Below are 232,500 nucleotides of genomic sequence, written 5' to 3'. Positions count from 1 at the left end.
CTAGTGGAGGGGGAGAAAATATCGGCGGCTGAGCCGTGATTCGAACCAGCGCGCTCAGATTCTCTCTCGCTTCCTAGGCGGACGCGTTACCTCTAGGCCATCACTCCACAATATCATCACTGACGCCACTGATAAGAACACACGAGTGTGGTGACTGCCTTTCAAACTCGTGCCACACTGATCCCATTTTGCCAAGGTTCAACACTGAAGGGGTTAACGGCCAGGAATCGAGGAAGAGATCAGCAAAGCGAAACAAGATTAGCTGCTGATTAGCGAAGCAAAATCTGATTACCTAAGCAAAGCAAAATCTGAACAGCAAAGCGAAACAACTTCAGCTGTGTAGTTTCCAAGTAAGGAAAGTGTGTGTGTGTGTTTGTGTGTGTGTGTGTGTGTGTGTGTGTGTGTGTGTGTGTGTGTGTGTGTGTGTGTGTGTGTGTCTGTGTCTGTGTGTCTGTGCCTGTGTGTCTCTGTGTGTCTGTAAATGACCCCAGCAACAAAGTACCACTACAGTAAATGACGACAACAGTAACTGACCTCAGCAACAGTAAAGGACCACAACAGTAAAGATCCACAACAGTAAAGGACCTCAGCAAAAGTAAAGGACCTCAGCAACAGTAAAGGACCACAACAGTAACTGACCTCAGCAACAGTAAAGGACCACAACAGTAACTGACCTCAGCAACAGTAAAGGACCACAACAGTAACTGACCTCAGCAACAGTAAAGGACCACAACAGTAAAGATCCACAACAGTAAAGGACCTCAGCAACAGTAAATGACCTCAGCAACAGTAAAGGACCACAACAGTAAAGGACCTCAGCAACAGTAAAGGACCACAACAGTAAAGGACCTCAGCAACAGTAAAGGACCACAACAGTAAATGACCACAACAGTAAAGGACCACAACAGTAAAGGACCACAACAGTAAAGGACCTCAGCAACAGTAAAGGACCACTACAGTAAATGACCACAACAGTAAAGGACCACAACAGTAAAGGACCTCAGCAACAGTAAAGGACCACAACAGTAAAGGACCACAACAGTAAAGGACCACAACAGTAAAGGACCTCAGCAACAGTAAAGGACCACAACAGTAAAGGACCTCAGCAACAGTAAAGGACCACAACAATAAAGGACCACAACAGTAAAGGACCACAACAGTAAAGGACCTCAGCAACAGTAAAGGACCTCAGCAACAGTAAAGGACCACAACAGTAAAGGACCTCAGCAACAGTAAAGGACCTCAGCAACAGTAAAGGACCACAACCGGAACAAGAAAGAACCAAGTCAGACCAAACGCCAGAGCCTACACCGCCACCTAAATAAAACCTGCCGGGGATCGGCCAGCCAGCCAGTCGACGCGGGATCCGAGACAAGTTCCTGATCCCTGCCGTGTTCCCCCCCCCCCCCCCCCCCCCCCCCCCCCCTGTTTGAACAGGGGGCACGGCCACAAAGATAAACGAGGCTAGCAATATCCATTACTGTCGGCCCACCACCAGCCTCCACTCCTACCTCTCACTGGACAGCCACTGCCTCCCCCCCCCCCCATCCCCCCGCCTCTCCCCCCACTCTCCCCCGCAAGGAGGGAGGTGGTTGTAGGGGGATGGGATGGGAGGGGTGGAGGGGGAGGCATGTGCGGTTAATGGAGAGGGGGGATGAACGGAGCATTGATTCTGGCTGAAGCCTTGTTGATCGATTTGTCGAGGGTGACTCATCCACAGATTTGATCAACGTGAGAGTGCAGTGCATCTCTGAGGTTTCTCTTGGAGGACCCTCTGGTTGGCTTTCTCACCCCCCCCCCCCCCTCCACCCCCACCCCCACCCCCACCCCACACACACACACACACACACACACCTCTTCCAACTCCACCCCAACCCCCCACTCTACCCCCACCTTGCATGGATTGGGGTTTTGTTAGTGGGACGGAGGGGAAGGGTGTGTGTGTGTGTGTGTGTGTGTGTGTGTGTGTGTGCTCACGCGTACACACACACACACACACACACACACACACACACACACACACACACACACACACACACACACACACACACACACACACACACACACACAAACCCAGGAACATTCATGACAAACCAATTGACAGAATTATAAAGATTCGTAACGATGGAAATTTCTTCAAATCGGGTGGGGGGGAAATGTAAGTTCTTCGGAACTATGTACGTACAATGTACGTACAAACAACAACTTTGGAGGGCCATTATGATTTAGCTTAGGGAACTTTCAGCCCGTGCAGCGACATTATTCTATCCATCTTCCTGACTGCGTGTTACGTCAAGCTGACAGATTCCCCATTCCTTTACACCACCGTCCTCCACTGTGATTAGAAAGGCACGGCTTTTACAGACCAACCCGGATGGCTGGGAGGGTTGGCTTTTTATCCCTCATCCTTGAAGCTCCGTTAAGATATAGATACGGGACAGAGAGAGACAGAGACAGAGAGACACAGACAGAGAGAGAGAGACAGAGAGAAAGACAGAGACAGACACAAGAGAGAGGGTCAGTGGAAGGTAGACGGAGAGAGACAGAGACACAGAGAGAGAGAGAGACAGAGACAGGCACACACAGAGACGGACAGAGACAGCCACACACAGAGACAGAGACACACAGAGACAGGCACACACAGAGACAGAGACAGGCACACACAGAGACAGAGACACACAGAGACAGAGACAGGCACACACAGAGACAGAGACACACAGAGACAGAGACATGCACACACAGAGACAGGCACACACAGAGACAGAGACACACAGAGACAGGAACACACAGAGACAGAGACACAGAGACAGAGACAGGAACACAGAGACAGAGATAGGCACACACAGAGACAGAGACACAGAGAGACAGAAACAGGAACACAGAGAGACAGACACACAGAGACAGAGACAGGAACACACAGAGACAGAGACAGGCACACACAGAGACAGAGACACACAGAGACAGAGACAGGCACACACAGAGACAGAGAGACAGAGACAGGCACACACAGAGACAGAGAGACAGAGACAGGCACACACAGAGACAGAGAGACACAGAGACAGAGACAGGCACACAAAGAGACAGAGACACAGAGAGACAGAGACAGGAACACACAGAGACAGAGACACACAAAGACTGAGACAGGCACACACAGAGACAGAGACACACAGAGACAGAGACACACAGAGTCAGAGACAGAGACAGGCACACACAGAGACAGGCACACAGAGACAGAGACGGGAACACACAGAGACAGAGACATGCAGAGTCAGAGACAGAGACAGGCACACACAGAGACAGGCACACACAGAGACAGAGACACACAGAGACAGAGACAGGCACACACAGAGACAGGCACACAGAGACAGAGACACACAGAGACAGAGACAGAGACGGGAACACACAGAGACAGAGACATACAGAGTCAGAGACAGAGACAGGCACACACAGAGACAGGCACACACACAGAGACGGAGACAAACGGAGACAGAGACTGGCACACACAGAGACAGAGACATACAGAGTCAGAGACAGAGACAGGCACACACAGAGACAGGCACACAGAGTCAGAGACAGAGACAGGCACACACAGAGACAGAGACACACAGAGACAGAGACAGAGACGGGAACACACAGAGACAGAGACACACAGAGACAGAGACAGAGACAGGCACACACACAGAGACGGAGACAAACGGAGACAGAGACTGGCACACACAGAGACAGAGAGACAGACAGAGAGAAGAAAGAGAGAGAGAGAGACAGAGAGAGAGAGACAGAGATAGAGAGACAGAGACAGAGAGATTCAAAAACTGGGAGCTAGAGTGAACACACTTCATTTCGGCCGATTTTTTTCTCTTTCCTTCGCCTCTCGCTTTCTGTGTCTGTTCATTCCTTTGGTAGTAAAACTGAAGCCTGGGTTGTTTACTGTTCCACCCAAAGTGATGACGCGGAAGAGGCTGCGCAGTGAACGTCTGCGGATGATGAGATCAGACCGTCACACTTTGTAGTTTTATAGCTCAGCGTTTGGAATATACGCTATGCATAATTGTTTGTTTGGGGTTGGTTTGTTTTTTTGTGGGGGGTGGGGGTGGGGGGGGAGTGGGGGTTGGTTGGTTTTTTGTTGTTGTTGTTGTTTTAACATTTCTGGGGTGGGGTTTCAAACTTTTTTTTTTTTCCCCCATTTTTATAACACATTGACAATTGACAAAACGACATCAATGAATAAATACATATACTGGGAAAGGAGAAAAGACAAATTGGACAAAAACATAGTAACAGCAGGGGGGAAAAAAACAAACAACAACATTTTTTTTTTTTTTTTAAACAACACATAAATGACATACATATATAATATTCTAAGCATAACAAGTGAGAATGGATGACTAAGTCATTTTAAATAAGTCTTCAAATATAGTAATAGATATCCATATCCCTCAAAGTATATCATCCATATCCATATATATATATATATATATATATATATACACATATATAATTGTTTGGTTTTATTTAATGTATAATTATTCTAGCACACACACACACACACACACACACACACACACACACACACAAGAAGAAGAAGGAGGAGGAGGATATATCAGTGTGTGTGTGTGTGTGTGTGTGTGTGTGTGTGTGTGTGTGTGTGTGTGTGTGTGTGTGTGTGTTTAAGGATTTTAAAAAGAGAAAGAGACATAATGTATGAGTGTTTTCCTGTCTGCATATTACGATCATTTCTTCCAGCGGCGAGCAGATGGCGACAGAGAGAAAGTTCTGCCAGATAAACAAGACCTGTTCGAGTCAGTTTACAACCGTCAGTTTGGCTGACAGCTCTCTGAGTAACTATGAGAGGGAAGAGGAGAGGAAGGAGAAGAAGTTCCAGCCTTTTTATTCCTTTCTTTTCTTCTTTTTGTTGTTGTTGTTGTTGTTGTTTTGTTTTGTTTGTTATTATCATTATCCCACCAGCAAAGAGCTGATTAAGACACCATCTCGTTTCTATTCTATTTTCCAACTACACCACCTCACTTCTATTTTCCTACCCCATGTTTTGACCGCTCTCAGTGTCGCTATGAAAAAGAGAGGTGGTGAAAGCTGTGGTAGGTTGCTTTGTCCCTGTGTAGATGAAAGATCTGACGACATCGATGACGGATTACAACTCTTTGACCACTTGCTAACAACGCAACAGAAGAAGAAAGCGTTTACTCATCGATCTGAACATGTGCAGACTAAATTACCTCAAGACGTTACTGGATACCTCAGAATTTGTTTTTCTTTTTTTCTTTTTTTCTTTTCTTTTTTTTCTTTTTTTTTTTTTTTCTTGCGCTTGGGCTAGTATCCCAAAGCGAGACACCAAGTAAGCGGCCATGGTTACTGTTGCCCAAACTGCACTTGACCTTTCAAAAGTGCACGCTTGCAAACACACACACACACACACACACACACACACACACACACACACACACACACACATAGACAAACCACATATGCACAGACACACACACACACACATCATCATCATCATAATCATTACAATCATTACAATCAAATCATCATTGTTTGTTAGACACTAATCACCTCTCTCTCTCTCTCTCTCTCTCTCTGTGTGTGTGTGTGTGTGTGTGTGTGTGTGTGTGTGTGTGTGTGTCACCCCAAACAGGAGGCCTGTGCAGAGACCGCCTCAACGGCTACCACTGCGAGTGCACGTCGGGGTACGCCGGCCGGAACTGTGACCTGACCCTGGACCCCTGCCTGGGCTTCAAGTGCTTCAACCACGGCACGTGCATCACGGTGGGGGCGGGCTTCACCCCCAGCTGCCTGTGCCGCCCCGAGTTCACGGGCCAGCGCTGCGAGACCCCCCTGGACCCCTGCGTGGGCATCGCCTGTCTCCACGGCGGCACGTGCCTCCGCACCGGAAGTGCGTCATTCCACTGCGCCTGCGCCGACGGCTACTCCGGAAGCGTGTGTCAGATCCCTCCGCCCAGCCTGCTGTGCAAAGAGCAGCCGTGTCTCAACGGAGGAACGTGTCGGAGGACGCGGAACGGAGTGATGATGTGCGCCTGCGCGGCTGGCTTCGGTGGGGCTTTGTGCGAGGAGAGGAGAGAGGGTGGTAGCACAGTGGTTGTGGAGCCTGTCACCACTGAGGGTCTGTTGGGCCGGCGAGAGTTCGACCTCACCAGCAGCGCTGGAGGAATGCTGGAGGAGGTGAAGGTGGAGGAGGAGGCGGAGGAGGAGAAAGTGGAGGAGGAGGAAGACCCAGGGGGGGAGTCTCCCGGAAACTTTCAAGCTTCCAGTTCTTGTGTGCGTTTTGTGGCGTGTAGAACTCTTCTCTTCCTGGCTTTTAGTTTGACCATGCTGGTGAGGCCGGTGACACGGTGCTGTTCTTCGTCGAACGACCTGTTCAGCTTGTCTTCTTAGCGTTCTGTGTGTCGGTTTCCGTGATTGGGCAAAAGGGTTATAATGTAGCCAACCACACACGGATGTACACTTTTTAAAATCATCAGATCATATGTGACTTTTTTTTTTTTTTCTTTTTTTTTGGGGGGGGGGGGGGGGGGTTGTTGTTGTTTTTTTTTGTTGTTTTTTTGCTCCCTACAACGTCATTTGATTTGACAGACTCATTTAATCATTTTTCTTTTTGATCACGTGACATTGTGTTCTTTGTCGTTTCAAAAGTATGATTCGTGAAGTCACACACTATCTGACTTTTTCGTTATTAGAAAAAAAAAAAAAGGCGGAATCCTGCCCTCAACATTTCCATAGTAACTGTATTAGTGATTAAACACAATTTCATGTGGTATTGGATTTTTCTCTGTATTGTGTCATTTTGAATTGTATGCAGTCTGTTGTGTTGGGATGTATTTTGTCGTGTCGTGTCGTGTCGTGTCGTGTCGTGTCGGATTGTGTAGTGCTGTGTAGACTTCAGTGACATGTTACTGTGTCGTGTTCTTTTTGCCAAGCATGTTCATGCTCAGTGATGTTTGTTGTTGTTTTGTAAAATAGCTATTTGGAAAATGCTCTTGTCCGAATACTGCGTTCGATTAAGCTCAGCGATCTTCCGCTTTATCGACAGAGAAAACGAGTATGTCTGTTGAACTCGGGAGTCAAGTTCAGTTTCATTCCCAATCACACGCTTATTTTGCAAGAGGGCTCTCTGCTAGGTAGGTGTATTGATTATGAAACTGAGGATTTGTCATGCACGTGCTATCAAATTTCATATGGAGCAGGTATATTTGAATATTTCATTCTTTTCGAAGTTCATACACAAACAGAGACAGGTGAGAATAGGTCTACTCAACTCATCAGGAATGAAAAAAAAAGGGGAGGAAACAGTCAAAGAGGAAGAACAGGGACAGAGACATAGAGAGAGGGTGAGAAAGACACCGAGACAGACATACAGAGAGAGACAGAGAGAGACAGAGACATGGACTGAGACAGACATAGAGAAATACACAGAGAGACAAACTCACAGCCATGTACAATGTGTAGTTTCATCAGCAACAGAACGGAGCCGGCAAGGGAGCACTAGCTGCAACACCATACGTTAATTATCAAGTTTTAGGGAGAAAAAAAAGTTATGACAGCTTATCTCCAGCCACGGGCCAAGGACACTTCTTCTTCTTCTTCTTCTTCTTCTTCTTCTTCTTCTGCTTCTTCTTCGTCCTCCTTCTCCTCCTCCATCTCCTCCTCCTCTTCCTTCTCCTTCGTATTCTTCTCCTGCTCCATTTATTTTCTTCCTTCTCCTCCTCCTCCTCCTCCTTCTTCTTCTCCGTCGTCTTCTTCTTCATCCCCCCACCCCCTTCTTCTCCCCCTCCTCCTCCCCCTTCTTCTTCTTCCTCCATCTCCTCCTCCTCCTTCTCTTCTTTCTCCTTCTTCTTCTTCTTTCCCCCCCCCCCACCCCCCCCCCCCGCCCCCCCCCGCCTTCTTCTCCCCTCCTCCTCTTCCTCCTCCTCCTCCTCTTCTTCTATTTCTTTCTTTTCCTCCTCTTCCTCTTCTTCCATCATCTCCTCTTCCTTTTTCTTCTTGTTCTTGTTGTTCGTGTCTTTCTACTTCTTCTTCTTCTCCCTCTCCTCCTCTTCCTCCTTCTTCTTCTGTGTCTTCTTCTTCTTCTTCTTTCCCTGTCCTCCTCCTCCTTCTTCTTCCTCCTCCTCCTCTTCGTCCTCATCTTTCTCCGTCGTTGTCAGCATCAGCGTAAGGACCTACATGAAAGACGCCGTGGCGGACGTGGGTGATGATAAGAAGGGGGGGGGGGGGGAGGAGGGCTTTACCTGTCAACCTGTGAGGCATCTGATTTTGCAACCTGCTGCTGGGCAGAAAGAAGTCTGAGAGAGAGAGAGAGAGAGAGAGAGGGAGGGAGGGAGGGAAAAGGCAGAGGCTCCACGCGACGTTCTCCCACTCCCTCTCTCCTGTTCCCCCATCCCTTCAGCTTCAGCTGATTAGATACCACCCTGCCCCCCCCACCCCACCCCCACCCCCCTCTCACCAATCAGTCGCTCCACACACGCACGCACGCACGCAAACATTCATACATTCATACATACATACATACATACATACATACACACACACACTCGAATGCAAGCGCGCACACAACCTCCCACAGACGTACACTCGCACACACACATGTGCGCGCGCTTCTCAGTCTTCCACATCTCTCGTCACTGCGCTAGGTTGGTTGGTTTCCTTACAGTTAAAAAATATATATGTGTGTATTCATGTGTGTGTGTGTGTGTGTGTGTGTGTGTGAAGCAAGTAAACAAAATAACTACATAAAACGCGAGGAGAGGTGTGTGTGGTATGTTGAAGGGAGGGGGGTCTGCGGGTGGGGGGTGGGGGGTGGGGGGAAGGAGTGGGGAGTAGGTGTTGTGGGGCGGGGAGGGGGTGGGGTGTAGGTATTGTGGGGCGGGGAGGGGGTGGGGAGTAGGTATTGTGGGGCGGGGAGGGGGTGGGGAGTAGGTATTGTGGGGCGGGGAGGGGGTGGGGAGTAGGTATTGTGAGGCGGGGAGGGGGTGGGGTGTAGGTATTGTGGGGCGGGGAGGGGGTGGGGAGTAGGTATTGTGGGGCGGGGAGGGGGTGGGGAGTAGGTATTGTGGGGCGGGGAGGGGGTGGGGTGTAGGTATTGTGGGGCGGGGAGGGGGTGGGGAGTAGGTATTGTGGGGCGGGGAAGGAGTGGGGAGTAGGTATTGTGGGGCGGGGAGGGGGTGGGGTGTAGGTATTGTGGGGTGGGGAGGGGGTGGGGAGTAGGTGTTGTGGGGCGGGGAGGGGGTGGGGTGTTGGGTCAGAGCAAGGGAGTGGAGTGTTTCAGAAATGTTACAGGGTAGTAGAGGCTTACACGTACCTGGAAAGACAGACAGACAGACAGACAGACAGCCGACAGAAAGATAGACAGACAGATAGACAGACAAAATAAACTACTTATCACCACTCTTTGCTGACAAATGAACCCCGGAAACAAGGCTCCACGAGTGTCCGACAGTTGCAGGCAGATTACACACAACTTATCTAGCACTACACTGAGCCCCTGGCTGTGGAACCTGCTCGTGAATAAGGAAGAACCGACACTTTGAACACGTTTAACCACTGGCCGTGTCGCCGTACTCCTGATAGACCTTCTGGGGGCGAACATGGCCCACGTGATAAAGATGACGTAGCGACGGGTGTGTGTGTGTGTGTTTCTCATGTCTGGTTTTATCTTGATACCGAAAATTAATCGACGAATTTTGAGAAGTGTGTGGTAGGGTTTGTTGTTGTTGTTGTTGGGTTTGTTTTTTTTTTGTTCTGTTTTTTGTTGTTGTTGTTTTTACCTCGTGTGTGTGTGTGTGTGTGAAACGCAACTGTAAACATGTTGTTCTGGATAGGCCTACATCTACGCAGACAGTTACCAAAGGCCCTGTATACATAAAAATGTAGGGTATATACTGTATGGTCTTTGCTGTTGCTAATTGAGAGTTATGATGTTTGTTTCTTTGCTTTCTTTTGGTTTGGTTTGGTTTGGTTTGGTTACGCCTTGGGAAGGTGCAAGAAGTATATCAGCTGCACCGTGTTCAGAAACATGCTACACTGATCCCGTGTCACGAGATACCAAAATTAAGTGGAGTGATGGCCTAGAGGTAACGCGTCCGCATTGGAAGCGAGAGAATCTGAGCGCGCTGGTTCGAATCACGGCTCAGCCGCCGATATTTTCTCCCCCTCCACTAAACCTTGAGTCAGTGGTGATCTGGACGCTAGTCATTCGGATGAGACGATAAACCGAGGTCCCGTGTGCAGCATGCACTTAGCGCACGTAAAAGAACCCACGGCAACAAAAGGGTTGTTCCTGGCAAAATTCTGTAGAAAAATCCACTGCGATAGGAAAAACAAATAAAACTGCACGCAGGAAAAAATACCAAAAAAAATGGGTGGCGCGACGCGCTCTCCCTGGGGAGAACAGCCCGAATTTCACGCAGATAAATCTGTTGTGACAAAAGAACTACAAATACAAATATAAATACAAATTAATGGATGCGGGTGTTTTTTGTTGGTTTCTGTTGTTGTTGTTGTTGTTGTTGTTGTTGTTGTTTTTTCCCTCGACAAATTGCAGTAACTGTGTTTAAACATCAGTGAACTTAAAAACTAACATGGACCCATCTTCCCAATAGGCTACGTGAACGCCATGGAGCGCTTCATGTTAACTCACAGCAATGGCTTTCTATCTTTATCATTTCTTTCTTCCTTTTTCCTTCTTTTTTTTTAATCATTCTGATACTTTTATCTGTTTGACGTGGCCTTCCAAATGTGCATTGTAGTGTGTTCAGCATTGCTCTCCGACATGTGCTTGATTTTATCACTTTTTTTTTTTTTATCTGAAGACATTTATCATTATCATTACGTGTAATTGTGACTGAAAACATATGATGTTGATTGGTTATTCCAGATGCATTCCATTCCAGCACTGTGCCGGATATACATAATTATATTATCAACTCAAGCCCATAGCCGACAGATTGATCTGTTCTGCAATATATCGATACGTATCCAAGTGATAGGTAGACTGTTTAGTTTTTGTAAATCAGTGAAATCGCATGTAGCCTCGGTTATCTTTTTTTTTTTTAAATACTTCTGTTGATATCATGCTTATGTGTTTCTTGAGGACATACCTTTGTTTCAGGATTCCTAAACTGATAACTGGTTTAGTTTCCGTAGCTGTTACGTAGCTGTTCAACGTTTTCCACAAACTCAAATAGTGACGGCATCAAAAACACTGGCATGTGCTGTTTTTCCTTATAAAATAAAGCTGTGTGGTCATTGATCGAATTCTTCGTGAATAAGCTAAAAAAGACATCTTTGTTTCAGCATCAACAATCAGTCATGCGCTATGCACAACATTGATAGCTGCCTTCGATGTCTCTGCTTTTAACTGTACAATGCCAACTGCTGACGATATCTACTGAATGAGGAAACGATGACAGAACAGAAATGTGTTAGCGATTCATACGACTGTCATATTTTAATTAAATCTTTTATGGGTGGTAATTGGTAGGAAGGTGTGATAAAAATGTCCCCAGATCCGTGTTCCGATCCGATTTTTTTAATGGATCTCTACAATTGGTAGATTTGTTCCCATTGTCATCAGGGGAATGTCTATAGACATCCGCAATGGATTCGTTCCCATTGTCATCAGGGGAATGTCTATAGACATCCGCAATATATCCATTTCCATTGTCATAAGGGGAATGTTTATGGACCTCCACAATAGATATATCCGTTCCCATTGTCATCAGGGCAGTATCTATAGATCTTCAAAATAGACGGATTCTTTGCCATTGACATCAGGGAAGTTTCTGTGGACATCCGCAATAGATCCGTTCCCTTTTGTCATCAAGAGCTATTTACCTCTACCACAGATTCGTTCACATTGCCAGCAGAGCAGATTTCTATGGATTTTCACCATAGATAGATTCGTTCCCATATTGTCATAGTGAGAGGAAATCAGTATCAATATCAGTAGCTCAAGGAGGCGTCACTGCGTTCGGACAAATCCATATACGCTACACCACATCTGCCAAGCAGATGCCTGACCAGCAGCGTAACCCAACGCGCTTAGTCAGACCTTGAGAAAAAAAAAATAAATTAATTAATTAATTAATTAATTAAATAAAATAAATGAAAAAATAAAAATAAATAAATAATAAAATAAATGAAAAAAAAAATTCTTGTCCCTGATTATCGATCAGCGCACACGAGAATGATTACGTTGCTCAAACATATACGTTCTACATGTAATGAAGTATCGGTTTTGGTTGATTTTTTTTTTTTTTTTTTTTTTTTCTTCTTTTTTTCTTTTTTGATTACTTGCTTGATGGTCTTGTGCTTCGTTCATTTGTGAATATATAATCTTTCGGAACATGAATTAAACTGCGTTCGTGTTGTTCATTTTCTGTATGGTATATGTTAGAATGCTGTTTGGTTCACTGTGACTCTGTATCTGTCTGTCTGTGTCTGTGTCTCACACACACACACACACACACACACACACACACACTTTCACTTACTCGCATGCGTACACAGTAATCCCCCCCCCCCCTCCTCCCACTCGATTTTTTTCCTACCCTCGTCTAATATCACTCACAGTGAAAAAACTTTAAACTAAAGAACGAACGCACACACACACACACACTATATCTAAAAAAATCTCTGTTCCTGTTTGACTCCCTCTGCCTCTATGTCTTTCTGCATCTGTCTCTCTATCTGTTTCTTCCTCTCTCCCTCTCCCTATGTGTGTGTGTGTGTGTGCGCGCGCGCGCATGCGTGCGTGTGTGTCTGCAAAAACAATACGCAGGCCATGAGCTCTCGGCTTTCCATGGTTATTTTCTTTGACTAAATCATTTATGTTGAACGCCGTTAGCCCAACACACTACCATTTTCTTTATGTCTGCCCTAACACCAAAAACATTGTTTTCGGTATTTCCGTAGACATTTGTCTTTCAATAATTCATTAGCATTGTCAACATAGATCTGTGTGTGTGTGTGTGTGTGTGTGCGTGCGTGTGTGTGTATGCGCGCGCGTACGCGCGTATGTGTGTATGTGCGTGTGTTTACGTGTGTATGTGTATGTGTGTGTGTTTCTCTCTCTCGGTATATGTGTGTGTGAGGAAGGAAGAACGGACACTTTGAACACGTTTAACCACTGGCCGTGTCGCCGTGCTCCTGATAGACCTTCTGGGGGCGAACATGGCCCACGTGATAAAAATGACGTAGCGACGGGTGTGTGTGTGTGTTTCTCATGTCTGGTTTTATCTTGATACCGAAAATTAATCGACGAACTTTGAGAAGTGTGGGGGGTTGTTGTTGTTGTTGTTGTTGTTGACCTCGTGTGTGTGTGCATGTGTGTGTGTGTGTGTGTGTGTGCAGCAGTGCACGTATGTGTGTGTGTGTGTATTTGCATTGGCGCAAGTGTGTGCGCGCACACTCGTGTGTTTGTGTGTGTGTGTGTGTGTGACTGTGTGTATGTGCATGTATGCACGTGTGTGAACCGGTCCAGATTTTCAACTGTCTGTCCACAAACTTTCCTTTTACTTCCAGGGAAAAAACACCACCACCACCAACAACAAAAAAAAAAAAAAAACATCAAGACTCCGTCAGTCCCAGCCAAACTCTTGATGCCTTCTGCAGCTGGCAGACCAGACTGAATCACCCACCGTCTGGTGGATATCAGCCTGCGGTTCGTGAAGACGTGCTGACTGAACTGGTGCGTACACTGTTATTGAAGTGGCAACGTTGGGAACGAGTGTGAATGTTGTTGTTTTTTTTCTGTCGTTGAGGTGTGTAGTGCTTTCAATCGGTGGTAATGGTGCTGGTTGCAGCAGCAGCAGCATTGGCAGTAGCAGTATCAGCAGCAGCAACAGCAACAACTGCAGCAGCACTGGCAGTAGTAGTAGTCGTAGTAGCAGTAGCAGCAGCAAGAACAACAACAACAACAACAGCATCAACAGCAGTGGTAGTAGCAGACACAGTAGCAGCAGCAGTGGTAGTAGCAGCAATAGCGGTAGTAGCAACACTAGCACCAAAACAGTAGTAGTAGTAGTAGCAGCAGCAATGACAGTGAGAAGCAACAGAACATCAAATACAGCAGCACTAGTAGTAGCAGCAGTAGCACTGGAAGTAGCAGCAGCTGCGGTGGTAGCAGCAATAGTGGTAGTAGCAATACCTTCGCTAAAACAGCAGTAGTAGTAGCAGCAGCAATAGCAGCATCAGCAGAACAACAAATAAAGCAGTGCAATTGAGGAAGGAAGAGAGAGAGAGAGAGAGAGAGAGAGAGAGAGAGAACAGAATGTGGGAAAAAAAAGTACAAAATGTAAAATGGAAAGGGTGGATGTCAGTGATTGGAGAAAGAAAAACATAATAATTATTGAAAAGTGTGTGTGTGAGATGGGGGATGTGGGAAGCAGGATAAGGACAAAAAATCAATCAATAATCAAATATTGTATGCAATACTTCAATAGATTTTTTTTTTTTTTAAAGAAAGAAGAAAAAGAGGATGATGTGGCGACCTACAATAAACAACCAACTGGACTATTTAACACATAACTAATTAACTTTAATAATAAAGAACATTTTGAAATACACACCTTTTCCACACACAAAAAAATTACATTTGAAACTGTCAGCAGCAGCGGTAGTAGCAGCAATAGCGTTAGTGGCAAAACTAGCACCAAAACTTCAGCAGTAGTAGTTGCAGCAGCAGCAACAGCAGCAGCAACAGAACAACAATAAAGCAGCACGAACAGTAGCAGCAGCGCTAGTTGTAGTAGTAGTAGTAGTAGTTGCAGCAGCAGCAACAGAACAACAATAAAGCAGCACGAACAGTAGCAGCAGCGCTAGTTGTAGTAGTAGTAGTAGTAGCAGCAGCAGCAACAGCAGCAGCAACAGAACAACAATAAAGCAGCACGAACAGTAGCAGCAGCGCTAGTTGTAGTAGTAGTAGTAGTAGCAGCAGCAGCAGCAACAGCAGCAGCAACAGAACAACAATAAAGCAGCACGAATAGTAGCAGCAGCGCTAGTTGTAGTAGTAGTAGTAGTTGCAGCAGCAGTGTCCGTTTTAATGTCAAGGGGTCGGGTGGGGGGGGGGGTCAAAGAGTGTGGACAGGTCCATATGTGACTTACGCTGTACCACATCTGCTTCTCTCTCTCTCTCTCTGTATATATATATATATGTGTGTGTGTGTGTGTGTGTGTGTATACTAAGGTAGGATGGAGCAGATGCCTGAAATACACATACATAGATTCAGTGCGTCAGGCCTTGAGAGAGAGTCTATGAAATACTGCAGAAATAAATAAAAAAATTTAAAAACAGTTTGTTTGCTTTTAGAATAAAGAGCGAGGTTCCAGCAATAGTTGTAACAGTGTAAAGCAATAATTATAGAATCGGCCTAATATGGTATCTCAGCTCGTCATTATATCGCAGTGTTTCAGCGGAATGAGTGGAAAATGTGTAATAATCTTGCTCTCACCTTCACCCGAACCTCACAAAACCTATTTCGGTTTCGTTTTCATAATATCTGTATCATTACGGATGTTTGCGGCCATGTCTGCAGATGGTTGAGATGTCTCAGTTTTAAAGAGGACTGTCAGTGTGTATACGCGCACGCGCGCGCGCGGGTGAGTGTTGTGTGTGTGTGTCTGTGCATGCGTGCGTGCGTGTTTTGTGTGTGTGTGCGCGCGCGTGTGTGTGTGTGTGTGTGTGTGTTCATTCGTTCTTCCTTTTGTTTGTCCATCCACCCCTTTCCCCAACCCATATTTCGTGTCATCATTACTTTTCCTGTATCTCTCACCTGAATTTGCATCACAAACTGGTAAGTTAAAGCAGAGAGCCAATGTTGCTCCGGACTAAACTCTGAACTATTTCAAACATAAGATGATTGTCATCTAAAACGTTTCCAATGGAAACGCGCGCACGTGTGTATGTGTACGTGTGTTTGTGTGTGTGTGTGTATGTGTGTGTGTAAGCGGGCCGGGAAACTGAGAAGAGGGGAGTGTCCATAATTGCCTCTCCGCGAAAGCGTAACTCATAAACGTGCCTGCGTTTTTTTTAAAGCACACACAAGACGTGTGTGGGTGTATAATCATGCATGTAAACTTGGGTGTCTGTGCGACTGTGCATGTGCGTACACACACTTATTTGTATGTGTGTGTGCGCGCGCGTATGTGTGCATAGTGCGTGTTAGTCAGTGTGTGTGCGCACGCGCGTGTGTTTAATCGCGCGTGCTCAAGTTCACGCCGCTATCAAAGACCACCCCATCCAAACAGCACGTACCTCACGTATGAAAAAGCGATGCACGTCAATCATAATTATCATAATGACGTCGGTTACGATGATACGTATGTCACGTAGCCCTCAAACCTGAATCGTTTTCTATAGCAGCGTCATCGTCACCTTCATCCATCATCAAGAAATAAAAAAGAAAATATTTGTTTAAAAAAAAAGAAAAAGAAACGCCCCTCACCACCTGTCAAAAAGAAAATAAATGCAAGGCGAGAGGGCTAGTGTAAATGGCACATCCGGATTTCACACACTTCCAAGAAAGTCGGGCGAGGGGTTTGTGGGGGAGGGGGGGGGGAGCGGGGGGAAGGTTTCGCTGTATTTTTTAACTCACTCAGTACGGCCAGTCCTCTCTTCTCCTCTACACAGACCCCTCGGATGTCCAGTGGGTGTCTGAATGACCCTAACCTTTAGCTTCCGTGGTCAGAATTGTGGTATTCTTTGTCAACATTCACGTCTTCAGTATAAGAGCCTTCCACTTGCAATATTTTGATGATGGTAAATGGGGTGAAACGCTGTTAACGTCGTCTCTTTCGCCGTTCGAATGGAGAGAGTTAACCACCCTTGGCGTCTGAACGAACAGTCTTGAACCAGTCAGTGTCTTATGTGTATTATATAATAATTTCACTCAATGGTTGCAGGGCGGAGAAGAACAGAGCACTCAATAACACTAGGATATGACTTTAGTCTGTTTCAGTTGAACAACATGGTAACGAAGTGTAGAACTACATCAGGCATAACTGACGTTTTGTCAGCATCATCATCATTATTAACAGAATTGTATTGCTCTTTTTATCACAACAGCATAAACAAGAGAACAAGAGAATTGTTAATGTCCTCGTTGCTGAGAAATCATAACTTTCGCGGCCTGCATCTTACCATAGAACCTTGCCCTGTAGATGGTGGAGTCATCTTATCAGCTGTTCCAGCAGCTGCTTGGATTTGGGTCGGTTCTGGTGAATGTACGTGTGTGTGCGTGGGTGTGTATGAGCCGTGTGCGTGTATGCAGGATGCATTTGTGCGCGCACGTGTGCGTGCGTGTGCGTGCACGCGCGAGTGTGTGTGTGTGTGTGGGATGCGTTTGTGTGTGTATGGGTGTGTGTACAGGTTGTTTGTGTATGTCAGTGTGAGTGGGTGTGTCAGTGTGCGTGCGCGTATGTGTGTGGGAGCGAGGGGGGTGACATATGCCCAGGAGTCTAATTCTTCACGAATCACATTTCAAACCACACAGTGATGCAGGTCAGTAATTACAGACTGTAATAACAACAAACCCAGTAAAACAGCACACACACATGCACACACACACGCACTGATTTACACTGCACACACACGCTCATACTCATTTCATTTTAAAGGTTATCTCAGCAGACATAGGCACATTTTCTATCTTTGTACTAGTTGTGATTCATGAAAAATTGGACTCCTGGGCATATGTAACAACCCCCACCCCCACACCCCCCCACACACACACACGCACGCACACGCACGGCACTCACACACTTCAAATTACCTTCTTCAGAGACAGACAGAAACTGAAGACACAGACGGGTGAGAGAGAGTTGAACACTGAACACTGGAATGTTTAATGTCATTAGATGCAAAATTCTAGCGACATAGGAGGTACAAATCAGAACAAAAATGGTGCAAAACAAACAAAATGGGGGGGGGGGGGGGGAGGTCTCCATCTCCAATTTTTTCTCCACTTTTTTTTTTCGTTTTTTTGTGGGGCCTCCATCCTTTTTTCCAACTTTTTTTTTTTTTTTTTTTGACTTTTTTTTCGTGTCTTTCTTTTTTTTTCTTCTTTTTTTTTTGTCCTGTCTTTTTTCTCCATCCTCCTTAGTTTTTTCTTCACACTGTGCTACCATGAAAAAATATCTCGTACATGTTTGAAACTGCCTCCTCGATATGCTGAGGTTGCTGTAGAGCACAATTTTACTGGGCTCGACATAAGCCGGTTGGTTTATTAGTTTGCGTGCCTTGTCCTCTTCATCTAACTTGAATAATTTGATATTCGTTCTCATTCTGATATTTTCCATAGTTTTACCAAATATCATGGGGGTTCTGGTTCATAAGAGAGGAGGTATCAAGTGGGTCAACCGTTCACATATGAACCACTTGATACCTCCTCTCAGTACCATCCAAAAAGCTAACTAGGTCAAACGTTCATATGTGAACGGTTGACCCACTTGATACCTCCTCTCTTATGAACCAGAACCCCCATGACCATTTGGCTCTCCATACACATATTTAACCATCATTTTTTTATCTAGTGATTTGGCTCTCCATACACCTTTTTAAGCCGAAAAAAACGATCGCGCGGGTTTTTCGTTTTTATGGTTTAAGGCGTTGTTGCGCCTTATGGGCGTTTAAATCCGTTACATATAGAACCCCCATCCCTTATACTACTCTGGGCTGCTGGGAGAAGTGCTGTTACTTTTTTTGGGGGGGGGCCGGTGGGAATCCACTAGCATGTTCACATCTCCAGCTAGGCCAATCCGGCTACCATAGCGGTCCCCGGGAATTCACCCGACCTGCACAGCCCTAGCCTTCTACGACACTACTTACCAGTGGGGGGTAGGGGGTGGGGGAATGGGGGGTCTGGGAAGAGATGGGGTGGGGGCAAGTAACTTAACCAGAAGGACTGGGCGAGGGCAGACGGGTTGGTTGAAAGTTATTTGTTGAGTCACAGGCAGGAGGCCAGTCTTGACATAAAGCAGTCCAATGACTCGGCTGTGACAACCTACTTGGGCAGTGTGTTCCATTCTGGGATGGTGTGAAGGATGAAAGACATCTGTCTGCACTGTGTCCTGCGGGCAGGGATTTCATAGCTGCAGGTGGTATTTCTTCTGGAACTCAACCTGCTGTCTATTGGGTCTTGGTAGACAGACGGAGTTTATGGAGACAGCCCATGGTGTAACTTCTAAAACGTCTCCAGGCTAATTTTTTTTGTGTCTTGCTGCTCAGCACCGCTGGGGTCAAAGTCCTTCATCCTGATGTCATGATGGGGTCATAATCCTTCTCCATGTCCTGCTGGTCTGGTCCCTGAAGACATCCATTTTTGTTTTTTGGTAAATTAATTTGTTAAGATGCTGTATTTTATTATTTAGCACACTGATTTCATTTTTGAACATTTTCAATGCAAAAGTCTATACCCCAACTCATACAGAAAATATGCGGTTACTTAGTACACTAATTTCAATTTGGAACATTTTCAAGGCAAAAGTTATGTACATTGTATGTCTATATGCCAACTCATCCATAAAATATGCTGTTACACTTTTAAATACTTGAATGTCACTGCTGATGAGATGATTTCAAACTGAAGTTTAAAAAAAAAAAAAGTCCTGTTCTTCGAATTGTTGCAGAAACCTGTATTTGAATGTTATTTTACACTAGCTGAAATCCACATCAGATTTTGCCAAAATACATAAATATGCGTAGTTTGAAAAAATTTGAAAACTGGCCTGCTTTGATATTTTGGGTTCAAATTCTTAATTCTTAACATTTTCATCTACATTATTATCTCCAACCATTCTATTCCATTCTTCAGAATCAGCCAAAGATGTCACAAAACCCTCAAAATTTGTTTACGAAAGATTCAGATAATGCTTCATCAAGTTTCATTTTCTAAATTAGTAACAGAAACTTGTAGATGAGTTCTTGCTCACTGCCTACCAGACATTTAAGGTCATCTGCAAAGCCAGTGCTTGTGGTGGTGGTTCTTCCAATGCTGACTGCTGACATGATCTTCAAGTGAGTCAGTCAAAGCTAGGTTAAACTTACTGAAATTCACATGATTTTCTAAATTAGTTACAAACACTAGTATAACAAGTTCTTGCTCACTGCCTACCACACATTTCATCTGCAAACCCTATCTTTGTGGGGGTTATTCCAATGCTGCCTGTTGACATGATCATGTGAGTCAGTCAAAGCTATGCTACACTTTCTGTTATCCACATGATTTGTAGTTAGTACAGTCTGATTTTGGTAGGAGTGCCTCACCTGTTGGCATCAGTGGCCCCACCTGTCTTATCTGTCTTAACATCTAGTCAAGTGTGAGAGGACAATAAATTGGCATATCACATACTGCAGGAATGTCCATTTTCGACTTTACTGAAGAGTGTAAGGGCTAGGTTATCTCCCTTCGACCACTGAGCTTTTTCCTCTGAGCTATCGGGGACCCAAGTTGAATATCTTGGAATGCCTAGAACTAATTAATGAGGGGCTGTAAACGTTCTTTGTTAATTTTCCTGCCATTAGAAGTATAGGAATATCTTTCTTTAGTCTTGTATACCAACCTAACTAGGTTAGGGTTTCAGAAAATTTGATGTTTATTACTTTGTGAACAATAGTATTGTTGGAACTGAATCTGGGGGTACTACAGTGTGTTGAGGAAGGATTAAAATAGTACCTTGGGCATTTCTAAGAGCTCTGGGTCATTTTGGCTTCAACCACTAAAGAGACCATCACAGATCAAGCAGGTGCTTTGTGGAAGGGAAGAGACTTGGGGCATGTGAGATTTTCCCTGATATAAATCAGTTTTGGTTGTCTGCATGAAAACCAACAAGTTACAAACCACTTGTTTGCTTGCTTGAAGATTGAATTTCGTTTTTTTCTTTTTAAGAAAATCATTTTTATGGCATACCATTCAGAAGAAAGCCTGACATTGGAAAATTTGTCTGCCAGGATATTACTCAACTTCATAACAACGCACCATGCATAAATGCATGGAGGCCCAAGCTGTGCTGAGCACGTCTTACACATCTGTGTGGTGGCGCCATTTGTGGTAAAACACGCGGCACGCGTTTCTGCGTGCTGATTTTTGTTTTGAAACAAAGACTGCCTGTAAAGGATCTAAGGGGAAAAAACGCATGATTTTCCGAAGGTGGTTCCTCTGTGTCCATGTCACCATCAGAAATGTCTCTTCAGTGGCATAGGATGATGGGTCAGGCTGTGTGCTGAGCACATGACCAGTGTGGCTGCCCTGGGTGCTCTGAGTGTGCCCTGTTGTAGTGGAGGGGAGCTGCTGGGAGGTGGCAGAGGGTGGTGGAAGGAGATGTGCTGCATTAGAAGGAGGAGCAGTAGCAGGGAAGGTGTGGCACCAGGAAGGACAGTGGAGCATAATTGCTGCAGCAAGTTGACAATGAGCTGCTGATTGTTTGGTAGAGCAGCTTGCTGAGAGACCATTAGTGGCTGGGAAACAGCAGCAGCCGGTGGAATGGCAGATGTGGACATCACTGCATGGCTTGCTGGAACCGTGCACGCGCCTGCACTGAAGGCAAGAGGCAGTGCCGGTGCAAGGGAAGTAACTGCGGCGGTCACCGTTTAGGGATCCGAAGCAGGAGTTGCCTCCCTTGGATTGGAAATCGTGACAAGGGGAGGGGTGCACGCGTATGGGCAAGCGTGTCCCCTAGTGGTCCACCTTCCTCCCTGCACATGGGGAGGGCATCCCTACGCGTCTTGGTCGCCAATGGATCCGAGACGGTCGAGGCATGCCGCGTGGGGGGCTCGTGATCCGATGTCACGGCCGCCGCCACCACGGACGTATCGCACATAGGGCCCAGTCTAGCGTGCGGATCCAGATCAAGTGTATGGTGTTGTTTCCCCAAAGGGTTTGTGCTGTAATCCCTTGTTGAGACTGTGGGCATGGGGAAAGGGATAGAGGAGGTCGACTCGGGTACTGCCGACTGGCAGAGCCGAGAAATCACGAATCGCGTCGAGTCCGATCGCAGTTCGAAATTGGAAATATGAATGGTACCACCTGTGCATGGGGTAACAAACCTGTAGAAGTCGCCGGAGGAGGCATAGGGTGTAGTGGGGGTCTGGAGTTGACCAGAGGTAGCGGAGGAAGTGGAGGTGGCGTGGGGTTGGCGTTGTTGAAAGCCAGAGGTAGAGGGCCCAGACTGATCGCGAATCAATTGCGATTGTGCCTTAATTTTAGCCCGATCTCCCAATCAAGCTGCATAACCCGTTTGAAGACATAATTAGACACAAAACAGAAACGCCAAAGAATCGATGGATAGAAAATGCGAAAAACTTAGCCGTATGAAGTGCACAGGAACAGGTGTCGAGATGGCTGCCGGAAAAAGAGGACGTTACCTACTTCCGGGAGGTTATCGGCCATAGTACTTTCATTTTCTCCGCATAGGCGGATAGTAGTTTGCACAGGAAAGGAAAGTCAGACCCCTGCCGGAGTCTGCACTAGTTGGGTCACGGTTAAGTATATGTAATTAAATACTGTTTTTTTTCTTTATTGTTTTGCCATGATCATGAGGACATGGTAGATGTTCTTGTTTTTCATGTGTTGCCATTATCATGCAGACATGGTAATATTTGTTTAATCACCATTGACTTGCATGATCATGTGGACATGGTAGATGCTGTTATTACCCTTCACACCTTGTCCACCTACATAATAATGGTACAAGATCTGATTTTGACAGCAGTCCCTCACCCTAAAGCAGTGGTGGCCCCATGTTCCTGGATCCTGCTGAGCTCTGGTTATGACCCCAGTCATGGCGCTGTACCTCAATGGTCTGCCTGAAAACAAGGAACTCCAGGCATTCGCGCCGCAGTTATTTGTTCTTCACAATCCACACACACACGCACACACGGCATCCATACTGTGCAGTGTGTTAGGGTCAGAGGGTTAGGGTTAAGCTCAACACCATGCTGAACTCGGTGCACACATCCACTCAGAGCAACCATCCAGGGAGAGACAGACAGACAAATGGACGGACACACACACACACACACACACTGGGACAGACAAGACAAAGATAACAGATAAGGGAGGGTCAACTTAGCTTTTTCAGAGGCCTCTTGAAGTCCTGCGGCATGCTTGTTGACGTCACAGATCCCTGATAACATGACCACATACAAATGGTCAGATACATTTAAGACAGTCTGTCAATCAAAGTATTTAAACATGAATAGTGTCAGGGCTTTCTGTGATCTTGGGAAAGGGAGAGGGGGGTTTTATTCAAGCAAAAACATATCAAATGAAGTCGATGGTTGAGTTTACAAAACAACAGTTAAGCTAAAACATTACTGGTACATAGTGCTGCATATTGGGTCAATTTGACAACTAGTGCATCATTTTTTAAGTACAGTCTCATTTAGACAGTAATGCCTTACCTGTCGGAGGTTCAATCTGTCTCGAACCCACTGGAAGCGGCGGTGCTCGTGTCGACGACCTCTGTCCCTCTGGACATATATTTTTTCATCAGTAACATTTATGACCGATATTTCAATAGTTAAACCTACATCATTTTGTTTCTGACAGTGTCAAGGAAAAACCTGCTAAAACTGATACCTATCAATATTACCGAACAATTTAATGCCTTTTATTTTGCCCAGATCCATTGGTTGAAAAAATCTTGCATAAAAATTCTTAACATTTTCATCAATATTGTAATCTCTCACCATTCTATTCCATTTATACAATTCACAAAAGATAACAAAATCCTCAAAATTTGTTTACAAAAGATTCAGGTCATGCTTTATCCAAGTTTCATTTTCTAAATTAGTTAACACACACCTGTATGACGAGTTCTTGCTCACTGCCTGTCAGACATTTAAGGCTATCTGCAAAGCCTGTGTTTGTGGTGGTGGTTCTTCCAATGGGGACTACCGACATGATCTAGTCAAAGCTATGCTACACTTCCTTAAATCCACACGATTTCTAGTTTAAATACAGTCTGATTTTGACAGGAATATCTCACCTGTCGGCGTCAGTGGCTCCATCTGTCTGGAACCCACTGGCAGCGGCATCCTGGGTGCTGGCATCACCAGCGTCCACCCCGGTGCTGGTGTAGGCGTCCTGTCTCCCTGGACATATTTATTGTCAGTAACATTTATAACTGATAATCTTAAAAGTGAAATACAATCACTTTCAGTTTTTGATGGTTTCAAGGAAAAGAGCCAAAAATGATACCTATAAATACTTATAATTCAACTTTTATTTTGAAAAGATAAATATGTGTAGGTTAAAAAAATCTGAAAACTTATTCATCTGCTTTGATACTTTTGGATTTTAATTCTTAACATTTTCATCTACATTGTAATCTCCCACCATTCTATTCCATTTTTTAGAATCCGCCAAAGTTGTCACAAAATCCTCAAATTTGTTAAAACATTCACATAGAGCTTTATCCAAGTTTCATTTTCTAAATTAGTTACAGCCATTTGTACGATGAGTTCTTTCTCACTGCTTGCCAGACATTTAAGGTCATCTGCCTGTGTTTGCGGCGGTGGTTCTTCAAATGCTGACTGCTGACATGATCTTCAAGGGAATCAGTCGCAGCTATGCTACACTTTCTGAAATCCACAAGATTTTCAGTCCAAGTACTGTCTGATTTTGATAGGAATATCTCACCTGTCGGCGTCGGTGGCTCCATCTATCTGGAACCCACTGGCAGCGGCATCCTGGGTGCTGGCACCATCAGTGTCCACCCCGGTGCTGGTGTAGACGTCCTCTGTCCCCCTGGACATTTTTTTTTTCGTCAGTAACATTTATGACTCATAATTTCAATAGTTAAACACACTTTCAGTTTTTGACAGTTTCAAGGAAAAAAAGAGCCAAAAATGATACCGATGAATACTTATAATTCAACTCCTTTTATTTTGCAAAGATAAATAAAGATGTGTAGGTTCAAAAAATCTGAAAACTGATTCATCTACTTTGATACTTTTGGATTTTAATTCTTAACATTTTCATCTACATTGTAATCTCCCACCATTCTATTCCATTTTTTTTAGAATCCGCCAAAGATAACACAAAATCCCCAAAATTTGTTTACAAAAGATTCAGATAATGCTTTATCCAAGTTTCATTTTCTAAATTAGTTACAGCCATTTGTACGATGAGTTCTTGCTCACTGCTTGCCAGACATTTAAGATCATCTGCAAAGCCTGTGTTTGCGGTGGTTCTTCCAGTGCTGACTGCTGACATGATCTTCAAGTGAATTAGTCTAAGCTATGCTGCACTTCCTGAAATCCACAAGATTTTTTGTCCAAGTACTGTCTGATTTTGATAGGAATATCTCACCTGTCGGCGTCGGTGGCTCCATCTGTCTGGAACCCACTGGAAGCGGCGTCCTGGGTGCTGGCATCACCAGCATCCACCCCGGTGCTAGTGTAGGCGTCCTCTGTCCCTCTGGACATATTTTTTAGTCACTGACATTTATGACAGATACTTCATTTTAATAGTTAAACGCACTAAATTTCTTACAGTTTCAAGAAAAAAAGAACCCATGAATACTTATAATTCAATTCCTTTTATTTTGCAAAGATAAATAAATATGTGTAGGTTAAAAAAAATCTGAAAAAAAACGATTCATCTACTTTGATACTTTTGGATTTTAATTCTTAACATTTTCATCTACATTGTAATCTCCCACCATTCTATTCCATTTTTTAGAATCTGCCAAAAATGTCACAAAATCCTCAAAATTTGTTTACAAAAGATTCAGGTAATCCTTTATCCAAGTTTCATTTTATAAATTAGACACTTGTATGATGAGTTCTTCCTCACTGCCTGCCAGACATTTAAGATCATTTGCAAAGCCTAAGTTTGTGGTTGTTCTTCCAATACTGACTGCTGACATGATCTTGATATGAGTCAAAGCTATGCTACACTTCCTGTTATCCACATGATTCCTAGTAAGTACAGTATGATTTTGGTAGGAGTGCCTCACCTGTTGGCCTCAATGGCCCCACCTGTCTTATCTGCCTTACCATCTGGTCAAGGTGCAAGATCTGATTTTAACAGCAGTCTCTCACCCAAAGGCAGTGGTGGCCCCATGTTCCTGGATCCTACTGGTGGTGTCCTGCTCAGCCCCAGTGTTGTCCCAAGTTGTGGCGCTGTCCTCAGTGGCCTGCCTGAAAACAAGGAAACTAAGGGCATTCGCACCGCAGTTATTTGTTCTTCACAATCCACACACACACACACACGCGGCATCCATACTGTGCAGTGTGCCAGGATTAGGCTTAGGTTGTTAGTAAGGGTTGGAGGGTTAGGGTTAAGCTCAACATCATGCTCAACCCAGTGTGCACATCCACTCTAGGCAACCATCCTCAGGGAGGGACAGACAGATGGACGGACACACACATATACACACGGACAGACAGACAAGACAGACAGAATGGAGAGATAAGGGGGGGGTTGACTTAGCTTTTTCAGAGGCCTCATGAAGTCCCTTGTTCGCGTCCTTGATCCCTAATAACATGACCACATACAAATGGTCAGATACATTTAAGACAGTCAAAGTATTTAAACATGAACAGTGTCAGGGCTTTCTGGGATCTTGGGAAAGAGAGAGGGGGGGTTTATTCAAGCAAAAATATATCAAGTCGATGGATGGGTTTACAAAACAATAGTTATGCTAAAACATTATTGGTACATAGTGCTGCATATTGGATCATTTTGATAACTAGTGCATCATTTTTTTTTATAAATTTCTAGTAACAGTTGTCAAGTATCACTGCATCTGTTAGCTTTCAATTCATTATTGACATTTTCTAATATATTTCTTTGTTTTGTCCAGACATCATTCACTTTTGATATTCATCCCAGAGGTTGCAAGCATCACTAAATTGTAAACGTCTCCATCACATCAGTAGCATTCCATGGGGAATTGGTCACCTTCTGCTTCAGCGTTTTAAGTATGCATGTTGTGTAACTGCGTCTAAAAAGAAAAAATGTGGTAACAAAGAGTATCTAAATGTAAAATGCATTAAAAAAAAAACTTGACAATTGGAATGATTTGGAAGAGTGAGGGGGGCGGGGGGGGGGGGTTGGGCATAAAGAAATTCAAATTGTTTTATAATGCCTGAACATTTTCTTTTTCATCTTTTAATCCCTTTTGGGGCATGGGGAATATTGAATAACACCATTGATTTTTTTCAACAAAATTAAATATAAAAGCAAATGAAAACATTGAATTAAAAGAGGAGGGGGGGGGAACAGAAATATAAATGATCATTAAAATTCTTCTTGTAACCTTTTCATTTTGAAAAAAAAAAATGAACACTTTCAGGCACTCTCTTCACACCTTTCAACAAACTGCAAAAATGAAAAGCTGACTTTAGATTAAAATTTTGCATAATGTCAACCACAATTATATCCACCAACACTTTTGGGCAAGACTTCCACCCTGCCCCTCCTGTTACTGCCTCCCCCCCCTCCACACCATCCCTACTGAGGTGTGTGGGGAGGGAAGCGGTTGGGGAGGGGGGGGTGGAGAGAGTGCAGGTGTGGATTTTTATGTGTGCTTGGGTCGTGCATAATATGTGGGCATGCATGTTGTCTTACTAAAATACTAGAGCTTTTTTTTTCTTGTCTTTTTTTTTAATGTTTCAACAACGTATCAGTAGAGATCTTTGATCAATGATTTACGTTTCATGTATGTCTTCGAGTTCAGTTTGATTTTTCTGTCTTTCTCAATTCTACACAACTATCAATAATCTGTGATAATTTTAACACATCTTAAAACTTTTTAAATATCACAATGAAGAAAAAAAAACCTGATCTAAAATGTATATAAAAACTTGACAGTTGGAATGATGGAGGAGAGGTGAAGAAATCTGCCATTCAATGCTTGAACTCAAGTTACTGACCACATTTTGCAGTAACCAGATTGTTTTCTACGATTTAAGGTGACCAGTCAAAAATGATAAACTGAAAACAAAAGAGATGACTTCAAATATCAATAATGAAATGTTTTGTTTTCAGCCATTTTGGCTAGGAATGGGCACCACCATCACTGCTATCAAAACCTGTCACTATAATGTAAACTATTCTCATCTTTCTTTTTTGGACATTATTTCCACCCTGCCCCCTCTCCTCCGCTGCCTCCACCACCCCCACCAATTCCTGCTGCTGGAAACGTAATGGAAATATACCTCCTTTTTGTCCCCATCCCCTGCCCTCTTTACTCAATTGGGAAAAGGCTGGTGAGGTCTGGGGTGAATATCTTTCCAACATTGTTCCTTCTTCAATGAGCATTATTCCCATTCCGATGTTTTCAACACGCTTGCTATCGTTCTGGGATCATTCCCTGCCTTCTGATTTAAAAAATAAATAAATAAATAAATGGGTGTGTGAAGAAGAAACGGGGTAGGAGGTGTGGTGGTAATGTATTCCCATTTTAGTTTATAGAACTTTAAATGAGAACTTCAAATACTCCTTCCTGTGGACACCCAGTGAAGGTAAACTGGCGATTATATCGATGACTACCTTTGCGTCAGATAAAAACAGGTAAGAGGCTCTCTTGCAGCAGGACTGGGATGGTGAATGAGTTCATTTACAAAGTTATTAACAAAACTAAACATTTCATTTAAACACAGCTACGTACTTACCAGGCCGGACAACCAAGGCTGTATGGTTTCTCTCCTCCAGACCGCTAGCAACTGAGCCTGACAACATGGCGCTTTTGACTGCAGAGACACGAACTCACATCGTTTCACCCCACGGGCGAGATGAGCTTGCGGGTTAAAAAAAAAAAAAAAAAAAAAAAACCGTGAACAGTTGTAAACCGCTCACACCAGCACTTGGCGACCCCCACCCAACCCCCTCCGTTCCGCACTCTCTCTTTTTCACCCCTATCTCTCCTGTCCCCCTGTCATCTCTGTGTGAGCGTGTCTGTGTGTTATATAAATACGTATCATGTGTAAGTGAGCGAGTGTGTGTGTGTGTGTGTGTGTGTGCCTTCTTCGACATGCATATTCATTTGCACGGGTTTGTTTTTCTCCTTTCACCATCCCCCTCCTTCGTGTAGGTATATTTGTGTACTAAATGTAGTGAATGTAGATTGGTTAGGACAGATGGGAAATAAAAGCAAGGCTGAAATCCTTATCATTGGGTCTGACTCTCTCTCTCTCTCTCTCTCTCTCTCTTCAGCGTGAACCACCGCTCTGTTTTGATTATCCCAAGCGCCACAAAACCACATTGCTGCCTCTCTCTCTGATCTCTCTTTCTCTCTCTCTGTCCCAGGTGGCGAGATTTAGGGTGGGAGGGGGGGGGGGTCCCAGGTGGCGAGATTTGGGGGGGGGGGGTCCCAGGTGGCGAGATTGGGGGGGGGGGGGTGGAGGAGCGGTGGGGGAAACTTGATAACCGCTAGTTCAATGTGTGGCCTCACAACGGCAACCATAACACACAGAACAAGATCAGTGACAAACTGACCCCGAAACAATTCTAACTGTGCTAACGTAACTCTGCGTTCGAAGTTGCCAAGGAATGGACAGGGAAAGTGTGCTCAGAGAAAGAGAGGGAGAGAGGGAACCGCCATTCTTAACCACACCATCGTGGGAATTGAGAAAACCCAACTTTGTTATAGACTACACAAATCCCGAAAAATAAATCAAGAGCTCTGCATGCTCTCAGTCATGATTATGGAAAATAAATATAGAAATTATCAAAAATGTATACAGGTGGTTCGGTTCTTGATAATGGCAAAACGGGAGCAGCTTTTGGAAATCCAGAATTGAACCATGAGAAAATGTACCACTTGTAATTGTACAAACAATTTACAGTCTTCACTACTGACCGCGTGGCCATACTCATGACTTTGATTCACATTCTAGATTTTCACAAAAATGATTACGGTCAAATTCCTCTCTGTGTAGATTCAAAATCAGTGCTGCACGCGCTTAGATCTGCAAACAAAAAAGATATACAAAATCACGCCTTGGGATGATTACTGGGTGAAATAGAGCACACTGTACAATTTGTATCGATCAAAGGCATCCTGTCGTTTTACAAGAAAGAACTGCACAAATTCAGAATAATTCCTTTGAATGACTAAACTCTACATTTTTTTTTCGAATGAGAGGATAGATCATGCTGCCCGAAAGGCAGTGCGAAATAGTGATGGCTTGATCAATTCTCCTCACTACCCCATTAAATCTACAAGAGTGTTAACGGTGTAAGGAGAAAGTGTCAATAAGTGATCGATGTTAAACATACGCTAAAAGATTCAGACAATATTGCCATTACTGCTGTATGAAACCGACTTCATACAGTAAGAGTAATGATATTGATTGGCAGTCTGAACGGTGTGTGTGTGTGTGTGTTGAAACAATGGCAGATGATTATGCAAGTGGCAATAAGCAGTGTTCTAATACCTCCATCACTGAAACTCTCTCTCTCTCTCTCACTCTGTCAGTGAAGAAGAAGACGAAGAAGAAGAAATCCTCGCAACTGTCATGAATCCGAAAATTTGTTTTTCCTATAAAAGTAGCGACTCACGTCAGTGATTGCGCGTGACCTTAGAGAGCTGTATCCTAACAAGAATCGTTGATTTCTTGTCTGTGGGGAAAATTTAAGCTATATCTAAAAAATTATGAATACATTTTTCTCACTACTATCTTTATCAACAGCCGAGGGTCCGGCCATGTCGCCGGTAAATTAACTGACAGAGTGAAAAAGTGTTGATTTACCTGTATTCCTTGTCGGGCTGGCTTGACAGATTAATCACTGAGCCCGGACACGTGCTTTTCATTCACATAATTATTGTTTGTTTTGAATGTCCAATTTGACTTGAAAATTTCAGAAAGGGGCAACTAATATTGCACACGGACTTACTTCTTCACAGTGACATTCTCGTGGGGAGTATAAAAATTTAAAACAAGAGAGGCAAGGCCTTCAAGACTCACTTGTGATAAATTAAGTCCCCTAGCATTAATTACAGAGTAATTTCCCTTTTTTACTTACTCCACCAAAACGTTTGCAAAATAAATAAAACTTCCATGCTTAGCAAAAGAAGTTCCTGTTTGAACAAAAAATGATAATAATGACTCCTCTTGTTGTTGTGTCAGAATAAGAGGTCAAAGTGCCAAGTTTAGAGAATACAAAAAATATAAATATAACAGTAAATGCAGTTTGCATATAATTAGGCTTCTTTTTTTTCTTTTTTCTTTTTTGTGCCCATCCCAGAGGTGCAATATTGTTTTAAACAAGATGACTGGAAAGAACTGAATTTTTCCTATTTTTATGCCAAATTTGGTGTCAACTGACAAAGTATTTGCAGAGAAAATGTCAATGTTAAAGTTTACCACGGACACACAGACACACGGACACACACACACACACACACACACACACACACACACACACACACACACAACCGAACACCGGGTTAAAACATAGACTCACTTTGTTTACACAAGTGAGTCAAAAATTCGACCTCCACTGGCAAGAGGGCGGGAGGGGGAGGGATTTGGAGGGAGGGGGACGCTCGATCTGAGTCCTCGATCCCTTTGCCTTCAAAACTGGCATAATCTGTGCCCGTGAAGCCACCCTCTTCACTGAAATCATGACAGTTTTTATGTCGAGGGATGAGGGGGGAAGTAGTTGTAGAACGCATGTATGTAGAGAGTGGGAGCCTTGTAGACTCGTACCACGCCCACGTTCAATTCTCCATACATTTTTTTTTTTTTTAACGCCAAACATAAGAAGAAAAAAACCTCAAGACCTGAGATACTTCAGCAGGCGTTCTTGCCCCATGCCTCACACTATCTGCCGGAGCACCCAAGTCTCGCTCTCCTCTTCAAAAACGCCTGCTTTCGCTGTTATGCTGTCTCTTCAGTGGTTGGATCGAAATGACCCAGGGCTTTCAGAGAATGCCTAAGGTACCGTGTAATCCTTCCTCCACACACTGTAGTGCCCTCAGATTTAATCCCAAAAGTACTATTGTTCACAATTAGAGGTGATAAATGATTTTACAGAAATGTTAGACAGTGGTGAAACATTTGATGTTGTATATATGGACTTCAGGAAGGCTTTTGACTCTGTTCCACATAAGCGTCTCATTTTAAAGATGCAGTCATATGGTTAACCGGAATTGTATTAGCATGAGTGTTAAATTTCCTGAAAGACAGAACACAAAGGAATAGAGTTGGGAATACTTACTCCTCAGAAACCAAAGTTTTAAGCAGTATCCCCCAGGGAAGTGAAATTGGTCCCATTCTATTTACAACATTTATTAATGACCCACCAGACATGGTTATTAGCACATACAAAATCTTTGCGGATGACACTAAAATTTATAACCTGAGCAGCCATAAATATACATTACAGGCAGATATAGATAAGCTAATAGAATGGACAAACACATGGAACCCATATTTTAATGCAGATAAGTGTAAAGTATTACATGCTGGGAAGAACAACCGCCAGAATGATTACATTATAAGACTCACAGATGGACAGAAAAGTAAACGTTCAGAAGAAAAAGATTGGGAGTTATCTTTGATGATGATTTAAAATTTAATAGACACATTAATGATGTAATATTAAAGGCAAACAGAGTACTCGGGATTATAAAAAGAACTTTATCATATATGGACAGTGACACTTTTGTTCGATTATTCAAGACACTAATAAAACCACACCTCGAATATGGAAAAGTTATTTGGTACCCGCTATACAAAAAGCAGTCTTTTGCAGTTTGTTAGTGGACTGCAGGATAAAACATATAAAGAAAGACTGAAATTACTTAATTTCCCATCTTTGAAATTTCGTAGAATTAGAGGGAATCTAATACAAACATATAAAATACTCAATAATATTGATAAACTAGACAAAGAGACCCTTTTCAAAACATCTTTCACGGATATAATAGACTATTTATTAAGTATTCAAGAACTAACATTTTAAAAAAATGTTTTAGGAACAGGATTGCACCTTATTGGAATACATAACCTCTGCATGTTAAGATGGCTAACAATGTTAACACTTTTAAAAATCTCATAGAACAGATAAATAGTATCAGCAAGTTGAAATTCAATTATGATGGATGACTAAAAATATATTTAAAAATAAATAATAAGATTTACTACTATTACTCATGAGCAAGAGTACTGGCAACTCAAATCAATATTTTTTGTTAGACTGGGACACACACACACACACACACACACACACACACACAAGCCGGAAGGCTTATAAACGCCCCCAAAACTGAACTGAACTAAACAAAATAATAAACATCTAATTTTCAAAAAACTCTGACCTGAAGCAAATTTGTTTTAATTCTTACCAGCTGAAAGCAAGTTAGGTTGGTAAGCAAGAATAAAGAAAGATATTGCTACGCTTCAAAAGGCGGGAAAATTAACAAAGACTGGTTACAGTTATAGGGACTCACTAATTACAGGCATTCGCAAGAGTCTGCAACTTGGGTCCCCGATAGCTCAGAGGTGTATAAAAACATGGTCAAAGCGAGAAACATGGTCAAAGGGAGATAATTCAACCCTTCCAGTAAGTTCAGTGCATTTTCCACTGTCGAAAAAACGGACCTTTCTGCTGTAAATGTAGTAGTAGCAGTAGTAGGTTAGGGACAAAAGCAAGCTTATAAATAGTCCCTTCCTTGATCTTATGACACATTCTGTTACAGACTTTGGTCAAGGTTCGACGCTCCATTTACATTTTATTTATTCATCAAACTCTCCAAAAATAGTTCGTAATTTTGTAGAATTGCCCAGTTGATTCTTGAATGCATTAGTTGATGGTGCTTGTTTTAAATGCAGTGGCAGTTGATTCCATAGATTCGTAACTCGGTTACTGAAGCAAAACTTTCTTGTGTTAGTATCTGAACGTTGCAGAAAAAAAAATCCATCAGTATTTCTTGTGGAACTGTACTGAGGTGCAGAGAAGAACTGATCCCAAGATAGAGGCCAATTTGTTGTCATTTCACATTGATAACTGGCATAAACTAAGCCTGAATCCAACAGAAGGGACCCTCTCGACTGAAACCATGACAGCCGTGAAGCAAAGTCCGCGGCACTGAACTGACTTCATACCTGCTGCCAGGAAAACAGTTCAAACATGTCTATGTCCTGTCTTTAGGCAGACAACTTGGAATTTTGATTCAACCAGCACAGACAAATGAGTGGGTGTAACTTCCATGTTTCAGTGCAGCAGTTCTTAGAAGGAAAGGAGAAAAAACATGAAACTGGTGATTGTGTTGAAGATGGTTTCTGCTTCCAGGCGGTGCACTCCGTCTAAAGATATCATCGAACCACTGGAAGAGGCAAACACACACACACACACACACACGAAGAGAAAGCGTGCCAGGGAGAAGGCAGCCATGCGTGTCCGTGCTGTGTCAGTGAGTGTACGCCGGTGGCAGTTGTGCTTGTGTTCATGGTCGCTTTCCTGCTGCAGTGTGGTGACATCGAGTCAAAACCGGGTCCCAACAAGAAGCAAACAACACTGACATCGCAAAACCAAAGCCAGACATCGGGAAATGGAGGAAATGAAACCGCTGACCAACCAACCATCGCTGTTGTGGTGAAAACGTTGAGTGCGTAGAATGAAAAGACGACGACAATGGACAAGAAAATGGACAGTCTGCAGTCGTCGGTACAAGAACAAATGGATAATATGCACAATGACTTTGCTGAAGTTGTGAAGGAAAACAAAGCACTGAAAGAAAAGTCAGACAGAATGGAGAACAAACTGGACGATTTAGAGGGGAGGAGCAGACGCAACAAACTGATTTTTCATGGTATTCCCCACCCACAGGGTAAGCAGAAACATGGACAGACTATAAAAAAAAATGTCAAGACGGTGTTGAAAGAAGAGATGGGGATACAGGACGACATCGAAATCGAGCGTGCTCATCGTCTAAGGTCTGGCAAGGGGCCACATCCAATCATCGTCTGCTTCAGCAATTTCAAAGCCAGGGAGAGGATCCTATCCGAGCGTTGGCAGGTGAAGAACAAGAGATCCAGCGTTTTCATCTCTGAAGACTTCACGCCCAGGGTGATGGACAAACGACGCAAGCTGCTACCCTTCCTGAAGGATGCCGAGAACACCAACAAGACAGCGCTTTATTTGGTTCGACACTCTGGTCATCGAAGGCAAGTCCTTTGTGTACGACGCTGCAACTGACGGTCTTCTGAAGCGACAGAGACAGGGATGAGGGGCAGGCTGGCATCACCAGACAGGGCAAGAGGAGACAGACTGTCAGTGAGACCGTTTCTTCCTGTATCTCAGTGACTGACAATGTACCCACACTCCAACCCATTTCACCAACACCCACACCAACACCCAGTGTCCCATCATCAGTGTTTCAAATCATCACATGGAATGTGCAAGGTTTAATGCAAAAGTTGAAACTTCCATCGTTTAGGAATTTCTGTTAAAAAAAAAAAAATAATAATAATGTATTTGCTTTCACAAAGGTGTGGTTGTGTAAACGAAATGATATCGAAAATGCTTTTCCAGATTTTCATGTGTTCTACTCTCCACGGACCCACAGGCTGAAGGGTGGTGTTGCTGTTTGTGTGCACAGGTCTGTTGTGTGTCATGTTGAACAGCTGCTGAATTCAGTGGAGGACTGTGTAGGCCTATTTCTGAAAACTGTAAGTCCGTTGCAAATTGTTTGTCTGACATTCTTGCTGCTTTTGTTTATATTGCCCCTGAACGTTCAATTGTGTATGGCAAAGACAGTCATGACGGTACTGAACTGTTAGAAAACTGCATGGCAGACGTAATGAGCGATATCCTGATCTTCCATGTTTATTGTGTGGTGATTTTAATGCACGGATTTCGGGTCTGTCTGATGTGGACAGTGGTGATGGACACAGACATGCAAAGCCATTACAGGATTTAGAAGACTTAAAAGAGAACGCTCTACTAACGGAACGTAAATCCAAAGATAGTAGTACAAATAGTTTTGGTCATAAGCTTATTGGATTGTGCAGGGGATATGATTTGTTTATTGTAAACGGATCGAAAGGAGACAGTGAAGGAGAAATTGGATATAATAATAATAATAATAATAATGGTATTTGTATAGCGCTAAATCTTGTGCATAAACAAATCAAAGCGCTTTCGCACCAGTCATTCTCACGCAAGCATAACTCTAAAACTGAAAAAAACTAAAAAGACAAGGAAGAGGCAGGGAAGGGAGGCTACTTTGGGAAGAGGTGGGTTTTAAGGCCAGACTTGAAAGAGCTGAGTGTGGAGACTTGACGAAGCGAAAGAGGAAGTTCATTCCAATTGCAAGGTCCAGAGACAGAGAAAGAACGGTGGCCAACAGTCGAGAGTTTGAATCTGGGTATATGTAAGTGGAGTGGATCCGAAGCTGATCGTAGTGAGCGAGATGGAGTGTAGAGGTGAAGGCAGGCACAGAGATAGGAAGGGGCTGATTTGTGAATACATTTGTAGCATAGAGTGCTGATCTTGTACTTTATTCGGTGTGAGACAGGGAGCCAGTGGAGATGTTGCAAAAGAGGAGTGGTGTGCTCAGATCTTTTCTTTCTGAGGACGAGTCGGGCAGCAGAATTTTGTATGCGCTGAAGGGACTGAATGGATGAAGCAGGCAAACCAGACAATAGAGAGTTACAGTAGTCAAGGCGAGAGAGAATGAGAGAAACGACAAGTCTAGATGTTGCGTCAGTGGACAGATATTTCCGGATGGAACTGATGCGCCGCAGTTGACAGTAGCAGGATTGACATGTCTGATTGATAAATGTTTGCATGGACAGTGTGTTGTCAAGGACAACGCCGAGGTTCCTGACTGAAGTGGACAGAGGGATGGATGTACTGCCAAGTTTGATTGTATTAGTTGTAATGGAAGAGAGTTTTTGTTTAGTTCCTATGATCATTGCTTCAGTTTTGTCCGCGTTCAATTGTAACTTATTTAGAGTCATCCAATTTTGAATATCCAGGAAGCAGTTAGATGTTTCTTGCAAGAGCGACAACAGTTTTTCAGGTGTATCACTCTTCTGGAGTTGAGTGTCATCAGCGTAAGAATGATGACTGACATTATGGCGGTTGATAATTTCAGCGAGAGGAGCAGTGTACAGTGTGAAGAGCACTGGGCCTAAAACAGATCCCTGTGGGACTCCATGTTCAATTTTAACGGGTTCAGACTGGAAATTATCAACAATGACAGACTGGAATCGATCAGTGAGATACGATTTGAACCAGTTTAGAACAGTGCCGTTGATACCAAATGTATAATGAAGACGGGAAAGAAGGATTGAATGGTCTATCGTGTCAAAGGCGGCTGACAAGTCGAGAAGAGTGAGAAGGGAGATCTGTCCTGAGTCGGACGCTAGCAGTAGGTTATTCAGGATGTGGAGGAGAGTGGTTTCGGTGCTGTGGTCAGCACGATAGGCAGACTGAAATGGGTGGATGAGATTGTTGAAACAAAGGTGATTGTTGAGCTGCTTCAGGACGGCTTTTTCAAGGAGTTTGGACAGGAATGGAAGATTAGAAACTGGTCGATAGTTTTTCAAAATGTTTGCGTCAAGGTTGGATTTCTTCAGAAGAGGCCGGACTATTGCAGTTTTGAAAGTGGATGGAAACGTTCCAGAGAGAAGGGATGAGTTGACAATGTTGGTGATTGTGGGGAGAAGCTGTGAGACACACTGAGAAAAAACAGAGGCTGGTATAGGATCGAGCTCACAGGATTTTATTGTCATTTCTTTGAGGATTTCATGGACATCTGTTTCAGTTAATGGATTAAAGGAATGGAGAGGAGTGCCGTTGAATTGAGGATCAGGATGAGTAGGTTGGAAAGGCATTTGGTCTAAGATGGTACGAATATTCTGGACTTTGTCAAAAAAGAAAGAAGAGAAGACATTGGGGAGTTCAGATAAAGTGTAGGCAGAAGGAAGAGGAGTCTTTTTTGCAGTGCCGAGAAGATTTGACATGATAGTGTTAAGAGATTTGGTGGATGTGGCATCGAGAACTTGAGAAGAAAAGAAGTTTGTCTTCGCTGATGAGATCATATGTTTGACTTTATTTATTTGTTTTCGGAAGATTTGATTGTGGACTTTCAGTTTTGTTGATCGCCATCGCCGTTCCAATTGACGACGTTTGCGTTTTGCAAATCGAATGTCTTGTGTGTACCACGGGGCGGAAGGTCTATCAGGGAGCATGCGGGTAGTGGGGGGTGCATGTTCATCCAGCAGTTGAGAGAGGACAGAGTTGTAGTGTGTAGAGACATTGGTGTGGGAAGAAATTCTGGAAAGGCGTTCAGCAGCTTGAGAAGAAAAAGTGTTAATGTTGATGGATTTCAGGTTGCGACGAGTAACGGATTTTCTGGTTCTGGTAGGTTTTGAAATATTAAGCAAGAATAATACAGCAGAATGGTCGGAAGAGAGTTCGTCAGTTACAGTCACTGACGCAATCATAGCATCGGAGTCACGTGTGATGAGCCAGTCCAACGTATGGCCAGATCTGTGTGTTGGTTCTGTAACGAGCTGAGAGAGAGAATGATTGGACAGAGATAGACATAGGCGTTTGACATCAGAGGAAGTTTGGTTGTTGAAATGAAAATTGAAGTCTCCGAGGATGATAAGTTTGCCAGAACGAAGGTTGTAGTAATCAAGTAATGTTCGGAACTCATCGTGAAACAGAGAAGACGTTAGGTTATTTTTACGACTAGGAGGAGGACGATAGAGACAACAGAAGATGATTGAGTGACCGGGAACATTGAGAGTGACTTCGAGCATTTCAAAAGTGTCATGTGGAAAGGCGTGGTTATGGGAGAAGGAAAGGGAAGACTCCAAGATGTCTCTGTAGACGATGGCGATGCCACCTCCACGAGACAGTCGAGGAAGTGACTTGGTTTTGTATCCAGGGGGGGTCAGTTGTTTAATTTTGGGTTCGTGACCTTGTAATTTCAACCAGGTTTCAGTGAGAAATACGATATCAAAATTATTTTCAAAAATATAATCAGAAATATAGTCAGTCTTTTGATCAGGGCAGACAGATTGAGCATTGAACAGGCAGGCATGAAAGAGATCAGAGGCAGGCTGAGAGGAATCTAAAGGTGAAGCAGGTGAGTCAGACAGACAGGCAACGGAAGGAGACGATGGTGACTGAGCAGTGAAGGACAGTGGGAAGGCAGAGAAAGGTCCGGGAGTTGAGACAGGTGTGTAAGGGGTAGAAAGCAGACCAGGGCCAATCACGGGAGATACACCACATTTTGGAACAGTGTCAGAAAGGACAGTGTCACGGGAAGTAAAGGAGTCAGCTTGAACATGAGTGTTGAGGTTGTCGTTGACAGTCACAGCAACAGCAGGGCTGACATTGGAGACAGGACGATCAGTGCTGGGGACAGAGATCCACAAACGGCGAAGTCTGCCCGCTCTGGTTCCTCTTTTTGTCTTTGCTCTGCCGATGCCCAGGCTGATTATGCGCTGCGTCGTGTCATCGTGTCGTTGGAGTTGTTTTTGCCATGATATATTTGACAGCAACGCTTTGATGAAAGTGACGTTTTCCATGGTGACAGTTGTAGTGCGAGAGCAGAGGTCGGACGGTAAGAGAGGGCAGGGCACGTGAAAAACGGAAAGTATAGTTGACAGGACGAAGGCGGTCGCTGATGCGATAACGAGGGTACGGTGAGTTGCATTCATTGAAGTAAATTTGAAAATTGAAACACTGTTATTATAAAATTGTTCTAAAAAGCAAATAAATAAATATGTAGCAAATAAATATGTAGCAAACCGAGGCAAAAGTGTTGTTGATTATTGTGTTTGCTCAAAAATGTTGTTTGACACAGTTACCATATGTTTGTTGCAAACAGGTATGAATCAGACCACTTCCATATTGTTCTTTCACTGGAAACACCAAACTGATAACACTACTGATAATGATTTTGAAGACTTTACACTAGAAGAGGAAAACAGATTCACTTGGAAAGATAAGTATGCTCAAACATTTATTGATTATGTTCGAGAAAATGAAGAGATCGAACTGAATAATTTTCTGACTGCACTTGACACTGACACGGACACTGGGTCAGCGTGCCTTGTCTCGTTCCTTCATAACGCAGCTGATGAAATGAGGTCAAAACAGAAAGTGCAAGATTCTCGTGCACAACCGTGGTGGGACGTGGATTGAGAGCGAGCAAAACGAAATACATACATGCAGCTGAACATGTTCAGGCGGTCTAATGCAAATGAGGAGCTTATTAAATATCTCGACCTGAAAAAAGAGTTTAAAGAATTATGTAAACATAAGCAGGAAAACTACAACGAACATGTTTTAAACTAGCTAAATGCCGTCTGTTACGATAAAAATTCTGCTGTTTTGGCAAAAGGTTAAATCTTTGACCGCAAGAAAATGGCCTCATTCTAATTGGATCTCTCCACGTGCATGGTTCGAACACGTTAAGAGTTTGTTAAACATAGAACAACTGACAGATGACACGGAATTTAATCAAGAAGTTGAAGATAGTCTTAGTGATCATGTGTGTGAAGCATGCGCCGAATGTTTGAGTGCAAAACTAGATGGAGATATTTCACAGCCTGAAATTCGTTTTGACATTCATGCATTGAAAAATGGAAAAGCAGCCAGACCAGATGGTTTGCCATTTGATTTTTTTTTCCTCCACATTGAAGACACACTTGTGCGTCCCTTGTTCAAGAGTTTTGGAGTGTGGGAAGTTCCCACAGAGCTGGTCCAAAGCTATCATTTTCACCTTAGATAAAAAGGCAGTACAAGAAAAGTCGATAATTACGGGGGGCGATTTCACTATTGGGTATAATCAGCAAATTATACAGCACAGTAATTAATAACAGACTAAAGATCTTCTGTGATTAAAATGATATTATCCCTGAAGCACAAGCAGGATTTCGTAAAGATCACAGTACAATAGACAACATATTCTCATTGCTGTCAGTGGTTCAGGAGTACCTTGTAAAACAGGGATGCCGCTTTCACACACTATTTGAAGACTTTTCAAAGGCATTCGATAGTGTAAGCAGACAAAGACTGTTATATCTCTTACTACAAAAACAAGGATACATGGGAAAATGTTCAGAACGCTTGAGAGCATGTACAAAAGGGTCAAGTCAGCAGTCAGAGTTGGGAACAACATAACAGAATATTTTGATTGCATGTCAGGGGTTAGACAATGCTGTGTATTAAGCCCATTGTTTTTTTCCCCTTCTTTCTGTCTGAGTTACAAGCTGACTTGGCAACATGTAGAGCAAGAGGTGTTGACGTTTTTGCTGATCCACTTGGAATCTCTTTATTGATGTATGCAGATGATATCGTCCTGATTCTGTGTCAGACCTTCAAAAGAAACATTGATTACTTGGAAAATTATCGCCAGAAGTGGGGGCTAGTAGTCAATTGGACAAAACTAAAGTAGTTGTATCAAAACATGTGAGAAATGGCACTACTCTGACAAGCAGGTTCAAGTTGAACTTTGTTATAACTATCTCGGCGTTGTACTGTCTGCAACATTAAACTGGTCAAGATGTGTAGAAAACTTACCTGGTAAGGCTCTGAGAGCATTAGCAGGGATCAGAAAAATATAATTTAGATTTCAAGGGATTCCAGTTACTACTCTTTTCAAATTATCTTTGATACAAAAGTAAAAGCAATTCTGTCATACGGTTCAGAGATCTGGGGGGGTCAGAAATATGATGCTATTGAAAAAGTACATATCAAAATTTGTAAGCTCGTTTTGGGAGTTGGGAGGGATGTCAAAAACAATATTGTTCTTGGAGAGTGTGGCAGATTTTCAATCTACATTGATACATATGCTCGTGTTATGAAATACTGGTGCAGACTTCTTTCTATGCCTGATAACAGATACACTAAACTATGTATGTTACAAACTGTTGAAAATGCATGATCAATCTGGTTGACCCAACTGGGCAACACGAGTAAGAACACCGCTGTGAACCAATGGCTTTGGGAATGTTTGGGAAACGCAAGATCCTATCTCTGTTTAGACAGCGACTGAGGGACTTATTCTGTCATGAAAGACCTGACTCACGCTCATCTTACCCTGATTGTTGTGTATATCATACAGAAATCGTGAGAGCTAGCTATGTAGGTCAACTGTATGCACGCGAACATCGTCGTGCGTTGTGTCAACTGAGGTGCAATCGGTTACCTTTGAGCAGTATATCATACGCCACAAAACAATTCTATGATCCTTTCTGCAAACAATGTGATGGACAATGATTGAAGATTTGTGTCATTTCATGTTTATCTGTCCTCGATATACTGTCCTTCATAAACGGTTCTTATCCCTTTACTATTATCGATTTCCATCTGATTTTAAAGTACAGTTACTGTGTACCAACCTGTCAGCTAAACTGACATTTAAAATAGCAGTACAGGCCTACATTAATGAATGTTTGAAACTTAGAAAGTGAAAGTTTAACTGTTTTGTTACTGTTTTTGATCAAGGTCCAATGATAGCAATTATAACTGTAACTCAGTCTACATGGACGGCCGCATATTTTGTTAATTGGAAGTTTCTCGTTTTTCTAAGTGTTCAGTTATGTTGTGTTAATGTCAGAAAAAGGAAAAGAACTCAAATTTTCTTCAAGAACAAAGGGGAGGCAACACTGTAGTTTCAGCTTTTCCAGATACAGAAGTGTATCAAAGTTATGTGTTACAACTGATTTAACATGTAACACTGAATATTGGTTGATCTACATAGACCAAAGAATGAGCCTATTTTGAGTATTCTATGAAGTCACTATTTTGTACAGCTGGCTTCCTAAAGTGTAAAATGTTGACTCTTTTTTTAACTCTTGTAGGACATTACAGGCCATAGCAGGCGTGTTTACATTGCTACTTCTGTTTCATTCATGACTTTTAATATATTTTGAATCATTATCATATGTGAAAGTCAGTGCTCTTACTATGGGTGAAAAAATTGTATCACAAAATCTAAATCATCTTCACACCACCTTCGCATGACTCAAAATGTACTTAAAGCATATGAAAACTTTAATTTCAGAAATAGCTTGGTCATTTTCCCAGGGACAGGATATCATCATAGGTAAGTGGTCAGTGCAGTACTAGGAAATTGAATGCCGGTGTTCAGCGCCAGCTCCAGTTGTGTGTGGACAAGATCCAACTGTGGGCCCAGGAGAACGAGTTCACATTTTCCACCGTTAAACCCAGTGCAGTCATTTTCATATCCTCAAAGATCGTTTTTCGGACCCGGAGATTCCACTCGGAAAAAACACCTTCAATAAGAAACTGAATTTCCTCAGCCACATCCGGAGCCTAAAACTTCATGCCAAAAAGCACTCAACATCTCAACTCAGCATCGCGTAGTGATCCACACGGACTTGGGGCGAACTGAAAGTCTCTTCTCCTGTACAGAGATTTGGTCTGCTCCAGACTGGACAACGGCTGCGTGGTTCGTGGCTATACAAGGCCATCCTACCTGAAAATTTCAGACCCCACAGACCATCAGGGGCACAGGCTCTGTCTGGGAGCGGTCCGCACCTCTCCGTACTCTTTGGCTGGGGAGCTCTCTGTGACCAACTGCAGACTAAAACTGCTACCTGAAGTACGTTCCTGAACCAGTCAACCCTGCTTATGACAGCGTTTTTCATCCTCTGTACCAGGACAAGTATGAAGAAAGTCCATGCAGCATCCCACCACTGGGGATACGATTTCTTTCTCACCTCAACAGTTTAGACGTCAACATCGGAGCCATCGATGATTCTTCCAATATTCCAGACAGTCCTTGGACATTCAATACGCCTGCTGTGCACTTTGACCTGGCTGCGCACAAGAAATATGTCACCAGCTCTCTGGTATATAAGTCATTTTACTCTATTTTGCCATACCTATCATCCTTTCTTTCATTTTTTCACTGTCGGCTCTAAATCGGAAGAAGGCTTGGAGGCTGCTGCGTACTGTCCGTTCACTGCAACTCCCCCTTCACTGAACGTCTCTCTTCCAACAGCTCTGCACATATGACATAAATGACTGCCCTGGTACAGGTTTTGAGGCTGGGCCGTGATTCTCTTATTATTTTTAAGTGCTAATTTGTTTTCTGACTTGTTATCAGCCCTTGAAGCCATCGCCGGTCGAAACATTGACTTATATGCTAAATGCTAACATGGATTCAGGAAAAAGAGATCATGTGTCACACAATTACTAGAAGTAAACGACAACCTGACAGAACTGATAGATAATGGGGAGTCAGTTGACATAGTGTACTTGGACTTTAGAAAGGCATTTGATTCTGTCCCTCATGAAAGGCTGCTAACTAAACTAAAAGCACATGGAGTGACTGGTAATATTCAAAACTGGATTAGAAGTTTTCTTAAAGGAAGGTCACAATTAGTGAGAGTGGGAGAAGACAGATCCAAGAAATCTGGGGTTTTAAGTGGAATTCCACAGGGTAGTATTCTAGGGCCCATATTATTCACTGTATTCATTACGATTTACCGGACATGACTCAAACCACATGCAAAATATTTGCAGACGACAAAAAATATATGATAAGGCGACAAACAGCACAAAGATCCAACAGGACATAAACAAGCTACAAGAATGGTTGGATGAATAGAACCTTTACTTTAATGTAGCGAAATGTAAGGTGATGCACACTGGCAAAAAGAATGAACAGTTTGAATATACAATGATTGTGAATGATGAAATGAAGAAAATAAATACATGTGATGAAGAAAAAGATCTGGGAGTTACCTTTGGTAAAGATTTATCCTTTGATCCTCACATCCAGAGAGTTGTGAACAAAGCAAATCAGATGATGGGATTCATCAGGAGAACTTTTACCTTTCCAGAAAAGGAGACATTTATCAAGTTATATAAAGCATTTGCTGGGCCCCGTCTTGAATACGCTAGTGTGATTTGGAGTCCTCATCTCAAGAGACAGTCAAAATGATAGAAAATGTAAAAAGACGAGTTACTAAAGTCCTGAGTGAGTGCAAACACTTAAACTATACAGAAAGATCTCACTGAAAGGAAGGATGATCAGAGGAGACCTAATTGTTTGGGGTTTTTTTTTCTTCTTTTTTTAAAAAAAATATTCTATAATTATGATGATATTGATGTGCATGCTCTTTTCAAATTCTCAGAAGTTGATTACATTAGAAATAATGAAGGCAAGGTTTTTATCAGGCATTGCTATACTAACAAACGGAAGTTTTGTTTTGCTTTCGGAATTGCTCATTTTTGGAATGTGCTGCCTACTAACACAAAATGTGCACCAGATATCAACAGCTTTTAAAAAAGAAAAAGAAAAAAATCCTAGATGAAGACCCTAAATTGAAAAACCTTTTCTTTAGTGTAGATTGAATATAATGTTATTTTATAAGATAGGCATGCAATCAGACCTAAACAAAGTTGAAAAATAATGAGGGGACACAAACAGGCCGCGAGGCCTAAGGCCAAACAGCCAGTCCATACTACTATTACTACTACTACTACTACTACTGACCATCGTTTGCTGATGGAGATCTATGAACTTCACACAAACTTTAGACAAAACGGTAACAGCATTGTTCTGGCTTCGGTCACTGGTCACGTAGGCACTCGAGGGAAACAAGTGCCTGATCAACTGGCAATGAATGTCAGTTGTCACAGATCAGGAACCGTTTTAGGCCAAGAGTTCATTCCTATTTTGGACGCCTCTGGCAGAAGGAATGGAATCTGCAGACTAACAAGCTGTTTCAATTCTGTCCTCATCTTAAAAATTAAAAAAAAATCCTTTCTTTCGATGTAGGAAAGAGGAAACGCGGTCCTCTGCAGAATGCATACAGGTCATTCTTATCTGACACATCACTGACACATTCGTTTATTCTGAAATGTGAGGAACCCCTGCAACTAGCCTCCGAGTTTCCGACATCTTGTGATCGAATGTTGGGATCTGCATATCAGGCACAAACATTTAACGGCTAGCTCCTTGAAGATCCTGTTCCGTTTTCAAAAAACACTTTGTCTGATCTAATAATATTTGATATAATTTGTAAGGTTTTTGTTACCTTAAGATTATAAAGGGCGTCTTTGGGCGAAACATAGATCTGACTTGACTCCACAACATCAAAACGCACTCAAAATGACGATTAATGAAATTTACATTGTTGCCCTAAATGAGGTCAGATGATTACATAAAATAAATCATGATTTTGGAATCAGTTGATTTGCAGTGTGTATACGATACAGCTCGTATTCGAATAGGTACCTTCTGAAGAACATATGCACCAAAAAAAATGTGTAATGATCATGGTAACTACTGACATTCTTGACGCGGTAATAATTATTATTGATTTTTTTCCCCTATATTTGTAATTACCGTTAAGCCTGGATTATTATGGTACGATATACACAAAGGTATATCTAATCACTGCAGAAAATAAAATTGTCAAATTGGTGTATTTGGATTTTTTGTTTTGTCTGTCTCAGATTTGCTCATACTCTGAAAATGATCGTAATCTCTGACTGATGGTTGTTGCAAAATGACGTAGAAGCATGTGTTACGTTATTTGGCAAATATTAGAATTGTTATACATTAAATTAAGATTTTTTGTGCAAAAGGAGGCAGGAAAGGAGAAACAACTGCGAAAATACACAGTTAAATGATTATTGCAAAATGAATACCCAATGGAAAACGGACAAATGCGGGTGAAATGGTTATTGCAAAGTCCAGAAATGTTACACTTTACAGTTTGTCCATTTCTTCGTCGCATTGAGTGTGTACAGTACATGCTGCGAAAGCCCTTCACAGATCTTAACTTTGAGAATCGAAAGGAGATTTGGATCCACTTTCGCAAGGCCTATTTCATTTTTGTGTTCTCAGCCCTCAAGTACGCTGTAGGGTATAGTTCCTGGGATTTGTAACTTCACCAATCTTAAGGAAGAAACAAGAAGCTATGATGCCAAAGAAACTGATACAGTACACTTTCAAATGAAAAATGTGTAGGGTTGTTGGTTACTTAAAGGCGGAAATTTATTTCTTAGTCTGACGGTTGTTATCGATACGCGGAAAACCGGTCTCTTGACCAGTCATTCGTCAGTCACGCAAGGACTCCTGGGAGAAACGGCTTCTTTCTGAAACGGTCAGCAGTGTGCGTCGTGGCACTGAAAAACTAGTTATCGAAGTGGTACATCACTTCTGTCAAAGAATCCTAAAGTGAAAGAAATAACCTGCAGAGCAATGAGTAGTTCTATCCTTCGTCGTTTATTGCCTATGGCAAGGTCTGCAAGACCACTCTGGAAAACACCCATGAGGACAGTTGGTGAATTACCAATTCGAAGAGCGGGTTGTTGGCCGGAAACACCCTGCTGGCCCTATCCTTACATGAAACCCTGGGTTGATTTTTGGGAAGCTGCTGAACAACAGCGACTGAACAAACTCAAAATCAAACCCGCGAAAAACCCGTGTGGAGGTCCTGAAATAAAGAAATACAGCCCTGCAGGGGACGTCATAAAGGTAAGTAGATTCGATTTTAATAGCGGGTTTCCAGTGTCGCAGTATAAAAAAATAGATCTATTACATGAAACATGGGCGTGTTATAGATACGGGATGTAGAATTTTGGCCTAAATGACTGACATAAACATATAGAATGCAACAAAAAAAACCCAGCTATTATATGTGAGTAGAGGACAACGGCTAACGTGACCAGTTTTCGTCAGTGTTTGTGATTGTTACACGGTCTATGATGCATATTGCTCAATAAAATCTGTTCCAATGAATAATCGAACCGTTAATCTACACTTAGAGCAAAGGGTATACAGCAGAGAACAACCCGTGACGTCATTTTTTGCAGAGCGACTGACAGCAACTTCAACCACCAACCGTCGGAAAACCCTACGGACTGTGACAAGTTTAGCAGAAACAGTTACAGAAAAAGCAGAAACTTTAAACAAATTCTTTGCAAGTGTTTTTACTAAAGAGACTTTAAGTATAACAAATTTCCTAATCTTGGAGAAAGTTCCAGATCGGGAAACATAAATGTATGCTATCGAAGGGTCACCCCTATGGCAGTGAAAAATAAATTAAAAGCCTTAGACCCATATAAAGCACAAGGACCAGACCAGATACCTTCAAGACTTCTAAAAGAATTGAACAAAGTTGGCTATTCCACTGAGTATCATTTATAATAAGTCACTTAAAGTGCTTGCATACCAAACGATTGGAAGATACTTGCTCGTTTTTTAGGCCTTGTTAGAGATCTGTTCATTTTCCAAGTTAACTATTATACTTAGCATGCGTGGCTAGTGGTTCCCTGAGGCTTATTGAATGCATTGAGGGTCATAAATGGTTGGCAGGTCCTTCCAGTGGCTGTCAAGGCGCCTTTTGAAGGCGGCGACTGATGGTGCTGTGACTACCCGATCTGGAAATTCATTCCATGCTAAGATCACTCCCTGTGAAAAGAAATTGCCCCTGACGTTGAGCACTGAAGAAAACTAGATGACATGATCGATGTCTACAAGTACTTACATGTCTACAAGTACTTACAGAAAGACCTCGCCTCGAGCGAAACACCAGTCGGGACACCAGGGGTCACTTCCAGAAACTGGCCAAGGGTAGATGCAGGCTTACAGTACGCAGCTGGTGCTTCTCCCAGAGAGTCGTGAACACCTGGAACAGCCTACCTGAGGAAGTGGTCACAGCCCCATCAGTTGATAGGTTCAAAATCAGGCTCAACGCTTTTTGGAAAGGCAGTTCAACTGTCTACAGTCCAGTTTGTCTTTGTTAGTCTGTAGGCATTATACTACCCACGCTTGCCACAGTAACAGTAGGAGCGTATGGACCGTGTAAACGCCAGAAGGCCTTCACACTGATTTTGTCAAGTTCAAGTTCTTTGACAGTTTCATAGAGTTGCCTCAGAGGTGCAGCAGAGGTTCAGCGTGCCAGATAAGTGAAACCGTGGTCTCTCAGTGGTATAATGTCCATTGACGTATTTATACACCTCAACCAGGTCTCCCCTTTGTCGTCTGTGCTCCAAGCTAGGTAGTCTCAAGATCCTCAGTCTCTCGGTGTAGAGTTTGTCTCTGATGTGGCCCAGAAGTTTTGTGGCAAAGATGGCTGAGGTAACAGCTGTTTACAAAAAAAAGAGTCAAAACAAGAACCAGGCAATTATAAACCAGTGTGCCTAACGTGTATCGTGTGCAAAATTTTAGAATCTGTTGCAGTGGTTTCACGTATGAAACTAAATAACCTTCATGTAGAATGCCAACATGGCTTTAGACAGAGTAGATCATGCATAACGCAACTACAAAAAGTAACTGAAGCTCTGACTAAAATGACAGTTTCAGTTTTCAGTAGCTCAAGGAGGCGTCACTGCGTTCGGACAAATCCATATACGCTACACCATATCTGCCAAGCAGATGCCTGACCAGCAGCGTAACCCAACGCGCACAGTCATGCCTTGAGAAAAAAAAAAAGAAAAAAGGTGAATAAATAATAGATAAATACATTAGAAAAAAAAACAAAAAAACTACTACTACTAATAATAATAATAATACGTATAAGGCGCAAAAACTTCAAGTCAACTATAAGCATCCATAAATAAGTAAATAAATAAATAATATAAAAAGGTAGTAATAATAATAATAATAAACAAATAAATAAGACAACAATGATGATAAATAAGCAAATAAATGTAAAACATGAAGACACACATTCACACATACACCCACACATGCATAACAGATATGGACCCAAAATGCAGTTTCACAGATATGAAAGCACAGTCAAATACATTTAAACGTACATGAGCCCCAACACACACACACACACACACACACACACACATTAACCTGCACCTCCTCTACCCCCCTCCTCTACACACTCATTTCTAGGCTATGTATCGCAGTTTCCACGGCACACACACACACACACACACACACACAGATGAACACTTACTTGTACAAGCACACACACACATACGCCAATATCCCCCACCCCCAACCCCACACACATATACAAAGATATATATATATATATACACACACCCGCACGTTCCAATATCCCGTTGCTCCCACAGTGTAGGCATGCATACACTCACATACCTCATCCTTTACCCCCCCCCCCCCCCCCGCCCCCGCCCCCCCACCCACCCTCCTCACACATACGCACGTGCACAGAACTCTCCTGACACTTGTGTACACTTACACCCTCGCACATTCACAAACGCACTCAAACACACAGACACACACACACACACACGCACACACACACACGCACGCACAGAGGCTGCCACTGATTGGCCGCAAGAGGGATGGGAAAAGATCTCTGATGCCCAGAAAGTGGGGTTTAGTGTGTTGCTCCGTCTGTTGTATTTGGAAAAGCCCACAGAGATTCTGTTCCGTTTTGAATAAATTTGCGCTATGTTGGTTTGGAAATGATGCTGATATTCGTTTGATTTGCAAAGCATCGTGCTCTACCTTTCATGTTGGACTTACGGCCGCTCCCTCTCTCTGCTTTTATTTCTTTGAGGCGATCGATGGTGTGATGGCCTTGTACCTGTTCTTTTTGATATTCTTGGACTTTTCTGAGGATTTCCGATTTTCCTAGATGTAGGCCGCTCGTTGGTGTTGCGTTACCAGCAAGTCTGTCAGCTCGTTCATTTCCCTTAACACCTGCATGTCCCAGGCAGTATGACCATGTGAGTTTTTTTTTAATCTGAAAGTTAAGCATTGCCTTATGCCACTCTGGGCTACCCATTCCGTTTTCAATTTTTTGTATGAGGTTCATTGAGTCGGTTAGAATCATGGCATGTTGGTTTCCGGGCGTATGGATGGACGATAGCCACTGGAGGGCATGTGTTACAGCTTCAGCTTCCATCATTAGGCTGGAGGTTGTGACTTTGTAGACAGCATTCTCTTCCCTAATTGTTTTTCCATTTTGTTTCGCAGTGAATCCCCAACTAGATTGGTCTTTGGTGACTGAGCCATCTGTGTATATGATGATGTCCTCTTCTTTACTGTTTTCTTCTGTGAGTAGCTTCACTTCCGCATCAGTTTTGCCCTCTGGCCATTCCCGACAATGTCTTCCTGGAGTGGGTGAAATGGCTGTGTTGAATAGATGGTTGAGGTTTTCGGGGTTTTTCTCCTATTCTTTTGTTTCTTTTAGGTCTTGTAGTCGGCATACTAGCTGGATTGTGTCTTCTGCTTGCCCCATCCATGATCTTCCTCGTCCAAGACGGCTGCCTTTTGGTTCTTTGACTGTGTCATGCAGTTGGTTTTGAGGGTTTTCTAATGCTTTGAAGTAGGTCTTAACCTGTTCTAACTTGTTTCTAGCCTGCACTGAAGGAAGGTCAAGCAGGTATCGCATGGTTTCTGTGGGCGTGTCTTTTGTTGTTCCAAGGATCAGCCTCATAGCTTCATTTTGAGCTCTTTCTAATTTTAGGAGGTTGCTTTGAGATGGTGCTGTTAGCCCAAGTCAGCAGTCGATCACACTGAGGACGAGTGATTAGTATAGCAGGAAGAGGTGGTGTTGTTCATTACCTTTGGTTGCCATTGCTTTTAAGACTGAAAGGCCCTTTTTGCATTTGAGAACAGTATTTTCCGTATGTTTTCTGAAGGTCAGCATCCTGTTGAAGTGTATTCCTAGGTAGCGTAGGCATTCAGTTTTCTCGATCTGAATCCCGTCAAACGACACAGGTGGTGGTGATTTGCTCGCGGTTCTGTTGTTGAGGGTGCACAGCAACGTTTGGGCTTTCGCTGGATTGATGGAAGATCCTGTGTCTTTGCACCATTGAGCAGTATTGTTTAGTTGTTTCTGGACGGCTTTAGTTCTTTCCTGAGCATCTTTCGAAGTTTTTAAGACCAGGCCATCATCCATAAGAGTAAGCACCCGAGCTATTCCAGTGTTGTTTAAGTCTGCAAGGCCCTTCGTGTAGACATTGTAGAGGACAGGAGAGAGTGGAGACCCTTGTGGCAGTCCCATGGATAGTTTAGAAGGTGCAGACATCCAATCTCCGAGGCGTAGGACGACGGTTCTTTCCTGAAGCGCTGCTGCTATCCATCTTGTCAGTGTCAAACTTACTCCATACTTTAGTAGCAGTTCCATGAGGTGCGCGAACTGGACTTTATTGTAGGCATCTTCAAGTGTTTCTTCTTTTCTTTGAAATCCTTCATACACCTCATATGCAAAAGCAGCTGCATTTTCCCATGTGGACTTGCCTGTTCTGTAACCACCTTGATTTGAAGGGAGAATGTGCCTGTGTTCAAGATCCCTTGCAAGTTTCCTGGCTATCATGCGTTCCATGATCTTTCTAGCAATGTTTTGCATGGTTAGGATCCGGTAGCCGCTTACCTGACGATGGTCCTTTCCTGGTTTTGGTATGGGTTTTAAGGAGCTGTGTGTTCAGTCCTCCGGCACATGCCCATTGTGGAAACTTTTGATATAGATTGGAAAGTTTGCTTCTGTCTTCTTCCGATAGCTCCTTGATGTCCGAGTAGCGAACTTTGTCTGGGCCAGGAGCCGATTCTTTCTTGCATTTAGCTATTGCTTCGTTTAGATATCTATTAAGTCATCATCGGGTCCAGTCTGCATAAGGGTTTGGTTGAACTCCTCAGCATATTTCTTTTTCTCATCTAACTTTCTTTGATTGCTCTGTTGTATGAAACGTTTGAGCAGGGCGGATTCTTTTTCTTCGTTTCTCTTAAGCTTGGTTCCGTCAGTGTCTAACATGTCTGGGGTTGTTGTTGTGCACGTTTTCCCTTCCATGCGACGATAAAATTGCAGAAATCTGTCAATGTTGTGTCATAAATGAGTGCCTCGCAAAACTGTTTCCACTTGTCATTTTTGGCCTCTTGAGCAATGACTTCAAACTGTTTAGTTTTTTCTTTCATTTTTGTTTCAAATATCTTTGTCCAGAGATGGTTTTGTTCTTTCTTTTTGCCAAAGTTTGACTGCCACATGTTTTTCTATCCAGGCTCTCTCTGTGTCGGTATTCCACCATGGGGGCTGAATAGTTTGCATCCTGTTCGGTGCCGTTCTTTGTTTCTTCTGCGTCTTAATTTTTCGATGACAGTTGTCTCTTTGGTTTCATACTGAAATGGATCACGCAGTTTCATACAGGGTTTATCTGACAGTTTCTGTAGACTGAAAACTACCGGGAGGTGGTCACTGCCTTGGTGTGGAAGCGTCTCTGCATTCATTTCTGCTCTGAATTTTGGAGGAGATTGAGCGATGTCGATCACACTGTCACTGTCCCCTTGTCTTGTTCCAAGGCGAGTTGGGGATGTGGTTGTTAATGGGCTAAGAAGAATTTCCCCTATCATTCCTTCAAGTGCGAGTCCTTGTGGGTTGGTGTTCCGCTGGTCCCATAGCTTCGATCTTGCATTAAGGTCTCCACAGATAATGACTGAGTCTCCAAATTCGTTCTCAGTGACAGATAGCGGTAAACCTACTGACATAATTTAGACTTAAAAAAAAAAAAAAGCTTTCGATTCTGTCCCACACGAAAGACTGTTATTAGAATTAGCCTCGTATGGTATTACTGGTAATTACCAGAACTGGACAAGAAGCTTCTTAACAGATAGGACACAGTTAGTTAAAATAGGAGAAAATAAGTCAACCACAGGGCGGTATTCTTGGACCAGTACTTTTCACAATATATATATAAACGACCTTCCTGATTGTATAGAAATTATGTGTACATTTTTTGCAGATGACACTAAAATTTATGGTGATGCACACAAAAATCTCACATTGCAAACCGATTTATATAAACTGCAAGAATGGTCTGACAAATTGAACCTTTATTTTAACGTTTCAAAGTGTAAAGTAATGCACATAGGGAAAAAAATTCAAATAACAATTACCATATGAAAATAGAAAACACGAAACAGACTGTTGAGAAATGTCACAGTGAGAAAGACCTAGGAATAATGTTTGACGATAACTATCCTTTGATACACAAATAGATAAATTATGAATAAAGCCAATCAAATGATTGGTGTAATTAAGAGAAACTTCAATCACCGAGATAAGATATATTTCTCAAACTATATAAAGCATTAGATCACATGTAGAATATGGTAATATTGTGTGGCACATATAGCAATAGAAAGGGTCCAGAGAAGGGCACCTAAATTATTAAGAGAATGCAAGAACATGAGTTATCAACAAAGACTTACATACTTAAATCTACACTCACTAAAAGGATTAATAGATTTGATCGAAACTTATAATAGATAACATGAATTATGTTAATGCAAGACATATCTTAAGAATGTCGGATTATGACAGAACAAGAAACTCAGTAAAGAAAATTTGTTTAGAACACTGCAACACCAACTTTAGGAAAAAAAATCATTGGCTAACCAAATTGCACAAATATGGAATGCACTCCCAACCGGAGTTGCACAAAATACTACCACGTTCAAAAATCTCCTTGACACCAATATCATCTTAAAGAAAAAAATGTTTAGTTGTGATGAATGAAAGCAAAGTTCTTGCAGAAGTATACTGGCGTATCCCGCCCAACAACAACAAACAAAAGAAGAAAATTTTAAAAATGAAATAAAAAGAAAGAAGTGAAGATGATGATTCGACGGGGACATAAAGGCCGAGTGGTCTAGGCAGATGACCTACCAGTCCCCTACACTACTACTACTAAGTACAATGCACATGGCTGAATGAGCATTCTATGTAAGGCTAAGACGCTGAAAATTGACGTCACAGAAATCAGTTTTAACCGTTTTTGCAGTAAAAAAATATATATATATTCAACTAAAAATCGATATAATTTTCGAACTGATACAAATTTCATGAGTTTGAATAAACACACTGTGTCATATATGAAAAGATTTTTGCTTTGTAAAATGATATGAATTTCGAACCAGAAGTTGTCATATTCCGTTACTCAGGGTAAGAACGAACCGCAATGAGTCTGTTCAAAATGGTGACCACCATGACTGGATTTCTGTCGAGCACAGCTCGTCTGCTGTTGATATATTGCACTCGTTTGTAGAATATCGATGTCTGTTTGACTATTGAACCACACGAATCAGTTGGATAGATTCTATTTAATCGGTTAGTAATTTCTGTTTCTTGTTATTCGATTTGAAGTTATAAATGTTTAAAAATCATTGCTGTATTTGTGACACGCTGACATGAATCTAAAAGCTGATGATCACTATAACATTTTCAGTTCTCGCTTCAGTTGAATAGCAAATAACTGAAAAGAATCTGGGTCTACATCAGAAAAAAACGTTCTTTGAAATTATTTAATTTTCTCTTTGCATTTTACCAAGTCGATTTTCCTTCCCATGTGCCCGAGTAACGAACGATAACTCTGTCAGCTTTGTTCATGGTTTTCATTTAAAGCAGTTATTAGTGTAAAATATTATGAATGTTACTGGCGCGTTTTTATGGATTTGTTTTTTCGTTAGGCCATTCAATTTTTTAACAGATGTGTAAACATTTGACTGTGTTACTGTTGGTAGTATGTACCTCTCAGGTGTAGGCTGATTCAAAACTAGCATTCGTGCTTGAGCTAGTACACATGCTTGAGCGAAGGAGGGGATTTCGTGGTATGGCTGGGCAAAAAATGTAGAGAACCAAGTAGAAATGAAGTTACAACAAGAATGGAAAATAAACTGGACATTGTACTGAAAATGTTTGATAGTCTAACAGTTAGAATGGACAATCTCGAGACAAAACATGCAACCAGCAGTGCAGATTCCATCGAAAAGAAAATTGTTGACACAGTGGAACAAGAAGTAGAACACATGAGGGAATTTAGAGAAAAGGAAAATAAAAAATTATTGTGGCTGACTTGCCAAAACGTGACAAGGACTATGCTGAAAGCAGAAAACAGGACAGGGGTGTCAGAAAACTTGTGAAGAAGATTGTTGGCGAGGTGAATAACCCAGTCAGATTTGGCCCTGTTAAAACCAACGCAAATGCAAGACCACGACTGCTGAGACTGACTTTTAGAACTGAAGAGAAAAAAAGAAAATATTGAAAAAAAACGTCACCAGTCTTGCCCGGAGTGACAGGGTTTATACACATGATGACAACACGCCCAAAGAAAGAAAAGATAAGAAAATTAAAAGAAGAGTTGGAAAATCAGAAAGGAGAAGCAAACATGATAAATGACAAGGATTGAGACTCGGACTCAGATGTCAGACCATAGGGCTGAGACTGGCGGTCAAGGACAGTCATGCACCCATTCCTGCATCAGTCCAGGCTGGGGTAAGGCAAGGGAAGGCAGACAGACAGTGACTGAAAAAACAAAATTCGTCTAAATAGTTACAAACAGAATAGTTCAAATGATATTTCCTGTATATCCCAGGGTTATTGTAAAATTCTGTACAGCAATGTTGATTTTTTTTTTTTTTCCAAACAAAAAAGGGTGAACTTTTAGCAAGACTTAGAGATATAAAACCAAATGTTACTGGATTTACAGAGACGCCAATTTCATTCATGTGTGATGTTAACGATGAAATAGTTATCATGCCACGTTCCTGAATAAAGATGCAAAGAGAGTTTTAGCCATATATTTCGACAAAACCCTGAATGCCAGAGTATGTGAAGAACTAAACAATTCACCATTCGAAGAAAGCCTGTTGTGCGCTTACAAAGGAGCGAATGGGGGGTCTACATATTGGTTGTAACTATAGAAGCCCTAACACCCGTAGCCATCCCCAAAACAGTTTCAGTTTCAAAGGGAGGCGTCAATGCGTTCAGACAAATCCACATACGCTACACTACATCTGCTAGGCAGACGCCTGACCAGCAGCATAACCCAACGTGCATAGTCAGGCCTTGAGTGCAAGGTTATGTATTTGTGTACCTATCAGAGTGGATTTCTTCTAAAGAATTTTGCCAGAGGACACTTTTGTTATCATAGGTTCTTTTTCAGTGCGCCAGGTGCATGGGACCTCGCTTTATCTTCTCATCCTATTGACTAGACGTTCAGTTTGATTTTCCACTCAAACTTGGGAGAAGAGGTGAGAGCGGGCCCAAAACAAAAAACAGCTAAATAACATTTATAATCATCTGATACCCAGTCTTTTGACTTTGCAACAGGAAAATACTTCACGAACCCTTTGTAGTTGAAAAATCATCTTATTAACAATTTTCCCCTTTTTTTCTTTTTTCTTTTTGCCTGTTGTGAAAATTGCAAAATAACTCGTTTTTAGTGCAGATATATGAAGAAAATGAAGACTGAGGGAGTTAAAAAAAAATTCGGCTAAAAGCAAGTATCATAAAGAAACTTTATGAATTTTATCTCTGTAGTACAAATAATTGCAATTTTATGCTGTCTGAAATATAGCCAGTCTTGCGATACAGAAACAAATATGCCTTTTGACGGAAAAAAATTTTAAAAAACTATATTTCAGAAACTATTTAAGATCATCCTTGCAATTTTGCATGGTTTTATATTCTATTAATATAATACATTTGTGTTTTTAAAGTTTTATGCCCATATGTTTTTTTTAAGAATTAGTGGTCTTACTTATCTTTAGTGTGATCATGCCACGGTATATGTATACGTTTATGATTACTGATATTTCATTTTTCAGTTCTGAGGTGTGTGTGTGTGTGTTTCCGCGCTATGCACAGACAAAATGAATCTTTGTGAAGCCTTGTCGCAGCAGTCCACTATTTGTGTGCGGGCGTTTGTGTGTCTGCTTGTGAGACAGTCACGGTGTCATTTTCTTAGCCACGAAGACAGTCATAGTGTCATTTTCTTAGCCACGAAGTGGTCTTTGAATCAAAGATGGCAAGGCGGTAGTTGTAAATCTGGCGTAAGAGTCACATTTTCGATTTTTGACCATTCCCGTTATGATGACATAAATGCAGGATATGAACTCAAGGTCACCAAAGCTTTATAGATCACACATTTTACGTCCAACGTTTTATCAAACTTGGATTTGTGACTGGTCAGATGATATAATCTCGAATGAAATTCATTGTCAATGTTGTCAAGGTGAAGTCCTCAACACGGGTTGTTGTTTTTTTTGTTTTTTTGTTTGTTTTTGTTGTTGTTTTTTGTTTTTTTGTTGTTGTTGTTGTTGACATTTTGTAGTGTAGGTGCCGTAAAATGTTCGGTCATGTTGAGGACAGAAGCATTATCGTGAGTCAGGGTCATGAGTCAAGTTCACGGTAACTAAGATATTGGGGTTTTTCATTCAGTATTCATCAAACATGGCTATGGATATGGCCAGAACATAATGGTCATTGAAAGTCAAGATTAGAGGTCGAGTGTTAAGATCCAAGTGTATGATTTCATAAAAATTATGTTCCATGTTCTTGTTGTTCCATTGCTGTTCCCGCGTCAGATGAAATGGGCACCATATGGGGCTTGTTTCTCATGTGTCATGGTCCACTTCTTCTTCACATGACAGCACTGTTAATTTTGGGGAAGGCTGGGGGTGGGGACTGTGTTAGGGTTTATTGTGTGTAATTTATGAATAGTAGTGTCGGAAGTTGCCATGAGGTTTCATATGTATATGATTTATGGTTTCTAAAATTTATTTATGGTTCCATAGCTTGACATGTCTTTGTGCGTGGGAGCAGGCGTATGTACGTGAATGTCAATGTTTGCGTTGTGCTCAGTGCATGATGTGAGTGTATCTTGCACATGTATGCCCCAGTGTGAGTGTGTGTGTGCATCAATGCATGGATACATTTATAAATGTGTGTGTGCATATGTGTGTAATCAGGTGACGTTGGACAAGGAAAACCTGCTGATGGAGATGGAGTTCAACTTGTGCAACTATGAAACCGAGGACCTGTGTGTGAATCTGACCTGTGACTGGATCATCATCAACGCTCAGCACTGCCTCAGGGCCGACAAATTTGGCTATGTGGCACGACAGCTCACTCGCCAGATTCACATCCCAGAGGTCAGCCCCTCTGTCTGTCTGTCTGTCTGTCTCTCTCATACATACATTGTTGAATATTTTTCACCATTCACACACACACACACACACACACACAGAGAGAGATTCACATGCACACATGCTTTCCTGCATGCATTCACACACTTAAAACCGATTGATGGATCAGTTACTCATATCTATCATTCAGTCATACACTGATGCGCACAGCTTCTCTCTCTGTGTCTCTTGATTTTTGTTCATATTTCTTTCTTAAATTACAAAACAAATATGTGTGTGCACACGAACGCAAGTGCATGTAAGCACGCATACACATATAGACATTGTGTGAACGTTGTTGAACTACTTCCGCCGCACTGCTGAACTCCCCATGCTCAATTTCACCTTTTTTTTCCCCCTTCCTTTTCTTTTTTAAACAGGGGCTGGACAAGGACAGCATCTGTGGCAACTACACGGACAAGGGCAACCTTGTGCTCTCTATCAAGGCCAGGGATGAAGAAGGCTTCAATTATGTGGAGGACCTTTACGGCAGCAAACCTCCATGTTGTTAGCTCCTGCATTGAGCGCCGATAAGTCTTTGTTCAGTGCTTTCGCCTGAGACCAGACTTAAAGCTCAGACATTCGGCTTGAAAGAGAAAAATATATTTAAAAAATCTTTTCACTCTCTCTTTCTCTCTCCGTCTCTCCCTCTCTCTCTCTCTCTCTCTCTCTCTCTCTACATCTGTGTCTCAAGGTCTTGTTCGTTGTGTTATTTAGAGATTGATAGTTTCAGTTTGTTTTCAATTTAAAAAAAAAAAAAAGCAACAGACTAGTAATTTTCATCATGTAACTTTATTCAATCTCTCTACACCACAAAAATGTCTTCTTGCCTACCATGATAACTTAACAGTATCAACGAAGCAAACTAGTTACTTTGTAGTGATCAGAAACCTACGTTACACGATGGTGCATGTTTTCCATATTTTAGAATAGATATCCACATTATAGAATGTATATCTGTGTACTGAAGTGGAGTGAAATTGAATAAAGGAATTGTGAATTTATATTGTGTATAACGTGATAAATGTATGTTCTTTGTAAGGTCTTCAGTTCTGATTTTTTTTTAATGCCCCCAAAAGCACATGCACTGCAGACATGTAAGTTTTAAGTTGTAGTCGTCTTATCACAATTCAGTTCATATTAATAAACAGCAAGATTGGGGGTTGGGGGGATGCTTAAATTCTAGCACTCTTAGGAATTTCAATACTCTTCCACTCAAATAAGTTCTTTGGCATTACTTGAACAACTTATAAGTTGAAAAGCAGAAATATTTATAATGATCAGGACTTGCGGTTTCAGTTATATCACACGAACACGCTCATCAGTATTCACCAACGTATATTTGAACACGCAGATGACCGCAGTGAAAGTTCGGATAGTGAAAGTTCCGTTTCCCATCTGTTCTGTGTTGATCCAACGACTTCCTCTGCAAAAAATAATGCGGTAACTGGGAGTCGATTACTGTTTCGTTTTGATCACACGAGAGATTAATTCTTATCACAACGATTTTTATTTTTTATCACTCCTGTGTTCGAGATGTGCCCATGGCTCGGCGTGCCAAAATGTTTTCCGCACATTGTATTGACAGGAAATACACACGGCATGGACGCACGCACACACATTTTACCATTGCATACATAAACATAGTTACTCCTCAACCCCATCCCACAGACGAATGCATGCATATACGCGCGCGCGCGATCTCCATCTCATCTTTACCCCAGGGCCGTACGTCATTTGTCATCAATGCTTTTTGTGTGTTGAAGTTGCGTCTGCCGATGCTGCATCAATGCACTTCGTAGCTGCATGTAGGTTATTGATACTACATATTGGAACTATCGCCTAAGTACCAAAGGTTCAACTGCACTGCTGGCATTGAAATATGTCTTGTTAAAACGCGGCCTCTCATCTGTATGCCGGTTCATTTCACTACCGCCGTTGTCTTCATTCTCGCATGGTCGTATTTCTGTATTGCATGACATCACTCGATCATTGGGCTTTCCACCCATAGTGTGTGTGTGTGTGTGTGTGTGTGCCCGCATGCATGTGTGTTGCCACGAGTTGAAGGAATGGTTGGGAGTTATGGGGTCTCTGATGTTAAATAATTGACGAAATCGGTGTGTTGAGTTTTTAATGGAATGGAAGGGGGTGGAGGGCACAGCATGCAAACGCGCAAGTGCAAGCGCGCGTACATGCATACACATTTGCCGATCTTGCCATCATACCTGTACACAATCGGGTCTTGACCATCTCTCTCTCTCTCTCTCTCTCTCTCTCTCTCTCTCTCTTTCCTCTTCTTCTTCTCCACCCTCATCCCGTTCTCTACCTCTTTGTCTTCTCAGTTCAAAGCTCCTGTATGTTACTCAAAAGGAAATGGACAGGCAACATCAAATAAGTGCCCAGATCCATTCTATACGACCATTTACCACTTGAATCACCACAAAGTACAATTGTGCTTAATTTGCCCCCATTCAAACACCTCCATTCACCCCCTCTAGTTCTTTCTCGCCTCCTTTCCTTTCCCCATAGTCTATATTCCATACTCGTCCCTTCGTGTCTTCCCCCTCCCCTTCTTTTACATGGACAGAATATGAATGCCAGAAGGGGTGGAGGCAGAGGTAAGCTTAACAAGGTGGGAATTAGAGGGATCAAGGTCTAGTTCTGTTGGAGGGGTCAGACGCGTGTGGAAAGCCCTGTTTCCAGACCACTGAGACGGAAGGCCATGACATTTCAGATTTTAGGTCAAAAGGAAACGTCGCTCTTTATTTTTTATGTTGGTGTGTGTAAGTCTGAAGAAAGAAAGAAAAAACACCCACAAAAACGAACGCAAAACGGTGAAACATCGGCGATTCCTGCACAACAGTTTTTGGGGTTCCAAACAACTTTTCTGGATAATTTCTTTGCTAGATTCAAGGGGGCTTCACCTTCCAGACCCCACCCCCACCCCTCCCCTACCGGAGCATTGCCCATGGACCCCAACTACAGCCCCTCTCATACCCATGTGACCACACAATAATGGGATTTGTAGGTTATCTTTGAAAAGCTACTATGCTTTGATCAACATTGAAAATATACATATCGCTAACCAAATGGACTGATTAAAAGAACATTTTCTTATTGTATTACTCTTTTTTATCACAACAGATTTCTCTGAAATTCGGGCTCCTCTACCAGGGAGAGCGCGTCGCTACACTGAGAGCGCCACCCATTTTTTCGGTATTTTGTCCTGCCAGCAGTTGGTTTTTTTTTTATTTGCTTTTCCTATTGAAGTGGGTTTTTCTACAGAATTTTGCCAGGGACAACCCTTTTGTTGCCATGGGTTCTTTTATGTGCGCTAAGTGCATCAGTGCTGCACACGGGACCTCGGTTTATCGTCTCACCCGAATTATAATGTGAACGAACCTGGTATTTTTCTGCGACAATTACACAATGAAGCACAAGTTAAACTGGACGCTTCTTCAGCTTGGTGGCAATATTTGTTATTTTTGTCTAAAAGGATTGAAAATATTATTAATGAAAAAAAAAAGATGGTCAGAGAAATTACTATGTGGATTGAGAGCATGAGTTACTTTGAATGATTAGATTATTTAAACTCATATTTCCTCGAAATATAGCAACAAAAGAAATGTTCACCCATGACAAAAACTTCTTTTAAAAATCTTTCTAAATCACTAATTGTAACTGATTTCATACACACGCGCGCGTGCAAGCACACGTATACACCCATTACACACACACGCATATACACGCACAGGGTCATAGAGATTTGAAACACACTTCGTTCCAAGTTGAAAAATGCACACACAAATGCTAACACTTTAAAACACTTCGATTGTTAACCAAAATGTATGAAATATTAGTGAATTTCGATGAGTAACATTTTACTTTGGCGCATACAACACACTCCCCCAAATCAAGTAATCAAAATTATTGATCGGATGTGAAAAGGTGTGCTAAGGTTTGAACATGTTTCATGATGCTCTAGATTCGATGTGACATAAAATTTGATATACAAATAAATTATATATATATATATTTAAATCATCAAACATTAAGTTTCCTGATGCAAAGCACGATGCAGAACGGAAACATAAGTGGATTGCCAACACCAGAAGAGAAAACATTTCCCCAAATACCGCAACAAGAATATGCTCCCAACATTTCCTGCAGGAGATGTTTGAACTGCTCAGACCACTCGTTTTAGTAAACCTACACGCGGTACCCACCCTTTTATTTACTATTTATTTTTTCTATGTCTTTATTTCAATTTCATTCTTTCTCTCTTTTTTTCAGTTTCGCATACAACTCAAGAAAACTGGAAGGATAATTGCATTGCCAGTGCTGCAATGTCTTCATAGGAATTAGGAATAAATGAATTACTTGTATCATACAACCCATGTTTGTTTATTTTCTTTCCATGTCTTCAAACACACAACACATTCATGAATGTGTGTGTGCGTGTGTGTGTGTGCGCGCGCGCGTGCGACATGTCTGTGTGTGTGTCTGCCTATCTGTGAGTGTGTGTGTGACGAGTGCGTGTGTGTGTGCGCGCGCGTGTGCGTACAATGTGCATGTGTACTTGTATAAACGTATCGTTCCGCACATGCGGTACCGACCCTATTCGACTCATTTCCAGCACATCTTCAAAAAGACGGTGTGTGTGTGTGTGCGCGCGCCTGTATGTCTGTCTATGTATTTGCGTGCAGCTATCAGTGTGTGTATTCAATTTCAGTGGAGTGATGGCCTAGAGGTAACGCGTCCGCATATGAAGCGAGAGAATCTGAGCACGCTGGTTCGAATCACAGCTCAACCGCCGATATTTTCTCCCCCTCCACCAGACCTTGAATGGTGGTCTGGATGCTAGTCATTCGGATGAGACGATAAACCGAGGTCCCGTATGCAGCATGCACTTTGCGCACGTAAAAGAACCCACGGCAACAAAAGGGTTGTTCCTGTCAAAATTCTGTAGAAAATCCACTTCGATAGTAAAAGCAAATAAAACTGCACGCAGGAAAAATTACACAAAAAAGTGGGTGGCGCTGTAGTGTAGCGACGCGCTCTCCTTGGGGAGAGCAGCCCCAATTTCACACAGAGAAATCTGTTGTGATAAAAAGAAATATAAAATACAAATACAAAAAATGTGCGCCGTCTGTTGGGTATGTCTGTACTTACATCCAGCGAGAGTAACCGCGAAAGCATGTGTATCAGTGTGTGTGCGAAAGCACGAGTGCGCGCGTGTGTCGTGGTGTATGCAGTGCGTGCATGTGTTTGGTATGTGTGTGCACGCACAGAAGAGTTGTGATGGCGCACGCACTACGGAACGCGGAATGCCAGCGCATACATGTGTTGTGTGCCTGTGTGTGTGTGTGTGGTATGTGTGCCTCTGTTTGTGTATGCCTGTGTGTTTCTGCGTGTGCCTGTGTGTGTGTGTGTGTGTCGGTGTCGGTGTCGGTGTGCGTGCCAGTGCGTCCGTGTGTGTGTGTGAGTGTGGATAAGCGCTGTGTCTTGATTATACTTCTCTATAATTAGCAATGTTGCAACAATAATTTATTTCTTGCTGTGTTTTGGAACTGGCATGTAAGTGTTACTACAATTTTGCAGCCCATGAAAAAACGGCAAAGGGGCGGCATGCAGTGCATACTGTGACTACTGTGCCCGGCAAGAATTATTCCGATGCTCCGACGCCCGTTTTCAATTTTCACTGGTCTTTGATCCTAATCTGTCGGCCGGGAGCAGTTTACCGGATGCAGGTTGATTTGTTTGTATATTCTCTTCACACACACACACACACACACACACACACACACACACGTCTCTATCCCCTCTTCCCCTATAACCCTCCTCCTACCCTCACTTCTTTCTTTACACATGCATGCATGCATACATTGGGAAGAAAGACAACTGTTATCAGAACAATAAACTAATCACAGGCAATGGAATAAAAACATTATTTGAACGAATTATTTATCACAGCAACAGCATTGGGAGCAAAGGATTTTTTGTACACATTCTTATTTGCAAGAGGGATTTTACAACGCCTACTGGAAGGAAATTTCTGGAAGAGAGAGTTAAGTGGATGAGTGGAATCAGTAACACTGGCGTGCTTTTCTGCTTGGAGTGGATTGGTACATGGTGTTCAGTTGTTTTATATAGGTAGGAATATAGAGATAGACAGATAGATATATCTTCTGGGTTAGGGCCCACGGACTCTATAGATTTATCTATCTACAAGTCCATGGTTAAGGCCAGACTTCTCCGATAGCGGTCGACAGCAACGCGAGGTCAGTGCAAAAGTCGTGGTGTTTTATTTGCACGTTGTACTTTTTGCACTGTTTCGCTTCTGTATGTCTGTTTGACTGACTGTCTATTTGACTGTCTGTTTGCATCTCTGTCTTTCTCTCTGTCTGTCTATATGACTGACTGTTTGCATCACTATCTGTTTGTCTGTCTGTCTCTCCCTCTTTCTTCTTTTATTCTGCGAACATACTCAATCATAACGAACTTCGTCGTCTTTTTCATTTTCTTCAGAAAAGACACAGCAAGTCAGAAAAAGACAGAGAGACAGTGGAGTGAGACTGATGGATACAGACAGACAGAAGCTGACAAGAACTAAACAGCCCACAGAAGTGCAAAAACTTTTTTTAAAATATGTCACTAAAGAAAATTATTTCAGACAGTGCTCATTATTATTACCTGATCAATTTTCACACTCCACATACATATTAAGTAATTAATGACACACATCTGATTTTTTTTTTTTTTAATAATAAAAAACTCTTAGTTTTGATGTAAGAGAGATAGAGATTAGAGGTGGGGGTATAGAGAGAAAAAGAGGGAGAAAGACAGAGAGGGAGAGTGTGTGGAAGGGAGAGGGAGGTCAGAGTGAACAAAAAGAGAGAGACAGAGAAGGCGAGTGAGCGTGTGAGCGTACAAAAGATAAGTGAGTTAGAGATATAGAGGCTGACTTGTGGATGGCAACAGTAGCAACAGGAGCGGACCAAAGATGAGCCAGATAGTGGGGGCTAAAGAGTTAGAAGTTGATTTGTGAATAGTAACAATCACAGCAGTAGTGGACCAAAGATAAGCTAGATAGTGGGAGCTAGAGAGACAGTGGCTGATGATGGCAAAATAGCGAGGCAGTTGCCCATCAAATATCGCACAGCCGTCATTGGTTAGATGAGCTGACAAAGACAGGTGCTGTTTACACACACGGGTCAATTTCCACTGGTTAGCCAATCACAGCAGAGGAAGCGAGACATCACGTGGACAGCAGTTACCAGCTGTTCGGCTTGCCTGCCTATATAATGGTCACACGGCAATTGTCCGGTCTAAACAACTCCAACCGAACAAACTTGACCTTAAGGGTGTAGACGCCAATAGGTAGGTCGTTAAACTCCAACAAGGATTGTCTGGTCACAACTCCAACCGAACAAACTTGACCTTAAGGGTGAAGACGCCAATAGGTCGTTAAACTCCAACAAGGATTGTCTGGTCACAACTCCAACCGAACAAACTTGACCGTAAGGGTGTAGACGCCAATAGGTCGTTAAACTCCAACAAGGATTGTCTGGTCACAACTCCAACCGAACAAACTTGACCTTAAGGGTGAAGACGCCAATAGGTCGTTAAACTCCAGCAAGGTTTGTCTGGTCAAAACAACTCTTCAAATCTTCGAATTAGAAGGTCAGCCGTCATTACTGACTATTAATGACCTGTGTGCGCAGAGGAGTCAAAAAACAAAAAAAGTATATATCATAAACCTAATCAGACCTATCTTCCTACCGGAGGGGGTGACAGTGAGAAAGAACATGTATACATATTCCCTCCCACCGTCACTCGCAGCGTCCCTCCGGAGGATCCTAAAAAAAGGGGGGACTAAACTGTGATCTTGTTCAGCTCCCTCTTGAAAGCTACCAAGGAGGGAGCCTCTGCTGTTGTTGCAGGCAGGGCGTTCCAGGCCGGGATGGCTGATGGGAAAAAAACTGTATTTATAAGGGTCAGAGGAGGAGCTAAGATGGACAAATTTGTGTCAATGATTTGATCTTGTTTTGCTGGATCCTTTCTTGAGAAATTTGTCTGGAGGGATGTCTACAATGCCATTGACAATTTTATACATTAGGGTTAGCCTTTGTCTGTTCCGCCGTGATTCGAGGGATTCCCATCCTAGTTCTTGCAGCATGGATGTTACGCTGCTGGTCCACCCATAGTCGCTGTGTACATAACGTGTACATAACATGCTGCAACTCCAACGATAAAACTTGACCTTAAGGGTGTAGGCGCCAATAGGTCGTTAAAACTCCAACAACGTTGTCTGGTCAGTTCAGCTCCACTTCCGAGAGAATCGCTATTGAATTGGAAGTCTCAGCCACACTGTGCCTTGGAATATAGTTCTCTCCTGTGACAGCCAAACCACACTGTGACAGTATTCTCGTGTGCCTTGGAATACAGTTCTCTCCTGTGACAGCTAGTGGTCACCTTCACGGACTGTTGGCACCAGATGTACCCTGAGGTGAATTGTGTAGTTTGACTGTCTTTCAATGCATTTGATTGTTGTGACCTGTGAATTTTTGAAGAGATAACAGAATGCTTTGATAGTGATTCGAGTGAAAATAGCGATTGATTTCATTCTTCAGATAATGTCTTTATTCCTTTGCTTCGGCTTGTGTGTGTGTGTGTGTGTGTGTGTGTGTTTCGCTTTTTTTTCCATTGGAAATGCAGCCATTGCCTTTTGATAATTATATGTGTGGTGTCTTGGTCTTCAGGTCATAGAATGCGGAAATTTCGGATGCTCTAACCCGTTGTTTTGTTTGTTTGTTTGTTGTTGTTGTTGTTGTTGTTGTTTAGACTAGACTAGACTTTTTACTGTCTAAATAGCTTTAATTTTAGGCTCTGCCAGTATAAAAATGTTAATAAATCATCATCTTAGACTAGATAAGTCGAAGATGTAATCATTGTCGGATAAGTTTAACGATCATTCCATGAGTTAGTTGCAAATGAAAGACTGAACAGAGACACCAGAAACCATAAAATGACTGTTAGTGAGTGAGTGAGTTTGCAAGTTTCTCAGTGAATTTGATGTTTGTATTTTTCATTGTGCACCACTGTTTATGATTGTGTGCTATGACATGTGTGTTGTGGGTGTGTGGGGGCGTGTATCAACTGACATCCTTTCCAACAGAAGCTGGTGTTTTCATTACTATATTTCAATTGATACAGCGGTCAGCTGCGTGTAAAATCGGCTGACATGGAGTGACTGATGCCAGTTGTACGATATTGTATGATCCTCACGTCACACTGGCCCGGGCCAGTTCCATTCTCTTCAGCCTTTGATTTCCGTGTGATTAAATATCTGCTTCCTTCTAAAAGCTGCTGCATGTGTTGTTCTGCGTCTACTGAATATCAAAATATCAAATCTCATGTTTCACTATCAGTCTCAGTCTAACTGCACGTGAATATGAAATTAGTTGGTTGTTGTTTTGTTTTTGTTTTTTTGTTTGTTTGTTTGGTTGGTTGGTTGGTTTTCTTTTGGTTTTTTGTTGTTGTTGTTTTGTTTTGTTTTGTTTTGTTTTTCAATCCACTGTATCTCTGTCTCTCTGTGGAAGACTTGAATACACACACACACACACACACACACACACACACAATTACGGCCGAATGCGTTTTCTGCTTGTACGACAAACTGATAAACAGATTGCAAACAGACAGAGGAGGGAGGAGTGGTATATCAATGCACACATGCCAAACACAGTATACACACAATACGCAAAGCGGTATGGTTGGGTTTTGCCGAGGGGCAGGGCAGCTCAAAATGGCGCCCAGTTTCCGAGTGTTTTGCCTTGAATACGTCTGTGAGCACGGACGTATATTATGTACGTCCGTGATCTATGATTACAAATGATGAACACGCGCAAGCGCGAAAACACAGAAAGACACACACGACAATTACGTGGTCAGCCAACCAATTTTTAAAAAAAATTATTTATTTATTTTTTCGTCGACTTTCGATTTCTCAACTGCCAGTGCGAGACTGTTTGCAGACGACGCAAAGAACGTTGGGAACTGCGAACTGCGCATATGCCTGACCTCGAACCATCTCGAATGTTTACTTGCTGAGTGATAAAATCATTGGAAAACTTGCGTCAGTTGCAGTCGCACGAAACATTCAAGAAGTCTCGTGAAGATTGAGAGAATTTCATTGAAAACAGTGGCATTCGTTTACCCAGAGCTCCGAGAGTGATACTCAGTCGTCGGATCGTCAAGACCACTTTCAGTTTGCACCGAAGATCAGTTAGATTTATTTTCGTACAGTTTCGACGCAAAAGGCAAAATGTTTTTCCGTCAATTGTGTGCAAGAGGTGCACGACCATCATGGAGAGTAGTTGCTCGAGGAAAGAAAGATCTGCCGATATGGCGATATCCAGACTCCTATCGACGGCCAAGCCATTTGAATGATCACTGGTTTCCAGATTTTTTTGGTCCATTTCGACACGGCAACATTGATGATTTCTTTCGAGAAAATATGCGACGAATGGATGCGATGTTCAGGATGTCCCCGTGGCGCATACTGGAAGAGTCTGCACATCGAACTCACGGCACAAGCGCAGAAGTTGTTGAGGTGAGTGCATTTCGCACAGCATTGATTTGTACTTTCGCTTTTTGTATGATAAATGTGTCATTCTCTCTCTCTCTCTCTCTCTCTGTCTCTCTCTCACTTACTCTTTTCGACTGATTATCTCCGCCTCTCGGTCTCTCATGTTTACATGAGGGCAAATGAAAAGAAATATTATGACCAGGTAGCATTCGATCAACAGGACTTTCCCCAAATTAGTGCAGCAGTATGCGAAAGGGTCCAGTTCAGTCACACGTTAATTGTAGATTTAAATCTTGTTTTCAAATTCATGTGCGTTTATCCAAATAACATTGGCAAATATCTAGGCCGAAGCTTCTGCTTTCATCATCTGACATGTTTACAGGCGTTTCCCCTTGAAAGGGAAAGGTGGCTCAGGAAATAGTGCAAAAGATTGCATCAGATGACATTTTCCAAATTGCACAAAGAAAGGTTGTCCAGATTGTATTACATCAGTCATAAGTTTGTTGGTGTTGTTTTAGCAGATTATAGCTCACAGTTGAAAAGGCAGTTTTAAGAATGTATAATAATATGCAATCTCTGAATCAGTCAGTGATAAGTAAGTGAATAACAGCTGTCATTTCTCCTACTTCATTTGTCTTCCCTGAAAGCACACTTCTTTATCAAATATAGAACACCCCCACACCGCTTCATTATTCTCATTTGTGTTCTTTTCAGCATCTGTGTGTGCGTGTGTGTCTGTTTGATTGATTGATTGATATGGACACTTATATAGCGTCTATCCTCGGCCAGAGACCAAGTTCAAAGTGCTTTACAAACACGGGGTCATTTGCGCAACAGACTGCCAACCTGGGTAGAGCCAGCTGACAGCTGCTATTGGGCGCTCATCATTCGTTTACTGTGTCATTCAATTAGATTTCAGGCACACACACATACACACTCAGACAGACATTTAACATTTTATGTGTATGACCCTTTTGTTTATTTACCCCGCCATGTAGGCAGCCATGCATTCTCTGTTTTGTCTCAGTGTGTGTGTGTGTGTGTGTGTGTATGTGTGTGTGTGTTCACTGATTTTGTAAAGTGCCTGAAACCCTGTTTAGTGAATAGAATACAAATTCACATTATGTTTGAAGTGACAACTGAGCAATAACATTTCATGTCATGATTTTACACACCAGCAACATCGACATATGAAATCTTTTGCACAGGAAAAGGAATAATTGAAAATATCTTCAAATATTATTAGGTTTATTGCACTGCATTCTGGGCTGTAAAAAAAATATCTGTTGTGATTGTTTGCTGTACATGTGTTCTGTACTTTATGCTTGTTCCTTCTTGTTACAAACTTTCCATTTATAATACTTTTTCAAGGTAATACACTCAATTGTTAAAGTCTTTTTGACAGTTGAAAAAAGAGTGAAGAATCTGGAATATGGTGTAAACACTTACCAGTTTGTGCTGTAGAGTTTTGTGGTACACCACATGAAACTGTCCACTACCATTGCAGATTAAGGCTCTTATTCTGGCCTCCACTGTTGTTGGGCAGAAAACTTCACTGGACCAAACTGTGTTGTAAACACTCACGTAGGTGGCACTTTGTCCTGTTATCAACTATGGCTGATACAACATTGCCATTGAACAGCTTCTGACAGTTGGAAATTAACAAATAATGAGGCGAGGAGATGAAATGATTAACAAATAGTAAAGAGTGGTAACTCTCTCCATTCACAAGGTACACAACTTCAAGTCTGTGCTGCTTGCGCTACCGATTCAGCTAGCACACAGGTATATGTGTTCTGACAGTTGATTAATGCACTGTTCAGTAACTTGTGTCGCAAGTCCAAATGATCAGTAATAATGACCCTTTGTTTCTGAACACACAGCAACACCTTTTTTTTGGACATTGTCATGTATAGAATGTTTCTTGTGAACTTACGTACATGCAGCCACACATGTGGATGGGCACACACACACACATACACACACAAACACACACACTGCAGGGGACCAACCTAGCAACACTCACTGCACACACTTGTCTTGAAAAGATTATATATGCAGTCCCCCTCCCAAACCCTGCATACACACACACACACACACACACACACACACACACACACACACACTGCAGGGGAACCACCTTGGAACAGTGCACAAACCTGTCTTGAAAAGGTCATGCATGCCGTCCCTCCCCTGGACACACCACATGTACACACACACTCACACTCACACACACACACAGGGAAACTACCTTGGAACACTCACTCACTTCACACTCTTGTCAAGATTATATATGCAATCCCCCCTTTCCCTGGCGCGCACGCACACACACACACATGCACATACACACACACACACACACACACACAACACATGTACACAATACAAATGTACACAACACACACTGTAGGGGAACTGCCTGTGAACACTCGCTGCATACTCATCTTGAAAAGCACGCACATGTACACTCACACACACACACAGCATGCACATGTACACGCACACACACACACAGCATGCACATGTACACTCACACACACACACAGCATGCACATGTACACGCACACACACACACAGCATGCACATGTACACGCACACACACACACAACATGCACATGCACACACTGAAGGGGAGCAGCCTAGAAACACTCACTCGTCTTGAATAAATCAGGCACATGCATGCACACAAACACTCATGTGCACACATAAAAATTCACATGATTCATTGTGTTACTCCCCAAACCACCCCCTGATTTATTATTACTTTATTAATAATTTCTGCTTTTCAAAGAATATGAACTGATATAAAATGTGGCATTGAATTATGAATGTAACTGTATACATTTTTTGTTGTTGTTGGGTGGTGGTTGTTTTTGTTTTCCCCAGTTTAGAATATTTTTATATTTCATACATATCAGTCTGTTAAAAAAAAAAAAATGTTTTCAGGCCAAGTTTGGAAAGGATGGACTGCACCTGGAGATAAATTTGTCTCACTTCCAGCCTGACGACGTTGCTGTCAGAATATCTGGAGATCGGCTGGTCATTTCTGGGAAGCACTCATCCAAACAAGACGAACATGGCTTTGTGGCACGGGAATTCACAAGGGAGTTTCTCATTCCTGAGGTAAGAAAAATGAATAGGCGTACCTGTGTCCGCTTTTTCCTGTCGATATGACTTCAGGTATTCCAAAGAGATACTGATATGCACATTATGAGTGTGATAAGTTTGGTTTGATTGGAAAGGGTTTTGAAATATAAATCTGATAATGGATTATATCAGTTGAGCTCATTTGGAGTTTCTGAACTCCAGGTATTGTGGGTCCAAAAAAAAAAAGAAAAAGAAAAAAAAGCTTCACTCCTTCATTTCATCTGAGAATGAGAATCTTATTTGTACTGTGTTTCAAAAAAAACTGTTTTGATTGTAATCTTCCCACATTAGAATATTGTAGGTGAATGCCAAATTTTCCTCTTCATCTTTTGAAAGGGCACATGAAACCATTCTTAACCATGGAGGAAACCAGATAACAAAATCGTCACAGATAATTTGGGGTTTCTTCTCAAAAGTTGAGATGGTAGAACAGAGTTTGATATTTTGTGGGTTATATTTAGAGCAAGGGAGGTTAGAATACGGTGTAAACCTGACATGTCTGTAAATGAACTGTAATAAAAGATTGTCATACTTTTGTGAACAAACACCAAAAAAAGGCCACTCAGATCTGGATTATTTAACGCAAATAGGAGGAGTTTGTATTATACTCCATGTTTGGTGTTACATATACTTACCATGTCAAACTGATGCAAAAGGAGGAGTTTGTATTATACTCCATGTTTGGTGTTACATATACTTACCATGTCAAACTGATGCAAACTAGGCCTATTGGGTCAAATATTTTGTTTTACAGGACATAGACACAGAGACTCTTTCCTGCCGACTCACAGATGAAGGACATCTTGTGGTCTCAGCAAAAGTCAAGGGTGAACCAGAAACAAGCCGAACCATTCCCATTGAACGGGACTCCAGCAACAAAAAGGAGTCTGATAAGAGCTCCGAGTCTGATTAGAACAAAGAAGGGAAAAAAAAAAGATGTTTTCCCCTCATGTTGATTTTCTTTGATTTGAAGGCATTCTTTCATTGAAAATGTTTGATTTTTGGACGCAGTCAGTTCTTAACTATTTGACTTCCAGAACTATTTGTAATTTTAAAAGATATTTTCAAAATAATTAATGAATATCTAAGTCTCTGTATTAAGAGCATGTTATGGGTGGAAATGGTACTGAAACATTTGCAAATGTATTAGACATTAGTTAAATTATGTGTACCCACCCACACACCCACTACCCCTGTGATAAAATATGCACACTCACAGAGTCTGCACAATATTTCAGCTTGAAGCAATCATTTGGGATTTTCATAGTGAAAGGCTAAAGAGAGTGTACCTTTCAAGAAAACAGTCTGACCAATTTAATGCCAAACCTTTTTTTTCTGAAATTATTCAAAAACCATTTAAAACTCAGATCAAGAACATGAGGAACCTGTTTTGCAGTCTTTACATTTCATTCCACAGTAAGGAAGTCAGTGAGCACTGTGTTGAACCTATGGTACAAGACGCCATCTGTTGGTCTGCAACTGTGTGTCTGTTGCCCTAAAGAGAGTGAAAGAATCAACACTTTCATAGTAGATCTGCAGAACCTATCCCCCCTCCACACACACACCCCCACCACCACTGTAACAGTTGTATCGCACATTGTCCTTGATTTAAAACTTGTTACTGGTAGATTGGATAGCAAATAATGATGTGTAATCCTCTTAGTGTCTATAATCAGTGCCATAACAATTGTGAATCTTGATTAATCTGGTGATTTTTACTGGAATATTTGTTTCATTCATTCATGTTTCTTCCTGCAGAGGTTCATGTGCATTGACAACTTTTTGGAAATGACTCTTGCAGTCAGTAACTGTTTTTTGTTGTTGTTTTGAATAATTCTTTGTTTTTGATCTTTGTAGCTACACTTTCTTTCAAAATAATGAAAGAACATACATACCTATACTGAGGCTTTTTTTCCTTTTTATTATTTGGTCGATTGTGGCATCGCACAGCAAAGAATAAAGTATATACATAATCACTCTGTCTCAGTTGTCTGGTGTGACCATGGTGATTTTCTTGACATTTGCATTTTCCCACCTAGTAAGTGGTAAAGGAACAAAGCATGGTAGAACTGTAGATTGAGCCCTTTTCTGTCATCCTGTTATGATGTAGAAAGTACAATACAAAAAGTTTGTAACCTGTTAAGAGATATAAGGCATTGCATTTGAGTTTTAAACATAGTAATGCGGTTAAAAAAAAAGATGGAAAAAAAGTATGAAATAGAAGTATGAAGAGTATGTATTTTCATTGCCCTTTAATCTATTTCATAATTCTTGTTCGTGATGAAGTGTGTTCCACAAGGCTAAGTGAATGTTAATGCCTTGTCTCTTGTTGGTTAACCCTTTAGGTTCGTCCACTCGGAGTAAATATAAATAAGGCAAACTGTTTTTCATTGGGTTCATGTGAAAGAGATCCACTGAATGTATTTCATGTTTATTCACCAACTTATTCACCTTTTTTTTTTCTCTCAAGGCCTGACTAAGCACATTGGGCTACGCCGCTGGTCAGGCATCTGCTTGGCAGATGTGGTGTAGCGTATATGGATTTGTCCAAACGCAGTGACACCTCCTTGAGCTACTGAAACTATTCACCAACTGACAAATATCTGAGGGAAAACCTTACAGAACTTAGTGAGACATTTCAGGTCCAGCTCACACGCAACCTATACACAGAAGAAAATTAATAGAGATGGTGGTAAATACATGTCCTGGTTGTCCGGAATGCATGAAGTATGTGTTGGTTTCAGATACGTGTTTGCACCTTAATCAACACCAACCTGCTCAGGGGTGGTGGTTAATGCATGCCCCGGTTGTCCATAAATCATGAAGTATGTTTCAAATAAGTATTAGCACCAACCTGCACAAACAGCTTTCTTCTTTCTTTTTTTTTTTTTTTTTTGCTGTCCCATCATCTGCATCATTTTAGTGATATTACTCCTAAGCCACTCATTTAGATTCTCCCATACACAGCCACGCCCGGGTTTGTACGTCACAGTTCCTGCGTAAGCAGTCCGCATGGAGCCATCGATAACGGCTCTCTCTTTGTCATCTTTTTGTGGAGCAGAACCTACTACAGATCATGGTAGCCTGCCTGCTTGTGTACCATCTAAATGATTCTGAATGCATCACTGGACAATAGTTCAGTGCCAGCCTCATGTTAACAAACCACAGTATTTCAGCATCCTCAAATTTTAAGACTGAAAGCACTGATTGTCATAAATGCAAAAAGAACAACTGAAAAATAAGAAAATAAATATAGTGATTAATGTACACATATTCTTGGGAAAATATTTTCTACGACTAGAAGTATTGTTTCTGTTGATTTATTTCAGGGGAAGGAAGATGGCAGTTTGGGTCTAAGAACACTAAATATGGCTTTTGTTGTCAGTCATGCACTCTGACTGGTCATCTTCCCAAAATTAAAATAATCAGCAGGATTTGTTGGCATTCAGCTTTCACCAGCCCTGGTTCAATATTTGTAGTCAGTCACGATGAGATGTTGAAGAAGTTGAAGTAGTATTTGTTGTAAAAGAGGACAGCCAATTTCTTGCACAGCTGTGAAGCCTTCTTTCACACTGCACACCACCTCTGGTTCTGTAGTTTCCCAACATAGACTTTGCAGCTCAATACCAGCTTGACCTGGCAACCTTAAGGATGTTTTATTCAGAATGGCTTTTTAGATCTCTCACATATATGTTGGTGGTGGATCAACAGATAGCCAGATGGTCTAGTGGACACTTCTGCAGCAGGAGTGGTGTGACTGACAAATGCAATGTTTGCTGCTCATTGTGATTAATGCAAAATGTGAAATGGCCCACAGCCATACTTCAGTCTCATGATCACTATGAAATTGTCCACATACCAATCCATTATGGTTTACACTCCCATGCAGTTTTCATTCCAGCATTTGAGATCACCGCTACTGCCAGAAGTCAAAGCTGCCTCCCTCCATTTTCTATCTCTGACAGATTTGAGAAAGCAGTCCTTAATTCTCTATTTGATCTAATACTTCCTGAACATTCCTATTGTTTTTTCTATCGGACAGTCCACAGTGAAGTAAACAAATTCTCAAAATTGAGGTTACATTTTCATCTTCCCTAAATTTGTTCTCGGTGAGGGTGTCGGTCTTGTGAAGCTCAGCTTCAAATGCCCTGTTGACTTCTGGCATGTCTACAGCTTCATTTATGTTGTGTTCTGCAATAAACAAAATAGAAAACAGTTTAATAATCTCTTCAGCACACAGCATCATGCAAACTGATTGGTATTGGAGGAAAAATACAGAACCATATTCAAGACTACACTTAAAACTTCTTTCTCTATCAGTAATTTTTTTTTTTTAATTGGCATTGAGAAAAAAAAGCACAAACTTGTTGTAGATCATACTCATTATCTCCATCAATATTATTATTATTTTTAAAAGTTTTCAGATAAAAGGACACAAGATAAACCTAGCCCTTCTTTGAGAACTCATTTCTATCAGAAAGCATTTCCTGTCTTTGAGAAGATGGTAGTGAGGAAGAAAACTTTCAAGTTTTTTTGTTTTGTTTTTTAAAGGTCTAAGCAATTCCCAAAGACTGTTGATCAGAAAAAGGTTTCCTCACATACACCAGAATGACTGAATTAAACAGCTGGTGCCTAATCAAAGTCTGATCAGTTAGGAAATGTGGATTTGTGCTGCAATGCAGCCCAGACAAAGCAAAGTTTGGTGCACCGTTGCATACAGCATATGAAAAGATCATATAAACCATACACAAAATTACTTTCAGTGGCAGCGCAGAAGCTCCATCAGAAATGTACTATGGTTTGCCTGAAGCTGTAAATGATATGTATAAATGTGTATCGAAGAAGTATACCTGCATATATTATTTTTATTGGTCTCATCTCCAGAATCACAAAAAGTCTTAATCATTTGCAATGGACTTCCATGACGATGATGATGAAGTAGTATATCAATGAAAGTCGGCTAGTACTTCAGTGTAAGTGATTTATTGACCTTTTTATACATTTCATTTCACAGCAAAACATAGAAAAGAAAACCCTACTTCCCACAATCATTCTCCCCATGGACAGAACAAATGGACAAAGACATAGTGGGTCCTACAACATGGCAGGTCAATTGGATGGATTGGAAGCACAGTTAACATACATGTGGAACATGGGGAATGGAAGGAGAATTGAATGTAAAAACAAAATGGGACACAGTGTTACACAGTTCTCAAACCAAGGGACAAAATGGTGAAAATGCAAACTGATGATTTTTTTTCAAATTTATTTCACTTATTCATTCATCACAATAAATTATTAAAAATTTCCAGTTAGCACTCTCAACCTCAACTTTCTCTTTGTTTTTAAGTTTAGAAATGTACATGCACCGCTGATAACAAATTTCACAAAGATTGATGTTCAAAACTAATAACCACAAATAAAATGCATCTTGGACCAACAGTTTCAAAAAAAAAGTGTCCAAATCTTTCCCACACAGTTCAACTCAAACCATAACACTGACTGCTGCATTTCATGCCACATGGACTACTTTCAAACACACTATTTAACACAAACACACATACTCTCATACAGAAAGCATGAACTAATGTAATGAGGTGAATAAATATCCATCCCTGACACAGAACAACACACACACAGACATAAAAACAGTCGTTACAGTGTCTGCTGTTCTTGGTGCTAATAAATTCCAACTTGGTTGGTGCTAATGAATTCCATCTTGGGAGTCATTTGCTAACTCCAAACAAGAAATGAAAATAAATTCAAAAAAATTTCTTTGCTTCACCTTTCATTTTCAACATTCCAACTCCATGATTTGAACTGCCTTCAGAAAATAATTAAATCAATGACAGCCAAGAAATATTTAACTAATTCTGGTATCAAGTCTTTTTTTGTCGGTTTTTTGTTTTGTTTTGTTTTGCTGATACCATTGTTGCTGGTATTCTGGGGTGATACTGATTCCTTTTGTCAATAGTTATAACATTCCACAATAATTCCAACTCCTGCTGTATGTTGTGTGTTACTGTGCTGTATACTTGATCTAAAGATCAATACAAAGGAGTATGCACTGACTGATCTAAACAGATTAACATTTCTACAAATACTTGGTCCACTCAAATGTAGTTTTCACATGTGGAACTTTGTAAAAGAAAAACAAAAATGAGGAACTTTCTAAAGAAGACATGATAATAGTAGATATTATCACATACATCTCTTCTTTTTCTTCAGTTAAAATGAAACAAACTATACTCGTGTGCACACACACACACACACATTTGTTTTTTTAACCTTTCCCGTACGTCGTGGGTGTGAAATCACCCAGACAAGTGTTTTTGCTATGTAACTCAAGTAATATTGAAGCCACTTCCACATAATTTCATGACTTTGTCCATAATATAGTTTACTACATATCCACTGAACATTATTTTCTTTTATACATAAACAAAGAAGTTATTAATCAATTAATGTCCCAGTACGTCGTGGGTGTGATGACACCCATACTCCCAAAGAATAAACCTTGCACGCCGTACGTCGTGGGTGTGGAGCCACCCATGCAAAGCTTGCGCGCCACGCGTTGTCGACGTGACGTCACTTGGGCTCGCTACAGAGAGAGATCAGAGTGACCTTGTCTTTTGTTGATCGTATCCCGGTTCAAGTCTGCGGTAAGTTTTACTCTAAAGTTGTAACTAATTTCAGAAAACAATATTTATTGCACTAGATATCTTCAACAATATTGAATGAACTGTTTTTCTTGTAGAGAATGATCGGGAGCAACTGATTGATAGCTTTTTATCTAGTTGGAATTAAAGTGCCTTTCTAAGAACTGGATATTTTTGTAAGTCTGAAATCAATTGATCTAAAATCTAGTTGATATAGAAATTTTATTCTTATCCTAATCTGTTCAAAGTAGAGAAAACCCGACTATGGCTAAAAAAAGAAAGATAGTTGATATAGAAATTTTATTCTTATCCTAATCTGTTCAAAGTAGAGAAAACAACACTCTCTTCTCACAGGCAAAACTTATTCACAATGCGCCTGGTCAAGCACTGGAGTAAATAGCCTACACGCACAAGTGGAAACTGCGCATGCAAGTCTGCTGAAGAAAAGTCAAATTTGCTTTACGGACAGGTGTGGGTTACTGTGCACCCACGACGTACGGCAAGGTCTTATTTCTTCAGTGAAACCATGGGTGCCTACACACCCACGACGTACAGCGAAGGGTTAGTTCGTACACAGAAACCATGGGTGCCTGCACACCCACGACGTACAGCGAAGGGTTAGTTCGTACACAGAAACCATGGGTGCCTGCACACCCACGACGTACAGCGAGGGGTCATTCCTTCTTAGAAACCATGGGTTTCTGCACACCCACGATGTACGGCGCGCAAAATTTTAGGCGACGTACGGGAAAGGTTAAATGAGTCATAATACCTAAATACTGAAACAGATGAGGTCTACTGCATCATGAAATTCTGTCAATCCATCTGGCCCTGTAGGTCCGGAACAGAAAATAATTCCTACATTAATTGAAAAACAAATGCTTCCAAAAAATTAGGGAACAGATCCAGTGCAAGTGGATCATGAAAAGAAACCATTAAGTAGCTGCAAACAAGAAATCTGACAAAATGGAGAGAAGTAAATCAAGCCTGGGAACAGACAGGGGCACAGGGCAGTCACATGATCCACAGCCTCTCATCTTTCCAACATAATAAAAGCAACAACATTCCCAAACAGAAGAAACATTTTGACAAATACCACTGAAGTTGCTTGCAGTCTATTCCATAACCCTCTCTTTCTGACACTCACTCCAAGACTGGTTTTCTCCACACGGGTCAGGGAGCACCGATAAGAAGCTGTCACATATTTACACACACACACAATGACTAATCATTGGATTCATCCAGATCAATCACTTCCACAGGGTCTGCCTCCGACGTGCCAGCCTTCCCACTGCTCATAGCAGCCACTGCCGCCCCACCATAAAACATGGAGGAAGGAGCAGCTGCACGGGAAAAGGGCATGAAGCCCCGCCCTCGCGCTGCCATCATTCCAGGATAGCGGGCGCCGCGGGCGGCCATCATGGGCCTGGGCATGCCGAAGCGTCCTGTCTGCTGGCCCATCTGCTGCATGTACTGCTGCTGCAGCTGGGCGTAGTGCTGCTGCATCTGCATGAACTGTGTGTTCTGCTGGCGCTCCAACATGTCCAGCTGAAACAGGCAAAGGAGGGTGTGGTCACAGGGGATGCTCTAGAATCGGAGAGGGGTCTTCCACCCATTAGTTAAATTCCACAGACCAGGAAAACTGCTGTGAAATTCATTGAACTTTTGCTTGAACTGCATCATTCTTTTTGTCATTAGGTTAATTCATAGATATGAACTTTGCACAAAATTCTCCTTTCGCTTGAGGGAGCAAAAACTTTTCAATTTTACCAATCCTTGGGCAGATTCCTCCCAAGCAGAGGCAGTTTTTGATGAGGTCCATTACGTGAGCAAAGTGCTCCCGTAATAGCCGCATGTATTTCTTGAAGATATCACCATCAAAACCAAGCTCCTATGTTGTTCATCCAAAATCACTGCTTCCTCTTTACTTCATATCTTTTCTTTTATGGCAATTGGACTTTATTCAAAATGCTCTTGTTTTCAACACACAATGCTTGTTTTGATTGTGCTGGTGACATGGTAAACAGATAGGTAAATTCTGTCTATGAACAATTTTTTTCCTTTTACTTGCAAATTTTGCAATATTTTATCGGGTCTAAGGAATTATCACCTTTGCAATAAATGCCTTTTCAATTCATCTTATCCTCAGACTACTGCTTTGCCAACAACACTCACTTTAGTTTAAGCTTCAGATGACGTTTTAATTTTTTTCACGATGCTGACTGCAGTGTGAGTGGAGCTTTTCTTCTGCTTGCTTGTTACTGTTCAACTTGTATACTACGTATTTAGGAGATGATTTTGAAACATTATCTGTCAGTGGTATTTTTTCCTCACCATGTACCACAGCTCAAAAGGACACTTAGATGTCATCCAGAGTTCACACATTACATACTTGATATTCCAGGATACACTAAAGTTCTTCACAGGCAATATGTGTAATGATTCGTACTATTACAGGATACCCTCAAGTTCTTCACATGCAATATGTGCAATGATTCATACTGTGTGACCTAAAATGATACGAGAATGCTACCTTCAAAAGCAAATAAAGAGTGCACAAAATCATACACTGCCTTGCCTTCGTAGGCTGAAAGACTAATTTTCTAAACAAGCGTATAAATCTATATCAACCCAGGAAATATGGGAAAGCTGAAATTGTTTTGCCAGAGTGTAGACTGATTCGGATTTTTTTTGTAACCAAACACGCACGCTCAGGAATGTAAAATATGATGTATGGACATGGTTAACAAACACACTCTACATACTATATCAAATAATCAAAGTACAGTACTTTGACATAATCTACATATGCATCAACGCATGACATATAACATGATATAAATATAATTGAGCACCAATTTTCTTGAAACTCAAAGGGAATCACACCCTTGCACAAAATCTTCGAAAAGCAAGATATATACATTAAAAAAAAAAACAACCAAAAACACACACACACCAAAAAAACAACCATAACAAAGAAAATAGTCTGAAAGTAATGCCTCTAAACACTCCCAGATAAATCATGATCAGCACAAATCAACTTGTGGGCTTTAAAACCTGTCCCAATGGACACATGTACTAGGAAAACACAATTTCAGTGGAGTTAATTCTTCACAAGACAAACAGAGCAATGCAGCTTACACGTCTCTGCTCCTCCTGTTTCTGTCGGATCTGCATCATGATGATACGCTGAAGGTGTTGCTGCAGCACCTCCGGAGTCATGTCCGGGTGCTGCACAGAAACAAATGCACAGATGAATTAATGATTCTACAACTGCACAGAATTTACACCAACTGTCTTGTAAACGATTCTGATTTCCCCCTTGCAGTAAGACCAGCTAGTATAGAAATAAAACATGCACGATTGATAACTGGACCTGTGGTTTAAAGACATGTCCAAAACTTGTACAACTCAAAACTATGACACAGGCTGCTGCAGTTCATGCAACACTCATAACTCTCACACACAAACATACAGCTTGATGGAGGGGCATTGTAGGTGTTGTTTGGTCTGGGTTTTATAAATGTATACACACAGTTTGAGAAAGAAACATGTAACACACACACTTTCACTCACATGCGTATACAGTATTCCCCTCCCACCCACCCCCGATTTTTTTTCCTACCCTTGTCTAATATCACTTACAGTGAAAAGACGTTAAACTAAAGAACGAACGAATGAATGAACGAAAGAAGAGATACTGAATCACTGCATACCTTTTCTCTCAATGCCTGGGCTGTCTTCAAAAGGAAATCCTGGCTGAGGTAGCTGCCAAGACCTGCTGCACCTGCCAGTACTGCTGGGCCCACTGCACACATTCAAACCAGATTTAGATGCTCTCTGCCAATCTGAATTATCCATTCACTGTGCAAACAAGGATATAAAACACTGAAGAACAATTATGTATAACAGAAAAGAGATTCAAACAAGCAATTTTTCCTCAATTTCTATACTGAAGCTTTCCAGCCACCCATAATCAGGTCAAACAAAAGAAAAGAGACAGATACAAATTATCAAATGACAAGCAGTCCTGACCAAAAAAACAACAAACAAACAAAAAAAAAACCAAAAAAAATCCAAAACTTATATTAGAATCAGTAAATGTAAGGCAACAGAATCTACTATTTTGCAGCTCATGGTATTCCTAACCACCAGTCCACAGTGAATCATGAAAACACAAGCTCTCAAAAAATAAAACAAAACAAACAAGAACCAGAGGCAAAATGAAGGAAAGGGACACCCACTATCCATGCGCAGTCCCTTCTTGTCGTTTTCATAGTCTTCCCACGCCGCCTTCTTCTCCTCCTCTGAGAGCTCTTGCTCCACCAGGTTTTCTAGCAGAGAGTCATGCTCATGGAGACTGACAAACCAGTCCTTCTGCTCCCCAGACATGATTTCTGCCAGCAGAACATCCTGGGGAAACACACCAAAGAAATGCAGATAGAACTCTTTCACACAATTAAAGTAGCATGGAGAAAAAAAAAAAAAGAAGACAAAGATGCTATATTTATCAATAAGAATGCTTTATCTATCCATGTATATATGACAGTCATGTCCATCTATGATAATCAGAACAGCAGAGGAACCAAACAAAAAACGTCTCTTTGGGACACACAAACATAATTTCCAGTGAAACACCAGGAGGAAAATGAAGTCACATGAAACAAGCCACCCACCTTTGGAAGCATCAGCGTTTTCTTGGCACTCTCATCTGACAGGCGATCTGGTCTGAAGGCGTACAGTTCTGACAGGTCAGCAGCAGTGAAATGCCTCTCCACCTGGTGTTCATCAACTACCCGCTGGGAGAGAGACAGCTTGGTCACCTGGCGGTCATAGATCTTCTCCTCCATCGTGCCCTGACACATACAGGTACCAGCTGTGCAGTCATGGCATTCACACAGGAATAAACAACAACCCCTTTTTCAAGATATACGCATCACAGGTGGCACCAAGAAAAAAAAGAATGATAGTATCCTTTTCAAAGTATCACAGATGATGCCATGACAAAAAAAAAAAAAAACAACAAAAAAAAAGAAAAAAAAATGAGAAAGAAGTCCTGAATAAGACTATCTTTTTCAAAGAATAACTTCTATTAAAAAATATGGAAAAAAAAACAATAAATCATTACATTTATGAGACAACAGGAAGAGGACAGGCCACACAGAATATCTGGAGCGACTGACACAGAGCCAAGATGGCTGGAGAACACTTGTTGGCAACCTATGTCCCAGGTGTGGCAACGTGTGTACATGAGGCGACGTGATGTGGCACTTTACAGTTCTTCATTGGTTAATAATAACAATAATTTCAAAGATCTTTTTATGAGGAATCTGATCCACAAACAGTCCATTTGCTACTACACCTACGCCATGTTCAACTGCATCATTTGTTTATTTCTTACATGCATGACCAATTACAAGGAGGTATAACACATTCTTTCTCCCTTTTAGAGAATGTTTGATAAGGAAACCTTGCATTCAGCTGCTCTGGTTTGAAGTTTCTCATTCTGTACAACGCACTCCTCATGTCAGTTTTCTTTTTTTCATAACTTTCTTTCCTCCACAAGAAGTATCAACATCAATACATCAGCCTCACCTGAGCCAGAAAGCGGTAAATGTAGCAAGGCTTGGTCTGGCCAAACCGGTACACTCGGAAAATGGACTGGACGTCATGCGAGGGGTTCCATGAGGCATCAAAAATGATCACCCTGTTAGCACCGACCAAGTTGATGCCCAAACCCCCAGCACGGGTTGAGATGAGGAACAGACGAGACCTATAACACAGAACAAAAACAAACAAACAAAAAAAAAGCATGGTGAATTGAACGCTTTCCTCCCTTCCAATTTCACCTTTCAACAAAATATTTGTGCTGTCATCTGGCAGTCTTGAATATGCTGTTCTCCTTTTTCAGTTCAATGGTAACTGCTTAGTCACAAAGAGGGACTAAGAGCTTCTCCTAAAGCAGAAACTGACACTAATGACGGCTCATCACAAAGAGGTCAGCATGAGGGACAGTTTGTGTGTGTGTGTGTGTGTGCGTGTGTGTGTGTGCACACGCGTGTGTGTGCATGCATGAATATTGTTACTAATCATCTTGTGCGTGCATGTGTGCACACACGTTCCTGTGATGCAAACATATGTAATCATCTGGTCTGTGCGTGTATGTTTGTGGAAAACTTTAACGATGGCATTTTCTCAGCAACCATGATTTAAGAATGAGTGAGCCCAAAGCACAATCCAACACATAATGTTACTGTGTCTGACAGGATTTGAACCAATGGCCTACAAGCTCTCAGTTCATGATGCTCACCACCAGCATTGGTCAAAACAAAAAGTTACGTTATCATCGTTGGTTTAAGAAAAAAAAATTAAAGGTTACCACACACCTACATGAACAAGTACATATGCTCACATAATAATAATCTAATATATATAGCGCTTTTCCATGTAAAACATCCTCAACTGCATTGTACATAGTAAAAAATTGGAAAATAAAACATGTATTTATACACCAAAATGACAAATTACAAACATACCCCAACATCCAACCAAACATTAAGAGTAATTTATGTACGTACACATACAAAACCACATCAAGCAAAACACACAATGTACATATCAAACACAACAATATCACCAAACATCACACAATCGAAGCAGAGTAGTTATCACAGTCAATCAGTATAAATCAAACGTTCTTTTTAAATCAGAGGGGGGGAAAAAACAAAAAACAGCACAGCTGAGGTGCTAACTCCACTCACTGCAGATTGTCGGGATCATTGAAGATGGATGCCCAGTGTTGCCTCATCTGGGCACTGGTGGAGCCGTCCATGCGGAAATAATCCTCTCCCTTCACCCATCGCTTGCCAAACTGCTCCTTCAACTGATAAGTCGTATTGTTGCAATGTTATAATCAAGCTGTGGTACAACTCTGCAAACTCTATGGTATCACCTTTGAACTGTTAAAAAACAGCAGCAAATTCAAGGTTGAAGATCAGAAATGGATCCACCCACTATCTATGTCTAAATACAACAAATTAAAGACTGTAGATCAGAAATGACACTACTTACATCTTCCTCTTCGTTCGTGGGCTGCAACTCCCATGCTCACTCATATGTGCAGGAGTGGGCTTAAGTGTATGACCGTTTTTACCCCGCCATGTAGGCAGCCATTCTCCGTTTTCGGGGGTGAACTTACATCTAAATACAGCAAATCAGACGCTGCAGATCATATATGGATCTGTCCATTACTTACATCTAAAGACAGCCGATTCAGGACTATCACTGTCAACAGTCATCCTGGGATCTGCAAAGTACTGTGAATGTGTTGTAATTCATACGGAGCCACAGACAGAATCTGATGAAGCAATCAGGCTAAAAAAAAACACTGGAAACTTTCCCTACATGCTACTTTGTCTGAACCACAGCCACAAGGAAAACTGGTCAAAGTAAAAGAGGGGGTGATAAAACTTGCCCATATCCACATTCTAACCTACCACCACTGAAACTACAAGCATCAGATTCTTACAATTTCACATCTACATCTCAGTCAGTGAAAACTTCATCAGTTATCCAATGCTGCATCACTCTGTAATATCCTTAGGTGTCATTCTTTTTAATTAAACACCAGACTCATTCAAACATTGCCCAAAGCTGCTGATCAGTGAGTCCCAGTGAAGCCTGATCAGTTACAACAGACACCAACACAAACCAATCCTCTGTGCTCTGCATTCTCAGGGGCTGTGAAATATGGTATGCCACAGCAGACACCACAGTACGTGTTTGTCAATAAAATTTACAAGCAAAAGGCATATTTCTTTGCATAACTACCAGTATAATTCTTTGTGTCCTGTACCTTATAAGCTCGCAGACCTGTCTAAACTCACAGCAGTGAAGAGGCATTCCATCAAATACTACCGTTGCTACTGCTATCCTCAGAGAGGTTCACACTCATGACTAGTACCACAGAAACACACACCTCCTCATCTGGCTGATCCTGGGTGTCCTCTGTGAACTTGGTGTCCACTTGCTCCAGGAAATACTCAATGATGTCCAGAGACAGCAGACTCTGGCTGAAGATCAGCCTGCACAGCAGGTATTGTCACCATGAAAACAAAACATAGCATGGCTTCATACAAAGACAGATTCAAATCATGTTCCTTTGAATCAAACTTGCTATATCAACATCCCTAAGACCGATCACCTTTTTATTTTTTATCATTTATAACAAAAGGCACCTGCTTTAATACAAGGTACAATGTCATTCTGTAGATTAAACTTAAAACAACAAGTAGACATGTATTTTCCAAAAATAAAGCATGACAGCTTGTGACAATCCAGTTTGTATATGCAAGAAAAAAGCATTGGCAACCACCACCATCTAATGTGAGGGAGGGGGGTTGGGGGGGGGGAGCAGTTGGCTCTAACTGATGGTTGGTGAAGTGATGCCATGACATCACTGTTATGACGTTTTAAAAGCCATAACCCCACACACATCCCCAGCCTATTTACAACCATACTGTTTTGACAGTAAATATTACATAGCATTTGTCATGTCAGTTTAATGTCTGACAGCACTCAAAACAATAAGGCAAGTGTACATGCTGAATCAAAAACTGCTCTGCACAATGCTCTGCACAGATTTCAAATGGCAATTCTATTTTAACAGTGTGATTCTTTTTCAGTTCTTTCTCACTAAAAAAAAAAAAAAAAAAAAAAAAGGGGGGGGGGGGCAGTTTTTTTTTATTTCTTCACTCTTCTCATTCCACATTTTGTCCACACCCTTATACTGCACACAACTCCCACTTTGTCCACAACACACATTTTTCCCCACACCCTCACACAGCACACAACTCCCACTTTGTCCACAACACATTTTTCCCCACACCCTCACACAGCACACAACTCCCACTTTGTCCACAACACATTTTTCCCCACACCCTCACACAGCACACAACTCACACTTTGTCCACAACACACATTTTTCCCCACACCCTCACACAGCACACAACTCACACTTTGTCCACAACTCACATTTTCCCCACACCCTCACACAGCACACAACTCCCACTTTGTCCACAACACACATTTTTCCCACACCCTCACACAGCCACAACTCCCACTTTGTCCACAACACACATTTTTCCCCACACCCTCACACAGCACACAACTCACACTTTGTCCACAACACATTTTTCCCCACACCCTCACACAGCACACAACTCACACTTTGTCCACAAACACATTTTTCCCCACACCCACACAAGCACACAACTCACTCTTTGTCCACAACACACATTTCTCCCCACACAGCACACAGCTCACACTTTGTTCTCAACTCACATTTTTCCCCACACCCTCACACAGCACACAACTCACACTTTGTCCACAACTCAAATTTTTCACACCCTCACACAGCACACAACTCACACTTTGTCCCAACTCACATTTTCCCCACACCAGCACACAACTCACCCACTTTGTCTCCAACTCACATTTTCCCCACACCCTCACACAGCACACAACTCACCACTTTGTCCACAACTCCACATTTTCCCCCACACCCTCACACAGCACACAACTCACACTTTGTCCACAACTCACATTTTCCCCACACCCTCACACAGCACACAACTCACACTTTGTCCACAACTCACATTTTCCCCACACCCTCACACAGCACACAACTCACACTTTGTCCACAACTCACATTTTCCCCACACCCTCACACAGCACACAACTCACACTTTGTCCACAACTCACATTTTCCCCACACCCTCACACAGCACACAACTCACACTTTGTCCACAACACATTTTTCCCCACACCCTCACACAGCACACAACTCACACTTTGTCCACAACTCACATTTTTCCCACACCCTCACACAGCACACAACTCACACTTTGTCCACAACTCACATTTTTCCCACACCCTCACACAGCACACAACTCCCACTTTGTCCACAACTCACATTTTCCCCACACCCTCACACAGCACACAACTCACACTTTGTCCACAACACATTTTCCCCACACCCTCACACAGCACACAACTCACACTTTGTCTCCAATCTCCTCACACATACGCAGAATGTCAAAGAGCAGCATGAGCTTCCCGCTGTGTTCCATTTTATGCTGGTCCTCCTCCTTCACGTATTCGGCCCACCACTCACCGCTCACGGCTTGAGGGCTCGATTCTGCTGTGTCGTTTGATTGGTCATCTACAAGAAAAGAAATGATTATATGTCAACATGACTTTCGAGGGTTTGATTTTGTGTCCACTGATCTATTATCCTGATGACAGAAAGGTTTATATGCCAACATACCTTAAAAAATTATTATCATATGTATGAATTACTCTTGATTCAGAGGTATGAAGCAACAACAAAAAAAAGAAAAATTTTTTAAAAAGGACAAAATATAAATACAAGAAAATTGAAAACTAGAGAAACCATAAACTGGAAATTGGGGGGAAGGGGAAGCTATTTTGCAGAAGAGGTAAGTTTAAAAGATAGACTGGAAAGAGCCGAGTGCAGAGATTGGACAAAGTGGAAAAGGGAGCTTGTTCCAAGTGTACGGTCCAGAGACAGGATAACGAGCAGCAATCATCATGGAGTGTTTAATCTGGGAACATGGAATCAGAGTGGATCTGAAGCTGACCGCAGAGAGCAAGACAGAGTGAAAATGTGAAGCCAGTCACAGGGACAGGAAGAAGAAGGCTTGTCTTTGCATTTTCTTCCCTGTGAGACAGACAGCCAAAGGAGAGACTGGATTGCAAGAGGACTTACCTGCTTCACCGCCTCTTGATCTTGTTTTCCAGTCATTCACAACTTCATCCCTGTCACTACCAGACCTGGACCAAGAACAAGTAACTAACATGTCACAAAGTGTAAAGTAGTAATAAAAACATAGAAATCATAAAAGAAATAGAACGCCAGTTTAAAGAAAGAAAAACCACAAAAGCTTCCAAAACTGACCATAAATAAACATTATAAAAATTAAGCTGTATGCACACACAAACAGAACCATTTCATCCAACAGAGATGATAAAATATTCTCGAAGCACTAAAAGTACATACATCATTGTGTGCATGCGTGCATATGTGCATGTGTGTGTGTATGTGTACGTACGTACATGTCCAATGAAACATCTTCAGAATCCTCATAAGTGTGTTACCTATTTTCATTTTAAAAAAATCATATCAGTATCTAGGTACAACAAAACAAAATGATTTTTTTTTAAAGTTAAGGTTAAAGATTCCACAGGGGCAGCAAATTCATATTCACTGTGTCTACAGCATGGCATAGGAAGGCCAGGCCCAATCCTCTCCTCTCACTCGTTAACCTTCCCCAACCGAAGTCAGGTACCCATTCATACCTGGGTGGAACGAGTCAAATCGGAGTAAAGTACATTTCCAAAAGGTGAAACACCATGCCAAAACAGGATCTCAGACCATGATCACTGGTCAACACTGGATCAGAAGTCCAATACCTAAGCAATTCTGCCATGGCAACCCGTAAAAGAATATGTATTTGGGTATTCTCTTCAACAGGCAAATTTAGTAATTAGAAAAGAAGTGATGGGGGAAGAACGCGAAAAAGGAGGAGTCCACTAAAGAAAAAATCTTATTTTTAAAGATATTTCCCCTTCCTCTATGAGATACGTGGTAAAGGAAAAGTCTTGCGTCTACAGACGTCTCATAAAACATAAATCATATTGCATAAAATATCCACATCTTTAATCTTCCCCCTTGAACATGATATAACAACAGAATTTTTGTTTTCACTATAGATGTCTCATAAAACACAAATCATACTGCATAAAATATCCACATCTTTAATCTTCCCCCTTGAACATGATATAACAACAGAATTTTTGTTTTCACTGTTTTGTTTTCACAAAATTAAAAGTGATTCTCTTGAAAATAAAGAAAGGAAGAAAAGATATTCTGATGCACTAACTTCTTTTTCCGAAGGCGTTTGCTGCGATGACCTGAACTTGTGCCTTCTCCAGCACTGTCGTCATCTGACACAGCCTTTTCTGATTCACTGCTACTGCTGCTGCTGTTGAACGACTGCTCATTGGAGTCCTCATCGTCGATGAAAGAATCATTGTCATCGTATCTCACCTGGAAACAAGATCACACATCCATCACAGCTGATGTGAAGAACTGATGAGGAACCATGTTGTTACACATATCTCTGTTCTTGATAAAACAATGCTGTACTCATCTCTGTCTGCAGCACATACTTCATTATCATCCCAATGTACAGCACATATCTTATTCTAATCCCGATATACAGCACATATCTTATTCTAATCCTGATATACAGCACATATCTTATTCTAATCCTTATATACATTACATACCTTATTCTAATCCCTATATACATCACATGCCTTATTCTAATCCCTGTATACATCACATGCCTTATTCTAATCCCTATATACATCACATACCTTTTCTATCCCTGTATACATCACATGCCTTATTCTAATCCTTATATACATCACATGCCTTATTCTATCCCTATATACATCACATACCTTATTCTAATCCCTGTATACATCACATGCCTTATTCTAATCCCTATATACATCACATACCTTATTCTATCCCTGTATACATCACATGCTTTATTCTATCCCTGTATACATCACATGCTTTATTCTATCCCTGTATACACCACATGCCTTATTCTATCCCCTGTATACATCACATAACTTATTCTAATCCCTATATACATCACATACCTTATTCTATCCCTGTATACATCACATGCTTTATTCTATCCCCTATATACACCACATGCCTTATTCTAATCCCTGTATACATCACATGCCTTATTCTAATCCCTATATACATCACATACCTTATTCTATCCCTGTATACATCACATGCTTTATTCTATCCCCTGTGGATACACCACATGACTTATTCTCATCCCCAAACAGGCATGAGATTGGGAAATTGTGATTGAGTCTGAAAGGTGGGGGGCTGAAGGTTTTCCTCAATTTCAAACCATGAAATCTGCACTTGCGGGCCACCGGTGCTGCCGAGGTATTCCAACCCACAGACGACAAAAAATCCGTCCAATTCTTCCTAAACGGAAGTGTTTTTGCTTCCAAACCTGTAAAGTCAGCCTTGGGGACAAAATATTCAAAATCATGTCTCATGTGTGTGTGTGTGTGTGTGTGTGTGTGTGTGTGTGTGTGTGTGTGTGTGTGTGTGGTTTCAATGCAACTCTCTGTGTGTATGTGAGAAAGAGAGACAGACAGACAGACAAAGAGATTGAGAATAGGGGTCGGGCTGGACATGGGAGGAAAGAGTTAAAGTTCATGTATGTGCACTGCTTTAAATACAACTCTCTGTGTGTTAAACTCTTTGTGTGAGTGAGTGAGTGAGTGAGTGAGTGAAAGTGTGTGTGTGTGTGTGTTTTCAAGGAAAATGTTCTTAGCACAGAAGTTTGCACTGTACCAATATAAATGACCATCTGGTATCTTCAGCTGTTGTCTCTGTTCCACTAACATGCATGTGTATTGTTTGAGGAAAGAAAGGGGGAAGTGGAATGACTGGAGGGAGGAGGGGGTGGGTCTGTGACTGGTTGTGTCACTTACAAGCAGTCAAGGATTCTCAGCTAGTGGTCAGTGTCTTGGCTCAGTGCCAAAATTGCCACAGTCATTGACAGTGGTTTCATACCCCCACCCCCTCCTCTCCCCCCCTTTCCTCAGCACTGGTAGAGACTCAAGAGAGAGGGGAGGAGTACATCAACAGATCATGAAAGTTACGTCTGCAGGAGGGGGTGCGGGGGTTTGGGGAGTGACTTTTTTCGCTCTGAAATCAACTGCTCTTCCACTGAAAATAGCGGATCCACCGAGAGTTCCCCAGCAAGTGAGCGTGAGTGCGCACACGCATGTGTATGTGTGGTTTCAATTCAACTGTTTTTAATGCAAATGTGAAAACAGATTTCCGTGCCTAGACTGAAGAGTTGCACCCATACAATCTGACACCAATTGCACTTGGCCTTGCCCGCGGTGTTCATTTCATGAATGGCGTCGCCTACCAGTAAAGTTATTTTTTTTATTCTTCACTTCTGTTTTCATGATCTCATCTTGCCAGACCCAGTTCCACTTATTATTCACTTCTTTATCAATCTCTGCTGCAAAAATCCTCAAATCCTTTGTGAGTTTTCTCATTTTGTCAATGACTTAAGACGATTGACGAAATCAGGTATCTTTGCAAGTCATGAAGCCTGCAAGCGAGTTTTGTAATTCTGACCGAATACGAGATAAGATGAATGATGACAGAGGAGCAACGGAACACTTATTCTCAATTGGTTCGCTTATCCAAACATGGGGTATTTTAGCAAATGTTGTGAGTCGGTCTTGTCGATCGGTCGGACAACGTTCGTGCAACCTTCGTGGGTCGGAAAAAAAACCTCACCCCCCCTCCACCCCTCCGATTTTCTCAACAGATTTACGCGAATCTCAAAAATGGCCTTTGGAGCTAATTTTCGGTCGAAATCCGACTATAGTCAGAAAAATCTTATGCTTGCCAAGTACAGGACAAATCTTATTCTATCCCTGTGTACAGCACATGTCTTATCCCCGTATACATTACATATCTTATTCTCATCCCTATATACAACAAATATCTTATCCCTATGTATCGCTTGTATCTTATTCTTATCCCTATATACAGTACATATATTCTCATCCCTATGTATAGCACATATATTATCCCTATGTACAGTATAAATTTTATTCTTCACAGTGCACATCTTATTCTCATCTCTATGTACAGCACATATCTTATCCCCATACACAGCATATATCTTATTCCCATCGCTGTATACAGCACATATCTTATCCTATGTACAGCACAGATCTTATTCTTACCCTTATACACAGTATATATCTAATTCTCTTTTCTATGTACAGCACATATCGTATCCCTATGTGCAGCACATATCTTATTCTCATCGGTATATACAGCACATATCCTATCCCTATGTACAGCATACATCATATTCTAATCCATATGTATAACACATACCTTATCTTCAACCTTGTGTATAGTACATATCTTATTCTTATCCCTATGTAAAGCACACACCTTATTCTTATCACTGTGTAAAGCATATAACTTATTCTCATCCCTATGTAAAGCACATACCTTATTCATATCCCTGTGTAAAGCACGTACATTATTCCCATACCAATGTAAAGCACACACATTATTCACATCCCTGTATAAAGCATATATCTTATTCTTATCACTACTTACAGCAAAAACATTATTCTTATCCCTATGTAAAGAACATACCTTATTATTCTCATCCCTATGCAAAGCACACACCTTCTTATTCATATCCCTATGTAAAGTACACACCTTATTCCCATCTCAACGTACAACACACCTTATAATTTCATCTCTCTGTGCAGCACCTACCTTGCTCTCATCTCTGATTTCAGCCAGCTTGAGCACCCAGGGATGTGTCCAGATCTTCATCAGGTTCTGGTAGTCTTTGAAGAGGCGAGCTCCTTTGGAGGTGATCTGTCCGTCCACCTGCCCGCTTCGGTTTAGGTACTCCTCATACAGACTCATCTGCATCTCTGACAGGCGTACAGATATCACATACTCCTGCTTCGGGGGCAGGAACTTGGTCAATGCAGAGTAGTCCCGTCTCTAAAAAATAGGTGGGGGAAAAAACGAAAAAAAAAGAAAAAAAGAGAACACTTTAAATGGTTAAAACAATGGTGATAATTACCTTAAGACGATATCATCAGGTAATGTCTTGTTTTATAATGAGAAAAATGTGCACAGTTCGAGCAATGGCATGATTATTTGTACAAGCAATACTGTGAACAGTTAATAAACAATTTTCAACAACCCACACACAGCAGGAAATTGAAATAAATCTACTGAATGAAAGATCATTTCTTCTGTATCCACTGGGTTGCACCTCCCACAATGTCGTAATTATCAACTCATGAACTTTTACATGTATGACCTGTCCTTATCCACACTATTTAGGCATGTGTGCATGCTCAGTATGTTGAGGTTTTCATACCCCATGTAATACAGAATACAGGATCTTAAACTTGCACGTATATGATCTTGTGTAGGAATACATACACATAAAGGGGATTAAGGCACAATCTGGTCAGTACAATATGCTTAACTGGGAGATCAGAAACATCTCCACCCTCAATCCAACTGGCACCAGGATCAAACCCAGGACTCTCAGATTGACAGTTAAATGCTCTAACCACTTGGCTATTGCGCCAATCAATGACATTCACTTATAAAAACAAGATGTGGTCTATACTTTACTCCTATTTCCCTGGACAAAAACATTCACTCATACACACAAGATACGCTATATCCTTTACTCTTTCCCCAGTCAACGACATTCACTCATGCACACAAAATTTTCTCTTTTATCTACTCCTGCAGTCTCCAAGCAAAGTTTAATACTCCTTGTTTCCGGCTGAGCCTTACCTGGACACAGCCTGCCAGCAGTTCGTGCAGAACATGTGCTCTGTGCTTCATGACGCGCACGTCTCTGCCAGTGGAGTCCGAGTGCTGGCCGTTGATGATGGGGTTCACAAAGCGGTTGGCAAACTCCTTCTTCGTACCCAGCAGTTTGGGCTTGACAAAGTCCACCATGCAATGATCTGTCAGTCAGCCAAAGACAACATCAATAGATAAATTTGAAATGAAGGCAATACAAAATTCTGACCCAAGACAGAGTGCAACACTTATTTCAGACACTCCTCATCTTTACCATGAAATGTGAGAGATAAAAGTCAAGATCAAATATTGATACGGCAAAAATTATTGCAAGTGCTTGTCAAATGATGAAAGGTGAAAAGATTGATTAGGAGATGAGGTTGTGATGTACATACCTACAACCCGTCATTTATAAATATTCATAAAAAGTAGCTTCCCTTGATCAGTATGCTAGAACAACTAGTTGCTCACAAATCATTCAGCTTCAGACTGGCCCAGACCTAACCACAGCAGGCAGTTTAAAACAAAAGATAGGTGAGGACAAAAAGGCAATATCTGTTTTTAACACACAAACCAAGCATGTTAAGATCTGACATCTATGACTAGCTTACCCACAGCAAAACTTAGGGTTCAGTTACATAACCACACCGACATAAACCTTTCTGAATGTGTACAACATTACTCACAAGGTGGTGATTTACAATGCTATACATACACTTTTATCCTGAGTATGTCAAAATCTGGATCTGACCATGAACTGAACACAATGTTTACAGTGATTCACTGATGTCATCCCAAGCTGGACAAAACATAAACTACATCAATCTGAACACAAAACAAAAATGGAATTTGTTAAACCACAAACACACACACACACACACATACAGAGAGAGAGAGACAACCAAAACACATGTGAGCCAAACACTAAAACTGTCAATATATCAAAATGGTAAACAAATTGTAATAAAGCATTCATAAACCTTTGACAAATACCACACACACACAAACAACCACCCAGAAACAGTATGACTCATATTTACCTCTGCAAATTACACAAAAAAAAGAATAGAGAACAAAAACAGTACAACTGATATTTAGATCTCCTCAAAGCAAAACATCCTTTTCATATCCCAAGGACACACACAAACACAAACCAAACTGACTCCCATTTCACGCGCTGTCAACCAACAAGATCTGACAGAGACATACATGCCAACAAGACCACAACTCACACTCCACCAAGTTGTTCTGCAGCGGGGTTCCTGTTAGGACGATCCTGCGTCGGGTCTTGATCTGGTTCACAGCCTTGGACAGGGCTGAGGCGGCGTTCTTCATCAGGTGACCCTCATCACACACCACGATTTCTGGACCTGCACAATGACACACACCACTTTGAGCAACAGTCTCTGGACCTGCGCAATGACACACACCACTTTGAGCAAGTCTCTGAACCTGCACAACGACACACACCACTTTGAGCAACAGTCTCTGGACCTGCACAATGACACACACCACTTTGAGCAAGTCTTTGGACCTGCACAATGACACACACCACTATGAGCAACAGTCTCTGAACCTGCACAATGACACATACAACTCTAAGCAACAGTCTCTGGGCCTGCACAATGACACACACCACTATGAGCAACGGTCTCAGGACCTACATAAATGACACACACCACTTTGAGCAAGTCTCTGGACCTACATAAATGACACACCACTTTGAGCAAGTCTCTGGACCTGCACAATGACACACACCACTTTGAGCAACAGTCTCTGAACCTGCACAATGACACACACCACTTTGAGCAACAGTCTCTGGACCTGCACAATAACACACACCACTTTAAGCAACAGTCTCTGGACCTGCACAATGACACACACCACTTTGAGCAAGTCTCTGGACCTGCACAATAACACACACCACTTTAAGCAACAGTCTCTGGACCTGCACAATGACACACACCACTTTGAGCAACAGTCTCAGAACCTACATAAATGACACACACCACTCTGAGCAACAGTCTCAGGACCTACATAAATGACACACACCACTCTGAGCAAGTCTCTGGGCCTGCACAAAGAGACACACCACTTTGAGCAAAGGTCTCAGGACCAACATAAATGACACACACCACTTTGAGCAACAGTCTCAGGACCTACATAAATGACACACACCACTTTGAGCAACAGTCTCTGGACCTGCACAATGACACAAACCACTCTGAGCATGTCTCTGGGCCTGCACAACACACACACACACACACACACACCTCTAAGTAACTGTCTGAACCTACACACACACAACTTTGAGCATCAGAATCAGGACCTACATAAATGACACACACAACATTAAGCAACAGTCTCTGAAACTTTACAATGACACACAAACACACACAACTCTGAGCGAAAGTCTTTGAACCCACACAATGACACACACACACAACACTTTGAGCGACAGTCTCTGGACCTACAGAATAACACAGAACAAATCTGAGCAACACTCTCAACATACAGATTTCACATTAAGGGCAGAATAAAACTGAAATAGCCACCAGTGGACCTCCAGATTTCACACACACACACACACACACACACACACACACAAGATATCAAAACAAGATAAAACTGAACATTTCTCTAAAATTGAACAATGATCTCTTGAACTGTTCTTGCTCTTCTTGCTTATAGTCCAGCCGACCCACAGGGCCATATCAGGACTGTCAAACTATATAAATGCTAAACAGCACCAACATAAATCTGTCACATCTACAAAAAACCAAGACAAACCCACAAAACACAATTCATGACACAGTATATCCCAACCATTTAGCTCCTTATGGCAAATAAGACTAGGCCATGCTGAGGACGCCAACCATTCCGCTTAATTTATCATCCCCAGATTACAAAAAATCGTCAACTACAGGTTGAACGTAAAACATGAAATGAATTTGAAACAATGAACTTTGCGCCTACAGATTTCACATAAAACACCAAATAAACTGAAATATTGATTTCTGGACAGTCTATGTAAAACAACAGCAAAAAAAAAAAAAAAAAAAAAAAAAAAAAAAAAAACACACACCCCCCAAAACAAACAAACAACAGGATCAACAGATTTCATACAAAACACAGAACAAATCTTAAGTATGTCCTCTGATCCAGATTTCATATGAAACACACAGCAAATTTATGCTACAATATCTGGACCTAAACACTGAAAATAAAAACGTAATTAAAAAAAAAAAAAAACGAAAAGATTTAAAACATACAAAAACATTTTATAAACCCATCTAACACATTTACTTCACTGACTGAAAACTTCAGTAATTCTTACGGATCAATAAGAGTTTTGTAGAAGACTGCTTTCTGAAACTTCAATCACTCACAAGGATGAATCAGTGTTTTGAAGAAGATGGTTCACATGTAAAGAACCCACCTGGATCAATACGGGTTCTGTGGAAAACGCCTTTCTGAAACTTCAATAACTACCACAGATCAATCATGGTTTTGAGGAAGATGGTTCAGAGCTGAAGAACCCACCTGGATCAATACGGGTTCTGTGGAAAACGCCTTTCTGAAACTTCAATAACTACCACAGATCAATCATGGTTTTGAGGAAGATGGTTCAGAGCTGAAGAACCCACCTGGATCAATACGGGTTCTGTGGAAGACGCCTTTCTGAAACTTCAATAACTACCACGGATCAATCATGGTTTTGAGGAAGATGGTTCAGAGCTGAAGAACCCACCTGGATCAACAAGGGTTTTGTGGAAGATGGCTTTCTGCTTCTTGTTCTTCACCCTCGTGCCCTGAGAGAGGTTTCTCAGCATCTCATATCCCATGATCAGGATGCCTCCATCCCTGTGCCACTCCTCCAGAAGGTCTGCCCTGTGATTGTTCTGCTTCACACTGGACAGCTCGTACACCTGCAGCAAACATGATGGCATGTACAGGAGCTGTGGCCTAGAGGTAAAGCGCCCAACTGGGAAGCGGGAGTACAGGTGTTCAAGTACCGTATGGACCAGGATTTTTACTCCTCCCTCCACTAGACCTTGAGTGGGTGGTCAAGTGTTAATCATTTGGATGACTGACAGGTCTCATGTGCAACATGCACTTAGCCCATGAAAAAGAACCCACATCTACAAAAAGGTTGCCCATGGCAAAATTCTACAGAAAAATCCACTTGAGTAGTATAACACACTCGTGGACAAGAAAAAAAAACTTTTTTCCCCCCCATATGGTTGGTGCTGCACTGTTACCGGTAATGCACTCTCCTGAGGGAAAGCAACTCATACCAAGAAATGTATTTGTGACAAAAACACAAAAATAAAACAAACAGTACACTGAATACCAACATATACATTATACATATGCATACACATACATCGATCATGTGTTCACTTGCAATCACTTTCTTTTTTTTTTTTTACCTTTTTTTTTTAACAGAGGAATGCACAGAACACGAAGAACTAGGCATCTACTAATCAAGAAATTTTGTACAACTTTTCAGGAAGTCACAACATCAGCATCACTATTAACTTTAATTGAAATTTAACTTTTACTGTCATCTATTCTATATTCTCTTCCACACACACACACACACACACACACACATGTGCATATAGCTGATCAAGCTTCTTAACCCTTTCACCGCCAATCAATTTAGAGTACAGAATTCCCTTGTGGTATAAACACAGAAAAGACAATGGCTAAGAAAAGCTGGGGATTCCCCCTGCTATGTACAGAAAATATGGCCTATCCTACCACCAAACATTAAGTGCAGTAGGTTCATGGATAACATACCAATGAATGGTCGCCTTTCTGTGACATGGGTCCTCTACCACGCCTGTGCATAAATGCGAGCTTGGCAGTGAAAGGGTTAAACGTGAGACAAAAAAAAAAAAAAGTCAAAATGTGAGTATCATTCGTTTTAATTCTAATAAAATTTTACAGTGTTAATTATTTTACATTCATTAATTTAACAATCTGGCACACACACACAAACATACATACACAATACACACAGCTTTATGCATAATTCCACCTATTGCACACTGCTAACAACACAATTTACCAAACACTCCCCTCCCTACCCCCCTCGCCTCCCTCCCACCACAACCAGCACAGAACAGGTGTCATACATCCAGTTTGTCTTTCTCTTCCAGCCACATGTCAAACTCGTTCTGCCAGTTGAGCACGGTGTTGAGAGGCGACACCACCAGACATCGCTTCACCTTCGTCAGCTTCTTGTGACTCATCACCGTGTGCACAAAGGACACGACCTGACGACACATGTTAATTAACCATCACTGCTCCATGAACCAAAAAAATGAAACAAAATAAAATAAATAAATTGATAACAATCACTTCACTACCATTAACTGAAAAAAATCACTGCACCATAAACCAATAAAAAGAAAAAAATGGAACCCCTACTCCCCAAAGAGATAACTAACATTAGAAGTAAGTGTGACTGACTGATTTTTGTAATAATAGTTTATTTCTATTGCACCTTTCAAGTTTCATTAAATACAATAATACTCAAGGCAGATCACACAAGTAAAATATAACAGAAGAGAAACATTTTACACAAAAATCACAGCCTTTTTTTTTTTGTTATATTGAAAAGTTTGCAGCCAGGGTCAAGGAGCTGCTGAACCGAAGTGCATGTCATCATACCAAAACAAAAGTAAAACATTGAGGAAAAGAAAAAAAAATTCATAGACAAAATGGCAATACAAAAATCTATATAATGTGGAAATATTCCCACTTGTACACCACCATTATATACAGAATACACTTCCTTTCTCTCTGGATTTAGATTAGCATGTCTGAAGAACCAAACCTTTGGCCTCCATCATGGTAAAAACTGAGCAAGCACAACACAGAAAAATTGGCTATGTGGCACTTCAGGTTGTTACTGGCAGGCCACCTCTTTTCACTTCTTCCAACACTCACGCCTGGTCAGGCATCTGCTTGGCAGATGTGGTGTAGTGTATATGGATTTGTCCGAACGCAGTGACGCCTCCTTGAGCTACTGAAACTGAAACTGAACTCATGCCTGTCTAATGTACACTGCAGCTCACAACAGCTGAAACAGCGACTACACTTTGCTTGTGAAAACTTTTCACTTCACAGGTCTTCATTTTCACTCCTTGTTTTGAAATGACTGAAAATATTCCAATATGGAAATGACAGCAACTGAGAAACAGTAACATTCCAGGAACACAAACCAGAAAAAAAAAAAAAAAAAAATGCTGATTTCATTTTATTGCTACAAAAATACAGAAGACATTCAGTACAATTACAACATATCAAAATGTCACCAAATACCACTAAACTGTCCATGGATATTATGCAGTTATGAACTATTTTCCCTGCAAGTCCAAGTTTCTAGTTAGTTATGCTTCAGCAACTGCTGACTAATACTCCATCAGAAAGGTTAAACACACTTACAGACAAAGTTTTCCCCAGACCCATGCAATGCGCCAGAATACAGCCGGCAGAGGCCTCGGGTTTCTTACATCGCTCCAAGGATTCAAACAAACAGTCCCACATGAACTGAACAGCTGAAACACGAAAGAAAAAAAAAAAAAATGTTAACTAACAGCAAAATTTAGAAATCAGTCATTCTGTGCTTATTTGCTAACACTTCAAAATAAATCATCTACTGATCAAATTTCCCAAGTGGGTCAAGGTAAAGTATGTGTAGTTAAAATCAAACTATCCTCCGACTATGACGGTTGCAGCATTTGTATCAGACAAGCAACGTAACTGAAAAACTGGAATCAATGTTGACTATACCATGGTGATAAAACAATATAAATTTTGTAGAAAACTGTGTCAATGTCAAAGACTTAATCGACAACAACACACAGTAGTTTGTATGCCCCCCCCCCCCCCCCCCCCCCTCCCCCTTATTTCAAATACTCAACTGATTCAGTGTTACTTTTATCAAGTTACCAAAAGAAAATGTATCTGTGCCTAATTCTCAACCGTGTATGTAAGACTGTCTTGCTGACATCACTGTTATCCACAGTAAGCTGATTGTGCTGAAGATTTACTTTGTTCCCCCAGGGTTCAACCCCCTTTACAAAATCTTCAACAAACCAAAAACCCAAGCCCTGAACATCTTCACCATCAGGGCATCAGCCAACTGGTTGTTAAACTGTACTTCTACATCCTTCCTGCTTTAAAAGAAACAAAAGAAGTTGCTATTACCTTCTACTTGATGTGGTTTCAGCTTGCAGATAAGCTTGGGGTTGACTTGGATGAGAGGCTCTTTGGTTTCCTCGTCCTGTTCTAGGACCAGTTTGGTTGTGATGGGAGCCTGCCCATCTCCAGCATCCTTCGTCTCCTTGCCATTGAACTGACAACACCAATATTCATTTCACACTGTATTTACCTTTCCTCTCTCCACACCACTGAACTTACAACACCAATCTTCAGTTCACAAAATATTTACCTTTCCTCTCTCCACACCATTGAATTGACAACACCAATATTCATTTCACATTACATTTACCTCTCCTCAAGCAGTACATCCTTTTCATTCCACATGGACAGACACAAAACAAAAAGTCAATGATTCAAAGACCTAACAACTTACCCAATAAGTATGCTCAGATGAAACAGTCACCAACATACCAATACAAACATGCTGAAAATTTGAAATACAGAAGGGAAAAAAGAAAGAAACAAAGAAAAGAACAAACAATAGAGACGGAAAGATTTTTTTCTTTTTCCCCGTTGTGAAGTTGTTTTTCAAGATAACCAACCATACAATTAATGGACCCACCCCCACCCACTCTCTCTCTCAAATTAGCAAATTAAAATATTTTTGGAGTGCTTAACATAAATCAGGAAACAGCAGTACAGTCACTTGCAAAGTATATTGCCGAAGCGAATAACCTTTGACTAGTCTGAGGAAAAATTTAAAAAATAGCGCCATTTGTTGTTCATAAAGAAAATCAAATTGTGTACACAACTTCACATAAAAAGGAAGGAATATATTTATATACATTTTTACTGCTGCATTGTATTTCTTCACATCACAGTACCTTGTAGTTACGTTAACAAGTGATTTTCAATAATTGTTTAGTTCTGAATTTTAGTTTTCATTATTATTGTTGCTATTATCACTTTTGTTATAACAGATTGTTATTTGTAATATGTACCCCCATGTCACTAGGGCTGTAATTTTTCTTCTTTTTTTTTTTTTTTTAGTGTAAAGGTATTAACATTAAAGAGTCCAGTGTTCTCTCTCTCTCTCTCTCTCACACACACACACACACACAAAAATTCTTCTTATCACTCACTCAGAAAACATAGTATCTCTTGACAAAAAAATAGCTACTGATCCCACTTTTTATTTCATTTTGATATTAACTAAACAACACTTATACCAATGCAAGTTAAACAAATCAAAACCTGATCTACAATATTCTAGAAATAAATTGAATATGCAATTCAGGGGTATATAGCTTGTACAAACTTTGTTTCCTGTGACTTTTTTGCCTGGTGGTTTCCATATAAAGCCCTGTTTAAGAATACAAATTAAAGTCAGTAATATGTTTTCTATACATTATGTAATTATGATAATGATATAGCTATATTTTGTATCTTGCATCTCAGTGCATGGCTGTGCTTTATTACTGTAGTGAGGCAGGCAACTCACAATCTACCACACTTTCAGAACTGTGTCCAACATTTATACAAATGTATACTAATACATAGTCTTCAACTGATATACTTTTCCCAGCACTCTGTCTTTTTTGTCTGTTGTTTCCTTTCTTTTCTTTTCTTTGTGTGTGTGTGTGTGTGTGTGTGTGTGTGTATGAACTGTTTTTGACTTATTGTGGGATTTTTATGTGTGCTTATTTGTGTGTGTGTGTGTGTGTGTATGTTATAATGAAAAATCAGAATTTTTTTTAAAAAAAGTTGAAAAAAAAAAGAAAAAAAACCTACATATCAGCATCAGTTCAGTTCAGTTCTTGGGACTTTCATAAGCCTGTTGGCCTTTTTTTTTTTTCTTTTTTTTTTCTTTTTTGTCCGAGCCCAACAAAACATCCACTGGAGTTGCCAGTGCACTTGCATCACCAACCTTCTCCTGTTTCTCAGCCACCCTTCTCCTCCGCTCCTCTTCAGCCCTGGCAGCAGCCTTGGTGGAGTCATCCAGCTTCTTGTCAGACTTGATCTTTCTGATCTTCTTCCTGGAAGTGGGGTCCTCCCCTTTGTCCTCGCCTTCCTGAACGGAAACACGTTTCTTTGGCAAACCAGTCAGAGCATGTTTTACAGCAAACAAAACATCCTGATTTCCTTTTGACAACCCAGTCAGAGCATGTTTTACAGGTAACAAAACATACAAATTTCCTTTTGACAACCCAGTCAGAGCATGTTTTACAGCAAACAAAACATATAGATTTCCCTTTGGCAAATCGGTTACAGCATGTTTTACAGCTAACAAAACATCCAGATTTCCTTTTGACAACCCAGTCAGAGCATGTTTTACAGCTAACGTCTAGATTTCCATTTGACAAACCAGTTAGATTATGTTTTACAGCTAACAAAACATCTAGATTTAACTAGTTAGAGCATGTTTTACAGCAAACAAAACATCTAACATAATTTCATGTTTCAAACAATATAGTGAGCATGAGTAAGGTGACCACACATGAAATTCTCTTTGGAAATAATAAAGTTAACATGACAAATGTTTTATTAGTGTGGTAAGACAGTGGACACGTATGTTTTCTTACTCACCAAAGCCTCTGCTTCCGATGATGAATCCATCTTTTTAATCCTCTTTCTTTTCTTCCCCTTCTCTTTTCCCTTGCCCTTCTTGCCTTTTTTCTTGCCCTTCTTTTTGCCAGAGGAGGAATCATCAGAATCGCCAGAACCGCTACTGACTTCATCACTGTCAACCACACTATCTCCTCCATCGTCATCGTCATCATCATCTTTACATTTGTTTCCATCAAAGCTTTCATCATCTGAATCCCTCTTCCGTTTTTTCCTGCAGGAAAAAAAAGCAGACACTCTTTTTGTTGGGCTGGTTTTCTTAGAACAATACTTTTCTATCAGGCACATGACTATTAAAAATAATAATAATAATAACAATAATATATAACTGTATTTTTATAGCATTAAATCTTGTTTGCTATAAAAACATTTTTTTTAAATTTAAAGTGCTATCAAGCCATATACACACGAACACCAGACAAGGATGAAAAAAATAAAGGAAAAAATAAACAAAGTATTAAACATAAACAAATTATAAAACAATACCTACAGTGGACCTCTCCCCACACATAAGCAAAATTTTATGGTGTAAAATTTCAACATCAAACTCAATATATCTGCTCAGTTAACATTTCTTTACTTCTTGTGTTTTCTTTAAATTCAAAGTTCTCTCGCTTAAAAAAAAACAAACTTTTCCAAACCAGTTATTTCAGTCTACAATGATATGAAGTAATGCTCAAAACTAAACTGCTTTCTATGTATGTCTTTTTTTTGTCTGTTTTTATCACGTCACAGTTTACGAGAGAAAAAAAAACAACAAACAAATTCAAACATGATAAAATACATTCTGATTATGACTCAAAAGAAAGGAGGAAAAGCAAGATTAATGGTATACACTCAACACGAAATCTGAACCCAGGCAAAAAACAACAATAACTTTGCTCCCAATATTATCAACAAAGCCTTCTCATGAAAAGTAAACAATAGAAACACAAATAAAAAAGCTAAAACTCTACACTGATTCATTCCAAACAACACAACCTACCCCTTCTTAGGTCTCTTGATGTCACTGTCAGAATCGCTGCCGGAAACCTTGGCATCAAGAAGTTTACTCTTGAAAGCAAAACGTTTGCGGGCTGAGACAGGCTCAAAGTCCGAGTCGTCAGAGTATTTGTCATTTTCTTGCAGGCTTTCTGATTTATTTGAAGCTGGTTCCTTTTCTCCTGGTGGTTTCTTGGCTCTTCGCTTCCTCACAGCTCCAATATCTGTGGGAAGATGTAGCCACAATGAGTATCCACACACACAGACTTCTGGTTCAATTTTTCACAGAATTCCTCAAAAATTATAAAAAGTGTGCTCAGTACTAACAGATACAGACTTTTTCTTTTTAATCCTCAAACAATTTTGCCTTCCTTTCTTTTTTTTTCGTAGCAGAAGAAGCACAAGCATAAAGCACAAAAAAGAAAGACTGACAAGTTGTACTAAAGCAAGGAAACAAAACATTTCATAAGCAATATCACAGTCAAAGACAAGAAACATGTAGAAATGTTAGTGTCCCTGATTCACTGTTGTCACACACAGGCACACAGACACATGCATGCACACAGGCACACACACACACACCAATTAATTCAAACCATTTACTGTCAGGACCTTTGAGCTCTTTCAGCCCTGTTCCCCCCATTATCTGCGTGTATTTGTCTATCCTGACCTGATTCACTGCTGCTTGAATCCTCCTCCTGTTCGTTTTTGTCATCGTCTGCATCATTGTCAGAATCGATTTCGTCAAACATAGCTGCCTTTGCCAGTTCGTTTTCCAGGTCTGCGTTTTCCTCTTCCATCTTCTTCTTCTTTTTGAGGTCCTGCTGACAAAAGTGGTTAAAAGCCAGTGTTTTTTCACCATGGTGACATAGAACTCAATCGAAGTGAACATTCTGTCATCAAAAATGTCTGATGACCAAACTTTCAAAACTATCAATCATACCATGCCATAACATCTTGAACATGTATATATTGCACCACAATAGTAGAGGTAAATAAGTGTTTCATACATATGTGTATGATACATCGCACCAAGGATTTTTTTCTTTACTACCATTCACATAATGTAAAAGAATGAAAATGAAGGAGTGGGGAATGATAGTTACTAAATAAGTTGGTACATATTAATCAGATCAGTGAGTAAGTAATATAAGTGGCCTTGAGGACTGGATATTTCCAATCACAACACTTTTACGTCACCTGCAAATCACCACTCACTATCTCTGCCACCACTTCAGCTGTTTGATCAGCTTGAAGAAATTTTGTGTGACAGTCTGCCGTGTCGGACAATGACCATCGAGAAGCCAGCTGCTGTCCAGACTATATGAGCTAGAATTTGTTTATGGTGGAGAGTGTCTTGCCCTATTACATCCCCACTTTCTCAGCCAAGAAGGCTCCAGAATAGTTAGCACTGGGATAGTGTCCACAGGCCAACCAGTCCCCAAGGCTGAAGCACCAAGAGCCAGTACAGCCTTGCTTCCTGGTTTGAGATTCATAGCCCCTCACAAAAGAAAGGCTGTAAAAATCATTGGTCATACAGCTCTCACTTTGCTGTTGGTCTAATGGTAAGCTTATGTGAATCACTGGCGCAAACCAAACTTTAAGAAATTGATTAAAAACACACTGCTCTGCACAGGTTAACTCATGCAAAGCTTGAAAATACAGTGGGGCTGTATTTTTACAATATACAAGTGTAATTTTTCATCTGAATACTTTGAAACCATTTCTATGAAGAAATTACTGTAAACCTGGTAAGAATTTATTTTGTACTTTACCTCTGAGGCTTTTGTGGGTACATCCTCATCACTATCATCCATGTCTTCTTCTTCATTTGTGTCTTGATTGTCATCATCATCAGAAGAATCTGATGAAACTTCTTCATCTTTCTTTTTCTTGCCTGAAAATCAAAAAAACAGTATCACTCCCCTCTCCACACAAAGTGCAAATATTTGTACTGGCAAAGTGAAACATGCAATGATCCTTTCTTTTCTGAACAGCATCAAAATACAGACTTCGTATCATCAGAATAGTTCATCAACATTTGTCAGTAATTCATAACCATAAATTATAAATGAAACTTGGATGAAAGGGTTAGACTGTAGATTAATCAATCTTCTAATCTGAGAAATTTTGGGGTTATTTGTTGTTGTTTTTCAAATATGAAATTTAGAGAGGTTGGGAAAAAAATCAAAAAACAATGGAAAATGGATTTTGGTGGTGGAAGTTGGTGGGTCGGAACGTAGGAGAGCAGGAAAGAGAAACAGCCAATCAAACCTATTTTCACTGAATGTCACTGCCTTCCTTTTGTTCCACTGTAGCAATTACTACACTACAAACAGCGGTTCATAAATTTAAAAAAAAAAACAAAAAAAAACACAATTACTACACTACAAACAGCGGTTCATAAATTAAAAAAAAACAACAAAAAAAAAAAAACAATTACTACACTACAAATGCGGTTCATAAATTAAAAAAACAACAACAAACACTTATAAAATAAAATAAACAAGGCAAAATCAGCAACCTAATGTAAGTCACATACCTTTTTTCCCTTTGCTTTCTGTCTTCTCCTTTTTCACTTTGCTCTTCTTCCCATTCTTTTCTGCTTGTGTTTCGTCGTCAGCACTGTCATCCTCACTATCTTCATTCACCTTGTCTTGGTCCTTTTTGTCATCCTCACTATCATCAGTGTCTTCATCATCCTTCGCCTTTTTCTTCTTCTTCTTACCTGCCTCTTTCAACAGCTTTGAGGTTTCCTTTTCCAGCTTCTCATCTTCTTCCTCTGAATCTTGTTTTTTCATGGACTTTTTCTTTGTAGCTTTTTCATCTTCATTTTCTTCCCCACTCTCTTCTTCGTCTTTGTCTTTTTTCTTTTTGCTCTTGCCTTTCCCTTTCCAGGCTTCTTTATCTTCTTCATCCTCTTCTTCCTCTGAGGCGTCATCGTCTTCTTTCTTGACTTTTTTCTTTAGCTTTTTTCCCTTGTTCTCCTCATCTTCCTCTCCTTGTTCTTCTTCTTCGGATTCTTCACCATCTTTGGCCTTTTTCTTTTTTGACTTGTTTCCATCTTTCAGTAAGCTGGAGACTTCATTTTCCAAGTGATCACCTTCTTCCTCGGAATCCGAATCTGTCTTTTTCTTTTTTTCCTCTGCTGCCTCGTCGTTGTCTTCTTCACTTTCCTCGTCCTCGTCTTTTTTTTTCTTTTTAGCCTTGCGTGCACCTTTCAGCAAGTTGGAAACTTCCTTTTCCAGCATTTCATCTTCTTCGTCAGAGTCCACCTCTTTCTTGATTTTTTTCTTGGGCTTTTCCCCTTCAGTTGCATCGCTTCCGTCATCTTCTTTGGCGTCTTCATCTTCTTCATTATCCTTGTCTTTCTTTTTGGTCTTGCCTGTCTCTTTCAACGCTTTTGAGATTTCCTTTTCAAGCTTACGAGGTTCTTTCTTTTTTTCCTTCTTGGGCTTGTTCTCCTCTGCATCGTCATCCTCTTCATCACTTTCTGACTGGGTCTGTTTCTTGTGACTGGACTTTTTGGAGGACGATTTCACGTGACGTTTGGTCTTCTTCGTCCCGTCAGCTTCTTCTGAGGAGTCTTCACTTTCAGCAGCTTCATCCTTCTTGCTGGCTGTTTGTTTTGCTGCACACAGGTGTCAAAAGTGTTTTTCATTTAACAAAAATATTCAGGAAATTTTCAGTGAAACTGTAATTTTGACATCTTTAATACAAATATCAAGATGGGACAAAAGGTTTCATGACTCCTTTGTGCACATAAACATATAAAGCACATAAACATATAAATTTGTTAGCAGCATTCCGAGGATGAGGGTAATTGATTCCAACTTCACTCATGGGAATTACTATATTATATATATATAATAAATGGAAAAAAAATTTAAGTCCGTATTTTATCGGTTTGACATTTTTCACCTCAATTTGCTTTCCTTTGCGTTTGAAAACCACCACCCCATTTCACTCTTCCTGTTACTGCCAGTAGTGCACTGTTGATTTCAATCCCATGACTAGGATATTGTAATTTATCATTTTGTGACTTTTCGGTTCTAAACAGCTCCAGTTAACAGCCGAGTATGTACCCCAGGTATCATCAACTCCAAGAGAAAGACAGAACCTGACAGAACTTAATACTACCCACAACCAGTGTCCTATCACAAAACATCAGCTCCAATTATACTGAATAAAGCTTTGTTTAAAAATCTATGGGACCTATTCATACCAAGAACCTGAGCGTTCCCAGTAAAAAAAATATTTAAAAAAATAAAGAAAAATGGGTGGGGTGGGGGGACTTATACATGTATGTCCTAATACATGTACTCAGTACTTATTCCAATAAATGATTTCACATTTAGCTATACTGAAAAGAGGACAACACAGCCTACAGCTGCCCACAGCTATGTATTCTGTGATCACCCCCCAACCCCTTCCTACAGAAAAAGGAATACAGGATTGACTCTGAAGTGCGCAAGTATAAAGTCCAATGGGGCAATGGGGTGTATGTCAGGTGTTTTTTTTCATTTTTATTTGTGCATTCTATGTTTGTTTTCTGTCATAATATATCCTCAATCAATGTGCCTTAAGCATCATTGTCAATAAAAGGTGCAATATAAATATCATCATTATCATTACCACTATAAATGCTGGGCACTCTCCTAGACCTATACAGAATTATATATGTTATATATGTTCATATGGAAAAAAAAGACATCACTGTATCAACTACTTTTCAAAACTCAATGTACTCATGTAAGCTGCAATGGGACAAAAACAAGACAACAGAATCTCACAGGTAGCCTCCTTTAAGTTGCTACAACACCCCCTTAACAGACCATCAGAATCCTGGTAGTACCTACAGTTGTGTGTGCTGTTACCTAAAATAGAAAGACCAGGTCAACAGGACAAGCTCCTTCCCATTTGTGAGCAAGTTATCAGCTGTAAAAGAGAAAAATCAATCATATGCTCCCTGTTTGGCTCGTATACTTATAGTGTCAAAGTGGTGCTCGATGCAGCACATTCCTTTGCTCTGTTGGCAAATTTCTGTGGCAAACAGACTACTAAAACAGACCCCCAGGCCCAGTTCTAGCTAGGCCAATAAGCAAGATTTACGCCCAACAGCACTGAGCACTTCTGTCTTATTCTTTCAAGGGCCGACAGCAACCATGACAGTACTCGGATTATTGCTCTGTCTCACCAACAACCTTTTCTGCTAGCTTTGTGTGCCTGACATTTGTTCTTTGTTTTGTGGCTTACTTTCCTTTCTGCATGATAGCAGTATTTTTTATTCTTGTGACCTATTTGCAACTGATTCCTTTCTTCTCTCCTTGTCTGAAATCAGGCTGCTAGCACTTTCAGTTACAGTACTTTTGATCCATATTACCTATTATTTTCCGCAATTTATTTCTGTCTTCTCTCCTTGTCTTGAATCGAGTTGCTGGTCAAAGCAACACAGGTCATGTGTATCACTGCATGCCATGCCTTACTTTGCCCCCAGCGAGCAACAGAGTTTAGAGGCGCAAGGGCCCGTTTCTCGCTTTTGATGTTAACAACATATCATATCCCTTGGACAGTATAGGGCAACGTTAACCGATTTATTTTCAGATTCACAATGATTATCAACAAACATAAAGACTGCTAAACTATTTAACATCATCACATGAATTTCCAATTGAAATCTGATCAGCTTCCCATCCTCTCCTTTCCTCTGATGACCAGACATGTGATGTATATTATGGCTTTACAAAGGAGAAAAAGGAAGAAAGGGAAGAGGGATGGACAGAGAATGAAACAACAGAAGAGAGAGACAGGAACATTACAAAGGCATAAGTTAGACTAGTTTCTAATGTTCAAAACACAGCAGTATTATGAACAAACTCACTTCTCTTTTTCGTCCTGCTCTTTCTCTTTGACCGTCTCTCCTCTTCGTCATCTGAACTGTGGAACAGATCTGTGCTGGAATCATCACCACCATCACTATCGTCAGTTTTCTGAGCATTCTCATCTTTTCCACTGCCTTTCTTGGTTGGAGTTTTCACTTTGGATTTCTTGACTTTAGACGGACTGCATTTATCATCTTTAGTGTCACTTTTCTTTCTCTTCCTGCTTGAACTAGAGTCTTTTTTACAGACTTTTTTAGATTCTGTAGAATGTCTGTCAGTATCAGAGTCAGCATCAGACACATCAGAAGCAACATCAACTCGTTTTTTACCATCTTTCTTTGAAAGAGGTAACTTGTTAGATGATTTTTTATTTTTAGTATCACTCTCAGCTTCAGAAGCAGCATTTCCTTTTTTTGAAAGAGAAGACTTTTCATTTTCTGCATCACTCCTGGCATCAGAATCATTATCACCTTTTTTTGAATGAGATCTTCCTTTTTCTGCATCACTCCTGGCATCAGAAGCATTATCACCTTTTCTTGAAACGAATGATTTTTCTTTTTCACCGCCATTCTCTGCTTCAGACTCATCTTCTTTTGTATCATCTTCTTTTAAAAGAGATGATTCCACCATGTCTGCATCACTCTCATCTTCAAGATTGTTGGTATCATTTAAAGCCGCACCAAAAGATATCTGCAGAAGCTCATCCTCATCGTCACTGTTGATATCATCTTCTTCTGCATCTTTCACCTCCTTGCCAGCATCTTTTTCACTTTCTTTGTTTGCCTGAGATTCTTTACAGAACTCCTCTGCAAGTTCTTGTATCAGTTCAAGCTTGGCAAACAAATTTTCTTCTTGTTGACTCAAATCTTGGGAATCATTGATGGGCACTGCTGCTCCTTTGTCGTCAGTGCTTTCCAAAGTGGTCCATGCCTGACTAGCATCCTCATCAGTCTTCTCCATCTCTTCTAAGTTTTCTTGTTCATTCAGTTCAATCGAGTATTCTTCAACATTTTCTACTTCCATATCTAATTCCAGGCCTTCCTCATCATCTTTACCTGCACTCTCTTTGGCTTTCTTACTGTGGGACTTTTGATCAGGAGACACATGGTGTTTTTCGTCTTTCTTTTTTGACACTGTACCCTGGTCTTCAGACTCATCCTTCTCTTTCTTGATTTTCCTACTGCCTTTCTTGCTTTCTGTTCTGCTGCTTTCGTCTTCAGAATCTTCAACCTTTTCTTTTCTTTTCTTGCTGCCCTTTGTTCGTTTGGTTTCTTTCTCGCTTTCCTCCTCTTCAGAGTCTTCGGCCTCTCTGGAAGTTTTCCTGTTGCTTTTTCTGTGTTTGGTTTCTGTACTTGATTCCTCGCTATCAGATTGCTCCAATTCTTTTTCAGTTTTCACCTTTACTTTTCGTCTCACTTCCTTCTCTTCTTCATCAGTCTCGGAGTCGTCCGTCTCCTTGTGTTTCACCTTTTCACTCTTTAGCTGTTTCTTTTTTTCACGTCTCTCTTTTTCCTTCCTTTTTTCTTCTCTCTCTTTTGCTTTTTGACGTCTCTCTCTTTCTTTCCTTCTCTCTTCTTTCTCTTTTTCTTTTTCACGTCTCTCTTTTTCTTTCTTTTTCTTCTCTTTCTCTTTTTCTCTTTTTTCTCTTGCTTCTTTCTCAGCCTTTCTCCTTTCCTCTTCTTTGCTCTTCTTTTCCTCATGCGTTCTTTCAAATTTTTCAACTGATAACCTACTGTTTGAACATGAACTGGAATCATCTTGTGCTTCTGAATTTAAATGAGACGAACGGTCATTCACATCACCATTGCAAACAGATTTGTACAATGAAGCGGACTTCAAATCAACACAAACATTGTTTTGTTTAAGAATCTGACCCAAAGAGGTGAAGAATGTCTGCAGTTCTTTTTTAAGAGCCTTGGCACATTGCTGCTTTTTTTGTACAGGACTAGCATCACTAGAGAAAGAGATGAGAGATTCGTCCCCATCATTGTCTGCCTCATCATTTCCAACAGCATGCTTCACTGACTCAAGCATCTGCCGAAACTGAGAAACAGATTCTGTCAGTTTTTCGGTCACAGACACAATATTGTCTTCGTGCAGGTCGAAGTTTGTCGCCATCATGCTAAGGAGAGATTCAGGACAGGGACTTTTGGCTGGTTGACTTCGGTCATGAGAAGCAGGTTTAGTTCTCGAGGGTGCTGTTCGAGAACTACTCCTGGTGGCAACGGCTGGCTGGGAGGAATTTGAAGAGCCGGCTTTGTCAGAACTGACAGCATCAAGGACTGACCGGCAGTGCTTTCTGAGCTCATCCAGTGGCCCCGGATCACAGCAGTAACATTCCCAATTGCTGCTTTCAGCTGAAATCAGATCAAAACCTGGGTTACAGCAGAAGCATTCCCAATTGTTGTTTTCAGATACTAACAGATCAAAACAATGGTAAAAACAGCAACATTTCAAATTGTTGAAAGCAGATCAAAACTTGGGTTACAGCAAAAGCATTCCCAATTGTTTTCAGCTGTAAATAGTTCAAAACTTGCGATATAGCAGTAACATTCCCTTCTTTTCTGCGGTAAAGAGATCAAAACTTGGGTAAAAGCAGTAACATATCCAACTGATTTTAGCTGTAAAGAGATCAAAACTTGGGTGAAAGCAGTAACATTCCCAATTGATGTTTTTAGCTGTAAACATATTGAAATCTGGGTAAAAGCAGTAACATGCCCAATTGTTGCTTTCAGCTGCAATGAGATAAAACTTGGGTTAAAGAGTTAAATGAGATAAAACTGGGGTTAAAGAGTTAACATTCCCAATTGTTTTTTCAGCCATGGGTAATGAACAATCATCAGTCCATGACAAACCACTTCAACATGGCAGCTGGTTATGCATTAAAACTTGGGTGAAAGAGGTAACATTCCCAATTGTTTTTTCAGCCATGGGTAATGAACAATTGTCAGTCCATGACAAACCACTTCAACATGGCAGCTGGTTATGCATTAAAATCTTACCAAATCACAATCACATGAATCTGCTATTTCCACACAGAATGATCAAACAAAATAGTATCAAAAGTCATACTTACTGACAGCTGTGAACGCCTTTCTGCCAAAGTTACGCATGATGCAGCCTTTACAGAAAGCATGTGGGCACTTGTCGCAGATTGTGAGCCGTCCTCCCTCCCCGCACCAACGGCACTGCTCATCCATCCCATCCTCATCTTGACCAATTTCACCACTTCCCAGAAAATTGTAACATTTCTGAACAGACACAGGGAAAAGAGGGGTCATTACAGATCATTATAAGCACAAAGCATTCACACAAACTGATGTGTTAAACACAGGAAAGTTGTGCAAATAATAGCAGTTTCTCAAAGGATGTTTGTATATACTGTTCTCTCTAAGATGTGATGACTTGCATTGTAAGGAAATATAACAAAATCACAGTTATCTTCATGAAAAACAAAAACAAAACGAAGAAGAGTCACCTGGCACTATGAAATTGAAAACCATCAGATTTGACAAATCATGTGAAAAGCATACAAGTGTGCAAATAGTCTTCAATTGACTGTTTCACTGTTTAAGGATTGTGTGTGCTCTACTGCCTGCACACACACACACAAACAGCATTTCTATTACAACCACGTGAAACTGGATAGCAGGGTCATAATCAACCCCTTGACGGAGGCTGAGGAGTATGCTCGCCAGTGGAGGGCTGCTATCTCACAGATACAAGATTGCGTCTACAGACGAGGGCATTAGTAACCACTCTGTATATGGTCTCCTTCCTCTTGGGACTGCATCACTTCTGTTCAATAAAATCTACTGCAAGACTTCTGTTTCATAAAATCTATCACACCACTGACTAACACACACTGATGTAACTGCCCTTCAAGCTCTTGCCCATCACTTCTGTTTAATAAAATCTATCACACCACTGACTAACACACACTGATGTAACTGCCCTTCAAGCTCTTGCCCATCACTTCTGTTTCATAAAATCTATCACACCACTGACTAACACACACTGATGTAACTGCCCTTCAAGCTCTTGCCCATCACTTCTGTTTAATAAAATCTATCACACCACTGACTAACACACACTGAGGTAACTGCCCTTCAAGCTCTTGCCACACTGATCTCTTATGACAAAGACTCAGCAGTCATGGGGTAAAACACTCTCTCACTCTCTTTTTTGTAAGTGGACTACTTGCACGATTTTCTGTTGTCTCGACTCTGTTATGCCTGCAAACTCACCCTGCAGATGAGAACTTTCAGTTCCTTGTGCCTCTTCACCATCCCAGTTTTCCATGGGTTGATCTGTCGTCCACATGCTGTGCAGAACAGGTTCTCCAGCACCGTTGTAGAGCTGGCTGAAAGGCAGAAGGAAATGCATGACTGTATTGTCCTATCTATTCCATCAAAACAAACATACAACACTTTAAATTCATCAAAGATAAGCAAAAAACAAAACAAAAACCAGACACAATTTGATCTCACTAGATCAGTAGATGAGAAGCATTTACAGTTATCAATAAAATACTTTGTGCCCATAAACACACACTTTTGTAATCAACTTGCACAGTAGAAAAGTACATAAATAATTGATTCAGTGTATTATTTACTGTTTGGTTGTTTTTCTTTTTATTTCTTTCATTATTGCATTCGATAGGCCTGACCAACATGTTCAGTCCATGTGGAGTCCAGATACCTGTCCCTCACTCTCCCATGCCCCACTCCCACCACTATGCTCCCTTTTGTTTTAAAGCAGGTAAGATGTAACATGTATCGAGCTGTCTGCACCCTTTGACGCTTTAAAATAAGCTGAAAATAATTTCTGAAAAGAACCACTTTCAACTTTTCACATTTAACAACGGTTTACTCTACGCTATCAAAGGCGACAAAAATAAAAAGATAAAATAAACCTTCAAACTTCAATACTGAAAATCAAACAACTGACAAAGATAAAAAATTTAAAAAAAGGAAGAAAAAGTAAACAAGAATCAAACCCAACACTAACGAAGATATAAGAAATCTGCGATCAAGATTACATTCAGTTTGCTAATTACGTAGAATATGCAATACACATGGTACTGTGGCTGGCGCTCAATCAAAACAGCATGTTCTAACAGCATCAAAATAGATCAATGACATCTCATTTATGACATTAGCATGTAAATCATTCAAATCATCACTTACCTCCACCACCTCCATCTCCCTTCCCCTTCTTCTTTGAGTTACTTGAGCTAGATTTGAACTCTGGACCTCTAAATACTGGTTTCTTCTCAATCACAGGCTCTGGATACACCACAGCTGTTCCTAAAATAGAAGAATTTTATTTTTAGAAGAACAAAAATAAAGCACTGATTAACCAGTAGAGTGCCAATAAGACGTCAGCTGACGTCCTACAAAAAGTATTGCCATAGTGCCTATAAGACATCCACTGACGTCCTATGTTCATATGTTCCAATTTTTTTCCTTCATTGGAGTTTGGTTCAATTCATATAAACAGACTCTGAACATTTAGTTTGATGTGTCTGGATTATAAAAAATACTATTTAAATGAACATTCATCCGGTAGAAGACCTCTTTCTACTCAATAATAATTTGCTAACTGACCACATAATACACGCGTGGAAAAGGGGGTTGCATCATGTGCAAAAAAATGCACTGAAAACTGTGTCCAGTAAAACAAATAGTCACAGTCAGCATATTTACACAATTCTCAAAGCTCTGCTTGTAATTATGGACAGTTTTCACGATGGGGAAAGATCTCTCTTGTTTGGTGATTGGTTTGAAAACGAAGGTGACTGACAAAGACAATGACGAAACTGACAACCCATCTGATGGAAATTCAGTCCATCTATCTAATCAGACAGCGTTTTTAAAAAAGTGGCTATGACTGACAGAGAATATGTGCAGTGAGCGTTAGAAGAAGTGGAGGAGAGGGAGAGGAGAGATGTAAGACAATAGGTTGAATGTCAGCCAGAGTTCATGAAGGGGGTGTGGCTTTTAGGAATGAGCGTGCTCACATTTCAATACAGACTGTAGAATGATAATCGCCAATGCTCCCCGATTTTCACAAAACGTAGGGTGGAACCTGCACTGGACGTAAACACATGCTTTTTGTTTTCACACTTTTTTCGCTGAATCAGATGGTTGACTTGTTTGAAGAGGTGGCAAGCCAGATGCACAGCAGACTAAAGACTTTAATCGGCCCACATGCAACTTGGAAGGAGTGAATACCATCAAAGAACTTCACCCTCTCACTCCCGAATGCTCTAAGCTGTCAAAAAGCTTGCCAGCTCAGTTTCTGAGGCGGTGACTGACTTTTTACATTGACTTTATCCACCTTTTCATTGTTGGGACAGTGATTTACTTACATGTCTGCACAAGCTGTGATTTGCTTTTATAAACTTATAGCCTGTTTTAATTTCTTCTACACTACTACAGGTACAATCTGACAATAGGCATGCTATTTCTAGCTGTAATTTGTTTTTCTTTTCTTTTTGGATGTTATTATGTAGAGGTGGAAATAGCATTTTTTGTTGCACAAAAATTATTATCTTGACTTTACATGACTGAACAGTTATCTACAATCAACCTAATTGGGTAAAAAGAGCCCAGAAGCAGAATCCACAATCATTTCCTTCACAAAAACGTTTACTTTCTTTCTGTATCACCCACAACTTTTGTGCTAGAATTTTTTGTGATTTATTTCCCCCGAATCCTCAAAAAATTCCCTGGTAAGGGGAGAGCACTTTTTTTTTCTTTCTTTTTTTCATACGAAATTCTCTGGCACTGAACTGGTTAATAACAATCAAAACTGTAAAGAGTATAATATTTTATAAACAATCAGAACAGATTTTAACAATTGGTGGACAATACACTTCAGTTAACATCAACATGATTAAGAAGATGACAGAACATGAAATGTTACGACTTATATTCAAAGTTTTACATACAGGTTGGATAAAGGTTTACTTTCTTTCTGTATCACCCACAGCTTTTGTGCTAGAATTTTTTGTGATTTATTACCCCCGAATCCTCAAAATTCCCTGACAAGGGGAGAGCACTTTTTTTTTTTTTTACAAAATTCTCTGGCACTGAACTGGTTAATAACAATAAAAACTGTAAAGAGAAAAATATATTATAAACAATCATAATAGATTTTAACAACTGGTGGACAATACACTTCAGTTAACATCAACATGATTAAGAAGATGACAGAACATGAAATGTTACGACTTATATTCAAAGTTTTACATACAGGTTAGATAAAGGTTTACTTTCTTTCTGTATCACCCACAGCTTTTGTGCTAGAATTTTTTGTGATTTATTACCCCCGAATCCTCAAAATTCCCTGACAAGGGGAGAGCACTTTTTTTTTCTTTTTTTTTTTTTACAAAATTCTCTGGCACTGAACTGGTTAATAACAATCAAAACTGTAAAGAGTATAATATATTATAAACAATCAGAATAGATTTTAACAACTGGTGGGCAATACACTTTAGTTAACATCAACATGATTAAGAAGATGACAGAACATGAAATGTTACGACTTATATTCAAAGTTTTACATACAGGTTAGATAAAGGTTAAAGGTCCCATAGCCCTGTATGGCCATTCAGGCAGTGATTTATCAACTATGTCTAGGGCTTGGCATAGGAAGGCTGGGCCCAGTCCTGTTCTTCCACCATTTTAACTTTCCCAACCAAGTAAGGTACACCTTGGTGGAGTGAGGAAAATCGAAGTTAAGTGCCTTTTCCAAGGACACACCACCAGGCTAAACAGGGGATCAAACCTGATCACTGGATCAGATCCAATGCCTTACTGATTCTGCAACTGTGTCTCCTAAAGAGATCTTATTTAAAAAACATTCATACGGCACTAAAACTAGTAAAAGTAAAACCAACACGTGAAACCAACATGTGCACAAGAATATCAACTTACCCAGTGACTAATCCTTCATTTAAAATATCATGTAAGTCAGATAAATGGAAATAAGCATTGGTAAATGTACACATCAGTAAGATTCTTGAACTTAAAAATGTATATTTATATATACAAAATTATATAAACAATATGTGACTATTAAAGCATTGTAAACTATCTTGCTTTTTTCTTAGATTTAAAAAGAACAAAAGAAAGACTGTAAACTTTCTGAACATTCAACTTATACTATATTCTAAATGAAAGAAAAAATCATAAACAGCCAATTATTGAACTGAATTTGACAAGTACCAACCAGTACTTCCATCACAGACCTTTTTCAAATAATTCCAACTGGAATAATTAATCAATCAGGACATAAAAACTAAAATGGTCTTTATAACTATTTGAATACTCAACCATCTGGCACTGCCACTTTGACATAACCAAGGTAATCAACATTAATAATATGCACAAAATGTGCTTTTGATTTCTATGTATGCATCATTCTATGTCTCAAGTATAACTACATCTTTCATATTCATTTGTGCCTACTCTGTCCCACACCCCACCCCTGTGGAACTAACTGTAAGGTAAAAAAATAAATAAATAAATAAAAGCATAACTATCAGTATCAGGCAAAAGCACTATCAGTATCCGGCAAAAGCAATCAACATCAATATATTTGGTTATGATTTACTAAGACCTATGTCAAATATCAGTCATTACAATTGTCATCATTGTCACAAATAATGCTGCATTCAAGTTTTTGGTAAATATATACTTGTTCACAGTATCTATACTACTAAATAATCAAGATAATAATAACCAAGAAAATATCAACAAACCCTATACTTTTTTTCTGCGCTACAGCAAATTAAAGTAACATTATAAAAAAAATACATACAAACCTTCTGGTAAAGGTGGAATAGAACCGTTGTCAGAGTCTTCATCAGAAATTATTTCTACGGTATTCTCCTCTTCTGTGTTGATTCCATTTGTCTCTTCTTTTAACTTGCTTGAAAAATTCAACTTGACTCTTAATGACATTTTGTTTCTGAAACATACACATCAATACACAAATGCATATTTCAACTAAAAACTCTGACACAAAGGACTCCATTATCACCATTCAAGATCTAAAAATAAATGAAAGCTATTCCAATCCCATTCACTGATTAACTGTTTTACTGTTTAAATAAATTTTTAAAATGTTTTATTCTTACCAATCTGCAAGTTTGTAAAACCAATTAAGTTTACTATTACCATTTGTTTGTCGTTACTATGAAAAACTTTAAATAAGATTTGATCTTTATTCATATTTATTGTGGGACATAAATTTTCACTGAACATCTTGTCATTCAACATGGCTGAACTCCTCCCAGGAAGAACAAATTTAGAAGAAAAAAATCCCAATTAATAAAAGAAAAAGTGAAAATATACTTTACTGTCATTTTTACTTTAAGGGGGTGGGGAGGCAGGATGCACACAAGTGTCCATGTGTGTGTGTGTCACTGTGTGTCTGTACATGATTATATATGTGTATGCACTGCCGCAGTATGTCTTTGTGCAATCAGTGTATGCGTATGCAGTGTGACAGTATGTCTATAGGCATGTATGTTAGTGTGACTGAACAAGTGTGTGTGTGTATGCAGTATGACTATAATCAATTTATACGGCCAAGCAAAGTGAGAGGAGGGGATCTGAACATTAACTAATCTTACATCCATGAAGATATCATTTAAATACATTAGAAAAAAATGTTTAAACCTAGACATCACTTTTTTTTTTTTTTTTTTTTTTTTTTTTTTAAATACCAGATCATGAGCACTAAGTGACTAACAGTAGTTTTACTTCTTGTTCAACTAGTTTTATTACTTGTCATGTACCTTATTCACCCGTTCCGAGCCCTGAATATGATTTACACAGCACAGTAATATGATAATGGCGTAATCATACTTGGGAAGTAAAACCACAATCTGATCTGTCAATAGACAAATAATGTTGCTTGAAAAGACATATTTATTGATGGTCCATTAATTTTGTGTAGTGCCAGACACAAAGTGACGAGCGTCCAGTGACAAGAGACAGACTGTGATTGTGAAAGAAATATACGCACATAAACAGATCAGTATAAAAAGACGATTTTCAATTACAACTCCTGTGGGAGACAATTCTCCGAAATTTCACACGTTTATCAACAGATAAACAATTGGAAACTGGGCGATTTTCCACAACCACATGTGTGTTTTCTTTAGCGCCCTGTTCAGGCGCATGCGCTAACACATGCGACGTTACTTCGCGCATACAAAACATCTGTTCCAGCATAATTTTCAAGCCTATTGTCTTAAACAAGAAACAAGTCAATAAAAATAACTAAGCCAAAGAAATTCAATTTTGTACATTTCACATAGCCTACAGGTATTATCAAGGCGGATGTAATAATGACTGGGGTGACCCCACCAACCGAAGGACTGAAACGGAAGTTGTGGCAGGCCTACCGCCTAAAAATAAACCGCAAAACGGCAAAGAGAGCCCATCGTTGCATATATCCGCGAACCGTCTGTAATATATGTTTCTGTGAGCAAGAACTGGAATATCAAATACACAATCGACTCAAAGTACCTGCTCACCCTCGGCGATTTCAAACTGTCCACTCGATCAAATTTGTATCATAAGATCCACAGACCGTTTACTGAAGATGGCGGCATGTCTCGGAATACATCATGTCACGTGACAGACCTCGATTTGAGGGTCATTGTCATAATGTATGTAAATAAGGTAATTTGCATGTAATTTGCATAATTAAGATTCATAATTAGTCTTCATACTAATAGTTGACCCAGGTTATCTGAATGACCTGTAAGGTGTATGAAGGTCACCCACCTGCCAAGACATGTCTCATAATGTAATTGCAATCTTGCTGGTCACATGCATTTGAACTGAACCCGAAGAAAGACAAACGCTGCATACCAGCCGGCTACTGAAACCCTCATCCCAACAGTTTCAGTTTCAGTAGCTCAAGGAGGCGTCACTGCGTTCGGACAAATCCATATACGCTACACCACATCTGCCAAGCAGATGCCTGACCAGCAGCAGCCCATGTGAATTACTGAAAAACAAAACAAAACAAAAAACTGTCCATTTGGAGTTTGATGCCGACACCTGTCTCACTGAGATGATACGGTCTGACCATTCAAGGAAGAGTGAGTGTGGGGACGGTACTTGTCATTCGTTCAGGCACATCACGACGGACATCCGATTGACTGAAGCGAGACTGCGGCAATCATGATGACCCACAGCCAATGTGACACTTTTGTCACTGGTCCATGCTGTTCCCAGTTCGTCAGTCAACTTTCTGACTGGGAGCCCTGTACTGACATATCCTTCCCACGTGAGACTACTAGTCAAACGATGAGAGGAATATGGCAACGAATCGATCACAGAAATGTCAGGCTGAGTGCATGCCGTGGCAGCCGCAGCACTGAAGCTGAGTGAGCCGGTCCGTCTACGACAGATGCGGCGAGGTGATAGTAAAAAATTGCCATCAGCCCCGGCTTGCCGATTGACTAAACTTCATAATCAGTATTACAGAGGTGGGGAATGGCCACAGTGGGAGTGGTACCATGAGTAGTGTACGGCGGATCAGTTGACTCCGTGGCAGTGCGGGGCCCTGACGGGGGGCCGGTTACAGCTGAAACCCATGCAGTTCACTGGGCCGGGGTTCGACAACTTCGTCCAAACCTGTGAATTCCACCGTCAGTGCAGCGCAGGTCACCCCTCAAGTGCTCACCTCAAGTTCTGTCAGTAAATACGTAATATCATGTCCTGAAAGCTTTCTAATTTCGGTTGTACGGTTTTCCGGGTCCCAGTCGGCTTTCCGCGTCTCAAGTGAAATGAGCCGGTGAACCGCTGACGATCTGTATTACAGTCTTGTGTGTGTCAGTGTGTGCCTTGTGTGTGTCAGTGTGTGTGTGTGTGTGACAAGGAATGGCAGATCCACACACACACACACACACACACACAGTCAGTATAACTTGATTTTTTTTTTTTTAAGTTGATCATTTGGCCGGCCCCACTTCGCTACAATACTGATGAGCTAGAATCCCCAGTGATGATGCGGCCTACCCGTGGTGAACTGACGAGCTGTATTACAGTCTTGTGTGTGTCAGTGTGTTCGTTCGTTCTTTTGTTTAGCGTCTTTTCACTATCAGTGATATTAGACGTTAAAAAAAAAAAAAAAAAAAAAAATTAAAGGGGTGGGGTGGGATGGGGTGGGGGCATGGGGTATAACTAACATGCTATTACATTTAACAGAAACAATTCAATAATAATAATTTAAATAATCAGAAACCATTAACACAATTCTGAAGTGCATTAAAGGAATGTAGAAATAGGGCTATGAACTAATGCCTGTGAAAGTTCGACCATAAGAACCTCGTCGGAAATAACTTTACAAAAATCATCTGCAGAATTATTATTCTCTTTGAAATACTTGGGCAAGAAGGTACGTAACTGCTGGCAGTGAAACAAACAATGATGCAAGCTGAACTGCTTACCACAGATGCATGTAACATTTTTACTATATTTTATCTTCAGCGCATCAAGTTTTATACGGAAGAAAGTAGAGGTTATTAATCTTGTATAGTAAGCTGATGGATTCGGTATCTTTTCTTTAATAATATTCTCGGGGAATAATGTTCCTTTATGGTTTAAAAACTTTAACTTCCATCGGTTATGAAATCGACCCCATGCTGATTTTTCTAACAAAGTGTATGCCTCTTTTACGGAGAGACGGACATGTACTTTTGTCGATTTTTCTGAATCTTGCGCTCCTCTTTTAGCTGCTTTATCAACAATTTCATTGCCAAGAATGCCCACATGAGAAGGCACCCAACAAAAACTGATCTCAGTCCCTTTAATCCTTAAGCAATGTACCAAATGATTTGCCTCAATAACTAAGTCAGGTCTTGTTTCAAGGCTGAATAGTTCTAGAGCATAAAGTACTGATTTGGAATCAACAAAGAATGCTATTTTCGAGAAAACTATTTGATGGCTCACTAAGTAGTTCAGAGCTTGTATAATAGCAATTAGCTCAGCTGTGAATATGGAAAGGTGTTTTCCAATAAAGTAAGATTTTTCAACTTTAAAGGCAGGAATATAGAAAGCCGCATCAGCGTTTTTGTCATCAAGAACAGATCCATCTGTAAATACATGGAGATGATTCTGATATTTTTCTGTTATATGAATTCTGGCATTACTTGTCGTGATATTGATGTTTTCTTCCTTTTTTGTTTCAGAATAAGTGATATCAAAATCCGCTTTCAACATTTCCCAAAAAGGAACAGGAGAATGATGTGGTTTTGCAGCTAACTCTTTCATGTTAACTTCAGATTCTTTTAACAGATTTGAAATGTAAGTTGCAACTGTTTCTTGTGATGGGATGGCTTTAGCTCTTTTAGGAAAATCAATGTCTGATCTTACTGTCAGTTCATCAGCAATGACATTTTTTGTCATTGAAGTGTACCTCACAGCGAATTTTGCTGTTGCTAACTCACGATGTTCATTTAAGGGAAGAATTCCGGCTGTATGTTTCCTGATTGGATGCATGAGAGGGCACTCCGAGGGCAATTTTGATAGCCTTACAGTCTACACTTTGAATCTTTTGTAATATATATTTAGGTGCACTGAAAAATATTTCTTGTGCATAGGTTATCGTAGATCTTACAAGGGCCATGGCAAGATGAATCAATGTTTTTGTATCCATTCCCCAGGGTAAGCGGCTTATAATTTTCATAAAATTGATACTTTTCCTTGCCTTTGTTAAGATGTAATCAAAGTGAATGTTCCATGTCAGCTTTGAAGTAAGATAAACGCCTAAAAACTTCACTACCTGTTTATAATCAATGACGTCACCAAGTAATTTAAAAATGGGTGTGCTAGATGGGTTACCACCTGAATTAAACAACATCATACATGTTTTTTCAGTCGACAAAGCTAGACCATTTTCAAACATATAGTTACCAATGTTATCGAGATCAGACTGATACAAACGACGTATATAATTCTGTGCTCTTTGTGGGGTTGACTTTTTTAGATTGACAGAGTCTTCATCAGTGTGTGTGTGTGTGTGTGTGTGTCAGTGTGTGTGTGTGTGTGTGTGTGTGTGTGTGTGTGTGTGTGTGTGTGTGTGTGTGTGTGTGTGTGTGTGTGTGTGAGACAAGGAATGGCAGATCCACACACACACACACACAGTCAGTATAACTTGATATATTTTTTTTTTAAGTTGATCATTTGGCCGGCCCCACCTCGCTACAATACTGATGAGCTAGAATCCCCAGTGATGATGCGGCCTACCCGTGCTTAAGTATCAGAATGTCCATGTACACATTTAACTGATGTTCGTAATTTTGTTGTGATACTTACAACTGAACAGAAAATCACGCGACTTGTACTTGAAATACAAAACTGAAAATGGCATATATGCGCAGCGTTCTTTTCTCTTCTCAGTTTTTTAGTCTCAGCTTTCAACTGAGTTTGTCACAAGTTATTCAGATTATGTCAGTTCTTTTAGACTGATAATAATATGAATATTCTCATGGCAATACTTCGATTGAGCGTTGCAAAACAAGCCTCAGTTGTTTATAGTCACTGATCAGTCTGTTCTCCTCCAGATGTTGAATCAGTTCTCTCTCTCTCTATTCAGGCTGACTCTGTGTCTCCATCAGGCACACGCCTGGGCCAACCTGAGATTCAGGTCAAACTGACTAACAGGGCGGTAGTTATTGGCGGAGAGTCTACGATGCCGGAGTGACTGAGTTTTTTTGCAGATGAATCTCTGTATCAAAGGCATGCGGAATGGCAGCAGGAGACTCGCCGTGAAGTCTTCCTTCATGCTGGCCATAGAGGACGTCCGTCTTTTGGGATACGGTAACCATCTCCATGCTCCGCGACCGTCGGTGCCAGTGACGGCGGGCGAAGGTGCATGGTTTCCCAGAGGTAAAAAGCTAATGGTCAAGATCACCATAGACGTAAACACTGGCTGAGAATTCGCATCACCGTTTTCAGTGATCTCGTCATCCGTCTGCACCGTCGGTGCACGTCGTGATCAGGAAAGCCAGCCGGTTACTCAGTTGCCATGACTGATGCCCCGATGGATGACAAAATTAAGAGTGTTGTGTCATTTATATGGTTTTGAAGTGAAGTGCAACTGTCTTGATGATTATGATGAGCCTAAAAGATATGTGCTGCATTAATTTTTTTTTATAGAAATAGATACATGGATACTACGGTCGCACTCTAACATCCTAATTTATTGGAGCTGAATTATTTAGGATTCTAAAGGGGGGCGGAATGAACGGCACTTTAGCATCCAGACTTATTGGAGCTGAATTTAGGATGCTAAAGTGCGATTAAACAGACAGATTCATACATACAAACATACCTACATACATATTTATACATAAATAAATAAATGTGCTGGCGCCTGTGCTTCTAACATTTTGGGGAGAAGCGAGGTCACACGGAAGCAGTAATACGCATGCGCCTTCTGTGTAAATATGGCGGCTGGCTATTTTTCGATAGGAGTTCTATGGAAGATGTGAAAGAGTTGGTCTGATCGGTGCATTTTGCAAGAAACACAATATGGAATCATCTGAAAACTTTATTGAGACTGAGGATGAGGTGAAGAAACTACAGGAATTGGTGAAAAAGCTAGAAAAGCAGAATGAAGTGCTTCGTTCCAAGCAGAAATTCGGGTTGGAATCTCTTCCGAACGGAGATGTTTCGGAAAAGGCTGTTCTCACTCAAAACATAAACCATCAGAAGGAGTCAGAATCTGATTCTGGAGGCCTCGATGACGTAGATGTACTGGATATAGATGATCTTTCCTTGAAAGATGAAGAAGACAGTTGGTAAGTATTATTTAGATTTCTATTGAATACATTGTCATGTCATATATCATGTTTTAATCTTTTAGTTTTATGATTGCCAGCTTGAGGGATCTTTTTTGTTTGTTTATTTTTGCAGTAATATTGTATTTTATAATCAGGTGTGGAATATCTAATAATTCATATAGACAGGTCATATCTGTTCAGAAGCTATGAAGAGAGACAAGGACTGACCAGTGAGGCGAAGTGGGGGTGTGGCAGGAAGCAAGATTGACAATGAAAGGAGTCAGAACTTTGTTTCACAAATTTTCACTTTTGTGCTTTTTTATATTGAATATTGACTATGATAAGTTTTGTAACTGGTGTCCTCACAGTCTCACATTGGGTGTGGTTGTTACCATTATCAGTGTTGTTGTTCAGTGAAAACGATTAGCATCATTTGATGAAAAAGGCAAACATTCCGGTGTGTTTCACTGTTTGTGAAATAAAACACGGTTACATTGCCAGCTTTTTTTCTCCATAGTATGGATTCTTAGAAATGGTGGTGGTGGTGGTGGTGGTGGTGTGTCCATCGAGATCGATGATGACCATCGTTGTCATCCAGCTGGGGGATGGGGGGAGGGTGGTGGTGGGGTGGGGGGAAGGATGCTCATGAATCTGCTCACACACACACACACACACACACACACAGTACACATTCTGTCAGTTTCATTGAGAGACAGTCATATAGTCTCACTCTTTCTTTCACTACTCTCTCCAGAGCTGTCTCTCTCTCAAGCTCTTTCTCCCTCCCACTCACTTAGCTCTTGAGCTCTCTCAGTCCCAGCCTCTTACTCTTAGTCTCTTACAGAAGACTTCCTGTCAGTTTCACCTTGGAAGTGGTTGCTGCCAGTGCCATTGTCAGAGTTGTAGTACAGTGTAATAGATCACTACAGATGGGTACTGACAACAGCAACAACAAAACAAACAAAAAGAAACACACACACACACACACACACACACACACACAAAGAAAAAGAAAAGATGGCAAGCTTGTTTTAGAAATAAAAGTAACAGCCTTTTTCACCAAAGTCTAGACTCATACTCTCAAGTCATAGGAAGACAGATTACATGCCAGTAACCCCAATAAAATTTGCACCCACACAAACATACACATGCATGCGTGCAGATAAAATAATGTCTGTCTGTTTGTCTCTCTCATTCTCAAGCTCAGCCCTCTCTCATTCTCAAGCTCTCTAATCTCAAGATTTCAGTGTGCCGGTTCAGAGAAAACACAAATTTATCATTTTATTTATTTATTTATTTTTTAAAGAAAGAAAAGAAAAAAGAAAACTCTTCAAATCAATGTTATGTGTCTTCAGAGCTCTGCATTTCCCTGGGGATATTGAAACACAGGATACAGTAGTGTTCTTTCTTATTTTCCTCATTATTACTATTATTATTATTATATTTTTTCATATATGCTTTTTTATGACAAAAATGTTTTCTTTGAAAGTTTAGCTGTTGTTATTGTCATCCAAATTTAAACAGATTGCGTATCCTGGGTGTAATGAAAAGTGTGTTCTGTTAATGTGTTATTGTATTTGTACTATTAATGTTATTTGATAATAGTAGCAGTAGTTGTGTTTGTACTTGTAGTATAGCAGTTTTATTGAACAACTACAAAATAATGTCATGCATTCATTTCACAGTTGTAAACTTGTGTAAAAACTGAACTTTGTACCTGAGCAAATAACTGAATTGCACCTAAGCAAAAACTGAATTGAATTATTAATTTCACATTCTTCATGATGTTCAGCACAAAAATAAATTTTCTGAAGTTTCATAAGCCTGATTATTATTTGTTAAAAAAAAAGAAAAAAAAAGAAAAAAAGAGAAGAAAAGCCAGTGACCATTCTTCTTCTTTCAAGGACTGCAACTCCCACATTCACTCACATAGTGAACGAGAGGGCTTAAAAATCCGCTTTTATGTGAATGGTCGTTTTTACCCACACCATATACTGATATCTACAGGCAGTCATACTCCATTTTCATGGAAGGGGGTGGGGGTGGTGCATGCCAGGTATGTTCTTGTTTCTATAACCCATTGAATGCTGACATGGGTTACAGGATTTTTCATGTGCATATTTGATCTTGTTTATGCATGATTTTTTTATGTACACACAAAGAGGGTTCAGGCAGGTCTACACATCAGTTGACCAGTGAGATCAGAAAAATCTCCACCCTTTAACCACCAGGTGCTGTGACTAGGCTCGGATTGAAAGTCCAACACTTTTACAGTTTAACCACTCTGCGGTTGCACCAATCCTCAGCCAGTAACTGAACACTTTTTAGTTTTCTTATCATAATTTACATTGTGTGTAACATGATATATTTACAAATGCAGTCTTTGACTTAAATTGCATCTTGTCATGAACTGATGAAGATTATTATGACAGGTTATGCATAAAGTGATAAACTGGTTTAACATTGTTGCACATTAGATGTAAAATGAAAAGATATCTAGATCAATTTTTGGCCCTTTCAGGGATGTGTTACTTAACATTAGCAATTTTGATGACCTTGAACTGCATATTTGTGTTTGTATGCTTATGTGTGGTTGTATTCACTTTCTTTTGTTTGGTTCATTACAGTTTACATGTTTGCATCACTCGATTCACTGCATGTATGAGTCTGTGATGTATTGCATTGTATGTGTGTGTGTGAGAGAGAGAGAGAGAGAGAGAGAGAGAGTGCTTGTGTATTGTAAACAAAATTAAGTGGTGTGTGTGTTACTGTCTATGTGTGTGTGTGTGTGTGTGTGTGTGTGTAAATTAGCTTTTTTGCTATCTTTTAAATTTTAGCTAAGTTTTTGTTTTTAATATTATAATAGGGCTTACTTTTTAAGTCATACCAGGGGCTTTTGGAAAACAGAACGTTGCTATCTAGTATCTATAGTATTATTCTTATCTGTTGTCAGTGGGAGACCATGATGATTTTAATCGCAGACTTTGCTGCTGACTTCTAAAGATAAGTTTGGAAAATTATAATGAATATCCCATTTAGTGCACAGTTTGAGGTTGAAATCAAAATAGGTCTTACTCTTATCATAAAAAAAGAGAGAAAAATTTGTTAAAAGTAGGTCTATAAGTGAATTGCACTGTTGTCTAATGTGTTAAACATCAGTGCGATTATATGTGTGTGTGTCTGTGTGTGTGTGTGTGTGTGTGTGATAAATGAATTTATGTGGATGATGATGTGTGTGTTTGTGTGGTGTGTGTGTTACAAATACAATTTCATCTATGTGGATGACACAGTGGACTATGTATAGTTTTACTTTCAGTTTTCAGTTTCTGTTTAAATTTCTCAAGGCGGTGTCACTGTGTTTCTGCAAATCTGTATGCTGCACCACATTTGCTGCTGATACCAGCAGCATTTATAACCCAGTACGCTTATATTCAGCCTTGATTGCATGCATAAAAAAATTGTTTTGTGTGCCAGTGAGAGTGGATTTCTTCAGCAGAATTTTGCCAGAGGACAACACTTTTGTTACCATGTAACATGGGTTCTTCTTCAGTGTGTGCCAAATGTGTGATCCACACAGGACCGCAGTTTATTGTCTCATCCGAAAACTAGGTGCTCAGTTTGATTTTCCAGTCAAACTTTGGAGAAAGGGTGTGAGCGGGATTCAAACCCAGATCCTTCCTCCTTCTACCCCCCCCCATCCCCCACACCTCACCTTCTACTGAAATCATCATGTAGTGAGTTTGCACCATGTAAGTTATAACTTTATAATTACCATGCACTATTATGATTATTATGACTGAGTGTCTTAACCATTCTGCCACCTTCCTCAACTGTTTATGATGTTGAGCCATAAAGTACCAGGCAGGTAATGTATTTAATGCTAAACTGTTATTCTTTTCTGTAATTAGAATTGGAGTTTTTGTAAAATAAACATAACACACATACACGCATGTGCATGCATGCACATGTGTGTGCACACACAAATACACACACACACACACACACACACACACACACACACACACACACACACACACACACACATACACACACACATTGATCAGTCTTTTCACAGTGATGGTCTGATCTGTAATGATGGGAAGGGAACAAAAGTGAACAAAAGAACAAGTTCACCTCATTATTTAAAAACAACTAAAACTGAAAAAAAGGGTGTTGAAATCCAGAATAGGTGCAAATTCACTGATTGAAGCATGTATTGATTATCCATACAAAGGCAAGGCATATGAGAAAGACAGACAATGGCAGAAAAAGAAAGATAATGATTATTTTTCTGGCCAGAGCTGCTGCTCGTTTCCATCCATTGCATTTTTCTGGTCTGAGAATGAGAGATGCTGCTTTTGAATAACTGGATGTACTCAGCACTGTTTCTCTTCCATCAGGCTTCTTTTTGCATCACACTTTCATTCTGGAATCCCAGTAGCTCCTCTGTAGGGTTCACCTCTGCTGCCTGATATTTTTTTACTTGTTGACTTGTTTCAGTAGGAGAATGTCTGGTCTGGTCTAATTACTTGTGGGAGGGAGAGAGGATAGAGGCTTGTGCTTTGCTCAAACTGCTGGAAGGGTTGTGTTGGCTGGAAGCCTGTGCAAAGAGGGGTGGGTGGGTCGGATGTTTTGAAATGCTGTAAACTGAGTGCCTGCCTGTGCCAGGCCTGCTCTGTTGCTGCTAGCCCAGTAGTCAGACTGCCATTGGCCCCACTCTCCTGGATCAGTGAATAACCTGACACTGTCATGTTTGGCAGGTCAGTCAGGTACCTATAAGCAGAACAAAACAAAAAGAGTGTTGAGAAAGTGTTGGGGGAAGTGGAGGGGGTGAGGGAGGGGGTGGGGGGGAGCAGGTTAAATGCTTCAAGGCAATCAAAGCATCTCAGTTTTATGTGTTGGTAATTATGTATTATGTGAGTTCAGATAGAGTGTGAAAGTGCAAAAGCATGTGTATGTGTGGGGGTTGGGGGAAGGGGTGTGTGTGTGTGTGTGTGGGGGGGGGGGTTCTGTATGTTCGTGTTTCTGTGTGTGAAACTGAAAGATTGCATCATCACTCAGAAAGGGTCAAATCATGTTATGATTTTTTCTGTAAAAATAAATCATGTATGATAAAAGTGTGAATGGGTGTGAATGTAGAAAAAAGTTATAAAAAAAAAAATGAAAAGGGTATTGAATTCATGCTGTGGATTACAGGAATGGATCTTACTGCATAAACCGGATTTATTTTCAGTGAAGTCACAAATTCACAAAGTAAATATTTTGGCTTATAACTTTAGGCAATGACTTGAAAGAGGAAAGCAAGTAAAGAGTGCCTGCCAACTGACTTCGACCTTTTTAAAAATTTTCTTTGTTATTTTTTTTTTTATCACCGTGTCTGGAAGTCCTTTACTTAGTCAGTCTTAGAGGGCCTTGCATTTTTCTTGTTGTAACTAATGGAAGGGAAGTGCTGAGTGATGTTTGCCAGCACACTTCACTTTTGTCAGCATGGCTGAATGACTCATGACTCATGTCTATTAATGAACTATGACACGCTGGCAAGTGGTGGGAGCATGCATATGTACTTTTATTCTCTTGCATAGCATTCAGTAGTGATGCGTATACTCATATATGCGTGCGTATGCATGCACACATACACTGTTAAAAACAATTATAAAAGTTGCATTTCCATTAAATTGATTAATCACTACACGAATGTGTATAGTACAACCTCATGTATGTGTGTGTGTGTGTCACTGTGTGTGTGTGTGTGTGTGTGTCACTCTGTGTGTGTGTGTGTGTCACTCTGTGTGTGTGTGTTAGGGAGAGAGAGAGGTTTTATAACTTTTTTTTAAAGCTCTTAGAACATGAGCTTCATGAATAACTGATTATTATAAACTAATATTTCAGTTAATATTATATCCTAAAACATTTTATTGCTGACATTATCAACATCATTGTCTAATCATCATGCCTAATTATCTTGGTTATTAGATATGTTTTATCATGATTATAAACTGATCATTGAAGTGAATGTGTGTGTTTACAGGCTGTATTCATCTCCAAAGCCTCCCACTCCCCAGCAGACCAACATTAGCCTCTACAAATGGGTGCGACAAGATTTTGATCATCCAAGCCCAGAGTTGGAGTCAGCCCGAAGATCATTATTATTTAAACTCAATGAAGTTGCCCGGAGTAAGTATTTTTTTGTTATATAAAATGCTTTTTTAAAATCACCTTATGTGCAAGTGTGTGTGTGTGCGAGAGAGAAAGGGGATGTGGGGGATAGACTTATTTGAGACAAAAGAGATGATGATGGGGTAAATAATTAAATTTTCTGCTCACACAGCCGCAGACTCATACAGCACACCAGCACACTCACACACACATGCACATGCGCATGTACACACATGCACACACACACACACACTCACACACACACACACACACACATGTTCACACCTGCTTCAGACCACAAGTATAAATCACCACCTGACCTGTTTAGCTATTCTTCATATCTTGTCATACAAGAGATGAAGTAAAATGTGTACTTTCTAAATTTTGTCACTGATAGAATATTGCAAAGTTTGTAAAGAAAAGAAAAAAAAAGGTGGCTTGAGATTTAGATAGGTTCTTGATCTTCTGTACAGAGAATTGAGTGGGACATGTGTGTGTAAGATTAATTCACGCTTGCTGAAGAATTGTTTGTACAGATTTGAGACATAGATAATGAAATTATTTCTAAGGACTCACGCATTGAGACAGAACTCTGCTTGTTGTTCCAGCTGGATAGATGGATTCTCAGAACTAACCGATACATATGCCATTGTTTGATGACAGTGAATCGCAGTTCTAGTACTCCTTCTCTGGGTACCAACACTTCCCCTACCAAGACGGTTGCCTCCCTCAGTCGATCTACTGAAGAGTCTCAGAAACCCTACACCCCGACACGGCCTCATCAGAAACAGTCGCTGCTTTCCATGACAGGTACATGACACACGGCTCAGTTTGGCCAGAGGGAGCACAGGGACCCATTTGCAATGGAGTTTTTGAAAGTGATAGATGTTAAGTGAGACTTCTACAGCGTAAAGTGATTGATGATGTGTGGGACCTCTACAGCATAATGTGATAGATGATATGTTAGACCTCTACAGGATACAGTGGTAGATGATATTTGAGACCACTAAAGCACACATTGTTGCCTGAAGGAATTGTCAGAATCCCTTGTCCAGTATTAAAGAGATTCATGGAGGTTGCAATTTGAAATTTCAGAAATCAGTGTCTTTGAATTCTCTCAGACTTTGACAAACATCCTTTTGTGTTTCTGTAGTAGGTCATGGAGGTTATAATTTGAAATTTCAGAAATCAGTGTCTTTGAATTCTCTCAGACTTTCACAAACATCCTTTTGTTTGCCTGTAGTAGGTACAGAGAGCGAACTGGTATGAGATGCAACAGTGAGGATATATCTTAGAATTGTTATTGAAAATTGTTATTTGTGTGGTTGGTGTGTATATAAAACTGTGACAGTGAGAGAATTGAATCAAATTGACAATGTTTTCATGAACATTGACTATAGGCCATCATTCAAAACATGGGTATGTAGGAGTGAAGATAAAGCAATCAACACAGTGAGACAGAGAGAGAAAGAGAGAGAGAGAGGTAGTGTGTTGTATTGTACAAGTGTACATTTTCTCTGATTGTGATAGTGAATGTTTTCCTGTGGTATTCAGACTACGCTTCCTAGAGGGCGCACAACTTCACTGCATTTGTATCGATGTTCCCCACCTCACCTTTCTTCTGTCTGCATTCATTTAGGGTGGAGTGTGCACTTTGAAAAATATCCAGCAATGTGCTCAGTATGTGGGTGCAACTTATTTTCAGACCAGTGGGGGAATAAGAAAAAAGTGACACTTAACTCACAGTGATGCGCTTTTGTACTTTGATACAGTAAACTATTTCTGTTTCCATCAAATTGCTGGTGGCAATCCTTGTTTTGTTTGTTTTGTTTGTTTTCTTTACATTTTTTACATATTCATTCTGGAATTTACAGGCAACCGAATAGATAATGGGACTTTCACCCGTGCTAAGAAATCCCATGAGCGGCCAGGGCCTGTGGTGGCAGACAGAGATCGAGGGGAGGAGGAGGCGTACCATGCCCTTGACGGCACCACTGACGTAGAAAAATTAGCTAGACAGCAAGAAGAAAGTGAGTTCTTTATAAAACTTGTTTTTTTGAAATTAGCTAGACACCAAGAAGAAAATTAGTTAGACGAATATTTTTTTTTAATTATTAGATTGCTAAAACAAAGTTAGCTTTTATTTGAACTTGACCTCATATAACTTTAAAAAAAAAGCTGGACAGCATGAAGAAAGCGAGTTCTTATATGCATATTTTTTTAAAATTAGCTTGGCATCAAGAAGAAAGTGAGTTCTTATAGTTTTTTAATTTTTACTTTTTTTTTTTTTTTTTTGATTTGCTGCACAGCAAGAATAAAGTAAGCTCTTATAACTTTTTTTTTTGGTATTGTGTCTGTAATCAGTGAATGAGATTAATGAACTGAGGCTGTTCAACTATGTATGAATATGTATCCTCACATTTTATTGACATTTTTTACATAACAGAACTGTCAATGTGTGCCAAAAATTGGACAGATTGTGTTTATTACTTTGTGTGTTTTGAACAGATGTCCTGTTTTCATAATAGTTTACAGGTTTATCACATACTGGATGTCTCTTCGAAAGATAAGTAAAATTATCTTTAACTCACTTGCTGTTTCTTTAACCCTTTCACCGCCAGTCAGTTTAGAGTACAAATTCACTTGTGGTATAAACGCAAAAAAGACAGTGGCTAAGAATAGCTGGGGATTCCCCCTGCGATGTTTTGAAAATATGGCCTATCCTACCACCAAACATTAAGAGCAGTAGGTTCATGGATAACAGACCAATGAATGGCCACCTTTCAGTGACATGGGTCCTCTACCACGCCTGTGCATAAATGCGAGCTTGGCGGTGAAAGGGTTAAAGGATCATCTGTCTCTAACAAAAAAAGTCTGTGTTTTCAATTATAACCATACTTTTTGGCCTACAAGATGCAAACTTTTTACTCAGATCTGACCCTCATCTTCATGGCTGTATGTGCCCCATCTGTTTCTGAAATCTACATTCTGACTGCCGCTTGGTGCCACCTGTCACAACAAACTTGTATATGACAACATCGTTGATCAAAATCAGTGCACACAATCACACAAAACAGCAGCACTTTGGTCTTACCACTGTTCAGTTCAGTATGCTTCATGTTCACTGTCATATCAAATTGAAATCAAATGGCTTATTCTACCAAATTTTAAGTGGATGTGATCACAATTTGCCTATAGGTCACGAAAATAGAGTGGTGTCTGAGTTGGGGTTAAATTTATTGTCGAAAGAGAAGAAAATACAAAAAGTGAACTGATTGCTTTTTGAAAGCAAAATGGAAAGCAAAATAGCGGACATGACTGGAAGCGGGGCTAGAAAGGTGGATTCTGATTTAGCAAGTTCATAAGCTGGGGCTTTACAACAGAGTACATTTGACTGAAGTCTTTGAAATAGTAAAAATTTTATTAATAAAAACAAAAGAAGCTAATAACAGAGCAGAGTAACAGAGCTGAGTCAACAAACAGATGAAAACAAGCTGGATTTTGATCCATTTTTCCGAAGATAGCGTCACATCTCAGAAACATCAAGCAGTGTCAGCAGAGCCATATGGAGGACTTGCTTTAAGGCTGATGCATCTCATGCAGATATGCATCTTACCTGTGCTCTGATAAGGATTTTTTTTAAAGGGTGCACCTAATGCACTGCAGTGCCTTGTAGGCCGAAAAGTAAGGTACATGAAAAACATAGTTTGCTGTATTTTTTTGTGTAAGGAATGCATCAACAGGAAAGATTCTGTTCAGAAAAGTTGTTAAATTTGACCAAAAAAATAGGTCCTTTGTAAACTTTTGACCTGTCTTTTGGAACAGCACTACTTCAGTTTAGTGTAATTGCATGAGGAGCATTGCACTAATTGTGACCTAATTTATATCACTTTCATTTTGTTGCAGGTCTGCGCCAGAGTATGGCGACATACACTTCACCCAAAAGAGGTTGGTCTTGTTCTTTACTCCCTTCAGTTGTGTTTATCTCCACTACGTCTGTTTGTGATCCAGCTTGGAATTGAGTTTGATGACCTATTGGCTGACTCTCTTATTGTTTTAATGTCAGATGGGCGCTATAGCCAAGTGGTTAAAGCATTGGACTTTCAATCTGAGGGTCCCGAGTTTGAATCTTGGTAACGGCACCTGGTGGGTAAAGGTTGAAGATTTTTCCAATCTCCTTGGTCAGCATATGTGCAGACTTGTTTGTGCCTTTACTCCCTTCATGTGTATACGCAAGGAGAAGATCAGAGAGATACGCACATTAAAGATCCTGTAATCCATGTCAGCGTTCGGTGGGTTATTGAAAGAGGAACATACCCAGCATGCGCACCCCCGAAAACGAAGTATGGCTGCGAACATGGCATGGTAAAAACGGTTATACACGTATAAAGCCTGCTCGTATATATATGAGTGAACGTGGGAGTTGCAGCCCACAAACGTAGAAGAAAAGAATAAGTCTTAATGTCAAGTTGTTCAGAGCTGGGGTCTTGGTTGGTGAAGGTTTTGTCATTTGAGGAGGCAGGCCTGGGTGGGTGGGTGTCTATCTGGTGTTCCAAAGGATAGTTCTGGTTGTGATGAAGGCAATCAGCAGTGTTTTCTCACCATGATTTCTGTCTATTTTCTGTATGTCATTGGCCTAGCTTGGCATGTGGAGAGGGAGGGCATTGGGTGTGCATTGGGGTTCACAGTCAAGTTGGATGGTTATGTGTGTGAGATGTGGGAGTGTTTATTGTCATGGTTCTGTTTGTGTCTCTGTGTGTGTGTGTATTGTGTAAAGATAAGTCTTAAATCAAAGTAAACAAATACAGTAAGGTAAAACAGTATGTGTTGTGTGTGCGCCTTACCTTTATAACGCTTTTCTTGCATTGTATTATATAACTGTAATCTTTTGTTGTATTATTGAAAAAAAAATTTAATGATTTTGACAGACATTAATGTTAATAATGATAATAATAATACACATTGAATTGATGTTCACACCTCCCAGGCAGGGAACTCATGGCATTTGCAATAGAAAGTTATACCTATATATACATACATGCATCAAGTACACCATACATGAACAAGCATGTGCACACACACAAAACTTCAAACAAACAAACCTGCCCCCAGCACACGCACAACCAGCAGGAATTCAAGAAGAACAGTAGTCAATACGACAGGCAGAATAGAACAAACGTGTTAACTGAACTGGGGAATCCATGTTACGGAGTGAGGAGGGCAGTTTGTACCATAAAACAGACTTAGGGATTTTTTCTTTTTGAAGAATTGTCAGCACTTTAGAATCAGCGGTCGAGCGTAAAGGTCAAGAAGGTGAATACACAAAGCTATGTTGGTGCAGTATAGTTGATGGCAGCTACTTTGTAATCTCTTCATCTGCTTTGATTGTGACAGAATATTCAGTGTGAAGGCTCTGTCTGCCCTGATTGTGACAGGTGTATTGACTGTCAAGGTATGATGACTGTTCCAGTGATCCACAGTAAAACTATGTCAGTGGCCAGTGATACAGACAACAGTGGTTCTCCCATTGGATCCAACAGGTCCAGTCCTGCCCAGTATGACCGTAAGTTTCTTAGTTTTTCTGTTTCAGCATGAATTCTGTGGGCTCTTTATGTCACTTGTTGCTGCCCAATTTAAGATTTGATAGTATTTCTATGAATGTGCATAAATATATTGACTTACTATTTTTAGTTTTGGTTTTTCAAATGAACCTTGGTTTTGAGGTATGTTTTATTATTGTCATCTGTTCTTTACAGAAAAGGAAAAAAAAAGTTATGTTTTGTTTGTACCCATCATTCAAAGGATTTACCTTTTTTGCATGTAAATTATTGACTGGCTGGATATGATTGCAAGTTCAAAAAAAGAAAATGTTTTATGCAGCTGAAGGCAGCTACATGAACCGTCATCGAAACAGTTTTGGATCAGACAATGGCACTCCCCCTGATAGTCCTCGCACCTTGCAACAGCACAGCACACCTTACTCAGGTAATCTGTATTTTCCGACAGGGATCTCCACCTTGTCTTATGTTTTGTGTAGCTTCTAATCTAAGGCTGGGTTGTATGAGCGATCTTAGCTGCACTAAGTTTGCTTCACATTAAAAATTTTCCTAAGTCTGTGGAATGAGTGTATACTAAGGAATATTGTTAATGTTAAACAAACTGTCAGGCTGGGTACAAATGAATGTGTGTCTAAGTGAGGTGATCAGTACATATCGATGTAAAAATAATGTGGTGAGAATGATAGATTCTTGTCATTATTCCAGAGAATAGTGCTCCATGAGAATGATATATTATTGTTTTTTTGTTTTGTTTTTTTTCCCCCAAAAGAAATGAGGAAGATAGATTATTTTTGTTATTCCAGTAGAGTGCTCTGTGAGAATGGCAGAGTTGTTTTTTTTTTACATGTTTGTGTTGGTGGTGGTGGTGTTTTTTTTTTTTTATTCCAGAGTAAAGTGCTAACTGAGAAAGATAGATCATTGTTGTTCTTGTTCCAGAAAATAGTGCTCCATGAGAATATTCGATCATTGTCGTTATTCCAGAGTCAGCTCCTCCTCGCAGAAGCGTGCCCAACATGTCCCGTCTCCAGTACCCTCAGCCCGCCTCCCACTCCAGCGACTCCAGCCTGGAGCACCAATCAGCCGGCAGCATGGACGACCTTCACCTTGCCCCGGAGACCCGCCCCAACTCTCGCCTCCCTGCCCCCGGTTTCCGTGCGGCCTCCCCGGCCATGGCGGGGTTGAGGCCAGGGCTGGCTGGGGCTCGTGGCGCCTCGCCACAGCGCAGTGGTCTGCCCACACCACGACGGGGCATCCCTCGCCCTGCTGCTGGGGTTGTGAGATCATCACTGCCCACCCCTAGAAGGTGAGTAGCTGTTTGTTTGGTTTTTCTGTTGTATGTCTTTGTGTGTATCCCTTGTCCCTCTGCTGGGGTTGTAAGGTCTACACTGCCCTCCCCTAGAATGTGAGTGGCTGTTTGTTTTTTTTCTTTTCTCCTGTATGTCTTCATGTGCATCCCTTGCCCTTCTGCTGGGGTTGTGAGGTCATCACTGCCCTCCCCTAGAACGTGTGTGGCTGTTTTTTTCTTTTCTCCTGTATGTCTTCATGTGCACCCCTTGCCCTTCTGCTGGGGTTGTGAGGTCATCACTGCCCTCCCCTAGAAGGTGTGTGGCTGGCTGGTTGTTTGTGTTTTTTCTTTTCTCCTGTATGTCTTCATGTGCATCCCTTGCCCTTCTGCTGGGGTTGTGAGGTCATCACTGCCCTCCCCTAGAAGGTGTGTGGCTGGCTGGCTGTTTGTTTTTTTTCTCTTGCATGTCTTCATGTGCATCCCTCTCCGCTCTGCTGGGGCTGTGAGATAATCACTGCCCACCCGTAGAAGATGTATGGCTTTTTTTTTTTTTTTTGCTTTTTTTTTCTCTCTCTTGTTTGTCTTCATGTGCATCCCTATCCCCTCTGCTGGGGCTGTGAGGTCTACACTGCCCACCCCTAAATGGTGTGTGGCTGTATGTGGGTTTTTCGTGGGTTTTTTTGTTTATTTGTCTTTTTCTCTTGTATGTTTTGATGCACATCCATTGCCCCTCTGCTGGGGTTGTGAGGTCATCGCTGCCCTCCTATCGAAGGCGTGTGGTTGTTTTTTTTCTCTTGTATGTCTTCTTGTCTTTCTTGTACATCCCTTGCCCCTCTGCTGGGGCTGTGAGGTTGTCACTGCGCACCCCTAGAAAGTGTATGGATGTGTGTCTTTTTTTTTTCTTTCTTTTCTCTTCATGTGCTGTTGTATGTCATTTTGCATTATCATGTATGTATTGTTTCATGTGAGGCGCTTGGAGCCCATGGTGTGGGGAGTTTGAGCCATATAAGTACTATATATTATTATTATTATTATTATTATTATTATTTGTGTTAATTGTTTGGTTCAAGGGGAGGAGAGTTATGAGTGGGAAGGGGGAAGGTTAGAGATGGGAAGAGAATGTGTGTGTGTGTGTGTGTGTGTGTGTGTGTGTGTGAGAGAGAGAGAGAGAGAGAGATCATATTTTAATCTACACACTTTCTTAATAAAATATATTCAGCTTCAGATTGTTTCATTTAAAAAACATTTTTGTTCATATTGAACACTGGATTTCTGTACCTGTGTTTAAGTGATAAAGCACTATAGAGTCTTGAGTTTGTTAATCCAGTAAGATAAATTTATTTGTGGTATATATATGTTACATGAACTATGTATGGGAATCACAGCCATTCAGTATGAATATGAAACAGACATAAAATGCTTAAATGCAAAGTAATGACAATGATAAGAGAATTGTATAGAATATATAGAATATAGAATATCATATTACGGTATGATCATAAACACAGAAATATGATCAACAGAAAGCAGTTAATATTGTTTTAGATTAATACAGATTATAGAATACACATATACATGCACTCACTCACATGTAGGCATTGGCACTACTTCAGTTAGTTCTATTGCAAACAGGAATATGATAAAGGGAGTAACAGTTGAGATGAACTTGTGGAACTCTGTAAAGAAAAGAATGAATAAACAGTACAACTGAATGGAACTGTAGGGAATGGGTAGCCTAGGGGTGGAGAGTCATACTCATAGGTCATTCACTTCTGTTACATCTGTGTCTTTCAGATCAGGCATCCCATCTCCCAGACCTTCTGCTCAAGGGAACGATGAAAGCTGGAGAGATGGCTGCTTCTGATGAAACTCTGCTGCTTATCCATCTCTCAGTAAATTATTGTTGATGACAGACACTCTCTGGTGCATGGGGGAATGGGGCTACTACTTGTTAAAGACATTGGAGTGTAACCATGTACAGCACAAGTCTGTGAATCATGTTGGCCTTTTCGTGAATCCAGATTATATCTGGATCCAAATCATAGATTGCTGAAGCTTGGAAGATTTGAAATGTTTGAGCTTATTTTTTCAAAGCAATAGACAGCATTCTCTCTTTCAAAAAAAAAAAAAAAAGAAAAAGAAAGAAAGAAAGAAAGAAAATTGGTGCAGGAGTTGGTTTTTTTTTAATTCAGCAAAGTGACATGGCTGTTTTCACAATGAACAGTATTACTTACTTTGCTTTTCCTTTCACACCAATCTTCTGACATTCTCTGGTGTTGGATCGGTCTCTGGGTTGTTGCTTTCCTTGCTTGTAGACGTCTTGGTCAGACATTTTGTGCCCATCGTCGCAGACGCCAGGACACAAGGGCTCTTTGCAGAATGTATTGTGCAGAGAATGTGATACTGATAGTGGCATAAGGCGTACCTTTTGTTCATCTGCTCTTGATCTCATTCATTTGATGCTCACCTTGATTTAACCCTGCACACTTCTAACTTGAGTTTAATTACACATGCGTTAACCTTGAGTCGTGTGTGCCGGTGAGTAAGTCATGGTAAGCTTGTTGCGTTATATATATATATATATATATATATATATATATATATATATATATATATTTCTATGATTAATTATATATATAATTATAGGAGAATTAACAGTAATGAACCACAGGAGGTTATGGCTGATCATGTTGGTGTGAAGAAAAATTATGAGTGTGTTTTGACAGAGAAGTGTTTATGGGTGCTGGTGTGAAGAAAGGGCATGATTGTGATTGGACAGACATGTGGTGTCAACAGAAAGAGATACACAATTTAAAGAATTATAATTCGTCTTTTGGTAAATGTTTGTGTGTTGACATGAGGAAATGTTACAACTATAATTTTGACAAAACATGTATTGCAGAAAGAGAGGGGAAATGGCATATGAATTACCAGATAGTTCAGTTATGGATAACACTTAAATCCTCAGGTGGGGAAATATGGCTCCTATTCAGAACTCTGCTTGCTCTTGACTGGGTATATATGAAGGTATACCCTGCCGCGGTTTTATGTGAAAACGCACAATAAAGAGAGCCACCAGGTGAACTCTCATGCATGATTGTTGGTCCTTTATAATGCTAACGCAAACACAGACTGTGAACGTCTAGAAATGTTAATCCCTTTATAGGATACTGTCTAATAAACAGTAGTTTCAAACACTTTTGGTCATAACAAGCACAGTCAAGTTTATTGCAACTAATAAAGTTCTGTAGTTGATCAGAAGAAATTCCCCAACTGAAATAAGGCTTTCACCCCATGTTGGTGTTGGAGTGAGTGAAAACATAATATAACCATCTTTTCATGTGCCTCTTTTGTGTTCCGTGAGCACTTGAAGCACAGGGCTCTGTATCTTTTAGTAATTGTTTGCTGCCTGTCCTATATTTCCAGTTTTGTGCATGATGGGTGGGTGAAGGGGTTGTGATGAGAAATGTGTGAGCACAGATGGTTGTTTGACAGGCGTGGTAGCGGAATGATTAGAGTGCTGGAATCTCGCCTGAGTTTCTGTGGTTTGATTCCCAATTTCGGTGCACCTGGTTGGATAACTACCGTAAGGGTGGAGATCTTTCCTATCTCCCTGGCCAACATATGTCCAGATCTGCTGGTGCCTGAACCCCCTTTGTGCGTTTTCACATGCAGATTGAATATGCAGGTTGAATATCCTGTAGTCCAGTAGTCCATGTCAGCATTAGGTGGGTTATGGAAACAAGAACATACCCAGCATGCAAATCCCTGAAAACAGAGTTTGGCTGCATACATAGAGGGTAAAAATGGTCACGCATATAAAACCTGGAGTTGCAGCCCACGAACGCAAAACAAAAGAACACAAACAAAAAAAGATGGTTGTTTCTGAAATCGATACACTGTAAATTGTCCAAAATCATAGCCACTACTAGTGGAAGAGTTTGAATCTCAAAAGCACTCAAGTTTGGGATCCTTCCAGTTTTAGAAAAATTCAGATGTAAGTGAGACCTCATTGTCAGCCTCATTGCTAAGGCCTCTTTCGCTGTTATGTCCTTCAAGGCAGTCTTTCGTATGGTCATAGCTACAGGCAGACATTGCTGCAAGATCCAGTGGGAACAGATGTTGCATGGATAGACTGGTCATTTCTTTGGCATCTTAAAGTTTGATAAAGAACTGGGGTTTCAGGCTTCTCTGCACTTTTGCTGGAGGTCCAGCATCATTTTGATTACATGATTTTTATATTCCATACCGTAACCCACTGGTACAGACTCCGGCAAGGTTCTGCATCTTTGCCCAAGTGGACAAATCCAAAAGTAGCAATCAAACATCATTATCTTTTTGTTTTTGAGAAGATTTCATTTTGCTAGGCTGGAAGTTTAATTTTTTCATTCCTTCTTTCTATGAATATATTTGGGATCATCAGAGACAATATTAATTTTTGTTTTTGTTTTTTAAGTAACCATGTCTATGCTGAGTTGGATATTTTCTGATATGGTGTTTACATCCAACAACCATTCTTTTTTTTTTTGTCTTGTCTTGTCTATAATCCTGTGGTAATACCTGTACAGGGCAACAGTCCACACTAGGGGGGCGTGCTCTAGGAGACTGATGTCTTTTGTATGACCGTTAAGCCCCATAGTTCAAGGAACCTGAGCCCCACACAGCATCAGTCAAAAAAACACAAAAAAAAGTTTTATGGACATTCTTGTGTTGGTCATGAGGCCCAGAAGAATAAGACGTAGAAAAGAAGCAGAACCCAGAATGGACAGCTTCTGGGAAATGGGGGTTCTGTATTCAGTATCAGTTTATTGATTTAAGAGCCTTTTTTTTTTTAAACATTAAAAATAGGAGCATCAGCTTTTTTTGTAACAGAAAATTCCAGTGCATTTGATTTTCAGATGAAATTGGATTGTCTCCTGTTTGAAGTGCATTCATGTAACACCGTGAAAATTCTTCATTTGTTCAGCAAATATACCATCTCTATAGATATAAATTCTGAAATAGTTTCTCTTCCCATTCTTTGCTTTTAAGTTCTGGTCAGTTTTTCACATTATGAAGAAACAATACACTGTGCTTTTGAAATTTTGTTACGGCTTATGCACACAAAAACACCTCGTGATTGGTTGCTATTTTTTTTTGTGTGTGTGTGTCTTGAGACATATCCATTCATTCTGTGCATGCAGTCTGCAATACAAATTTTTAGAAAGAAAAAGAAAGGGTATTAACACTTATCCACCCTCTGCTTGAATCCTGTCTCTTGTGTTATGATCTCATTTGTGTTACCTAAAGCACCATGTGATTACCGTTACTGGTCATCTCTTACAAACTCCTTGAACTTGTTACATTGTTGCAATTTTTCATTTGTTTATTTCACATCTGCCTTGGTTCTGCCTTCGAGCAGTGAATTTCTAACAACATACAACTGAGATTTTAAATGGGTTATTACATCCAGTGGAGGAATCCCTTTTCTTGACTGCCCTGTGTACACACAGAATGAAATTATTGAACATTGGGTTGGTGTTGTTTTTTTTTGTAGAGCTTTTGGTGTGTGCTGTTCTGATCGCTATATTTTCCCCCACCTTATTTCAGACTCTGCTGTTTTCACACAAGATGAAAAGTATGAAACAGTGCTGTAAAATTTTGCTTTTTTGTTGTTGTTCTCTCCCAGAAACATTCCCCTGTGCGATGCCGGGGGTCTTTCAGTATAATAGCATCCCCGCCTTCTGAAAACTCTGCCCTTTGAGCAAGCCTCGACACTTTTTTTCTCTTTTTCAGTCTATGATGTACTTTCTGTGTTGATAAGATCTGGCATCTAGGTAATGAATTTGCAAACACTGGGATAGGCACTAGCTGTCCATTGTGCAGTGTTATTTGCCTGTATGGCATTTTTATGTATTTTTTTTTGTTTGGTATTGAAGTTGTTTTTTTTATCCTTTTTTATGATTTTTTTGTAATCTGGGGATGATGAATTAAGTGGAAGGGCTGACATCTTTATTTGCCCTGAGGAACTGAATGGTTAAGATGTGTCATAAGCCAAGTTGGTTTGTCTTGGTGATTTATTTATTTATTTTTTTATTTTATCGATGTGACAGTTTTGTGTTGATGCAGTTGGGGATTTATGGATTTATATGGTTTGACAGTCCTGATATGGCCCTGTGCAGTCAGCTGAACTGTAAGCAACAATAAACAAAACCCACAAACAGTTCTCTGTAAGGGCTTTTGTTTGAGCCTTTGAACACAGAAATAGCAGCTTCAATAACAGTATCGGTGCATTGTAAAGACTAAAGGTTCAAACATGGCAAATGTGTTTCTCCAAAACTGAAATTTAATGTTGAAAAAGGGGGGGAAAAAGAAAAGAAAAGCCAATAGACCAAACGGAAACATTTCAAATTTCAGAAAACCATGGAGGGAAATCAGTCATTGGATATATCCTTAGTATGTTAACCAGGATCACGAGACTTGCAGGGATAGTATGTGAAAAAGATGAAACCTGATTGAAAATCGTATTCAAACACAAAACGCAGCAGGAGTTTAGTTTGACATGCATGCATATTCATAAATGCATGCGCATTCATGTCAGTTTGATTCCTGCTGTATTTGTGTGTGTGTTTGCAATAGGTGATGGGGTACTTGCAGCCCACCCCCCATGGGGATGCCGGGGGTCTTTCATCATAAATAGCATCCCAGCCTTCTGGAAATACTGTGCTAGAAATTTCCTCTTTTGTGTCACTCTCTTTCTTTCTGCCTTTTCTTCTGTCTTCACTGTTGTCTCCTTTGTCTCCCTTCCTGGTCCGTTCCCCATTCTTTTTTCAAGCAAGCCTTGACACTTTTATCGGTGCTGTTTTGCTCTGGTGATTAGGTTGTGTGATGTAAACACTGGGATGGGCACTGGCTGCCCATTCAGCAGTGTTATTTGCCTATATGGCTTTTTTAAATGTATTTTTTGTTTGGCTTTGAAGTATTGTTTTTTTTCTTCCTTTTTTACTTTTTTTTGTAATCTAGGGATGATAAGTGGAATGGCTGGCATCCTCAGCATGGCCTTGTCTTATTTGCCATAAGGAGCTAGATGGTTGGGATACTTTGTCATGAATAGTGTTTCGTGGCTTTGTCTTTGTGTTTTTTTGCAGATGTGACAGTTTTGTGTTCATGTTGTTGAGCATTTGTATGGTTTGACAGTCCTGATATGGCCCTGTGCGGTTGGCTGGACTATAAGCAACAAGAATAAGAATAAGAACTTGCTGGCCATGATGATCTGAAGATTCCTTAAGACTCTGCAATGGTATAATACTTTGTATCTTGTAAAAGGTCTGAAAGTTCTGCATTGTTACTGACCACATCAGGCTGCAAACATGATCCTGTATATTCAGTTCTAAAAAAAAAGTTGTTAAAACTTTCTAATACTGACTTAATGCTAATGAGTCACTGTGCACTGTTACAACATTTGTGAATAATGCATGAACCTGCACACTTCACTGACACCCTGTGTTACCCCGCTGACAGAGTTCAGCTGTTCACTGTGACTATCTGTGATTGACTGTGGTGTTGAATCTGGGGTTTACAGTTCATGGCAACATGGTATAACATGTCATTGTAGGCTTAACGGCTAGTCTCTCTCTGAAATCTGTTCTGAGGGAAATAAGAGCTGCAATTGTTTCTTCAGTACTAGCATTTTGATCACGAGTGAATTGACAAATCTACATTCAAACACAGAAATATGTCAAAATATAATGCTGTCGAACCAGTTTGATGTCCAGAAAGTCCCGATATTTTTTTTTTTCATTTCTGTCATGAGCAGAGTGTAAAATCGCGCTGACAATAGACCTGTTATGGCCCTTTGTGGTCAGCTGGACTGTCAGCAGTGAAAGAAAAGGTGTCCAGAGATTTTCTGACAGTGTGTAGAGCTTGACAAACTGTGAACAGAGCTGTGATATATTTGCTGAGAATTATCCAAACATGGTTGGGGTAATGGTAAATTTTTCCTAGGGGGTGGGGTAATGGTTAATTTTGCTGCAGAAACAACCATGGGGGCAAAGGAGGTTGGGTTGTGTCCTTTGGTATTGTCTTGCTTGGAACAGAAATCTTTTGAAAATTCATTCTTTCTTTTTCATGAAAAATGACTCAGATTGCGCTTTTTGGTCTATGTTCAGAGACAAGAGACATATTTTTAATGTGATGGGTGAGTTGTAGACTTGCAAGTGTGTTTATGTGTGTGTGTTATGATTAGGATGATAGTGTGTATGTGTGTGTATGCTTGAAGGAGACATGGTGTGCTTAGATTTTATACTCTCAGTTTTCTTGTATTGAGATGCCTTTTGCAGAAAGGCTTGGATATTGTTTCCATACCTGGACGGTGAAAATTCCAGGCAGCTTGGAAATGGAAGGCATTTCCACAGTTGACAAGACAGAACTTCTTAGTTAGAATGTGCTTTCAGTTGTCACATAGTTTCATAATGGATCTCTCTTACTGAATGGGTGTACTTTCAATTTTTGTAAGAGAGGGGATGGGTGTTGTGCAAGCTAGATTTTTAATGATTATTTCTTTATACTTAAGTGAAGCTTGATTTATTTAAGACATTCTCCTGTTCAATCATGAGGGTAATAACATAATTTGATTAACAGTGTAAATGCAGTTATTTTGAAAATTGTGCATGGACACATGCAAACATACAGACTGTGGGTGGCGGTGGTTTTTAGAAAATCTCTGCCTGTACAAAAGTCTCCCTTTATTGTTGCACTGTGTAAATTAAAAGGACATGCCATTTAATGATCAGACAGTTATATAGCACATGTGTTCAGCATAGGCAGTTTAGTTTTCAACCAGTGAAAGTTCATGAACCCAGGAAGTAGGGCATAGGTATATATATGTATATAAACGCGGCTGATGTGCAGGCTGTGCCAGTGGCTATCGCCATATGCTTGTTCAGCAGTAAATTAGCTTTCTATCACGATCATCTTCCCTGGTGGATCGGAAATAACAAGAAGTTGCTCACTAAAAAGAGTGCAAAGAAAGCTTTCCAATGTCTCCAAACACAACATGCTTTCTTACACAGCGTTTGTTGCAGCAACAGTTGAAACATAAATGAATAAAGAGAAGGGTTGACTGAAACATGACCGCAAAAAATCGTTAAATTTAAATCCCTCTTAAGATATCAGGGACTTATTAGTAATACCAAAAAAATTGTAAAATCTTACCGAACAATTAGCATGCCTGCATGAAGATCAGCATCCCTTTTGAGTTTAAGATTTTCCCTGACAGTATATTGAGTCAGCAAATGGATAGTGGGGAGCGGGGCGAGTGTTGGCTTTTGGCACTACCATGTAGAGGCAGTTAGGTACACATTTCATTGTTCACACTTTCTCATCAGCTTTTAGCAGTGTCCTTGCTCTGCTTGTGAGTCCACTGCGAAACCTGATGAACTTGCAAGTGTTGAGCGCAGTTGGAATGTCTGGCATTTGACCCAGGGACCTGCTCAACTGAAGAGTAGAATTATGTGTTCAGCTTAGCAGCAGTGATAGATTTCTAAAATGTAGTCATACGTAACTTTGCACTGTGAAAATATGATAAGAAAGTGAAAGAATAGCCCAGTTTTGATAAGAGATGGGCAGAGGGCTCTTTCAGTATAAACCTTCTGGAAATTGCACATATGTAAAAACATTTACTGTTATTGTACAAATATCTTCACAATTAAAATAAACCATGCTCGTTTAGATTCTGTCTGTGATTATGTATTATGCATACTGGCAAATATTTCTGTAATTCTAACAATTACAATGACGATGATGACTGTTACTTTAATATGTGCAAAACATTTACGAGTTCAGCATTGTCTGCATCGTGTTCAGAATGTTGCATCGCTTTTTAAGCTGCTAAAGTGCTATATTTTGATCTTATATCCTTTCCTCCCTTGTTATTCCCTTTCCTTTTTTTATTTGGTTATCAAATGACAGATATACATATGAACCTATTGATGGGAAAACACAGAAATGTGCACCATATATGTACACATACAGACATGCACATGCACACATATACAGTCTCATATATTACAGTCTGATTCATTTCTTGCTTCTTCAGAATGACATTTTATTCTTGTGTATATATATGTGTGTTTTTTTCTGTAAATAATGTACTCTTTGTACACAAATCTAGGTGTTTGTGCATGCGCACATACTCTGATGAAGGGGTGTTATCAGAGTTAACAAAATAGCTATGAGTTAATTTGCTTTATCATTTCAGTCTATTTCCATTCCATTGAAACAGCAAACTGAAATGCATCATACATTTCAGGTCATTTTGGCAGAATTTAGAATATAGTATTTTGTTCAATATTGCAGTAATGAAAATAAATATTTTGATTTCCTGCGATTCCATTTTTCATTGAGTTAGGCTTTCGATGATGTTTTATGCTGTGGTATTTTGATTTTTTTTTTTTCAATGTAGATTATAAGCTAAAACTGTAGATGGTAAACTAACCAGACTAACTGCTGCTGTGGAGTTTGAAAATGTGAGGTGTCATTTATGATAATTGTTTCAGAATATTTTGGGTCTTTTTCTTTCAAGATGCCTCAGCAGAATTTTCATTGTGTTCAGGATTCCCAGGGTTTTTACACACGAGTTGTATTGATACTGAATCAATACTGACTGATAAGACCCATGTGCTGGAATGGAAGAAGAGACGCTTTCTTTCAGGACAGTTTTAAAAATTTTAAAAAGAGCACAGAATTTGTTGTGTGTCTGTGTGGGTCGTGTGCATGTCTCTGGGTGTGTGCTTGTGTGTCTGAGAGAGAGAGAGAGAGAGAGATGAACAAAAATGGTGAGAACGGAGAAGGGAAGAGTAAGCAAGCAAGTGGTAATACAAGATACTCTTGCATTAAAAGCTACACTGTCATCAAAGCCTTCGTTTGGTTCTGATGGGCTCTGACTTTACTGATGGCTGAGCCAGTCAGAAAAGATTCAACACTGGATGTTTACAATGTGCATACACTGGCACTTGGCATTTAGCCAACACTGCATGTCTGAGGCTCTTCGCTTTTGTTTGTGACAGATTCCTTGTTCCTGATTCACTGGTAACTGAGCAGTGACTGATGTGACTGTTGAATTGCAGTCCTGCATTGTGTCTTTAACTGGTTTATAATGACAAAGAGCATTCGTCTGTACATACTTGTACGATAATTTGGCATGAAAGAAATTAAATGTCCTGCTTTTAAAAGAAATAATGGTGTTGTAATGTGTTGCGAGGAGGAAAGTGAGTGTGTATGTGTGTGTGCTAATATGTGCTGAATTATGTGGTTGTGAACATATGAGAAGTTAAAATTCCTTTGGTTTTTTTTTGTTGCTTTTTTTCAGTGTTGAATATGTAAATAATGGACTTTGTGTACATGCGCCATTGACATAAATCATACCTTCTGTAATGGTATTAGAAGAATGTTCTTTCGGCTCTGGATTGTGTGAGAGTAAATGATGGACTGAAATATGGTTGGAACAGCAGCATGCTGCATTGTTTTGATCAGTATTTCTTAATGCAAACACTTAGATACCAATAGTAACTTTATTTTAGGTGTTTCATGCTTGATAGTGTTTTTGAACTGAGCTTTCAAACGTTTACTCTTGATTTTACATGAATTAACAAAAACAAGTTCGTTTTTTCGTTAAAAAAAGACTTGGAATTTGCCAGCTGTCATGATGGTTTCACTCACATACACATCCATTCATTCAGATGATCTTTACCCTTTCCTGTCCGAATATTGATTTATACAAAGCGTCACACACACACACAAAAAACAAAAACATGGCCAAACAACACAAGATTGCTAGTTTCATTTGAAATAATAAATAAGTAAAATAACTTTGTGCATGAATACTGTGCTTTTTAAGTATGGTTGTAAAGAATTTGTCACCATCAAATGACATCATATCCAAATCTTTAACAGAAAACAGCCGTCATGAAAGAAAAGTATATAAGGGACTAATATTCCTCATGTCAATGTTTTTCACCAATATGTTATGCAGTTGCTGAAGTCTTTGAAGCGAGTTGTGATATTCCTGTGACCGACTACAAACTTTTATGGGATTCCACATTCCCCACAGTTAAAATCATTATTTAAAATTAAAAAAAAAAAAACAAATAAAAAAAACAACATGAAAAAGTCGGGAACATGGGGATGAAAAAACCCCAGGAACTAAGTCCAGTGTTTTTTCACTTCATCTAGTTCCCATTAAAAAAATTTTTTTAAAGCAAAAAAAAAAAGCAGTTGATAGGTCCATATTTTTGTACACTGCGGAAAATTCTGTGATTAAATAAATCACTCTAAGTAATTCTGCGTGTGGTAGGAGGAAAGAGAGTATCCACATTATATCCTATGCCTATATTCTGCAACCTAGCTATCTACCTTCAAAAACCTTTACAGAATGATGAAATGTTTTCCAGATGATCTGAGTGATTTTTGTACACATTCTTCCACCTTTTTTCCTGGACACTTGCTTCACCGCAGACTTATAGTTCCACTCATCAAAATTGGGAGACTGAAATTGTATTGACCAATATTTTATTTGTAGCCATGAATATTAAACCAAAGCAAAACAAAAATTGAAATATAATCAATAATGAATTGCACAATGGTATTTCATTTTACTGCCATAAATACTAAACCAAAGCTAAACAAACATGTAATTTATGTTCAAACATAATATTATGATAATGAAATGCTTTTCCAAGCTGCAAACAACTTAATTCTTCATGCATGATTGAACAATAGAAAAAATTGTTGAAATGTTCATAGAGTGACAGAAAAAAACAATATCAAATCCCATCTCTTTGTCAGCCAGACATTTGAGAAACAAAACTGTACATCTTTCACAACCACAAACAGAAACAACTAACAAAGCTCATTACATGCGGCCACATACTGAACCATAATTGAATGACTTGCATCTACATACATACAGTTATACTTGTACGTTTTTAGAAGCCATAAACTATACTGTATAAATTTTTGCTGCATGCACAAACAAAACTACCGCTGTATATTTTTGCAACCCTTCACAGAACAATCCTCTGCCTGACACTCGCCAAGAGCCGATGCTTTTTTCCCTTTTTTAAAATAAAATTTCAGTGACATTTCTTGCAGAAACATGCATTCACCACACCGCCTGCAACACATTTAGAACTCAGTGTAACAAAAGACTCTACACCCATTTTGGTTACATTTCTATATTGCGTATAATCATAGTGTCTGGCTTAATCACTCGTGATCTAACTAATAGTGACATACGTACGTCCTCCAACCAAAAAATCGTTTCAAGCCACGTTTTATAAGGTTGGCTGAAAGGGAAAGGATACAATCCTACACTAACCTATCCACTTAACACACATTCACACCTGCAGACACAACACCCCAGAGACAGCTGTAGCAACTTCAGGATGACACAGAGGCCTGTCTGAAGAGGAAGCGGTAAGTACTGGGGTAGGAACCCCGGAAATCGATGCGGAGAGGCTGGTGGATGCAGCCTGAGGTGCTGCTCTCACTGGCGCCCGTGGAGTCGGCAAAGACGTTGGCCTTACCCAGCATGCACCGCATGCCCAGGAAGGCGAAGCTGGCCGCCTCCTTGAAGTCAATAGTCTCCGGTTCCGCCATGTCCTTGTCCAGATGGAGACCTCCAGCCAGAAGCTTCTCCTTCACGTTCTTCATCAGGAAGGTGTTGTGGACTCCTCCTTAAAAATGGAAAATCAGTGAGTCATTTCACTCCTGACAAATAAAAAAAAAAAGGGTTGATTTGTCAAGTTATCAGTAATCAAAGTCATGGAATCTTCCTCAACTCTCGTGTGCGTGCGTGTGTGTGTGTGTGTGTGTGTGAGTGTGTGTGTGTGTGTGTGTGTGTGTGTATAAATTTGTGCTCGAGTGGTTGGCTGGCTGACTGTAAAGGGCATGTATCTAAGTTTTTCTTTTCAGTGTTTAAATGCATGTTTTAAACGTCGGTATTCACACTGTACAGCGTAACTGAGTTTTACATGGAAAGACGCTTTACAGATTATATTATTAGCATTAGTATTATTCAGCATCCACTTACCTCCGGTGAGGAGGACCACGTTTTCGCCATACGTTTTCCTGGGTTTGTCAGGGCTGGCCTTGCTCTTCATACATGCGTCACAGATCTGCATCGCGATGTGCTCCACGTAGGTCCTCGCCAAGTCCTCCAGACTGTACTTCTTGGTCTGCAAGGCATGCTTTAATAAAACAGCCTTATACACAACATACAGGGTTCATGTTAAGTGTATGTAAGATCTGCAATTCATGCTTCAGTGAACACATTTATGCAGAGCATATAGTTCATGTATATCATAGGGTCTGCAAGGCATCCTTCAGTAAAACGCCCTTATACAGAGCATAGGGTTCGTGTATATTGGATTTGGAATTCTTGCTTCAGTAAAAACAGACATACAGAGCATATAGTGTACATATTTAAAGGGTCTGCAAGGCATGCTTCAGTAAAACACCCTTAAACAGAGCATAATTATAGAGTTCATGTATATCATAGGGTCTGCATACTTCATTAAACACCCTTACATAAAGCATAATCATAGGGTTCGTGTATGTAGGGTTTACCATTCATCCTTCAGTAAAACACCCTTATACAGAGCATATTTTCGCTTTGTATGTATATTACAGAGTCTGCAAGGCATGCTTCTGTAAAACATTCTCATACAGAGCATTATAGGGTTCATGCATTTATGGTAAGAGGCACCGTCAAAGATTGGTAAGGCATTGACAAACAGACAAATGTCCAGGATGGGCCAGATGTTGACAGCGATCTACTTAATGAAGACACAGACAGACACACAGACAAACGTCCATAACGGGCCAGATGCTGTCCGCGATCCGCTCAATGAAGAAACACACAGAGGGACAGACACACACACAGGCAGACAAACAAACAGACAAACGTCCAAGATGGGCGATGTTGACAGCGATCCACTCAATGAAGAAACAGACAGACAGAAACACAGACTGACGTCCAAGATGGGCCAGACGTTGTCGGCAATCCACTCCATGCAGAAACAGACAGACAGACACAGACACACAGAAAGACAGACACACACAGACACACAGAAAAACAGACAGACACAGACAGACACAAACACACAGAAACACAGACTAACGTCCAAGATGGGCCAGATCTTGTTGGTGATCCACTCCATGGCCAGAGACTTGGGGCTCTTCAGCTTGTAGTAGTCCAGCTCCTCCAAGGACTTCAGCACGTCCTTCAGAACTTTCCCCTTCTCCGCCAGCTCTCCGTTTCTGCACACACGCGCACGCGCACGTATGCGCGCGTGCACACACACACACACGCATACATGCACGCACACATATACATGCACGCACGCACGCACACACACACACACACACACACACGAACGCAAACACACACATAACCTACATGGTAAATCTAAGAAATCCTCCGCTATCCACATCTAAACTTAAAAAAGACAACAACAACAACAACAAAAAAAAAAAACCCAACAAAAAAACGAAGAGCAAAGTTTCAACCCGAGAACAAGCATTACTCATTCTAATAGCCTACTTATTAACATTTTCAACAACGAAAGGACTTCCGTTATATGGGGAGGTTAAAAAAAAAGAAGAAAAAAAGGCAAATGCCTAACTTGCGTGTAAACCAAGGTGCATGGGACTGGTCTTTACAAGTCACTGACACTAATGTAAGTGTGTGTTCGTATTGATAGTGTCTGTCTTACAAGATAACTGCAAAAGCTTACTGATCTTTCGTAATGCACTTCTTCAATAACATTTTTCCCTTCCATTGTCCAGAGGGATGCTCAAATCTGTCGTCATGCGTGCGCGCGCGTGCATGTGTGTGTGTGTGTGTGTGTAGGCGTGTGTGTGTGTGTGTGTGTGTGTGTGTGTGTGTGTGTGTGTGTGTGTGTGTAGGCGTGTGCGCGCGTGCGTGTGTGTGTGTGTGTGTGTGCGTGTGCTACTAAAACCACCTATCAAAGATCAATGGCACAGTGTGTGTGTGTGTGTGTGTGTGTGTGTGTGTGTGTGTGTGGACGTGCTTATCTGCGCGTGTGCGTGCGTGCGATTGATACATTTAATTTTTTTTTTTTTTTATCGATTTCGTTCATTTTTCACAATGTCAGCCCCTCCCCCCCATTCTCCTCAGTCCGCCAACCTCCCTCACCCCATCACTTCCCTTCCTCACTCACTTATCAAACATGGCTGTCGGGTCCTTCAGATTCGCCAGGTGGTTGAGCACAGTGTTGCACGCGCACACGTCCCACGCGCTGCCGGTCTCGCGCACACGGATGCAGGCGATGCCTCCGAGGTTGATGCACAGCCCAACGCCCAGGAAGAGAAAGCGGTCCACACTGCCCGCCAGTGGCGCCCCCTGGCCCCCGAGACAGACGTCTTTCACACTGTGGAAGAAAAAAGGGAGGAGGACAAATCATCTTGGATGTCCATCGCGAAGGATTAAGGTGTCAGTGACTTTGGAGATGGGACTTATTGCAGCCTAAGGAGTCCACCGCGAACTGTCAAGATGTCATTGTTTCCGGAGAAGGCAGACGCACAATTGCCGCGGCCGTCGCCAGTAATATATTTTAGTTTCTTCGATCCGCTGTACACACATGGACTTCACTGGCTGCCTTAGTTTTGAGTCTGTCAATTTTTCTAGCACTCACATACTTTGAAACACACACACACACACACACACACACACACACACACACACACACACACACACACACACACACATTTGGGCTCGCAAGAATACCCGTTTGCCCGCAGAGACTGACGTGTTCAACATTGTGGAGGAAAAGGGAAAATCACCAACACGATTGTTTAAAAAGCAGTTCTACAGCTTTCAGAAAGGTTTAATGTTTGAGGTCCCACAGCCTTTAACTCTCTCCATACGAACGGCGAAAGAGACGACGTTAACAGCGTTTCACCCAATTACCATCATCAAAATATTGGAAGCGAAGGCTCTTATACTGAAGACGTGAATGTTGACAAAGAATACCACAATTCTGACGACGGAAGCTAAATGCTGGGTCATTCAGACACCCACTGGACGTCCGAGGGGTCTGTGTAGAGGAGAAGAGAGGGCTGGCCGTACTGAGTGAGTTAACGGCTATCGGGGCTGCGAACTGATATCCACTGTGTCTAGGCCTCGGCATAGGAAGAAAGGCAGGGCCCAATCCTCTCAGTCCGTGGGGGAGAGAGAATTGACAGGAAAACCATCTAGTGATACCCACGCTTTGACACACAACCGACAGACTTGGAGGATTCTGGTAAACAGTTCTTCAGCGCGGCGCCCAAAATGACTCTTCACAGAGTTAAGGGAGAAGAACGAGGAGGAGGAGGAGGAGGAGAATCCTCACCTTCCGTCGTTTCAACCTTTCTCAACTGATGTCGGGTATCCCTTCACACCCGGGTGGAGCAAGGAAAACCGGAGTGAAGTGCCTATCCACAGGGACACACCACCATACTGGTGTACACTGAAAGTCCAAAGCTTTGCCGACTCCGCCATAGCGCCTCCTGTACAAACCTAGAATTCAGAGCTTTGTTTTTTTTCAGTCCACCACAGTCCTTCGCTCACATCCTTAGAAACGAATCAAAAAGACATTCCTTTTCAAGCAGTCTCAATGAGGCATAATTAACTGTTTCCATGATAACGACAAAAAAGACGACGATGGCAGCGTTTTACCGCTGCTGACATCATAAGAACTTTACAAGCGGGAAGTTCTCACATTAAAGAAATGGACGAAGACAAAGGAATCCGAATTTCTTTAGACTAAAGCTATATGGTGGTCCGGTTTGGTGGTGGGTTCTCGAAACGACTGAGAAGTTGCTTAGCATGTTTCATGCTTTGAAAACTTCGATTATTCTACTATCGAAGTATTGACTACCAATTTTCTCAAGGCCCGACTAAACGCGTTGGGTTACGCTGCTGGTCAGGCATCTGCTTGGCAGATGTGGCGTAGCGTATATGGATTTGTCCGAACGCAGTGACGCCTCCTTGAGCTACTGAAACGGAAACTATATGCTAGGCTACAAACAGACAGACAGACAGACACACACACACACACACACACGCACGCACGCACGCACGCACGCACGCACGCACGCACACACACACACACACACGCACGCACGCACGCACGCACACACACACACACACACACACACACACACACACACACACCTGAAGTTGGTGATGAGGGGGCACTTGAGGTAGGTGGAGAGGACCTCGCCATCCCCCAGTTGGAAGGTTACTCCGTTCTCGGGCTGATGGAACGCCGTGTGCCCGTTGGCCGCCACAAAGTCCACCCGGATGTCAAGCTTCCCACCCGGAAGGTCTTTATCCTTCTCCGCCATCCTGACCATGAAATCCTGCCATAGTTTGTATATGGTAGTGACGGGCGCAACAGCCGAGTGGTTAAAGCGTTGGACTTTCGATCAGAGGGTTCTAGGTTCGAACCCAGGTTATAGCGCCTGGTACTGGTTGGTTCAGGGTGGGGATCGTTCCGATCATCCAGGTTAACAGATGTGCAAAACTGCTTGTGCATGCATGAAACCCTTTCGTGTGTATACACACGCAGAAGATCGTAATCACGCACGTAATCAATGTCAGCGTTCCGTGTGTCATGGTAAGAAAAACATGCTCGGTATGCACCCTCCACCCCGACACATGGCGGGGGTAAAAACAAAAACTGTTATACATGTAAAACCCCACTCATGTGTACGAGTGAACGTGGGAGTCGCAGCCCACAATCGAATAAGTGGTGTATGATGGTAGTAGGAACAGTAGTAGTAGTTGTAGTAGTAGTAGTAGCAACAACAGCAGTAGCAGCAGTAGTAGTATTACTGGTAGTAGCAGCAGCAGTAGAAGGAGATGCTGCAGCAGCAGCAGCAACAGCAGTCGTAGCGGTATTATCATTTTCGTCCCCCAAGCCACCACCTGTACTGTGTTCCCCCGTTCACGTTATTATTGTCGTTGTCCCCTTGTCTTCACCTGTACTGTAATTCACCCTCCTCGCCTGTATTGTCATTATTGTCCCCCTACCCTTCACGTCCCACTCTGCACCTGTATCATCAATATTGGTTTGAACAAATTTTATTCGTTCAAGAACAATACAATACTATTGTCCCTAAACCCTCACCTGCATGACTGCCCCCTTTTGCCATTGCATTATCACTAGTGTCCCCCAACCCACCGCCTCCCGCCCCCCTGGAGACTGTATCATCATTGCTGTCCCCAACCCCCCCCACCTGAATGGCTGTTCCCTTCTGCACCTGTAGCACGACTACGGTCTCTTCAACCCCTTACGTGTGGAGCCGTCCCCCTCTTCACTGGTATATCCACTACTGTCCCCAACCCCTCACCTGTACGGCTGTCCCCCTCTGCACCTGTCCCCAACCCCTCACCTGTATGGCTGTCCCCCTCTGTACCTGTCCCCAACCCCTCACCTGTACGGCTGTGCCCCTCTGCACCTGTCCCCAACCCCTCACCTGTCCGGCTGTCTCCCTCTGCACCTGTCCCCAACCCCTCACCTGTACGGCTGTGCCCCTCTGCACCTGTCCCCAACCCCTCACCTGTATGGCTGTGCCCCTCTGCACCTGTTCCCAACCCCTCACCTGTATGGCTGTCTCCCTCTGCACCTGTCCCCAACCCCTCACCTGTACGGCTGTCCCCCTCTGTACCTGTCCCAAACCCCTCACCTGTATGGCTGTCCCCCTCTGTACCTGTCCCCAACCCCTCACCTGTATGGCTGTCCCCCTCTGTACCTGTCCCCAACCCCTCACCTGTATGGCTGTCCCCCTCTGTACCTGTCCCAAACCCCTCTCCTGTCCGGCTGTCTCCCTCTGTACCTGTCCCCAACCCCTCACCTGTATGGCTGTGCCCCTCTGCACCTGTCCCCAACCCCTCACCTGTATGGCTGTCCCCCTCTGTACCTGTCCCAAACCCCTCACCTGTATGGCTGTCCCCCTCTGTACCTGTCCCAAACCCCTCACCTGTATGGCTGTCCCCCTCTGTACCTGTCCCAAACCCCTCACCTGTATGGCTGTCTCCCTCTGTACCTGTCCCAAACCCCTCACCTGTATGGCTGTCTCCCTCTGTACCTGTCCCCAACCCCTCACCTGTACGGCTGTGCCCCTCTGCACCTGTCCCCAACCCCTCACCTGTATGGCTGTGCCCCTCTGCACCTGTTCCCAACCCCTCACCTGTATGGCTGTCTCCCTCTGCACCTGTCCCCAACCCCTCACCTGTACGGCTGTCCCCCTCTGTACCTGTCCCAAACCCCTCACCTGTATGGCTGTCCCCCTCTGTACCTGTCCCCAACCCCTCACCTGTATGGCTGTCCCCCTCTGTACCTGTCCCCAACCCCTCACCTGTATGGCTGTCTCCCTCTGTACCTGTCCCAAACCCCTCACCTGTCCGGCTGTCTCCCTCTGTACCTGTCCCCAACCCCTCACCTGTATGGCTGTGCCCCTCTGCACCTGTCCCCAACCCCTCACCTGTATGGCTGTCCCCCTCTGTACCTGTCCCAAACCCCTCACCTGTATGGCTGTCCCCCTCTGCACCTGTATCATCACTACTGTCCCCATCCCCTCACCTGTATGGCTGTCCCCCTCTGCACCTGTCCCCATCCCCTCACCTGTATGGATGTGCCCCTCTGCACCTGTCCCCAACCCCTCACCTGTATGGCTGTCTCCCTCTGCACCTGTCCCCAACCCCTCACCTGTATGGCTGTCTCCCTCTGCACCTGTCCCCAACCCCTCACCTGTATGGCTGTGCCCCTCTGCACCTGTCCCCAACCCCTCACCTGTATGGCTGTCCCCCTCTGCACCTGTTCCCAACCCCTCACCTGTATGGCTGTGCCCCTCTGCACCTGTTCCCAACCCCTCACCTGTCCGGCTGTCTCCCTCTGCACCTGTCCCCAACCCCTCACCTGTATGGCTGTGCCCCTCTGCACCTGTCCCCAACCCCTCACCTGTATGGCTGTGCCCCTCTGCACCTGTCCCCAACCCCTCACCTGTATGGCTGTGCCCCTCTGCACCTGTCCCCAACCCCTCACCTGTACGGCTGTGCCCCTCTGCACCTGTCCCCAACCCCTCACCTGTATGGCTGTGCCCCTCTGCACCTGTCCCCAACCCCTCACCTGTATGGCTGTGCCCCTCTGCACCTGTATCATCACTACTGTCTCTTAACCCCTCACCTCAATGGCCTTGCCCATGAAGTGAGCGTAGTCGTAGTGGAGACGGATCAGCTCCAGCCCGGAGAGGGTGTGGACGTTGGCCAGTCTTTCCCTCCAGGCGTCGTCATAGGGGACCGTGGTGGCCTCCAGGATACGGAAGCTCCAGATGTCCGTGTTGAGGTCTCCCGTGAATTCGGCACAGCAGATGTCCAGCCCGTCCAGTGAGCTGCCGGAGGTCAGCCCCAGACCAGTGTAGGTGGTCATGGTGAGGGGTGGGGTGGGTGGATTGTGGTGGTTTGGTTGTGGCGGGTGGTTGGTTGGACGGGGGTGGTTTTGATGGGGAGGTTTTGGTGGGGTGGATAGTTTGTAGTTCGGGTTCGGGTGGGGTGGATAGTTTTGATGGGGGACTGGTTGAGTGGGGGTGGTTTGGATGAGGAGTTTTGGGTAGAGTGGATAGCTTCGGTGGGGTGGATGGTTTAGGTTTTGGTGGGGTGGGTGTTTTCGGTGAGGTGGATGGCTGGGTGAAATGGATGGTTTTTGGTGGGTGGATGGTTTGGGGTGGGGGTGGTTTTGGTTGGGTGACAGTTGGGCGATGCGGGTGGTTTGAGAGAGGTGGTTGGGTTTATAGTGGGGGTGATCAGTACGCGGTTGGTGGGTGGGGTGGGTCAGTGGTGGGAGTTCACGAAGAGGTGTTTAGTGGGTGGTCGGTTGGTACTGTATCCCTCAGGTGCAGGTGATGCATCCAACACTGCAACCTGGTCCCGGGTAGAAGAGAGAAGTTTAATGAAGTTTGTGACAGCAGCGACTGGAAATGGCGATGTGTGGAAGCAAGAAGTGCACTGCCGCTTCAACTGGTCGCGGTGTCGGTGGGTGGAAGCTGCGGGTGATGTCTTGGCACTGGTTGCGATGATCGCTGGGATGGGTGATGGTGGTGGTGGTAGGGGGTAGGTCGTGGGAGACCCTCCGAGAGACTCGGAAACGAAACCTCCCCTGCAGCAGTAGTCACCTTTTAACATGAGACGGCCAACACAGGTGATCAGCTAGTCAAACAAAAAACAGAAAAAAACCACACCAAAAAACCAAACCAAAACAAAAACACACAAACAAAAACGACAACAAAAACATCAAAATATACGAGAGAGAGAGAGAGAGAGAGAGAGAGAGAGAGAGAGAGAGAGAGAGAGAGAGAGAGCTCAGATAAACAAGACATTGAGACAATAGATAACGGAAAAGACAACAAAACAACAAACAGACATGCGGATAAAGCAAAGAATTATGAAATGCATTAACAATAAATGAAAAATTGAAATAAAGCAGAAAGAAGAAAAGGATAAATCAGGGTCGGAAATACCAAGTTTGCCTATCTGCGTTGCTGTCTGGCAAAAACGAGAATAGATAAACTGAAAATCATCAGCACAAACTATACAAGTGAATAAGAACAGCGGAACATACATCACAGGCTCACTGGCTATCATTTCCCGTTCTAAAATGTTTGACAACAAATGAAATCAAAATGACACAGAAAAACAAACAAATAAGCAAACAAATAAATTAATAAATAACAGCGAAATATAGATAGATTATTTCCAGAATTCAGCCTGTCAAACTGTGGTCTTACATCATCATTTAAAGTATAAATAATCCCGGGAACTGTAGAGGTAACTATAAAAGAAACTCACATGAAACAGAACGTTAAAATGACTGAGTGAGTGTGTCTGACAAAATGAAGGAGCAAACAAACATAAAATTTAGAACCAAAATAGCTCTACACAAACCAGGCCCTTTCCCAATAATAATTTTGAAAAAAAAAAAAAAGAGGAAAAAAATATAAAAAAAAGCAAAACGAAACAACGAAACAACGAAACACACATCAGTTTATAATAATCAAGAACAAGTTAACACAAAACCAATCAGACTCATTGTTAAGACTTCCCACATTACGTCCCCGCTGACCAATGAAATGTTTAATAACAAATCCATGAGCGCTGTGTGAAGCAACAGCTAGTTTCCCCACAGATAAACTGAATCTAAACAGTAACTAATCCAGTAACAAGAAAAAGCCCACCCAACACTTTTTTGGTTAAAAACTGTGCTTCGGCAAAATACCTTACAAACGCTCACAAAGACAAACGAACAAATGATAAATCAGTTTGTAACAGATGATCGTGTTGCTTTTCGAAACAGAGCAGATTTAGATCTAAAGAATGGAACGCCTACACATGAGATGTCGATGCGTCATTGAAAAAATGAATGAGAGCGTGACGTTACTCGACGAAAGAGTGTTTTTGTTTCAGTGGCTGTTGTGTGTTCTCACTCTCAGCCCAGCTAGTGCAGTATGGTGAACCTTAGTAAGAACTAGGCGCCCAGTAAAGTACCCAGTAAACATCCCACCCCAAACTTTACAGTGAAATGAAAGTGGGGGATGGCTCTTACAGTATGTTATTTCAGTTTACGACAGTGTAATAAATCGAATCCCTTTTTGTTCTCCGACAATGCATGCTAATATTGCAGATCTGGGTGAGAAGAACGATTAGTTTTATTTTGTTGCGACTGGTATCACATCTATTTATTTATCTTCTATCTATATTTATTCATTCATTTTTAATTAGTTGGACACGGAACACACAGACACGGAAAGGCGGATGCGAGAAGCAAGGGAAAAGAGTACTGAGGGGTCGTGTCCCTTGGAAAATTCCTGTGGACTGCTGTTGCTGCATGGGACAGCAAGCACTGAGCTATAAATAGACGATTGTCAGCTCTATTCATAGCTCAGTGGACAGGAGCATGGTATACAGTGATGTGTGGCTGTGTTGGGAAGGGGAGAGGGAGGGTGCGGACTGAGGTTAAAACCCACTGAGAACGTATAAGATGGTGCACACACACACGCACGCACGCACGCGCGCGGGCACACACACACACACTGGCAGAGAACAATGGGTCCAGAATAAGATAATATTATCCCAAGGACATACGAGTCTTAACTAAACCCACGTGTGCAACATGTGTGCTGTGTGCGAAAGAGAGAGAGAGAGAGAGAAATTTGTTCTTCTGCGCCCAAAACAATTGTTTTGCAACTGTCAGCAAGAAAAAAAAAACCGATCAAGTTTTGAATGATGTCCTGTTAACCATCTCCACGACATATTGCTGTGCGCCACTTGACGTCATACCAAGAGCAAAACGAACAAACAAAAAAAAAGAAAAAAGAAAAAAAGTAACAACAGTAACATACAAGCAAAAGCAAAAAATGCTCCCCCCCCCTTCCCCCCCCCAAAAAAAAATCCCTTACACAGCATCTTTTCCCAGCGCCAACTGACGTCAAGCCACAAGCAAACAAAGACAAACGACACCCACCCCCCTCCCGCACCCCCCCCCCCCACTTCCCCCCAAAAAAAACAAAACAAAAACAAAACAACAAAACAAAAACAAAACAACAAAACAAAAATAACACACACAAAAACAAAAAACAACATCAACAAAAACGTCAACAGCATCTTTTCCCTTCATCAACATTTTAACACATGATCTGTATTTTCGATAATCAGTTTTTTCTATTCGGTATTCTTATAGCACTGAACAGCAGCAGCAGCAGCACAAGCGCAGCAGTTGTGGCAGAAGCTGTAGAAGAAGTAGTAGAAGCATTAGCAGCAGCACAAGTAGTAGTTGTAGTAACAGTAGCAGTAGCAGCAGCGGCAGCGGCAGCATCAACAGTAGTAGTAGTAGTAGTAGTAGTGCTGGTATGAAATAACGACGCTTAGCCAAACACTAACATTTTCACCTGCTTGTCCGTCAAAACAACATCACATCGGTGAATCACGAAGGATGGGGGGGGCGGGGGGGGGGGGGTGTTCAGAGAGAGAGAGAGAGAGAGAGAGAGAGAGAGAGAGAGAGGATAAACGGAACATCCCGTGCTTGACTCGTGCATTTCTCCAGCACTGAGCTATATGTATATGTATACATGGATTTTCCCCACCGTTTTGGGCTGCGGACGAACAGTCCCGAACAGCTCCACACCATATCCCCAACAGTTTCAGTTTCAGTTTCAGTAGCTCAAGGAGGCGTCACTGCGTTCGGACAAATCCATATACGCTACACCACATCTGCCAAGCAGATGCCTGACCAGCAGCGTAACCCAACGCGCTTAGTCAGGCCTTGAGAGAAAAAAAAAAAAATCAACAGCAATATACACAAACACATGCCGTATACGGCATGATGATGAAGATATGTCACGTATCGATTTTTGCATGAGGTGTGGGGTGGTAGGTGGTGTGAACCCCCAAAGAACGCACACTATGACTCAAACCGAAAGCGCCTGCTCAAAAGCGCACACATCAGTCCGTCTCAGAGCCGAAACACATTTTTTAGAGCACGTGCGCTGTTTGTTCTGCATGTGAGTGTATTGACAACATCAGAGATGTGTCCTTTTTAATGTATGCATTGCTTTCAAAATGTCGCTAGATTTATAATTTATTTGTATTACTCTTCTGCCACAACAGATTTCCCTCTGTGCGAAATTCGGGTGGCTCTCCCCAGGGAGAGTGCATCATCACCTGGTTTCTTATTTCTTCTTATTTATTTTTTTCCTGCAAGTTAACTTTTTTTCCACTATCAATATTGTCGAGAAAGAGGTTCATCATGTCAGAAATTAAACATACACCGTTAGACGGGCAAGCAGATTTCAAGAAAAGTCAACGAGACATACATCGAAGAAAAAAATATTATGCTGGCGTGCCGTGCGCGTGCATGCACGCACAAACCACAACAACAACCGCGCACACATACAGACCCAGACCCAGACACACAAGCACATGCACACACACTTACACACGCGGGCGCGCGCGAACACACACACACCGTCACACACACACACACACACAGTTCGGGTGAGCAATGTGTTTACAGCGCAAGTCTATGGTAACAGGTTAAAGTCGAAGGATGCCTCCACGACCTTTCTATTCTGCTGCAGAGCACTATTGGCACTGTCTGTAGTCTACGGTGGTTGTTGTTGTTGTTGCTGTATACCTTTCTTCACCTGTTCATGGCATGAGGCCCGTTCAGTCATTCTTGTTGCATGATGTGTATTGCGCATATTTGTGAAGGGTGTGTGTGTGTGTGTGTGTGTGTGTGTGTGTGTGTGTGTGTGTGTGTGTTCGCGCGCCACTATGTGTGTGTGTGTGTGGTGGGTGGGGTTGGGGGTGGGGGTGGGGTTAGGGTTGTATGCGTACGTGCATGTGTGTGTGTTTGAGAGATACATGGTTAGTATATGTGTGTATGTGTGCGTGTGTGTGTGTGTGTGTGTGTGTGTGTGTGTGTGTGTACGTGCGTGTACGGGTGTGTCTTGGCGCTCGCGCAGGTGAGCATACCTGTCTACGTAAGCGAATGTTTGAGAAAGAGAACCAGAGACAGAAATACTGCAAAGACAAAATGGAAAAGACAGACAGACAGAGAGAGAGAGAGAGAGAGAGAGAGAGAGAGAGAGAGAGAGAGAGAGGGGGGGGAGGGAGGTGGTGGTGGGGAGAATGGGGTGGAGTGGGGGTCATAATATATTCACGCACACTAACTTCGGCCCAGCAAACTGACACGGTGACATGGCGAAACTAATCCAGCGATCACCCAAATAAAACCTTAAACCTACATTAAGCTATAACGTCCTGGTGCCTTCCCGATAAAACACTTCCTGTCAAAGCTTTCCCCTGACAAGACGAGAAAAAAACAACAACAACAAACAAGAGAGGCAAGGCCTTCAAGACTCACTTGTGATAAATTACGTCCCCTAGCATTAATTACAGAGTAATTTCCCTTCTTTAATATCTGCACCAAAACGTTTGCAAAATAAATAAAAATTCCATGCTTAGCAAAAGAAGTTCCTGTTTGAACAAAAAATGATAATAATGACTCCTCTTGTTGTTGTGTCGAATAAGAGGTCAAAGTGCCAAGTTTAGAGAATACCAAAAATATAAATATAACAGTAAATGCAGTTTGCATATAATTAGGCTTCTTTTTTAAATTTTTTTGTGCCCATCCCAGAGGTGCAATATTTGTTTTAAACAAGATGACTGGAAAGAACTGAATTTTTCCTATTTTTATGCCTAATCTGGTGTCAACTGACAAAGTATTTGCAGAGAAAATGTCAATGTTAAAGTTTTCCACGGACACACAGACACACGGACACACACACACACACACACAGACAACCGAACACCGGGTTAAAACAGACTCACTTTGTTTACACAAGTGAGTCAAAAACCAAACAAACAAAACACACACACACACACACAAGAACAAAACAAACCAACTGTGTCTGGCTTATTTGATCAAAACCCGTACCCGGTGTGACTTCATATAATCATTGTTACCCCTTTCAGGTCACTATAGATTAGAAAACAGAAGAAGAAAGAGAAGATACAAACGTACTTTGTAATGGAAATAACCTTGCAAAAGTTGCATGGTTAAACATAGAGGGTATGTACTGGATATCAGATACACTGATTACGTCACCAACGAACAAGTACGTCAAACCATCAAGCAGCACATCGGTCCATCAGAAGATCAGCTGTGATATCCGTTAAGAAAAGAAAACTACATTAGTATGGCCACACAACAAGGTCCAATATGGCCTTGCCAAAACAATCCTCCTAGGAGCTGTTTAGGGATGAAGACGGAGGGAATACAACAAGCAAAACAGCAAACAAACAAACAAAAACAACCATCATCCCCCGCCTCCCCCCCCCTCCCCCCCCCCCAGGCCCCCTTAAAAAAAAAAACCAAACAAAAGAAAAACAAAGCAACAACAACAAAAACAAGAGAGGCAAGGCCTTCAAGACTCACTTGTGACAGAGTAAAACACACAAGCTTTTTATGTATTGAGTATAATTTCAAAACGTAATGTTTAAGATGAGAAAGATCAGTTTAAAGCGAATTAAGTCCCCTAGCATTAATTACAGAGCAATTTCCCTTTTTTAATATCTGCACCAAAACGTTTGCAAAATAAATAAAAATTGCATGCTTAGCAAAAGAAGTTCCTGTTTGAACAAAAAATGACAATAATGACTCCTCTTGTTGTTGTGTCAGAATAAGAGGTCAAAGTGCCAAGCTTAGAGAATACAAAAAATATAAATATAACAGTAAATGCAGTTTGCATACAATTAGGCTTCTTTTTTTAAATTTTTTTTTGGTGCCCATCCCAGAGGTGCAATATTGTTTTAAACAAGACTGGAAAGAACTGAATTTTTCCTATTTTTATGCCAAATTTGGTGTCAACTGAAAGTATTTGCAGAGAAAATGTCAATGTTAAAGTTTAGCACGGACACACGGACACACACACACACACACACACAGACAACCGAACACCGGGTTAAAACATAGACTCACTTTGTTTACACAAGTGAGTCAAAAAACGAAGGACCAACATCATCGCAGAATGTACTGAACTGAGTTAACGGAAGAGAAAAGGAGATCGAGAGGATGAAGTGGCCAAGTAAAGACTCGACGTAACTCCCTCCTCCCCCTACCTCTACTCCCTTTACTTCCCGCCCCCCCCCCCCCCCTCTACTCCCCTCCGCCGCCTCCTCCCGAGCATCGACTGTCGCAGCCGCTCATTGAGGTCCACCGCCGTGCTCCACAATTTATCACGGTCCACAATTTATGCAGCAGGGTGGTAGTTATACCAGAGCAAATCAAGCACACTAAGTGCACTGTCTATGCACATGTCAATTTATGCAGCAGGGTGGTAGTTATACCAGAGCAAATCAAACACACTAAGTGCACTGTCTATGCACATGTCAATTTATGCAGCAGGGTGGTAGTTATACCAGAGCAAATCAAACACACTAAGTGTACTGTCTGTGCACATGTCCTTTTGTCTTACCACCGGGCTGACGCGGTTCATTGAGCCGTTTGACGACCGCGTCTCCTTTCAATTTCATAAAAACTACATGCGCACGCGCGCACACACACACACACACGCGCGCGCGCGCGCTGGGAGCTTACACAACCAGTTATCGTTGTTGATACGCCATGCGCCTAATTCATAACTATCACCCCGCTGCATCTCCAACAGGCCTGGTTATAATCAACTCTGGCGCGGACTCCTAATAGATAGGAGACCGCATTCTGCGTCGTCTGGTGTGTAATCTTCTGGGACTTTGTGCAGTGGAAGAGCCACTGTGATCAACCTTTCCCTGTGCTGTTTGTGTCTGTCTACGTGAACAATACTAATAAACGCCACTGTGGCCGATGGAATCTGTTAACTGTTGCCTAACGACGGTGCGTACACACAGACATGAACTGAAAGCATTTGACGTATATTTCCTTGTGCTGAGGAGCAACATAAACAACAAAAATGTAGGCTTCCTCTTTTATTTTATTTTATTTTATTTTTTTATCTCACGACACAAAGAACAGATTAAGTCATTCTAACTTTAAGTTGTGTAACTAGAGCGATGCATTGTCAATTCTGATAAACCTAATCTAAATCTAGTTGTCAGTAATACATTTCCACTGCCTGCCTACATCCCGCAGCAGATAAGGTTGTGAAAGGGGGGGGGGGATAGGTCAGTAAGGAGAGAGTGGGTGAGCAAAGCACACGTCACAAGACACGACTCGAAGAGAAGAAAAGAGAATGGAAATGACACACTTTATAATAGAGTAACGTTAAAGGACAGTAAAGAAAATAGCAAGGCTCCGGAGAGATACGAGAGAAAGCTAGGACCGACATTAGCGCTGCTCCGGCGAAGTTAACTTCGCTCCTTTCTTGAAGAAATAAAACTGGAGTAGTCTTTTGTGAAACTGAATTATCAACTGTACGCGAATGTTTTTGGTGAGGTCATTGGTTTTAGTTAACGTGAACCGAAATTGTGACATTCGTGAAACGGAACAGAAAGGCACGCACGCACATGCCATACTATACACACGTGCGCGCACACATACATAAACTGTACACACACACACACACACACAAACGCACAGACACAAGCGCGCGCGCACACGCCCAGCGTGTTGGGTCTATGTGTAGGTCAGGCATCCCCCCCGCCCCCCACCCCCGATGTGTTCTAGTGTACATGATTAGTCCATACTGTGTGATGCCTTCTTGAAATAAAAAACAACATTTATGCAGTGAACATACAACTGCTGACGCAATATACGTGTGTGTGCGTGTATGTATTTTTGTACACTGTGTGCACGCGCGCGAAAATATATGGGTGTATATGTGTGTGTGTGTGTTCGTACATATGGGTGTGCTCGTACGCGCGCGCCAGTGTTGTGCACGTGCATGCATATGTGCATCGGGAAGACGGGGTGTATGTTACATGTCTGTGTGCGCGTACGCAAGTGGGCATTTTCTTTTCCCCTTTTTTTCTTCTTCTTTTTTCTTCTTCCTCTCGATATTCAGAGGTGATACTCATCGCTCTTGCCCTTGGCCTGCTTACAGCGTAAGCTACTGCTGACGCGGTGAGAAAAGAAAGATAAAACTGGCATGCAGCCATTTATCATTCCTTTGAAAAAAAAAAATTACTTTCATTTTTTTTTTTATATCAGTTATAAATCTGTTCATGTCTTTATATGAAGTGGGCTCCTTTACCTTGTCGTATCAGTTGGATGAGTGGGGAACAGTAAGTGCGAGAGACTGTAACCACACAGATCGAGGCTGCCTGTAGGTTGGTTTTTTTTTTTTTTAAATCCGTGATAGTTGAAACCAGCATGTAGTCCCGCTAAACTACCGCCCCCCCCCCCTCCTCCCTCCTTCTCCCTCCTCAATGTAATGATTAACGCGTCAAGTAAACGACGTCATGCAGGCATCTCCACTCGCTGTGTGTGAAAACTGAAGAGAAAAAAAAACAGGTCATGTACTTTGCGCGACAGCTCCACGAAGCATATAAAATGTCATCTAAGCCCGACGCCGGCCGGGGCCGTCCTTGCTGTGACGACTCGGAATACTCTTCTGCATAAGCCACAGAGACCGGGAAGTAGAAACACACACACACACACACACACACACAAACACACACACACACAAACACACACGCGCGCGCACACACAAAACACACACACGCGCGCACGTGCACACAAACACACAGACACACACACACACACACTCACTCGTAAGCCAGTAAGTAGGGCAACCTCTACTCATTACAGCTGGGTCAATAGCCGGATAAAAAATAAAAATAAAAGGAAAAAAAAAGGATGTGGAGATGGGTTTTGGGCGTGCCTTGAAGAGAAAGCCACGAATGCGGAGAAAGAGTTGGAAAGATAAGTGAAGTTTCAAGCTGGGATAAAGATACTGTAAAAATAAAGAGAAATAAACCGTGGAAAACTTCTTGTAATCAGACTCTCTCTCTCTCTCACGTCCTTCCGCAAGACAATGGGTGCCAGTGGTGGGTGGCGGTCTGGGTTGCCAGTCTTTCACCGAGATGAGACCGACTACAACTCGACTTCTCTGCTCTCGGCAACAAAACTGTTATCGTTACTGAGAAACAAATTCGAGTGCCCAGGATATTATAATAATAATAATAAACATACATACAGGCAAGCAGAAAATAAGCTGGTGTGTACGTGATTGGTCAGAAAGGGTAATGGTTTCGCTGCCGCATCACAGAGAGAGAGAGAGAGAGAGAGAGAGTGTAGTGTGTGTGTGTGTGTGTGTGTGTGTGTGTTATGTTTGCACATGTGCCCTATCAGTTAGCCGGTCGGCTAACACACACAAGAAGGCGGGTTGATTATGTCGACACTGACATTTTTGAAAGCGTGAACTAGGCCATTCAGTTTCGCTCACACGTCCTCGATCGAGGACTCAGTCGAGTGCGCGCACGCACGTAGTATTAACGAGACGTTCGGGAGCAAGTTGGGGAATGCTTCTGCCCCTGGGCACTTTTGTGTTCAATGGTGGAGTGTTTTGTTTTGTTTTCAGTTATGTTGGAAAATGGTGCACACCACAACACACTCACACACACACACACACAAACACACACACGCAAACACACACACACACACACACACACACACATATACTGACACACACTGAGGCTGCGGTGCCGCCCCCCGTGCCCCCCTCCTCCACATGGCACTCACACACACACACACACTGAGGCACACACACACGAAAACACACTGGCACACGCACAAACACACACAAACACACACACACACACACACACACACTACACGCACGCACACCGTCACACACGCACGCAAGCACGCACAAACATACACACACACACACACACACACAGAGGGTATCCATTATGACACCAGAGTCACTGAAGTTCACACATGATAAACATACTTGACCACTCGCACAAGTGGCAAACACATAATCAGTCTCAGTACAACATACAAATATCAGCAGTACGAAATGATGAAAATAAGAGACTGTTGCAAATTTACCTTGGACAAACGCCGAACTGAGAGATTCTGCGTAGATCGAGTGTGCGGAAAACGGAACACAGGTCAGTCTATCTCACTTTGTGAAACTAGCGTCAAACTATCAGACCTATGCTGTGACAGGTATATTTACACACACTAGGGAACTACAGACGTTCTTTTGTTGGCTGCCACGGTTGTGGAATGATTCAGTTTGGGTCAGTCGTCCGCCCGCACCGGGTCAACGTCCACTGACAAGACTGAGCCGTCAGCCACTCCGGGTCAATAAACTGATAACAGATGTCCCGTAACTGAGTAGAAGTTTGCTGATGCACAGAGGACACAACCTTAGACAGTCGACGTGACCGCGGCCTTGAAGACGTGACGCTGTTGCCTGTTGCACAGAGGATGACACAACATTAGACAGCCGACCGCCTTGAGGACTTGCTCAATGCTCTTGTTGCGCTGCCTTCTGCAGTTTTCCTGCTGGCTAAGACAAACACACCGACCCGTCTGACTAGAGCTCACTGAGTAATGTTGTCACAGATGTTTTGCGGCGCCCATTGTATGCCGTCGTTTGTGCACGCTTTGCATTGCCGTACTGATATACTTGTGTTCTTTAAATATAATTCGGGTCCCCTTTGCTCCCCTCCCCCTCCACGCCCCCCCCCCCTCCGCGCCCCCCGCCCCCCCTTCCCTGAATGTGCCTGCCTCCGCCCCGATTGACATCAACAGATGAAGTCGCGCGCGCGCGTACTTACACATACAAACACACACACACACACAGATACACTGAAGTAGGCCAACTACAGTTGTGATTTGTGTGCAAACATACACGCGCGCGCTCCCGCATGTGCGTCAGTGCAACAGTATTCGTGGTTCTGTGTACGTGTACAGTTTGTTCAGGCCAAACGGATTTTCCCATATTTCACTGGGCGTCCTTGAGAAGCAGAGCAAGTTCAAGTACGATCAGCTAACATCCCCGCAAGGGCACGTCGCGTCAAGGCACGGCTCTTGGCGGTGCACACCGGCAGTTTCAACGGAGGGGGGCGTGGGGTGGGGTGGGGTGGGGTGAGGGTGGGGACTTAGAAAGAAACTGAAGAAAGTGAAAAATATACAGATCGAGTAACAAATCCGTAAAGCGTTTCTCAGGCTGTGAGAACAACAACAACTGAACAGCAACAACAACTACTATAACAACAACAACAACAACAACACACACACAACCTGTTTACCTCGATGATCGAACAGCACCACAATAGAATTTGTTTCAATCCAGACAGGCAAAAACCACATAATCGGGTTTATCGAAAACACATACACGTTGCACGCTGTGATGCTGACAGTCACTGAAACCGTACGTACGATCGCCACTCCAATGATATGCAGCCGCTTCTATCGCAGCTTGTGGTGGTCCAATGTACAACAGTGGGTTCCAAGCAAGTGACTAATCATTATAACTCAGTATCTCGATCCGGACACTGCGCGAGTCCACAGGCAGTCCTGTCATTCTTTGCTAAGATTTTGTTTGTTTGTTTTGTTTGTTTGTTTGTCAGTTTTCAGTGACTATGATACGCGCGCGCGCGTGTTCACATGCCGATGCAGTACTATTGTTCTTTGCTGGGTGCTTTTAATAGCACGCCGCTAAGATGGTGTACACATAAAAAAATGCACGTATAATTTTATTGTATTCTCTCTCTCCAGTTTCTCTACTGATTTTGATGTGCCATCCAGCTGTCTCTTTATGTGTTCGTGTATGAGTGTGTGTGTGTGTGTGTGTGTGTGTGTGTGTGTGTGCCGGTGTGATCTGTGTCTGTGTCAGTGTGTGTGTGTGTGTGAAGAAAAGAGGGTACTATAGTGAGGAGCAGTATCGTGTTCTAGCCCATTGCGGTGCAGCGACCGGAACTGAATTAACTGACGAAAATGACATTTCCACTGTAATAGACCTGCTGGTGCGTGCTTGACACGGCTGCTCACTTTTGCAGTGCTGAAAATATCACGGTCGTTCGCTCCACAAGCACAGTTGAGGATCCATTGGTAAATAACGCGAACAAAAATAATGGCCGTCATGAAGGCAGACTGTCACTTTAAGTTCGTGACAATTTTATTTGGGGTGTATCATAATTATATATTGACGCAACTGACAGCTCAAAAACATGCATTGAGTCAATAAGTTTATCAAAAGGGAGAGTATCTCTTACAAAACAATGACTAATTTTTCAGTTATTTTGCGTTTCTCATATCTGCGACTAAAATGTCGTCTGCGATGGGATCTGCTGAGACTGTGTCATCATGAGCGACAATGCAACCACTTGAAGAAGGAAACCCGGCAACCAGCACATACTCCCGGGCAAGAAGACCTTTATTTGTCTCCCTTACCACCAAGGAGAAACAGTGGGCGAAACAAAACAAATGTAATTCACCATGAGTGTCAGCCGAAAGAGAGAGAGAGGGGGGGACAAAACAACAACAACAAAAAACAACAACAACAAAAAAAAAAAAAGTACCACAAAACCAGCTTCTTAGCCAACCACCGGAAAACATTAACACTGTAAAACACCTTCGTGTAAACTTCCAAGACGATATACGTTGGGGATCCTACAACAAACAAAGCTAATTGATAAGGGTAGGTATGGGTAATTGCGAACGATCCAGTCGAAGCAACTATGAGCCCAACGTGTGTACTGTAAAGATAATATGTCGTATGACAGTCAACTGAACGTAGTTTTGAAGGCTTTCTCCTACTGGTTGTACCAGGAAAAGTTTGTCTGCTCATTCTTTTCAACGTTTTGTCGACGTTTGAAACAGCAGAGGTGCATGAGGGTAAATCCGAACGGGCAGGTGTAATTGCGACCGATGGATTTGGGCACATGGGGACAATTAAAACAGAAGCAGGTCTTTAACTCATTAGACATAACCTGATATTCTTGGAACATTCCACTAGACTGTTGTATTGTTGGTTTTGATCACACGTGCACACAAACACAGAAACAGACGTTTAAACACACACACTCCACATCGCACACAAACACACTCTTTTGGGGGTGCTTTGTAACTGTACAGCGTCGTTCGCAAATCAATAGACTCATCAAAATATCCTATGGTCTAATTGCAAACGACAACATTTTGCAGATTCCTGTCACTGTGAAAAACTAACGTTTTGATAGGTCACCAGTCATGCTTTCTTAAATTCTCCCAGCTCTGGTAATGCACATTCAACATATCCGACCAAATAAAACTATTTTAAACTGTGTCAAAGTTCAAGTCCTACATCGTGCTTCCTTTGATTTTAGGATTTTGAGAGCTCGTTTGCGGTAATCTTGCTTGGCACGGTGGTGAGCGAAGAGAAGAAATAGCGCGGAAATAGCCAGAAATAGCTGATGACTGGTTCTTTGAAATTGATATTCATTAAGGTATTCGGGAAAGGTCGAAGCAGACGTTAAATTGTAAAATGCAACCGTTACGAACGCTTCGAAGAGGGGCGGTATACGAATCGTTCGCAGTTACACGCTGTTCCGTCGCAATTACCCAGACCTACCCTATTTTTAGGTTTTCTCTGGCGCAGTTCCAAGATAAGGAACAAGAACCTGACAAAGGAAACTGCTACAAAGCCCTTGTTGACCTGTCCTTGAACGCGCAGCCTCTGTGGACCCCTACACAACCAGTGAGATCCACTCCAGCGCCGAGCAGCAAGATGGATCACCAACCGACAGTCAGACGTCACGTCATGCGTCATCTCCATCCTCACCTCTCTCAACCGGCACGCCGTACAATCAGACGAAAAAAAGGCTCGCCTGGAGATGCTCCACCATGGACTCGTCACCATAAACTGAATCTGCCTATCCAGACCATCAGACAGCAGGCTGGGATCCAGAAAAAAAAAGAAAGAAAAGAAAAACACCTGCAACTACGACATCCCTGCCTGCAGGACATAGTCAAAGACAGATGTCTCCCCGTCGATCCCCTGACCCACTTTCCCCACCATCCCAGATCACACTGTCACGGGAGGTTGTCAGAGCCGAGTCGTCCGGGCTGGTCTCCTGCCTGTGACTCAACAAAGTAAATTTCCCAGTGCCCCAACCTTTCTGTTGTCGTCACGTGAAAGGAAAAGAAGTTTTAAGTGGAGTGATGGCCTAGAGGTAACGCGTCCGCCTAGGAAGCGAGAGAATCTGAGCGCGCTGGTTCGAATCACGGCACAGCCCCCGAAATTTTCTCCCCCTCCACCTTGAGTGGTGGTCTGCACGCTAGTCATTCGGATGAGACGATAAACCGAGGTCCCGTGTGCAGCATGCACTTAGCGCACGTAAAAGAACCAACGGCAACAAAAGGGTTGTTCCTGGCAAAATTCTGTAGAAAAATCCACTTCAAAAGGAAAAACAAATAAAACTGCACACAGGAAAAAATACAAAACAATGGGTGGCGCTGTAGTATGGCGACGCGCTCTCCCTGGGGAGAGCAGCCCGAATTTCACACAGAGAAATCTGTTGTGATAAAAAGAAATACAAATACAAATAAGTACGAGAAGATGGACTCGGTTGTCCAGAGACAGCGAAATTGTCAGAGAAACATGATATACCCACAGTCACATCGTTTCTAAAAGCGGGGAAATAGGAAAGACAGCAGAGACTCAAAGGAAAACTGGAGTCCGAGATCATTGACTGATTCAGTCAAAGACAGACAGGCGATTGAATCAAATTGTAAAAATAGCCTTTGGGTTCAGGTTTTGAATCTTGTGGATTTGCTACATCAACAATTAATGCAGAGGAGTCTGGAGGAATTTCGTTACAAAGGAGAATTGTCAAGAAAAAAAAGAAGAAGAAAAAACAAACAAACAAAAAAAAAACCACCCACTGAAAGTGATACAGAAGAAAAACAGGACAGCAAGAAGAGCATGATATTGATCAAGACAACATAAGACACTAGATCTGTATTGGAAAAAAAGTGATTTTCTCTGACGAGACTCAGATGGTGTTATGTAACAGGAAAGAGTATCACCAAGTTTTGAGAAATGATGAAGAACAATAATTATGATCCTGCATGCCACCTTGGAATGCACAGTGATCCAGCCACACATCCTGTGAAATCTTGGGTCATGCCTTGGGGGATTGCTTAGCGCTTTTTTGGGGGTGGGGGGTTGGATTTTGTTTTCTGTGTGTGTGTTTATATTAGACACCTTGCCCCGTATTCGGACATACTCGATTCTCTTCAAAGTGGTTTATATATATATATATTTAAAAATTTTTTTTTTAATATAAATTGGGAGAAAGATGATTATGATGGTTGGAATTTTCCATGGCTAAAGCAGAATCTACTGACACTGCATTATGCGTAGCAGCAGTTTGACAAGCATAGACGCATTGGTCCGGTTTGTAACAAACATCGTCACAGCCATAGACCTTGGCTAGCACTTTTTTTTCCTGCTTACCCGTTTCAATGGCAGTTTTTTTTTCATGCTGCGAAACCCAGTTTTTCAATTCATAGTCGTAAATGCAGTCTCTGTGCAAATAGTCTACAGGGAGCGATCACGTTTGGTTGTTACAAGGTCACACAGCAGAGGGGATCCTGCACTGCTGCTGTGTCATTTCGGTCGTTCACTAGTGCTTGTAATTACTTAATGACAGACCAGAAGGGTGCAACAGCTGATTGGTTGAAGTGTTGGGCTTTCAGTCTGATGGCACTGGGTTTGAATCCAAATTGCATGTGGTGGGTAATGGGCCTGAACCCTGTTCATGTGAATACACATGCTGAAGATCAACTATGCATGTTAATAAGCCAGTAATTCATGTCAGCTGTTGTAATACATTATCATCTTCCTAAGTGTTTTTGAGTTGTTGTGCTGTACACATTTTTACTTATGTATTAGTGTCAATGACATGGTTTTTCTTACCTTGTCAACATCAGTTTTATTACTATAGTTATTGTGCTGTATATTTTCATGAATGTTCATGTTCTAAAAGTCATTTTGTTTTTTGTGATCTATGTTACATGTGCTTGAGCCAAAAGACAATTAATTTCAGTGCATTTACAGACAATAAAGTTTATCTTATGGAAACACAAACATACCCTGCATGCACCCCCTGAAAACAGAGTATGGCTGCCTTCATGGTGGTATGAAAAAGGCCATACAAGCCCAGTGGGCCCCACTCAAACATACACATGTGGAAGTTGCAGCTGTAAAAACCAGGAGAACCAAGGACTAAAACCTAAACACTTTCAGATCTGTTTCTGTTAAAAGTTTAAACAACAAATGTTTTCCGAAAGTATAAAAAATAAAATGTACTGATATGAATCATCATGCAGCCTCAGTAACTATCAGGGCTAATCTCAAAACATCTGCAATGATTGCTCCCCAAGGATCCTCATAACATTGTTCAATCTATATGCTTTGGTTTATTTATTCATTCATTATCAGAATCCTGCAGCCACTTTGTTTTCTCGTGTTATATTTTTAAATTTTTTGGTGAATAAGTGTGTGTGTGTGTGTGTGTGTGTGTGTGTGTAGCTGGAGATCAGAGAGACAAAGAAAAGAAGAATGACTGTGTGTGTGTGTGTGTGTGTGTGCATGTATGTAACTTGTAAACATGCATGAGAGATTGTGGGCTGACTGGCAAAGTTAGACAGAGACAGACGTACAGGACGGAATATCAAAACAACAAAGAAGAATAACAATGTTTATTTCGCAAAAGACAATGGAAGTTCATGCCATGTTATTACCAGTATCATCACTATAATGAACACATTCACATCAAATAATTATCACAAGGAAACCCAAACACCTGAGAAAAATTTTAAAAAAAGAAGAAGAAGAAGAAAAAAAGGTCTTTATATTACACTTCTTCTTCATGTACACACCCAATACTGAATAATAAAAAAAAGAGGGGGAAAATGCTTTTAAATCAAAAGACAAAAAAACATGAGAGAGAGAGAGAGAGCGGGGAGGGGGGGGGGAACAAAAACAAAGAGAGACGGACCAAAATAACAGTATTCAGTAACAAATCACAGCCCAAGTTCAAGCTTCATAAGCTAAGTAGAATTGCAGTTTTCCAACACACACCTACAACCATGATAAGCGAGGAACAAACACAGATTTGCATGAACTTAACCACTCATGATCATGTTGCATACAGTGCAGCCAACCAGGAAGTTGAAGGCTATGATAAGACCAGATGTGTTCATTCCACTGCACAAAAAAGGTAACTGAGCTCATTTCCCTTGTATACTGGGTAAATGTATTCCAATGCCAAATACACATTTCGTTTATTCTTCCTTCATAAAATTTGCTTTCTCACCAGAATTGTTTATGTATGGTGGAAGCAAAGAGAGGATGCTGTTTTGTCTGGCCAGTCAAACATGTTCAGAGGAAACAGATTATATGATTTTTTTGTGATTCATACTAATTTCAGTCATCATGTTAAAAGCTTGGTTTAATTTCCCTGTGTGTGTGTGTGTGTGTGTTTCGTTGGTTTTTGTCATTTCAATTTAAGTTTAAACTGAGGTGACTTTGTTTCATCACAAAGCAGCTTTTTCTTGACATATTTCTGTTTTTCTTTAAATAATTTTTTTCGATTAAGTTTTGGATGAGTCATTAACCTTGAATCGTCCTGTGTGGGTGACTGGGCTATAAGCAACATGAAACAAAATCGACAGACAGGAAGACAGACACAGCCAAAAGGAAAAACAAATATGCCCTCTATGCCCCCTCCACCCTCTTAAAAACCATCAACAACAAACAACAGCAACCATGATTGAACTGGAAGCTGAAACATATTTCAATATCAGACCACAAGAGGCCATTTCAAGGGAAGGAAATAATACATTCTGGAAATGAAACCATTTGGGGGGGAAAAAAAAGGGAGGGCATAACATAAATAACAAAAGTGAAGGCAGCAAAAACCAAAGAATAAGAGAGCAAAGGAAACCAATGGTGCGGGGACACAGTTCATTCGCTGTAGCTATCAAAATACACTGTCATTCCCAAATAAAAAACAAACATCCAAAAAACTAGAACAGATAGCTTTTAGTCCTAAGACCATCCGTAGAAAATGTTATCTCTCATGGATACACAACTCTGAACATATATATGCCACATCCAATAAAAAAACAAACAAACTATCATACAATCTCATCCTAATTAAAAAAGAATGTTTGCCTAAAAGAACAAGTGCTGTAAAAATATGTAAATATGGCAAAATGCCCTGAAAACACAATGGCAAAATTACAGAAAAACTCTGTGGGTGTATGTGTGTCTGTGCACATGTACATATGCAAGTGTATGTATGTGCATGAGAGTTTATTTTACTTATTAAGATGACTTGCAATGTGTGTGTGAGGATAGCTGATACAGTTCTTTAAAAAGATTAGAATAAAACAATTTGACCAGCAGAATTTGAAAGGGCATACATACATAATACACATCAACCTAGACGGAAATGAAATGTTCATGCCCTGGTTTTTAAAACCATCATCACATGTTACAAGATGTAATAGAATCTGATGCGTCAACAAGCAAAGCAAAAAAACAAAATGTGTTAAGGCGCACTGGTATTGGAGCAGGTGTTTGGTAAGTTCTCTTTTATGTATCATTCTCTTTAAGAAACTGTTCACAAACTTTCTCGTACATGCACTCACACACAAACTCATTCCCTCACACACACACACACACACACACACCTACAAACAAGCAAACTTTCCACAATCTTAAATAAGATACATATCAACAATAACATTTAAAGCCATTTTTCAGACATTAAGTAACATAATGCATATATAAATCTCACTATCATTTTTCAGATTAAAATTCAACCTTAAAAAGAATTTGCTTCTAAAGGTGAATGCTTTAAAGTGAGCAAAAGACAACAACAGCATTGAGTAATGAGCTTACTGAGAGAACACTGAAAAACAAAACCTACCAAAACAAATGCAGCCAGACCAGTATGTTTGTGTTTAACATTGAGCTCCAGAATAAATACACTGAAAACACATTCAACGAAAGTGCAACATTAGTTTTAACAGATCTGACTGTATGGTGAAATATTATCCAAAGAGTATTGATAAGGATATTTTGAAATGAAGCTGACAATGAATTATTTGGTGTTAAACGGAATGCAGTAATTAGAAAAGATTTAACATCATTACTTAATGTTCAGTTAGTTACAACTTACATATATAGTTCTTTGAAATAACTTACAAACAATAATTGCCTTTCTTGATTAGCATATATATCCACAAAGCAATAACTCATACAAACAAAACTTTCTTAAGTAAATCCAACTACCATAAAACGTGTAAAGATGTCTAAAGTATGTTCTCTTTCTCTGGCCACTTCATGTTGTTCCTCTTCTTTTTTGTTTTAGATATAACAATAGCAACAAAAACTTCAAAAAGAATCACAGCTGTACAAACGTCTCTGGCCTGACCTAGGACTCAAATTTAGTAAAGACCTGTATTTGCAAACGCATTTCTTTAAAGAAAGAAAAAAAAAACAACCCCAAAAACCATCAATTTGGGAAATAAAAACGAGCACACATGTATGCACACAGAGAGATGTGCGAGCTCACACACACACACACACACACACACACATGAAGTGCATGCACAATGAAACTGGAAAACACAAGGTAAATGGAAGAGTATAACAGATTGATGATTTCTCAGCCAGCCTCATTGTCTTGACGACTAGACAGTGACACAGTCACTTCCAGCTGGAACAGTTTGGCAGAGGTAGAGGGAGCACCACAGTCAGCAATGGATGACCCATGTCAGGACAGCTGGCATGATGATTTGTCTTGTCGGGAAGCCTGAAAAAATATTAGATTTCCAATCTAAAATTGCATGGCAAAATATATATTTGAACATCACTAACTTTAACATTTAAGCAAGACTGAGAAAATCTCACTGACTAACTCATAACTCTTTCGCTGCCAGGAAAATAAGATTTAAGTGAAATCTATTTGCCAGGGTTTTTTCCACAAAAAACGGGTATATATATTTAAAAAAATTCTGTGCTATTTGTTATTGAAGAAAGTACCATAAAAGTATATATTTTCTGAAAGGTAAACGAATAAAGAATATAAAACGCATGATGTTTTCCCATTTAATATATTTTCAGTGACATGCTGTTGTTTTGAAATCAGTGTTTTTTGTGTTTTTTTGTCACATTTTCAACTTGTTCATTACAAACATTAGTCAGGTAATTTGCACTACAATATCATATTTTCTGGACAAATGGATAATACCTCCAAACACAAATTATACTAGAACAATCACAAAAAAAGAGACATATACACAATGCATTGTGACCTCTCCAAGTGATAATATGGATGTAGGGCCACGCCCCCTCGGTCTCCACCCCCCTCCTCTTCACCCCTCTCACACACCTCACTTCATCCAGTTCTCAGAAAAATCGCATTGGCTGAGTGCCAAGAAAATTGCTCACACTGTGTCCTGCTAAAAATTCGGTCACTTTCTGTCACCTGCTACAGCTGTAAAGTTGGCATCACTCACTGATAGCCGTATCTTGGCCAGTCTCTTCATTGCTCCCTTTATTTTCTATCAAATTGTCCTACAAATGTTCATCACTGTCTTCTTTGAATTTACACTTCAATTCGATCTGAGCATCAGCTAAAGTAAGCAATCTTGATTAATTTAGTGCAACCATGATTGCATGTTCGAGCAAGGGGTCCGACATTTTGTTGAGCGAGCAAGGAGAGGAGCCAGGCAAACACTGCGGTAGTAATCCAACCAAAACGTTCAAATAAAGGACTGCCTCATGATGTAGATGGGGTTTCTAGCTATGAATAGAATCTAGAAAGATTCCCCAAGCTAAAGCTACCAGTATTTTTGTCAACGAATTCAGTGCAAACCAGGGAAAAGTCAGAATATTTTGATGATGAGTTATCTCGTCACTGTGACAGCGAAGAGTACATGCTTGCACTGATGAGTTAGCTCATCATATAGGCAGCCTCAGGGGTTAACATCATAATTCCTATTTATATTTATAGCCATCAACTAATCTTCATTTCATTTCACAGGCTCTAAAATGCTTTCCATTTTGTTTGTTTGTTAATGGACCCCGCAAAGGTGTTTTGGGTTATTTTGACGTACAATCCTTTCTTAAGCCTGCACAGTGGAAGCAGCAGCTGTCAGGATTAAACTGAACTTTGTTGTTTTAGGTGGGTTTTTTTCATTGAAAGTTTCAATCATTCCATACACTTTCAATACATTCTGACATCAGGATTGACTAAAAGATAATAAGCATACTCCTTTACTGAAAGAGAGAGCCACAGAAAACTTCAAAATGGAAAGTTTTAGTTTCTCAAAGAGGCATCACTGCATTTGTACAAATCCATATATGCTACAAGATGCCTGACAGCAGCAGAACCCAACCTGCTAGTCAGGTCTTGAGTGCATGCATATCAAATTTCTTCTAATAATTTTGCCACCAGAGAACAACACTTAAGTTGCCATGGTTCTTTTTCAGTGTGCCAAGTACGTGATGCACATGGGACCTTGGTTTATAGACTCATCTGAATGAATAATTTTTTTTAAATTTTAAATTACAACTCTAGAAACCATAGCCAGAGCTGTAATTTACTCCACGGACTACAAATGAAATTGATTCAAAACAATTTTTTTTTCAAAGGAGAAGAAAGGGGATTTCAGCAAAGGAGTTAAAAAACAAACCAAAAAACGAAAAGAACAGAAACAGCGGCCCCATCCCCTCATATCGCCCCCCTCCTCTCCCAAAAGGCTCGTTTTGTTTTTTCAAAAAACAGAAATGGGCTTTAAGCGAGACAATCAAACAAAACAAATGGGCGCACCCATTCCACTTACATGCGTGCACCTGCAGAAACACTCAGCACGTTCACTACGACACTGTAAGCCTCACCGTGGGTCGGCGAGTGTTACGTTGCCTCTCCTCTTCCTCACTGGCTGCCAGGGCACGAGCCAGCATCAGGTCTTCCTGCTCCTGCTGGCTTAGGCTGCAAGATGAAAAAAATATTTAAAAACTGATATTGCTTATAGGTTACATGTACAGCTCTACCCTCTTTCATTTCTCCAACACAACACTAAAACAGAGACCATTTAAAAACGTTGCCATCTCAGGTTATCATCATTACCTTTTTTTAAAAACTGCTCAAGCTCTTAGGTTACATGTGTAGTTCTACTCCCCTTCATTTCTCCACTCCTTGATGCAAAGACCATTTGAAAAACATGTTCCAATCTTAGGTTATTATCATATCATTTATTAAATTACTCAAGCTCTTGGTTATCATTCTCATTATTTGCTCAAGCTCATAGGTTACATGTACAGTTCTACCCTCCCCCCACCCCCCCAACCCTCCCCTTCATTTTTCCACACACAACACTGATACAAAGACGAGTTGAAAACATGTTCCAGTCTAGGGTTATCAACATTATCATTTTTTCAATTGATCAAGCTCTTGGTTATTATTCTCATTATTTGCTCAAGCTCACAGGTTACATGTATAATTCCACCCCACTTCATTTTTCCACACACAACACTGATACAAAGACTAGTTGAAAACATGTTCCAATCTTAGGTTAATGCTATCATTAATATTTTCTTAATTGCTCAAGTTCATAGGTTTTGAGTATAGTTCTACCCACCTAATGTCTCAACACACAATGCTCATATAAAGAACATTTGAAATCATGATCCAGTCTTAGGATATTATCATTATAACTTTCTCTTAATTGCTCAAGCTCACAGGTATCATGTTTAGGTCTACCCCCTAATTTATCTACACACAATGCTGATACAAAGACAATTTGAAAACATGTTCAAATCTTAGGTTATTATTACCTTTTTCTAAAATGCTAAGTTATACCCCCTCATTTCTCCACAAACATCCTTTGCAAATGTATTCCAATCTTAGGAAGTTTCATTTTTTAACCAGTCATTTGACTGAAGACATTTTTAAAACACCAGCCACTTGAAATCCTTTTTTTTTTTCTCTTGATACACTAGTCTTTTGAAAACATGATCATCAGTTGAAAGTTTTAGTTCAAAGGGGGTATCAGTGTGGACTGATCCATATATGCCACTCCAAATTGCTCAAAAACAAGACCAAGAAAAAAGGGGAACAGGTGTCTGACCTGTGCACAAATCCAAAACCAGAGGTCAGGCCTTGAGAGATTACCTTAAGTTTGGTGTTTAAAACATTAACATGAAATAAAATGAAAAAGAATATCCTATTCATTTAAAAATTGTTCCACCTTGTTTATTCTTGGCCACATGATTAAACATAACAAAACACTACCATTACCACATCAAACACACATACTCTCTCTCTCTCTCTCACACACAACACACATTTATTCACTGCAGCTGAGCTTACTCAGAGTCTGAAGGAGTTTGATTTTGAGGGGCACCCATAGATGCCTGCATGGCCATTCGCAACGCCTCTTCTTCTGTCTGCACATGTGAAAACATCACAGTTATTATCATTAATTTTTTAAATATTTTTTTAAACATTCATGTTGAATATTCAACTCTAAAAAGAGTGCTACTATCATCATGTAATACTCCCTATTAACATCACAAAGCTCTGCAAAGATCCTGGATGATGTCAGATCTTTACAAATGTTTTATTTATTTTTATCAAAATCTCTGGATGAGTCACTCACACACCCACATGAATCAATCAAGAAAATGTAATCCTTTGACCACTGTTGGCATATGTAAAACAAACAGTAGCAATACATATGTAACCCTCAAGCAAATTGAAATTCAGTAAATCAACTGATTATTCTATATGCATAACTCCAAGAATCAAACTGAAATTCAGATATGGTGTGCAGAGAAAATTACAGAGGTGGAATGGTGGCCTAGTGGTAATGCGTCCACCTAGGAAGCCAGAGAATCTGTGGGTATGAGTTTGAATCCCGATCTCACCAGAAATATCTCCCCTTCCGCAAGACCTTGAGTGGTGATCTGGACACTAGTCATTCAGGTAAAATGATAAACCGAGGTCCTGTGCACGGCATGCAGTTAGCACAAGTAAAAGAACCCATGGCAACAAAGGGGATGACCCTGGCAATATTGTGAAGAAAAATGCAGTCTGATATGAAACATGCACTTTGCACACAGAAAAAAAGAAGGAAAAAAAACAAAGGTGGTCCTGCACCGTGGCTACACACTCTTTCTGGTGGAGAACAGCCCAAATTTCGCACAGAGGAATCTGTTTTGACAAAAAATGATACGTCACAATTGTTTTTACAACCTTCTTCTTGCTCAGCTTTGAGAAGAGTCATTAGGGTGCTGCTTAGGAAAGCTGTTCACCAAATTCTGCCAGAGGTGTTACAATACAATACAATACAATACAATATGACACAATATGTTAAAAACTTAGACTGTTTGTTCATGAAGCTGCTGGCTAAAATGCTCTCACCATATGGCCTGGCATGATGTCCTCATGGGATCGTGAAGGTCCGGCCTGTCTGTTGCGGCGCTCTCTGTTCATTAAGAAGAATGATTCATAGTTTTAAGGTCAATTCATTTTTATTCTAGTTTCCTATAGTATACACTGCAATCTGTAAGTCAAACTTGCATCAGTCTTATCAATTTCCCCTTACTGAGACACAGAGATACTGAGACACTCAGTCTAACAGACACTGACACACTCAGTCTCACTGGCACAAACACCCCCAGTCTAACAGATTCTGACACACTCAGTCTAACTGATGTATTCATACAGTCACCTCTTGCAGTATGCACATCTTTGTGATGAATAAGCTTCTTGATCTTTTGCTGTGTGTGTGTGTGTGTGTGTGTGTGTGTGTGTGTGTGACCCCCCCTCCCCCCCCCCCCCAACACCCTCCAACCCCTTGTCCCCTGAAAACAGAGTATGGCAGGGGTAAAAAATGTCACACTCATAAAAGCCTTCTCTTGTTTATGACTGAATGCAGCCCTTGAACGAAGAAGGAAAATCTCTATTATTCATCAGTAGCAGTAACTGGAACTGCACGTTACTGGAACACATTCTGCTAGACACGAGACGTATCCTCCTGTCATTTTCAAATCTTTGCAGTGTTTTGGGTTTTTTTAATTTAAAGGAATGCAATGTAAATGGAATAAATGCGTAATTATCAACATCTTAGCAAAAATCATTCTTAAATTGCTGTCTGCCCATCTGTGCTTCCTTACATGAACGACAACAGCCACAACACTCACTGATCAAGTTGTCTTCCCAGCCCAGAGAGGGAAGTCTTCTGGGGTTGTGTTCTTGCTGCTGTTGATGTTGAAGGTTTTGGTTGCTGTTGATTCCTGAAGACAGCTGCAGCTCTGTGTACAGAAATTAATATGACATCATTCTCAGTTCGATTTTTTTACCTTGTTCAGTGCTGATGTTTTTTTTAACACTGGTACATCCAGTGAACAAACCATTATCAGAATTATGACTTTCGGTTTTCCTTCACAGCCAGTTGTGCTTATGTATCATGTTCATGCTGAATGCACATTGTGTAAAATTTGTGAACTGAAAAAGCATTTCTCTTCAACGAATTTTAGACTTATTACTGTAAAGTGTAAACCAGCATGTAAGTGCTCACACCTTCTTTATACAAATTTAACCCTAAAGTTGGGGATGGGCACTGAGTGGTAACTTAACGGAAGTTAACCATTCACAGGAACTCAATCTCTTACTTAGTTTCATCATGAAGTTCTGGTTGCCCTTTACATCATACATGAAAAGTCTGTCCTTAAACTTGCAATAACAGTTGGATAGTCCAATGACGAGAGTTTAAATTCAACTGAATAAGATTTATTTTGTGACATGCTGGTGACATGGATAACTCAATATCCAGGAACAGACTTAACCATTCTCTGCAAACAGTTAAAAACAAAACGCTAGCTACTGAAACAAGACAATGCGTCATGGAGTGACCTTGTGATCACACCCCCTTTTTTTCTCAATTACACGACACATCATGCAGATGTTCTGTTTTTCTTCTCAAGATCTAAACCGGATCTGCTTTATAAAGCAACACTATCACTAAAAGCAAACTGGATTATCTTGATTTCATGATTCACCCCCCCAAAGTGGTGGGTGGGTGTTCATAAAGTATCTTATCCTGTGCACAGCTTTAACACACTTGGTACTGCTAGTTTGCTCCCCTGACTTTCCCCACAGACGGCCCAAAACGAAAAAGAAAAAATCACCAAAAAACAAAAAGGAAACCAAAGAAAAAACAAGATAGTTTACAGTACTTCAGATATATTTATGTGAACAGTATACAAACATGCTCACACGCACCTCCACCACTCTCCAATCATTCCTCACCTCTTGCCCTCACCCCACCTCCCAACCCTGTTTCCCTCACCAGCACTTACCCAGCTTTGGAAACTTGACGACCTGTGTCTTGGAAGCCCTTGCAGTCATGGTCCAGCTCATTACGATGTCGGATACAGAAATTCTTATGGCATTTATCACAGGTCACCGGGATCAGCTGTCAGACATGGGAGAAAGAAGTGTTCTGATTTTTGTGAGGATGTTTTCACAGATCATTCAAGACTGTAAAATACAGTCACCAACTGAAGAAGTACAACTTTACCCTCTTTCTTGTTTTTACTTTTAGTAGGTGTGGCAGCAACATGATGACAAGACTGACTCTTAATGTCTTATGGCCAGCCACCCTTATCAACAACAATTCAATATGAGATTTATCTAAAAAAAATCATTATCATTAGTAACTTTTTTTTCAAACACTCTTACTTGTTTTCTTCTAAAACTGACTGAACTGGTGCTGACAAATCTGTTTTTATGCCATCACAATTCCAGACACAGACACATAAAAAACACAAGAGGCACACTTATAGTTTGTATACGATAACTTACCTCTTTTTGTTTGCAAGACTTGAGAGAGCACTTGTTTGTATAGATCTGAAAAAAAAGACCAGTATATATAGAAAATAAACTACCACATAAAAAAACATCATCACAAATACCAGTATATACAGAAAATAAACTACCACACAAACCAACATTAACAACAATAAAAAGGGTTCTGACTTTGCTAATTCAATGACAAACAATGTCTATGATCTCATAAGACGTGTTATAGTTTCCATGTTCTCTGCAAATACTACAAGCCGTGTCATTGTTTCCATGTTCTCTACAAATATTACATGTGGCACAAAGATATTACTTGCTGGTGTCCTTGTCAGATTATAAAAAAACAGAAGAACAGTCTTTTCTGGGAACATATACCAATTTGAGCATTGGAAAGCTCACAATTTTTACAAATTAGATTTATATCAATTTCAGCATTGGAAAGCTCACAATTTTTACATATTAGATTTAATTCAATACTTAAAATAGCAGCTTTTCTTCTTCTTCAAAAACTCTGAAATAATAATCAAGACAAAATTCTGACTCAGTCTGTTTACCTATTTTTCAAACCTAAAATATTCAAGACAAAATTCTGGGTCACATAAAGTCTCCTTACCTTTCTCCGCTGTTTTGCAGAATCTGACTGACAGTCATTGTCAAGATGTCTGCCAACCACAACATCGGCTGTTTCGCCTTTCTTTACGGGGCAAGGGGTGTTGCATAGTGGACACACAGGCACCTGGTTGTCCTGTCAGGTCAGGGGAGAAAAAATTAACAATCATGAAAAAGGATTAAAAAGACAAAGATAAAGAAAGAAAGAAAAAGTAAAGCATTTTTGAGACAATCAGAGACTTGATCAATAAAAACAAAAGAATGTCAAACCATGTAAACTTAAAAAGTTGATGTGGAAGAAGAGGATCCAGAGACTGAGAGAAACAACTAAATCAGTAAATGTATCATAAATAAAATTGTGTTTACCAGTGAAGGAAATAAGAGTCTCTATGTACACACATTATGCAAAAGAGACTTTGTATTCCTTTTGTTCAATGCATTGCCCTAAAAACAAAAAGGAAACATATAAAACAATGCAAAAACTAAAATAAAACAAGTTTTCCAAAACTTAATGATTATCCAAATTTTGCAAGGTATTTTTACACATTAGGTAAACATGCAATTTAACAACTATTTACAGAGTACAGACTGAATGAATTATTCTGAGAGACAGAGGTGAAAGAGAGAGAAAGCGGGAGGGAGAGAAAAGGGCATGACCATAATGCACAATGAAATTACAGACATTTCTGCATTTAGAAAACTGTGTATCACTGTATCCATCACATTTTGACACAAATATTCTCCTAATCTTTCAGTTTCAATAAACAGAACATGATATTCCTGTGAAAACCCTCCATGCAAACTGAGCTAAACATACATGTAATCTTAATTAATTGCATAATCTTTGTATTGGATCTCTTATTATTATCATCATCATCATTATTATCATTATACAAGAATCCACAATCACATCATAAACCAATAAAGTTTACAATTACAAACAACATTTTCAGCTCTATGCTAGTATTTCCAACTCGTACCACCTTGTAATATTTTCAGAGAATTGTCTTTATCAAAAATATCCACTGATGTGATAGTCAAACCAAGAACTGTTTTTAAAATGATGAAACCTTAATGCATATTCAATCACTTATAAAATGAATAAATGTAAAACTAAAAGATATCAGTGCAAAAATACTACCTTGCGATACGATTCTGGACAGCTATGGGTATCATACTGTATGTGGTCTTTGCTGAAAAAGAGTGAATGAACGTGAATTATTCATTACAAACAATTCAACAGGACATTTTAATGTACAGTCAAATAAAGTTCTGATAAAATTATAATAAAACAAACAGCACAGGTTATAAAAAAACCCCACATGTAACTTGTACAGTATTATTTGATTCAGATTCCGTTACAGGCATATGTATACATCAGCCGTAGCTACTTTCATTTTCTCCGCACTGGTGGGTAGTAGTTTGCACAGGACAGGAATCAGACCCCTGCCGGAGTCTGCACTAGTGGGTCAAGATTAAGTATGTGTAATTAAAACATGTATATGTAAACACCCACAGAGTAGAACAATCAGTCAAATCAGTACATGAGAGAGAGAGAGAGAGAGAGAGAGAGAGAGAGAGAGAGAGAGGAAGGAGAGAACATGAAGATGAACATGACCATGGCCCCATACTGAAGGGGCTAATACAAAAGAAAATATTACATGATTCTCAATCTCACTAACAAAGGTAACAGTTAACAGACGTAAGGTCTGCAAACAAATATTAAGAGACTGCAGTGCGTAGCCTCTTGCTTGCTTCATAAATATACATAGCTAAATTAAAAAGACCTGTCTCATTTCTTGTTGACAACATATTTAGCCTAAAATGACATGGTTCTGTATAGTATTTCAAATGAATCAATTTCACTCTAAGAGAGAGAGAGAGAGAGAGAGAGAGAGAGAGAGAGAGAGAGAGAGAGAGAGAGAGAGAGAGAGAGAGATATTTAGTTTTCAGACACAGATAGGGTGCATACAGCCGATAAGATGCAGGAGGTCAGATATGAGTAAAAAAGTAGCGCCTAACAGTATAAGACTATAACTGGGAAGTATAAAGTAAACATCTTGAAAGCCTTACCAAAATGTTTTCCCACAAGCATCACATTTCATGGGCAAGAAATCTGCAAATAAACAAAGAAAACAAGTGGGTTACCAATAAGGGTGGAAAAACTGTGCACTTAATTTGGTAATTTCTGCTAAATTATTAGAACTAGAAGTAGTACAAACTCTTTTGTACTAGTTGTAAAACTGGGTTGGATTAGTAAGGACTGGCTGTTTGATTTATATACTGAGCCTGATGGCTTTAATTTGTTTAAAGAGCAAAAATGTCCCTTCTTTAATACTAAAGTAAATCATTTGAATACTGATCTAAGACAGCCATGGCTGTAGTAAGATTTTTTTGTTAGTCAAGGATGAAATGACATTAATATTGACAATTATGTTGATTTATGTACTGGAAATAATTTGACAATAAACACATGCGAAACTGCAAGAATGCTTAAGTAAATTGTGCATTGTGTACTAATACTGTAATAACAATAATAAAGTTGGGACCTTAGCACTAAGCAAACTTTGCTGAGGAAAAAGTGAACAGAAACAGGACACCAGAAAAAGCAGAATATCAAATCATTATGAAAGGGCATAAACAGGACACTAATTTGACTAAATATGAAAATCTATATGTTCTTGTCATTGACTGATTATTATCATCAACATTGCAACTTTATTAGTAATTTTGTTCAATTACAAAGGGTGAGAGCCAAGTTGTTAATGACTCTTTCTAAATTCTGTAAACAATATTTTCAATGCATCCAGTAGGACAATAAAGAAATCTCATAATATAATTCATTCAAGAATAACTTTTACTATTGTACTACTATTAGTCTTAAACTTTTTGTGGGTTTTCATAATAAAGTACTGTGTATCCTCTTTCATATATACTACAACAGTACAAGGTATTTGTGTAATTTTTCATAACTGGACAAACTCAAGTAAATGCCAAGTGGTTAGAGCATTGTACTTTCAATATCATGAATACTATTATGAGGATTCTGGATTTGATCCTGATGTTGACGCCTGGAAGGTGGTGATCCATTTTCCTGACCTAATCCTGCTCAACATATGTGTAGATCTAAGTATCTCTCATCTGCTAGTGTCTTTATTCCCTTCATCGGTTCATGTGAATAAACAAGCAGAAGATCATCAAAAATTGTCAAAGATCATGAACACAGTGCCAGTCTTCAGTGGGTTATGGAAACATACACAGCATTCTTGATCATGTTGTGGACAATGATATTAAGAACAATGACCACTTGTCACTAAAATCGAAATGGGAGAAGTCAAAAAATTTACATACTGATGATACTTTGTTATTTATTGTCTTATCATGACACAGCTGACAATGATTGACAATCACACACTCGTGACAGTGACATTAACTTCGGTCAAGAAACCCAACAAAAATTAGTTTCAAAGTATATTTGTATATAGTCGATCTAAAGTTCTACGTCTTTATTAGATGGTGTGGTATCTATGTAAGAGTAAAATTGGAAATAGCAACTGAGCGAGACACTGTAGTTCAACGGATGATACATAATGATACAGTACACGATATGAACACATCCATCAGTCATCCTCTTACCCAACTGTTTACAAGATGGGTTGGAACAATGTTTTCCCAAATCTGGAAACTCCATGGCTGGACTTGTTCACGTATTGTTACGGACAGAATTCAACAATGTTCACCGTCGCTCTTCGTCACAGTCACGCTTCAAACTATTGATCTGACAAGAAGACAGCTCCTTTTTATGCTGTCCCCTAAATGGTGACTGTGCAGATTGTCAAATCCTCTGTGTAATTTTGTTTCGTAACTTCCGGCCATGCCCACAGCCTCGTGCTCGTTTTTTAATCATGGCGTCCACAGGAAATCCCCGGGTTTTCTTTGACATTACAATCGGCGGTGAAAATGGTAAGACACGACAAATATATTTTCTTGTAAGTAGCAGTGTGCAGGTACAGTTAGCGTATGGCATACAAACTTCAGGCGTTGATTTTTTGTGCATATATTGGGGAAAATCAGTACCGTGTAAGTGATTCATCGCGTTGTTACTATAAATAAAAAACGGCATGGAATCCCCTAGAAACTTGTGGAAGTGGCCTTTGCAAAACGTGTTTCAATATTTCAGTTTGTTTGGTAGTCAGGTAAAAACGCTCAATACTTTCATTCAGAACAAAGGTTATCGTTCAACCAGGATTGTTTTACCGGTGGAGGGGGAAGTCGCCACAGTTCAGTGACGTCCCATCTGAGAATCACACACAATGGCACAGGTAGAATTTATAAATAGGTTTCCACTTACATACCTTAGTACTATACTGCCATGATTGTATCATTTATTGCAAACAACAAACACCATGTATAATATATGTATGTTAATTTGCTAATACCGCAAATGAATTAATTGGTTTCAGTGGATCAGAAAAGAACCCTTTCATTTGCAGTCAATGTATTATATAACACAGTCATTACTTTTGCTTTTTCTAGTTTCACTTTCTTTTAAGTTCTTAGACTTTTTTGCTTTTACATATTTCATACCCTAACTGTATGTGTTCCACAAGCCTTTATAGTACATCACAGTGCAGCAGGTTTGGGATTTTCAGTTGGTAAAGTGCTCTCTTAATTGTCCCCAACTTGAGGCTATATTCATAGATACCCAAGCGAATTTTGCAAATTTTCATTTTAATTACACATACTTTACTGTGGCCCACTGGTGCAGATTCCAGCAGGGGTAATTTTTCCTTTTCTATACACTGCTTCATGGCATTAAAACTGATATGCAAATGCAAAAAGAGGGGTGGAAAGAAAGGAAACAAAATACCACTTCTTGGGGGACATTTTTGTAGGAATGGGAGAGAATAAGGTGGAAAAGTCCTAACTCTATGACTCCCAACCCCAACCTCCTCCAGCTCTACCCCTCCCCACCCCCTGTCCTCTCCCATGCTTATTTATTCACACCAAAGTTAGAATATAAAAAATAGATTTTTGAAAAGATTGTTTTTTTATTTCCTATTTCCTATTTTGTTCCTTTGTATTTTCAAAGTGTACGAGGCTGTCTCTTTCATTTTTCAGGGCTGGATGTAAATGATAAAAATGCATAACTTTAGTGCTTACTTCACTACTCTTGTGAAATAAGATTCACTTTTGTTTTCTTTCTTGAAAATTATGTGTTTCATGTATACTGATTTCTGAACAGGAAGATATTTTTGGGGCTTGGTGGAAATCTTTAGTTTGCTTCCCATCCCACCAAGAGGATCTTAAATCTTTTTCACTGGAATTAAACAATATGATCACTGCCCATGTCTCAGGTAACTTATGGGCAAACAAAATGAAAGTTATCTTTGCTTATCATAAGTTATCTGTTTTCTGTGTCAGGTTCAGAGGTTGGCTTTGTTGTCTATCAGACTTTACCTGCTCCCCTTGTTCTAAAATGTGGAGACAATTCTGGTGGAGCATCAATACCCTTCTTCAGTCTGGCAGTTCTCAGAGAGTGACAGATTCTCACTCAGACATATTAACATATAATGATATAAACCATTATATCATAATATGTCTTGGAGGAATTCTCTCAAAGTTTCCTTTTCACTTCCCTTCCCATAGGTCGGCTAGTATCATGAAAAATATCATTGGGTCTTTGCTTTTGGTGAGAATGGGCCTGATAACTGGTGGCAGTGTTTGTATATTTAACTATAAAAGTATAATACTTTACTAATAGCATATATGGTATCTGCAAAAAAAATCTGTAATAATTTGAGAACTTCTGTGATTAAAAAAAAGTTTCAGTATAATGAAATATATGATGTGTTTTTCACAGTTAAGTGATTTCTGAGAAAACCCACTTCTTGTTTTGTCTGGCAGAATTCAACTTTTAGATTTCACAGTCAATTGCAGACCTTGCTTTGTTCATGATTTCAAATCAAGTACATTGTTCAGCCTTAAAAACTCAGATTTGAAACAGTTACAACAGTATAAACTGACCAGATGCCCCAAATCATTCTGAGCAGCATCAAGTGCTCTTTTTCATGCACTGTGAACAGAACTGAAACAATTGTGACTTGACCTAGTGCAGCAAAACTGTCTGAAGATTGTGCAGTGCTTGTCCTTGCCATATGGATACACACTAAAAATCTGCAACTGAAATGAATGCCAGTTCACCACATCTAATTATTAGTCAGTTTAATGCCTGCATGATCGCTGGTTACATATTAGACTTTAACATGCACATTCACCTTCGTGTGTTATACAAATAAGACTAAGGTAAGATAAGTTAGGTACTTGTGTGTTGACACTAATGTGTGCAAAATTTTGCATATTGTGCTTAATTAATTTTTTTTATATTGATATACATATATAATCTAATATCATGAAGTTAAAGTTGAAAGATGTCAAATTGAAATTAAGACAAAACCAAATAAACTACCCCCCCTCACCCCCCTCCCCTTCATTTATTTTTCTAACAGTCATGCTGACTGGGTCTGTTATGCCATCTCTTCAGTCGGATCTTCACTTATCTATTTTCCTTTCAAAAGCAAACACATCATCATTTTATATTGATTTAGTGTATATGGTCATGTTTTGTTGTTTTTTTCTCTCTCTAATTCTAAATACAACTTTGTTTATTGTCAAATTAGTATACTGTGATATATCATATAAAGGTTGGTGTCCTTTTTTATGTGTTCTGCCAGTGGGTCGCATCGTGTTTGAGCTGTATGCTGACAGAGTTTCCCGCACTGCTGAGAATTTCCGTGCACTATGCACAGGAGAGAAAGGTTATACAGTGAACGAAGTGAAGCTCCATTACAAGGGCAGCATTTTCCACAGGGGTAAGCAAAGTGTTGAGACTGCTCATGGCTGTTGGATGTGTGGATACAGGATGCAGTGGTTTGGGTTTTTTTAACTTGGATAATGGTAGTGGTTTTCTTGCGTGTAATTCTGAAAGAAATACTGAACTTGGTTACATTTCGAAGACAACTTGCTTGCATGAAGTGATGAATGTTAATGTAAATTACTCTCTCACCCCCAACAGACAGACAGACAGACAAACACAGGTACACACACACACACACACACACACACACACACACACATGCACAGACACAGATACACACAGACACACACACACACACATTTGTCATGAGCTTCCATCCTTCTCTTGAGTCAGTCTAAAGGTTATACTGACAGTGTACCTCACATCTAGAAACATGATTTGTGTTTTTCATAGAGTAATGTAAAATTTGCAAGTGTTGTTTGGTAGATGTTGGAGGAGATTTGTATGTGTGTGTGTGTGTTGGTGTTGTTTCTGCTGTTCTGTTATTGGAACCGTTCCACTGGTGTTACTCCCGTGCCCCTCATTCAGAGTCCCTCATACACATCCAGGTTTTGTCTGCAGCAGTCAAAGTGCCAGCAGACCGCAGGAGACTATCAGTGTCATAATACCAGGAAGCCACACTCCAGAGGAGGCCCTGCACTGCTGAGTCCCTTTGGTGGTGCTCAGTGACGCCTGTTCTGATCCAACTTATGCAGGAAACCACCGACTAAGCCCCCTACTGAAGGCATATTGATTCCATGGAGATGTAGTTAAATGGATGGTCATTTTGCTGTGTTAGGATATTTTGGCCATATTTGAAAAATTTAGCACACTTTCACAAAATGATACGGACATATAAATTACACATAAATAGAAAGTTTACTATCTCTTCTTTGAACTTTTAAAAACATTTTTTTCATTAGATGCTTACAGATATTTTAAAAGATATTTCAAAGTATGTCATTAGAAGCTGAAAAACAGAAAAATGTGTACTGTGCTCACCGTTGGAGTCGCTAGTCAGCAAAACTGTCATCGTCACTTTCAGAATCACTGTCTGGTACAAACTGCATATCTTTGTCATAAAAAATTGATAAGAAAATTTGTCACCAGTATCTAGGTCAGGTTTAATGTCTGAACATTGTTGTGTCACAAATTATATTGCCTCTCACAATGAGTAAGACCGGTGCGCCGCCATTTTGGTTGAGAAAGTAACTTTTGATATGTGTCAGAACAACACTGAAAAGTAGTATTTGTGCCTGGTCTACAGTCTGAGGGAAGGAATTGCACATAGGGAAATGGTAACTCTAAAAGCCTGTTTAGTTTCCCTTTAATTGAAGGTCGCTCAGTGTATTAGAAAAAACAACATTGACTCAGGCCTCGGCACGTCGTTTTGAGCTGACAGAGTGCAGAAGCCCAAGATGAGCACATCTCCTGACAGTTGAGTGAGCCTGGCGCCTGGAGTGCAGACTATCACCACTTACCTCAAACGACAGTTCTCCATGAATCTTTCTGCAATGGGAACCTTGACAGGAGCATCTCTTTTCTGTTGATTATCGTCAGTTCATTATTGTCAGTTCTAGTTTTTTTGCTTTTCAAATGAAGTCTTACATTTTTCGGTCTTGTTTTTAAACACACATGTTTGTTTTTTTCAGTCATCAAGGGCTTCATGATTCAGGGGGGTGATTTCACCAATCATGATGGCACTGGTGGCGAAAGTATTTATGGCAGCAAATTTGACGATGAAGACTTCGGAATGAAGGTGAACAGTGGTGTGTGCAAAGGTGTGTGTGGGTGTTTGTGAGGCACTCTGACTCATAGTGTGAATGTGCGTGTGTGTGTGTTTGTGTGTGTGTGTGTGTACGTGTACACAATTTACATTGCTTAAGTTCCAGTCAGGATGAAGAGTATTCTTGTTCTCATTTCACTTTCGCTGTTTATCTCTTGCAAAAAATTTTTTTCTCTTGACTTGATGTTATGTATAGGACTTAGAACAACCACCACATTTTTTTTCAGTGTGCTCATCTCTTACACACACACACACACACACACACACACGCACACATCTTGCTTGTTTATTCTTTTATTGTGTAGCAAATTCAGTAGGAATGACACGCGAGTCGTGAAGGCCTTGCTGCTCACATTGTGTATTGTTTCCAGCATGATGTGCCCATGCTGCTGTCCATGGCCAATGCTGGTCCCAACACTAACGGTTCCCAGTTCTTCATCACCACCGTCCCCTGCCGCCACCTGGATGAGAAGCATGTGGTGTTCGGAAGGGTCGTCGCTGGCCATAACGTTGTGCGGGAAGTGGAGAATGGGAAGACGGATGGGGAGACTCCCATCGAGGTAGGCTGCTGCACACTGACCATTGGTTTGAATTGGGTTCTTCTGATTGTGTGTGTGTGTGTATGCATGTGTGTGTGTGTGCATGTGTGCACGTGCAGGGAAGGGGTTGTTATGTATATATGTATATTTGAATGTATATTTATATGTATACATCCATTGTGTTTATGTATGTTTATAGTTTGCTAGGTACATATTGCTGTGTATATGTAACAATGATGTAATATGTTCGGTTATCATGTCTGTGTATGTGTGTGTTTGTGTGTATCCCCTCCTGGTTGACATTGATTGCTACACTCTAGTAGATTTTTCACTATCATTCAGATGCTGTTATCTTCTGGTTTAAAAGAGCACGGGTGAAAACTGTGTATTCCTGCTGTGGCTGCAATGATGACAGAATGCCCATGCATAGTTGTTTAGCCAGACCTCACAGTCACAGTCACTGTGATGAATTTCAGGCTTTGTTACTTGAGTGGCTAGCTGGCTTGTCGTCATTGCAACAAACACACAGTGGCTAGCTGGCTTGTTGTCATTGCAACAAACACACAGTGGCTAGCTGGTTTGTCGTCATTGCAACAGACACAGAGTGGCTAGCTGGCCTGTCGTCATTGCAACAGACACAGCGTGGCTAATTGGTTTGTCATTGCAACAGACACAGAGTGGCTAATTGTTTTGTCGTCATTGCAACATAGTGGTTAGCTGGTTTGTTGTCATTGCAACAAACACACAGTGGCTAGCTGGCTTGTTGTCATTGCAACAAACACACAGTGGCTAGCTGGCTTGTTGTCATTGCAACAAACACACAGTGGCTAGCTGGCTTGTCGTCATTGCAACAAACACACAGTGGCTAGCTGGCTTGTTGTCATTGCAACAAACACAGAGTGGCTAGCTGGTTTGTCATCATTGCAACAAACACAGAGTGGCTAGCTGGCTTGTTGTCATTGCAACAGACACAGAGTGGTTAATTGGCTTGTCATTGCAACACAGTGGCTAGCTGGCTTGTTGTCATTGCAACAAACACACAGTGGCTAGCTGGCTTGTCGTCATTGCAACAGACACAGAGTGGCTAATTGGCTTGTCGTCATTGCAACAAACACAGAGTAGCTAATTGTTTTGTCGTCATTGCAACATTGTGGCTAGCTGGTTTGTTGTCATTGCAACAGACACACAGTGGCTAATTGGCTTGTCGTCATTGCAACAGACACAGAGTGGCTAGCTGGCTTGTTGTCATTGCAACAGACACACAGTGGCTAATTGGCTTGTCATCATTGCAACAGACACAGAGTGGCTAGCTGGCTTGTCGTCATTGCAACAGACACAGAGTGGCTAATTGGTTTGTCATTGCAACACAGTGGCTAGCTGGCTTGTTGTCATTGCAACAAACACACAGTGGCTAGCTGGCTTGTTGTCATTGCAACAAACACAAGAGTGGCTAGCTGGCTTGTCGTCATTGCAACAAATGCAGGCTTTTGACAGTGATAGTGGTACAATTATCCGTCGTTCTGTGTCAGACGTGTGTGATCGCTGACTGTGGGGAGCTGCCTGCTGACTTTGACCTGAGCACCATCAATCTGGATGACACGGGTGACAGCCACGCCGACTATCCCGAAGACTCACTCATAGATTTCGGTTCAGTAAGTGCTTGCAGTATTATTAAGAAAGGGGAGGGGGGCAGTGGGGGGGGGGGGAGAGGTGGGGGTTAGTTTTTGTTTTATTGTTACTGATTTATTTAGCTTAGTATTAACAGAATGAAGGGAGTTTTTGTTTTATTGTTATTCTTTCATTTGGTTTTCTTTTCAGTGCAATACTTTGAACATCAGTGATGTTTTCTTTTGTATGCATATCAAGAGTTTTCATATTTGATGGTTCTGGGTGTAACCTGCAGTCAGCTTCAGAGTCCTACTGACATTTGTATATTCCTACTTTTCTTTGCATGTCAGGCATTAAAGTGAAAAATGAGAAATAATGTATTTCAAAATCTTGATCATTTTGGCATGGTGAGAGTTAGTGCTGATACTTTCAAACACTGTTCAGTTCTGCAACTCATATCACACCACTCCACACCACATATCACACCACTCCACACACCATAAGACTCCATATCACACCACTCCACACCACATCACACCACTCCACACACCATGAGACTCTTATCACACCAATCCACACCACATATCACGCCACTCCACACACCATAAACCTCCATATCACACCACTCCACACCACACACTATATCACAAGACTCCATACCACATGTCACACCACACACTGTCACACCACATGACTCCATATGACACCACTTTCCACACCACAATGCCACACCATACCACACCACACAAAAATACCACATCACATTCCACACCATACCACACCACACAAAAATACCACATCACATTCCACACCATACCACACCACACAAAAATGCCACATCACATTCCACACCATACCACACCACACCACACGAAAATACCATATCACATTCCACACCATACCAAACCACACGAAAATACCACATCACATTCCACACCATACCACACCACACGAAAATACCACATCATATTCCACACTATACAACACCACAATACCACATCACATTCCACACCACACCACAATACCATATCACATTCGACACCACACCACAATACTACATCACATTCCACACCACAATACCACATCACATTACGCACCTGACCACACCACACCTATACTCGGTAATGTGTGTTGTGGTTGGTATTGCAGGAATCGTGCAAAGAGGAGGTGAAGAAAGTGGTGCTGGACATCAAGCAGGTGGGCAACGTCCTCTTCAAGGCAGGAAAGTACCCCATGGCCCGCAGAAAGTACAAGAAAGCCCTCAGGTATACAGTGTGTGTGTGTGTGTGTGTGTGTGTGTGTGTGTGTGTCACTGTGTGTGTGGAACTGAGAGAAAATGACAAAAAGAGATATTTAACTTATGTGTGTTCCTACTCTGTAAATTTATTTTTCTCTTTCTGAAATTAATTACATCCCAAGCTGTTTTCTTTGACCAGGTACTTATAACAATGTGTGATGGGGTCTGACATTTTGTGACCAGGTACTGGTTAATAACACGGTGTGATGGGGTCTGCCATTCTGTGACCAGGTACTTATAACAAGGTGTGATGGGGTCTGACATTCTGTGACCAGGTACTTATAACAAGGTGTGATGGGGTCTGCCATTCTGTGACCAGGTACTTATAACAAGGTGTGATGGGGTCTGCCATTCTGTGACCAGGTACTTATAACAAGGTGTGATGGGGTCTGCCATTCTGTGACCAGGTACTTATAACAAGGTGTGATGGGGTCTGACATTCTGTGACCAGGTACTTATAACAAGGTGTGATGGGGTCTGCCATTCTGTGACCAGGTACTTATAACAAGGTGTGATGGGGTCTGACATTCTGTGACCAGGTACTTATAACAAGGTGTGATGGGGTCTGCCATTCTGTGACCAGGTACTTATAACAAGGTGTGATGGGGTCTGCCATTCTGTGACCAGGTACTGGTTGATAACGAGGTGTGATGGGGTCTGACATTCTGTGACCAGGTACTGGTTAATAACAAGGTATGATGGGGTCTGACATTCTGTGACCAGGTACTGGTTAATAACGAGGTGTGATGGGGTCGGACATTCTGTGACCAGGTACTGGTTGATAACAAGGTGTGATGGGGTCTGACATTCTGTGACCAGGTACTGGTTAATAACAAGGTGTGATGGGGTCTGACATTCTGTGACCAGGTACTGGTTAATAATGAGGTGTGATGGGGTCTGACATTCTGTGACCAGGTACTGGTTAATAATGAGGTGTGATGGAGTCTGACATTCTGTGACCAGGTACTGGTTAATAACGAGGTGTGATGGGGTCTGACATTCTGTGACCAGGTTCTGATAACAAGGTGTGATAGGGTCTGATATATTCCTGTGACCACATCCCTAAAACAAGGTGTGATAGGGTCTGATGCATTTCTGTGAACAGATACCTAAAACAATGTGTGATAGGGTGTGATGCATTTCTGTGACCAGGTCCATAAAAGAAGGTGTGACACAGTCTGACTCATTTCTGTGACCAGGTCCCTAAAACAAGGTGTGATAGGGTCTGACGCATTTCTGTGACCATGTCCCTGAAACAAGGTGATAGGTCTGATGCATTTATGTGACCAGGCCCCCTAAAACAAGGTGTGATAGGTCTGATGCATTTCTGTGACCAGGTCCCTAAAACAATGTGTGATAGGGTGTGATGCATTTCTGTGACCAGGTCCCTAAAACAATGTGTGATAGGGTGTGATGCATTTCTTTGACCAGGTCCCTGAAACAAGGTGTGATAGGTCTGATGCATTTCTGTGACCAGGTCCCTAAAACAATGTGTGATAGGGTGTGATGCATTTCTGTGACCAGGTCCCTAAAACAAGGTGTGATAGGGTCTGATGCATTTCTGTGACCAGGTCATTGAAACAAGGTGATAGGGTCTGATGCATTTCTGTGACCAGGTCCCTGAAACAAGGTGTGATAGGTCTGATGCATTTCTGTGACCAGGTCCCTAAAACAATGTGTGATAGGGTGTGATGCATTTCTGTGACCAGGTCCCTAAAACAAGGTGTGATAGGGTCTGATGCATTTCTGTGACCAGGTCATTGAAACAAGGTGTGCTAGGTCTGATGCATTTCAGTGACCGGGTCCCTGAAACAAGGTGTGGTAGGGTCTGATGCATTTCAGTGGCCAGGTCCCTGAAACAAGGTGTGGTAGGTCTGATGCATTTCAGTGACCAGGTCCCTGAAACAAGGTGTGGTAGGTCTGATGCATTTCTGTGACCAGGTCCCTGAAACAAGGTGTGCTAGGTCTGATGCATTTCTGTGACCAGGTCATTGAAACAAGGTGTGATGGGGTCTGATGCATTTCTGTGACCAGGTCCCTGAAATAAGAGGTTATTGGTCTGATGCATTTCTGTGACCAGGTCCCTGAAACAAGGTGTGCTAGGTCTGATGCATTTCTGTGACCAGGTCCCTGAAACAAGGTGTGCTAGGTCTGATGCATTTCTGTGACCAGGTCCCTAAAACAAGGTGTGATAGGGTCTGATGCATTTCTGTGACCAGGTACCTGGAGCACTTGGAGAACGCTGACCTGAAGATCACAGATGGAGATAAGGAAGCCATGGAGAAGGAGCTGCACATCCCTGTGACCCTGAACCTGTGAGTTTCTTCTCTGGTCTCTGTCCACTTGGGTGTGGTTTTTTTGTTGTTGGTCATTTATATACCGTGTGGAATGGGTTTGTCTGTTTTCTTTGCAAAATACAGCTTGGGAGAAAGTGAAAAAGACTTGCTGGGTTGTAGAGAAGATGAAAAACATAATGATATTTTAAAAGTTCAGTATTCAGTTCACAGACCTGTGGAATAATGACACAAGTCACTCATCATCGCATCAGGGGAATGGTGTTTTTTTTTAAATCATACTTTGCATTTTACAGCTCATGAGACATTTACTAGACTGATAAGCATGTTATCCATAGCTGGCAGTCTTCAAGAATTTTGGATTTAAAAAAAAAAAAAATCACAGATAAAGAAATCATTTTAAGAGTTATCTTTACACCCTGTCTTCGTTGAAAAAAGTGAAATTGATCCCATTTGAAAGCAAACAGGAGTAAATAACCTAATAAAAACATTATGAAGTTAATCCTGAATTCAGCAGTGATTGTAACCAGTTTTTATGCTCTTTTGAAGTTGTGAATTCCAAAAGATTATCGACAGTGGAAACCTAGTTTTTTCACATGAACATAATACATGAGAGAGCATTCAGTATTTCATAGTGGTCACAGAGTGCTTTAATCTGAATTCTTGAAATATTAAGAACTGCTAAATGTGCAGCGATTATGTTAAGAATTTGGGGGATCTTAGCATGTACACATATGCACACACACACACACACATTGGACATGCAGATGTATGCAATATTTTCACAGAAATATATTCTTTGTAGTGATATTGACCTGGTGTAAATTATATATCTGTTATTTTATGTCACAGTCCATTAACTCTTAAGCCATCAAGTTTCTGCGTGAAAAATACTCCATGGCGCCAAATATTTTAGAGTTGGCGCTCTCAGTCACACAATTTAGTTCATGTCAGAACAACACAGTGGACTTGTTCAGTTCATACATGGTCAGTGGGGGAAGGTTACTTAGTTTCCTATTGCGTGGAAGTTGGCTGCAGTTGTCAAGCTTTGTTACATTGTAAAAAATGGTCTGTTAAATATGACCCTTGACGTCAGTTGAAGTCAGTGTTGTACCAGTCAGATGCTTACAAAGTTCTGTTGTTTTCCAGGGCTGCGTGCTGTCTAAAACTGGGCGATTATGACGACGCTATAGATTTTTGCCAACAGGTGAGTCGACATTTCCCACCAACTTTGGTGTGGTGCTTTTCCCTTCATAAACCTCTTTCCCAACTATCAGAGAATTGGAGTGAACTGGATGGACCATATTTAGAGTCGCATATATTTCTGCTCTCTCTTTTCTCTTTATAGTTTATGCAGCTGTGTGTGACCAGTCTGCCTACTTTCTTCTCTTGGTCGTCCTATTCTGTCTCTTTCTTCTGTTTCTCCTCTTTCACTTCTCCACTTTGCATAATTTATATCATACAAAATGAAAATGCATTACTGACAGAATGAATAAGTGCACACCCCCCCTCTCCCCCCATGTATCATATAACATGTGCATACACCCCTAACACTGTGCACTGGGTTTATGCAAACGTCAGGCTTCTGCTCCTTTCTACTGTTTTTTTTTTCAGCAGATGGGGTATATCATATATGGATAAATCTGCACACTTTGACACCTTGAAGTTGAAACTGTACTTTGAAACGGTGTGTACGTCTTTTTTACTTTGATTATGCAGATGTTTTCACACTATTTCTTTTTTTTTTTTCTAATGAACTTTCAGTCCCTACTAGTTTGATTGATACAGATATTTATATAGCGCCTGTCCTCGGTCACAGACCAATCTCTAAGCGCTTCACAAACACGGGGTCATTTGCACAACAGGCTGCTTTCCTGGGTAGACCGAGCTGACGGCTGCCTCTGGGTGCTCATCATTGGTTTCCTGTGTCATTCAGTCAGATTTCAGGCACGCACACATACACACAGACAGATATGTTATATTTTACGTATATGACCATTACATTTATTTAACCTGCAGTGTAGGCAGCCATACTCTGCTTTCCATGGGTGTGCATGCTCGGTATGTTCTGTTTCCATAACCCATGGAATGCTGAAATGGATTACAGGATCTTTAATGTGCATATTTGATCTTCTGCATGCATATGTACATGAAGGCACTGGCAGGTCTGCACATCTGTTGACCTGGTAGATTGGAAAAATCTTCACCCTTTACCCACCAGGTGCTGTCACCGAGATTCGAACCCGGGACCCTCAGATTGAAAGTCCAATGCTTTAACCATTTGGCTGTTGCTATGGAGTGATTTGATGTTATGTGTTGACAGGTCCTGGAAGCTGATGAAGCAAACGGCAAGGCTCACTATCGCATGGGGCAGGCATACAAATCAAAGAAAGACTATGATCAAGCTTTGGTGAGCTTGTGCACTTTATTTATGATTAGATTTTTTCTTTTATATGTGTTTGTGTGTGTAATCATTTGTGTGTTTGTGACCCAGTGTGTGTGTAATCGTTTGTGTGTTTGTAATCATTTGTAAGTTTGTGATCCTCTTTACATTTGTGTATTCTTTTTGCCTTAACACCTAGGCTGCCTGCATGACGAGATAACTCGTCATGGCAAGCATGTATGCTTCGCTGCCTGCATGACGAGATAACTCGTCATCGAAATATTCTGACTTTTCCCTGCTTTGCATTCAGTTCGTTGACAAAAATGCTGGTAGCTTTAGCTTGGGGAATCTTTCTGGATTCTACTCATAGCTAGAAACACCATCTGCGTCATAAGGCAGTCCTTTATTTGAACGTTTTGGTTGGGTTACTGGCCGCAGTCTTTGCCTGGCTCCTCTCCTCGCTCGCTCAACAAAATGTCGGACTGACTCTGTGCTCAAGACATGCGCTCGTGGCGAACTAAATCAACCAAGATTACTTTCTTCAGCTAATGCTCAGAAAGAATTGGAGCATAAATTCGAAGGAGAAGACAGTGGTGAACATTTATAGGACGATTTGATAGAAAATAAAGGGAGCAATCAAGAGAGTGGCCAAGATACAACTATCAGTGAGTGATGCAGGCTGTTCAACTCTAGCAGACGAATTTTTAGCAGGGCACCGTATAAGCTATTTTCTTGGCACTCAGCCAACGCGGTCTGATGAAGTGACGGTGTGAGAGGGGTGAAGAGGGGGGTGGAGACTGAGGGGGCGCGGCCTCACATCCATATTATCACTTGCAGAAGTCACAATGCATCTATTTCTTTTTCAGTTTTTTTATATTGTGGTTGTTCTAGTATGATTTTGTGTGTGCAGATATCCATTTGTCCAGAAAATGATATTTTTGGGCAAATTACCAGACTAATGTTTGTAATGAACAAGTTGAAAATGTGACAAAAAACAAAACACTGATTTCAAAACAACAGCATGTCACTTAAAATGCATAAAATGGGAAAACATCATGTGTTTTGTATTCTTTATTCATTTCCCTTTCAGAAAATATATACTTTTATGGGTCTTTCTCCAATAACAAAGAGCACAGAATTTTTTGAAAATTTATACCCGTTTTTTGTGAAAAAAACCCTGGCAAATAGATTTCACTTAAATCTTATTTTCCTGGCAGCGAAAGGGTTAAGTAAGTCAAGAAGCCAATGCTCAGTTTGTATCACAGATTTACATTAGCTTACAGTTGGGTCAATAGCAAAATGAGATCTGTATGGTCAGTGGTTTCTCCACTGCAATGGTAAGTCATTTACAGCTTAGTCTTTTGTGAAGGACTATGACTCTCAAACTAGGAGGCGAAATTGCACTGGCTCTTAGTGCTGCAGCCATGGGGGCTAGTTGGCCTTTGGAAACGATCCAAACTCAGATTGTCCAGAAACCTTCTTGGCTGAGAGAGTGGGGAGGTAACTTGGGTAAGACACTGTCCACTGTTATCAGATTCTAGCCCAGATAGTTGGGACAGCAGTTACCTCCTCTGCTGTTCTGATGGTCATCGTCGAATACGACTATCACACAAAAGTCAAGAGCAAGCTTTGCCAACATCATATAGTTTAGTCTAAAAAATTTTTTTTATATTTTCTTTTCTTGCTTTTTTTCTTCTTTTTTTTTTTTTTTTAAACAAGAAGGTATCATTTTGTAAAGAATAGGTTGAGGTAATTCTGTTGAGAATATGACGAGATAAAGTATTGAAGAAATATATTTTGTAGCATATATTATTTGAAGTAGTCCTTTAGAATCAAGAATTTTTCTGTTTCTTCAAGTTTGCATGCAAACACTAGATAGTTTATAGCCATTATGGAAGTTCTCACAAAGTTTTTTCTTCATGTCATCACAGGCATCGCTCCAGAAAGCTGAACAATCAAGCCCAGATGACAAGGGTAAGAAACAAGAAGTATTGTGTGAAAATTTATTTGGCAGTTTGTGTGCTTTTCTTTTTTCATCAGTAATTTATTATTATTATTATTATTATTTAAGAATCTTTTAGTTTAATTGAAACATTTCTATTTGGTTAAATGGTGAATTCTGGACATTTAAATGAACATGAAACCAAGAACACTGAAAGACTGCTTTTAAAAATTCTGTTTAAGTTTTGTTTTTAAATAACGGGGTGGAGGTGGTCAACAGGTTAATGTTTTGAAATTATATATATATATGTTTTTAGTCAATAAAAGATTGCTTGTGTGCAGTATTTAATTGTTAAAAAAAAAAAAAAAAAAAAATCGACACTGGGCTGTGTGTTTGTGTGTGTGTGTTAAGGAAGGTGGGCTTTTAAAATTTTAATTTCATTTTTGTCTAATGTGCTTGGAATTTGGGCTGCTGTCTCCTTGGGTGAGATAATGGTACCTTTTTTGGGGGGTTGGGGTTGATAAAAGGGAAAACACAAACGCTGTTTGTAGTTCACTGTAATCAGTTTGATTTTGTATTCATGACATATTTGGAATGCTGTTTCTTTGCTGACCATGTTTTAGAAATGTTACGATGGCAATACACTTTATATTTATTTATATTTGTAACTGTCCTTGTCCTCACCTTGAATGTCAACAACTCATCTTGGTGTCTCCAAGTTCAGGGAGTGCATTGCCAGTTTAAATCTCCAGATACTGTCACATGATATGAAACAGTTTAAATGCACAGGTTATAGGCTTTTTAGCTTTGTGATATAAAGTATAGGCAGTGAAATAAAGTATTGACAGTGTCGGAACAGGGCATTGGGAAATGTGGAGTGTGATAAATATAACTTGTGATTGTGAATTATGCTCTTTTGTATTGTGAGTTTGTCGACCTAGTTGGCTCCTGTGTGCTATTGTGTCCATTTTGTTTTGTATTTAAAAAATAATAATTTTTAATATCTGTGTTCATTCCTACATTGCAGGCATCAAGTCTGAGATCCAGAAAGTGAAGCAAGCTATGGAAGATGACAGGAACAGAGAGAAACAGATGTATTCCAAAATGTTTGCGTGATCATGTGCATACTTTAATCATGTTCGCTTCATATGGATTTTTTTGTGTTGGTTTTCTGTGTGTATGGAGATAGAAATATGCTAATAAACTGTAAAGTATCAATGATAGAGCTTTGAATTTTCAGACCAGTAGTTTTTATTTTATATATTTCCTATATTACAAAGAGGAAAATTTACTTCACGAAAAACAAGAGGACATTCCAGATGAAAAATGAGGTGAATCAAGACTTAAGTTACGTAAATATTATTCACTGCTGGTTGAGGACGTTCAGCTGTCCACATTTTCAAGCATTAGTCATTTAAAAAACGGACAAGTTACAAAAGACATGACCAACATAGCTGTGATTAAAGAAAGCTTTTGTGGACGTCAATTGTTTTTGACTGTTGTTGGTACCAATACTGCGTTCATGTTAACACAATTTTTTATGATCACTACAACAATTTTGTTGTATGAGTTTCATTGACATTTTAAGTTATCTTTTGATTTGTTATCAGTCAACTATGCTTTAACTCAATTGTCACTTTGTTTCATTATGAATGATGTGAAATAATCTTCAGTGTCATCATGAATGATTTGCAATAGAGTTACTTTGTTCAAAATCAAAACATTTTCATCTTTGACAGGAATAAAATGTGCATGTGTACAGATGTCATGAAACATCATAAAACCCGTTTTCCCATTGAATTTTCGTGGTCGTCAAAGAATACAGCATAATGAATGCATTTTCTAGAAAAGATCAATGCAGTAAAACAAGAGGCAATTTACTTAACATGTGACAATGTGTGAAAACATTTTCATTGCAAGAGGTCAAGGTAAAATCTCACAATTATCCCCCCCCCCAGCCCCCCCAAAAAAACACAACAACAAACCACCCACCCACAAAAAGACAAGGGTGCATGGTTAAACATTTAAGTGTTGAATTAAGTGGTGTAAGCTATCACCTCTCTAAACTGTGGATTTATATGAACAAGTAGTGTTACTTAAATGTTGTGGAGGTTGTGAAATTGTGGAAATAACGCAAAATCATCTTGTGCAAAATTGATTATCATTGCTTCCAGTTGTTCGCCCCCCACCCCAACCCCCTTCAAACAACAACAACTAAGAGAAATCATTTACAAAACATGAATAGCAGCACAGCAGAAAAAAATGACATTTTTTTCATCTAACGATAAGCGTGCATTCCAGCTGCAAATTACTGCACCACAATAAATGTGAATGTTAGATTTTTACTTGTATGTCAAACATTTGACTTGCCAGTAATACTGAAGAATGATTTTTTTTCTTTCAGTTTAGAGCGTGTTGCTCATTGTTGTATTTCTTGTTTTCACTGTGCAGAAGCACATTCTGGCTGACACTGTGACAAAAGACTGCTTGCTTTTTTTTTTTTTTGTTTTTGGTTTGATATTAAAGATCTTTATAATTTTTATGTTCAAAGTATGTGAGAACACCCTTATAAGAAATTAAAATGTTTTGAAAAAAAATTGTGACAAGGAAGAACAGATTCCAACTGTTCGTTTATGAGTCAAAGTGTAAATGTGAGATAGGGATAGGAAAATATTGTTGGAAAGGCAAGCGAATTGCTCTGTCTGATAGATGTCTGGAAATGCATGTTATTTCACACACACACATTCACTTACAAACTCCCCCCACCCTTTGGGTTAAAAACTGTGTGGGGTAAAATAGCTCGTCACCACCCATCCCCTCTAGGTGAAAAAAAAAAAGAAGAAAAAGAACGATTATTCAGTTTATTTGTGATTGTGTTTCACAAAGAGGTGCAGATTTCGGTCCAGAGATAGAGAAAAGAACTCGTGCATGAGATATTGGTGTGTCTTTGTAAAACCAAGGGAGAAATGACATTACTCAATGTAATGTCTTGTTTCATTAGCTAGCATTTTGTTCTCACTTCCAGTCAGTCTCTCAAACACATACAAATGAGTGAGAGAGAGAGAGAGAGATAAGAGGGAAACTGACAGAAAGAAAAGGAATGGGGAAAATGACAGGAGACTTTATAGAACATAAACACATCCATTACACATTTGAACAATTTCCTGTTGATATCACGAGTAACAAGAGACTTCTCATTCATACTGTAAATGCCCAGCCAGTAATGTATGATAAGGGAATGGGTTTGCTCAAAGGGAGAGTACTCTCAGTAAATGCCCACCTCCAACTTGCAAATGAAATTTGTGAAAAGTAGGGTGGGTGCATACAATTTGTTTCCAGAAGTACCTTCTAAATTCCTCAATTTATGAATAATAATATTTTCAGAAGACAAGATGAATTAATTGGCATGTGAATAGAATGTATATAAAATTTAAAAAATCATTTCTCACTATAATAAATTGGCCAGTTTGATAACATTATTCTTCAACACATAATACATCTACTTGTCAAAGAAAATGTAAGCATCGAACAGTTATTTACTCTCCACTTTCTTCCTCATGATTAAATGAGGAATCTGATCTGGTGAGAGCTTTCCACAGAGCACCACTATTACATTGTCACACATGACCTCATTTCAGATCGTGTGCAGTAGAAACGAAAAAAGGCAGCGGTCACCGGCAAGGGTGCCGAAGCAGGAGTTGTCTCCCTTGGATCAGAAAATCGGGGCAAGGGGAGGGTGCACACGCATGGGCAAGCGTGTCCCCTAGTGGTCCACCTTCCTACCACTGGGGAGGGCATAAACGCCTTGGTCGCCAAAGGATCCGAGACAGAAGAGGCATGCCGCGTGGGGGGGCGCGTTAGCCAATGTCACGGCCGCCGCCACGGACGCATCGCACATAGGGCACAGTCTAGCGTGCGGATCCAAAGCCAGTGTATGGTGTTTTTCCAAAGGGGTTATGGCACATTCCACTGTTGACATGGGAAAACTGATAGAGGAGATTGACTCGGGTGTCCTGCCGACTGGCAGGGCCGAGAAACGCGGATCGCGTCGAGTTTGTTTGCGACTTGAAAAAGGAAAGCATCAATGGCACCACTGACCTGAGTATGGGGTAACGTACCCCTAGAAGTCGCCGGAGAGGGTGCAGGAGGTGGTGGAGGTCTGGAGTCGACCGGAGGAAGCGAAGGAAGTGGAGGCGGCGGCGGGTTGGCGTTGTTGAGAGGGCCAGAAATAGAGGGCACAGAGTGTCCGCGAATCGATTGCGATCGCGCCTTAATTTTAGCCCGATCTCCCAATCGAACCATATAATTATGTGACCTGGTTCAAGACAAAATTTGACAAAAAACAAGAACGCCAGAGAATCGACAGACAGACAGAAAATACGAAAAAAAACTTAGCCGTATGGAGAGCACAGGAACAGGAGTCATAAAGGCTGCCGGAAAAAGAGGGCGCTAGCCAGCAGGACAAAGGGGAGGTTACCTACTTCCAGGAGGTTATCGGCCGTAGTTTCGTTTTCTCCGCATAGGTGGATAGTAGTTTGCACAGGACAGGAATGTCAGACCCCTGCCGGAGTCTGCACTAGTTGGGTCACAGTTAAGTATGTGTAATTAAAATTAGATTTGCACATTTTGAGTGTGTACATTTTTTTTCACAGCTTGATCAACACACACAAGTCCACAGAAACAAAAAAGCAAAAATGTCTGAGCACTGGACAACACACCTTTACAATGATCCTAAATCTGATTTGCAATAAAAATTACGTTTGCATTAATTTGCAGAAATGATCCTTTTCAAAGAAATTATTTCTTAAGTGTGTCCCCAATGTCAAAATGAAGGTCACTTCACAGCAACCCCATACACACCAAACTTTATGAAGGCGAACAGCTTTGTAACATCCGCAGTAAAATGCTTCACTTGAACAGTGGAAAAGCCTGCCTCTTGCACAGTGGTACCCGTTTCACGGTTCAGGTGACAGCCCTCGGCCAAGGTTGTCCACACCACCTGCATCCAGTCTTGTACGCAGCGGGCTGGGGTGTTCCGGGGGGCAGCCACATGTTCCAGGAAGAAAAATGATCTCCCCTTCAACAGTAAAAGACGGGTGTTAAAAGTCATCTCCCTTCAATGGTAAATGATGGGTGTCAAAATGATCTCTCTTTTAACAGTAGAGGACGGTGGCAAAATGATCTTCAACAGTCAACAACAGGAATCAAAATGGTCTCTTCCATAGTTAACGATAGTTGTCAAAATGATATCCCCTTCAAGAATGAACGACAGTTGTCAAAACATTCTTCCCTTCAACTGTTAATGACAGGTGTCAAAATGATCTCCCTTCCAACAGGAAACGACAGTTGTCAAAACAATGTCCTTCAACTGTAAATGACAGTTGTCAAAACCATCTCCCTTCAGTAAATGACGTGTCAAAACCATATCTCCTTCAGTGAATGACAGGTGTCAAAACCATCTCCCTTCAGTAAATGATGGGTGTCAACATCCACGTGTCCAAGATAAACTGCACCTTCCCCCAACTATTTTCTTTGTGCACATCATGTGAGTGGCACTAACCCTAACGCTGCTTATCCTGAAACCCTCATGCACTACGACACATTTGCCACGATTCCAAGTGGCAGCAGTTCACAAGGGACTATCAAACACAGGGCCACACACCAGAGGAGATCCTTCGAATCACTTTGATGGTTGTGGTGCCTGTTGTAATTCAACATACTGACAAAAGCAAAAGAAGGAAAACACACACGCATACACACACACTTGGTTGTGAAAATTGGCTGACCTCTGGAGTGGAGACTGCCACCACTTCCCCTTTTAATACATTCCCTGTGTACCTGCTGATACTGAAGACTGACAGGAACTCACAAGTATGGAAATGGAGAGGAACTTGAAACTGTGGTGACCATGTGAGCAGGGCCACTGAATTTTTGGGAAAATGTTTCTAGAAATGAGAAAATTTTAGAGGTCCATTCAGATTTTTAACAAAGTGACAAAAGTTGCACTCTGCTTTCATTATACACACCAGTGCAAATCCACCCCAAGAGATACAGATAACTGCAGTGTTGGTCAAGAAATGTGCTCAACATTACCAAAGATGCCTCCATGAAGAGGATGATTGGCCATAATCTTACAATTTCAGGCCACATCACACTCAAACTCTGGGTAAGAGCTGTCCACAGGCTGAAAAATGCCACCTCTGACGGTGTGCTTGGACCTGCATCTGCCCAGATGGTGAGTCCATAATGCTAGCCAATTTGCTATGGTGGATGGTTACACACTGTATTTCAGTATGATCCAGTAAGGTGATTTCTTTATGAAAAGCATGAAAATTCTTGAAAATCTTATTCATAACATGCACATGATAGTTTATATATTATTTGTTGAGTTGTGAATGCAGCAACTGGCAGGCCTGTCACATATAACTACAATCATATCTTTACATTTTGCCTGTGATAGTTCATCCCTCAATCTTGTCGGACCACTTTTTGCAGCCATTGAAATCTATCAAAATACATGGTTGTGTCCCTTTATCCATGGAATGAGTCTTCAGAGCAACAAACATTTTTTTCTTTTTTTAATTATTTTTTTTTAACAGCAAAATTATTGATGCTAATCTGAACTAACATTTATCAACTACTGCCTCCAAAACTTAATGTACATAAATTGATAATGAAGTAATGTAAAAAGTGCTGAAAGCTTCTGTTGCCATTTCAGAGCAAATGATAATGAAAGCGGAACACTTACTGGTTTCAGCACTCGTCTGATCTCACTAAGAGACTTTTCCAGCTGTCGGACTGAACAGAGGGTGAAGGTGCAGACAACAGCATCAAATGTGTTGTCCTCAAATTCTTTCATGTCCTCGGCATAACCTACGAAAAAGATGAAAAAAAAAAGTCACTTTAGACAGGTTCTGTTTCAGGGTGTAAAAGCATATGGACTGATTCATATATTATGCTGCTAGATGTTTGGGAATGACAAATGCCTGACTTATGCATGGATTTATGCTTATGCTGGTATGGTATACCTAAGTCTGAAATGTTAAGGCTTAAACAAAAGCCTTTTTATTTCTTAGCCTTCCGGCACATAAACAGCACTTTCCAAAATCCACCTGAATGTTTTATCATTGCTGCTAAAGCTTAAATAAAGGCTTTAGAGCTTAAAGAAAATCCATTTCATTTCTTAGCTGTCCAGTATAATAATACCACTTTCCTTGAATCCACATGAACAATTTTTCACAGCTGTTACGTATTAAAGAAAGGCCCTTTCATTCGCATGTGTAACTTTTAGCTTACCATTTCATAAATACTGCTATCCTCAAATCCGCATGTCTAAAGACCACAAAATTATTAAATTACTTTTTGTCAAACAGATTTTTCGATGTGAAATTTGGACTGCTCTCCTGGGGAAAGCATGTCGCCACAGTGCAGCACAATAACCTTTTTTCTTTCTTTTTTTTCTGTCTGCAGGTATATTTGTTTTACTCTCACCAAGTGTAATTTTCTACCGAATTTTGCCAGGGACAACCCTTTCATTGCCATGGGTTTTTTTTACGTGTGCTAAGTGCATACTGTATATAGAAGCCCACTTTATTGCCTCATCTGAAAGACTGTCACCCTGAACACTATTCAAGGTCTAGAGGAGGGGGTGGGGGAATCAAATTCCTGGTCAGCATACGGGACTTGAACCCATGGACACTTGCTTCCTGGTCATGTGCATAACCACTTGGCCACCGCTCGACTATCTAAAGTAACTGGACAGAATACACTGACTGAATGGTTTGCTTTTAACCACAGCTCCATGTCTCAGACTGCCATACATAACCATCATGACCACAGCCATGAAGAAATTCTTCTTCTTCTTCGTTCGTGGATTGTAACTCCCATGTTCACTGGTATGTTCATGAGTGGGTTTTTACATGTATAACCATTTTTACCCCACCATGTAGGCAGCCATACTCCATTTTAGCTGCTGGGGATGTTCTTGTTTCCATAACCCATCAAATGCTGACATGGATCACAGGATGTTTAACGTGTGTATTTGATCTACTTGCGTATACACACGAAGGGGGTTCCGGCACAAGCAGGTCTACACATATGTTGACCTGGGAGATTGGAAAAATCTCCATTTACTCATCAGGCATCATTACCAAGATCTGAGCACAGGGCCCTCAAACTGAAAGTCCAACGCTTTAACCACTCGGCTACTGCGCCCATCATGAAAAAATAAAATCAAGTTATGTACATGTAATACATACACACACATGCTATCACAATACAGAACCATAAATACAAAATCACACAAACAATATATCCACAACAAAGACCCCTCCCTACCCTGCACAAACTTGTCCATCTTGATGCCGGGATGCTGTTGCAATGCCTGTGTGACGTAGCCACAGTGTTCCTGGTTCGGATCCAGACAGGACAGGGTGCACTGCTTAGGGAAGAATTCTAGGTTACTACCAGTTCCCACTCCCACTTCCAGAATGTGTGGTGGTGCTCCATTGCACTAAAAAAAAAGAAGAAGAAAAAAAAAGAAGAAGAAAAAAACAGAGTCAGTTTTACATTACAAAAACAAAATTTTAGCTACATTCATTATATTTATAATCTGAAACAAAAACTAAAACATGGAAACAAAAGATTACGCACATACACTGAAATCAGAGAACACTGAATCCGCTTGTGTTTGAACATCACATGAAATAAAACTTAAATTAACAATTTTCAAATGTTGACAACTTATTCTGTTTTGGTTTACTTCCAAAATTATTGTTTGTTTTAAAAATTCCTTCAAAGGTTTGTGAAACAATATCATTTACGACTGCACATGGCAGTGCTCAAATTGGAATGGCCTGCAATTGGATAAAATGTATACTTCAAAATTATTTTTAGAATCAATAGTGTAAAACTGTTTATTTTTGTGCAACAATACACATTAAAGTGTATGTATGCACACATAGTAAAGATATATGCAGGTCAGCATTTATGATCAACTCAGGTAGCACAAAGGTACTGTTTTGGGGCCTCTCCTCTTTCTGACAATTATGACAATATGGGTGATAAACTCAACATTGTACACTCTTCTAATATCAAACATTCACAGATGACAGCCTCCTCTTGTAAAGTATTTCCACAGAGACCAACAAGAGCTACAATCAGTCTGTCAAGCTTTGTCAAAGCGCAAATAGTGGAAGAAGGGTTGGCTGAAAAAAATTATCACAGACAATGAAATGTTATACCTAACAATAACAAGAACATACCGGTACATGTCCTTACATTAACATACTGGGGTACACCTTGCATAATGAAATACTGTTACATATATATTAGGGAAGACAACAATAAAACCCAAGCATGACAATTACTAATGAGTAAATAACCAAACCAGGACTCGGCTGCAAAAGCATTAAGTGTGGCAATTAGTGTAACTGTCAAGATTGCTTACATATTTGTATTTGTATTTCTTTTCATCACAACAGGTTTCTCTCAATGAAATTCAGGACCCCCGAAAACGGAGTATGGCTGCCTACATGGCGGGGTAAAAACGGTCATACATGTAAAAGCCCATTCGTGTGCATACGAGTGAATGTGGGAGTTGCAGCCCACGAACGCAGAAGAAGAAGAAGAAGAAATTCAGGCTGCTCTCCCCAGGGAGAGCGTGTCGCTACACTACAGTGCAACCCATTTTCTTTTTTTCCTGGATGCAGTTTTATTTGTTTTTCCTATCCAAGTGGAGTTTTCTACAGAATTTAGCCAGGAACAACCCTTTTGTTGCTGTGGGTTCTTTTACATGCACTAAGTGCATGCTGCACACGGGACCTCGGTTTATTGTCTCATCCGAATGAGTAGCATCCAGACCACCACTCAAGGTCTAGTGGAGGGGGAGAAAATACCGGCAGCTGAGCCGTGATTTGAACCAGCGCGCTCAGATTCTCTCGCTTCCTATGCTGACACGTTACCTCTAGGCCATCACTCCACACATATATGCAACGAAGCATTTTTTAAAATAAAAATTTCAATTTAACTGCAGCTGATTAGTGTACATGGATCAGTCACGCCCTTCGACACCTTGAAACAAACTGAAACCTGGTCAGAACACAGAGGAAACCAACAGAAACCTCAGCTTCCTTAGCTGCAACATCAACTGCACAAATGTCAGGACCACTTCTTGTACAATTCAGCCATGATGAAAATGTGCGTGCGCTTCAGTTACCTAGGTTCTATATCATCTTCCAAAAGTAACACATACAACAGCTTGAAGTGGAACAGTACAGGGCTGCCAGATTTTGTGTCAACACTTTTTGACATAAAACACCTGACTGCAAAGAGGACATGCTGTGTGGACATAACTTTAGATTGAAGAGTGGAGGCAGACAGTGATATAACCCTTCTGCACGAGACCTAGTTTACTGACATGGACCACTACCTGTGGATGAAATGTCAATGCTTTTTTTTTTTTTTAAATCAAAAAACATGTGAACACATCTTGTAACTTGTTTGTCTGCTGCACCAATTGCAGGATAAGAGGGGCTTGACAAATCTACTGACCATGGGCAAACCATCCATGCCTCAAATTCTCCTTCAACAGGACTCAAAAGTAGAACAAGCCTCCATCTCCCAGTCTTCTCTTATAATATCCAACACCTTTCTACAAGCATGGTATAGTTCAGGGTTGGCATTGGTGGAAACAGCATTCGTCACACCATCCTTTTAAAAATGCAAACTGGCACTTGGTCTAAATATTTTAAAATTATCATTCTTTTTCAGTTGTTTTTACTCTGTTTCTTTAATACTTTAAATTAAAAAAAAAAGACAAACAAAAAACATTTAGGATGTGAATAGGTGCCATTCAAAGACAGCCAAAGTGAGCTGGACTTAAAATGTTTTGAAGTGCAATCCAGTATTTTTGTTAGTGGATGACTGGAAAAATCATCTGCACTGACTAACCATTCCAATCAAAAGCAGGCACAATGATATCACTGGGCTACTGTATCTAGAGGACTGACTGCCAGCTAGAAACTGATGAGTTAATGGGGCTTCTGGCTTCAATTCATTCATCCTGTTATGTTTGGATTTTTATCCTCACCCTCCTCATATCCACACATTATTAATTGTGATGATCTGGGAAACGTCTTATAAAAACATGAAAAAACGATGGCCCCGTGTGCAGCACACGTTTTGTTCATGTCAAAAAGAAACAAGAACCGCTGCAACAAGAGAATAACCCACAGTAACAAGAGCAGCATATAAGAAAAAATAAATGAACTCTTAACAAACATGAGAAGGAAAATAAGTGGGTGGTACCATACTGTTGACATGCTCTCGGTATGAATATCATATAGTTCACATAACAAATCTTTGGACCACAAAATAATTGAATACATGCAGTTACTAAAAGCAAACAGTACGCGTTTATGACGAGTGAACCCATATGTGAAATCTAGAGCTACCAAGGTAATGAAAACCGTAAAAGTTATTTTGTTGGTTTTGTTTTAATGAAAAGCAGCAACGTACATCCAGGATGTCGAATTTCTCGAAGAGTGTTATTTTCTGCTGTGCGCACTTCGCATGCACCATCCACATCACTTTGCTGCAAACCCAGGCACTAAACTTTTTCTTCATCAGTTTTGACCGCTTTGGAAATAATTTCGAGTAAAGGTACAAGCTCAAAGGAATAGATAAAAGTGCGGAGCCGAAAGTCCAAAAACCGTTCGCCATTTTTGACAAATTGTTTGTATCAGATGGGTCATGAATGCAAACCACGTGATTGTCATGTGATTCATCATCTGCGATATGAAACCGACCCAAATCAATGTGCATGAATTTCATTGAACGCAAATTAATTCTAAATGCCAACACAGACCAACTCTGGCACCCGTTTTCCCACCAGACAATCATCTGGAACCACTCATTTTTTTCCCCTTCCTATTTTTTTCTGTGTCACCTCACGACACTCGATCACTGTCGGACTGACTCAATGCAATCTCCATCTTCTCTCAAGTTTTCCCTCGGATTAAGCCTTTTCCTCAAAGTTTCTCTACGCCAATTAGTCACCCAACTAACCAACCAGCTCTATCCAATCAAACTTGCTCGTCCACTTTCTCTGAATCGTCAGTCGCCGAGTCCCACCCGGTGACAACCGTTATAAACAATCAAAACCTATAAGTCTCACTGTCACAATGAACACTATATTCAGGGCGCCATGCAACTGACTCACACAAAAGGAGTGTGGGGTGGGGGTGCGGTGGGGGGACTTTTGTGTGGAGAATTCCACCGGCACGAGGAACTGATGCTAATTTTGAGGCCGCGGGTGCTTTCAGAATGCTACTGACCACTGCAGACACAGCTTGAATGGTAGTGTCCATGTACCGAGGCTGATGGAGAAGAAATGGGAAGGGATTCTTCTTCTTTCTTTAGACACCCACCATCATCATTTTGATGGCTCTGATGTGTATAGAACTGGGGTTTTTCCACTAGCTAAATTGTTGATTTGTAGAACTGGCAGTTTGGGACTTGTGGGGTGGGGTCAGTGGAGGTGGCAGAGGAGGCGGGGGATGGGGTGGGAAGAAAAGAAAAGAAAAAAAAAAGTCACTTTACGCAGGTTCTGTTTCAGGGTGTAAAAATCATATGGACTGATTCGTATATTATGCTGCAGGATGTTTGCTTAAGGGGGTGTCTGGGAATGACAAATGCCTGACTTATGCATGGATTTATGCTTATGCCGGTCTGGTATACCTAAGTCTGAAATGTTTTTCCTCTAATGTTAAGGCTTAAATAAAAGCCTTTTTATTCCTCAGCCTTCCGGCACATAAAAAGCACTTTCCTAAATCCACCTGAATGTTTTATCATTGCTGCTAAGGCTTAAAGAAAGGCTTTAGAGCTTAAAGAAAATCCATTTCATTTCTTAGCTGTCCAGTATAATAATACCACTTTCCTTGAATCAACATGAACAATTTTTCACGGCTGTTACGTATTAAAGAAAGGCCCTTTCATTCCCATGTGTAACTTTTAGCTTACCACTTCATAAATACTGCTATCCTCAAATCCGCATGTCTAAAGACCACAAAATCATTAAATTACTTTTTGTCAAACAGATTTTTCTGCCTGTGAAATTTGGGCTGCTCTCCTGGGGAAAGCATGTCGCCACAGTGCAGCACTACAACCTTTTTTTCTGTCTGCAGGTGCATTTGTTTTACTCTCACCAAGTGTAATTTTCTATATATATATAGAAGCTCACTTTATTGCCTCATCTGAAAGACTATCACCCTGACCACTATTCAAGGTCTAGAGGAGGGGGTGGGGGAGTCAAATTCCTGGTCAGCATACGGGACTTGAACTCATGGACACTTGCTTCCTGGTCATGTGCATAACCACTTGGCCACCGCTCAACTATCTAAAGTAACTGCACAGAATACACTGACTGTATTAGTGTATGGTTTGCTTTTGACCACAGCTCCATGTCTCAGACTGCCATACATAACCATCATGACCGCAGCCATGAAAAAATTCTTCTTCGTTCGTGGGCTGTAACTCCCACGTTCACTGGTATGTTCATGAGTGGGTTTTTACATGTATAACCGTTTTTACCCCACCATGTAGGCAGCCATACTCCGTTTTCGTTGCTGGGGATGTTCTTGTTTCCATAACCCACCGAACGCTGACATAGATCACAGGATGTTTAACGTGTGTATTTGATCTACTTGCGTATACACATGAAGGGGGTTCAGGCACAAGCACTGCAGGTCGACACATATGTAAGTTGACCTGGGAGATCGGAAAACTTTACCCATCAGGCGTCGTTACCGAGATTTGAACACAGGACCCTCAAATTGAAAGTCCAACGCTTTAACTACTCGGCTGCTGTGCCCATCATGAAAAAATAAAATCAAGTTATGTACATGTAATTCATACACACACATGGTGGTGGTGGTGGTGTGTGTCCATCGAGATCGATGATGACCATCGTTGTCATCCAGCTGGGGGATGGGGAAACACACACATACTATCACAATACAGAACCATAAATACAAAATCACACATACAATACATCCACAGCAAAGACCCCTCCCTACCCTGCACAAACTTGTCCATCTTGATGCCGGTATGCTGTTGCAATGCCTGTGTGACGTAGCCACAGTGTTCCTGGTTCGGATCCAGACAGGACAGGGTGCACTATCCGTGACTGCGCTCACGAAGAAAGAACAGGCTCGATCAGCATGTTCAAAAGACAGGACGGTAAGGTTGAGACAGCATTTGGTGAGAGAATGGGGACTGAGGAATGACAGCCCCATGAACGTGTGCATTGTCTGTTGGAAAAGAATGAAGAAGAAGAAGAAGAAAAAAAAAAGAAAAAAAAGAAAAGCTGTCTAACGAGCGACTTTCCTCCACGTTTTCCTCCCATTATTATTATTATTATTGTTGTTGTTGTTATACTTATTGTTATTATTATTATCAAATTGTCTAACAAGTACCTCTCCTCCATACTAAGATGTAAATGTTTAAAAAGAACGGAATTGTTACTGAATTCAGGAAAAGTTCAAGTCTTGTCCTTCAACTCTTTAATAATGGTACAAAAGTCTAATGGATTATTGAATGCAAGTATTTAGGAACAATAGTTTATGATGAAGTAAGTTTTTCACCCAACACCTATCGCATCTGAAAGAAATGCCAGTCTCGTATATACATCTGACAGAGGTGTGCAATTATATTTAGAGCTTTCTATTTTTTCCCCTTCTATGTGCTTTATGTATAGATATTTAATGAGTGTTAGACTGTAATCATTGCATGGGTATACCGGATTGTGAATTTTGTGAGGTTCAAGTCAACATGGCATGTATTCATATTGACTGACTGGTTCTCGTACTTGGCTTGTGAATAAAGCACTTCTGAATTGAAGTTGTTGAGAAAAGAAAATCTACATTCAAATATGATTTAAAACAGCATTGGTTTCACACATCATAAGCTGTCCCACTTATGAGGACACTTTGTCAACATAATATGAAACATAGCAGTCAATTTACTGCGTGTCCACTAAAGCCCACCAGTTTTTCATTTTCATTTTGATTGAGGGAGTTTGGAAAGCCCCCGCCAAATAATATGTTACAACGTTCTATGATTTGCGACTATAATTAAAATATTTCATTCTATAATACATAAAGATGTAAAAACACAAGGTGTTTTACCATTTTTGTCATATACTTAAAAATGCTTTAATTGGTTTAAAATAATCCAATAAAGTTTTGCTTGATGACATATACAAATATGTTTTCTTTTGTTTCATATAAAAATTATGATTTGAATGCAGTCTATAGCAATTAAACCCGATTAAAGAAAATCGGCAATAAATGTTAAAGGGAAGTTACTGCATGTATGTCTTCCCTGTTCAGTCCCTTGTCCATGTCTGCGCCCACGAAAAACAACAAGCTCGATCAGCATGTTCAGAAAACAGGACGGTAAGGCTGAGACAGCAGCTGGAGAGAGTATGGGGACTGAAGAATGACAGCCCCATGAACGTTTGCGTTGTCTGTTGGAAAAAAAGAAAGAAAGAAAGAAAAAAGAAAAAGAAGAAAAAAGCTATCTTACAAGCACCTCGATCTCCTCCACGTTTTCCTCCCATTATTATTATTATGATGATGATGATGATGATGATGATTATACTGAGTAACAATCATCATCATCATAGTAGTAACAATAATCGATAAGGAGAGTTAATTAATTTAGCATACTACTACTACTACTACTACTCATCGTATAAGCAAATTTAAATCATTCAATACAATACTGATACTAATAATAACAATAACACCAATGGACTACTACTACTTCTGACGAGAGACTGAAGAAGAAGAAGAAGAAGGTGAAAACACCACCAGTTACTAAGCTGTTATTCAGGGTCGTTTGTTTCATACAGAAGACATGCCACAAGTTAATATCAACAGTAAATGTTCAGAATGTTATTATTTTTTTCTGCGAAGTGCATTTATTTGAATCGTTTACCCCCAGCTTCCCCCCATTCCTCACCCCACCACTCCCCTTTCACCCTATCCTTCCCCCATCCATCCACCCTGTCTCTCAGTGACTTATCTTTTACTTTTTGCTCTGAGGGATTGATGCAAAGAAGCCGCAATGCATATATGCTTTTCTGCTGGATGAAGAGGGAATGAAAGCCTCATGACAGTGTGTTGTAAAATGAATAATGAAAATACATACACACACATTGGGGGAAAAAAAGAAAAAAAAAGCAAAAATAAAAGTTGTCCTACAAGTGCCTCTCCTCCACATCTTCCTCCCACCCACGCACGCACACATACTCACTGACACCAGCATACACACATGTGAACAGGCACATACACATAAGCGTCAAAGCTTTACTTCGTGTGCATTAATCTGTATATAGTAAGCTTATCCTATTTCCATTTCGTATTTGTGAGGGGAGGTTTAAAACCTCCCTGCAAAAGAATGATTCTTAAGTTATTTCCGTTTGACCGTTTAATAAACAGTGTTTCTCAGAGATTATATATCGATTTCTGTTCCAAACAAGCAAGGTGTTTGTAGTTTTTGTCACATACTTCAAAATGATTTAAATTAACCTAGAAAATATAATCCAAGTTTTGTATAACTACAGTAAACATCATCATTAATTTTGTATCATATAAAAACTTTGTTAAAATGCAAACAATAAGCAAAAATAACCGGCCAAAGAAGCGGTATAACATTCTTTAAAGGGAAATTACTGTGCGTAGGTCTTTCCTGGGGATGATTTCAGTCCCTTATCCGTGACCGTGGCTGCGCCCACAAAGAAAAAACAGGCTCGATCAGCATGTTCAGAAGATAGGACGGTAAGGTTGAGACAGCAGCTGGAGAGAGAATGGGGACTGAGGAATGACAGCCACATGAACACGTGTGTTGTCTGTTGGGGAAAAAAAAAAGAAAAGAAAAGAAAAAAGCTGTCAGTCTAACAAGCGGCTCCGTCTCCTCCATGTTTTCCTCGGGAGCGTGTCGATACTCCCCCGTGTCGATACTCCCCGTGTCGATACTCCTCTGTGTCAATACTCCCCCGTGTCGATACTCCCCCGTACACACACACACACGTGTGTGTGTGTGTGTGTGTGTGTGTGTGTGTGTGTGTGTGTGTGTGTTGATTTGTCTTTTTCAGTTTAGCGTCTTTTAGCCATAAGTGTTATTTGACAAAGATAGGGGGGGAAAGACGGCTACTGGTGAGGGAAAAGTAACTGTTCATGTGTGTGTGTGTGTGTGTGTGTGTGTTGGATAATTATAATTGGTGAAATTTTGCTTAAAAATTGAGACTGATTACAATAAAACATCCTCAGAACGAAATGCTAATGATAATAGTAAGCGAACTTGACTAATCAACAAAGATTTGAATCGGTATGATTAAGCATTAATAACCAATATAATGTAATGCGATTAGCAACATATAAGCAGGTAAAAAAGATATTAATTAATTGTATGATTTATTTATGGCATATGGTTTTGAGGGGTGGGGTTATACGTCAGTGTTTGCATGGATTGTTCATGTTTTCGATTCTTTTTATTGCCATAATTGTTTTCACACACACACACACAGAGCGTTTTGCTGCTGTAAGATTTAGCACGGATAATTCATGTTACATAATTTGTAATACATAACATAAAGAAGGCAATTAATCAGTTGTGTGTAGCAATTACCGCTCGTTGCATTTTAAAAAACATATATTTTCGTTTCGTTTTTATTGATTATTTTCACACACACACACACACACACACACACACACACACACACACACACACACACACACACGGCGCGTGTGCATACACTGACATTGTTGGACCTCGATATATTATCACCAACCAGTAAAGTTTACCCCCCCCCCACCCCCCCACGCCCCTCCCCCTCGGCCCCCCAATCTTTGACCAAGCCGCCGCACTATGCTTTGATCCCGCTGCCTGAAACACGCTTCCAACCTTTTATGGGCCACTTCAGTTTATGGCCTTTTTTTTATAGCCCCATCTTGGAGCGCCCCACCCCAGATGCAGATGTGAAGGGGCCGACGAGGAGATGTCACACATAAGACAAAGACCCACATTTAAGAACACACACACACACGCACACGCACACACACACACACACACACGCACACGCACACACATACATACACACATGCACACACACACACGCACACACGAACGCACACACAAACGCACACACACGGACCATCTGACGCCTCCCCTCCCACCCTCATACATTCCCATCGCCCACATACACACCCACCACCCACATACACACATACATATTCACATACATAATTCAAATGCACGCGTTAGCATACACAGACACCACACACACACACACACACACACACACACACACACACACACACACACACACATCGACACAGTGAGCACAACAGACACAAAAGCCAAGTGTTGGAGATAACACGATGGCAAAGATATAAGCGCCAGATAATACAGGGTGCGATCGCCGCCGTGCGCGCACGCACGCAAGCACCCACTTACACACACACACACACACACACACACACACACACACACACACACACACACACACACACACACACACACACACACAACTTCAACGTACTTTCACACACAAACACACCTTGTAATACGCGCACGCATATACTCACACATACTCACACACTCATGCGCGCACGAACACACCACCACCAGCAGCACAACTACGCAACTGTTGGGGTGATTCCCGGCGACATTATATGCCGCAATATGTTATAGTTTGCATGCAGTGTCGCCGGCGCAGTTGATTTTTTGTTGTGTCATTCCTGCCATACATTACCGGCGACAATAATTGTGTGCATGGCGACACTATGTGCCGCAACATGTGTAAGCCTCGAGTTCGTGAACGAAAATTTAATGGTTATTTCAATGAGTTCTGACCTGACTGTGTCTTTTAAAGATCTGATACCGTGAAGAAATGATTTACTATCAACACAAAATAGAATCTGAAAAACGTTTTTTCGGAAACGTGATTATACATTTTAACACCATCAGAATTGTTCAGCAGTGAAGAAGAACTTTTTAGAACTTTTCCAGATGAAGTAACTGTTGAGACTTAAGGTTTTGGAATAACGAAAGCAGCACTTGACTTACTATTCACAACCTCTAAAGATTATTGAATAAACTCACATACACCTACACGTGCGCGCATATACAGGAATCCACTCGCCCCCCCCCCTCCCCTCCGCCCCTCTACAAACACACGCACGCACGCACGCACACACACGCACGAACGCACACACACACACACACACACACACACACACACACACGAACTCGAGGCTTACACGTGTTGCGGCACATATTGTCGTCATGCACATAATTACTGTCGCCGGCAATGTATGCCAGGAGAGACACACCAAAAGATCAACTGCACCGGCGACACTGCATGCGAGCTATAACATATTGCGGCATATAATACGCACATTTTCAAAATTCATATGAGGCTTAGTAACGATGCAAAGAGCATATTTTTACGTAATTTTGAAAACGCACTCTCTAACTTAACAATATCACATTTAATACCTGTCTGAATATCTGTTGGACTCTTTTCATAGACTAATGCCTACACATGTGTACACTCTACAAGCTTGATTATTGGGTGTTTGAAGTGATTAATAAATATTTTAAATCTGAAAGTGCTGTGTCAGGAATATAGTAAATTAAACACAATAAAATGGAAATACAGTGTACATTATATACAGTTGCACTATTCATTGGAAACTCTATACCAGCATCACCATCTGTCTGCCTGTTTATCCATCCATCTCTCTCTTTCTCTTTCTTTCTCTCTCTCTCTGTCTCTCCCTTCCCCCCCCCCCCCTCTCTGTCCTTTTTGCCAGGATGAACTGAAACTGAATACCATTTATTGTTTGTTATATGTACATTGATTTGCGGATGAATTTCTTCAAGACTGTTTAAATATGTTTCCAAGGACACTTCTCCGATCAAACAACAAGCAGATGAATTGTCAAGTATCCAAATTTATTTTCCACGTGATCAAAAGGAGAAACAATCTACTCAGACATAATTTAGTAAAATGTCACGTCCATGAACAGAATAAAATTGTGTGATGCTGTTCAAGTATCATAATACCCACTTCCCGTGCCACCCTCCAGTCCCCTGGTTTTGAATTGTCGTCCATAGCCAAAGTTTATCAAAACATTAAATTTTTCGTTCGCTCGTTAGTTCTCTCTTTCAACTCACCGCACTTTTTCTTCTCTAAAATCCACATCAGTCCAGTGATATATTCAACTCTGTCTCTGTCTTTGTCTGTCTCTGTATCTCTCTGTGTCTCTGTCTGTCTGTCTTTCTCCCTCCCTCCCTCCCATATTGATTTACATGATATATAACTACACAATTCATTTGAAACTCCACACCCCTCTCTCTCACTCTTTCTCTCTCTCTCTCTCTCTCTCTCACTGTATCTCTCTCTATCTATCTCTCTGTCTCTTTTTCTTTCTCTCCCTCCTTCATTTTCTGTTTCTGTTTCTCTGTCTGTCTGTCTGTCTCTCCTCACATTTTCTCTACCAGATCAACAATCTATTAACGAATATAAGGACCAACAATATGTATACTGGTTTCGAAGGAGCACAAAGCAGAATGTCAAGGTCGTAAACTAGTGTCCCAAATTTACTGCATTTTCAAACACACACACCCACCAAATAAATACATATATATCTGTCTCCATTCCTCACCTCCTATCTCTTGGTACAAACACACGGATATTCTCTCTCTCCTACTAACTGCCCCATCCTACTCTCCCTGCCACCCCCATCCCCCCCTCTGTCCTACTCTCTCATCCTCCCCCCTGTACTACTCTCCTCCCCTAACTCTGTTCCCCCCTATGTGCCCTCTACACCTCCTGATCCCCCCCGCCCCCCCCCTCAGAGATCGCCCTAACTCAGATCTAAATTTAGCCAACAATTTTCCCGCTACAATGCCACCCAACCAAACTAAAATACTCATAATGTCCTGGTGTATCCACTTCAAAATCTTAGCATATATCCTTCTTGGATTTCTTTTAACTTCCCCATCTTTACTGCTTTATCAATGGTACTAAAGCCCAATATTCATTTCATATAATGTTCTTGCATAATTTTATTTGGCATGATTATCATATTTTGTTGCTTTTTTCGCCCTTTTATCCCTCTCCCCAAAAACATTCTTGCATAATTACCTTATTTATAAAATTATGCGAGACGTTACATGAAAAAAGATAAGGTGTGATGCATCAGTAAGGTTACTCAGTTGCTCCCAGCGTGTATACTGATCAGCAAACAATGCTTTTGCATCGTGTTAAACTGCATGTGAAGCGGAGAAATCAAAGGATTATGTCGTTATGGAAAAAACAAACAAACCAAAAACAAACAAACAACTAAATATTTGGTCGGAAATTACTGCCCTTTGCCGAACAGAGGGAACATCCATCTTCACTCCCCCTTACTGCCAATATTCGACAACTGACTGAGTAATATCCGTCCCTCTCCACACCACCCTCCTGTCTCTGTCTAATTCTTCATCGTGATCAAAGTGTAATGTGTTCAGTCTTAAGGATAAAGTCCTGTCATGCACGGGATTGAATGATAAGTGACTTCAACACACACACACACACACACACGCACGCACGCACGCACACACACACACACACACACGCGTGCACACACACGTGCACCAAATAAATACATAGATATTTCTCTCCATTCCTCCCTCCCTCTCAGTACACACACACACACACACACACACACACACACACACACACACACACCAAGAGAGGGGTGAGAGAGGCTTGGAGATAGATTTATTTGTTTGTTTATGTGTGTGCGTCTTTTTAAGCCACTGATGATTAGATATGTTCAATTCCGTGCATGATAAGGCAATATTCCAAAGACTGAGCAGATTATATTTTGATCTTGATAATGAATAAGACAGAGAAAGACAGGAAGGTGGGATGGTGAGTACGGATATGACTCAGTAGATTGTTGAATATTGGCACAAAGGGTAGTGAAAGTGAATGTTCCCTCTGTTAATCCAAGGGCAGTAATTTCCAACTAAACCCATTGGCTTTTTTTTACCCAAACAACATAATCATTTGATTTTTCCACTTCACATGCGGTTTGACACGATGGTAAAGCATTGTTTGCTAATGAGTATACACGCTGAGAGCAGCTGAGTAACTTTAGTGATGTATCACGCCTTATCTTTTTGTCATGTAACGTCTTACGTTAATAAGATAATTATGTAAGATTTGTTTTGTAAAAGGGTGAAAAACCAAGAAAATATGGTAATCACGCCGTATCAAATTATGCAAGAACATTGAATGAAATGATTATAGGGCTTTGGTATCATTGATAAAGCAGTAAAAGTTCGGGAAACGAAAAGAATTGAGAGAAGGAAATATGCTAAAATTTGCTAAAAGTGGACACAC

At 40.9% G+C, this 232,500-nt stretch overlaps 10 protein-coding genes across 17 annotated transcripts in view; 5 read left to right on the top strand and 5 right to left on the bottom strand.

The window, feature by feature from the left end:
- The window catches only part of LOC143284175 (uncharacterized), a 113,075-nt gene extending 106,548 nt beyond the window's left edge, over nucleotides 1–6,527 (top strand). The window contains exon 8 of the mRNA XM_076590837.1: nucleotides 5,657–6,527. Coding sequence (XP_076446952.1) covers nucleotides 5,657–6,414 — 758 coding nt within the window. The 3' untranslated portion in view covers nucleotides 6,415–6,527. The remainder of the gene's footprint in view (nucleotides 1–5,656) is intronic.
- A 16,342-nt stretch (nucleotides 6,528–22,869) lies between these two features.
- LOC143284354 (uncharacterized) lies at nucleotides 22,870–31,799 on the bottom strand. Its single transcript, XM_076591065.1, has 7 exons — nucleotides 31,768–31,799; nucleotides 26,115–26,176; nucleotides 24,709–24,779; nucleotides 24,019–24,124; nucleotides 23,432–23,500; nucleotides 23,051–23,154; nucleotides 22,870–22,878 (listed from the first exon to the last, which is right to left on the bottom strand). Exons 1-7 carry the CDS (start codon nucleotides 31,797–31,799, stop codon nucleotides 22,870–22,872), a joined length of 453 nt encoding a protein of 150 aa, XP_076447180.1.
- A 15,295-nt stretch (nucleotides 31,800–47,094) lies between these two features.
- On the top strand, nucleotides 47,095–59,809 carry LOC143284174 (uncharacterized). The gene is made up of 3 exons (XM_076590836.1): nucleotides 47,095–47,478; nucleotides 58,681–58,863; nucleotides 59,277–59,809. The coding sequence occupies exons 1-3, from the start codon at nucleotides 47,203–47,205 to the stop codon at nucleotides 59,406–59,408; spliced, it is 591 nt and encodes a 196-aa protein (XP_076446951.1). The 5' UTR covers nucleotides 47,095–47,202; the 3' UTR covers nucleotides 59,409–59,809.
- A 9,147-nt stretch (nucleotides 59,810–68,956) lies between these two features.
- On the top strand, nucleotides 68,957–74,610 carry LOC143283764 (alpha-crystallin A chain-like). Its single transcript, XM_076590104.1, has 3 exons — nucleotides 68,957–69,511; nucleotides 72,434–72,610; nucleotides 73,389–74,610. Exons 1-3 carry the CDS (start codon nucleotides 69,224–69,226, stop codon nucleotides 73,545–73,547), a joined length of 624 nt encoding a protein of 207 aa, XP_076446219.1. The 5' UTR covers nucleotides 68,957–69,223; the 3' UTR covers nucleotides 73,548–74,610.
- Nucleotides 74,611–77,598: 2,988 nt separating this feature from the next.
- LOC143283763 (uncharacterized) lies at nucleotides 77,599–123,127 on the bottom strand. Of its 2 annotated transcripts, none has more exons than XM_076590102.1 (30): nucleotides 123,027–123,127; nucleotides 121,313–121,458; nucleotides 117,669–117,788; nucleotides 116,727–116,842; nucleotides 115,556–115,730; nucleotides 112,479–114,836; nucleotides 109,140–110,228; nucleotides 108,373–108,494; nucleotides 107,268–107,418; nucleotides 106,602–106,821; nucleotides 105,578–105,830; nucleotides 104,919–105,062; nucleotides 103,037–103,184; nucleotides 102,272–102,384; nucleotides 100,957–101,097; nucleotides 99,564–99,741; nucleotides 97,045–97,182; nucleotides 95,801–95,976; nucleotides 94,748–94,984; nucleotides 91,257–91,423; nucleotides 90,083–90,147; nucleotides 89,353–89,515; nucleotides 87,272–87,377; nucleotides 86,055–86,176; nucleotides 84,889–85,066; nucleotides 83,970–84,149; nucleotides 83,538–83,706; nucleotides 83,010–83,101; nucleotides 82,435–82,524; nucleotides 77,599–80,841 (listed from the first exon to the last, which is right to left on the bottom strand). In XM_076590102.1, the coding sequence occupies exons 2-30, from the start codon at nucleotides 121,449–121,451 to the stop codon at nucleotides 80,518–80,520; spliced, it is 7,674 nt and encodes a 2,557-aa protein (XP_076446217.1). In that variant the 5' UTR covers nucleotides 121,452–121,458; nucleotides 123,027–123,127; the 3' UTR covers nucleotides 77,599–80,517. The 2 variants fall into 2 exon arrangements, with proteins under 2 accessions (XP_076446217.1, XP_076446218.1); XM_076590103.1 differs by having other exon boundaries at nucleotides 123,035–123,124.
- Nucleotides 123,128–127,952: 4,825 nt separating this feature from the next.
- Nucleotides 127,953–152,286, top strand: LOC143283762 (SLAIN motif-containing protein 2-like). Its single transcript, XM_076590101.1, has 9 exons — nucleotides 127,953–128,314; nucleotides 134,325–134,470; nucleotides 135,116–135,262; nucleotides 136,327–136,482; nucleotides 138,359–138,400; nucleotides 139,923–140,015; nucleotides 140,333–140,437; nucleotides 140,992–141,313; nucleotides 143,090–152,286. The coding sequence occupies exons 1-9, from the start codon at nucleotides 128,046–128,048 to the stop codon at nucleotides 143,157–143,159; spliced, it is 1,350 nt and encodes a 449-aa protein (XP_076446216.1). The 5' UTR covers nucleotides 127,953–128,045; the 3' UTR covers nucleotides 143,160–152,286.
- A 1,538-nt stretch (nucleotides 152,287–153,824) lies between these two features.
- LOC143283761 (anhydro-N-acetylmuramic acid kinase-like) lies at nucleotides 153,825–175,290 on the bottom strand. Of its 6 annotated transcripts, none has more exons than XM_076590098.1 (7): nucleotides 175,101–175,290; nucleotides 162,529–163,513; nucleotides 159,513–159,700; nucleotides 157,516–157,725; nucleotides 156,454–156,592; nucleotides 155,364–155,520; nucleotides 153,825–155,007 (listed from the first exon to the last, which is right to left on the bottom strand). In XM_076590098.1, the coding sequence occupies exons 2-7, from the start codon at nucleotides 162,769–162,771 to the stop codon at nucleotides 154,712–154,714; spliced, it is 1,233 nt and encodes a 410-aa protein (XP_076446213.1). In that variant the 5' UTR covers nucleotides 162,772–163,513; nucleotides 175,101–175,290; the 3' UTR covers nucleotides 153,825–154,711. The 6 variants fall into 6 exon arrangements, with proteins under 6 accessions (XP_076446213.1, XP_076446214.1, XP_076446212.1 ...); XM_076590099.1 differs by having other exon boundaries at nucleotides 162,529–163,497; XM_076590097.1 differs by lacking the exon at nucleotides 175,101–175,290 and adding an exon at nucleotides 173,890–174,519 and having other exon boundaries at nucleotides 162,529–163,547.
- A 5,232-nt stretch (nucleotides 175,291–180,522) lies between these two features.
- Nucleotides 180,523–195,169, bottom strand: LOC143283759 (AN1-type zinc finger protein 2A-like). 2 transcript variants are annotated; one of them, XM_076590092.1, is made up of 11 exons: nucleotides 194,967–195,169; nucleotides 193,404–193,446; nucleotides 192,472–192,523; nucleotides 191,335–191,466; nucleotides 190,725–190,769; nucleotides 190,220–190,335; nucleotides 189,062–189,172; nucleotides 188,280–188,343; nucleotides 187,227–187,303; nucleotides 185,698–185,846; nucleotides 180,523–183,662 (listed from the first exon to the last, which is right to left on the bottom strand). In XM_076590092.1, the coding sequence occupies exons 1-10, from the start codon at nucleotides 195,019–195,021 to the stop codon at nucleotides 185,732–185,734; spliced, it is 810 nt and encodes a 269-aa protein (XP_076446207.1). In that variant the 5' UTR covers nucleotides 195,022–195,169; the 3' UTR covers nucleotides 180,523–183,662; nucleotides 185,698–185,731. The 2 variants fall into 2 exon arrangements, with proteins under 2 accessions (XP_076446207.1, XP_076446206.1); XM_076590091.1 differs by having other exon boundaries at nucleotides 185,753–185,846.
- A 19-nt stretch (nucleotides 195,170–195,188) lies between these two features.
- LOC143283758 (peptidyl-prolyl cis-trans isomerase D-like) lies at nucleotides 195,189–211,990 on the top strand. Its single transcript, XM_076590090.1, has 11 exons — nucleotides 195,189–195,293; nucleotides 198,065–198,202; nucleotides 199,839–199,945; nucleotides 200,344–200,532; nucleotides 202,041–202,163; nucleotides 203,269–203,384; nucleotides 205,636–205,731; nucleotides 206,860–206,917; nucleotides 208,034–208,120; nucleotides 210,025–210,067; nucleotides 211,063–211,990. Exons 1-11 carry the CDS (start codon nucleotides 195,236–195,238, stop codon nucleotides 211,149–211,151), a joined length of 1,104 nt encoding a protein of 367 aa, XP_076446205.1. The 5' UTR covers nucleotides 195,189–195,235; the 3' UTR covers nucleotides 211,152–211,990.
- Nucleotides 211,991–212,445: 455 nt separating this feature from the next.
- LOC143283760 (thiol S-methyltransferase TMT1B-like) lies at nucleotides 212,446–221,769 on the bottom strand. The gene is made up of 4 exons (XM_076590093.1): nucleotides 221,553–221,769; nucleotides 218,373–218,547; nucleotides 216,784–216,908; nucleotides 212,446–215,112 (listed from the first exon to the last, which is right to left on the bottom strand). Exons 1-4 carry the CDS (start codon nucleotides 221,754–221,756, stop codon nucleotides 214,870–214,872), a joined length of 747 nt encoding a protein of 248 aa, XP_076446208.1. The 5' UTR covers nucleotides 221,757–221,769; the 3' UTR covers nucleotides 212,446–214,869.
- Nucleotides 221,770–232,500: the final 10,731 nt, after the last annotated feature.

Source organism: Babylonia areolata, chromosome 7, assembly GCF_041734735.1.
Source record: "Babylonia areolata isolate BAREFJ2019XMU chromosome 7, ASM4173473v1, whole genome shotgun sequence".
NCBI lineage: Eukaryota > Metazoa > Mollusca > Gastropoda > Neogastropoda > Buccinidae > Babylonia > Babylonia areolata.
The sequence above is the reverse complement of the archived record's forward strand: the minus strand, read 5'-3'. Positions and strand labels throughout refer to the sequence as shown.

Coding starts and splice junctions, on each gene's coding strand:
- LOC143283763 (XM_076590102.1), bottom strand. CDS start 121,451: ATGTCATTAAGAGTCAAGTTGAATTTTTCAAGCAAGTTAAAAGAAGAG. Junction 105,831..106,601: donor ATCAAGAGACCTAAGAAGGG/GTAGGTTGTGTT, acceptor TTTTTCCTGCAG/GAAAAAACGGAAGAGGGATT. Junction 80,842..82,434: donor AACAGGAGGAGCAGAGACGT/GTAAGCTGCATT, acceptor TGCCTGTTTCAG/CTGGACATGTTGGAGCGCCA.
- LOC143283760 (XM_076590093.1), bottom strand. CDS start 221,756: ATGGCGAACGGTTTTTGGACTTTCGGCTCCGCACTTTTATCTATTCCT. Junction 218,548..221,552: donor AGAAATTCGACATCCTGGAT/GTACGTTGCTGC, acceptor CTTTTTTTTTAG/TGCAATGGAGCACCACCACA. Junction 215,113..216,783: donor TCAGACGAGTGCTGAAACCA/GTAAGTGTTCCG, acceptor TTACTGTTGAAG/GGGAGATCATTTTTCTTCCT.
- LOC143283764 (XM_076590104.1), top strand. CDS start 69,224: ATGTTTTTCCGTCAATTGTGTGCAAGAGGTGCACGACCATCATGGAGA. Junction 69,512..72,433: donor CAAGCGCAGAAGTTGTTGAG/GTGAGTGCATTT, acceptor AAATGTTTTCAG/GCCAAGTTTGGAAAGGATGG. Junction 72,611..73,388: donor GGGAGTTTCTCATTCCTGAG/GTAAGAAAAATG, acceptor TTTGTTTTACAG/GACATAGACACAGAGACTCT.
- LOC143283758 (XM_076590090.1), top strand. CDS start 195,236: ATGGCGTCCACAGGAAATCCCCGGGTTTTCTTTGACATTACAATCGGC. Junction 200,533..202,040: donor ATGGGGAGACTCCCATCGAG/GTAGGCTGCTGC, acceptor GTTCTGTGTCAG/ACGTGTGTGATCGCTGACTG. Junction 202,164..203,268: donor CACTCATAGATTTCGGTTCA/GTAAGTGCTTGC, acceptor TTGGTATTGCAG/GAATCGTGCAAAGAGGAGGT.
- LOC143284354 (XM_076591065.1), bottom strand. CDS start 31,799: ATGGGGCAAGAACGCCTGCTGAAGTATCTCAG. Junction 23,501..24,018: donor GGAGCCACTGACGCCGACAG/GTGAGATATTCC, acceptor ATATATGTCCAG/AGGGACAGAGGTCGTCGACA. Junction 23,155..23,431: donor ACAGATTGAACCTCCGACAG/GTAAGGCATTAC, acceptor TCATGTTATCAG/GGATCTGTGACGTCAACAAG.
- LOC143283761 (XM_076590098.1), bottom strand. CDS start 162,771: ATGACCACCTACACTGGTCTGGGGCTGACCTCCGGCAGCTCACTGGAC. Junction 159,701..162,528: donor TCATGGGCAAGGCCATTGAG/GTGAGGGGTTAA, acceptor AAACTATGGCAG/GATTTCATGGTCAGGATGGC. Junction 155,521..156,453: donor AGATCTGGCCCATCTTGGAC/GTTAGTCTGTGT, acceptor GTTTTATTAAAG/CATGCCTTGCAGACCAAGAA.
- LOC143283759 (XM_076590091.1), bottom strand. CDS start 195,021: ATGGAGTTTCCAGATTTGGGAAAACATTGTTCCAACCCATCTTGTAAA. Junction 189,173..190,219: donor CGTCAAGTTTCCAAAGCTGG/GTAAGTGCTGGT, acceptor TTCTGTACACAG/AGCTGCAGCTGTCTTCAGGA. Junction 183,663..185,752: donor GTAACACTCGCCGACCCACG/GTGAGGCTTACA, acceptor ATATTTTTTCAG/GCTTCCCGACAAGACAAATC.
- LOC143283762 (XM_076590101.1), top strand. CDS start 128,046: ATGGAATCATCTGAAAACTTTATTGAGACTGAGGATGAGGTGAAGAAA. Junction 134,471..135,115: donor ACTCAATGAAGTTGCCCGGA/GTAAGTATTTTT, acceptor GTTTGATGACAG/TGAATCGCAGTTCTAGTACT. Junction 140,016..140,332: donor CAGTCCTGCCCAGTATGACC/GTAAGTTTCTTA, acceptor TGTTTTATGCAG/CTGAAGGCAGCTACATGAAC.
- LOC143284174 (XM_076590836.1), top strand. CDS start 47,203: ATGAGTAGTTCTATCCTTCGTCGTTTATTGCCTATGGCAAGGTCTGCA. Junction 47,479..58,680: donor CTGCAGGGGACGTCATAAAG/GTAAGTAGATTC, acceptor GTGTGTAATCAG/GTGACGTTGGACAAGGAAAA. Junction 58,864..59,276: donor GCCAGATTCACATCCCAGAG/GTCAGCCCCTCT, acceptor TTTTTTAAACAG/GGGCTGGACAAGGACAGCAT.